The sequence below is a fragment of the Balaenoptera physalus genome, assembly GCF_965194825.1.
Source record: "Balaenoptera physalus genome assembly, chromosome: X".
NCBI lineage: Eukaryota > Metazoa > Chordata > Mammalia > Artiodactyla > Balaenopteridae > Balaenoptera > Balaenoptera physalus.
In genome coordinates, this window is record NC_138903.1 from 67,229,823 (window position 1) to 67,518,180 (window position 288,358).

The 288,358-nt window shown below is 38.3% G+C and overlaps 6 protein-coding genes, 1 long non-coding RNA gene and 3 pseudogenes across 15 annotated transcripts in view; 6 read left to right on the forward strand and 4 right to left on the reverse strand.

Annotated features, from left to right (window-relative positions):
* ATRX (ATRX chromatin remodeler) overlaps positions 1-4,684 on the reverse strand; it is a 242,716-nt gene extending 238,032 nt beyond the window's left edge. For 4 of the 5 annotated variants that reach the window (XM_082447346.1, XM_082447343.1, XM_082447342.1 and 1 more), the window contains exon 1: positions 4,429-4,683. In XM_082447346.1, coding sequence (XP_082303472.1) covers positions 4,429-4,448 — 20 coding nt within the window. In that variant the 5' untranslated portion in view covers positions 4,449-4,683. Of the gene's footprint in view, positions 1-4,428 lie in introns of all 5 variants that reach the window. The other variant, XM_082447341.1, reaches the window with a different exon arrangement.
* A 15,286-nt stretch (positions 4,685-19,970) lies between these two features.
* MAGT1 (magnesium transporter 1) lies at positions 19,971-62,961 on the reverse strand. The gene is made up of 10 exons (XM_082447438.1): positions 62,792-62,961; positions 46,364-46,533; positions 43,713-43,830; positions 36,039-36,179; positions 35,349-35,489; positions 34,744-34,833; positions 34,011-34,074; positions 25,743-25,817; positions 23,263-23,353; positions 19,971-21,982 (listed from the first exon to the last, which is right to left on the reverse strand). Exons 1-10 carry the CDS (start codon positions 62,891-62,893, stop codon positions 21,967-21,969), a joined length of 1,008 nt encoding a protein of 335 aa, XP_082303564.1. The 5' UTR covers positions 62,894-62,961; the 3' UTR covers positions 19,971-21,966.
* LOC309653093 (general transcription factor IIE subunit 2 pseudogene) lies at positions 37,103-43,704 on the forward strand (annotated as a pseudogene). The gene has a single exon. The product of its transcript is annotated as a general transcription factor IIE subunit 2 pseudogene (transcript).
* A 5,203-nt stretch (positions 62,962-68,164) lies between the features above and the next one.
* COX7B (cytochrome c oxidase subunit 7B) lies at positions 68,165-72,382 on the forward strand. Its single transcript, XM_082447487.1, has 3 exons — positions 68,165-68,324; positions 70,772-70,896; positions 72,192-72,382. Exons 1-3 carry the CDS (start codon positions 68,285-68,287, stop codon positions 72,267-72,269), a joined length of 243 nt encoding a protein of 80 aa, XP_082303613.1. The 5' UTR covers positions 68,165-68,284; the 3' UTR covers positions 72,270-72,382.
* A 5,506-nt stretch (positions 72,383-77,888) lies between these two features.
* On the forward strand, positions 77,889-226,772 carry ATP7A (ATPase copper transporting alpha). Of its 2 annotated transcripts, XM_082447357.1 has the most exons (23): positions 77,891-78,136; positions 142,634-142,774; positions 172,788-173,277; positions 173,809-174,534; positions 180,096-180,302; positions 189,727-189,890; positions 194,641-194,802; positions 196,599-196,675; positions 196,871-197,096; positions 199,533-199,766; positions 200,917-201,008; positions 202,758-202,885; positions 208,402-208,556; positions 208,771-208,905; positions 210,938-211,132; positions 212,699-212,881; positions 214,577-214,793; positions 218,976-219,122; positions 220,339-220,481; positions 221,714-221,917; positions 222,427-222,544; positions 223,964-224,066; positions 224,425-226,772. In XM_082447357.1, exons 2-23 carry the CDS (start codon positions 142,655-142,657, stop codon positions 224,699-224,701), a joined length of 4,503 nt encoding a protein of 1,500 aa, XP_082303483.1. In that variant the 5' UTR covers positions 77,891-78,136; positions 142,634-142,654; the 3' UTR covers positions 224,702-226,772. The 2 variants fall into 2 exon arrangements, with proteins under 2 accessions (XP_082303484.1, XP_082303483.1); XM_082447358.1 differs by lacking the exon at positions 142,634-142,774 and having other exon boundaries at positions 77,889-78,136.
* On the forward strand, positions 108,591-116,036 carry LOC309653073 (myb/SANT-like DNA-binding domain-containing protein 3 pseudogene; annotated as a pseudogene). Its single transcript has one exon. The product of its transcript is annotated as a myb/SANT-like DNA-binding domain-containing protein 3 pseudogene (transcript).
* Positions 226,773-243,367: 16,595 nt separating the features above from the next.
* On the forward strand, positions 243,368-251,421 carry LOC309653034 (toll-like receptor 13; the record flags this gene model as incomplete). Its single annotated transcript, XM_082447402.1, is given in 3 exon segments — positions 243,368-250,896; positions 250,900-251,274; positions 251,278-251,421. Coding segments are annotated over 3 exon segments (1,977 nt in total). The 5' UTR covers positions 243,368-249,438.
* LOC309653097 (guided entry of tail-anchored proteins factor 1 pseudogene) lies at positions 251,194-265,534 on the reverse strand (annotated as a pseudogene). The gene has a single exon. The product of its transcript is annotated as a guided entry of tail-anchored proteins factor 1 pseudogene (transcript).
* A 305-nt stretch (positions 265,535-265,839) lies between these two features.
* Positions 265,840-269,906, reverse strand: LOC309653136. Its single transcript, XR_014259009.1, has 2 exons — positions 268,476-269,906; positions 265,840-266,155 (listed from the first exon to the last, which is right to left on the reverse strand). It is a non-coding gene; the product is annotated as an uncharacterized lncRNA (long non-coding RNA).
* Positions 269,907-270,041: 135 nt separating this feature from the next.
* PGK1 (phosphoglycerate kinase 1) overlaps positions 270,042-288,358 on the forward strand; it is a 20,251-nt gene continuing 1,934 nt past the window's right edge. Inside the window, exons 1-8 of the mRNA XM_082447428.1 lie at positions 270,042-270,219; positions 276,067-276,117; positions 278,721-278,876; positions 278,991-279,135; positions 282,483-282,586; positions 283,229-283,348; positions 286,358-286,472; positions 286,725-286,904. Coding sequence (XP_082303554.1) covers positions 270,155-270,219; positions 276,067-276,117; positions 278,721-278,876; positions 278,991-279,135; positions 282,483-282,586; positions 283,229-283,348; positions 286,358-286,472; positions 286,725-286,904 — 936 coding nt within the window. The 5' untranslated portion in view covers positions 270,042-270,154. The remainder of the gene's footprint in view (positions 270,220-276,066; positions 276,118-278,720; positions 278,877-278,990; positions 279,136-282,482; positions 282,587-283,228; positions 283,349-286,357; positions 286,473-286,724; positions 286,905-288,358) is intronic.

Here is a 288,358-nt window from a genome sequence, read left to right on the forward strand (position 1 = left end):
GTTAAGCACTCATTCCTCCACAACCAGCAGTTCTCAAACTTCTAGTCTCAGGACCTCTTTACACTCCTAAAACACTTAAAAATTAACAAAGACCCCCAAAGAGCTTTTAGTTTATTGTCTTTTAAGAACCGCTGTTATAACCATGTTATCGCCTCCAGAACTGCAGGCTTTATCAGTATCTTTTAAACTTACTCCTATTTTACAGATGGAGAGCTATGGAGATTAATCATCCTGCATGTCAGCTATCAAGCCAATAAGACAAGCATTAGGATACATGTACAGAGAGATCCTACTTAGACACTCCTTTTACTGCCCTGCTATATTCAACATTCCTAAAGGAAGAGCTATACATCATTTTCCAATGGCTTAACCCATTTTAACAGCTTCTGCCAATGTCCAAGAGAACATTCAAGCTCTGGAGGAAAAAGACTTCATGTAAACCCAAGAATTGCCTGTATTCTGTGGCCCAATCCGTAAATTTATTCAGATTTCAAAAGTGAAATAGGCACATAAATACACACAATTTCTTACAGAAAAAATTATTTCACACACCTAAATCTATATACAAATACCTTTAAGTACTACATTTATCTTATCTCTAGAAATACAATATAAAAGTGAAGGCTCATGGTCAACTATACCAAGGGTTGCCAATAATGAGAACTGGCCTGATCACAATTAAAATCACAAATGTCTTTCTTTTCATCCACACCAATAACATAACGAAACAGCTGGCATTTGAATATTTTCAAAACCCTTTGTAAAATTTGCATGTACTCCGCTGCCACAGGCCTGGCCTAATACTTTCCACACAGTGGGAATGCACATATTTCACAGATAACATTTTTCAAAAATACGTTAGTATGCAACTGAGTGTGAACTACCACAATAACAGACACTTTCTAAGACATTTTCCCAACATCTCTCAAGTTAGACCACTTCTACCTTTTAAAATTTAAGACCAATAACTGGTTATATTGCTTTCAGCTTTTCAAGTAATCAATTGCCATAAGGATTAGAATGACAAGTTCCATCAAATCTCCAAGATCTTTATATAAAAATAAATGAAAGTTTATCTGTCAATCAGAGGCTGATCTTTCAGGCCAAAAAACTGAAGAAATAATCTTATTTAAAACAAAACAAATAACAAAAAACTCTTTAAAAACAATAACAAAACCTTTGAAAACTGAGCCACTGATTTTTCAGTGTATATTTGTCCCTCAGTATCTGAGGGGAGTTGGTTCCAGGACCCACCACAGATACCAAAATCTGAAGATGCTCAAGTCCCATAGTCAGCCCTCCGTATCCGCAGTTCCGCATCCTCAGATTCAACCAACCACAGATTGAAATCCTCGGTACTGAGTGGAGGAACACAGAGCCAACTGTATGATTTAGCCAAATCATCAATTTATTTTCCTCCCTCTTGCCTTTTGGCTATTTTTTTACCACAGAATCCTAGGAATGTTCTTTTTTTATAAATGTAAGTAAAAATTAGAAACTAATCTTTGCTCCTATTTTTAAGTGCTGGACAGAAGATCTGATAAAGAAAAAATCTGGAACAATTGTGTAAAATAAAATTAATGACAATTCATAGAATTGTTCATATTATTTCTGCCTCACATTAGAAGAGAATCAAGAGTGATTTGGTATTGTGGGTTCAATTCACTCAAGCATTACCAGTCAGATTATCCTTTAACTACAATTATGGCTTGAGATGAATGACACTTCAGACTGAGACAGTTCTTCTGAACACCCACTTGGAGCACTTTCATAGTAAATAATCAGCATCACACTTTTTAAAATTAATTCTTTACATTTATACATGTGTTCTTTGCAAGGGGGTTTTCACGTAGCTTAAGATTCTCCTGGAATTAAATGCTTCAGATATCTTACTATCTCATATGAACATAAAAGACAAAATATTAGGGCTTCCCTGGTGGCGCAGTGGTTGAGAATCTGCCTGCTAATGCAGGGGACACGGGTTCGAGCCCTGGTCTGGGAAGATCCCACATGCCACGGAGCAACTGGGCCCGTGAGCCACAACTGCTGAGCCTGCGCGTCTGGAGCCTGTGCCCCACAACGGGAGGGGCCGCGATAGTGAGAGGCCCGCGCACCGCGATGAAGAGCGGTCCCCGCACCGCGATGAAGAGTGGCCCCCGCTTGCCTCAACTAGAGAAAGCCCTCGCACGAACCGAAGACCCAACACAGCCAAAAATAAAATAAATAAATAAATAAATAAAGTAGCTATTAAAAAAAAAATATTTCCCTTAAAAAAAAAAAAAAAGACAAAATATTATAAACACCTACAAACTCAAAAGACCTACAATAAATGACAATAGTAGCTAACATGAACTTCTTCCATTGTAATACTTGGGCTAAATTAAAATGGTCATAATCACATTATATCTGGCAGCTCAAGGAGGTATTAATGCCTGTGGTTAAGAACATAAGCTCTGGAGTAAAGACTGGGTTCAATTCCAGCTCCACCAATTACAAACTATATAACTTTGATCAAGTTCTTTGATCTCTCTATGCCTCAGTTTCCTCCTTATCTGTAAAAAGGGGAACACCAAGTACCTACCCATAGAGCTGTTCTGAGAATTAATCACGACTACACAGGTCAAGGTCAACAGTAAGCACTCAATTTTAGTTAAGATTATTACTCTTACCACTAAGATCAACAAAAATTCAAGGCCCATAAGGAAAACTGACCCTGGCATAAAATGAATAATTCTATTCAGAAAGTCTATACATAATTAATTTGCTCACCCTAAAGAAAGGGAGAAAATCCAAGTTCAAGCTACGGTTTTAGAGGCAGACTTTGTGAGATTTAGTAAAATCTAGAGGTCATATTTAACTGTAAGGTACACCCTTCATGTCCAGGAACATGGGCACCTGATAATAACTAACCAACAAGTTGTTGGGTACCTCTTACGTGCCCAATACCCCTTACGTAAAGGCTTATTGCACTTGGACCAATTAACACAAATTCAAAAACCAATGCCACGATCCTTACACAACTAGGGATCTATAATCTAAGAACTAAAGTGCATTTTTTTTCCTCAAAGGAAGGAAAACATCTTCCATCTACTGCTTGTTAATGCAGAAAAATAGGCACAATAAATATCACAGGTTCATTCCCAAATTCTATACACTAGGTAAAGTGCTCTAAAAACATATATACCTATATACTATTAAGATGGTGTATGTATATATATATATATATATACACACACACACACATATATACACATATATATATACACCATCCTAATAGTTACTCAAAAGCATATTTTGCCAACTACGAATGCAATTCTGATCTATGATCCCTGTAATTTTACTTTGCCACTAGGCGCCAAGGATACATCTCAAAGCAGAAAAATTACTTAATTCACAAGGGATGAAAAGTCAAATGTCAAACTGTCTGAAAAGCAAGCCAGCCACCTGTGTAAAAGTGGTATACATTTCACATTAACAACCCATTATTTTTAGACACTATCAAGAGGCAAATCAGAAGCACAAGAGAAAAGCAGCCTCAACCTAATATAAACGTGCTTGACTGGTAAGAGGTGGCCTGCGAGGCACTGCTTCCTTGCAATAGATCTTACTTCCCATCAACCCATGTTAACGTGCTCCCCACCCCTCTTGGAATATATAAATAAATAAACAAAAATTAGGTCTAATTACTTTTGCTCAAAATTTGCCCATAAAGTGGAGAAACATCTGAGGACTGCCTTACCACCCATTAAAGCTGGACTACACAAAAAGTAGTATACTGGGGTCCTCTGGAAGCAAAACCCTGCGTTAGTATCCCTTTGCCTAGAGGTAAATCCAAGGATACCCCTCAGGGTCTGGAGTAGAGAAGGAATACTGGCAAGACCCACCCGTTCACCCCACAAAATGGGCTTGTCCCCAGGGGCTGCAGAAAAAAAAAATTAAATTCCGCAAGGCCGGGGTACTTCCCGTCTTCGTCCAAACGCCACTAAGTCGTCCCAGGATCTCACATCCTCCCGACCGCCCCTCCCCCTCTTCCCACCTCCCACCCCTCACCCCCCCTCCTTCTTCCCCGCGCAGTCTCTAGGCCCAAAGATTAGGAAGAAAGACCAGGATACCAAAAACCGCCTCCCACTTCAGGGTCTCAATTCCACAAGCACCGAAGAATAAACAGAGGAGGCCAACTAAGCTCCGCGGTTCGGGGAGGCTGGAGAAAGCGCCCGACACGCCAGGCCGCGCCCCCCCCACCCCCACCCCGGGTTGGAGCCTACCGCCGAAACCCCGAAACCCTCCTCACCTAAAGAGAAAACGATGCCTCTTTCCGCTCAGCAAAACACAGGCCTAACCCACCAAGCCAAAGCTTTCCCAAACACCCGGCTCAGAAGGCGCGTAGGCCGAAACCACTGGGATCCGTGAGACGGGGTTGTGTTTTACCTCATGGGCTCAGCAGTCATGTTTTCGCTTCAATGCCTTGTCGGCTTCAGCGACCGTAGGGCGCCACTCTGCGCTCCCCGGTGCCCAGTTACGATAGAAATGCACTGGACTCTTAGTCGTCACTACAGCTGGCGCTGGATCCTCCCCACAGCTCAAAGGCCGCCACCGCTGCCACCTCCGCAGGAGCCGCGGAAACAAAGCGACGCCGCCGCCGCCGCCATTTTGTTGGGCCGAGGCTCAGGCAACAGAATTGGCGCGCCCTCCCTCTTCGTCTTTCCATCATCCATTGGCTGCCTTCTCCGCAGTGCAGATGCCTATTGGTTACAGAAATTCACCTTCTTTGGGGGCCTGTTGCTAAGGCGGTCTACGTCATTTGATCCCCTCCACCTTTTCATGGGGGGTCCAATTCAGTCCCATTGACCTGAAAGTGCTAGTGACGTATTTTGACTTTATTCTGAAAATGCTTTTTAATCCGTCCTCTTTTCTTTGACATACTGACAAAACAAGAACAGCAATTTACATTTATTGAGAGTTTACTATATACCCAGCACTATACTAATCCTTTATCCAGATTGTCTCATGTAATCCTTATACTCTTTGAGTCAGACAGCCGCTTGTTACCTACATTTTCTAGACGAGGAAACCAAAACACAAAGTCCCACAGTAGTGGAGCCAAGATTCCGATCAGACACCACACTCTTAACCACTAATCTATGTGGCCATCCTATACATTTTCTTTCCTATATTCCAGGTTATCATCAAGTTCTTTACTTTCCTAGATGATTTATATATAATATTAATCATTCCAGCATGCTTACAAATATATATATGTATTATAAATATAAAACATAAGACCAACTTGAGATCTGCACACAATTTTTTCAATATTGAATAAATTGCCACTTGGAACACACACGTGGACCATTTCCCCAGTCTGATGTGATGTTTGGCTCACAAACTAACCAGTCTAGGTCTATTTCCACCTCGTTACAGAGGTTTGGCTGTATCATCTCTAAAAGCCTTTCCAGGGAATTCCCTGGCCGTCCAGTGATTAGGGCTCTGCGCTTTCACTGCCGAGGGCCAGGGTTCCATCCCTGGTCGAGGAACTAAGATCCCACAAGCTGTGCAGCGTGGCCAGAGTAAATAAATAAAAATAGAATAAAAGCCTGTCCAGTTTTCACGTTCTATAATTTAATTGTCTATTGGTAATCTCTGCAAGTCACAAATCAGTTCTCTAAAATCAAATAGTTTCAAGTTTTGTTTCTAAATTTATTCTGCCATAAATAAAGTTCATTCTACTCGCTTTTTCCTGAAATCTGCAAGAGCTCCTGTTGTGTTTAGGTGACAAGGTTGCTGCTTTCTACTGGAATAGCAAGCGATGAGCATTTTTTGAATGGAACACTTTGATAATCTGATAGACTCGGGCAACTTTTTAATCAAGAGAAGCCTGTACACATTTCAAGTCATCTTTCAGATACTGAAGTACCATTGCCAACTGTAGAAACCAGCCTTCTGTATCTGGAATACTGATTTTCTTCTCGTCTTTTATACATTAAATATTACTTAAACATACAATTTACAGAAGTTATGTTTTCCTTGTTAGTAAATGCAGTTAATTTGAAAGGAGATCCACTCTGTTAGAAGACGTCACACAACTTTCAAACGAGCTCTTGGGGACAAGACTCAACACTAAGCAGCTTTAAATGGCAAATTCCACAAATAGAAAAACATCTTAATAACAAAATTATAATCACAGAATTTTAAAAATATAAAATAACTCAGTATTTGTGAATCATAAACAGAATATCTTTGCTATTAAAGGATGACTAACAAAGTTTTACTGATGTATTTATAGGGGGATCACTTTCAACATATAATTTTCAAAAAGACTTTCCTTCAGCTGTATTTTAGAAAAAATTCACTAGTACACATCACTTTCACATTTTTCATCAAGTTGCCACAGAAATCAACATAGACCCCTTTCTTGGACTCTTGACCATAAATGTGTGATTTGCGAATCTACTTATTTGCTTTGGAAGAAAGACAAGGTAAATTACCTTTAAAAGTGCAAGTTAGATGAAAAAATAGATACTCTCATAATTTTAAATAAACAGCATCACAAATTCTGACTATCTTATGTCAAAATCATAAAGCTTTGGTGATAACCATGAAATTTTTGAACGTATATATCCTTTAATCCAGAAATTTAACTTCTAAGAATTTATCTAACAGATAAACTCTACAGGTGAAAAATGAGTTGTCCACAAGACTATTCATTGCAACATTGTAACATCAAAGATTTAGAAACAACATAGATGTTCCTCAATAGAGGACTGGTGAAATAAACTATGCTATCCATATAACATAATACCACATAAGTCCTTAATAGAAAATTTTTTCAAAAATCACTTGTGTTTCTATGCACTAACAACAACCAATCCAAAAAGGAAATTAAGAAAACACTCTCATTTTCTATAGCATCAAAAGGGATAAAATACTTAAGAATAAACTTAACAAAGGCCGTGAAAGACTTGCACACTGAAGTCTATAAAGCATTGCTAAAAGAAATCAGAGAAAGACAAAAAGAATGGAAAGACATCTCATGCTCATGGACTGCAAGACTGACTGTTGTTAAAATGTCCTACTAGCTAAAAAGACCTACAGATTTAATGAAGTCTGTATTAAAATCCCAGTGGCATTCTTTGCAGAAATAGAAAAAAATCCCAAAATTAACATGAAAGCTCAAGGGACCTTAATAGCCAACTCAGTCTTGAAAAAGAAGTGCAAAAGTGGAGACCATACTCTTCCCGATTTCAAAATATACTACCAAGCAACAGTAATCAAGGCTGTGTGGTATTGGCATAATATATAGAAAATGGAACAGAAAAGAGAGCCCAGAAGTAAACCCTTGCATATATGGCCAAATGATTTTCAACTAAGGTGCCAAGACTACACAATGGGGAGAGGATAGTCTCTTCAATAAATGGTGTTGGGAAAATAGGATATCCAGCTGCAAAAGAGTGAAGTAGTACCCTTAACTTATACCATATACAAAGATTACCTCAAAATGGCTTAAAGACCTAAACCTGTAACATTCCTAGAAGAAAACATAGGGGGAAAGCTTTAGGTCATTTAATTTGGCAACTGGTTTCTTGGATGTGACAGCAAAAGCACAAGCAATGAAACTAAAAAAGATAAATGGGACTATATCAGATTTTAAAACTTATGCACATCAAAGGAAACTATCAAGAGTGTAAAAAGGCAACTTACAGAATGGGAGAAAATATTTGCAAATCCTATATGTGATAAGGGGTTAATATCCAGAATATATAAGGAACTTCTACAATTAACAGCAGTGACAAATAAAGAATAAAAAATGGACAAAGGAATTGAATAGGCAGTTCTCTAAAGAAGATATACGAATGGCCAACAAACATATGAAAAGATGCTCAATGCCACTAATCATAAGAGAAATTCAAATCAAAATCTCAATGAGGTATTACTTCAGGCTGTTGGAATGACTATCATCAGAAAGACAAGAGATAACAAATGCTGGCACGGGACTTCCCTGGTGGCACAGTGGTTAAGAATCTGCCTGCCAATGCAGGGGACACGGGTTCGAGCCCTTGTCTGGGAAGATCCCGTGTGCCACAACTACTGAGCCCGTGTGCCACAACTACTGAAGCCCGCATGCCTAGAGCCCATGCTCTGCAAGAAGAGAAGCCACCGCAATGAGGAGCCTGAGCACCACAATGAAGAGTAGCCCCCGCTTGTGGCAACTAGAGAATGCCCGTGTACAGCAACGAAGACCCAAGGCAACCAAAAATAAATAAATTAATTAATTTTTTTTAAAAAAGAAATGCTGGCAAGGACACAGTAAAAAGGGAATCCTTGTGCACTGTTGCTGGGAATATAAAATGGTGAAGCTGCTATTGAAAACAGTATGGAGGTTCCTCAAAAAGTTAAAAAGAGAATTACCATAGAATCCAACAATTGCACTTCTGGGTATATAACCAAGAGAATTGAAAGCAGGGTCTCGAAGAGATAATTGCCCACTGATGTTCATTGTAGCATTATTCACAATAGTCAGGAGGCGGAAGCAACCCAAATGTCCATTGGCAGATGAAAAAATAAAGAAAATGGAATATTATGCAGCCTTAAAAAAGAAGGAAATCCTTTCATACACTACAACATGGATGAATCTTGAGGATATTATGCTAAGCAAAATGTCACTTACAAAAGGACAAATACTGTATGATTCCACTCATATGAAGTATTTTAAATAGTCAAAATCCTATAAATGGAAAGTAGAAAGGTGGTTGACAAGGGCTGGGGAGATGGGTAAAGGAGAGGGCATTAGTTTTTAATGGGTATAAAGTTTCAATTTTTCAAGATTAAATAGTCCTAGAGATCACAACAATCTAAATATACATAACACTGCTGAACTGTACACTTAAAATTGTTAAAATGGTAAATTTAATATTACATACTTTTTTTACCAAATAAAAACTTTTTTAAAAAGGCAGGCATAGATGTACATATATGAGATGTTTTTCTAGTTATATTGTTAAATGGAAAAAAAAGCAAGTTGCATAACACTGTATTTTAATATTTGTGTTGGGGAGAGAGCAAGAGCAAGAGTAAGAGCCAGAGTGAGAGTGAGAATGAGAAAGAGAGAGGATAAGAAGTAAAATAACTCTGAAGGAATGAAAATTACATTTAATAATAGTGATTACCTGGAGAAGATAACCTGGGAGCGGGGGGACCAGGGCAGAAGGAAACTTCACTACACTATATACTCTTTGCACCTTTTATATTTTATAAATACATGTGGGTGTGTTTCCTGTTCAAAAAATGAATGTGAATTTAAAATTAAGACAGTGTGATATTGGTGAAAGAACAGACAAATAGATCAATGGAAGAACAGAGAGGCCAGAAATAATCCCGCACAAACAGAGTCAATTGATCTGTGGCAAAGGACCAAAGGCAATTCAACAGGGAAAGGACGGTCTTCAACAAATGGTGCTAGCAAAAGACACTGCTAAGATAATGAAAAGATTAGCCACAGATTGGGAGAAAATCTTTGCAAAACATATCTGTTAAAGGACTGATGTCCAAAATACACAAAGAACTCTTACAACTCAACAATAAGAAAACAAAGGCCCAGTTTTAAGATTGGGTTCTTCTTGGGCAAAAGAACCAAAGACACACCTCATCAAAGAAGATATACTGATAGCAAATAAGCTTATGAAAAAATGCTCAACATTATATGTCACTGGGCAATTGCAAATTAAAAGAACAATGATATACCACTACACAACTATTAGAATGGCTAATCCAAAACACTGACAACAACAAACGCCAATGAGAACATGGAACAACAGGAACTCTCATTCATTGCTGATAGGAATGGAAAATGGTACAGACACTTTGGAAAGTTTCTTACCAAACCTAAGGCTAAACATACTTTTACCATATGATCCCACACTTGCAGGAATGAATGCATGAATGAATTGGAAAATGACATCCACACCAAAACCTGCACACAGATGTTTATACCAACTTTATTCATAGTTTCCAAAACCTGGAAGCAACCAAGATGTCCTTCAGTAGGTGAATGGATAAGTAAACTGTGGTGCAGCCAGACAGTGGTATGTTATTCAGTCCTAAAAGAAATTAGATATCAAGCCATGAAAATACATGGAGGAAACTTAAATGCCTATTACTAAGGGAAAGAAGCCAATCTAAAAAGCTATATACTGTATGATTCCAACTATCTGATATTCTGAAAAAGGCAAATCTATGGAGACAATAAAAAGATCAGTGGTTGTTAGGGGTTGTTGGGGGAGGGATTGATGAAGAAGAAGAGCACAGAGGATTTTTACAGCAGTGAAACTATTCAGTATGGTACTATAATAGTAGATATTTGTCATTATACATTTGTCCAAACCCAGAGAATGTACAACACCAAGAGTGAACCCTAATGTAAACTATGGATTCTGGGTGATAATGAGGTATCAATGTAGGTTCATCAATTGTCACAAATATACCACACTAATTCAAGTAATTAATAATAGGGGAGGGACTTCCCTGATGGTCCAGTGGTTAAGAATCCGCCTTCCAATGCAGGGGATGCGGGTTCGATCCCTGGTCAGGGAACTAAGATCCCACATGCCACCGGGCAACTAAGCCTGTGCGCCACAGCTACTGAGTTCACGCACCTCAACAAGAGAGCCCAAGTGCTGCAACGAAAAGATCCTGCATGCCGCAACTAAGACCCGACACAGGGGCTTCCCTGATGGCGCAGTGGTTAAGAGTCCGCCTGCCAATGCAGGGGACACGGGTTCCAGCCCTGGTCAGGGAAGATCCCACATGCTGTGGAGCAACTAAGCCCCTGCTCCACAACTACTGAGCCTGCGCTCTAGAGCCCACGTGCCCAGAGCCTGTGCTCCACAACAAGAGAAGCCACTGAAATAAGCCCACACACCGCAACAAAGAGTAGCCCCCACTCGCCGAAACTAGAGAAAGCCCACGCGCAGCAACGAAGAACCAATGCAGCCAATAAATAAATAAATAAAAATAATAGAGAAAACTGGAGGGGGGGTTAGGTGGCATATGAGAAAGATCTGTACTCTCTGCTCAATTTTCCTGTAAAACTAAAACTGCTCGAAAAATAAAGTCCATTTAAAATGAATATAATTAAAAATCATAAAATAATTCACTTTTCCTCATAGGTCTGTTTAGGTTTTTTAACATAAAAGATATATTAAAACGACCTCTCCATTCACTTTATGAAAATTATGGGGGAGAACAGAATATTTAAAAGTAAACCAGGTACAAACTTCCAGTCATAAAATAAATAAGTCATGGGGATATAATGTACACCATGGTGACTATAGTTAATAATACTGCATTGCATATTTGAAACTTGCTAAGAATAAATCTTAAAAGTTCTCATCACATGAAAAGAAATGGTAACTACATATGTTGATGGATATTAACTAGACTTATTGTGGTGATCATTTTGCAACATCCACAAATATCGAATCATTATATTGTACACCTGAAACTAATATAATATTGTATGTCAAGTATACCTCAATTTTAAAAAGTACACCAAACAAGATTAATCTTATAGCTCCAAATGAAATAATGTTTCCTTCTCATAAACCAGTGGGAGTTGAATAAATTATGCAATATTTTTTGAAGAGTCTAAACCTAAGGCAACCTAATAATTTGTTGGTATTTTCAAAAAGCCAATATTTCATTTGTTGATTTTCTCTGTTGTTTTTCTATTCTCTATTTTGTGTATCTCCATTCTAATCTAATCTTTAGTATTTCCTTCTGTCTGCTAGCTTTGGGTGTAATTTCTTCTACATATCTTCTATATCTAGTTTCTTCTATACCTATAGTTTCTTCTTTTCTAGTTAAGCTGTAATGTTAGGTTATTGATTTGAGATTTTTCTTCTTTTTAATGTAGACATTTACAGGTATAATTTTCCCTGAGCAATGCTTTCACTACATTCTGTGTTTTTGTATGATACATTCTTGTTTTCACGCATCTCAAAATATTTTCTAATTTCCTTTGTGGTTTCTTCTTTGACCCATTGATTGTTTAAGATTATACTGTTTAATTTCCACATATTTATGAATTTTCCAAATTTTCTTGTTATTGATTTCTGGTTTTGTTCCACTGTAATCATGGAAGATATTTAGTGTGATTTCAGTCTTTTAAAATTTACTGATCCTTGTTTGTGGTCTAATATATAGTCTAACCTGGAGAATGTTCCATGTGCATATGATAAAAGTGTGAATTCTGCCTTTGTTAGGTGAAGTGTTCTGTGTAAGTCTGTCAGTCTAGTTGGTTTATAGTGTTGTCCAAGGACTCTGTTTCCTTAATGATCTTCTTTCTGGTTGTTCTACTCATTATTAAAAGTGGAGTACTGAAGTCTCCAACTATTATTGTAGAATTGTTTACTATTTCTCCCATCAAGTCTATCAATATTTTCTTCATATATTTTGGGGCAATATTGTTAGGTGCATATGTTTATAATTATCATATTCCCTTGGTGGATTGACCCTTTTATCAATATATAATGTCTTTATTGTCTTTTGTAACAATTTTTGACTTAAAGTCTATTTTTTCTGATATTAGTATAGATACCCTAGCTCTCTTTGGTCACTATTTACATGGAATATCTTTTTCCATCCTTTCATTTTTTATCTATTTGTGTCTACATCTAAAGTGAGTCTCTTCTCACAAATATAGAGAACAAACAGGTGGTTACCAATGGGGAGAAAGAAGTGGGGAGGGACAATACAGGGTTAGGGGATTAAGAGGTACAAACTATTAGGTATCAAATAAGCTACAGGGGACTTCCCTGGTGGCATAGTGGTTAAGAATCCGCCTGCCAATGCAGGAGACATGGGTTTGAGCCCTGGTCCGGGAAGATCCCACATGCCACGGAGCAACTAAGCCCGTGTGCCACAACTACTGAGCCTGCCCTCTAGAGCCCACAAGCCATAACTACTGAGCCTGCACATCAAAACTACTGAAGTCCACACGCCTAGAGCCTGTGCTCCACAACAAGAGAAGCCACCGCAAAGAGAAGCCTGCACACTGCAATGAAGAGGAGCTCCCACTCGCCGCAACTAGAGAAAGCCTGCGTGCAGCAACAAAGACCCAATGCAGCCAAAACTAAATAATAAAATAAATAAATAAATAAATAAAATAAGCTACAAAGATATATTGTACAACATGGGGAATATAGCAAATATTTTACAAGAGCTATAAATGGAGTATAACCTTTGAAAAGTGTGAAGCACTGTATTGTACACCTGTAACTTATATAATATTGTACAGCAACTATACTTCAATAAAGAAAAAAGAAAAAAATGAAAGTGAGTCTCTTGTAGACAGCCTATAGTTAGATGGTGGGGTTTTTTAAAAATCCATTTTGCCGTTCTCTGTCTTCTTATTGGAGAATATAACCCATTTACATTTAAGTAATTAGTGATAAGGAAGGACTTACTTCTGCTATTTTGCTATTTGATTTCTATATGTCATATATACTCTGTTCTTCAGTTCCTCCATTACTGCTTACTTTGGTGTTTAATTGATTTTTTGGAGTGTATTCCTTTCTGTTAGTCTTACTGAGCATCTCTTCTAAGTGAAAAATCATTTTTGTCTTGGTACTTTCAAGATTCTCTGTCTGTCTGTCTTGGTGTGGATCTCCGTGTTTATTTTACTTAGAGTTCAGTGAGCTTCTTGATGTGTAGACTCATGTCTTCCACCAAATTTGGGAAGGTTTCAGCCATTATTTCTTCATTTTTTCTTTCTGCCTTTTCTCTCTCTCCTCTTCTGCTGGGACTCTCATTATTTGTATATTGGTGTGTTTGATGCTGTCCCCCAGGTCTTAGGTTCTGTTAATTTTCTTCATTCTTTTTTTTTTCCTGCTTCTCCAATTGGATAATTGTAATCAACTCATCTTCATGCTCCCTATTCATTTCTTCTGTCTGCTCAAATATGTTTTTGAAGCCCTCTAGTAAATTTTTTTCACTAATGTATCTTTCAGATCAAGAATTTCTATTTTTTTATATCTTTTTTCTCCCCATGAGTAATGTGTTTTACTTTTTTCCAGCTTTATTGAGATATAATTGACAGATAACATTGTGTAAGTTTAAGGTGCACAACATGATGATTTCATACACATATATATTGTGAAATGTTTACCACAATAGGGTTACTTAACACATCCTTTACCCACATAATTACCATTCTGTTGTTATTCTCTTTCTTTATTGATATCCTCTGTTTGGTGATACATAGTTTACCTCGTTTCCTTTATTTTTTGGATATGATTTCCTTTAGCTCTCTGAACATATTTTAAATAGCTGATTTAAAATCTTTTTCTAGTAAGTCCAATGTCTGGGCTTCCTGAGGTATAGTTTCTGTTAATTTCTATTTTTCCACTGTGAATGGGTGATATTTTCTTATTCCTTCATGTGCCGCATCATTTTTTGTTGAAAACTGGACATTTTGAATATTATAATGTGGTAACTCTGGAAATCATATTCTCCTACTTTCCCATTAGTTGTTGTTTCTGCATGTTGTAGGTTATAGTTTTTGCTTAGTGAACTTCCTAAACTATTTGTGTAAAGACTGTGTTCTTTGTCATATGTCGACATTGAAGTCTCTGTTTCACTAGCTGAGTAGTCATCTAGTGATATGAGAGTGATTTCCTTAAACACCTGTAGGCAAAAAAACCAAAACAAAAACCCCTTTCAATCTTTGCAGATTGGCCCTGTCTTGGTACAGTCCTTCAACACTTAGCCAGTCTGTTTACAACTCTGCCTTAGCTTTCACTTCCTGCTTGCACTGAGCATAAAGATTAGTCAGAGGTAAAAGCTTAGAGTACTATTAAGTCTATTCTGAGCATGCATCCTGTTATGGGTATATAAAGCTTTTGTTTCCCAAAGTAAGTCTCTTCTCAGCTTTTGCTCCTAGACTTTTGACACATCTATTGATTGCCACAACAGCAATGTTTTGCCTCAGGCAGCAGTGGCTTTGTCTTTTAACATTTTTGAGGATAGCTGCTTTTCTGTCCTGAATGATTTCTGAGCTGGGCAAAACTAAGGCAAGCCTCTTGTGTCATTTCTTAGGGAACCCACAGACAGGTCAAAACAGACAAACACAATTTCTTGGAAACAAGGTCTGCTCTGCTCTCTTTGGGACCAGCTACCCAAACTGGGAACACAGAATGCCATCTTCAAAACTCTGCCACACCAACATGGGGGGACAGGGCGAGGCTAAAACACCACAAAGTTCTCCTACCATGCTTAAGTTTCCTTTTTCTTAAGGAAACTTTTTCTGATTTAGTATTCACTTGGTTGTTTCAAACCTTTGCCTATTTTCCAGAGTTACAACAGAGTTGATTCTGGCAGTCTTTACTTATCTTTTTCAGTGTTTCTGCGGAGGGATGGGCCCTCTGAACTGTTTACTCTGTCATTTTTCTATCTTAGCTATTTTTTTGTTTGTTTTGTTTTGTTTTTTGATTGTTATGCAACATTTTATTTTTAATTAATTTTTAGTAGAGTATAGTTGATTTACAATGTTGTGTTAGTTTCTGCTGTACAGCAAAGTGAATCAGTTATACATATATCCACTCTTTTTTAGATTCTATTCCCATATAGGTCATTACAGAGTACTGAGTAGAGTTCCCTGTGCTATACAGTAGGTTCTTATTAGTTATCTATTTTATATATAGTAGTGTGTATATGTCAATCCCAATCTCCCAATTTATCCCTCCCCTCCCCCTTTTCCCCTTGGTAACTGTAAGTTTGTCTTCTACATCTGTGATTCTATTTCTGATTTGTAAATAGGTTCATTTGTACCTTTTATTTGATTCCACATATAAGTGATATCATGCGATATTAGTCTTTCTCTGACTTACTTCACTCAGTATGACAGTCTCTAGGTACATCCATGTCACTGTAAATGCCATTATTTCGTCCTTTTTTATGACTGAGTAATATTTATCTTAGCTATTTTTGGCCCTTCGCATTTCCATATAAATTTCAACCTTCACACACACACAAAAATATGCTATAATTTTTATTGGCGTTGATATGAAAATTGAGAGCTTTACAACATTAAATTGTATTTTTATTTTTTTTTGAGAAAGTTTAGCATATTTCATTTTTGATGTTACTTAGTGTTATAATTGTAGGAAGTAACTTGTAAAGGGTTATTATTGTTCAAAGTTCAGACACATTTCAACTGAAAGAATTCTTTTCCTTAAAAGTTTTAAAAAATTTTTTAAGAATTTTTATTGGAGTATAGCTGAACATAGAATTTTAAAATCTGTGAACAGGGTATATCCCTTATTTGTGTTCTTTATTCATTTATTTTAGCCATGCCACGTGGCATGTGGGATCTGGGTTCCCTGACCAGGGATCAAACATGTGCCCCCTGCAGTGGAAGTGTGGAGTCTTAACCACTGGACTGCCAGGGAAGTCCCTATTTGTGTTCTTTAATTTCTCTCAACAATGTTTTGTAGTTTCCAGTCAATAGGTCTTGCACATCTTTTATTACATTTATTCCTGATACTATCTTAATTTGAATTAACATTTGATAGAACTAGCTAGTCACTATCAGGGAATTCCATCTTCCTTTCTTCTGCTAAGCTGTTTGAACTTGAATCTGTCAATAATATGTATGATACTAGAGCAAAGTGGTTGTACTGATATTTTAGTATTTTGTATATTATCAAAATATTGGTATTTTATTAAAATCTGAGATAAAATTGTCATAGTCATCTACATGTCCTCAGATGTTGTTAAACCTGTAAAAGGACCAGGAACTAGGATTAAGGATCCCTTGTATGTCTGGCTTGAGTCTTTCCAAATAGAATGAATAAGGAAGAAAATTTTGATTAAAAGAGGTGAGGAGGGGTCAGACTTGTGAGAATGAATTTGACCTTTGAGGGAAAGAAAGAGAGGTAAGAGGAGGAAATCTAACCATGGAGGAAGAGAATTAGTTGGGTTTCAGGGGTCCTGGAAACCTGCCTCCATCTTTTTTCTTTTTCACCTCAAATTTCCCTACTATCTTCTCTCTTTTGCTTTCTTTCTTTCTTTTTTTTTAAGTTTTTGGCTGTGTTGGGTCTTCGTTGCTGCACACAGGCTTTCTCTAGTTGCGGCCAGCTGGGGCTACTCTTTGTTGCGGTGTATTGGCTCGTCATTGCAGTGTCTTCTCTTTTGTGTAGCACAGGCTCTAGGCGCATGGGCTTCAGCAGTTGCAGCAAGCAGGCTCAGTAGTTCTGGTGCGCGAGCTCTAGAGCGCAGGCTCAGTAGTTGTGGTGCACAGGCTTAGTTGCTCCGTGGCATGTGGGATCTTCCCGGGCCAGGGATTGAACCCGTGTCCCCTGCATTGGCAGGCGAATTCTTAACCACTGCGCCACAGGGAAGTCCCTATCTTCTCTTTCTGTTTCCATAAAGTTTCTCTACCTCAATTCTAAGAAGACTATGGAAGACCTTTGGAATTAGACGAAGGCCCAAATTGGTTCTAAGGGATATACAAATGACTAAGAAATAAGAGAAAAGATGTTCAGAGTTACTAATAACTTGAGAATTGGTCATTAAAATGAGATACCTTAGAAGACTTCGTAAAACAGGCAGAGGGATAAGAATGGTAAGAATATTTTTAAAGTAGTGCATTTTTGTTCATTTAGAAATTGTCACATACCATGTAACTCTTTGGGTATGATTTGGGATGTAAATGACTCTGACTTGAGATTCTTTTAAAAGTACTAAAATGATACTATACTGATGAGAGTAATTTGGCATTTCAGTACTTAAAAAATGTATCTTGTGAACTAATCAATCATCCTTTAAAATTTCAATTCCTATCACAGAAACCTCTCCCTTCCCCTCCCACCCAACCTCAAGAAAGTGATCAAACCCTTCTCTGTATCCATGATATAAAACATATTTCCCCACTAGGATTGCATTTGTTTACATGTTTGTTTCCACCACAAGACTGCAACTTGAGAGTAAAGACTTTTTTTCTTTATTCAGTGAAAATTTACTGAGTGTGTACTATGCATGCATTTTAGAAAAGGAGCATACAGAGATGAGTAAGACAATGTCTCTGTTCCCAAGGAATTTACAGTTTATGAGAGGGACAGGGCAATTACAAGATAGGGTAACAGAGATGCACCGAAGAAGAGAGGAAGGGTATAAAACCCAAACTGGGAGGTCAGGAAAGCTTCCGGGAAGCTATAATGTTCGAGCTGTGTTTGGAGGGAGAGAAAATATTGCATTTATTTTATTTGAAGATCATAAAAAGAACTTCAGATCCAAAGTTCTCTAGGTACAACTGCTAGCCACAGAGCCACAGACAGGCATTATAAACTGGAAGGTTCAGACCAAATGCATCATTTCTGAGTCTGGGTATTTGGTGGAGCCAACACATCTTAGTTTGTTTTTTTTCAGCTGCAAGTCATTATTTATAAAGCACTCATAGGAATATACTCATCACTGATTCTGAAGGCAGGGTTTATCTGCATGTTCTTAAATTGTCACCCAAAGAGCCTGAAGACCATACTCCAACATTCCCACCATGAGTCATACTCTATTCAGCTATAATCTTTTCAGGACAATGATCAAATACAAAGTGGTGTCAGTAAGGATATGCTAATATGGGGTTGGTGCCAAGGCAATAGTATTTGTCTTAATTTTGAGTTGTGGTAAAATATACATAAAATATACTTTCTTTACCATTTTTAAACGTATAGTTCAGTACTGTTAAGTTCATTCACACTGTTGTGCAACCAACCTCCAGAATTCTTTTCATCTTGCAAAACTGAAACTCTAATTATAAGCAACAACTCCTCATTCCCCTTCCCTAAGTCCCTGCAATCTAGATATCAGGAAGCAATCAAGACAGACTAACTATGGTTTCCATTTCTCCAGGGAGTAATTTGTATCCTGAAGTGAAACCTAATCCATAGGAAATTTGCAGCTAAATAGGAAACCTGTAGGAATTTCCTTGGAATAACCTTCAGTAAATTGCTTCACCTCTCTAGGGCAGGTTTTCTTTAGCAGTCAAAACGAAGGGAGTGACTAAATGGTATCTAAAGTCCCTTTGGTTTTGACTTTCTATAATATTAGCATACTATTACAGTTGTTCATCTCATCCTTGCTCAAAATTGGGCAGAACCCACTTAAATCAAGATCTGATATTAACATAATTGTTTCAAGTGTATTCTTTCTAAAAAAATATTTCAATGCATATTACTAAACAATTTTCAGCTATAATGGCTTCCACAAGCATTTCGTAGCTTCTTCAGAAATCTGACTACAAAACACCCTGCATTTCAATTGATCTAATTCAACACCAAACCTGAATATCATAAATGATATCCATTCAAAATTGAAATACATCTTTAATATTTTACATCATAGAACAGTAGTGCTGAAAGGAACACTGAGGTGGTTTAATCCAATGCAATCACATTAGAATAAAGAAACAGGTCCAGAGAGGTTCACTGATTTGCCTATGGTCACATAGCTAGACAGAAACAAAGTAAGGACTAAAAGCTGTTTAAAAGCCAGTTTTCTTTACTTCCTGTCCAGTGTTTCTACTCCATATTTGCAACTGTACTGCTGCCCAGTCTTATATAACTTGATAATCTGTCTGGGTAACTGTTTCAAATTAATTAGTGCCAAAAGGGAATTACCTAGTCACAGCATTCACTGACTAGGGCAAAATGTAATGAACCATTGAAAACAGTCATTCATTTACTTATCTTGGTTGTTTTGACTAATCTAATGGGTGACAGCATTAATGAAGGATAATGTATGGAATCCTGGAAGAATGTGTCTCAGTCCAGAAATACCTAAGTAAATTGGCCTATCAAATTCACTGTCATTAGGACAATAAGAAATTTAACTATAATTTCAAAATGGTATGTCCTAATATTACAATTCTAGTTTAGTGTTTTAAATTCACCTCTCCTTAGTTGTTAACCAGAAACTCAGAATTTAGATTGTAAAAGTTTATTGATATGATCAAAAAGCAAACAGCCAGACATTTGGTTATCTTTGCCACTACAATGTGTCATTTTAAATAGTATTTTAAATGCATAACAAATAATATTTAAACCATTACTAGAAAAGTTAATTAAGAGTCTACTTAAGGCACTTCAGATGAAAGCTAATTTCAACATTTCCACAAAAGTAACACTATTCTAAGTGTAGTAAATCTGCTCTCTACAGATTTTAGCCAGAATGCAACTTCTCTCCTTAAAGAAGAAGAAGAATGTGCTCTTAAGAGACAAAACAAATACAGAAAAACTGTCATTCTTTCAATGTTCATTGCAAATTATCTGGAGCTATACATTTTACATGGCAGTAATATTCCCCTGGTTAGTATGTACAAATCAGGGTATATTCACACAAGTCTCATAAGAATCACAGCATAAATTTACTTGGCCTGAGAGAAGTACAAGAACAGCAGATAAGGAATCCAGAATCATACAATTTACAGTGGAGCAACAAAAACAGGCTCCACTAGAGAGTAAATATCCCCTCACCCACCAAATCTACTAACAAAAACAAAAACAAAACCCCCACATACAACATGTCTTCTTAGGCAATTATATCCATCTCTTTCTTCAAACCTCTATTATATAAGACTTCCAGACCACGTGGGAGAGATATTAGATGGTAAATAGTAGCAGGCAGTCACAGTATTATTTTAATGTAATAATACTTCTAAGATTTCTTAAAATTTTTTTTTCATTATCAGAATTCTCATATTTCCATTAATAGTGGCATTTCTGGATACTCTTTATAGCTATGGGGGAGGTTATAGCTAGATCTAATGATAACCATCAACTTTCATTCTTCACAGAAATTTGGTTAGCACATACAGTTATTTTCACTGACAGAAAAAAAGATAAAACTCAAAACTTCTTCAAGTGATTACTTTGTTCTCCACTTAAAGTGAGAAAATGAAGGCTAAAATAATAGCAAAAAACAGAACAGCTTTCAAGAAACATTTACTTTCTATTCACAGGCAACAGCTTAATATTTCATGATTTTATTTTCCCAATCTAGGGGAGTCCTTTTCCTAAACACAAGGGTTAATGAAATATGTTGCAACTGTAATACAGATATCAACTTAACCAGATGAACCTAGCTTTTTCTCTTAGGTACAAATGAAATAAGTGATGAGCTCTAATTTGCAGAAACGTTTTAGACCATTTTAAATTTACACTGATTTTATCACTAAGCTACATTTTTATTAGAAAGGGGCCCACCTTAAATAAAGGAAAACTAGGGAGACAGAATGAGCCTGAAATCTTTCCAAGTACAGGTAGTCAATACCACACTCATGCAGAAATCATAATCCTGCATTTAGAGATACTTCTTAATGTCTACAGCTACCAAGAAGCATAGTTTGCACTGCATTTCAGGAGGAAAGATGGAGGAGGACTGGCTAGTCTTTTTTTCTAAAGTCTAGACATGTACTCTGAAGAATGGTGTTCCATTTTCAGAAGACACATAGCACATATGATTTCTCTGCCCAAAAGGAAAGATGTGCAAAGTATACACATCCATGCAAAGATGGAAAAGTTAAGAATGGATTCTTGATGTTGTTATCAGAACTGCCCCCCACACATTTGGATAAGATAATAAAAAATCAGATGGTCAAAAGTTAACTAAAGCAGTTTTGAACCTTGTTGTAACTAAAATGAAGTAGTAGTTTAAATTTTTTTTTTAAATATTTAATTCCACTAAGTTTACTGGGAAGGGAAGGTTAAGAGGAGAATCATATCCAAATACTTCATGATTTTGATGGAAAATTGCTTCTTAAGGCACTATACATCTTCTTTGGTTAAATGATTAACTATTTTAATCACCTGAAAAAAAGAGGTAATACAAAATACACAAATTGCATTCTTCTTTTCACACACACGTTTTTCATTTTTCAATTTCCATTACTCCAGTGTCTACATATCTCTGGAATCCTTTTCAACTCATCAGAAAGCTGAAACAAAAATATATACCAATCTATTAGTCTGTGAAAGAAAAGTAGTCTTTACTTCTAATAAATATCTTGATTTTTTCAGATCAAAGAACGTTTGGGTACATTGTATAATAAACTTTGAGTATCAATCACAAAAAGTGAGAAACACTGAGATATTGAGGTAGTCTTAGGAGAAAAGGAAATAGAAATAACTTTGAGTTAAAATATCTCCTGGAGACACCAATTAATAACTGAATCAACCACGGTGATCAAATAAGTAACAGAAGTCCCAGCTTCTGGGAAGCAGAAGATTACCCTTGCATCCCAGCTAGTATTCTATAGGGGATAAATTATTTTAAAATATACATACACAGAAGAATAAAAGTATAAAGCTGGAGGATTATAAGTCAAGGATCAAAGTTCTAGTAGGTTTTGGTCTTAAAATTAAATAAGTTTGCAGAAAATGCAAAAGATTAAGTTGTTCACTAATCAAAATGCATTTAGGAATGTTACAATATACTGAACTGATCAGGGAGTGTTTCAAAATTACCTACTAAAAACTTGTGTTAAAAATACGAAGAATGAATGTGTCTCAAAAATATCACTTGATATACTTTACCTTTAGTGTTCATAGTCGGTTATACAACAGGACAATGTTGTATTAAAAGAATAGGAATTATAGTAAATGGCACTCAGATTATAAAACGAACTCACAACATTCCCCATTGTGTACTGGTACATTTATTTTGGCTAGTAACAGAATAAAACCAAGAACTTATAACCAGGAGAATAATGTCTTCCCTGAGCCTTAGAGATCTCTATGAACATTTCAAGCCAATTAGACCTTCTTAAACACTCTTTCTTATTATACACTCTACAAACTGGATTCTAATCAAATATTCTGTTTATGCCAGCTAAAGAGCCTGAAAAGTAGAGTGAGAAGTTTTAAAAAACATTAGAAAAATAATTCTGTCCTCAAAAACACGTAAAGTATGCAGATAAGGAACTGTATGAGTAGATAGGGTATAAAATGTTCTAATCATTATGTGTTTGATAGATTTCTAGGTTAAATTAGGTGAAGTCAGAATAACCCTGAATGATGTTCCTGAGAAATTACAGGCTATTGTTCATTGTATCATAATTATTTTAATTTCTATAAGCAACATACCTAAATTAAAGCCTACCTCTTTGCTTTAGAAGCTAGAGTAATTTGGCGATACAGTCCAAAAAATTATAAAGCAACATCAACTCTAATGATTGTAAGTATAGATAATCACTATATAAATGAAAAATAATCATACCTATATGGATATCCATGATATTTAGATCTGAAAATAGAGAGCATCCAACTGAAGAATAATACAACGAGTCCAATACCAGCCACACACATTACTGCAGAAAAATAAAAGGAGAGTAAAATGAGCATGTAAAGCATAATAAAGAGCAAGAGCATAACTTGTAGGCTATACTTCCAAGAGTAAAAAGCAAGGGCTTTAATTTACTGGTAAATCTAAACTGTACAACAAATTTCATCCCCATTCTTATATCTTCAGCAGTCTGCCTTCTCCTTTAATTTGCTCCATTACAATATAATAGAATAGTTCCATTTACATACTTGTGTAATTTAATTGTATGAAATAATGAATTTCATTAAAGCCATCACAGTCAAGAATTTAGTGTTAAATACACTGTTTTATGACTGACAAGAAAATAACTCACTCACTTATTAAACTTCTTTTAAATCCTTAGTATGGCCTTATTTATTATTGATAAATATTCACTTAAAGACATCTGGCAATATCATTGTGAAAGCCTTACTTGAAAGTATTTTATTCATTCACCGGTAACTACACTGCTTGTATGAGGAACTCCTTCAACATGGATTCCTCATTTGAATTATGAGGGGAAAAAACCCGCCCAGATTCCTAGCCCTAAATTCATAGCTCTCTCCATTAATCCCACATGCTCTGGTTTAGCATAGTAGTTACCAACCTTAACTCTAGATGCTGACCCTACAATGCTCAAGTATGATTCACATAACATGAGGCTCTTTGAGTTCCTGGACTAAGACTGGCTAAGAAGCATAGAGGGAGGGGTGTGGGAAAGCACGTGTGCTACAGCAATGGAAGCTCCAGGGAAACTGGAGCTCCATATTTATTGGCCGATACTAAAAATAACTTTTAGTTTTGTTATACTTAGAGAATAACTTTTTCCTTTAAACATTTTCACACAATATGATTAGGGGCCAAAATGTAAATGTTAAACATATTTTTTCTGAGTATTAACACATGCTCTTTGGAGAAGTCTTTTTTTTTCCCTAATCAAATGCATACATACATGTATATATACAGTTTCACTCTGAATATATATTTGTATTCTACTTTTTTCACATATCTAAGAGTGCTTCAGGTAGTTCTTGGTACATAATAGGCGCTAAAGAAATATTTATTATTACTATTTGTGACTATTTCATTAAGTTAGAATCTTAGAAGTAGATCAAATTGTGACTATTTTAATATATGTCACCAAAATGTTTTACAATTTAAATTCATGCCAGCGGTGTAGTACCCAGATGGCCTTTCCCCAATAATGAATACTGAAATAGGCAATTTTTCAAAAGTCAAGAATTAAAGGATGTATATTGACTGGATAAAAAATTGTTACATTAGTTCTATTTTTCTAATATGTAAAAATTCATTTCAATTCAGCAAAATACGTATCTCCCAAATTTAAAATCCAATGTCATCATCTTTTTTCTAGAAGAAAAAGTAAATAGATTTATTAACCTAGGTTAATTTTGATGACATTTAACTCTTTAACCATAAAAAAAAAACTCTTAGACTGATTTCATGTTAAGTAAAGTAAATTACATTGTTTACATTTCTTTGTAACAAATATCAGTGTGTGAATATTCTAATATATAAAAAGTCTATGCAAACCAGTAGGAAAAGGAATAAGACTCTAATACATAAATGGTAAAAGACAAAAAGACATTTTACAGAAGGGAAAACACAAACAGCTAATAAACATCTAAGAAGATATTCAACTATACTAATAACCAAAGAAGTACAAAATAATATATTTCCCCCTTATCTGATTAGCAAATATACACATACACATTTTTAATGAGGTTATCTAATGTTGATAAAGTTACAGTGAAACAAGCATTCTGAAATACAACTGGTAGGAATCTAAATTATTAAAACATTTGGGGAAAGAATTTGGCATCGTCAGCTTAAAACATCAAGATAATTGAAAATACTCATACATAGGACCACACAGTCATTCTACTTTAAGGAATTACTATGAAAGAGGATAAAGTTTAATATGCACCATAATAGTCACTAAATAAGTATTATAATGAAAGTTAGGAAAAAAGTAAACACTTAACAAAATCAGAATGGTTAAGTAAATTACAGTATAGACTATAAATTAAAAATTATGTATGGGAAAGTATTAGTGAAATATTTTAACTCTGGTTAAAAAGGGGTGGTATAAGATTCAAAGTATTATACATACAGTTGAAAAGATGTTTTTACAAATGGAAGGAACTTATATTACGTTAAAATTATTAGCTTTTCAATGGTGGAATAATGGGTAACTCTCCTCCGAAATGTTTCATTCTCCTATTTTCCCCCACATTTTCTACAATGAGCACATATTACTTTTATAATAGTAAATAAGTAAAATAATATAACTAAGAGGGGAAGTGATTAAAAGGACATTCTTTTTTCTGTATTAAAGGCAGAATTGCTACATTTTGGCATATGATATGACTTACTCTTTCGCTTTCCAATATCCATGTCAGATGTAGCAGCTTCACATAAAAGCACCATCCCTAAGGTAACCCCACCATCTTAGAAAAATTGTTTAAGGAGAAATTCACACAGACAAAAATGACATACAACTTTAATATTCCTAGAATAATATAGAATGAATAAATATATAAACCTTCTATTCTCAATTACAAAAAATTATAACTACGCAATCTGGTGTCTACATAGTATGACAATTATTTACTATGAAGACATAATAAAAATAATTAAGGTTAGAAAATTACTTTATTTGCACAAATAAAAACTGATATTTTAAACAAATGTCTGATATTTGTTTTTAAATACTGTCTGATATCAGTATTTAAAACTGATATTTAAACTCATAGATGAAATATGAGTTTTCCTCTAAAACTGTACTTTGAAATAAACTTCTGGAACATTCTTCCAACTATTGTGCCAATCTCATACACATTTTAAAAAATTAAATAGCCATTTTGAATATTTCAACCACCCTCCAAAAAAGAACACACTTGAAATGTACACCATTTAAAGAATAGCAACTAATTTTTATTTGAAAAATAACTTACCAAAATTTTCCAGAATTTCAACAATTAACCTTTAAAGCACAAATTACTACTAAACTACCTAAATTGTCCTATTCTAATAAAAAGAGAAAATCCTGCAAGCCATAACCTCACTTTTATTCAGCTTAATATAGAAGCTATATAAATACAAAATAGACTTACTCGTGCAAAAGGTAACACATGGCATGGCAGAACAGTAAAATAAGAAAAATCACATTTTGAAACAAATAGAATGTGTTCTAGTAGAAAAGAGAGATTCACCCTGCAGTTTGGTGAATACAAACAGCAGTTTAAAATGCTCATATTAATTATGCATATACATATGCACATTGTATGCTACCTCATGTGGGTATAATTAAACAGAAAGGGACATAAACTCATTCATGTTTTTTGTTGCTTAGCCAAGTTGTCTTCTCCAGCGATTACTTTTTTTCTTACGAGGGTTCTTTGTATGCATGTAAGCATAAAGACTGATCATTTCTATAGGCTTTGGCTATAGGTACTCTGATTAATGGTTGAGACTTTTGTTTTTGGAATGGTTTGTTTCTGTATCATGGTCTATGAGCTTTCCATCTTACAGTATACCACCAAGGTCCAGCTATCAAGAGCTATGATGCACTTCCATATGTATTGTTTCATTTCATTTATAGACTCTTTAAACTTTTACTATTATACTTTTACTGCCTGTTATAGGGAGGCACCATTAGTTGGAGTCACAAAGTTAGAGGAAATACAGACCATTCCTTGGACAAGTTTACACTCTAGTGGGGGGATACAAACAATAAATAATAAATAATTACATAATCATGATGACATGTTACCCTGAGAGAACTAAATAGAAAATAGAGGAGGTGGTATTCCATAACATACAGGAACTAGGCTATTAAACGAGCTACTAGGGGGACTTCCCTGCTGGTGCAGTGGTTAAGAATCTGCCTGCCAATGCAGGGGACACAGGTTTGATCCCTGGTCTGGGAAGATCCTACATGCCGCGGAGCAACTAAGCCTGTGCTCCACAACTACTGAGCCTCCGCTCTAGAGCTCACGCACCACAACTACTGAAGCCCGCGCGCCCTAGAGCCTGTGAGCCACAACTACTGAGCCCACGTGCCACAACTACTGAGCCTGTGTGCTGCAACTACTGAGCCCGTGTGCCACAACTACTGAAACCCGCGCAATCTAGGGCCTGCGTGCCGCAACTACTGAGCCCATGTGCTGCAACTACTGAAGCCCACACACTTAGAGCCCGTGCTCCGCAACAAGAGAAGCCACAACGAGAAGCCCCTGCACCGCAATGAAGAGTAGCCTCCGCTCGCCGCAACTAGCGAAAGCCTGCATGCAGCAACGAAGACCCAACGCAGCCAAAAATAAATTGAAAAAAATTAAATTAAAAAAATTAAATAAAAGAAGTAAATGAGCTAGTAGGTTTGGGGTTCAAGATGGCGGAGTAGGAGGATGTGAGCTCACCTCCCCCAACAAACATATCAAAAATACATCTAAATGTGGAATAATTCTCATGGAAACATAACTGGACACTGGCAGAAGAAATCCTATACAAGCAAAACTAAAAGGAAGATCTCCATTTAACCGGGTAGGTCAGGGAAAAAAAGGCGTCGGGTCAAGACCTACCCCTCCTGGAGGGATCTGTAAGGAAGAGAAGGTCCACATGGGCGGATCCTCACCCTGGGGAGCGAGCAGGTCATGTCACAATCTGGGCATCCCAGTCTTTGTCTGCTAGGAAATCTGCTGGGACAGACAAAAGGGCTAGAGAAGCTTAGACTCTACTTGCAAGGAGCACACGAGTGATGGCTTGCTAACCATCAGGGCAGAGTGAGCCCTGCACTGATGTCTGTCACCACACCACAGTCCCAACCTGAAGGGGTGGACACCCTGGCTGTGCTCACTCCACCCTACAGCCTGGCTCGAGATCTGGGCAAAGACTTGGTCTATCTACGCAGAGACAGACCAGGTTGCCTAGGGTGGTACCACAAGAACATGCAGCAGCTAAGAGCTGAAATCTCAGGAAGACAGGCCCTGGGAGAGGACTCATCTAGCTATGCAAAGACTGCCTGGAGGGCCTGGGGTGTGGTCCAGCTGTACACAATTGTTCCTATTGCAGTGGCACCTAGGCTCTGCCAACTCCACACCCTAGCTTAGCCCTAGATCTGGGGCAGACAGGTCCTGGGAGAAGACTGCCACAGAGGCAGCCCAGATCTCTCATGGCAGTGCAGCCACCTCAATTCCTGCAGCCACAATGCTCCAACCCCCACAGCCTTGAACTAGATCTGGGACAAACACAACAAAGGGACGCAACCTTGTACTGCTTCTGAGCGGAACTGTGGATAGCTACACAGGCAGCACATAAGTCCTCTGTGACTGCATAGGCCTCACTTGCTTCAGCAATCACCTCTGTTGGGGCAGGGCATGGATTCAAGGGCAATGGAGCCTGATTGAACCCGACCCTCAGGGCTTCTATTCCAAGAACTGGGGAGCAGACCCTGCCCCTAACAGGGTAGGGACAGCCATGGAGCAGAAAGGAAGCCCACCTCATATCCTGCACAGTCTCTAGATACTCCAACACCAACCACAACCCCCATCAAGGGGATAATGACCAGCACACCCTGAGGAAAGATGTGGCTGGCATCCACACCAAAACCACCCTCGCAGCCAAAACGTTGGACACACACAGTCTATACCGGGATGCTCCCACTTAAAAACAGCCCTTTAAGACCACAGTAGATAACTGTTTCTCCTGAAATCATAGAGACAGAGAATGTTAAGTAAAATGAAAAGGCAGAGGAACTACTCCCAATTAAAGAACAAGAGAAATCCCCAGAGAAAACAAATAATGAAACAGAGCTCACCAGTCTACTAGACCCCAAGTTCAAAAAGGTGGTAATAAAAATAACTGAATTAAGAAAGATTATCGATAGAAATGCAGATCATTATAACAAGGAACTAGATAAAGAAAGGATTCTAAAGGCAGCAAGAGAAAAACAGTCAGTTACAAGGGAACCCCCATAAGGCTATCAGCTGATTTCTCTGCAGAAACTTTTTAGGCCAGAAGGGAGTGGCATGATATACTCAAAGTCCTGTAAGGGAAAAACCTGAAATCAGGAGAGCCAGCAAGATTATCATTTAGAATAGAAGGAGAGAGAATTTCTCAGACAAGCAAAAACTAAAAGAATTCAGCAATACTAAACCTACCCTAAAAGAAATATTGAAGTGTCTTCTCTAAATAGAAAAGAAGCAAGGATCTATAGGAAAGGGAAAACCACAATAGTAAAGGCAAATACATAAAAGGGTTTAAGATCACTTAAATAAACCAGTACATAGATTTAAAAAACAATTTAAAAAATTTTTAAAGTGACTGTAACTACAGTAAACAGTAAAAGGTTAAGCATGAAGATGTAAAACAGGACATCAAAATCACAAAATGTGGGGGAGGGGAGTATATGCATATAATTGAATATATATATATATATAGCGTAGGCCGAAAGGTTCGTTTTTCCATAAGATGACTCTAGTAGCACTTAGTTGTCTTTAACTTCATTTGAAACAATTTTGTTAGACTGTATGTGACAGCTGTCATATCAGCGTGCATTTAAAAAAAACTTATCAAAATTGGTGAATTTTTGTGTAACCATTTTAATATTGAAGATGGGGGGAAATAGCAACATTTTCAGCATATTATGCTTTATTATTTCAAGAAAGGTAAAAACGCAACTGAAATGCAAAAAACGGTTTGTGCAGTGTATGGAGAAGGTGCTGTGACTGATCGAACATGTCAAAAGTGGTTTGCGGGGCTTCCCTGGTGGCTCAGTGGTTAAGAATCCGCCTGCCAATGCAGGGGACACAGGTTTGAACCCTGGTCCAGGAAGATCCCACATGCCATGGAGCAACTAAGCCTGTGTACCACAACCACTGAGCCTGCACTCTACAGCCCACAAGCCACAACTACTGAGCCCGTGCGCCCTAGAGCCCATGCTCTGCAACAAGAGAAGCCACCTCAATGAGAAGTACACGCAGCACAATGAAGAGGAGCCCCCACTCGCTGCAACTACAGAAAGCCCGCGTGCAGCAACGAACACCCAATGCAGCCAAAAATAAAATAAATAAATTTATAAAAACAAAAAAAGTGGTTTGCAAAGTTTCGTGCTGGAGATTTATCGCTGGATGATGTGCCACGGTCGGGTAGACCAGGTGAAGTTGATAGCAATCAAATCGAGACATTAAGTGAGAACAATCAACGTTATACCACGTGGGAGATAGCCGACATACTCAAAATATCCAAAACAAGTGCTGAAAATCATTTGCACCAGCTTGGTTATATGAATCGCTTTGATGTTCGGGTTCCACATAAGTTAAGCAAAAAAACCTTCTTGACCGTATTTCCACATGTGATCCTCTACTGAAAAGTAATGAAAACGTTCCATCTTTAAAACATATTGTTACAGGCAATGAAAAGTGGATACTGTACAACAATGTGGAACAGAAGAGATCGTGGGTCAAGCGAAATGATCCACCACCAACCACACCAAAGACCAGTCTTCATCCAAAGAAGGTGATGTTGTGTATATGGTGGGATTGGAAGGGAGTCCTCTATTATGAGCTCCTTCCGGAAAACCAAACAATTAATTCCAACAAGTACTGCTCCCAATTAGACCAACTGAAAGCGGAACTTGATGAAAAGCGTCCAGAATTAGTCAACAGAAAACGCATAATCTTCCATCAGGATAACGCTAAACCGCATGTTTCTTTGATGACCAGGCAAAAACTGTTACAACTTGGCTGGGAAGTTCTGATTCATCCGCCCTATTCACCAGACATTGCACCTTCGGATTTCCATTTATTTCGGTCTTTACAAAATTCTCTTAATGGAAAAAATTTCAATTCCCTGGAAGACTGTAAAAGGCACCTGGAACAGTTCTTTGCTCAAAAAGATAAAAAGTTTTGGGAGGATGGAATTATGAAGTTGCCTGAAAAATGGCAGAAAGTAGTGGAACAAAAGGGTGAAGACGTTGTTCAATAAAGTTCTTGGTGAAAATGAAAAATGTGTCCTTTATTTTTACTTAAAAACCGAAGGCACTTTTTGGCCAACCCAATATATATGAATCTATGTATGAAACAGAAACAGACTCATAGACATAGAAAACAAACTTATGATTATGAAAGGGGAGAGGGAGGGAGGGACAAATTAGGGTTATGGGATTAACAAACACAAACTACTATACATAAAATAGATAAGCAACAAGGATTTACTGTATAGCACAGGGAATTATATTCAATATCTTGTAATAACCTATAATGGAATATAATCTGAAAAAAAACTGAATCAGTATGTTGTACACCTGAAACTAACACAAATATTGTAAATCAACTATACTTCAATAAAAAAATAAAAGAGCCAGTAGAAGAAAGTACATTATATATGATGAAGGCAAAGATATTTGTATAAAATGAACCATAAGTATAGAATTGTGGAAAAATGTTTGTTACTTTGATTATTATTGTCCAAGCTATACTTAAACAATTTCTTTGCCGACTGAATTAGCAGTTTAAAAAAATAATACATAACAATGGTTAGGACTTGCCAGGGAAAGCAGGGCACGTACATATTTCTGGCAGCAAACCTCCCTACCCACCCGCCTTTTTTTTTTGGCCGCACTGAGTGCTATGTGGGATCTTAGTTCCCTGACCAGGGATTGAACCCGCACCCCCTGCAGTGGAAGCACAGAATCTTAATCACTGGACCGCCAGGGAAGTCCCTCCTACCCTTAAATTTAAGCAAAAGCCTTTTGGAAAACAATTTGGACAAAACACGAAGAGCAACAGACAGGTTTACACACTTTATTTCATACTTCTGGAAATTCAGAGATATGCCAATTACTATTTTTTTTTTTTGGCTGTGCCACGTGTCTTGCAGGATCTTATTTCCCTGACCAGGGATCGAACCTGGGCCCCCAGCAGTGAAAGCCTGGAATCCTAACCACTGGACCACCAGGGAATGCTGTCAATTATTTTTATACCCAAGAAAACATTCTTTCCAATATTCACCAATAGGAGAATAATTGAATTATGATATATCCATTATAAAGACATTGATAATGATGACTATTTTTCCTTTTCCTTGCCAATATTTTCTTATTGCTCTGTAATTCTCATGAACTTTTATAACTTTGAAGGCCATATACAATTTATTAAATGCTTATAATACATTAAGAAACCAAACTGTGTGTGAAGTATGTCTGTAACTATAAAAAATGGAACTCCTCTTAGTCATCTAGATGATGGGATGACAAGGTAGGGCAAATGACATTACCATCAAATCACTGGGCAGATTCTCTAACAGCCTGGGCTACAACTGATTCCAATATGTCAATGTTAGGACCCCTTGGCTGAGAAGCACAACTCGAGGAACATTACATTTATTCACCTTGTTGATTTGCTCCGCAGAGTCACTGTTTATGCATTCAGGTGGGTAAACTATGATCAGTAATACTAAGAAATGCAGACTGCTACCTATCTGATATCACTGTTACCTATTCTTGCAGCTTACAGAGACATCAATTTTCAGATGTGAGAAAGTAAAAATCTGCCCTGCCATTCGAGAGGATGGGCCAACACACATATAAAGTAGCTGCACAGTTTACAGGAAATAATATTTCTCCCTAGGACATGCTGCAGCTGTAAAATGTCAAAATAAACCCTGTCTTTGAGTAACTACAGCTTTCATACTCAACGAGGAACCTTGTTCTCTAAAATCGTAGACTGATTCAAATTATATCAGTAAGAAGGAAACATTCCATTCTTGACTGGAGGATCTAAGTTACTCAATTTACAAGTACAATTTCTAAGTAGCCTCAATTTACAACCAAAGTACAGAGCTTTAAAAAAGGAGTTTCTGGGTTTCCCTGGTGGTGCAGTGGTTAAGAATCCACCTGCCAATGCAGGGGACACGGGTTCGAGCCCTGGTCTGGGAAGATCCCACATGCTGCAGAGCAACTAAGCCTGCAAGCCACAACTACTGAGCCCATGTGCCACAACTACTGAAGCCCACACGCCTAGAGCCTGTGCCCTTCAACAAGAGAAGCCACTGCAACGAGAAGCCCACACACTGCAACAAAGAGTAGCCCAGCTTGCCACAACTAGAGAAAGCCTGCATGCAGCAACGAAGGCCCAACGCAGACAAAAATAAATAAATTAATTTAATTTAAAACAAAAAAGGAGTTTCTGAAGACAAATTCCCAAATTTATCTGAACGGTGTAGTTTCCAGGAAACAGAACCCTGGGTCCACTTCACAGTCCAGACCTGATTCTGATCCCTTTACACTTAGCCTGGCTTTGCTTTGAGCTCATCAAAACATTGCTTCATTTACATTTCATCTAAGCTCCACCTTTCCTTAAATCCTATAACAACTCTATCTTTCCTTAGGTAAGATATCCCATGGTCCCTCTGATTTGTAGTCTCCTTCGTAGCAATGATCCAATAAACTTGGCTTTATCAGACTTGCAGGTTTGTCCCTGGTGGTCTTTAGCTGATCAGGCTAAGACAGATGACACAGTAATATGATTCCAAAGATATTATGACTTGCACTAATAAGAGAGCAGCCTCAACCAAATGCTGTAGAATGTGAGAAAACAGACAAATTAAAATGTGGCACCAAGAACTTATTGTAAAGAGGATACTAAACAGAAGAACAATGTGTGTTTCAGCTACAAACTGGGCTTGACTGCTTCCATGGATATAATTCTGGGGGAAAAAAGGACAAAATTTAATCTTTAAATATACATTAAATTTTGGTGATTTAATCCTAAAATTGACTACTTTCAAACACTATGAAATTAATAATTCACCTGATGTATATAAGCATTGGATCTGTGGATTAATAATTCACCTGATGTATATAAGCATTCATCAGTAAAAAGTTTGATTAAAATGAAAGCTATTTCTGTGTTATTTATTATTTATTTGTACTTATTCACTGTACTTATACTATGTTTTCAACAACAGAATATATGAGAAAACTAGTTTTTCAGTGTAGAAGACCATGAGGTACAGTAAAATAAACTCCATGAAAACAGGGACTACGTTTTTCTTATCACTATACCTAGTAATACCTAGTACAGTGCCTAGAAAGGATAGATGCTCAAGTACTTGATCGTCTATTATTCTATTTAGTTGAAGGCTAACTTTCATTCTTAGCCAGCTTACTCAAAAGAACTACCAAATGGGATAAGGAACTTCCCACTTTTAAGAGTACTACACAGCTTGTTAGCAATTGAAGCTCATTAATACAAAGAGATTGAAAAGTCAAAACTAAATCTAGTTCCTTCATACACTGGCACTGATCTCACAGGATAATAATAACTAAGGTTAACTTTGGTATAAGATGAAAAGAAATCCTGGACTTTCCCTTACCACATGTCCTGTGTGGGGATTCTTATGAGCATATGGTGGTCCTCTTATATGGTTCCACATTTGACCAGATGTCATAGCAAGCACAAAACACTAGGAAACAAAAAGTAATGAAATACTCATATAACATGGTGTAGCTGTTCCCACCTTGATTAGACTCAAAGGTGTATGAAAAGTGCACCCTCTCAAGCAATATATGAAATAAATTTTTCAGATAAATGATAAAAGATAAAAGACTTATATTTCATCACAAGGATCACAAGAATCAATAATATTTACTTTGAAAGGAAAACACTGTTTTAAAATTATAAATAAACTGATACAAGGTTAAAATTGAATATTGAAAAGCGTTTTAGAAGAATATTTTCAAAAGAATTGGGGATTTTCATAGGGGTGACAGTCTTTCAGGTTGAATAAAAACTGGCTACAATGAGTTCCTTCAAGCTCTGGCCATCCTAATAAGATAATGGAGGAAACAAACTGATTTTAAGGTATAAAATAAAAATATATAAAATCTTTTCCCACAGGTAAGAAATAAACAAAATGCCACCTAACAATGTAATATTAGGAGTTTTATTCAAGCAATTTTTCTTCTAAAATTCACTTACCAGAGCCGCAAAAGCCCATCCAGTTTTATTAAAGAGAAATTCCATATTGCTTCTTCGAAGATACACAAGTCCACCAATAACAGCCAAAAGCAATCCCAACATAAGGGGACCAGCATAATTTGGGGGTCTAATTACTCTAATCTAATGGAAAGGAGAGAAAAACACTTTAAAGTATGAAATTTATCCATTAATTATACAGTTCAAAATACTTTGAAATGAAAGCAATCAAAATTAGTGTGGTCATTTTCAAGAAAAATTACACTTTTTCTTTTCATCCTAATGAAAACAGTCTACAGTGTACCCTAAAATGGGATGGATACAATATTCTCTTTAACCACAACATAACATCTTTTATTTATCTATTTATTTATTTTTGCTTTTTGAAAGACATTTTTTTTTCACAACATAACATCTTTTAGATTAAGAAGAATTCGCCAAGTACAACTAGATAGTCCATGGACTTAACAAGGACAAAAGAGTGGTTTCCATGCTGAATTGACTACGTAATAGAGGATGTTTTGTAATGTCAATCTTTCAACAGGATGATTCTGTTAAATGCTACTTATGAAGGGACTGACAAACTATCACTACCTCAGTGATATGGGGACAAAACCAATTAGGACCTCCCAGAAAGATTCAAAGTGGATAATGACAAAGTAACTTTCTACTGTACAAAGCAAGGAAACTTACATTGACATCAGTTCTGTCAGCAATCCACCGGGCAATCTGCTCAGCTGAAAATCCACGCACCTGCAACTCATATGTATCACCCCGTTTGGGTTTCCCTTTTGCAGGAAAGTTGATGAAAGTTGGAGCTGAATTCATGTTTAGCTGAATAAAAAGTATAGTATGAAAATATAAATTACCAAGAAAATAATCTTAACAGCAAATACTATCTTGAAATTTAGGCATTTTACAAAGATGAGGAAGCCCAGGTTTAGGTAGGTTAAGTGATTCGCCTAAGGAAAGTGATAAGTGATGGAGACAGGATTCAAACCGAAGGCTGCTTGTGACCTTAACTAGTACACTTTACTTACCAAATATAAATTCCTAGCTAAGAAACCAACATTTTACTCCTATAGAATGGAAAATTTCCCATACCACAATCACTTTAATCTGTTCAGAGATTATGCAAAACATAATACATTTATGAGAACTAAACTTGTCTCATGTAGCTTAGGTAAGCTCCAAATAGAGCACATTCTCTATTTTTTTTTGGCCGTGACATGTGGCACGTGGGGCCTGAGTTCCCTGACCAGGGATGAAACCTGCACCCCCTGCAGTGGAAGTGCAGTGTCTTAACCACTGGACCACCAGGGAAGTCCCCTAGAGCACATTCTCAATTTGGAGGAAACAAGATCAGGATAAGAGAGTGCTCTATTGTAGTGAAAACCAATAAGAAATGGTAACCAATATGAGAAATAGTCAATTCTAAAAGGTTCATAAATGTTTAGTGATAAGCATCACATTTCTCTGTTCTCTGTCATGAGACCATGGTACTCTTAAAAAGATAACACTGGAATTGCTAAGGTAAAGAACCTATGACCTACTCATCCGCATTATATCTTTCCTGACGTGATATAACTATACTTGTGGAAAATAAAAAGTCTAAGTCCAGGGAAAAGATGTTGACCAACAGATGCAAGCATTCAGGTCCCCTGAGCAGGTAACCCTTTAATGGAGATTGGCTTGTATAAAACAATTATAACTTATGACATCAACGAATAAAATAACCCACTCCCTTGCTTTGATTCTATACTTATTACAGTAACCCTTCTAACAGTAATAGTTTTAGATATTCTCATAAGGGGAGAGGGTATACTGATAGTGGACATGATTATTTTGGTCTCCTTGGAAGTAAAATATGGTGAATTGGTGAATTAAAAGATTAGGTCTTTGGTTACCAATGTCCATGGATTTTTCTGGTTTGGTGAGTATACACAAAGTCTGCAGAGCTAGACAAATTCTGGCTACACTGTTAAAAATTCAATTTGAGTCTGCAAAACTTAAGAACCACACCCTGGATAGTGTTCACGCCACCAAACTGCTGCCCAAACTTTAGGCCAAACTCTTCACTATTTGTTTAGCTATACAGCAGTTCCCACTTGTCTGCAGTTTCACTTTCCAGAGTTTCAGTTACCCAAGGGCAACTGCAGTCTGAAAATACTAAACGGAAAATTCCAGAAATAAACAAGTCAAAAATTTTTAATTGCAGACATTCTGAGCAGTGTGATGAAATCTCTCGCCATACCACCCAGGATGTGAATCATCCCTTTGTTCAGCATATCCCACCCATTAGTCACTTAGTGTTGGTTATCAGATCAACTGTCGTGGTACCACAATGTTTATGTTCAAGTAACCCTTATTTTACTTAATAATGGCCCCCATAGAGGGAACTTTCCGCAACATAATAAAGGCCATATATGACAAACCCACAGCCAACATCGTCCTCAATGGTGAAAAACTGAAACCATTGCCACTAAGATCAGGAACAAGACAAGGTTGCCCACTCTCACCACTATTATTCAACATAGTTTTGGAAGTTTTAGCCACAGCAATCAGAGAAGAAAAAGAAATAAAAGGAATCCAAATCGGAAAAGAAGAAGTAAAGCTGTCACTGTTTGCAGATGACATGATACTATACATAGAGAATCCTCAAGATGCTACCAGAAAACTCCTAGAGCTAATCAATGAATTTGGTAAAGTAGCAGGATACAAAATTAATGCACAGAAATCTCTTGCATTCCTATACACTAATGATGAAAAATCTGAAAGTGAAATTAAGAAAACACTCCCATTTACCATTGCAACAAAAAGAATAAAATACCAGGAATAAACCTACCTAAGGAGACAAAAGACCTGTATGCAGAAAATTATAAGACACTGATGAAAGAAATTAAAGATGATACAAATAGATGGAGAGATACACCATGTTCTTGGATTAGAAGAACCAACATTATGAAAATGACTCTACTACCCAAAGCAATCTACAGATTCAATGCAATCCCTATCAAACTACCACTGGCATTTTTCACAGAACTAGAGCAAAAAATTTCACAATTTGTATGGAAACACAAAAGACCCTGAATAGCCAAAGCAATCTTGAGAATGAAAAATGGAGCTGGAGGAATCGGGCTCCCTGACTTCAGACTATACTACAAAGCTACAGTTATCAAGACAGTATGGTACTGGCACAAAAACAGAAATATAGATCAATGGAACAGGATAGAAAGCCCAGAGATAAACCCACGCACATATGGTCACCTTATCTTTGATAAAGGAGGCAAGCATATACAGTGGAGAAAAGACAGCCTCTTCAATAAGTGGTGCTGGGAAAACTGGACAGCTACATGGAAAAGTACGAAATTAGAACACTCCCTAACACCATACACAAAAATAAACTCAAAATGGATTAAAGACCTAAATGTAAGGCCAGACACTATCAAACTCTTAGAGGAAAACATAGGCAGAACACTCTATGACATAAATCACAGCAAGATCCTTTTTGACCCAGCTCCTAGAGAAATGGAAATAAAAACAAAAATAAACAAATGGGACTTAATGAAACTTGAAAGCTTTTGCACAGCAAAGGAAACCATAAACAAGACCAAAAGACAACCCTCAGAATGGGAGAAAATATTTGCAAATGAAGCAACTGACAAAGGATTAATCTCCAAAATTTACAAGCAGCTCATGCAGCTCAATAACAAAAAAAAAAACAACCCAATCCAAAAATGGGCAGAAGACCTAAATAGACATTTCTCTAAAGAAGATATACAGATTGCCAACAAACACATGAAAGAATGCTCAACATCATTAGAGAAATGCAAATCAAAACTACAATGAGATATCATCTCACACCGGTCAGAATGGCCATCATCAAAAAATCTAGAAACAATAAATGCTGGAGAGGGTGTGGAGGAAAGGGAACACTCTTGCACTGTTGGTGGGAATGTAAATTGATACAGCCACTATGGAGAACAGTATGGAGGTTCCTTAAAAAACTACAAATAGAACTACCATACGACCCAGCAATCCCACTACTGGGCATATACCCTGAGAAAATCATAGGTCAAAAAGAGTCATGTACCACAATGTTTATTGCAGCTCTATTTACAATAGCCAGGACATGGAAGCAATCTAAATGTCCATCGACAGATGAATGGATAAAGAAGATGTGGCACATATATACAATGGAATATTACTCAGCCATAAAAAGAAATGAAATGGAGGTATTTGTAATGAGGTGGATGGAGTTAGAGTCTGTCATACAGAGTGAAGTAAGTCAGAAAGAGAAAAACAAATACAGTATGCTAACACATATATACGGAATCTAGGGGAAAAAAAAAAAAAGGCCATGAAGAACCTAGTGGCAAGACGGGAATAAAGACACAGACCTACTAGAGAATGGACTTGAGGATATGGGGAGGGGGTGGGGTGAGATGTGACAGGGTAAGAGAGTGTCATGGACATATATACACTACCAAATGTAAAATAGATAACTAGTGGGAAGCAGCCGCATAGCACAGGGAGATCAGCTCGGTGCTTTGTGACCACCTAGAGGGATGGGATGGGGAGGGTGGGAGGGAGGGAGATGCAAGAGGGAAGAGAAATGGGAACATATTGTATATGTATAACTGATTCACTTTGTTATAAAGCAGAAGCTAACACACCATTGTAAGGCAATTATACTTCAATAAAGATGTTAAAAAAAAAAAAAAAAAAAGAAGAGAGCGGAGTGAAATATTTAAAGTGCTGAGGGGAAAAAACAACACCAACTTAGAGAATCCTGTACCCTGTGAAATTATTCTTCAAAAGTGAAGGAGAAATAAAGACTTTTTCAGACAAAGAAAAACTGAGGGAATCCCAGGCAGGAAATGTTAAAAGAAGTTCTTTAGAGAGAAGGAAAATAAGGTAGGTTGGAAACTTGGATCTACATATATTAAGGGAGGGACTGAAGAGGGAATAAGTGAAGGTAAAATAAAAACTTTTGTTTCTCTTATTCTTAATTAATCTAACACATAACAGTTTGTTCAAAATAACACCAGCAATATATTCAATTGTGTGTGTGTATGTGCCTATATATAAGTGAAATGAATGACAGAAATGATACAAGGGATGGAAGGGGGGGATTAGGATTATTTTGTTATTATAAGGTATTCTCGCTACCCATGAAGTGGTATAGTGTTATTTGAAAGTGGGCTTTGATTAGCTGTAAATGTATATTGCCAACTCTAGGGCAACAACTAAGAAAAGCAAAAAAAAAAAAAAAGTATAACTAATATACTAAAAAAGGAGAGAAAAATGGAATCATATAAAATGATCAATTAAAGCCACAAAAGGCAGAAAAAGATTGGAAGACAAAAATAGGAACAAAGGGCAAAAAACAGAAAACAGTAATGAATATGGCAGATGGTAATCCAACTATATCAATAATCAACTTGAATATCAATGGTCTAAATGCACCAATTAAAAGACAGAAATTGTTAGAGTGGTTCAAAAAACAAGACCCAAGTATATGTTGTCTTCAAGAAACCCACATTAAATAGACACACATATAGATTAAAAGTAAACAGATGGAGGAAATATACCATGCTGTATCTTCTGAGTCATCATCATCAAAGAATAAGAAAGCAAAGCTAGAACATGGAGGATCATCAAGCTCTAAACAAAATTCTGATCATAGCAATGGATCATTTAACTCGAAAGTTCTATCAGGACGCTCTGGATATAAGTTTGGCATTCTTGCTAAGATTGTGAATTACATGAAGACATGGCATCAGCAATGAGATACACATCCTCTTACTTTAGAAGAAATTTTGAATGAAACACAACATTTAGATATTGGACTCAAGCAGAAACAACGGCTAATGACTGAGGCAATAGTCAGTAATCCCAAAACTGAAGTAACAGATAGAAAGTATGCCTTCAAGCCCAAGTACAACTTGAAAGATAAGAAGGTCCTACTTAGGCTCTTAAATAAGCATGACCAGCGAGGCTTAGGAGGAATTCTTTTAGAAGACATTGAGGAAGGACTGCCCAATTCCCAGAAAGCCGTTAAGGCTTTAGGGGACCAGATACCATTTGTAAACCTTCCTGATAAGAAGAAAATTCTTTTCTTCAATGATAAGAGCTGTCAGTTTTCTGTGGATGAAAAGTTTCAGAAACTGTGAAGGAGTGTCACCGTGGATTCAATGGAGGAGGAGAAAACTGAAGAGTATCTAAAGTGACAGGGTATTTCTTCCATGCAGGAATCCGGACCAAAGAAAGTGGCCCCTATTCAGAGAAGGAAAAAGCCTGCTTCACAGAAAAAGCGATGGTTTAAGACTCACAGTGAGCACTTGGCCTGGGTGCTGAAGGACTACTCTGACATCACTCCTGGCAAGTACTGAACAGTTTTGTCTGAGAGCAAAGAGTTACAAAGTCAAGATCTTCCTTGTTGATGCTGGGATCCAAAGACTGACTGTCTTCCCATTCTAGTTCTTAGGACTGAGGAGAGGAGCAGTTCAGTTTACAGAACTAGTGCAAATTACCAAACTCGAAGCTTATTTTCATTAATGTGCTAATGAGAAATGTGATGTCCCCTGTTAACCTCCTGTTACTTCTTGGGGGAAAGGCGGTCAGCATGGCATGCAGGTGTCTTTGCTGTTTATCTCTACTTCTAAGTGGTTCCTGGTTCCATTTTCCCTCTTTTATTACCTTAGAACAAGTTTGCTGACAGTCTTGAATGCAATATTTGTTTATTCCAAAAGAACATATTTATAATAAAATCATTGTAGAAGGAAAAAAAAAGTAAATAGATGGAGGAAATATACGATGCTAACAGTAATCAAAAGAAAGCAAGAGTAGTTATATCCATTTCAGATAGAGCAGACTTCAAAACAAGGAAAGTTATTCGGGATAAAAAAGGGCATTACATGATGATAAAGGGGTCAATTCTCCAAGAAGACATACAATCCTTAACATGTATGTGACTAACAACACAGTGTCAAACTATGTGAGGCAAAAACTAATAGAATTGCAAGAAGAAATAGATAAATCTACTATCATAGTTGGAGACTTCAACACCCAATGGACAGATCCAGCAGGAAAAAATCAGTAAGGACATAGTTGAACTCAATAACACCATCTAAACAACTGGATATAATTGACATCTATAGACTACTACTTCATCCAAAACAACAGAATTTGCCAAGAAAGACCATATTCTGGGCCATAAAACACACCATAACAAATTTAAAGAACAGAAATCACACAATGTCTGCCCTCAGACCACAATGGAATTAAACTGGACACCAATAAGAGAAAGATAACTGGAAAATTCCAAAATACATGGAAACTAAACAGCACAATTCTAATTAACACATGGGTCAAAGAAGAAATCTCAAGAAAAATTAAAAAGTATTTTGAATTAAATGAAAACGGAAACAGAACTTATCCAAATCTGTGGGATACAGCAAAAGCAATGGTTACAGGGAGATTTATAACACTGAATGCATATACGGGAAAAAAAGAAAGATCTAAACTCAATAATTTAAGTTTCCATCTTAGGAAACCAACAAAAGAGCAAATTAAATCCAAAGTTAAATGAAGAGAAATAATAAAAATTAGAGAAGAAAGTAATGAAACTGAAAGTAGAAAAGCAATAGAGAAAAATCAATGAAACCAAAAGCTTGCTCTTTGAAAAGATCAGTAAAATCAATAAGCCTCTAGGCCAAGCTAACTAAGAAAAAAGAGAGAAGACACAAATTACTAATATCAGAAATGAAAGAGGGGGGACTTCCCTGGTGGCACAGTGGCTAAGAATCCGCCTGCCAATGCAGGGGACACGGGTTCGAGCTCTGGTCCGGGAAGATCCCACATGCCACAGAGCAACTAAGCCTGTGCGCCACAACTACTCTAGAGCCCGTGAGCCACAACTACTGAAGCCCGCGTGCTTAGAGCCCATGCTCCGCAATAAAAGGAGCCATTGCAATGAGAAGCCCACGCACCGCAATGAAGAGTAGCCCCCGCTCGCCGCAACTACAGAAAGCCCGCGCGCAGCAACGAAGACCCAACGCAGCCAGAAATAAATAAATAAATAAATTTATTAAAAAAAATAAAGTGGTAATTTTTTATTATATTTTACCACAATAAAAAATACATAAAAGTTACTTGATTTCTACCCAATTTCCATATTCTAATAGGCTAGTATTGACCACTATATTTCATGTTTAGCTTAAGTTTAACTTTTATCTCATTAACTACTCTAGATCTTAGGTAAGACAAATCTTATTTAACTTCTTGCAGCCATTGAAAAAAAGGTATTCCATATTATCCATATTTTATCTATTCCTATTTAATAGAATAAACCAAATAGCTTACCATCTGAAATACATCAGAGCCTTCATCAAAATCCACCATAGCAAAAAATATCCTGTTGGTAAATGCACTGGAATATCGCCAGGAGTTTGCCAGGATCTGGAATTCTTCATCAGCTTGCCTGGATGCAATCGGATTTGTGAAGATAACATATAAAACATTTTTTAAAGCAATCTAATGCAAGTCAGGCTCTGCTGACAGGGTTAGGACAAACCTTGGAAAACACTGCCACTGTTTTGGCATAAGAGAAGCCTTATACCAAGTGTTGGGGATTTCACCATGAAGTAGTGATTACCTGACTCTGCTTCATACTTCGTGCCTACTCCTTATCTCAAAGCTCCTGCAACATTCGCTGGAAAAAAGTCTAACTAGATTGTTTCTACACCAATTTTTAATACCCTAAATTACTTCTAAGAGTTCAAAGACTAGGTTGAAGTACTTCCCAGAGAAATTAGACTATAATATTAATCTATTTAAGAAATCTAAAGTACAAAATGCTACTTAGTAAAAATACAGTCTGATGAATTATTACAGTGAAAGAGAAGAATCTAAGGAATTGAGATTAACTGAAACCTCAGGCCATATTTTACTTTTCCCTGATCTCCCATATGCTTTCAGTTTCTAAGATCTGACAATTTTTCATTTCTGATTATCTTTTAACTCTATCCTTCCCCATTTATTTTCATTGTTATCATCTAAAGTCAGATCCTTAATATCTGACATAGAACATTAAAACCCTAACTCTACTTTCTCCTCCTCCAATCCTTCTTATATTGCAATATATATCAGTCTTCCTAAATGACTACTTTCTTGATATTCCTCCTCTTATCAGAAACCATTGTTGCTTTTCTATTACCTTCAGAACAGTCTCCAAGCTCTTTCACTGGTTATTCAAAGTTCTTTATCATCTATTTCCAAATAATGCATCTAGCTTTTACATAGCCTTACTACTACTCAACCTCAAACAGGATCTCTTAATTCCAGCACTTTACGCCTATCTCTGTACCCTTGCACACATGATTGCTTCTAATCAGAATATCCTACTGCTATGTAAATCTGATCCATCTGTCTAGCCCTAGTACAAATCCTATCTTCTCCATTAGGCCAACCCTAACCACTCCTCTTATATGTCCTTCCTGAAATTTTATAGCATTTATTATGCACACAATTCATTTGGTACTTAATCATAAATTGTCTTATATTGCCAGCTAAATTTTCATATGTGGAACTGATTTCCCTAGCCAGATGATAAGGATAGCACATCTTTCTTACACTTTTCATCCTGATAGCACCAAATATATAGTGTTACACACATCGCTCTTGCTTAATTTTAATTATTTGAATGAGTTTAGGAAAATGTGCTAATTTACAATTTGGTCTTGTAAAAAGTAAGACACTATTAAAAACTTTAGTTATGAAGAACCCCATTAATTTGCATTTAATACAGAATTATGAAGGACTTTGTTCATTCCCTGACATTTTTGTATACTCATGATTGCTAGTGAGTAAACTGACTGAATTATAGAGTAATTCCAGAGTTTAAGTTTATTCACAGTTAATACCTACTATTCTTTTTCCTTCTTCTACTTAATTTTAATTTATATTCAGCATAACAGCCATCCCTAAAAAAAAAAAAAAAAAAAAAAGCACTCTGGTACCAAATCTCTTGACTATCTCCTACCTCTGGGGAGAAAATCCTTTAAGAGTTAGAAAGGCTTGGGGTAGCATAACACACTATTCTGAAAGAAGGCTGTCTATTCCTTCACATGTGCTCAGGCTATCAGAATTTGGAAAGCCTCCAAGATTTTACTAAATTAGTTTTTCACAGGGTAACTTTGTCCTTTCATTTAAAGTGAATTCCCAAATCACAATACTGATCTAAAAATATAAGTAAATAAACAACAAAAAGCAAAAGCGATTTTATTTTTTAGTATCCACTATTTTTAACTATCTATAGTGCTTTTGTTTAAAGAAATGTCTTTTTTCTTAAGATCATTCAGAAATAGTAAAATAAAATCAACAAACCATTGTTTGATGAAATTTTAAGTGAGATTAGTCTCGATTTCTAAGGTTTAAAATTACTACAAAATAATCTAGAAAAAAGAAACACCTCTAAATCATGCATCTTTGTTTTCTAAAAAAGTTCTCTTGTAATTCCAAATTTTGGATGTAGCCACCATTATTGCATTAATAAATATCTATAGCTTTGGGTAGACCAGTTAACATATTGGAACCTGTTTCTTCCAAAAATGAGAGAATATTTGCTTTATGTACCTTCTGGGGTTGTTGTGATAAAACAAGAGTATGAAGTTGAAAGCACACACAAATAATAAAACACTACATCAATGCTATTGACACGCATTTATATAAGTTGATACCAATTTAAAAGATGATTGTTAGATTTTTTTATGCTATTTCTAGGATGGTTACCATGAAACCTTATCCTTGCTCTTTGTCCCTCCCCAACTAATATGGACCATCAAGAAAAGACTATAAAAGAGTAGTACTATTATGTGTTACTACAGACACTCTAAGTAACGTATATACATTAATTGTTTATGTACCCACTGAACTAATTATATTCTTCTGGGGTTGAGAAATGATTAAAATCTTATGAGTTATTTAATTTTTAAAGTGTAGTTGAAAGTTCATACTTGCACACGACACATTGTCTATGAAGTTGGAGAGCAGTGAACATGACAATAACGGAGTAGTTTCTCGGTGGGGCTTTAACAAGGCGACGGAACTTGTCTCCATTCATTCTTATTACAGGCCTTTTATTGGTCCATTCCATCAGTTGACTAACCTTTTCAGATAGCACCATCTAAAAAAAAGACAAAGACAGCATGCCATTAATACTCTCAACTTGGCATTTAAAATTTCTTTTAACTATACAACTTACTTAAAACCACGACTAATAAGCAGAGGTACATAAAAAATGTGAAAGAACTAAAAATTAAATTTAGTACTTGTGCCTGATGATAATTATTCTTAAAATTACATTATTTCATGATGAGATTTAAATGTATATTGCAATACTACATTTTTTATGTGAATTACTTATTTATAACCTAATAAATAAGATAAAATCAAAAAACCTTTCATTTGCTAAAGATTCCAAAGAAAGTGGGAAAAGCCACTCTACCTGATTTTAAGGTTTATTATATAGCTACATAAAAGGATAGATACATAGATCAATGGAACAGAAACAAAAGCCAGAAATAGACCTACACAAGTACAGCCAACTGATATTTCACAAAGGTGCAAAATCAACTCAGTACAGAAAGGATGGCCTTTTCAATAAATGGTGCTGAAGCAACTGGACATCCATAGTCAAAAATATGAACCTCAAACTAAACTTCACACCTTATACAAAAATTAATTAAAGGGGCTTCCCTGGTGGCACAGTGGTTAAGAATCCGCCTGCCAAGGCAGGGGACACGGGTTCGAGCCCTGGTCCGGGAAGATCGCACATGCCGCGGAGCAACTAAGCCCATGTGCCACAACTACTAAGCCTGCACTCTAAAGCCCGTGAGCCACAACTACTGAGCCTGCCTGCCACAACTACTGAAGCCCGCATGCCTAAAGCCCGTGCTCCGCAACAAGAGAAAGCCACCACAATGAGAAGCCGGCGCACCGCAACGAAGAGTAGCCCCTGTTCGCCATAACTAGAGAAAAAGCCTGCACGCAGCAACAAAGACCCAACAGAGCCAAAAATACATGGATAAAATAAATAAATAAATTTATTTTTAAAATTAATTAGGGCTTCCCTGGTGGCGCAGTGGTTGAGAGTCTGCCTGCCAATGCAGGGGACACGGGTTCGAGCCCTGGTCTGGGAAGATCCCACATGCTGCGGAGCAACTAGGCCCGTGAGCCACAATTACTGAGCCTGCGCGTCTGGAGCCTGTGCTCCGCAACAAGAGAGGCCGCGATAGTGAGAGGCCCGCGCACCGCGATGAAGAGTGGCCCCCGCTTGCCGCAACTAGAGAAAGCCCTCGCACAGAAACGAAGACCCAACACAGCCAAAAATAAATAAATTAATTAATTAATTTTAAAAAAGTTCCTTGTTTATTTTAAAAAAATTAATTAAAAATGGATCACATACCTAAATGTAAAAATGAAAACTATTTAAAAATTAGGAAAAAAATATGGGAGAAAATGTTCAGGATCAAGGGGTAGGCAAAGAGTTCTTAGACCTGACACCAAAAGCACGATTCATAAAAAAGAAAAAAAAAAGGTAAACTGGACCTCATCAAAATTAAAAACCTTTGCTCTGTGAAAGACCCTGTTATAAGGATGTGAAGACAAGCTACAGAGTGGGAGAAAATATTTACAAACCACACATCTAAAAAGGATTAGTGGCTAGAATATATTTTTTAAAACTATCAAAACTCAACAGTAAAACAAACAAAATAGGCAAGACATGAAGAGATTTCATCGAAGATGATCTACCGATGACAAAGAAACACACAAAAAGATGTTCAACATCATCAGCCGTTACAGAAATGCAAATTAAAAGCACAATGAGCTATCACTACATACCCGTTACTAAAATAAAATATAGCAACAATACCAAATTCTGGCGAGGATGTAGAGAAACTGGGTCTCTCATACATTTTTGGTGGGAATGTACCATGGTACATTCACTCTGGAAAACAGTTTGGCAGTTTCTTTAAAAAATTAAGCAAGCACACCATTGTAAAGCAATTATACTCCAACAAAGATGTTAAAAAAAGTAAGCAAGTAAAATATACACTAACCATACAATCCAGCAACTGCATTCCCAAACATTTATCTCGGAGAAATGAAAATTTACGTCTACACAAAGAAAGAGCTACATTTTGTTTGTTTCTTTTTAAAAGCCAGTCATCATGAGGCAATGGAAGAGAAGCATGGTTAGTCAATGAGAATTTCCGTTTGAAATAAAAGCAATCATATTCACTTACCCTTCCCCTCACCTCTACCCTTACGTTCAAACTTTGCAAGAGTAGTAAGAAGATGGGAAAAGATAAAAAAAGAAGTGCAGGAGAATCTCAATGCAGAGTTAATGCTAATTTATGGTTTTGTTCTTCTTTACAGGGATATGTTTGTAAAGGGTTGGGAAATCATGGAGTGGTTCACTATTCAGAAGCATTCGACCAATTACATTTCCCATTACTTACACTGAAGTTTGGGCAGGGCACTGGCATTCAAACTTTAAAAATAGTTCCTTCTCATTACACTCAATCATCAAAGAACAGATGTTAGGATGTGCCTTTTCAGTTGGGAAGTGGATCAGGAACCTAATAGAAAGCACTCCTTGACAGATAGCTGTCAGTAATACAAATGAGTTGCCTCAGACTTAGGCTAAGAAAAATAATCCCTGGAACCAATAAGAATAGCTTCTGTGGCTTTAGTCATCCCAAAAAAATTCTCAAAGAATGCGCGTCTAGTGGGTTTAGTGGGTTGTAATTGAATGACCCTAAATGGTTTTCCTAGGTGGTCAAGGACCCAGGACACAAGCATATTAATCCCCCCACCCCTGCTAGATGTTTCACAACACTTTTTACCTGTGTTATAGCACTTATCATTCTAAGACAATTTGATATCTGTTTCCTTCTCTAGATTATTAGCTACTAGAGAGCAGACACACATAGTACTTTACCACATAGTAGGCATTCAGTTAGTGTGTACTGAATTTCTATTTAACAGAACCCAGCTGGGAATGGACTCACTTGCATCATTAACATATAAGGAAAAAAAGATGATTGCACACATAAACACTTAATAGAAATGGGATTTTTTTTTTAATTTCAGGAAGGCAACAATAACATGGATTCTAAAAATGCATGATTTACCTTTAAAGCATGCCTGAATTCAGGCAATACTGAAAAAAAATTTACTTCCTGAGTACACTTCTATGAACAATAGAGAAAGATGGCATAAAAAAAATAGTTTTGTAGCAGATATAAAGTAATTCCAGTAAGAGCCACAAAATGAATATGCCACACATGGAAAAATGAATATAGTCTCTAATAAGCCCACAGAGAAATATATACACTCGCAGAAGACTGGTATAACAAATAATTAACAAGACTTGTGGAACAATGAATGATACTAAGGAAACAGGTTGTTAGGGGAGGGATAAATTAGGAATTTGGGATTAACATATACACAGTACTATATATCTAGATATATTTTATATCTATAAAATAGATAACCAACAAGGACCTACTGTATAGCACAGGGAACTATACTCAATATTTTGTAATAACCTACAAGGGAAAAGAATCTGAAAAAGAATATATATGTATATAACTGAATCACTGTGCTGTACATCTAAAACTAACACAACATTGTAAATCAACTATACTTCAATTAAAAAAAAAAAGGAAACAGGTTGGTGGTAAAGGCAGTGGAAGAGAGTGAACTAGAAGGCAGATAGGACAAGGAACAAGCGGTAGAGGCTAGTTCATCTTTAGCAGTAGAATTAGTTACCAACAATTGTCAAGAATAGGGAATATTTGATTTAAAATAAGGCTGCATAAATTAAACTCAGTTTTTCCAAAAAATGAATTCTTATTATTTGATACAGCCTTAATGATCCTCTTGGCTAAGAGAACAATATTAGTTCACAGAAAATATGCATTCTGTATTCTAAAGCAGTCATTAATTTTGTTATATTTTCAAATTAAATTTGACAGTTACCAGCAAATTCAAACATAATTTGCCTATTTTATTCACCATGGCTACAGATACTATTTCGGGCTATTTTAGGGAAAAAAATGTAAAGCAGTAACAGGTATAGTTTCATATAGTCTATCTCCATTCAATCACATAGATATATGATCATTCCAATAAAACAAATGTTATGTGCTTTGAATTAATGATAAACATGTGGAGTCTTCTTAAACAAAGTCTTGAATAGGTCTATGTAAAAAATGTATTATATTCCTCTTCTTGTTTATTAACAGACTGGAAAGACCAGATTTCTGGCTATACAATCCCCAAATAACTTATCAAGTAGAAGAAATTAGTTCAAAGGAATTACAAATTCTCTTTAAAGCTCTTATAAACGGGATTATTACCTCAAAAGACTGCTTATTACCGAGTCAATTAATTAGGTTACTTTCTCAGTTCATTTTTTTTTTAATGAACTAGTTTTAAACTTTTACAATAAAAGTACATGAACATAGCTTGGGACATGATAATTAGAAGCTATAATCCTTATTCACAATGACCGAATCTTTTAACATTTTAATATATCTTAAAGTAAGCCTATCTTGATTTTACGGAGAAAATAGCAGTTACTATTTGGAATGCTTAGTACGTATGTGTCAGGCAGCAACTTCTCTCCTTATAGAATAAGTATTTAATTCAATCCTCAGAACAACACTATGAGGTTAAGTACTCTATTTTTAGTTCATTTAAATGTTGAGTAAACAGGATCAGAGAGGTTAAGCAACTTGGCCAAAGTGCCATAGTAAGACACAGAGCTAGGATTCAAACAGATCATTCTAAACCAAGGTTTCTCAGCAGCAGGGTTACTGACATCTTGGGCCAGATAATTCTTTTGTGGGGAGCTGTCCTGCACATTGCATGTTGAGCAGCATCCCTGACCTCTACCTATTAGATGCCAGTAGCATCACCAGCTGCCAATAACCAAAAATGTCTCCAGACATTGCCAGATAACCCTTGGGAAGTAAAATTCCCCACTCCCTCCTGAGAACCACTGTTGTAAACTGAAAAGGATTTTCACAGTCCGATTTAAGCTTTTATAATCTTACTATGTATTCAAAACTATTTTTATTAATTACCAATCAGAACACAATGTAAAAGAAAGACTTGGTGATAAAGTAAATCAAAACTTCCCAGAGCAAGCCCTTAGCATAATGGATAATAAACTTACTAGGCCCATGTTTCTCAAAGTGTGGCTAGTATAAAGGAGCCTGTTAAAAGTGCAGACTTCTAGGTTTCATCCTCCAATAAATTTGATTCAGTAGATCTACATAAGCCCTACTCAAAGGATGCTGATTAGCAGGTTAGCTGATATAAAAGACCAAGCAGCATGCCTGAGTGAGCCACATACTGTCTCCAATACCCAAAACTGTCCAACAGGGTGCTGGGTTTCCTGTTTGGTTTGGTGGGCCAAAGAGACAGCCGTTTTTCCATGACCACAACAGGAATTGAGTATTATAAATCCACTCACTTAGTCCCAAGGAACTTTGCTTGGTGAGCAGGCCCTTGAATTTTGTCGGGTTTATCAGCTACTGCTCCTGGCTACCTCTGTAGTATGAGAGCACCACCAACAAGGTCATTGAGACAGAGGCTTTTACTTGCCAACAAGGCATCATCCATATAGTGAAAGCTTTAAACATGGAAGGGTAGAGGAACTTATGCTAAATCCTGACTCACCAACTGGTAGCAAATGGCAGGGGAGCTTAGGTACCCCTAGAGAATACTATAAACATATATAGGAGGCCTTGCTACCTGAAAATGAACTGACCTTGATCCTCAAATATCAGTAAGATGGCACAGAAGGTGTTAGTGATGTCTAAGACTACATACCACCTGTCATCAGTCTGTGTAATGGATTCAGTTGCAGTCGCAATGTCTGGAACAGCCTGGGCTATGGGAGCAACAATTGAAACCAGTTGGTAATAATCTGCTATAAGGCTTCAGTTCCTGTTAGTCATTTTTCACTGGCCACTGAGGGCTGTTGTTGTGAGATATTGCATCACTTACCACCTCTGATGCCTTTAAGTCTTTAATCAAGGCTGTGATTTCCCTTTCTCTTCCTGGGGGGTTCTTTAGCTTCTGGTGGATTCCAAGAATACAGAATTTTAACATGTACCCCAAGTGATACTTTTTTTAAAATTTATTTATTTTATTTATTTATTTTTGGCCGCATTGGGTCTTTGTTGCTGCGTGCAGGTTTTCTCTAGTTGCGGTGAGCGGGGGCCACATGCATGGGCTTCTCATTGCGGTGGCTTCTCTTGCTGCAGAGCACGGGTTCTAGGTGCGTGGACTTCAGTAGTTGTGGTGCGTGGGCTCAGTAGTTGTGGCTCACAGGCTCTAGAGCGCAGGCTCAGTAGTTGTGGCACACAGGCTTAGTTTCTCCGCGGCATGTGGGATCTTCCCGGATCAGGGATCAAACCCGTGTCCCCTGCGTTGGTAGGTGGATTCTTAACCACTGTGCCATCAGGGGAGTTCCCCAAGTGATTCTTTATACACTGAAGTTTGAGTACTACTGCTCTACATTTTAATTCTTACGGGTAAGGACCATGTGTTATATAATTTCTATGCAATTACACAGGGAAATTAAATAAACATTAAGCAATTCAAATTATACACAACAGGAAAAAAAACACCATTCCTAAAAATAAACCACCACCTGATCTTCCCGAAATGGTTGAAGAATGTGATATATTCTAGATAACTCAAATATAACACCTTATCTAGGAATAAACCTACCTAAGGAGACAAAAGACCTGTAAGCAGAAAATTATAAGACACTGATGAAAGAAATTAAAGATGACACAAATAGATGGAGAGATATACAATGTTCTTGGATTGGAAGAATCAACATTGTGAAAATGACTCTACTACCCAAAGCAATCTACAGATTCAATGCAATCCGTATCAAACTACCACTGGCATTTTTCACAGAACTAGAACAAAAAATTTCACAATTTCTATGGAAACAGAAAAGACCCTGAATAGCCAAAGCAATCTTGAGAAAGAAAAACAGAGCTGGAGGAATCAGGCTCCCTGACTTCAGACTATACTACAAAGCTACAGTAATCAAGACAGTATGGTACTGGCACAAAAACAGAAATAGATCAATGGAACAGGATAGAAAGCCCAGAGATAAACCCACACACATATGGTCACCTTATCTTTGATAAAAGAGGCAAGAATATACAGTGGAGAAAAGACAGCCTCTTCAATAAGTGGTGCTGGGAAAACTGGACAGCTACATGGAAAAGTATGAAATTAGAACACTCCTTAACACCATACACAAAAATAAACTCAAAATGGATTAAAGACCTAAATGTAAAGCCAGACACTATCAAACTCTTAGAGGAAAACATAGGCAGAACACTCTATGACATAAGTCACAGCAAGATCCTTTTTGACCCAGCTCCTAGAGAAATGAAAATAAAAACAAAAATAAACAAATGGGACTTAATGAAACTTCAAAGCTTTTGCACAGCAAAGGAAACCATAAACAAGACCAAAAGACAACCCTCAGAATGGGAGAAAATATTTGCAAATGAAGCAACTGACAAAGGATTAATCTCCAAAATTTACAAGCAGCTCATGCAGCTCAATATCAAAAAAACAAACAACCCAATCCAAAAATGGGCAGAAGACCTAAATAGACATTTCTCTATCTAAAGAAGATACACAGATTGCCAACAAACACATGAAAGAATGCTCAACATCATTAATCATTAGAGAAATGCAAATCAAAACTACAATGAGATATCATCTCACACTGGTCAGAATGGTCATCATCAAAAAATCTACAAACAATAAATGCTGGAGAGGGTGTGGAGAAAAGGGAACCCTCTTGCACTGTTGGTGGGAATGTAAATTGATACAGCCACTGTGCAGAACAGTATGGAGGTTCCTTAAAAAACTAAAAATAGAACTACCATATGACCCAGCAGTCCCACTACTGGGCATATACCCTGAGAAAACCATAATTCAAAAAGAGTCATGCACCACAATGTTCACTGCAGCACTATTTACAATAGCCAGGACATGGAAGCAACCTAAGTGCCCATCAACAGATGAATGGATAAAGAAGATGTGGCACATATATACAATGGAATATTACTCAGCCATAAAACGAAACGAAATTGAGTTATTTGTATTGAGGTAGATGGACCTAGAGTCTGTCATACAGAGTGAAGTAAGTCAGAAAGAGAAAAATAAATACCGTATGCTAACACATATATATGGAATCTAAGGAAAAAAAGAAAAGGTCATGAAGAACCTAGGGGCAAGACGGGAATAAAGACACAGACCTACTAGAGAATGGACTTGAGGATATGGGGAGGGGGAAGGGTAAGCTGTGACAAAGTGAGAGAGTGGCATGGACATATATACACTATCAAACGTAAAATAGATAGCTAGTGGGAAGCAGCCGCATAGCACAGGGAGATCAGCTCGGTGCTTTGTGACCACCTAGAGGGGTGGGATAGGGAGGGTGGGAGGGAGGGAGACGCAAGAGGGAAGAGATATGGGAATATATGTATATGTATAACTGATTCACTTTGTTATAAAGCAGAAACTAACACACCATTGTAAAGCAATTATACGCCAATAAAGATGTTAAAAAATATATATATATAACACCTTAATAATTCCTAGACACTTCTTTCACTAGTCCTCTTTTGTCTCTTCTGTTATATGATTTTATAAAGGAATTTCTCTTTTCTTCACATTTGAGTTAAAAGTTTTCTTGATCGGAGTAAATCGCTAGTACTGAAGAACCTTCTTCCTTAGGATGCCTCTCATCCGTTGTCAAGAGCCCATTGTTTGGGTACTGAAAGCTATGCCTCAGAAATAAAAATTTTATTTCTCTATAGGCTCTACACTAAAAGTCCCACTATTCACTCTCTAAATATTCCTTTACCTTCCAAAGTCATAACCTTCAAAAGTAAAGGATTAAAATATCACCTGTGACCTTCAGGTCCTTCTATTTACTATTTAATACTTTAAAGTTATTAGTAAGAAAGATATTTTCCAAGGTCTATAGTACATAAAGGTAAGAGGTTTATCAAGTGAGCTCAGCAACTCAAAAAAGTAATTGATTTGGAAACAACTCCTATTGCAAATACTTTTTCCACTAACAGTTTTAAAAAACATTTGAGAAAATATATCCATCCAGTTTTTAAATTTGCACTGGATATATTTATTTAAAACAAAATATAAGTTTACTATGAAAAAACATTAAATGTATAAGCAAAGACTTTCACAATCAATTGATATCTCCCCTTCTTGGAGTACATTACTCTACTTTCAACTATTTAAATAAAACAAGAAGAAGAGTAATAATATTCACAATTAAAATATAATACTTACCAACAAAGTTAAGTAAGCTTAAAGTCTTTCTCTTCTCTTGAAACATTTAAATTAGTATGGCCACAAAATAATCCCACTAACAGGAAGTCAATTAATATCTCTAATTCTGTTAGTAATAATCAAGTACGAAGAAAATTTTAGAACTACAAGGGATTAAAAGGACCAAGAAAGTGCAGTAACACAGCACTGCGCTAATTTAATTTTATTCTACTTGCTTGCATAATATGTATCCAAATTAGCTCTAGCAAAATAGATTAAGCCTTAACAACTACAAATTCTCCTATTATCACTAAATATCACTCAGCAAAGAGAGCATATAGCAGTGGTCCCCAACCTTTTCGGCACCGGGGACTGGTTTCGTGGAAGATAGTTTTTCCATGGACGGGGGGGCGGGGGGATGGTTTCGGGATGATTTAAGTGCATTACATTTATTGTGCACTTTATTTCTATTATTATTACATTGTAATATATAATGAAATAATTATACAGCTCACCATAATGCAGAATCAGTGGGAGCCCTGAGCTTGTTTTCCCTTGCCACTCACTGATAGGGTTTTGATATGAGTTTGCAAGCAATTGATTTATTATGGTCTCTGTACAGTCAAACCTCTCTGCTAATGATAATCTGTATTTGTAGAGCATCGACGCCTCAGCTCCACCTCAGATCATCAGGAATTAGATTCTCATAAGGAGTGCGCAACCTAGATCCCTTGCATGCGCGGTTCACAGTAGGCTTCGCACTCCTATGAGAATCTAATGCCCCCGCTGATCTGACGCTCGCCTGCCCGGCCGCCTGCCGCTCAGCCCCTGCTGTGAGTCCCGGTTCCTAACAGGCCACGGACCGGTACCAGTCTGTGGCCCGGGGGTTGGGGACCCCTGGCATATAGGAATCCACTATAATTTAAAGCTAAATTCTGATGCTGCCATTAAGATTACTTTTGAATTTCAGAAGTAATAAAGTTAAGCATCACCAGTCTGAATTCCTCTAAAATGCACCTCCCTTTCCCCCAAAACTTATTTCATTATATCTGTGTTCTAGACCATCAGGGTTTATTCATAAAAATTCTTGATATTTTTAGCTTTCTTAATAATCCACTAGCCTACAAATGTTAGTTTAAAATATTCCTGGTTAAGGAATAAATTTTCAACTCCATCCTTAAATTACAAGTGAGACTGAACAGACCTGGAAACATAATTGGCAGATAATGACTGAAGGAGAAAGACAGTGAACAGAGAAGAGAGTATTTGTAATCCTTAAATGCTATCTGCTCCATTCTCAGTTCACGTACTTCTTGGACAGGGCTAAAATATACCACTGTCCTCTCTCCTTGATGTTTATTTTTGGAGTATGTCTCAATTTGTTTGTTTTGCAATGCTACTGAGCCTTTGGTTCTTGGTAATAAGGTATTTTCTAAGTAATTGCTGGGGTTTTGTGCATGTGATACTTTCATGCATCACTTCTCAAAGCAATGTCAAAGAATACAGAAGTTTTTCCAATAATTGCCTGCCTTGTCAAAATATGCAGATAATTTTATTTTCTGAATAATCTTCATGAAAACAATACAAAAAGATCAATTGAAAAATATTTTATACTGCAGAGGAACACAATCTTATTTTCTATCAATAATATTCATCTAATGTCTTCTACACACCAGGTACTGCATTAGGCACTTTACAGACCTCATCTCCTTTAATTCTCACAATACAAAAAAAAATAGGCATTTTCCCATTCTACTGATAAGGAAAATGAGATTCAGAGTAACTTGCTAAAGATCACTTGGGTTGCATTAACATACATGATCTTTAAAATTTTACACAATTTTTTGAAAACTGAGAAAGCGGGAGGAAAACTATCTGCCACCCTAGCATTATTAAGACCATTTTTTAATGTTTCAGTATGCTTTGTGCATTCACTCTTTTCCAGGGAATTCCCTGGCAGTCTGGTGGTTTGGACTCAGGGCTTTCACTCACAGGGCCCGGGTTCGATCCCTGGTCGGGGAACTAAGATCCCACAAGCCACGCAGTGTGGCCAAAAAAAAGAAAAAAAAAGACACTCTTTTCCATATTCCATATTATTTTTCTATTATAGATTCCCAGAAGTAGATCAAGAAATATGGATAGTTTTTTACAAGTGAAGAATTGTCAATTATTTTTTTTTAATATTTATTTATTTATTTATTTATTTTTGCTGCACTGTGTCTTAGTTGCAGCATGCAGGATCTTCCTTGCATCATGTGGGATCTTTAGTTGTGGCATGCGGACTCTTAGTTGCGGCATGCATGCGGGATCTAGTTCCCTGACCAGGGATCGAACTCAGGCCCCCTCCATTGGGAGCTCAGAGTCTTACCCACTGGACCACCAGGGAAGTCTTGAAATATGGATAATTTTGTCAAAGACCATGCCTTTTCATTTTTATCATGCTGCCTCCCTAAAATGACACCAGTTGCAAGAATAAGCAACTTTCTTTCTACCAGAGGGGGAAATAATTCACCATAAAAATAAAATAAGTCACTGCAAAATAAGCCTTTGTGGCCTAGCAGAGAGCATATGCTTTGGAGTCAGACAAGGGGTAGAATCCCAGCTCAGCCTCTACAGCTGTGCTTCTTTAGGCAAAGCCCCAACGTCTCTCTTGCTCAGTGTCAGTTTCCTCACCTTTCAAAAAGGGCTAATACTCTGCAGGGTTATTGTGAGGATTAGAGATAATGCATGTAAACCATAGTGCATGACATGTAGAAGGCATTGAATAAATATTAGAGAATAAGTCAATGTCCCAGTGAAAACACTGTTACGAGTGTAAGTAATCCGATAAGTAGGGTAGCATTCCATTTAACAACAGACAACTATGAAGAACTTGAGTGATTTTTAATTATATTCATTTAGGAGAGCTGTCTTTTTTTGTTGTTCTCTATTTTTTTTAATAAATTTATTTATTTTTGGCTGCATTGGGTCTTCATTGCTGCACACAGGCTTTCTCTAGTTGTGGCGAGCAGGGGCTACTCTCCGTTGTGGTGCTTGGGCTTCTCATTTTGGTGGTTTCTCTTGTTGTAGAGCACGGGCTCTAGGCACGCAGGCTCAGTAGTTGCGGCTCTCAGGCTCTAGAGCTCAGGTTCAGTAGTTGTGGTGCACGGGCTTAGTTGCTCCACAGCATGTGGGATCTTCCCGGACCAGGGCTCAAACCTGTGTCCCCTGCATTGGCAGGCAGATTCTTAACCACAGTGCCTCCAGGGAAGCCCTCTATTTTTTTTTTAATTTAGGTGTAGTTGATTTACAATGTTGTGCTAATTACTGCTGTACAGCAAAGTGACTCAGTTATACACGAGAGGTGCCTTTTTAAACAGAATACTTAGATTATAAGATCATACATTATCCTACCATTTAAAGCCAAATCTACTATGGTGGATAGACCTGGGATTTTTTTAAAATTATGTTTTCAAAAATTGACATAAAAAGTAAGCGTTTTGCAACAGAACGCCTATATTTTTAAACTGTCTCTAAGTAGTATCACAGTAATCTCATTATTAAAAAGTCCAAAACATGCTCAGTTACAGGGGAAAGGTATAAAAACGAAACCAACTTTACCAGCCTATACTTATTCCTTGTTTACTGATGAGAAAATACAATTTTAGATTGTGAAACCTAAACAAACTTGCAAGTGAAAGAACAGATTCCTGACTTTATATGCACACAGTTAATTAATTAATTAATTAGATGTTTGACAGATACTGCTAGGTGTGAAAAAAAAATTTAAAGTGTCTGTATTCATAACCAATATTTTATAATAACTATAAATGGAGTATAATCTTTAAAAATGGTGAATCACCATGTTGTACACTTGAAACTCATATAATATTGTAAATCAACTATACCTCAATTAAACAAGTGTCTGTATTCAAGATGCTCACAGTCTAATGGGAAAGACTGGTATATAAACAATGACAATACAATGTGCTGAATTCATCTCAATTCAGCTGGGGGAACCAGGAAAACCTTAGTTGAGAAGGAAGGTAATGTTTGAGCTAAGACTTGAAGAGCAGGAACCCTCAGGTGAATGAGGGAGTGGGGTGAGGGAGAAGAAGGGAGATACTCCAGCAAGTATAGATACTTGCAAGAGAGTATAGAAAGATCAAGGCAGGAATTCCCTGGCAGTCCAGTGGTTAGGACTCAGCACTCTCACTGCCGGGGCAAGGGTTCAATCCCTGGTGGGAGAACTAAGATCCCGCAAGCCATGGGCCAGTAGAGGGAGGAGCTTGAATTGAGATAAGCCTGGAAAAAGCAGACCAGGGACAGACTACAGAAGTCCTTTTATACTTTGCAAAATAGGTTATTTTAAACTTTCGATTTTCAGTTTTTTACCTTAGCATCTCTGGCAACACTATGAAGGATGAGTTCAAGGACGACCAGTTAGGCACTTATGGCAAGAGATTTGCAAGAGTGATAAGGGTCTTGAACAGTGGCATGATGGGAAGGGAGTTAGAATCTGATTCCTTAAAAAAATTTTTTTATTGCGATAAAATTCACGTAACATAAAATCCACCGTGTTAACAATTTTAAAGTACATAAAACATCATTAATCATTAGAGAAATACAAATCAAAACTACAATGAGATATCATCTCACACTGGTCAGAATGGCCATCATCAAAAAATCTACAAACAACAATTGCTAGAGAGGGTGTGGAGAAAAGGGAACCCTCTTGCACTGTTGGTGGGAATGTAAATTGATACAGCCACTGTGCAGAACAGTATGGAGGTTCCTTAAAAAACTGAAAATAGAACTACCATATGACCCAGCAATCCCACTACTGGGCATATACCCTGAGAAAATCATAATTCAGAAAGAGACATGTACCACAAAGTTCACTGCAGCGCTATTTACCATAGCCAGGACATGGAAGCAACCTAAGTGTCCATCAACAGATGAATGGATAAAGAAGATGTGGCACATATATACAATGGAATATTACTCAGCCATAAAACGAAACGAAATTGAGTTATTTGTACTGAGGTGGATGGACATAGCGTCTGTCATACAGAGTGAAGTAAGTCAGAAAGAGAAAAACAAATACTGTATACTAACACATATATACAGAATCTAAAAAAAAAAATAGTCATGAAGAACCTAGGGGCAAGACGGGAACAAAGACACAGACCTCCTAGAGAATGGACTTGAGGACACAGGGAGGGGGAAGGGTAAGCTGGGACAAAGTGAGAGGGTGGCATGGACATATATACACTACCAAACGTAAAACAGATAGCTAGTGGGAAACAAGCCACATAGCACAGGGAGATCAGCTCGGTGCTTTGTGACCACCTAGAGGGGTGGGATAGGGAGGGTGGGAGGGAGGGAGATGCAAGAGGGAAGAGATATGGGGACATATGTATATGTATAACTGATTCACTTTGTTATAAAGCAGAAACTAACACACCATTGTAAAGCAATTATACTCCAATAAAGATGTTTAAAAGATAAAAATAAAAAATAAAGTACATAATTCATTGCTGATTCCTTTTGAAAGTAATCTATCCCCTGCTAGGCTCTTCTGCTTCTAGTTTAGTGAGAGGTTAAATGAATAAATAATTTAATTGGTAGAAATACTAGTTTTTAACATTTTTCACGTTTTATTAAAAAACAGTAAGTGGTGGTTGTAGAAATTTAGACAATACCAACATATAAGGTAAAAAGTTACAGTGTTCCCCTAATGAACAATCCCAACTACCCAGAGATATCCACTGTTGTATATCTTTACAAAGGTTTCTCTATATATATACATACACATATATATATTTTAACATAAAAGGCCTCTAGAATATAAAACTATGTATTGCTCTACATCTTGTTTTCCACGTAAAAATGGCTTGGAACCCTCCTAAAAAAGCACATAGATTTCTAGTTCCAGTGTATGAGCCTGCTCATTTCACCATTACTTTGAAAATTGTATATTTTTAATTTTACTTTTTGCCAATCTATTAAGTAACTCGTTTTAATATGCTAGCTTATTTTTTTCTTATGGAATAGTACACATATTCAAAAACAGAGAAGGTAGGTTCTCTTAAATTCAGCTCAAGTTGACAAGCATCGGAGATGTTTAAATGGCATTTTAAAAGTGCCTGTACAGGTATTGTGTACTAGAAGGAGGCACAGAATGTACAGGAAATAGCATAAGACTGACTGACCTAGGATTTCAGTCCTTGTTCTGCAACAGTTAACTGTGTAAATTTAGGACTTGGGTTTCCTCATTTACAAAATTAGAGAGCATAAAGAATTGCTAGTAATTTGTAAAGCTCTAAGAGCATACGGCTCTACACATGTTTCAAAACAACAATGTTAAAATTCCTCAGCTTGGATTGCTTAATGGTGAGTAGAGAATACTCTATCTCCTCCACTTGCCGAAGTCAGTAAATTCCACGAGGAGGAATCTTAGTTTTGTTCACTTATATACACTAAGCTCCTCACAACAGCGCCTGGCGCGCTTGATATTTGGTAAATCATTGAAAATGGTTTAAGAGCTTCACTCTGGTAACTTGCTTTGAATCAATTATTTGGACAATGAAATAAATTTGGCATAGCTCCGCTCTTCTGTTTACTCCTCTCATTCCTCAAGTGAAAATGCTACAAAATATATAGTTCTCACACGTCTAAAAGGGAGTTGCATCTACTGACAGAAGAAAGACTCAGATAATCTACCCCTTGGATCTAAAGTCGAACTTCCCGCCACCACCTGATGGGGCCCATACTCAAAGAAGTGTCAAAACTCGTAGCTATGTACACCCACAGGCCTATAGAAGCCAGCTTGTCACCTACCCCACCCCACTCTCAGACTCTACAATCCCAGAAGACAAGGTTATTATAGTTTCTTCCCTCGCGAACCCCACAATTCCCCAAACGGCGGAATTGCAGCCACCAAAGATACAGAATCGGCGGCGAAAAGGGATCGGGAAGGACAAAACAGACCCTCTCAAGCCCCACTCGTTGGGAGAAGCCCGTGTTGCTGGAAACAGCGTCCTCACCTCCTTCTTTCTCTGGGCACAGGCTGAGGGAACCCCGTAAACGAGCAGCAGTGCCACCGCCACGGTCGCAGAGACACACCAAAGCCACCAACGCGCTGCCATGTTCGCTTCTCTCCTTCCTAGAAGGGAAACTTTCCTGGGGCTGGGTCTGAGGGTTGGGCGTGAGAACAGTCAAACCAGCGCCCTCGCGCCTCCTCATTGGTCCAGCTCAGCCCTGCCCGTAGTCCCCTCACATTACGTCAGGGCGCTGTACAGCTAGACGCCCGCTAAAAGACGGTTCACTTCTAATTGGTCTCTGTTAGCCAATAGAAAAATGACAATCTGGAGGTTTTACATTGGTCCGCTAAGGATGAGGAGCCGCCCCTTTCATTAAACATAAAGATGGCGGGCTTAGCAGCCCTTCAAATACGCGTGCGCAGTTGTGAAGCATTGCGGGCTTTCAGCGTCCAAGATGGCTTAAGGTTGTTACAACAGAAACTTTTTCCTGGAGACTCTTTAGAACTCTTTGAACACCTCTTTCGTGTAATATTCTAGAAAAATTGGACCTAGCCACGTGATTGATAGGAGCTATACAAGTCCCTTATTTGGCCTCCAAAGTATTTCAAATTTAAAAAAAAAGAAAGTTGGGGCTTCCCTGGTGGCACAGTGGTTAAGAATCCGCCTGCCAATGCAGGGAACACGGGTTCGAGCCCTGGCCGGGGAAGATCCCACATGCTGTGGAGCAACTAAGCCCGTGTGCCACAAGTACTGAGCCTGAGCTCTAGAGCCCGCAAGCCACAGCTACTGAGCCCACATGCCACAACTACTGAAGCCTGCGCACTTAGAGCCCGTGCCCTGCAACAAGAGAAGCCAGGACAATGAGAAGCCCGCGCACCGCAGCGAAGAGCAGCCGCGGCTCACCGCAACTAGCGAAAGCCCGCACACAGCAAGGAAGACCCAACACAGCCAAAAAAAAAAAAAGTAAAAGTAGGAAAGCAAAAACAATGTTACTGAGGGATATTTTTTAAAGTGAATGAACAAGAGCTTGTTGAATACCTTGTGTGTCCCAGGAACTGTGGCACATGTGCTGAACACAGCGGACATCAAAAGTTATATTCTAAAGTGTTTATTCATGGCAAACCTTTAGGTTTATTAGGTAGGCACCAACAAGGACTTAAATTTCTGTTATAGACAGCAAATTTTTTTTTTTACTTGTCATTCTTTTGTTTGAGGGATGGACGCAACACTAAGGTTGTAAGAAAGCACTTCTGTCTTTTTAAAGTTTTTGTGTCATAATCGGTTTTCTTAAATATCCAATTCCCTTATCTAATAAATAATAAAAATCCTACATAGCAGAACTTTCCACTTATTTGTCCCGGTTCTGTTTATCATTGTGGGTTGTAAAACTGGGATAATAGAGAAGAATAATATACTGAAGAGGAAAAACACCAACAAAACCAATTGCATGTAATTTGGATTTATTTTGATGCTGTGGAATATCATATGACCATTCTTTTAGGCCCTGCTGGGAAACACACAGAGAAGAAAATAATTTCATTAAGTTGGAGAGACAAAGAGATGGGTATGGAAGGGAAAATAGCTGGTTCTGAAGAGATGTGATCTAGAGATATGTAAAAAATTAAAACGTTTACAGACACTCATAGTAAGAAAAATTTTAAAAAAATACACTGAGACATGCCATATGATTCCATTTATATGACATTCTAGAAGGGTAGAGAACAGATCAGTGACTATCAGGGGCTGGAGGTGGGGAGAGGGACTGACTACAAAGGGGCCACACAAGGAGATATTTTGTGAGGATACAGCCTTTCTCTCCTTAATTATTGGGGTGGTTACACACTGTTTGCATTTGTCAAAACTCAGAAGACTACACTAAAAAAGAGTGAATTTTACTGCATGTAAATTTAACAAATAAAAAATTGAGGTAAGTTTTTTAAGTACACAAAAATCTCACCTATCATTTTGGCAAAAATTCAATACATGATGTCATTGAGTCTGTGGGGAAACAGGCACCCTCATACATTGCTGGTGGGAATGAAAAATGGAGGATAACTTAATATCTAATGCATTTATCCTTTGATTCAGCAATCCCACTTCTAGGAATCTACTCCAATAATAAGAAAGTATACGCTCACAAATTTATTCATTTCAGCACTATTTGTAATTGAAATATTCTCAAAACCACCTAAATGTTCAAATATAGGAGAATGATTGAATATACTATGGTACATAAATACCATGGAGTATTTCACAGCTGTAAAGAAAAGGAATGAGGAAGAGCTCTGTAAATGATATGGATTTTCAAGATCTATTGTTAAAGTGAAAAAACCAAGTGCAAAAGTACATACATATTATGCTACATTTGTGTAAAATAGAAGAGGAAATAAGAAAATATATACGTTTGCCCATTTTGCAAAAGGAAACACAGAAAGCTTAAATCAGAAACTAATGAAATTGGTTACCTACAGGAGGTGGAGGAAATGGAGTAGAAAAGTTATGAGAGGGAATGACACTTCTCTAAGTACACCAAGTTGTATAGTTTTGACTTTTGGAATAATGTTAATATTTTTAAAATAAAATATATAAGCAAATCATGTGGTTTTGTAAGATGAAAAAAGTTCTGGAGATGGATGGTGGTGATAGTTGTACAACAATGTGAATGTACTTAATACCACTGAACTATACACTTTAAAATGGTAAATTTTATGTTATGTATACTTTGCCACAATTTAAAAAACAAGTTAAACATTTAAAAATCACATCAGTAAGAATGGGTTAAAAAACTGAAATTGAATACAAACCGAAAAAAGGGAGCACAACTCTATTTCAAATGAAAAACAACCACACTAAAAAAAAAATAACTAATCTGAAAAATTTATGAACACACTACCTTGATTACGTACCATTAGTCTAAAGAAAAAAACAGAACTACAAGCAAATCTTAAACTCTACTAGGTAGATTTGTTTTTCATGGTGATATGAGCAAAGCAATTCTGAAAATATATTGTGTATAATGTAATATGTAAAAACACTCATGTTGAGAGCCAGGATTCTCACTGTGTAAGAAGGGAGATACAAATATGAAATGAGGGAAAGTAAAAAAGAACTTTTGGGGGTTGGACTGGAATTGGAAGTATTTGTATAGATTTATCATTCATGATATATATTCCTAGCTCTATTCACATGAAGGACTAGAAACAATGACACTCCAATATCAATGAGCAAACCTAGTGCCAAATCTGGGTTGCTAAATGCCATCCCTGAAAGAAATTAGGGCTCCTTAGGAAAATGGTTGATTCCAGTGCTGGGGCAGGGAAAGTACAAGATGAGCCTTGTGTCAGAAAATAAAGATGTACTCAAAAAAAATGTTGGCGACGTCAAAAAAAGACATATAAGCCAGCTTGAAGGGAATCCTACTGACCACATCTGAGACTATTGAGCATTAAAATAAATCATGATGCAATGGATTATAACCTATGGAATCCATGGATCCACACTGATAATGAACAAATAAATAGGGAGAAGATAAAGCTCCTCTTTATAGTAGAACACTCAGTATTAAATTCGGAAGGAATGACAGAGTTAGAAAATCACCATTTTGCAACTTTCATACTAATAATTCTTTTAGGCAAAAATCATCAATGGATACAAAAACTAGTGGGTGGAAGTTTGATAAAGAACAGGATATATACATAGTCTGAATGTATTCCTCACGTTACTTATTAATGACAAAGGGAAAAACAGTAACTTTATAACTATAGGAACTTGTAGGTCACCCTTTTGACCAAATGATTAAAGTTGGCATTATCAATAATGGGAGAAGCTAATATTATAGGCTTCCTGATAAGATGCCCTAAGAAGACACATCTGTCATGTAGTATTCCTGTCAGAAGTGCATTAACTGAATCTAATTACGAGAAAACATCAAGCACACAAAATTTGAGGGAACATTTACAAAATAACTGGCCTGTACTCTTCAAATATTTTACAGAGCACAGACCTGTGGAGTCAGAAGGTCCGTTACCAGTTGTCACTTACAATTGCCTAATCTTGATTCTGCACCTCACTTCCTTCATATGTAAGCTTGAGAGTATAAAGTTTACCTTAGTAAGAAAAAAAATTAGTGCCATGAAAGACAAAGAAAGGCCGAGGAACTGTTCGATTTTATAGGAGACTAAAGACATAACTTATTTGTAATGAGGTGGATGGACCTAGAGTCTGTCATACAGAGTAAAGTAAGTCTGAAAGAGAAAAACAAATACCTTATGCTAACACATATATATGGAATCTAAAAAAAAAAATGGTTCTGAAGAACCTAGGGGCAGGACAGGAATAAAGACGCAGACATAGAGAATGGACTTGAGGACACGGGGAGGGGGAAGGGTAAGCTGGGACGAAGTGAGAGAGTGGCATGGACATATATACACTACCAAATGTAAAACAGATAGCTAGTAGGAAGCAGCCGCATAGCACAGGGAGATCAGCTCCGTGCTTTGTGACCACCTGGAGGGGTGGGATAGGGAGGGTGGGAGGGAGGGAGACGCAAGAGGGAAGAGATATGGGAACATATGTATATGTATAACTGATTCACTTTGTTATAAAGCAGAAACTAACACACCATTGTAAAGCAATTATACTTCAATAAAGATGTTTTTAAAAAAAAAGCACATGACGTATGCAAGTTATTCTTAAATGGTTCAGAAAAAAAGAGATGCATTTATATATACATCTTTTATGTACATGTATTTAATCACACACACAAAGAAAACATGTGGCAAAATATTACCAAGTGGTGTACCTTGGTAATGGGTGTACAGGAATTCTCCCTCCCCCAATATTTTATTATAAAAATATCCAAATATACAGACAAAGTGAAAGAATTGTACTCTGAACACACACCGCCAAGATTCTACAATTAACAATTTGTTAAATTTGCTTTATCACATATTTATCTACATATTAAGAATTCTTTTTACTGTTCTTGCAAGTTTCCTCATAACTTGAAATCATTTCAAAATTAAAAGTTAAACGAATTAGTAGGTAGTAATAGGAAGAAAATTAAAGAAATGAAGGAAGTTTGGAGGGAACAGAAAGTACTGCTAGTGTGGAGCGAGATAACAAGCTCAAGCCTCTAAAACACTATCTTGAAGTTGGTGCCTTTGATGTCTCAGTCTGAGATCAATATCTCAGCTCTCCTCTATAGAGCCCTAAACCTGGCTTCGAGGCCAGGGATCCTCTCATTGTTCTGTAAATATCCAGATATGTCATTTACAAAGTGTAAAACTTCATTTCCCACAAGGCTTTTATCCTTCCGTGCTGTAAAGAGGACAAATTCTATAGGTTTTTTTACAGGTCTCGCGAGATTCATCAAATCTCTTTAAAGAGCTCAGCAGGAAGCCATTTTGTTTCTCAGGGCTCTTTGCAAGGGTACTAGAGGTGAAATTGCAAGAAGTCAGCAACTGCAGTTGCCGCCGTTCTGTCTTCAGCTTCACGATGTTTCCCTTGGCCAAAAACGCACTAAGTCGTCTCGGAGGTGAGCAAAAATTGTGAGCAGATCTTTTCTAACTGCCTTTATCCATTTGTCCTCGTGGTCTTTTGTGCCCCTTCCTTCCATGTGCATCTCGACATTATTATTCTAAATGCTCGGTCTCCCACCTCACCCCAAGTAATTGGGAAAATGTCCTTAGCATTAGCCTAATCGCTCAGCGTTTCTGTTTGGGTTCCCAGCCCTCTTTCTGTTTCTGGAGTCATAACCCAGCTCTGCTTTTTTTTAATATTATTTGGTAGCCTACAATTTCAAGGGAGACACTTGGTGAACACTTCCCGTTCCTTAAGTAATTCCGTAAATTTTAGCTTTGGGGATACGTTTACCCGCAAATGGAAGAGCCTCTTCTCCAATTCTTGGTTTCATTGCAGGGAGACAACCTAAATGGTAGCACTGCAGCTTTTATGTTATTTGTGGATTATTAACTAAATAATTGTGGTCATTTTTTTCTTACCTAAAAGTTAAGCAGGTACGGGGAAATTTTGAGACCAGCATTATGTACTGAGAATGCACTAGATTGGAGAGATAAAAGTCATTTCCGTACTTGATTTGCACTGAAGGTGACCTTGAGTAACGTGAGCAGTTTTACAATGAAAGTGACCTTAAACAACTACCATTTAGCTTCTTTAGCCATCTTTTTATTTTCTGTTTATGGAGTCATTAGAAGTATTACTAGATTGTGTTCTAAACACTCAAGCACCTTTGACAATAACCAAAAAATAGTTGCCTGACTGGTTTTTCATATTCCAAAAGCCACGTCTATTATCTCTTTCACTTTGGGCAAATGATTTAACCTCTCTCAACTTCATTTTCCTCCTTTGTAAAATAGGGGCTTAGTAAATAATACCTACCTCGTAGAGTTGTTGAGGATTATATGAGATTACCAATAGGTGGTAACTGAACCATTTCTTGTCACAGAGAAGAGGTCTAAAGAAATCCACTTGGGTGACCTGAGTGTTGAGGTCATGAGGTGTTCCAGAATTACTTGCTTGGTAATCTTATTTTCTTTGCTTTTTGAGCAGGTAGGGCCTTGTACCTCAGGAAAGGGGTTTGGGGGTTGTTATTTTCAATGTGGAATTCACATGCTCACTTTTTAACTGCTCTAGAGCAGATTATATTGGGAAATGTTTGTAAATTTGCTCATCCCAAGTGTGACTAAAGGTGAAAAAAAACTAAGGCACTTAAGCGAAGAAACCATTAAATGGTCAAATAACTATGCTGAAATAACCTATTGTATCACATAACCCATTATATTCATAAGTGCTAGTGAATGGGCAACATTGCTGTTTCTTTAATACGTTTTTCATTACATACCTTTTGAGGCTCTAAAACAATAAGGACCTGCTACTTAGATTGGAGAGGAAGAAAAAAGCAGCTGGAAATATGCATTTTCCAGTCTTGGCTCTTTCCCAAGCCCCCCAAGTACCTCCAGAGGCAGTTTGAAAACTCTTTCTACTAAAATAGCAGTAATAGCAAAGTTTTCATGTTGTCATTCTGCTCAACAACTTTTACCTCTACCAAAAAAGTGGCCCTCCATGAACCTTTCTAGTTTTACCTCCTGTTACTAATTTATATACCTTGTCCTTCAAACGTAATTTGTTTTCTAGTATACTGGGTTTTCTGTCTCTGCTTTTTTCAGATTCGCCTTTCCCGTGCCTACATAACCAAATCCTACCTGCTATTCAAAGTGCTTAGCTAACATTCTGCTTCCTTGTATTATAATGGTTTGTGTCTTTGTATCTAATAGCCTCCCCTAGAGTGGAAGTTACCCAAGAACAGGGTCTGTGTCTTACACATTTCCATATACCCCATTTCTTTTAGCATGGTGCTATATTCATTAGTCACTTTTTAAAAAAATCAAGATTACTCTAGTTTTTGGAGGTTTTGGGGTAATTTTAAGGTCATAAACATTTAGCGTGCTTTAATCATTTTGAGTTTATTTACCCCTTTATGTTGTAAGTTGTTGAGCACTGCTGAGTAAACTTTAGTGAAAATCAAAGTCATAAATACTCAAATTAATGAAGTAGGAGCTAAGTTCAGAGGTTATACAAATACCAATTTGTCGTGGATGTTACTGACATCACTTTTTCTTGGTTTTTCCCCTCAACATTTTATTGTGAAAAGTTCCAGACATAGAAAAGTTGGAAGAATTGTATAATGAATACCTACATACCCACCACATAGATTCTACAACTAACATTTTGCTGTATTTGTTATATCACATATTTATCCATCTGTCAATCTTATTTGTGAAGCATTTCAAAGTATGCTACTTTGCTTTTAGCTGCAATATGTTTTAACATTTTATTATACTGTATAATACTGTAGAGTTAACTTCCTTGGCTTTTTTGAGTGGCAATATCAATTACACATGTTCTCTTTTCCTGATAATTGATAGATATGCTCCTGTATTCTTTTTTTTTTCCCCCTTTAAGTTCGAAGCATTCCGCAAACAATGTCAAGGCAGAGCCACCAGAAGCGGACACCTGATTTCCATGACAAATATGGTAATGCTGTATTAGCTAGTGGAGCCACTTTCTGTGTTGCTGTATGGGCATATGTAAGTACTGTTGACTGATAACCTCTGTTTTAGATGTTTTTTATTCCCATTTATCTCATGTATTCAAAATGTTTTCACACAGTATACATTTCTAGTTAGGAGGGGCTTTAGAGATTTTCTAACGTAATTACCCACCTAGTGAAGGAATTTCTTCCTCAACATTGAGCATTCATCCATCATCTGTTCTTAGCATTTCCAATAACAAGTTGCTTAGTGGATCAAAAGGCAGTCTTTTCCATATTGTGTAGCTGGTTGAAAAGATCTTATGTTGAGTTAAAATCTGCCTCCTTCATATTTTACCCATCATTTCATTGCAATACAGAAATTCTGATCACATTTCCATGTATCAGCTGTTAGATATTAGAAGATTCCTATCATGTCTGCTGGATCTTCTCTTTCATATTAAACATTCTTAGTTCTGTTGATCATTTTTTTGTTATATGATTTCCAGGGTTTTCACCATCTTGGTCACCTTTCTTTGCTTAATCAACCTTTCTTCTATATCCTACCCTCAGAACTGAGGACAGCATTTCTGATGGATGACATATAAAGTGACCTGCTTTTAATATTTTAGTTTTTTACATCTTCATTTACCAATCTACTTACCAGTCACTGTACTTGCTGGTTAAAAGTAGGAGTCTTGAAGTTATAATAAATATATAAGCTGATTTTAAAAGATATGAAACAACCCTTGCCTTAATAATCAAAGACTTTATTAATAGGCCTTTTTCATTCTTGTTTTGACCTTCCTGAAATAAGATATATTATTAAAATAAGTGTGTGTACTTAATTGGAAGAGTAAACAGATGTTGAACAAATGTGTGATCGGGGGCACTTTTGGAAGTGAAGTGCTACTTGATGAAGGGATATTACAAAAGTCCTCTTTGGCAGTATTTAGGTAGTCGTGGTTGAGTGCAACAATGTTTTTGAGGATGTAGTATAGAAATGTGATATACAAGTTTGAATTAATTAAATGAAATTTAAAATTTAGTTGCTGAGTCATACTAGCTACATCTTAGTTGCTCAATAGCTGTATGTAACTAGTGGCTAACTGTATTAGACAGTGCAGATATAGAACATTTCCTTCATCTATGGAAGTTCTACTGAACAGCACTGCTCTAGAGAATTAGGACAGCAATTAGGTTTGGCCTACCTGGAGGGCACTGTATCCCAGGTGACTTTCTGTGTGTTTTTAACCTATAGTGCAGAATACCTTTGCCACTTTAGGAAATACTCTCCAAGGGAGAGTGGGCTCTGGTTTAAACATATAACTGACAGCATTTTAATTCTTACAGACAGCAACACAAATTGGAATAGAATGGAACCTGTCCCCTGTTGGCAGAGTCACCCCAAAGGAATGGAGAGAACAGTGATCATCCCAGCTGGTTTAATACTGAATTGTTTCAAAATCAACTCATAATTGATGCCAAGTAAAAGCATTAAAATATGGCGTGATTGAAGAAATAAAGTACATTTGAAAACCTCATTGTAGGTTTGTTTGTTTCTTTTATAAATGAAACCAAGCTTGATCACTTTTTATTTATTTAACCTTTGTGTTAATATTAAAGTCAAAACACTGTACAACTTCTTGAAAAGCTTTTCTCTGTTAGGTAGTGTGAAAGGAAAGTTTGGCTGTCACCTAGGAGTCAACTTTATGATAGGCTGAAATTACAGTTTCTGAATAACTGATCACAGAGTTATTTTAGGTCATCTTTGAGTTTAAAATTTGGTGTCCATATCTTGGTTATACCTACTACTTTCAGCCTCTCATATATGTTTGTATTTGGAATTGGCATTAAGTCCTTTGTACTCCTGCCAAGAGAACTTAGGGTGTCACCAGACCCATAGGAAGAGTGGTCCTATCAAATGAACTCCTAGGATGTCTGAAGACTAGCTAGCTCCTTGGCTCCCTTGGTACATTTATCTTAGAGCTCTATATTTTTCAGCATATTTATTTGAGATGTTTATGAGGTTATTAAAGAAAGGATGTGTTTTACTTATCTAACTACTAGTGACCTCTGCTGTTGGCTTTCTGTAATTCTACCAGTTTTTGGATTAGTGGATTATCCTGAATTCAGTATGACATTGGATTTTATGTGTAAGATATTAACTGAAGAAAACACAGTATCTACACCATGTGCTTCTTTATTTCCTCGGCCAAAGGCTCTGAAGTAAGCCTCAAGTAGTGGCTTGTTAATAGTGCTCAAGCAGAAAATGAAATTTCAGTTGAGTAACCTATCTATATTGGCTAAATTAGAGATTTCTAAAATTCACTTACCTGATACTGTAGGTTATCAGGTAAGTGGCTTTTAGGAATCTCCAAATTTTCCTGATGTAGATAAGGATTTATACTTAACCAACCATTTGAAGAATGTTTACTCAATAGGTGAAATACTAGAAGAATTGCTCTTACGGCAGTATGTCCTGTTTTCTCATTAATGTACCAAAGCCAGTAATTTCATGACTTTTTAAAGTAGGAATAAGGATTTGAATGTCACTGCAACACAAGTAGGTTGCAAGATTAGTAACTACATAGTAGTGACACTATTTGGTAAAATTTGAACACTTTATATCGTATTTAGAATGTTAAAAGAGGACTAAAGTATTCAAATGCACGTAACCCTCCAACATGATTAAGCAAAATAAACAAGTCTTTAAGGAAGTTTCAACCTTCTGTTTTTGTTCCTGAGTTGGCACTGAGAATTTCTAATGACTGGAGGTAATTTTCAGTATGATTTATACCACTCTGTCAGATAAGTAATAATTGTCAGCTATTCTGATAGGCAAAATAAATACTATGACTTTTTTTAAAAATAAATTTATTTTGGGGCTGTTTTGGGTCTTTGTTGCCGCACGTGGGCTTTCTCTAGTTGCGGCGAGCGGGAGCTACTCTTAGTTGCAGTGCGCGGGTTTATTGCGGTGGCTACTCTTGTTGCGGAGCACAGGCTCTAGGCATGAGGGCTTCAGTAGTTGTGGCACATGGGCTCAATAGTTGTGGCTCGTGGGCTCTAGAGCAGAGACTCAGTAGCTGTGGCGCACAGGCTTAGTTGCTCCGCGGCATGTGGGATCTTCCTGGACCAGGGCTTGAACCCGTGTCCCCTGCATTGGCAGGCAGACTCTCAACCACTGCACCACCAGGGAAGCCCCGCGGGGGCCACTCTTAATCGCGGTGCGCGGGCCTCTCACTATCGCGGCCTCTCTTGTTGCGGAGCACCGGCTCCAGACGCGCAGGCTCAGTAATTGTGGCTCATGGGCCCAGTTGCTCCGCGGCATGTGGGATCCTCCCAGCCCAGGGCTCGAACCCGTGTCCCCTGCATTAGCAGGCAGACTCTCAACCATTGCGCCACCAGGGAAGCCCCTGAAGTGAATTTTTATGTGGATGGGTGTAAAGGGGCAAAGAATAATTCTTTCTGAAATACTTAATTGTAGGCCTAAAATTTAAATCTATGGGCAATTTTAAGTGTTGCCTGTCAAGGCTTATTAGGGATTTCAAACAGGTAGGATGAAAATTATTAAACATATAAATACACATACTGTGTGCCACTTTTCTAAGCCTTTTACAGTTTTACAATAATATTTGCACTTTGCTTACTGAGTTCTGCAACGGTATTTGACTTGATACTCTTTATGGTAACTGGGTTGAAATGGTTCCAGTTGAAAATATAAATAATCCTATGATTATTTTCCCCCTACATCTTACGACAGATATTTAATGAAAGGAAGTATGAAAAGACCACATCTTACTTCAAAATTAGTGAGATGGAGCCCCTCCCTCTTACTGTTAATGTTTACAGTTTTAAAAATTCTAGGATTTTGCTGCTTTTTAAAATGACAAATTGGAACAGGAATAAAAAATACATTTTTTTCTGAAATGCTTTCTGTACTGCTTATTTATTGCATTGTATTGCTACATTTTAGGCATCTCAATTCTGTCTAAACTCAGGGTGATAGATACTTTAATATTCTTTGCATCCTTGGAATCCTGTAAGTTTTTAAGATCATGGACAAATGAATAAATAAATGGGGAAGTGTTTGAGAGCTTTAAATGGCGATGTGAAGGTAGTGTGAGGTGAGATCCCTGCCCCAACTCAAATACACTCATACATAAAGATTATGAATTTAAAAGCATGAATTAAAAAAAAATTTGAGATCATTATTTTGGGGGGGATAGCTTTCCATTTATTTGTATCTTCAATTTCTTTCATCAGTGTCTCGTAGTTTTCAGTGTACACGGTATTTCACCTCCTTAGTTAAGTTTATTCCTAAGTGTTTTATTTTTTAAAAAATTATTTTTATTTTTGAATTTTTGAATTTTATTTTTTCATATAGCAGGTTCTTACTAGTTATCTATTTTATACATATTAGTGTATATATGTCAATCCCAATCTCCCAATTCATCCCACCACCACCCCCCCACCACTTTCCCCCCTTGGTGTCCATACGTTTGTTCCTACATCTGTGTCTCTATTTCTGCCCTGCAAACCAGTTCATCTGTACAATTTTTCTAGGTCTAAGTGTTTTATTTTTTTCATGTGATGCATTTATTTTTTTCATGCTATTGTAAATGGGATTTTTAATTAATTTCCTTTTCAGACAGTTCATTGTTAATATGTAGAAATGCAACTGGTTTTTATATGTTGATTTTGTATCCTGCAACTGTACTGAATTAGGGTGCCAAAAATACACAATGGGGAATGGATAGTCTCTTTAACAAATGATGTTGGAAAACTAGGTAGCCACATACAAAAGAATGAAATTGGGCCTTTATCTTACAGCACACACAAAAATCAACTCAAAATGGATTAAAGACTTAAATGTAAGACTTGAAACTATAAAACTCCTAGAAGAAAACATAGGGGAAAAACTTCATGACATTGGTCTTGACAATGATTTCATGGATATGACACCAAAAGCATACGTAACAAAAGCAAAAATAAGCAAGTGGGACTACATCAAACTAAAAGGTTTTCACACACCAAAGGAAACAACAGAGTGAAAAGGCAATCTAACGAATAGGAGAAAATATTTGCAAACTATATATCTTATAAGGGGTTATGCTCCCCAAAATATAAAGAATTCCCACAACTCCACAGTAAAAGTAATAACTCAATTTAAAAATGGGCTAAGGGGGCTTCCCTGGTGGCACAGTGGTTAGGAATCCACCTGCCAATGTAGGGGACACGGGTTCGAGCCCTCGTCCAGGGAGATCCCACATGCAGCGGAGCAACTAAGCCCATGTGCCGCAACTACTGAGCCCGCGCGCCTAGAGCCTGTGCTCCGCAACAAGAGAAGCCACCGCAGTGAGAAGCCTGCGCACCTCAACAAAGAGTAGCCCCCACTCACTGCAACTAGGGAAAGCCCGCACACAGCAACAAAGACCCAATGCAGCCAAAAATAAATAAATAAAAAAAAATGGGCTAAGGACTTGATTAGACATTTCTTAAAGATATACAAATGGCAAACATATATGAAAAGATAATCACTAATCATCAGGTAAAAGCAAATCAAAACCACAATATCACCTCAAACATGTTAGAATGGTTATGAACAACAACAACAAAAAAGCAAGTGTTGGCAAAGATGTGGAGAAATTGGTACTCTTGTACACTGTTGGTGCAGCTGCTAAGGAAAACAGTATGGAAGTTCTTCAAAAAATTAAAAATATAACTACCATATGATTCAGCAATCCCACTTCTGGGTACTTATCCAAAAGAACTAAAGAGACATTAGCACTCCCATGATCACTGCAGCACTATTCATAACAGCCGGGGTGTGGAAAGCACCTAAATGTCCATCAACAGACAAATGGCTAACGAATGCGTATATACATACAGTGCAATGTTATTCAGCCTAAAAAAGAAGGAAATCCTGCAGTATGTGGCAACATAGATGAACTTTTAGAACATTATGCTAACTGAAATAAGCTAGTCATAGAATGACATATACTTCATGGTTCCACTTAGATGAGGTATCTAAAATAGTCAAACTCATAGAAGCAGAGAATAGAATGGTGGTTGCCAGGGGCAGAGGGTAGGGGGAAATGGGGAGTTGCTAACCAATGGGTATAAGGTTTCAGTTATGCAAGATGAATAAGTTCTAGACATCTGCTGTACAATCTGCCAGGGAATAAAGTAGCTTTTCCTTGAATGCTAACAATCATGTAAGTTCACTAGTTTCCTCAAAAGAAAATGGTGTGCTCTGCTTCCGTTTCTGGTTTTGCTCCAGTGTTTGGGTTTTCTCCGTGGCCGCCTAAGACGAACCAATTCTTCGGGAAAGCAAAACCCAAGGCTCCGCCGCCCAGCTTGACTGACTGCATTGGTACGGTGGACAGCAGGGCAGAATCCACTGACAAGATTTGTCGGCTGAATGCTGAGTTGGGACAGACCCCTCAGTGTCCCCCGCATCTGTTTTGCAGAAAAGCTTTAGCCTCCTGGGCCTTCCAAGTTTACCGAAGTGTGGTATTCTCACTCAGAACCTAATGTCACTCCTCCAAGCCTCAGCCACCGATTTGTTTTTAAACTTTTGATGCACATCTGTTCACCTTTCTGTTGAAGAAACACGGAAGTGAAGTAAAGCGAATTCCATTTTGCGCGAATGAGCGCGGTTTCCCACGACCTCACCGGAGAGCGCGCAGAGATCATTTTTCAATTGAGGGATGAGGGTAAATTCATCTGGAGTCAGGCTACACAGTCTAACAGGAGCACGTTAATGTCATGCTGTGAGAGGCTGAACTATCCAGAAGAAGATTTATAAGTAGGTCTAAGGTACTTCTTGGCTTCAGGTTAGGAAACTGCAGATTTTGGTGGGGTTTTTTTTGTTTTGTCTTTGGTGAGCGGGAAAGAGGGCTCTCTGCAGCGCCAAAAAGGAAGACTTTCGCTGGCGGCTGTGTATCAGGCCAGGCGCAGAAGGGAGCGGGAGAAGCTTGACTCTAGTCTGGGCGTTTCCCCTTTCACGTGACGCGTCCTCCACCGCCTCGCCGGCTGCTTCCGGCCAGGGCATCACCCGGAAGTGGGGGGGGGGGGAAGGTGGGGTAAAAGCGGCGGCCGGGCAGCTCGGGGAAGAAGCGGAGGGAGGAGTTGGCGACACCGCGGCCGTCGCGGTCGCCGCCGCCGTCGCCGCCATCGCCGCCGCGGCTACTGTGACTTCTCCTGGTGTGTGAGATCGGAGCCTACGCGCCTGGATTTGTCGCCGCCACCGGCTGCGTAGCTCCGGAGGTTTAACCATAGGACAGAAAAAACAGGTAAGTCCTATGTCGGCTTCCCGTCGTCCCCTTCTACAGGAGGGGTGTTCTGTACTGTCAGTCTGTACTACCGAGTGTGGCGAGAAGGTGATTTTAATCTGGGGGAGTTTCCAAACTCTCACTGCTTCACAACTCAGGTATTCACTACACTCTTGTTTTACCTCCTCTAACAAGGGATAGAGGAGGGAAGCTTGGGTCCTGACCCCTGTCGCTTTCTTGTCCCCTCCTGAGGAAGTGTCCTGATCATCCATAGCCCATGTTACCTAATTAATTGAAGGTACAAGAAGGTCTGTGCCCGGTTTTGGAGGTCACATGGACTGATCACCATTATTAATGAAATAATGTAAAGAAATTAGATATTTTGCTTCTTGTCTCGCTCTGGGAGCATGAAGTAAACTGAGAGAGCACTCTTGTTTCCATTTCATTTTGTTTATTCTGACCCCTTACCAGTAAAGTTACTCTCCATCCTTGTTGCACCCTGTGGCATCTTTGTCTTTGACACTTTTTGTTGTAGACGTTGAAGTTATTTATCCTAAGCACCGGCAACTCTTTCATCGTTTCTCAGGTTAATATTATTCAGCATCTGGTTTTTGTTTTAATTACATCCTCTTCATCTACAGTGGTATGACTTTGTATTGAGACTTAAGATGTGCAGAACATTGAATTAGGTGATATTGAGTTGTGGGGGGCGGTAAGGTGTATACACAAGAAATAAGATGAAGTCCCTAGCCTCAAGAGAGTTTGCATTCAAGTTGAGTTCAGTTATGAAGACAATGGATTCTAGCAGCCCCACTTACTGAATAACTACATTGCTTATCTCATCCTTTTTAAAGGATATTTTGAACTGAGATTTTATTTTTTAATCTTTCAAACTTTCTTGTTTCTACAGTCATGACATGAGAGGGTTTTTTCCTTTTTGTACTGAAGGGTCTCACAATGTAGTTCCGGAAAGACAGATACACCCTTTTAATCTCAGTAATGTATATTAGAAACAGAAAGTGTTATGAGAGTGTAGGGAAGGGAGCTTTTGAGCTGGGCCTTGAAAAATGGATAGGATTTAGCTTTGCAGGAATGGAGGTGGGGGACGACAGCCCAGGCACATGAAATAATGTGAGCAAAGGCCGGGGGGGCTGGAAAGATGCGTCCAGCAATACATTGTACATCAACATCTTTAACACAGCCACATCTTCCAAAATGTCACTGTTTAAAAGGAAAAAATATAGAATTCAAAACTGGTAAGCTTACAACCATATCCGACTACCCTCCAGCCAATAAAAAAGCTTATATATAGGAAGAAAACCCATGAAGTGACAAAAGCAGTGTTAATGTGTGAGATTTAATTCTGATGTAAACTCAAATGTAAAAGAGAAAAAAGTAAAGCTTGCTATATTTTAATTCTGATTGAGTGTCGTATCTTAAATATAATTTGGAATCTTTTTAAAAAAATTGCTGGGAATGAATAACAACACTGTCTGAAGTCAGAAGGCGTTCCAGTTTTTCCCCAAGGAATTTCTGTATTTCCTTGTCTCCTCCAAAATGATTTCTCTACTGGCCTTCTTAACCTGATAGAAACTATTTTTTTACAATCATAGTCTTAGAAAGATCTTGATTCTTGACCTTTAGGTAGCGTTAGATTAAACACTAATTCCTCCAAAGGATAGGTTAACAGCCCTGGTCTCTAATGCAGAAGGTTGTTTTTCTTTGAAAAATGCATGCAGAAGTGGTAAAATTTGTTTGAAAATGAGAGAGAGAGCAAGCAAAAATAACCCTAACTAACATACCACAACCTTTACTTCTTGGAGGGATCTAAGGCAACACATTCCTTTTTATAAATTCCTCGTTATAACTGCTTTTATCTACATATTTAAAAATGCTTGGCAAACTTTAATCAAGACTTTTGACATCCCAATGAGTGAAAATAATTTTCTTTCACCAGTTGGGAAAGTAAATTGTGAGGAGAGGTTTGTCTGACATGATACAGGCACTGACATAAATGAGAATAATATTTGGGAGTTTTGTCTCAAAATTCCTTCTACTTATCTTTGTTAAAGGGAAGTTCAGCTTTTAAAGGTTTTACAGTTTTGTTTTTAAACAGAAATCTTTCTTAGGACATAAATCACAGTGAGGGTGGGGGGTGGGAGAGGCAGGCGACAGTTGGCCTATTTCAGTTCAGTCTATTGTCCCAGCAACCATGTGTTTCATTTATAAATCACAGTATTCAGGTTGATTTCACGTGATATAACTTGCTTACTTACTTGCTGAGATAGTATAGCAGAAATAGTGTCACAATACTTTTAGAATGTGTTCCATTAAAGTGAAAGGGTAGGATGTTTCTGGTTTCATAAATATGTTTCTAGTTTCTCCAGCACTATTAGAAAATTATTTCCTGGGACTTCCCTGGTGGCGCAGTGATTAAGAATCTGCCTGCCAATGCAGGGGACACAGGTTTGAGCCCTGGTCCGGGAAGATCCCACATGCCAAGGAGCAACTAAACCCGTGAGCCACAACTACTGAGCCTGTGCTCTAGAGCCCGTGAGCCACAACTACTGAGCCCACTTGCCACAACTACTGAAGCCCGTGCGCCTAAGCCTGTGTTCCGCAACAAGAGAAGCCACTGCAATGAGAAGCCGGCGCACCACAATGAAGAGTAGCCCCTGCTCGCTGCAACTAGAGAAAGCCGGCGCGCAGCAACGAAAACCGAATGCAGCCAAAAATAAATTAAAAAAAAAAAAGAAAAAAGAAAATTGATTTCCTCATCTTTGTGGGCTCATATTTGTGTGGGATATTGGTAGAATACATCAATTTTCACAGATACTTCTATCCTTGAAGGAAATGAGGATAAAATGAGCCAATTAGCTGTGCTTTGGCCTGTGTTTTCCATCTATATTTATAATTATATAGCTGTGGCTGAAGGATTAATTTTTTTTTACCTATTTTTACTTTATAATTCTCTAGTGTAGAAGTCCACTTTTCCAGACCTATAATCAGGAGAACATTTTAACAATTTACTAATTGGAATAAATGGGTTATTCCACATCTTAGGGAAATTGTTTTAGGCTGACCATTTACCTTAGTTGATTTTGTTTGTAAAAAAGTTCAAGTGTTTTGTTTTATGCTCTAGTAATTGCTCCTGATCTGCTTGTGCATTTGATGTCACAACCAAAGCAGATAGGGAACGAATAATACTGGAATTACTTCCTTCCCCTACTCCCACCTGAGTTTGCAGAACACTGTATATTTCTTGTAATTTTGGAGAAATGGTTTCTGATCTCTTGAACGTTCACCTGAAGCGTGCTACCCGCCACTCAGGAGAGGAGGGCATTAAAAGGGCTTCTGTTAAGACCTGAAACAGTGTCAACAGAGGTTGAAGAACAGAGAGGAAGAATTCCACAGCAGAGAGCCCGCTAAACAAAATTCTCAGGACTACTTAGGATAAATTTGTAGCTGATCTCTGGGGTCATGAGGATACTTAAGAGGGAACAGGGGAGGGGCAAGATAGGGGTATGAGATAAAGAGCTACAAACTACTATGTATGAAATAAATAAGCTACAAGGATATTTTGTACAACTCAAGGAATATAGCCAATATTTCATAATAACTATAAGGGAATATAACCTTTAAAAATTGTAACACCTGAAACCTATATAATATTGTAAATCAACTATACCTCAATTAAAAAAAAGATTGCTTAAGGGTTTGTCCACTGTGTTTATTATAAAACTAACCCGTGAATTCCTGTTTCTTAACTTTAGGGCAAATGGTAAGTCATGGGATTTTGAATCTTACTTTTTTTGGAGGGGGGTTGCACATAAGTAAAGGAGACTGGAACTGTTCCTTTGTCTGGTATGAAAAAAATAAATCTGGTACTTTGTCTATTGTTTGCAGTTTGGTAAGTGTTGACATATTCTTTCATAGGGCCAAATTTTATTCCTAGACCTAGCAAGTGGCTAAACTGAGATTTAAAGCCAGTCAGTCTGGCTTCAGAACCTATGCTCTTATCTAACATAAAGGAAGTGTATTTTTTAAAAAAATACATAGACATTTGAGCAAAATTAGGTCTATTGGAATTAAGTTCCTTGTTTGTCCTAAAGAGGGAAACACTCATTTATTTTATTTGAAAGTATGAAAGAGCAAATTGATTTGATGATTAAAAATTAAAGTATCATTACCTCAAAATTTCCTTGGTACTTTCAAATGAAGTTCAAAAGTAAAGACCATAGTTTTGTTTTTAGCTAATTACATTTTTTAACGATAAGCTAAATGACCTAATACTTAAAATGGTATTAGTCTTATTTGTATTCTCAGAGTCTTCCAGGAAAAGAAATGGACTATGTGTTTTTTTCATCTTTACAATAAACACATCTTTGAACTTGGCCAGACTTCGATATTTATAACATGCTTAGAACTTAAACTGTACTAAGAGAACATATAATAAAAGTTAATAAGCAAGCATAAATTGGGACATTGCTGGTTACATTTTCTGGATTATTGGATATTATTCTCTTGATATTTTGAAGGCATAACGTCACCATTGTATTGTGATCTACTGTTTTGGGGAGGCAGTATAATATAGGGTTAAGAGTGGGGCCTCAGGCCCACACTGCCTGGGTTAGAACCCCAGCTCCTCTGTTTACTGCTTATATGACCCTGAGCTGGTCTCTTTCCTTTTGTGCCTCAGTTCCTTCAGATTTCCAAAATGGCAGCAATAACGGTGGGATTTCAATGAATTAATACATGTAAAGCCCTAAGAGCAGTGTGTAGTATGTAGTGATTCACAATTTTTAAAGGTTATACTCTATTTATGGTTATTATAAAGTACTGGCTATATTCCTTGAGTTGTACAATATATCCTTGTAGCTTATTTATTTCATACATAGTAGTTTGTAGCTCTTAATCCCCTACCTCTGTGTTGCCCCTCCCCCCTTCCCTCTCCCCACTGGTAACCACTAGTTTGTTCTCTAAATCTGTGAGTCTGTTTCTGTTTTGTTATATTCACTAGTTTGTTGTAATTTTTAGATTCCACATATAAGTGATATAATACAGTATTTATCTTTCTCTGTCTGATTATTTCACCAAGCATAATACCCTCCAAGTCCATCCATGTTGTTGCAAGTGACAAAATTTCATTCTTTTGTATGGCTGAGTAATGTTCCATTGTGTGTGTGTGTGTGTGTGTGTGTGTGTGTGTGTGTGTGTACACCACATCTTTATCCATTCCTCTGTTGATGGACACTTAGGTTGCTACCATATCTTGGCAATTGTAAATAATGGTGCTGTGAACTTTGGGGTGCATATATCTTTTCGAATGTATTTTTGTTCTTAGTAGATATATACCCAGTAATGGAAGTGCTGGGTCATATGGTAGTTCTATTTTTAGTTTTTTGAGCTGCCTCGATAACGTTTTCCACAGTGTATTCAGCTTTTTAAAATTGCGGCATATGTATTGGTGATTAAAAGCACAGACTCTAGACTATGCTTGGGTTCAAATTTTGATTGTGTCCCTTAATAGCTGTGTGACCCTGGGAACGTTTCTTTCCCTCTCTGTGTCTCAATTTCATTATCTGTAAAATGGAGGTAATAATAGTACATATCCCATTGGGTTGTGAAGATTAAAATAGTAAAAAGTATTAGGTATTATTATATATTAATATTTACTGACATAGAAAAATGTTCATTATAGTGTTGTTGATCAATAATCAATAAACATTCTATAATAGGAAGAGAGTTTTATTTGATCCAAACTGAGGGCTATAGCCCAGAGACAGCCTCTCAGATGACTCTGAGGAGCTGCTCCAGAGAAGCATCGTTTTCAGCATGGTTTTATATCTTGTCAGAATAAAGAACATCAAACAAATCAGGGATACATTCCTTCAAGGTTTCAAAAAAAAAAAAAACCCAAAAAACCAGAACAGATCAGCATGTACACAACTAGTCAGTATGGCATTGGCACCTGGAAAGGAGGCTTATCATTGAATGAGTACCAGCATTGACGTCCAGGAAGGGAAGCATTTAATCTTTATTTTTAACATGGACATTCTTTACTTCCGGTCAGTGTGCTCTTTTCTTTAATAATCAAAGCAGATGTACAGTGTATGTTTGATAGGCCACAAACAGGCTGTTTTAGTTAACATAAAATTCGAGTTAAATCATATATAAGCCAGAATGACTTCCGCATACCTCGATATGTGGACATTTCTTTCATCAGTGTTGAATGAAAAGGAGCATGTTATAAAACAGAATAGCATATCATTTTTATTTAAAATGTGTGCGTATACATACATACACATAACCTCCTAAACTTACACGTACACACACGTATACATCCCTACCTCAAAATTTTAACATTAGTTGTTTCTTGTTGGTGGACTGATTCATTGTTTATTTTTATATTTGCTTGTCTATATTTTCTCTTTTTATCCAGTTGATATTTATTTCTTATTTTTTTAAAAAAAATTATTTATTTTGGCTGTGCCTGGTCTTAGTTGTGACATGTGGACTCTTAGTTGTGGCATGCGGACTTCTTAGTTGAGGCATGCAGGCTCTTAGTTGTGGCATGCAAACTCTTAGGTGTGGCATGCATGCAGGATCTAGTTCCCTGACCAGGGATCGAACCCAGGCCCCCTGCATTGTGAATGCGGAGTCTTACCCATTGGACCACCAGGGAAGTCCCTTCCTTATATTTTAAAGGAAGGAAAAAGACACAATTAAAGCATCTCTTCTCTGAAGTCTTCACTGAACTCCCTTCCTTCATCTCTGAGCCCCTTGAAAGCAGAGCCCATGTCATATTCATTCACCTTTGTATCCCCAGCTGGGCCTAGCACAGAACCTAAAAAGATACTGGGCACTTAGCAATGTTTGTAAGGTTAAGAGGAGATGGAATTATGTGACAAGCACTTTACATATGTTATCTGATATACTCCTTTTAACAGTCCCATGAGTAAGAGTTATCTGTATTTTTCTGATGAGGAAACTGAGTGTCAGAGAGATCAAACAATTTGCTGGAGGTCACAGAGCTAATAAATAACAGAATTTGGATTCAAGTCCAAGTCTGTCTGATGCCAAAGATGTATGTCCAGTTAATGAATTGCCTAATGAATATACCTGTTGTCTTCAAAAAATCTATTTATATATATATATATATATATTTTTTTTTTTTTGGCTGCATCGGGTCTTAGTTGCGGCATGCGGGCTCTTTGTTGCGGTGCACAGGCTTCTCTCTAGTTGTGCATGGGTTCCAGAACACGTGGGCTCTGTTGTTGTGGCACACGGGCTCTCTAGTTGTGGCGCGTGGGCTTAGTTGCCCCGTGGCATGTGGGATCTTAGTTCCCCGACCAGGGATTGAACCTGCGTCCCCTGCATTGGAAGGCGGATTCTTAACCACTGGACCACAGGGGAGTCCCTCCAATGAAATAATTTTTGAAAGATTTCTTTGTAAACAGAAATGTGCTATATGAATGTAAAGTTATGTTATTCTTATTTCCTGCTATAATCCTACCTGCACCCTCGATTCTGACTTGGAAAACCTGCTTTCCTGCTCCCATGTAAGACTTTTTCCTCTCTATTCAGCTGGTGCTTTAGTTCTCCATATATGTCTTTTTATATTGCCCAAGTTCTACCCACTTTTTAGGAACTTGGCTTATAATTATGATATGAAGCTTTTCGGATTAATCCAGCCGTTTCCATCAAACTCAGTATTGGGTGTGCATGTTGAAGAGACTGATTTGCGAGTATCTAGCCAGGTATTTGTTTCGCACCAAAGTATGGCAGTATCATCTTTGAACATAGATACTTATACTTTTCCTAATTTGATCTGTTCATCTTTCTCTGTGCTGTGTTCAACTTTAATGTCCCACATTCATAGCCATACCTTTTTCAAAAGGAGGTGTTGTCAGAATTAGTTTTTAGCTGAAAGATGTTAGTAAGTTCAGTCTGTGTCTTATGTATATGTATGTGTGTGTTTGTGCACATGAACCCTTGATCAGAAGTAGAAAAAAAGGGCAGGTAAGGCAAGAGAAGGAGTGCTTTAATAATTTATTTCAAAGACCCAACAGAATACACTAAACCAAAATTTAAGATTTAGTTATAGCTTGACTCCCCATGGGTTTTTAAGAATTAAGAAGGTGAACCCCCTTTAAATTATTAACTAACTGAAGGGAAGCATCCCCTTTGTGAAAACTGCATGTTTAAAATGGGGAAAAATAGCTCTTTGTAGTAAAGAATATTTTTTTACTCTACCAGAACCAACTTTCTAAAGATTTCAGCCTATTTTATTTTATTTTTTGAACATAAAGCACTCAATTAATTATTATTATTTACAAAATTTTTATTTTATATTGGAGTAGAGCTGATTAAAAATGTTGTGTTAGTTTCAGGTGTACAACAAAGTGATTCAGTTATACATATACATGTATCTATTCTTTTTCAAATTCTTTTCCTATTTAGGTTATTACATAGTATTAAGCAGAGTTCCCTGTGCTGTACAGTAGGTCCTTGTTGGTTATCTATTTTTAATATAGCAGCGTGTACATGTCAGTCCCAAACTCCCAATCTATCCCATCCCTCAACCCTTCCCCCCTGGTAGCCATAAGTTCATTCTCTAAGTCTGTGAGTCTGTTTCTGTTTTGTAAATCAGTTCATTTGTATCATTTCTTTTTAGATTCTGCATGTAAGCGATATCATACGATATTTCTCTTTCTCTGACTTCACTCAGTATGACAATCTCTAGGTCCATCCATGTTGCTGCAAATGGCATTATTTCATTCTTATTATGTGTACCACATCTTCTTTATCCATTGCTCTGTCGATGGACATTTAGGTTGTTTCCATGTCTAGGCTATTGTAAACAGCACTGCAAAGAACATTGGCGTGCATGTATCCTTTTGAACCATGTTTTTCTTCAGATATATGCCCAGGAGTGGGATTGCAGGATCATATGGTAGCTCTATTTTTAGTTTTTTAAGGAACCTCCGTACTGTTCTCCATAGTGGCTGTACCAATTTACATTCCCACCAACAATGTAGGAGGGTTCCCTTTTCTCCACACCCTCTCCAGCATTTATTGTTTGTAGACTTTTTGATGATGGCCGTTCTGACTGGTGTGAAGTGATACCTCATTTTAGTTTTGATTTGCATTTCTCTAATAATAATTAGCGATGTTGAACATCTTTTCCTGTGCCTCTTCACCATCCGTATGTCTTTTTTGGAGAAAAGTCTATGTAGGTCTTCTGCCCATTTTTTGATTGGATTGTTTGTTTTTTTTGATATTGAGCTTCCTGAGCTGTTTGTAAATTTTGGAGATTAATCCCTTTTCTGCAGCATCATTTGCAAATATTTTGGCCTATTCTGTGGGTTGTCTTTTTTCTTTTTTTAAATATTTATTTATTTATTTGGCTGCATCGGGTCTTAGTTGTGGCATACGAGATCTCCATTTCGACATGCGGGATCTTTCGTTACGGCGTGTAGGCTCTTCATTAGGTGCACGGGCTTCTCTCTAGTTGTGGCTTGCAGTCTCCAGAGTGCATGGGATCAGTAGTTGTGGCACGTGGGCTCTCTAGTTGTGGTGTGTGGGCTCTGTAGTTGTGGTGCACGGGCTCCAGAGCACCTGGGCTCTCTAGTTGTGGTGCACGGGCTCTACAGCATGCGGGCTCAGTAGTTGTGGCATGTGGGTTTAGTCGCCCCACGGCATGTGGGATCTTAGTTCACCGACCAGGGATCAAACCCACATCCCCTGCATTGGGAGGCAGATTCTTAACCACTGGACCACCAGGGAAGTCCCTGTGGGTTGTCTTTTCATTTTGTTTATGGTTTCCTTTGCTGTGCAAAAGCTTTTGAGTTTAAGTCCCATTTGTTTACTTTTGTTTTTATTTCCCTTACTCTAGGAGATGGATCGAAAAAGATATTGCTGCGATATATGTCAAAGAGTATTCTGCCTATGTTTTCCTCTAAGAGCTTTATGGTATCTGGTCTTATATTTAGGTCTTTAATCCATTTTGAGTTTATTTTTGTGAATGGTGTTAAAGAATGTTCTAATTTCATTCTTTTACATGTAGCTGTCCAGTTTTCCCAGCACCATTTATTGAAGAGACTGTCTTTTCTCCACTGTATAGTCATTGCCTCCTTTGTCATAGATTAGGTGACCATAGGTGCGTGGGTTTATCTCTGGGCTTTCTATCTTGTTCCATTGATCTATGTTTCTGTTTTGTGCCAGTACCATATTGTCATGATTACTGTAGCTTTGTAGTACAGTCTGAAGTCAGGGAGTCTGATTCCTCCAGCTCCTTTTGTTTCCCTCAAGACTGCTTTGGCTATTCGGGGTCTTTTGTGTCTCCATACAAATTTTAAGATGATTTGTTCTAGTTCCGTAAAAAATGCCATTGGTAATTTGATAGGGATTGCATTGAATCTGTAGATTGCCTCGGGTAGTATAGTCATTTTGATAATATTGATTCTTCGTATCCAAGAACATGGTATATCTTTTCATCTCTTTGTGTCATCTTCGATTTCTTTCATCAGCATCTTATAGTTTTGGGGGTATAGGTCTTTTGTCTCCTTAGGTAGGTTTATTCCTAGGTATTTTATTCTTTTTGATGCAATGGTAAATGGGATTATTTCTTGAATTTCTCAGCCTATTTTAGAGTCTTTGTTTTGTGAGATGACAAAGTTCATCCTAGTGCTTCCTAACAAAGCACAGAATCACAGAACTAAGGAATGAATTCTGAAAAAAAAATCTTCTTGACAATCGTAATGAATTTGCACTTCAAATTCTAAAAATAGTAACTATTGTTGATGGCTATTTGTCTTGATTTCTGTTCAACAACTGTACATTGAGTTTAAAGTAACATTTTTTCTCAGCAATTCAGTGTATTTGATATAGCCATCAGTATTAGGGCTTCTGCTTGTGATAACAAAGCACTTGAAAATTGCCAATTAAAAACTCTTAAGGATGTGAAGTGATGTAGGCCTTCTCTGAATTTGTTCTCATTCATCTATATAAAAATACCTGGCTAAACTGTTGTCCTTGACAATTTTGAATTGCTAGTTCCTTTTTATAAACTGAACTCCCATACATTTCCAGTACATAATTTTTCATCCTTATCTATTCTGATAGTGATTCAACTTTGAACAAGAGGAGCGTTATCATATTTTCACCTTTGTTAACCAAAGTCTGTAAAACAGGACATTAAAGGAATTGAGAAGTTGGGTGTGGGTGGGGATATAGATCTGGGCTATCTTTATGGAGTATTTGATTACTTCATGCTGAAAATTGTTCTTTAGACCTTGATTTGATAAAAAGAAAATTCATGAGAAATATGGACGTTAGGAAAAGTCAAAATATTCTGAAAAATGGATGTGTATTTTTTTTTTAGGTTTTAGTTATACCACATGAATGTTTCAGCTATAAAAATTAAGACAAAATACTTTTTCTATCAACATGTTAGCTGCTTTAAAAAAAAAAGTACTGGCACAATTGATTATATTCTTACCTGATGATAGGGGATATATCTTTGCTTAATCAGCAAAGTGGGTCACCAAGCTATACCACATATGCTGAGTATTACAGTATCCTCCAACATGAGTTGAATGCTGGCGTGTATGGGGTTGGTGGTATAAATCTACTTGGTACCTTTTTGGTTTGGCTGATTAAATAGTGTTAAAGAAGACAGAGTTATAGACTTCATCTCTGTGGGAGGCATTTGTCCTTTGGAGTCATTAGCTATACCTCTAACTCTGCTGCACAGTTTTCTGAATGCAGTCTGTTAGTTAAGAGGGAGGGTAGTCCAGAGAAAAAATATCTCAGTAAAAAACCATCATCAATGGATAAAGCAGCTGTGGTATATATATACAATGGAACATTACTCAGCCATAAAAAAGAATGAAATTTTGCCATTTGCAACAACATGGATGGACTTGGAGGGCATTATAGTAAGTGAAATACGTCAGAGAAAGACAGTTACTGTATGATATCACTTATATGTGGAATCTAAAAAATACAACAAACTAGTAAATATAAAAAAACAGAAACAGACTCACAGACATAGAGAACAAACTAGTGGTTACCAGTGAGTGGGAGGGGCAATATAAGGGTGGGGGAGTGGGAGGTACAAACTATTGGGTGTAAGATCTGCTCAAGGATGTATTGTACAACATGAGGAATATAGCCAATATTTTGTAATAACTGTAATTGGAAAGTAACCTTTAAAATGTGTATAAAAATTTAAAAATTAAAAAAATATATATTTTGGTTAAAACCAAAAAAACAAAAACCCCATTATCAATGCCAAAGCCCTTGTTCTGCTTATAGAAGAGTCTATAATATCCAGGCTTTCAAAGACATCATACATATTTTCATTGTATCACTTAACAGTGGAGGCTGCACTTAGAAACTTATTCCTTTGGATTTCTGGAATATTCTACTCATAATGTCTCTCCGGTTTCAACTCTAGATCCCTTTTTGCCTTTATCTCCAGACTCTTTTGTCTCAAAACATTTCGGTCTCAGAGAACCAAAGGAAAACCTTGGCTCACTGTATACATTTGTAGAAAGTAATAGAGCTTTTTTTTTTTTTTCCATCTCTGTAAAGTGATCTTAACAAATGCCTCTAGAGTTATAGATTTTTGGTTTTGGAATTAAAACGTAACAACTTTGGGGGGTTTAATAAGATCTTCTATATTGAGTAGAGAAGTTTTAGGTGAGCCTCTGGGAATCCCATGAAATTGCCTCCAAGTGCAACCCATGGTCTTTTGTGATCTATAGTACCTTTTATTGATCATCCTTGAGAAATGAGGCATTTTGCAGAAGTTAATTTTCCAGATAGCTGAAGTCTACCCTTTAAATATCATTATAAAAGTAATACATGGGGTTAAACATGGTCAGCTGACTGCACATGTTTAGCTCTTGTCCTTCTCAAACTCCACTAATATGTCAGTAAACAACTTTTAAAAGGCTTAAACCTGCAAGGACAAATAGAACAGGAGAGGGACATCAGCACAGGTGTGGTTTGAACACATCATTGGAAGGTAGGAAGCAGAGGAAGGGGGGGCCCTGCCTGCAGAAGGATATCAATGAGAAGTGAGTTCTTTTATCACACAGTACTCATGAGAGGCTTAGAACTTGAAGGTAAGTGGTTTTTCCTAAAAGGTAAGGAGGTGATCCAGGGCTAAAAATAAGGGAAATGTTTTAAAAACTGACAGAATGGGGTTGGACCCCTCAGGTCTCTTCCATTTTCTGCTGCAGTAAGGTGATCCACCTGCCTGCCCCCCACCCCCACCTGCCCTGGGTGGTAGGAGACCAGGAGGAGAGTCTCTGGACTAAGTGAACCTGAAAGGCTCTGAGCTCTCAGATGATGGGCAGAGTGGAGGACACTGAAACACAGGGCTGAGAACAGGGTGATTGAGTGGAAGGCTGCAGACTGAATGGTCAGCCCCTTCCCCTCACCTTGCTCCAAACATAGTGTCCTGGTATATGCTTCCCAGGCAGGAGATTGGAGAATTCTTCTCTTGAAAAACAAATGACCCTAGAGAAAAGAATTCCAGACACTAACATGTCAGTGTTCTACAATGAAAAAGACAGCTAGCTGCTAAAAGCATGGGCTCTAGAACTAGATTTCTTGAGTTTGAATTCAGGCTTAGCTACTTACTAGCTACGTGACCTTGCTAAAGTTACTTAACCTATTTGTGCCTCTGTGTTCCCATCTGTAAGATGGGGGTAATTGTAGTGTTTACCTCAAGGTTGTTGTAAGGGTTAAATTAGTTAATACATGCAAAGTACTACTCATAGTAACCACTCAATAAATGTTAGCTGCAGAAAGAGGTGGTACCCAGGGACTTCCCTAGCTGCCAAAGGTAGTTCTAGAATTTAGATGATATCCCATGGTGACCAGTGGCCTTTTTGACTTAGGGTGGAAGATGGGTTCGGAACAGAGGCTTTGACCCCACAGAAGGTACCTTACCCTAGTCTCTCTCCCTCATCCCCAACTCTTTCTTTTAGGAACACTTTTGAGCTATAAGGCTGGCTCAGCATTGAGCTCTTCTAATTCATTTATTCTGTAAATGTTTATTGGGTGCCTGCTCTATGCCAAGGACTGTTCAAGCTGCTGGAGCGACAGCAGTGAAGTAGGTCGATAATAATAGTAGCATTTACTGAGTGCTTATTGTGTGCTAGGTTTTGCTAAGTGCTTTATATAAAGTCATTTAATTCTCATAACGACCCTATGAAACAGATGCTATTACTATCCCTGTCTTACAGATAAGGAAACTGAGGCAGAGAGCTTCAGTAATATGCCCGAGGTCACACAGCTAGGAAGCCGCAGAGATTGGAATCATATTCAGTCAGTCTGGCTCTCGAGTCTGTCTTTTTAACCGTTATGCCTCCCTACTCTCATGGAGCTTACATTTTGGAAGGAGAAGACACTAGATAAGTAAACAGAGAAAATAGATATCAAATAGCAATAAGTGGTAATGATGAAATATAAAACAAGAAGATTGTGATCCAGAGGGACTGGCAGAGGGTAGCTTTTGACGAAGTGGTCTATGTTTATGAGCATCAGATGAGATAAGTTACAGTTCTCTAAGAATTGATTACTTAGAGTATTGCTGTCTCTGCAGATTTGCAAAATGCTCTTGCCATGATTTGATTCCTAATGCTACTTACACATTTTAATATTGCTAATAAAAAACAATAGCAGTTCATGTGCACTGATGGCTTACTGTGCATGGGACTATACTAAGCAATTTGCATAGATTGCCTCATTTTAACCTCATAGTAATGTTATAATTATTCTTATTTTCAGCCATGGAAAACTGAAGCTTAAAGAGAAAAAGTGACAGGCCCAGGGCTTAAAATGTGGCAAGTAGCAGAGCTAGGATTAAAACTAAGGTAGCCTGATTCCAGAGCTATTGTTCTTAAATACTTACCATTTTATAGATGAAGTGATATGTCCAAGGTAACTCTTTTTTATAAACAAGAATAGCTAAGTTTTATAGAGATTCAAAATACTATTCTAAGCATTACTGGGTCTTCACAGTAACAAAGAGGCTTATGCATATTTTGGAGCTTTGAGATAGGATAAGTAACGCATTTTGAGTGAATGAGCTTCTAGTGCTATATGATTTTATCACCCCAAATTGAAAATTTTATTCACATGAATTAATATGCATGTTATTTCAGCACAAAGCCAGAGCCAGGGTTTGACACCAAGCCATTTGACTTGAGGTGTAGAGGTGTTACCCACTCCACTGCAAGGTAAAAGATAGCATATAGCTTATCTTGCTTCAATGTACGTTGGGAAATCAATCTAGTGAAATTACATTTAACAATCCCCAAGGAATGTTTGTTAAATTATTTGTAATTTCCTAAAACTTTTATATATCTCAAAATAAAAGCTGAACAGAGAGTTTTTCTTCATGGATTTGGAAACAGTGTAAGGGAATGGTCTGGAGTGAGAGCTCTTGGGTCAGATTGTCTGGTGGTTTTCTCTCATCTTCACTCCTTGATTTACTGACTCAAACATGAACTTGAACAGGCAACTTTGCCCTCTAAGCCTCAGTTCCCTTAATTGTGAAAGAAGCATAGTATAGTTTCTTCCTTATAAGTATGAAGACTAAATGAGACAACCTTTCTATAAAATGCTGGGCAATGTCCCTTTTGGCTGGCTACCTCTCGTCTTGGAAATGGACCCTCATTCATCATCCATGGGTCCAAAGTGAAGCTTTGGCTCCATTACCTTGGTTTCACTGCTGCCAAACAGTGTCTGTGAGCTTTAGAACAGAGAGTTTCCTGACATATTGTTGCTCGATGGCAGTTTTTTCTTTTTATTATGGTAAAATTATATAACAAAACTTACCATTTTTAAGTGTACAGTTTGGTGACATTAAGTACATTCACATTGTTCTGCAACCAACCATCACCACCATCCATCTCTGGAACTTTTTTTATCTTCCCAAGCTAAAACTCTGTACCCATTAAACAGAATTGATGGCAGTTTTTATTTGTTCTCAGCTTTATGTCCGAGGCTGCTAGTTAGGAGAAATGTTACTCTATATAAGGAAAGACATAAACAAAGAAATGTGATTAAAAATCTGTATTATCCCCAAAGCATAATCCATAAATGAAAAAATGGATACATGGACTTTATTAAAATCAAAAACTTTTGTTCTGTGAAGCAAAATGAAAAGTCAAGTCACAGACTGGGATAAAATATTTGCAAAAAATTATATCCAGAATAAAATTTTAAAACCCTTAAATATCAACAATGAGAAAATAAACAATCCAATGGGCAAAAGATCTGAATAGACACTTCACCTAGAAGATACACAAATAGCAAATAAAGGAAATGCAAATTAGGCAGATGCAAATTAAAACCATTAGAGAAATGCAAATTAAAACCACAGTGGTGATTGTAACCAATGTACCAATCTGATTCAGGATGTTGATAGTGGGGGAGGTTGTATGTGGGGGCGAAAGGAGTAAATGGGAAATCTCTGTACTTTTCATTCAGTTTTGCTCTGAATCTAAAAATGCTCTGAGAAGTAAAGTAAAAAAAAAAAAAAATCACAATGAGATACTATGATGCACCTATTAGAATGTCAAAACAAAAAACCGGCAATACCAAATGTTAGCAAGACAGAGCAACTGGAACTTTCATACATTGCTGGTGGGAATGAAAAATGGTATAGCCACTTTGGAAGACAGTTTGTTAGTTTCCTACAAAATTAAACATATTTTTACCATATTACTCAGCAATCTTACTTCTAGGTATCTATCCAAGAGAAATAAAACTTATGTTCGTACAAAAACCTGTTACATGAATATTTATAGCAGCATTATTCAGCGTTAGTCACCCCAAATTGGAAACAACCCAGTTATTTCAACTGATGGATAAACAGATTGTTGTATATCCACACTGTGGAATATTACTTTATGACAAAAAAAGGAACTACCTGTTGATTCATGCAATAACATAGGTGAATCTTAAAATGCATTTAGCTAAGTGAAAGAAGCCAGACTTAAAAAGGCTACATAATGTATGATTCCATTCATATGACAATCTGAAAAAGCAAAACTATAGGAAGGGAAGGAGATCAGTGGGTGCCAGGGTTTGGGCGTGTAGGGAAGTTTTAGTTTATAAAGGAGCAGCACGAGGGAAGTTTGGAAGTAATGGGATGGTTCTCTCTCCCTCCCACCCCCGCCCTTTCTTGCCAGCTCTCACCAAATTAATAGACATGCTGTTGGTTAGTGTTAATATTTGTTCTGATCTGTCAGCTCTCACAGGCAGAAATAAAGGGAACGAATTATCCTTTTAAGACCTATATTATCAACTTGGTAGCATATAAAGTGCAATTCAATTAATGAAAGTAAATGTAACTTTATTAACTCTCGTATCATGTGGAAAGTCATAGAAATGCCCTTTTCAGTTAAAAATGGGGAATCATATATTAACAAAACAAAACAAACAAAAAAGCCTTTTCACTTTACTGGAATTTGCTGGTCATACCAGAAAAAGTTTTACTACTGCTAGGTCATTCAGTAGACAGTTTGTGCAAGTTAATGATAAATTTTGGGAGCATAATCTCTACTTGAACTTCTTGGACTCTTACAGAAAAGCATTTATCTTGCACTCTAGGCAGCTGAAGATGGAAGGTGCTAACAAGAGATAAGTACTTTTCTTTCAAAAGTATCCTGAAATTTTAAATGTTATAGAGAACAAGATTTTAACATACATTTTCAGAAGGCTCATTCAGTTTTAGTGCCTCTTTTTCTAGTAAACTTAAATCTTCTCATAAACATCAGGTATCATATGACCCTTGTGAAACAGCTTGCTAGAACTAGACGTAGCCCAGGATTCTAACAGGATTGGATTAACCAAAGTGGAATTTGAACTTTTTTGAGGAATATACATAGGCAGCAAGCTGAATTGTCTAATTCCTAGGATTTATGTGTTTGATCCCACATGGGTTGCCAGTCACTCTCTTTCAGTAAACAACATATTCACTGTAGAAAACTTCATAAAGTATAGCAAAACATCATAACACTGTCAGAATTAATACTCTCCAAGATAACTTTATATAGTCTTCCAAACTTTTTCCTATGCAAACATACACACTTTCGTCTGTCTGTGTCTCCTTCGAAAACAAACAAAAAAAGACTTATTCAGTATATTATTGACTGTCTTTGTATGTCAGAAAATTTAAATTTCATAGCTGTATAGTATTCCATTGAATACATGGGTCATCATTTATTTTACCAATCCTCATTTTTTGAGTGATTTAACTTGTATCCACTCTTTTTGTGATGAATATTCTTGTGTTTATATCTTTGATTGTCTCTCCATTTATTTCCTTACAATATATTCCTGAAAGCAGTACTGCCAGGTCAGGGAGTGGTAGTTGTTTTAAGCTTGTTTTTTTATAGCAAAAGTAATATATATGTTCATAGTAATAAAAAGTCACAAGGTACAAAAATTACAATGCTCAGAATCCCAGCCCCTCCTCAGAGAAAGTATTAGCACTTTCTTGTGTATTCTTCTAGAAATTTTCAGTGCATTTTCAAGCCTATGTAATACCTATCTCTTTTTTTTTTCTCTTTACACGCATGGGATTATACTATACATATACTATTTTGCACCTTGCAATTTTCATTGAACATATCTTGTACATCTTGTATGAAGAAATATAGACATACCTCATTTTATAAAATGGTTGTATGATGTTTCATTGTGTGGATATGCTGTGGTTTATTTAATTAGTTCCTTTTTGATTAGCATTTAGGTTGTTTTCAGTTCTGTGCTATAATAAACAGTGCTTCAATGAATATCCTTGTATATGTATCTTTATGAGCCTGTCTTCTAGATAAAATTCCTAGAAGTGGAATTGCTAGATCAAAGGGCCTGTACATTCTAAATTTTGGTAAATAGTGCCAAACTGCCCTCCAGAAAAGTTGTACACATTTATACTTTCACTAACAGCATATAAAAGTGTTTAGTACTTTTAGAGACTTTTGATATATACTACCAAATTGTCCTCCAGAAAAATATCATTTCATGCTTCCACTAGCAGTGTAGGAGTGTCAGTCTAACACACTTACAACAGATACGGTTAAGATTCTTTTTAAGCTTTGTCAGTCTGTTATGTGATTGCCCTTTTATGTTTATGTCCCGTGACTAGTGAGACTTTTTTGACCATTTCTATTTCTTTGTTTGTGAGTTGCCTGTTTATTTCCATTGTGCATTTTTCTTTTGGGTGTTCACCTTTTTATTACAGATATGGAAGAGGCCTTTGCCTGTCATATATATTGCTAGTCCTCTTTTACAGTTTTTTAAATCTTTTATCAGTTTGTATTCTTTCCCTATACAGAAGCTTTTGATTTTTTATGTATCATGCTTAGAAAGGCCTTCTCTATCCCAAAATTATACTCACTATTGCTTATGCTTTCTTCCAGTACCTTTTGTACTTTATATATATATATTTTTAAAATTAATTAATTAGTTTCATTTTTGGCTGCATTGGGTCTTCGTTGCTGTGCGTGGGCCTTCTCTAGCTGTGGCGAACAGGCGCCACTCATCGTTGCGGAGCACAGGCTCTAGGCGTGCAGGCTTCAATAATTGTGGCACGCGGGCTCAGTAGTTGTGGCTCGTGGGCTCCAGGGCACAGGCTCAGTAGTTACAGTGCACGGGCTCAGCTGCTCCGCGGCATGTGGGATCTTCCCGGACCAGAGATTGAACCCGTGTCCCCTGCACTGGCAGGCGATTCTTAACCACTGTGCCACCAGGGAAGTCCCCATACTTTATATTTAAATCCTTAATTCATATAGAATTTGTTTTAGTTTAAGTATATTATACAGGGAACTAACTTTTTTTTTTTTCAAAATGAGTAACTGGTTGTCCCAAAGCCATTTGTTAAGTGAACCACTGTCTCCTCACCTACTTGAAATGCTGTCACTATTTTATGTATAGTGATATAGAGAGTTGTGTATATATAGACACCCTCCTTATCACTCTTTCAAAATTTGTGTGTCCTCAAATATTTATTTTTTCACGTGAACCTTAGGATCATTGTGTCAGGTTCTCCCTACCTCAAAGTTCCACTGACTCTATTAAATTTATAGACTAATTTGGGTAGAATTAACCTCTTTTAACAATATATTCCTACACATTTCTTATTAAGTTTATTACTGAGTATTTAAAATATTTTTTTTCAGGGAGGTGTAGTGTGCTATATGAATGGGTTGTTTTACCATTCTATTTTCTAGTTGATTATTGTCAGTGTATAAGCAATTGATTTTGATATATTTAACTGCCAGTCTTATTAAACTCACTAATATCTGTCTGTAGTAACTCAACCTTAATAAACTCTGTAGTTAGAGTGGAATTTCAGGAAAGCAAACATATCACCTTATACACATAAATTTTCTATAAAACGTATAAATTTATATAAACATCTCTGCTTATTTTACTTGCTTTTTTCATTAGATCCAAATAACAACTCTATGATACAGGTTAAGTAGCTATTCATTCCCATATTATTTAGGACTGTGTTTATCAATGTATATAGTCTCTGTCTTTACTGCATTAGAATCTTCAGAGGTATTTGTTAAAAATGCAGATTCTTTGATATCATTTCTCTCCTAATGAATAAGATCTTTGGGTGTAGAGCTTGCAAATCCAGAATTTAAAAAGTCTTCCCTAGATAATTCTTAAGTACATTGAAGTTTGGGAACCATTGGAGCAAAAGCTGTGGCTCTGAGAGCAATTAAATGACTTTCCCAAGTTCATGTAGGTAATTTTTTCTTGGCCACAGGTTTCCTGACTCCAGGTCTAGTGTTCACCACATGTCTGTGTGTTCTGTCTGTGTGATTCCTAAAATAATAATAAAGTTTTCATTTGTATCCTTATGATATAATTCAGGAATAAGTTATTTTCACTTCTTTCCAGTTGCGTTAAAAGTTCTGTTGACTGGACATGAGAACTAGCATCACATGCTCTCTAAACTAAATATAAAATATCTTTATATTAGATACCTTAAAGGTTATGAGACTATTAGAATAAATTACTATATTCCTTTGCTTATTAATTAAGTATATTGCACTAAGAGAATTTGTTTCTCTGGGAACAATGTCAACCTATAAGTCTCAGGATGGAAATGATGTGACAGGGTAGAGATCCAGGTCTTTCAGCCTTTTGAGTAGAAAGAATGGTCAGAAAAGTGATTTATCAGTTTTACCATTTTTAGGCAGGTTGAAATGACTGTAATGTTTTAATTATCAAGGCAGTATAACCTCTAAAGTTATTTTGCCCAAGACAGATTTATTGGTGTTATATGTTGTTGTTGAGCCTAAAAAAAGAGATTCTCTCAAAATCAAACTACCATATTATCTCCTAATGTCGAAATTTTCATTTAATATGCAACCCTCTGTAACTGCTCATTCATAGGGTTTTATAAGTAATTTCTATAAATCATAGAGCCATATGGAAGCAGAAGTGTAATTTGCCAAATTATCTCAGTAGGTCAACAATGAAATGATAAGTTGTGAGTCACTAGGATATGTTATCTTCAATGAAACTTCAAAAACTGGGCAGATTCTTCTCTCTCCAGTGATTACAGTACAACACTGCCTTCACATGAGTGATTTTATTTGCTGACCTTTATTAAGACTTCTATTAAGATGCTATATTGTTATATTTCTAAGGCTACAAATTATATTTTTTCAAAAGAACAGATATAGATTTAATTCTGACGTTTACTGTCCATCAAGAGGTGTGATTTAAAATAACTTTACAGGTATAGTAAGATGGACTGCAGTTAAGAGTCTTTTTTTCTTAAAGGTTTATTGAGATATCATTGACATTCAACATTGTATAAGTTTAAGGTAGACAGCATAATGAGCTGACTTACATATATTGCAAAATGATTACTACAATAAGTTTAATTAACATCCATCACCTCTTATAGATACCAGAAAAAAAGAAAAAAAAATTTTTTCCTTGTGATGAGAACTTTTAGGATTTACTCTTAGCAACTTTCAAATATATCATACAGCAGTGTTAACTATAGTCATCATATTGTACATTGCATCCCTAGTACTTATTTATCTTATAACTGGAAGTTGTACATTTTGACCACCTTCATTCAATTTCCCTACCCCTTACCCCCTGCCTCTGGTAACCACAACTCTTATCTCTTTTTCTGAGTTTATTTATTTATTTTTTTTAAGATTCCACGTACGGTATTTGTCTTCCTCTGTCTGACTTATTTCACTTAGCATAATGCCCCCAAGGTCCATTCATGTTGTCACAAATGACAGGATTTCCTTCCTTTTTATGGCTGAATAGTATTCCATTGTGTGTGTGTGTGTGTGTGTGTGTGTGTGTGTGTGTGTGTGTGTGTGTATACACATCTCACATTTTCTTTATCCATTTATCTGTTGATAGACACTTAGGTTGTTTCCATGACTTGGCTATTATAAATAATGCTGCAATGAACATGGAAGTGCAGATCGCTCTTTGACATAGTGATTTCATTTCCTCTGGGTATATACCCAGAAGTGGAATTGCTAGATCATATGGTAATTCTATTTTTAATTTTTTGAGGAACTTCCATACTGTTTTCCATAGTGGCTGTACCAGTTTACATTCTCACCAGCAATGCACAAGGGTTCCCTTTTCTCTACGTCCTCGCCAAGATTTATTATCTCTTGTCTTTTTGATGACAAGGTATACTCTTGTAACCTCAAGATAGGTTGATGGGTAGTTCCAACCCCCATATGTTCATATATGTTAAAGCTTTTATCCTTTAGATTTTGCATTTCAATCATAGACATATTTGTCAAAAAAGATGAAGTAATCACTTATACTTGCATGTACTGATAAGAAAATAGTTTTGATTTATAAATCCCAGAAGACATGGGTTTTTTCTTCCCACATCCTCTAGTTTAACGCCTGTGTAGAGTAAAAATTAAGTAAATGCTGAGTGAATCAGCTTTATTATAAAAGCATAAATATTAGCTATTAAAATTTGTCAGCATGTTTCAAGAACTTTCAAAGTGCTTTTTTTTTCCTTTAGAATATCCTCCCACCCACACACAAACACAGAAAAATGGTCAAATAATCATTACACAAGAGAAGAAAAATGAGTGGTTAAGAAATGTATGAAAATATCATCAACCTCATTTAATAATCTAAGAAACACATAACGCATAAAATATTTTTATCTGCCATATTGCTAAACATTAAAAAGAATACTTGGTTATACAATTATCTGTTTGAGTCCTTGCTTTCGATTCTTTTGGTTATATACCTAGAAGTAGAATTGCTGGATCATATGGTAATTCTATGTTTAACTTTTTGGGGAACTGCCAAACTTTTCCACAGTGAGTGCACCATTTTACATTCCTACCAACAAGTGTTCCAATTTCTCCACATCTTCACCAATGCTTGTTATTTTTTGTGTTTTATTTATTTATTTATTTATATTATAGTCATCCTCAATAGATATGATGTGGTATCTCCTTGGGGTTTTGATTTACATTTCCCTAATGGCTAGTGATGTTGAAATCTTTTCATGTATTTGGTGGCCCTTTATCTTCTTTGGAAAAATGTTCAAGTCCTTTGCCCATTTTTCAACTAGATTTTTTGTTGTTGAGTTGTACCATTTGTTTATATATTCTGGATATTCAGTCTCTTATCAGGTAAATATTTTGTAAATATTTCTCTCATTCTGTGGGTTGTCTTTTCACTCTCTTGATAGTGTCCTTTGATGTATAAAAGTTTTTCATTTTGATGAAGTACAGTTTACCTATTTTTCCTTTTGTTATTTGTGCTCTTGCTGTCATATCCAAGAAATCATTGCCAAATCCAATGTCATGGAACTTTTCTACTGTGTTTTCTCTTAAGAGATTTATAGTTTTCACTCTTAAGTTTAGGTCTTTCAATCCATCTTTAGTTAATTTTAGTGTATGATGTAAGTGACTTTATTCTTATGCATGTAGATATCCAGTTTTCCCAGCACATTTGTTGAAGAGACTGTCCTTTCTCCATTGAGTGGTCTTGACACCCTTCTTGGAGATCATTTGACCTTATATGGGAGGGTTTATTTCTGGGCTTCTATTCTATTCCATTGGTCTATATGTCCATCTTTATGCCAGTACCACACTGTTTGTTTTTTAATTTTTTAATTTAATTTTATTTATTTTTTTATACAGCAGGTTCTTATTGATTATCCATTTTATACATATTAGTGTATATATGTCAATCCCAATCTCCCAATTCATCACACTACCACCACCACCCCCCACTTGCTGCTTTCGCCCATTGGTGTCCGTACGCTTGTTCTCTACATCTGTGTCGCAATTTCTGCCCTGCAAACCGATTCATCTGTACCATCTTTCTAGGTTCCACATATATGCATTAATATATGATATTTGTTTTTCTCTTTCTGACTTACTTCAGTGTGTATGACAGTCTCTAGATTCATCCACGTCTCTACAAATGATCCAATTTCGTTCCTTTTTATGGCTGAGTAATATTCCCTTGTATATATGTACCACATCTTCTTTATCCATTCGTCTGTCGATGGGCATTTAGGTTGCTTCCATGACCTGGCTATTGTAAATAGTGCTGCAATGAACATTCGGGTGCATGTGTCTTTTTGAATTATGGTTTTCTCTGGGTATATGCCCAGTAGTGGGATTGCTGAGTCATATGGTAATTCTATTTTTAGTTTTTTAAGGAATCTCCATACTGTTCTCCATAGTGGCTGTATCAATTTACATTCCCACCAACAGTGCAAGGGGGTTCCCTTTTCTCCACACCCTCTCCAGCGTTTGTTGTTTGTAGATTTTCTGATGATGCCCATTCTAACTGGTGTGAGGTGATACCTCATTGTAGTTTTGATTTGCATTTCTCTAATAATTAGTGATATTGAGCAGCTTTTCATGTGCTTCTTGGCCATCTGTATGTCTTCTTTGGAGAAATGTCTATTTAGGTCTTCTGCCCATTTTTGTATTGGGTTGTTTGTTTTTTTAATATTGAGCTGCATGAGCTGTTTATATATTTTGGAGATTAATCCTTTGTCGGTCGATTCATTTGCAAATATTTTCTCCCATGCTGAGGGTTGTCTTTTTGTCCTGTTTGTAGTTTCTGTTGCTTTGTGAAAGCTTTGAAGTTTCATTAGGTCCCATTTGTTTATTTCTGTTTTTATTTCCATTACTCTAGGAGGTGGATCAAAAAAGAACTTGCTGTGATTTATGTCAAAGAGTGTTCTTCCTATGTTTTCCTCTAAGAGTTTTATAGTGTCCGGTCTTACATTTAGGTCTCTAATCCATTTTGAGTTTATTTTTGTGTATGCTGTTAGGGAGTGTTCTAATTTCATTCTTTTACATGTAGGTGTCCAGTTTTCCCAGCACCACTTATTGAAGAGCCTGTCTTTTCTCTACTGTATATCCTTGCCTCCTTTGTCATAGACTAGTTGACCATAGGTGTGTGGGTTTATCTCTGGGCTTTCTATCCTGTTCCATTGATCTATATTTCTGGTTTTGTGCCAGTACCATATTGTCTAGATTACTGTAGCTTTGTCGTATCATCTGAAGTCAGAGAGTCTGATTCCTCCAGCTCCGTTTTTTTCCTGCAAGACTGCTTTGGCTATTCAGGGTCTTTTGTGTTTCCATACAAATTTTAAGATTTTTTGTTCTAGTTCTGCAAAAAATGCCATTGATAATTTGATAGGGATTGCATTGAATCTGTAGATTGCTTTGGGTAGTATAGTCATTTTCACAATATTGATTCTTCCAATCCAATAACATGGTATATCTCTCCATCGGTTTGTATCATCTTTAATTACTTTCATCAGTGTCTTATAGTTTTCTGCATACAGGTCTTTTGTCTCCCTAGGTAGGTTTATTCCTAGGTATTTTATTCTTTGTGTTGCAGTGGTAAATGGGAGTGTTTCCTTAATTTCTCTCTCAGATTTTTCATCATTAGTGTATAGGAATGCAAGAGATTTCTGTGCATTAATTTTGTATCCTGCAACTTTACCAAATTCATTGATTAACTCTAGTAGTTTTCTGGTGGCATCCTTAGGATTATCTGTGTATAGTATCATGTCATTTGCAAACAGTGACAGTTTTACTTCTTCTTTTCCAATTTATATTCCTTTTATTTCTTTTTCTTCTTTGATTGCTGTGGCTAGGACTTCCAAAACTATGTTGAATAATAGTGGTGAGAGTGGACATCATTGTCTTGTTCCTGATCTTAGAGGAAATGCTTTCAGTTTTTCACCATTGAGAATGATGTTTGCTGTGGGTTTGTCATATATGGCCTTTATTATGTTGAGGTAGGTTCCCTCTATGCCCACTTTCTGGAGAGTTTTTATCCTAAATGGGTGTTGAATTTTGTCAAAAGCTTTTTCTGCATCTGTTGAGATGATCATATGGTTTTTCTTCTTCAGTTTGTTAATATGGTGTATCACATTGACTGATTTGCATATATTGAAGAATCCTTGCATCCCTGGGATAAATCCCACTTGAGCATGGTGTATGATCCTTTTAATGTGTTGTTGGATTCTGTTTGCTAGTATTTGGTTGAGAATTTTTTGCATCTATATTCATCAGTGATACTGGTCTGTAGTTTTCTTTTTTTGTAGTACCTTTGTCTGATTTTGGTATCAGGCTGATGGTGGCCTCATAGAATGAGTTTGGGAGTGTTCCTTCCTCTGCAATTTTTGGGAAGAATTTGAGAAGGATGGGTGTTAGCTCTTCTCTAAATGTTTGATAGAATTCACCTGTGAAGCCATCTGGTCCTGGACTTTTGTTTGTTGGAAGATTTTTCATCACAGTTTCAATTTCATTACTTGTGATTGGTCTGTTCATATTTTCTATTTCTTCCTGGTTCAGTCTTGGAAGGTGATACCTTTCTAAGAATTTGTCCATTTCTTCCAGGTTGTCCATTATATTGGCATAGAGTTGCTTGTAGTAGTCTCTTAGGATGCTTTGTATTTCTGTGCTGTCTGTTGTAACTTCTCCTTTTTCAGTTCTAATTTTATTGATATGAGTCCTCTCACTCTTTTTCTTGATGAATCTGGCTAATGGTCTATCAATTTTGTTTATCTCCTCAAAGAACGAGCTTTTAGTTTTATTGATCTTTGCTATTGTTTTCTTTGTTTCTATTTCATTTACTTCTGCTCTGATCTTTATGATTCCTTTCCTTCTGGTAACTTTGGGTTTTGTTTGTTCTTCTTTCTCTAGTTCCTTTAGGTGTAAGGTTAGATTGTTTATTTGAGATTTTTCTTGTTTCGTGAGGTAGGCTTGTAAAGCTATAAACTTCCCTCTTAGAACTGCTTTTGCTGCATCCCATAGGTTTTGGATCATCGTGTTTTCATTGTCATTTGTCTCTAGGTATTTTTTGATTTCCTCTTTGATTTCTTCAGTGATCTCTTGGTTGCTTAGTAACGTATTGTTTAGCCTCCATGTGTTTGTGTTTTTTTACGTTTTTTTCCCGTGTAATTGATTTCTAATCTCATAGCATTGTGGTTGGAAATGTTCCTTGATATGATTTCAGTTTTCTTAAATTTCCTGAGCTTGATTTGTGACCCAAGATGTGATCTATCCTGGAGAATGTTCCGTCCGCACTTGAGAAGAAATGGTAATCTGCTGTTTTTGGATGGAATGTCCTATAAATATCAATTAAATCTATCTGGTCTATTGTGTCATTTAAATCTTGTGTTTCCTTATTAATTTTCTGTCTGGATGATCTGTCCATTGGTGTAAGTGAGGTGTTAAAGTCTCCCATTATTACTGTGGTAATGTTGATTTCCTGTGTTATAGCTGTTAGCAGTTGTCTTATGTATTGAGGTGCTCCTATGTTGGGTGCCTATATGTTTATAACTGTTATATCTTCTTCTTGGATTGATCCCTTGACTATTATGTAGTGTCCTTCCTTGTCTCTTGTAACATTCTTTATTTTAAAGTCTATTTTATCTGATATGAGTATTGCTACTCCAGCTTTCTTTTGATTTCCATTTGCATGGAATATCTTTTTCATCGCCTCACTTTCAGTCTTTATGTGTCCCTAGGTCTCTTGTAGACAGCATATATATGGGTCTTGTTTTTGTATCCCTTCAGCGAGCCTGTGTCTTTTGATTGGAGCATTTATTCCATTCACGTTTAAGGTAATTATCAATATATATGTTCCCATTACCATTTCCTTAATTGTTTTGGGTTTGTTTTTGTAGGTCCTTTTCTTCTCTTGTGTTTCCCACTTAGAGAAGTTCCTTTAGCATTTGTTGTAGAGCTGGTTTGGTGGTGCTGAATTCTCTTAGCTTTTGCTTGTCTGTAAAGCTTTTGATTTCTCCATCGAATCTGAATGAGATCCTTGCTGGGTAGAGTAATTTGGTTGTAGGTTCTTCCCTTTCATTACTTTAAATATGTCATGCCACTCCCTTCTGGCTTGTAGAGTTTCTGCTGAGAAATCAGCTGTTAACCTTATGGGAGTTCTCTTGTATGTTATTGGTCGTTTTTCCATTGCTGCTTTCAATAATTTTTCTTTGTCTTTAATTTTTGCCAATCTGATAACTAGGTGTCTTGGTGTGTTTCTCCTTGGGTTTATCCTGTATAGGACTGTCTGCACTTCCTGGACTTGGGTGGCTATTTCCTTTCCCATGTTAGGAAAGTTTTTGACTATAATCTCTTCAAATATTTTCTTGCATCCTTTCTCTCTCTCTTCTCCTTCTGGGACTCCTATAATGCAAATGTTGTTGCGTTTAATGTTGTCCCAGAGGTCTCTTAGGCTATCTTCATTTCTTTTCATTCTTTTTTCTTTATTCTGTTCTGTGGCAGTGAATTCCACCATTCTGTCTTCCAGGTCACTTACTGTTCTTCTGCCTCAGTTATTCTGCTCTTGATTCCTTCTAGTGTATTTTTCACTTCCGTTATTGTATTGTTAATCTCTGTTTGTTTGTTCCTTAATTCTTCTAGGTCTTTGTTAAACATTTATTGCATCTTCTCGATCTTTGCCTCCATTCTTTTTCGGAGGTCCTGGATCATCTTCACTATCATTATCCTGAATTCTTTTTCTGGAAGGTTGCCTATCTCCACTTCATTTAGTTGTTTTTCTGGGCTTTTATCTTGTTCCTTCATCTGGTACATAGCCCTCTGTGTTTTCATCTTGTATATCTTTCTGTGAATGTGGTTCTTGTTCCACAGGCTGCAGGATTGTAGTTCTTTTTGCTTCCGCTCACTGCATTGTTTTGGTTACTGTAGCACTGTAATATTTTTTGAAACCGGGAAGTATGAGATTTCTAATTTTTTTCTTTTTCCAGATTGTTTTGGCTACTTAGGTTCCCTTGAGATTCCATATAAATTTTAGGATGAGTTTTTCTATTTCTGTAAAAATACCTTTGGGTTTTTATAGGGATTGCATTGAATCTGTAGATTGTCTTGGATAGTATTGGCATCTTAACAATATTATGTCTTCCAGTCTGTGAACACAGGATGTCTTTCTATTTTTTGGTATGTTCTTTAATTTCTTTTAACAATGTTTTGTAGTTTTTGGTATACCAGTCTTTCATCTCGTTGGTTAAGTTTATTCATAAGTATTTTATTCTTTTTAATGCCATTATAAATGGAATTGTTAATTTTCTTTTCATATTGTTTGTTGTCAGTGTAGAGAAGCACACTGATTTTTGCGTGTTGATTTTGTACCCTGGAACATTGCTGAATTCTTTAATTTTTTTTTAATATTTGGGTGTACTGCGTCTTAGCTGCGGCACGCAGGATCCTTGCCGCCACATGCGAGATCTTTGCTGCGGCATGCAGGATCTTTTAGTTGTGGCATGCGGGATCTCTAGTTGCGGCATGCAGGATCCCCAGCTGTGGCATGAGCGATCTTCAATTGTGGCATGCAGGCTCCTAGTTGCAGCATGTGGGCTCCTAGTCACGGCATGTGAGATCCGGTTCCCTGACCAGGGATCGAACATGGGCCCCCTGCATTGGGAGTGTGGAGTTCCAACCATTGCACCACCAGGGAAGTCGCTGCTGAATTCTTTATTAACTCTAACTTTTTTTTTTTTGGTGTGGGGTCTTTAGGGATATAAGATCATGTCATCTGTGAACAGAGATCATTTTGCTTTTCCTTTTCCAATTTGGATGCCTTTTTTTCTTTTTCCTGCCTAATTACTCTGGCTAGGATTTCTAGTGCTATGTGAAACAGAAGTGGCAAGTGTCAGCATCCTTGTCTTATTCCTGTCCTTAGAGAAAAAGCTTTCCAGTGTTTTACCATTTAAGTATGATGTTAGTTGTGGAGTTTTCACAAATACCCTTTATCAGATTGAAGTAGTTTCCTTCAGTTTTCCATTTTCTGAGCTTTTTTTTTTATCATGAAAGTGTGTTGAACATATGAAATGCTTCTTCTGCATCCATTGAGATACTTGTGTTTGTTGTCCTTTATTCTAATACCATGGTATATATCATTGATTGATTTTTATATGTTGAACCAACCTTGCATTCGCATGATAAATTCTACTTGGTTATGGTGTATAATCCTTTTCACATGTTGCTGGATTTGGATTACGAGCATTTTTCTGAGGATTTTTCTGTCTGCATTCTTGCAGATATTGGTCTGTAGTTTTCATTACTTGTGGTACCTTTATCTTATTTTTGTGTCACGCTAACATTAGCTCATAGACTGAGTTAGGAATTTCCCTCTTCTCCTATTTTCTGAAAGCGTTTTTGAAAGATGTGTATTATTTCTTCCTTAAATGTTTGGTAGACTTTACTAGTGAAGCTGTGGTGGGCCTGGAGTTTTTTTGTGGAAAGTTTTGTTTTGTTTTTACTGCAATTTTGATTCCTTTAATAGATTAGGACATTTAAGGCTGTTTTTTTCTTCTAGGATGAGCTTGTGTCTTTCAATGAAGTGGTCCATTTCATTTAAATGTTGAGTTCATTGACGTAAAGTTGTTTACACTACTCCCTTATTGTCCTTCTAATGTCTGTAGAATCTGTAATGATGTCACCTCTCCTGTTCCTGATAACGGTAATTTGTGTTGTCTCTCTTATTTTTCCTTATAAGTCTGGAAAGAGAATCATCAATTTTACTGATATTCTCAAAGCCAGCATTTACTTCTATTTGTTTTCTCTGTTGTTTTCCTGCTTTTTCTTTTATTGATTTTTGTAGTCATCTTTATTATTTCTTTTCTTCTGCTTACTTTGGGTTTAATTGCTCTTCTTTTTCTAGATTTTGGAGGTGGTACCTGAGGTCATTGATTTGAGACATTTCTTCTTTTCTCATATAAACATTTAGTACCATAAAATTTCCCCTAACTACTACTTTAGTGTCATACTACAAATTCTGCTATGTCACATTTTAATTCTGTTCAAAATAGTTTTTAATTTCCTTTTTGATTTTGTCTTTGACCCATAGGTTATTTAGAAGTGTGCAGATGGCTTCCAAATAACTGTGGGTTTTCCAGAGATCTTTCTGTTTTTTTATTTCTAATATAATTCCATTGTGGCCAGAGAACATACTTTATTTGACTTGCATCCTTTTGAATTTAGTGAAACTTATTCTGTAACTCAGAATTTGGTCTATCTTACTTAAGGTTCTATCTGCACTTGAGAAGAAAGTGTAATTCTGCTGATGTTAGGTGGACTATTTTGTGCTTGTCAATCTAGTGAAATTGGTTGGTAGTGTTGATCAAATCTACTCTGTCCTTGCTGGTTTTCTGCCTACTTTTTTTATCAATCATTTAGAGAGGGGTATTGAGATGTCTGACTATACTTGCAGGTTTTTCTATTTCTCCTTGCAGTTCTTTCACTTTTTGCTTTATTAATTTTGAAGCTCTGTCATTAACTACATAAACATTTAGAATTATTATGTCTTCTTCATTAATTGGCCCCTTTATCGTTATGAAATACCTTTCTTTATCTCTGCTTTATAGTCTTTGCTCTGAAATATACTTATGTATTAATATAGTCTCTTAGCTTTCTTTTGAATAGAGTTAGCATGGTATGTCAATTTGTCTCATTAATTGTGATGATAATTTGTATTGTTTCTTTAAAAGATTTATTTACTATAAGGTTAATTAAGGAGTCTTTTATACTTACTTATTGCTAATTGGCAAGTATTTTATAGGGTGGTACTTTGCAATAATGTAAGTGTCCTCTTTCTCATCAAGCTTTTTTTCACTAGCATTAGCATTCATGAATGATTTCTTCCTCAATCAGTTATTACCGTGATTGAGGTAATAATGGTTCCAAATGGTGATTTTCTAACTTCATTATTTTGTCTATGTCTCTTGGCATTCTGAGAGGTAGAGCTTTCCTTTCTGAAGTGTTTGTAAACATATTGAATTAAAATATGTGTCACCACTAACACAAAATGTAGGAGAAGTGTGGTACACAGAATGATAGCCCCACAGAGATGTCTATGTCTGAATCCCTGAAACCTCTGACTTCCTTACAAGGAAAAAAGGACTTTGCAGATGCGATAGAGTTGATCTTGAGGTGGAAGCATCCAGGATTATCTGGTTGGGTCCAATACTATCACAAAAGTCCTTGTAAAGTAAAAGCATGTCAGGAGAGTCAGAGAATGAGATGTGCAGGTAGAAGCAGAGGTCAGAGTTGTGCAGTTGGGGGCTGGATTCAAGGAATGTAGGCAGCTGAAAAATCAGAGAGGTGGATTCTCCCCAGAGCCTCCAGATAGGATACAGCCTGCCAATACCTTGATCCTTTGTTTTCCCTTGGCTACAAGGTGATATCCTTTAGTTACTATTATTTCCTGTATGTTGGAAGTTAGCTCTAAAGGCTTGATTAGATACATGTTAAATATTTTTGTTGAAAATGTTTCATAGATGGTGCATAATATTCATGATACTAATTTTTTAAAAAAAATTTATTGGAGTATATTGATTTACAATGTTCTGTTAGTTTCAGGTGTACAGCAGAGTGAATCAGTTATATATGTACATATATCCACTCTTTTTTAGATTCTTTTCCCATATAACCCATTACAGAGTATTGAGTAGAGTTCCTTGTGCTCTCCAGTAGGTCCTTATTAGCTAGCTATTTTATATATAGTAGTGTGTATATGTCAATCCCAATCTCCCAATTTATCCCTCCCCCCACTTACCCCCTGGTAATCATAAGTTTGTTTTCTACATCTGTAACTCTGTTTCTGTTTTGTAGATAAGTTCATTTGTACCCTTTTTTTTAGATTCCACATATAAGCAATATCATATGATAATCGTCTTTCTCTGTCTGATTTACTTCACTCAGTATGACAATCTCTAGGTCCATCCATGTTGCTGCAGATGGCATTATCATAATACTAATACTGATCACTGAGTCAAGGTGGACTTTGCTCCCTTCACCCCACTTCACCCAGTGAGACCTATTTTGGGTTACTGACCTCCAGAATTGTAAGATAATACATTTGCATTTGTGGCAATTTGTTATAGCAGCAATAGGAAGCTGATAAAAGGGAGATGTTAAATGGAGTTAATATGTTTTAAAAGTTTTTCCACTATCCAGGCAGAGATAAAAGTTCTAATTTAAGGTAGACTGTAATAAATAAAGAAGACATGTTGTAATCGCTAGGGTACTAAAAGAGTGATGTTTTAAAAACTATAACAAGCTGTTACAAGGGAGAAGGGGAATAATGAAAGGTATTTGATAAATGCAAAATAAAGCAAGGAAGGAGAAAAAGCCTCAAAGAATACTTGGGCCAAGTAGGAAAACATCGAGAAGATAGGCATAAACCCCAAAATATTAGTAATTTTATTAAATGTAAATGCACCCAATATTACAGTTCAGAGCAGAGCTTGTAAGAAGGATTAAAAAAATCAGCTAGGGCTTCCCTGGTGACACAGTGGTTAAGAATCTACCTGCCAATGCAGGGGACATGGGTTCGAGCCCTGGTCGGGGAAGATCCCACATGCCATGGAGCAAGTAAGCCCGTGCACCACAACTACTGAGCTTGTGCTCTAGAGCCCGCGAGCCACAACTACTGAGCCTGTGGCCACAACTACTGAAGCCCATGCACCTAGAGTCCATGCTCCACAACAAGAGAAGCCACCTCAATGAGAAGCCCGCACACTGCAATGAAGAGTAGCCCCCGCTCGCCGCAACTAGAGAAAGCCCGTGCTCAGCAATGGAGACCCAATGAAGCCCAAAATAAAAAATAATAATAAATAAAATAAATTAATTAAAAAACAACTAAATGCTATTCCCAGATATAACATACAACTATATGTCATTCATAGAAAAGTTGAAAATAAATGTATGAAAAATATTTTATGCAAATACTTCCAAAAGATAACTGGTGTGGCCATACTACTGGAGAGGAGAATACTTTATAATAATGAAACGATTAATTCAACAGATAGACATAATATTCCTAACTTTTTATGTAGGTAATTGTATAGCCTAAAAATGTATGAGACAAAAAAATGGCAGAACTGACCAGCCGGGGGTGCGCCGCCGCCGCCCGGTGCTCCGGAGCCCGCGGCCCTCCCGGCCGCCCAGCCTGCGAGAGGAGCCGAGGCTGCCCGCACTCGCATCTTGACGGCCCCTCCCCCGATCGCCGTGGCCGCTGCGCTGCCGCTGCAGGATAGCTAACAGCCAGGAGAAACGTAGTGGAAAATGCAAAACAAGGAAATCATAAAACCTGCCAAATACTTCTCAGAATTGGAAAAGAGCATCCTGCTGGCTTTAGTAGAAAAGTACAAGTATGTGCTGGAGTGTAAGAAAAGCGACGCGTGAACTATTGCCCTCAAGCAGGTGCTCGCCCATGAATACAACTCGCAGCCCAGCGTGTCGCTGCGGGATTTCAAACAGCTGAAGAAGTGCTGGGAGAACATCAAGGCTCGGACCGAAAAGATTATGGCTCATGAAAGGAGAGAGAAAGTGAAACGGAGCGTCAGCCCCCTTCTGAGCACCCACGTCCTGGGGAAGGAGAAGATCGTCGACATGCTGCCCGAGCAGCTGTACTTCCTGCAAAGCCCTCCCGAGGAGGAGCCCGAGTACCATGCTGATGCCACCACCCAAGAATCATTTGCTGTTTCAAATAGAGAACTGTGTGATGATGAGAAAGAGTTCATACATTTCCCAGTATGTGAGGGGACCTCTCAACCTGAACCCTCGTGTTCAGCTGTCAGAATAACAGCCAATAAAAACTACAGGAGCAAAACCTCTCAGGAAGGTGCTTTAAAAATGTTGCATGAGGAAGAACACCATCAACAAATGTCCATCTTACAACTGCAGCTGATACAGATGAATGAGGTGCATGTGGCCAAAATCCAGCAGCTAGAGCGAGAGTGTGAGATGGCAGAGGAGGAACACAGGATAAAAATGGAAGTTCTCAATAAAAAGAAGATGTATTGGGAAAGAAAACTGCAAACTTTTACTAAGGAATGGCCTGTTTCCTCATTTAACCGGCCCTTTCCCAATTCACCCTAAGACGTTGGGGTGTGGCTCCCTTGTAATTAATCTGTGTTGGCAAAGAAGGTCTGGAACACGAACTTGCGGTCGGTAGCCTGTCACAGAGCTACAGCTAGGAAGATGAGAGTGGTAGTAGTCACTTATTTAAGAATACATTCAGGTAAACAGCTGCACCCTATGTACCCCTGAAGTGGCAAAGAAGCTGTTAGAGTCTTCTGAAAATTAGCACTATGAGTGCTATCATTCTGAATGTAATGTCTCTTAATTAGAATTCATACAAGAACCATGTGTGAGTGTTGTATTTTTTTAATCAAATGCAAGTGTGACTATAAAGGAGTGTGGCTGGGTTTTGTGGGTTTTTGTTTTTGTTTTTTTAAATAGATGTCAGACCTTGTCTATCCAAATGAATGCCCTCCCATTGAAAGTGGCTGTCCTGGGAGGACACACGTTTCTCCAGTGGTGATGCTGTTACTCAGAATTTGCTAGAGGTCTTTCGGAGCCTCCACAAGAGCTATAGCACACTTTTCATTTTTTCAATGTCATCTTTGGAGCGTGGATATTCTGTTTTTAAACAGCCGAACATAATGGAAGGCTGTTTTTTAATGTGGCTCATAGGCTGCCTTTTAAGGCCTTCCTTTCCCCAAAGAGGAGTTCCAAATAATGTCTCCAGCAGGTGTAGCTTTGTTGGAACTAAGGATGTGACTACTTTGAGGGAGAAACGTTCGTTTAGAGCTCTACATTCTGTCATGCTTGTTTTATTAAAAGACAAGACTTGTGATTTTATAGTCACACTGTGTATGTTTTACACAGTGTGTAAAGGTGCTGCCCGCCTCCACTGTGCTACAGTTTTTGGCTTCCTGCTGTAGTTTCCTACCGACTTTGTACTACTGAGTAAATGGTTGCCCTTGTTTTTAATCTTTAGCCGCCTAAGGAAAGGCCCTGCCCTCGCCATGCTCCTGGTGCTAGCTAATAGTGATGCTACATAGTATGCAGTTAGTATTGAGCTTTTTCAGAATCCATTACCAATATATTTGGAAACGTGGATTGATAAATGGATATTTTGACTGAGCTGTGATATAACTTCTCCTGTAGCCTAGTGAGAAAAACAGTCTTGTGAGTTGGGCATAACAGTAGCTGGAAGAAGCAAAGTGACAGTTAAGTGCCAAGGCAGGTCAGCAATTTCTGAGAATGAAAGTTCAAGGCCATGTGGTGGGGAAGGAGCAGTATGTGTGACAGAGGCTATATAGGGAGTGCAGGACGAGGAGTCAGGGCTTGAATTCTGAGCTCGGCTCTGTCTCAAGTGCTATGTGACCTTAAGTTACTCCATTTAGTCTTTGGCCCTGGTGTTTCCTGTCTATAAAACAGGAGAGTTGGTCTAGATGATGGTTAGAATCTGCTACAACTCCTTGACTGTGATGTGATCTGCACAGTCTTGGATGAGCACTGCTAACATCATAGTTGTCCGGAGGGCGTGGGTCAACAGGGAGAGTTTACTGCAGTGGCTAAGCTTCCTTCCTTTCATAATTTTGGAATTTGGGTCCCGGGGTCTGTAAGTTCAGTAAAGTACATGTATACTAATACATGCACTGCATAAAACTTAAGTGGATATCAATTTATTTTATACACTGATCATATTTTAAATATCTTAGAGGAACTGGTTATTTGAAGGAACCCTGTGAAGACTAGTCTTCTTTCAAAGGAAGGATGCTTTTGTAAGGATTTGTGTTCTTAATTTAGTTTTTACCAAATGGACCCTTTAGAGAAACAGCATCTGGAAAAAGTCCCAAGCTTAACCGATTTATGGGAGACAGATTAGGGCAGGGAGTGGCAGGTCCTCAACACAGATGATGTGAACTGAGAAAAGTTTGCCTTTGCTTCACCTATTGAGCCATCTGGAAATCTTAATATGCAGATTCTGGTGGGGGGGCCTGAGACTGTGCATTTCTCACAAGCTCCCAGGTTATGCCAGGTCTGCCTGTCTGGCCACCACAGTTCTGTGTAGCAAGGTTTTAGAGGACCCTGTGAAGCTTTTACCTATTCTCAAAAAAAAAAAACACCCCATTGGGTTAGGTACATTTTTGTGTACAGCTTTGTGCCGGATATTATTCCTCTCCCAGAATTACCACCTAATCACACAAATAACAATATAGAACAACACAAAAAATGCTCACACACATAATGGAACTATAAAAGCATCGAACTAGGGGCTTCCCTGGTGGCGCAGTGGTTGAGAATCTGCCTGCCAATGCAGGGGACACGGGTTCGAGCCCTGGTCTGGGAAGATCCCACATGCCGCGGAGCGACTAGGCCCGTGAGCCACAATTGCTGAGCCTGCGCGTCTGGAGCCTGTGCTCCGCAACAAGAGAGGCCGCGATAGTGAGAGGCCCGCGCACCGCGATGAAGAGTGGCCCCCGCTTGCCGCAACTAGAGAAAGCCCACGCACAGAAACGAAGACCCAACACAGCCAAAAAAAAAAAATAAAAGCATCGAACTAATTCCTAACTGAACAAATAAAGGATAATTAAACCAGCAGGCTAAAGCACTTTGTTCTACTGTTAATGATATTTATGAGTTTATAACAGTTTTCAACCTTGAGTATGCATTAGAAACAGTATTTTATAAAAAATTAGGGGCTTCCCTGGTGGCGCAGTGGTTGAGAATCTGCCTGCCAATGCAGGGAACACGGGTTTGAGCCCTGGTCTGGGAAGATCCCACATGCCGCGGAGCAACTAGGCCCGTGAGCCACAACTACTGAGCCTGCGCGTCTGGAGCCTGTGCTGCACAGTAAGAGAGAACGCGACAGTGAAAGGTCCGCGCACCGCGATGAAGAGTGGCCCCCACTTGCCACAACTAGAGAGAAAGCCCTCGCATAGAAACGAAGACCCAACACAGCCAAAAAAATAAAGTAAATAAATAAATAAATAAGTCAGGAGCTCTTAAAAAAACAAACAAACAAACAAAAAAAAATTAGTCCCGCTGGGTCCCACTCCCAGGAGATTCTCATTCAGTTTACCTGGGTTGAGGCCTGGTCCTCTATATTTTTTGGAAGCTTTACAGGGGGTGATGATACTCAATTGGGATTGAGAACCACTGGTGTAGAGTTCACAAATGTGTCTCATTTGGTCCTTAGTCCTGTGAAGTCCTGCAGAAGTGAGGAAATGATGCTCAGAGAAGAACCACCTGCACCAGGCTGAAAGCTAGTGAACAGCAAAGCAGAACCTCAGTCCTAGGTCTCTAGACTCGAAAACAAATAGCCCCACCTGCCTCCCCCCACCCCATCCCTCAAAGCTATATTGTGGATTTGCTTTATCCTGAGAGCCAGATCACATCTACAGGATACTTGTAATGCTTCCACTCATGAACAGGTACATCCCAATTCATTCCACTTTTGAGTAGTTCCTTACCTGAGGTGGAAGTGCAATAATCATTTCTTGGTAGGTGCTGTAGAGAATTGACTGATAACTACTAAGACACAGTTCACCATCCCCTGACCTGCCAAATCATGGACACAGCCCAGTAGGGGATGTAAGGCTTGTACACAGCTATCATGTACTTGATCAGGCACGTCTTCTAGAGCATTTGAAGCTCAGCAGAGAGTGAAGAAACTTGAAGGAAAGCCTGGAGGAGGTGGCATTTGAGCTAAATCTTTAGAGTTGGTATTTTGGTAGGTGCAGATTCAGAAAGGAGAGGAACTTCACTAGATGCAAGGTCCTGTTGAAGATTCAAGACGGTGAGACACATAATTGGGAGGACATGGGGGAATTTCCAAATTGGGCAGTAACATGATCAAAACTGTGCTCCAGGAGGAAGATTAGAAGATGGAATTGAGTTTAGAGACGACTGGAGTCCAGGAGATGAGGTAGGAGGGTTTGGTTAGGATGAGATGATAGGAGGACCTAGTAAGAAACGAGGGAGACCAATGTGAAGGGCGTTGCCAAAGTGGAATCAGTCAGGCTTGGCAGCACATTGCTTTTGTTGGAGGGGTTGGGTAAAGTTTTAAAGCTAGATGCCGGAAAGAATGATGCTGATTGAAATAAAGAACGGATGCATTTCTGGCTGACGTATCCTAGGAGAGGCCTAGACATGAACTAGTGCAGTTGCTCCCACCCACTCAGCCTCAGACACCAGCACCTCCTCCCATCTCCTCTTTGGCTGTCACCTCTTTGCTCTGACTTCTGCCTCTTCAGCCTCCTGTGCTGCCTCTTGCACCTGTTCATCTGACGTTTTAACCCCTCCCTGCTGGGTCCTTGTCCCCCGACTCAATTTGGTGCTCCCTCTGCTATCAGTACCTCCATTGCAGCTGGTGGTGCATCAGTCACCATCTCTTATAATGGCTTCACACTTGAAAGAACAGGAAAGACTATAGTTGACGCTTAACAACCTGGGGGCCAGGGGTGCCCACCACCCCCAGCTGTGGAAAATCCCCTTATAACTTTACAGTCAGCCCTCTGTATCTGCAGTTCTGCATCTGGGGATTCAATCAACTGCGGATGGTGTGCTGTAGTACCCATTTATTGAAAAAAAAAATCTGAGTATAAGTGGACCAGCACAGTTGAAACCCATGTTGTTCAAGGGTCAACTGGATTTCCTTTTTTATTTTTTTAAATATTTATTTATTTAATTTATTTTGGCTGCGCTGTGCCAGGTCTTAATTGCAAATTGCAACATGCGGGATCTTATTTTTTTATTTTTTAATTTTTTTTACTTGTGGCACACGGGCTTCCTAGTTGCAGCATGCATGTGGGATCTAGTTCCCCGACAAGGGATCGAACCCAGGCCCCCTGCATTAGGAGCGTGGAATCTTACCCACTGGACCACCAGGAAAGTCCCTCAACTGGATTTCTTTATCTTGAGCTTCAATTCTTTTCTAGCTGGCATCCACAAATTTCAGGGTATTTTTTAAGTGTCCCATGTGTAAAGGTACACTGGCTGAGAGGGGATGTTAATTCCCGTGTATCCCTATTAGAGCCTGTTTCCAAAAATCAAACATAGAATCCTACCTTATTATGCATTAAAAATTAGCAAATATTTTAGGAACTTTTCAGGGAGAATCTTAAAATGCATTGGCGTTTTTTTTTTTTTAAAGAAAGAGAACAGAAGAAGAGAGGTATGGTGGGGCAGTGCATTTGAGTTGTCAACAGCTTCTGCAGTGTCAGGTCAATTACATCAGCACTTGGTCTGGACCAGGGGAAAGGAATGGTTTTGCCTCCTGGGAATGTCAGAAGGACCTGATAATTATATTTGGCAAAGCCAAGAAGAGTGGCTCTGTAATGTCATTGCTAAGAATTACCCTTTTAATAGTATCTCTGGATGTCTGAGCTGTTCAAATGGAATGACACTTCTTTTCTGCTGTGGCTTTCCTTTCTGTTGGGCTGCTTCCCAGCTGGTCCTCTTGTTCTTCCTTGCCCTTTTCTCTTCTATCTTCTGCCTTCCCAGCCCTGTTTCTCCAACCCCTCCTTCTGCACCTACAGCAGTTCCCACTGTCCCCCCTTTTACAGTTGGAGTCATGTGAGAATGTGTGTAAGGGAGATACTTGCCCAAAACCATCATATTCAACATGTGGTATCAACAAGGTGAAGTGTAGCCTTGGACTAGACAAAATATCGACCATCTGCTTCCTTGCTGCATCCGCTACTTTTGTGTTGGTGGGACTCAGAAGTCACGGAAAAGGTCACCAGTGATTCATGTCTGCAACAAACTCTTTTCTAATTGTGCCATATATTATGCCCTTCAATACAACTTACTAATCTCTGCCTCAGTTTTTCCATCTGTGAAAGTGGTGTAATACTTATCTACCTCCCTTGAATGTTGTAAAGATTAGTCTATGTTAGTAAAGCACTTTTGAAATAAAGAGTGATGTAAAGCATTTAAAAAAAAATGGCAGAACTAAAAGGGGAAATAGGTCCATAATTATAGTTGGAGATTTTAATACACCTCTCTCAATAACTGATATAACAGCCTTTCCACAAGGAAAACTCAAGGTCCAAGTGGCTTCTCTGGTGACTTTTTCCAGTTAGTAAAGAGCTAACACCAATCTAACACCAATCTTTTCTAGAGAACTGAAAAATAATACTTTCCAACTCTTTTTATGGAATAAGTGTAACCTTTATAACAAAATCTGACAAGAACATTACATGTAAGGAAAATCTCTTTCAATAAATGGTAGCAGATCAATTCGGTATCCATATGGGGGAAAATGAGCCTTGACTACTACCTCATACTGTATACAAAATGTAGTTCCAGGTGGATCATAGACGTAACTTTAAAAGATAAAATAATGACTCTAGAACAGCACTGTCCAATAGAAATAAGATGTGAGCTACACATGTAATTTAAATTTTTCTAATAGCCACAATAAAAAAAGGAAATGGGAAATTAATTTTAATTATATATTTTATTTAACTTAATATATTCAAGTTATTGTCTTTTTAAAAATTTATTTATTTAAATTTATTTATTTTTGGCTGCATTAGGTCTTCGTTGCTGCATGTGGGCTTTTTAGTTGTGGCGAGCGGGGGCTACTCTTCGTCGTGGTGTACGGGCTTCTCATTGCGGTGGCTTCTTTTGCCGCAGAGCACGGGCTCTAGGCACACGGGCTTCAGTAGTCGTGGCACGCAGGCTCAGTAGTTGTGGCTCGCAGGCTCTAGAGCGCAGGCTTAGTAGTTGTGGCACACGGGCTTAGTTGCTCCGTGGCATGTGGGATCTTCCCGGACCAGGGCTCGAACCAGTGTCCCCTGCATTGGCAGGTGGATTCTTAACCACTGCACCACCAGGGAAGTACAGTGATACTAATATTGATCACTGAGCTAAGGTGGACTTGCTCCTTTGAGTTTTCATTTAGCAGTCAAGGGAAAAGTAAAGAATATCTGGAAAATATCTTAGAATGTTAGTAGTTTCCCACCATTTTTGGTCTTCTGACCAAGAAGAAATCACTTTCCGCCTTTCAGCTTTCTTATCTCGCAGGAGAATTCAGAGTTGGTTTGTCTGTCCATCCAGTCAACTGACCATCCACCCAACAACAAAAAAATGTTTATTGAACAACTGCTTTGGGTATCTCTCTCTTTGGGTGTCTCTCCTTCCAATCTGGTTTTCTCCCCAGTTCATATTTGGAATATTTGAAATAGATTATTTTCATCTAAGTAAGAGGGAAAAAAGTTGAGGCACATGTTTATGCTGTAGCCTTATCTGCCACTCGTTGGAGTCCCTATGGAGAAGCAAAAAAGTGATTATCTTTGGATCAGTGCTTGGGTAAGTATATGTGATTTTGGCTCATGCCGTTAATCTCTGAGTTTTTATTGTATAGTAATAATACTTACTATGTAACTATAAGTAGCACTTATATAGCAATAACTAGTACTAGGTTGCTGTTTATGTACATTTGCCTAGTTTAAAATAGGCATAATTTCCTATTTAAATTTTCCTGAGATTTCATGCAGTTTCGTTGGTCCTAAATGTATTACAAATTATTTTATTCTTGTGTGAGAGACATTTATATAAATGCCTAGGTGAGTTGAGGACAAGTATTTGAATAAGTAACTTCACTGCACGGCTTGCAGGATCTTGAACCTGTGCCCCCTGCAGTGGAAGCTCAGAGTCTTAACCACTAGACTGCCAGGGAAGTCCCTGAATAAATAACTTTTAATGATAGAGTTCAGTTCCTCTGCTATTACTTTCCAAAGTAGATAGAACAAACAAGTTGTTCAGGGTGATAGAATAATATGTTCCTAGAGTTTAGATATTGCCCACATCATCTTTACTGGTCAGTCTACTTTGTTATAGTAATTGTGGCTAGTATTGCTTCATTATTATTTGGCTATTCATTTATAGTGCTGAAAGCACAATATTGTACCCTTTAGTACACTCTACCCCTTTAGTGTACTCTTGCTAGCTGTAGGAAAAAATTTAGAGAAATGTGCTTAAATCTGAAAGCTAAGTTTCCAAAGAACTGATGTAAATGAAATTCACAACATTTCCTCTTTTGTATCCACTATAAAAATAAGCACATGTTGAGCCAAGAACACTTACTAGTGACCAGTTGTTACATCTTTTTTTTTTTTTTTTTTTTTTTTTTGGCGGTGCCGCGCAGCTTTCAGGATCTCAGTTCCCCGACCAGGGATTGAACCCAGCCCACGCCAGTGAAAAAGCACTGTGTCCTAACCACTGGACCGCCAGGGAATTCCTACATCTTCTTATCCTGATCTCTTTGAACTCATTCCAAGTTCTTGTGCTAACCTATTAAACTAATCATACCTAAAATAGAGCTGAAAACATACACTGTTTCACGTTTAAAGTATATATTGTAACAAGTTCTTGCCATGAAATCCGAATATAGAAGAAATTGTCGAGAAAAATTGTAAGAATACATTGTAAATGAAATAAAGTAACAGTGAAATGGCTAATAACAGAAGGTTATGGCTTTCCATCTCTCATATTTTAGCTTTAATTCACTAATTCTTTATTGAAATTTCTGAGATGTAAAAAAGTGTTACCACTTCACACCCGTTAGGATAGCTATTATTTTTTAAAAAACAGAAAATAATAACAAGTGTTGGTGAGGATGTAGAGAAATTGAAACCCCTGTGCATTGTTGGTAGGAATGAAAAATGGTACAGTTGCTATGGAAAACAGTATGGTGATTCCTAAAAAAATTAAATATGGAATTACCAAATGATCCAGCAATTCCAAGTCTAAGTATATACCCAAAAGAATTAAAAGCAGGGACTTAAACAGATATTTGTATAACAGTGGTTATAACAGCATTATTCACAGTAGCACAAAGATACAAGCGACCCAAAGGTGTATTAGAAGATGAGTAGATAAACAAAATATGGTATATACATACAATGCAGTATTATTCAGCCTTAAGAAGGAATAACATTCCGGGCTTCCCTGATGGTGCAGTGGTTAAGAATCCACCTGCCAAGGCAGGAGACACGGGTTTGAGCCCTGGTCTGGGAAGATCCCACATGCTGTGGAGCAACTAAACCCGTGCACCACAACTACTGAGTCTGTGCTCTAGAGCCCTCGAGCCACAACTACTGAGCCCACGTGCCACAACTCCTGAAGCCTGCGTGCCTAGAGCCCATGCTCCACAACAAGAGAAGCCTGCGCACCACAGCAAAGAGTAGCCCCGACTCGCCACAACTAGAGAAAACCCGCACGCAGCAACGAAGACCCAACTCAGCCAATAAATAAATAAATAAATAAATTTTAAAAAGAAAAAACAGAAATAAAAGGCCATATACACATGTGTGCGTACACACACACGGGGACACACACTTCTTTTTTTTTTTTAAAAAAAAAGAAGGAATAACATTCTGACATGTGATACAACATGGGTAAACCTTTAAGATATTATGCTAAGTGAAATACACCAGACAAAAAAGGACAAATGATCCTACTTATATGAGGAACCTAGAGTAGTCAAATTCGTAGAGTCAGAAAGTAGAATGGTGGTTACTAGGGGGTGGGTAGAGGTGAAATGGGTAATTGTTGTTTAATGAGTATAGTTTCAGTTTAGGAAGATGAGCAAGTTCTGGAGATGGATGGTGGTGATGGTTGCACAACAGTGTGAATGTACTTAATGCTACTAAACTGTACACTTTAAAAATGGTTAAAACGGCCCTGGCTCATATCTGGCTCCAGCCCTCTAATTCTAAAGGAATTAGAAAAAGGAGAACAAACAAAGCCCAAAGTCAGCAGAAGGAAGCAAATAATAAAGATGAGAGTGGAAATAAATAAAATAAAGACCAAAGAAACAACAAAAGATCAGTGAAACCAAGAACAAAGCTGGAGGTACCATACTCCCTGACTTCAGACAATACTACAAAGCTACAGTAATCCAAACAGTATGGTACTGGCACAAAACAGACAAGCAGATCAATGGAACAGAATAGAGATCCCAGAAATAAATCCAATTATATGGTCAGTTAATCTATGGCAAAGGAGGCAAGAATATACAATGGGGAAAAGATAGTTTCTTCAGTAAATGGTGTTGGGAAAACTGGACAGCCACATACAGGAGAATGAAACTCGAACATTTCCTCACACCATATACAAAAATAAACTCAAAATGGATTAAAGACCTAAATGTAAGATCTAAAACCATAAAACTCCTAAAAGAAAGTATAGGCAGTATTCTCTTTGACATTGGTCTTATCAATAGTTTTTGTATCTGTCTTCTCAGGCAAGGGAAACAGAAGCAAAAATTTTAAAATGGGAGCTAATCAAACTTAAAAGCTTTTGCACAGAGAAGGAAACCATCAACAAAATGAAGAGACAACCTTGAATGGGAGAAGACATTTGCAAACATTATGTCTGATAAGGGGTCAAATCCAAAATATATAAATAACTCATACAAATCAATATTTTAAAAAATCAATTCAATTAAAAAATGGGCAGAGGACTTGAATAGTCATTTTTCCCAAAGAAGACATACAGATGGCCAACAGACATATGAAAAGATGCTCAGCATCACTAACCATCAGGGAAATGCATATCAAAACCACAGTGAGATATCACCTCACACCTGTCATAATGGCTATCATCAAAAAGACAAGAAATAACAAGTATTGGCTAGGATGTGGAGAAAAGGGAACCCTCGTGCACTGCTGGTGGAAATGTAAATTGGTACAGCCACTATGGAAAACAATATAAAAGTTCCTCAGAACATTAAAAACAGGACTACCATGTGATTCAGCAGTGCCACTTCTAGGTGTTTATCCAAAGAAAATGAAAACACCAATATTAAAAGATATATATATATATATATGGACCTGGGTATTATGCTTAGTGAAATAACTCAGAGAGAAAGACAAATATTGTATATTTTTACTTATATGTGGAATCCAAAAAATAAAGCACATGAACAAATAGAACAGAAACAGATGCACAGATATAGAGAACAAACTAGTGTTTACCAGAGGGGAAAAGGGTGGGAGGAGGGGCAAAATAGCTGAAGGGGATTAAGAGGTACAAACTACTAGCTATAAAATAAATAGGTTACAAAGATGTAACGCACAGCACAGGGAACATAGTCAATATTTTATGACAATTTTTTATGGAATATATTCTATGAAAATACTGAATTACTATGTTGTATACCTGAAGCTAATGTAATACTGTAAGTCAACTATACTTTAATTAAAAAAATAGTTAAAATGATCAATTTTATGTTATGTGTATTTTACACACACACACCTCCACACACACACAAACTTTTACAAAGTATCTGCCTTTCTCAGGAAATAATAATTTTCCTAAGCCCATGAATACTTTTAGAGGAAGAAGAAATGTCATATAAAACTATGTGAGGAAAATCATCTCTGACTTCCACTGAGGATTCTGAATGGAAACAACTTAAAAAAATAGCATAACTATTGGACATAGCCATTGTAATAGGCCATTGCAACATTTCATGGCTTTATAGGACAAACAGGAAATTCAATGAAGGGAAGAAAATTCTTTAAAGTGTAAATTTCAGTGATGTCCTTGTTAGGGATACACAGTCTCAATCCAACTATTTGTAAAAGTTGACTTGGGCTTCCCTGGTGGCTCAGTGGTTGAGAATCTGCCTGCCAATGCAGGGGACACGGGTTCGAACCCTGGTCTGGGAAGATCCCACATGCCACGGAGCAACTAGGCCCGTGAGCCACAATTACTGAGCCTGCGCATCTGGAGCCTGTGCTCTGCAACAAGAGAGGCCGCGATGGTGAGAGGCCCGTGCACCGCGATGAAGAGTGGCCCCCACTTGCCACAACTAGAGAAAGCCCACGCACAGAAACGAAGACCCAACACAGCCACAAATAAATAAATAATAAAAAATTAAAAAAAAGTACCCTCACAGCTTTAAAAAAAAAAAAAAGTTGGCTTATGACAGGTTTTAGTCAAGGCTGAAAATGTAAATTATCAGGGCCCTTTAAAGCAAAATGAAATCAGGTATTTTTTCCTCTTTGTTCTGTGGTATGTTCTAGAGTCTTCCTTTGTAGAAGATGGAAACATGGTAGAAACTCTCCTGAACCATCCAGTGGTTGGTCAGTTGAAGAAAGCAGCCATAATAACTATATGTAGCCTATTCATTTTGTAAAAACCTAGAACATATATTCATTCATTCTCCAATATTTATATGTAGGGCCAAGGCCTTTTCCTTGTATATGGGTCCTTTGAAATTCCTCCTTTTCTTTCTTGTATAAACCACATCCATATTGTTTCATTCCAGGTTTCCAGATTTCCAGTTTCTAGTTTGCTTTCATGAAAGTAGAGAATAGAATTTTTAGATCTTTATGATTTCTCTCCCCCCATTCTGTTAAAGTTGCTTATGTGCAGCTATTTCAGCAGTTTACTGCTCACCTTTATTGAATCTTTCTAAAGCATTCACCTTTGTTTTCACAGAAATAGTAACTCTCTTTTATACTCATGTTTCATAAGTTTACATAATATTTAATTAAATCACACGATTAAAAGAAGTTCAGTGGGCATAAACAGGCTTGGGAGCAAACACAGATGAAACTAAGTATGTCAACACACTACTGGTGGGACAAAGAGTGCACTTAAGCATGCTGTGGGCATCTGAATGTTTGGGTGATAGAATGGAGACCATTAGTTAACCCATTGGTGGTGGGTTTAGAGAACTTTTTGCAGAGTGAAAATTTGCTTTTTCTTACTTAATGTATCCTGAACATTTTCCCCATGAGTAAATGGAGATCTACATCATTGTTTTTAATGGCCACATGGTATTTATTATACATGTATTATGCTGAGTTTTTGCTTGCAAACAACATAAAGCAGTTCAACTCACTTAACCAGACAAGGAATTTATTGGTAGGCTATGAAGATTGTTTATAGAGTCAACAGGAAAGATGGTCAGCCAGGCTTGGAAAAATGGGCAGGAACCCAGGGAGGCTAAAACAGCCAAGGTCACACCCCCCACGTACAGTCTGGTGAGGACCTCTCCAGTGGCACCAGCTTTCTCAGGACTTTTGCCACCACCACTGCTGGCATCTTGACTCTGTTGCTGAAGCTGCTGCGAATTCTCTTGAACTCTCACTGTGTATTTGTGTCATTCTCAGAATTCAAAACCCTGGGCAGAGGTATCTGCCCAGCCAGATCTAGAATCACTTAGCAGCATCTCAGCTTGAAGGATGAAGGGAAAGGGAATACCTCCTCCTTCCACTTTGGCTTCAGTAGTGGGGGTGGGTCCTACTGCCTATTACCAAGACGCTTACTCACAGCAGGGGATTTCCTTAACCTAAGCTGTGTGTTTGGATGCTGGGTAGCCAAAAAATATGACAACTATCTGTAAAAGTGTGGATCTACTGGAGTTTATTTAACCAGTGCCCTACTGTAAAAAATGTAGGTTGTTTCCTGTTTTGTTGTTTTAAGCTATGTGGTAATAGACACATTTTACTAATCTAGTAGGTGGAAAACGTATTTTAGTCGTTTTAATTTATAACTTTAAATGTAAATTTTTATATGTTTATTGGAATTTTGGATTTCTTATTTTGTCAATTGTCTGACATATATATTACATATATGGACTTTTTTGAGATATAATTTACATGTCATAAAATTCAGTATAATTTTATGTCATTCAGGGTTTTTAGTGTATTCGCAGACTTGTGCAACCATTACTACTATCTAATTCCAGAACGTCTCATCACCCCAGAAGGAAACTCCATATGCGTATATATTTTTGTAATTTGCTTACATGGGTTTTTTATGGCACATGACATTTTAAAAATGCATAAAAATTAAATTTCAAGATCTTTTCCTTTACCGTTTCTGCTTTTGGCTTAGGCTTAGAAAGGCCTTCTCCACCCAAAGTTTTGTTGTTGCTGTTGTTGTTAATTATCCACTTTTATAGCATTAAATGTTTTTTTTTTACATTTCAGTCTTTAACTCATTTAGAATTAATTTTGGAGTAAGATGGGATTTAAACGTCTTTACCTCACATGGTTAGCACATTATGGCAACACCACTTATTTATTTCCCCACTGATTTGAAATACTTTCCTTATTATATACTAAATTTTTTTTTAAACATCTTTATTGGAGTATAATTGCTTTACAATGGTGTGTTAGTTTCTGCTTTATAACAAAGTGAATCAGCTATATGTACACATATATCCCCATCTCTCCTCCCTCTTGCGCCTCCCTCCCACCCTCCCTATCCCACCCCTCTAGGTGGTCACAAAGCACCGAGCTGATCTCCCTGTGCTATGCAACTAAATTCTTATATATACATATATGTCTGTTTCTGGGACTTTCTGTTCCATTACAAAGGATCTGTCTATTCTGACATTAGTAATATTGTACACATGAAACTTATATAATGTTATAAACAAATTTAAAAAAATAAAATAAAACTTTTAAAGACATTTTAATGTCTGGTAGGGTAATTAGCATCATTATCCTTTTTAGTGATGGTTTTTATAAAATTAGTGCCATACATGAAAAGTTTAGTCAAACTGAATCGTCATTTTCAGCCTCATCAAACCTTTATCATTTATTTTATAGTTTATTTGTTCTTAATCAGTTATAGCGAATATAAAATAAGTGCTTTTTCAACTTAATCTATGTAGTGGTTAAGCACTGTCAGTTGTTTTTAGTTTTCATAGGATTTAATGTTTTTTCATCAGTGGTTTGGGGCTCTATTTTGTCTTAGAACTAAAATTGTAAGGTGGATTTTTCCTTATGAAGAGAGCTATAGCATTACAAGTGGTCCATGATTTACCTACAGATTTTGTCGGACAAGCTTGAAACAGATGATTGTTTCAATGGGGAGAAAAATAGCATTCCAACTACCAAACAATCAGAATCTAAGATAGACTACTGCACCAAGACCATATTTAACCCATAATATGGTTGAAAAGTAGCTCACACGTTTTAATGTCAAATAGTTGAATCCTACTTCCCTCTACTTTCCAGGGATAAAAATGGCCTTGTCTGAGGCAAGAAAAGTTTCACCCATACTAAAAATAGGTTTTTTTCTCTAGTCTATTATTGACAAGGCAGCAAATGTTCAGTCCCTGGTGGAAAAGCAGCTAGTAACTTGAGGTTTATTTCTCAGTTTCTGAGTAACTTGTCCCCTCGCCTGTGTTCATTGCAGGGTAATGATAGTTTTCAAGCATTTTCCTCACCCTACCCCCGCCTCTGGCTGGTTTTCTTTTATACGTTTTGCAAACATTGCCCTATTAAGTCAATCCCTTTGAGGCTATTGTTAGCCTCTAGACTTCAGCTTGAATTGGCTGTATGAGCAGAGGTAAATCTGAGTGTTAGCTTCCTTAATTTTAAAAGGAGGCAACTACCTTATTTATATTGCAGGATTGTTGTGAAATTATGTATACGAAATGCTATAGGAATCTGAAATATCTGTAGTTATCGCAAGGACAGCTCTTTTGTAAGAGGCGGTGATTAGTCAAGGAGTCACAAAAATGGCCAGCAAAGCACATTGCCTTTTCCTAATTTGAGTGTTCTGGTCTTTTTTGACCTTACTAATATGTCTGAAGTACTGACTCCTAATCTTTTGGGAATGGTCAAATGAAAAGAACAACTATATTTTGAAACATACACTAGTCTACTCCAGCTGTTTCATCTGGAATCTTAGTCTTCTGTTTGTATAGTGACAGTTGTGTGATGAAAGAGGTTAGACACTCAGTATTTTGAAAACAAGTTAAGGAATAAGATCAGTGTTCATTTTAAAGGTTCACACAATTTAAACGAGATGTTTTATATAAAATAATAAAGAAGCTAATGCTTTCCCCTTTTGTTTTCAATTCAGAGGTGGTAGATTTTAAATAAAAGCAAATGGGTAGAAAAAAAACTAAAAAATTTAAAACTTTTTAAAAATTAAATTGATTTGGAAATATATATACTCTGAAGGCGACTAGTTCAGTGTTTGCATAGCTAGAAATTATTAATTTGCTTAACAAAACAGGGGTGTTTTTATAGCCCTGGTGTAATAGGCTGGGTGATTTTTGTCTGTTTATATGTTAGAGTTTATCATTGGTCTCACTTATTGAATTATTTCAATTTTGGTAACTTGTCTCTTAATTTCTGCACACTCTCTATATATTTTTCTTCTTTATTTCCCCCTAAAGTGGACTGTGTTTCTTAAAAATCTTTTTTCCTCCATCTTTATCGAGGTATAATTGACAAATAGAAATTGTATATATTTAAGTTGTAAAACGTGATATTTTGATATACATATACATTGTGATATGATTACTGCAATCAAACTCATGAACATATCCATCACCTTACATAGTTACCATTTTTTGTTGCTGTTGAGGACAATTAACATCTCTTTTAGCAAGTTTTAAGTAAACAATTATTAACTGTAGTCATCATGCGTACATTAGATTTCCAGAGTTTATTCATCCTGCATAATTGAAACTCTGTACCCTTTAACCAACATTTCCCCATTTCCCCCACTCCCCAGGCCCTGATAACCACCCTTCTAGTCTCTAAGAGTTCAACTTTAGATTCCACATATAAGTGAGATCATGCAGTTTTTGTCTTTCCATGTCTGGCTTATTTCACTTAGCATAATGTCCTCCAGGTTAATTCGTTTATTTTCCTTTTAAAAATTCTTACAGTGAAATAACTAAGGTCTACAAAGAGTATAGGGAACCCTATAACATATGTGTGCATCCACTACTCAGCCTAAGAAATTAAACATTACATATATAGTTGAAGTTTCCCTTTGTGTTCCAGTTGCATCCCTTCCTTCCTCCTCAAACTCCTGAATTTGGAGTTTATTATTCCCATGCATATTTTTATATTTTAATTAACACTACTACATATGTGTGCATACAAAAAAAACATATGGTATTGTTTTACATTTTTAGACTTTTGTATCCTTCTGAAACTTTTTATATCCTCAACTATGTTTGTGAGACTTATCCATGTTGCTACCTCTAGCCCTAGTTTGGAGTTTCTCAACCTCTGTTTTGTTGACATTTGGGGCCGTATATTCTTTGTTGCGAGGAACTTTCTTGTCCATTATAGGATGTTTAGTGATATCCCAGTAGCACTTTCCGCTCCACCCCCCACCCCAGTTGTGATAACCAAAAATGTCTGCAGACATTGCCCGATGTCCCTTTCATGGTGAAATCTCCCCTCCTCCCAGTAAGAACCACAATTTTATTTATTTTTTAAAATTTTTTAAAATTTTATTTTATTTTCTTATACAGCAGGTTCTTATTAGTTGTCTATTTTATACATATTAGTGTATATATGTCAGCCCCAATCTCCCAATTCATCCCACCGCTATCACCCCCCCCGCCACGTTCCCCCCATGGTGTCCGTACGTTTGTTCTCTACATCTCTGTCTCTATTTCTGCCCTGCAAACTGGTTCATCTGTACCATTTTTCTAGATTCCACATATATGAGTTAATATGCGATATTTGCTTTTCTCTTTCTGACTTACTTACTTCACTCTGTATGACCGTCTCTAGATCCATCCACGTCTCTACAAATGACCCAATTTTGTTCCTTTATATGGTTGAGTAATATTCCATTGTATATATGTACCAAATCTTCTTTATCCATTCGTCTGTCGATTGGCATTTAGGTTGCTTCCATGACCTGGCTATTGTAAATAGTGCTGCAGTGAACACTGGGGTGCATGTGTCTTTTTGAATTATGGTTTTCTCTGGGTATATGCCCAGTAGTGGGATTGCTGGGTCATATGGTAATTCTATTTTTAGTTTTTTAAGGAACCTCCATACTGTTCTCCATAGTGGCTGTATCAATTTACATTCCCACCAACAGTGCAAGGGGGTTCCCTTTTCTCCACACCCTCTCCAGCATTTGTTGTTTGTAGATTTTCTGATGATGCCCATTCTAACTGGTGTGAGGTGATACCTCATTGTAGTTTTGATTTGCATTTCTCTAATAATTAGTGATGTTGAGCAGCTTTTCATGTGCTTCTTGGCCATCTGTATGTCTTCTTTAGAGAAATGTCTATTTAGGTCTTCTGCCCATGTTTTGATTGGGTTGTTTGTTTTTTTAATGTTGAACTGCATGAGCTGTTTATATATTTTGGAGATTGATCCTTTGTCCGTTGATTCATTTGCAAATATTTTCTCCCATACTGAGGGTTGTCTTTTCGTCTTGTTTATGGTTTCCTTTGCTGTGCAAAAGCTTTTAAGCTTCATTAGGTCCCATTTCTTTATTTTTGTTGTTACTTCCATTACTCTAGGAGGTGGATCACAAAAGATCTTGCTGTGATTTATGTCAAAGAGTGTTCTTCCTATGTTTTCCTCTAAGAGTTTTATAGTGTCCGGTCTTACATTTAGGTCTCGAATCCATTTTGAGTTTATTTTTGTGTATGGTGTCAGGGAGTGTTCTAATTTCATTCTTTTACATGTAGCTGTCCAGTTTTCCCAGCACCACTTATTGAAAAGACTGTCTTTTCTCCATTGTATATCCTTGCCTCCTTTGTCATAGATTAGTTGAGCATAGGTGCGTAGGTTTATCTCTGGGCTTTCTATCCTGTTCCATTGATCCATATTTCTGTTTTTGTGCTAATACCATATTGTCTTGGTTACTGTAGCTTTTGTAGTATCGTCTGAAGTCAGGGAGTCTGATTCCTCCAGCTCCGTTTTTTTCCTCTCAAGACTGCTTTGGCTATTCGGGGTCTTTTGTGTCTGGATACAAATTTTAAGGTTTTTTGTTCTAGTTCTGTAAAAAATGCCATTGGTAATTTGATAGGGATTGCATTGAATCTGTAGATTGCTTTGGGTAGTGTAGTCATTTTCACAATATTGATTCTTCCAATCCAAGAACATGGTATATCTCTCCATCTGTTTGTGTCATCTTTGATTTCTTTCATCAGTTTCTTATAGTTTTCTGAGTACAGGTGTTTTACCTCCTGAGGTAGGTTTATTCCTAGGTATTTTATTCTTTTTGTTGCAGTGGTGGATGGGATTGTTTCCTTAATTTCTCTTTCTAATCTTTAGTTGTTAGTGTATAGGAATGCAAGAGATTTCTGTGCATTAATTTTGTATCCTGCAACTTTACCAAATTCATTGATTAGCTCTAATAATTTTCTTGTAGCATCTTTAGGATTCTCTATGTATAGTATCATGTCATCTGCAAACAGTGACATTTTTACTTCTTCTTTTCCAATTTATATTCCTTTTATTTCTTTTTCTTCTCTGATTGCCGTGGCTAGGACTTCCGAAACTATGTTGAATAATAGTGGCAAGAGTGGACACCCTTGTCTTGTTCCTGATCTTAGAGGAAATGGTTTTGGTTTTTCACCATTGAGAATGATGTTTGCTGTGGGTTTGTCATATATGGCCTTTATTATGTTGAGGTAGGTTCCCTCTATGCCCACTTTCTGGAGAGTTTTTATCCTAAATGGGTGTTGAATTTTGTCAAAAGCTTTTTCTGCATCTATTGAGATGATCATATGGTTTTTCTTCTTCAATTTGTTAATATGGTGTATCACATTGGTCGATTTGCATATATTGAGGAATCCTAGCATCCTTGGGATAGATCCCACTTGGTCATGGTGTATGATCCTTTTAATGTGTTGTTGGATTCTGTTTGCTAGTATTTTGTTGAGGATTTTTGCATCTATATTTATCAGTGATATTGGTCTGTAATTTTCTTCTTTTGTAGTATCTTTGTCTGGGTTTGGTATCAGGGTGATGGTGGCCTCATAGAATGAGTTTGGGAGTGTTCCTTCCTATACAGTTTTTTGGAAGAGTTTGAGAAGGATGGGTCTTAGCTCTTCTCTAAATGTTTGATAGAATTCACCTGTGTAGCTATCTGGTCCTGGACTTTTGTTTGTTGGAAGATTTTTCATCACAGTTTCAATTTCATTACTTGTGATTGGTCTGTTCATATTTTCTCTTTCTTCCTGGTTCAGTCTTGGAAGGTTATACCTTTCTAAGAATTTGTCCATTTCTTCCAGGTTGTCCATTTTTTTGGCATAGAGTTGCTTGTAGTAGTATCTTAGGATGCTTTGTATTTCTGCGGTGTTTGTTGTAACTTCTCCTGTTTCATTTCTAATTTTATTGATTTGAGTCCTCTCCCTCTATTTCTTGAAGTGTCTGGCTAAAGGTTTATCAGTTTTGTTTATCTTCTCAAAGAGCCATCTTTTAGTTTTATTGATCTTTGCTATTGTTTTGTTTCTATTTCATTTATTTCTGCTCTGATCTTTATGATTTCTTTCCTTCTACTAACTTTGGGTTTTGCTTGTTCTTCTTTCTCTAGTTCCTTTAGGTGTAAGGTTAGATTGTTTATTTGAAATTTTTCTCGTTTCTTGAGGTAGGCTTGTATTGCTATAAACTTCCCTCTTAGAACTGCTTTTGCTGCATCCCATAGGTTTTGGATCGTCGTGTGTTCATTGTCATTTGTCTCTGGGTATTTTTTGATTTCCTCTTTGATTTCTTCAGTGATCTCTTGGTTATTTAGTAACATATTGTTTAGCCTCCATGTGTTTGTGTTTTTTACATTTTTTCCCTGTAATGGATTTCTAATCTTATAGCATTGTGTTTGGAAAAGATGCTTGATATGATTTTAGTTTTCTTAAATTTACTGAGGCCTGATCTGTGACCCAAGATGTGATCAGTCCTGGAGAATGTTCCGTGTGCACGTGAGAAGAAACTGTAATATGTTGTTTTTGGATGAAATGCCCTATAAATATCAATTAAATCTATCTGGTCTATTGTGTCATTTAAATCTTGTGTTTCCTTATTAATTTTCTGTCTGGATGATCTGTCCATTGGTGTAAGTGAGGTGTTAAAGTTCCCCACTATTAGTGTGTTACTGTCAATTTCCTCTTTTTTGTCTGTTAGCAGTTGCCTTATGTATTGAGGTGCTCCTATGTTGGATGCATATATATTTATAATTCTCATATCTTCTTGAATTGATCCCTTGATCATTATGTAGTGTCCTTAGTTGTCTCTTGTAACATTCTCTATTTTAAAGTCTATTTTATCTTATATGAGTATTGCTACTCCAGCTTTCTTTTGATTTCCATTTGCATGGAATATCTTTTTCCATCCCCTCACTTTCAGTCTGTATGTGTCCCTAGGTCTGAAGTGGGTCTCTTGTGGACAGCATATATATGGGTCTTGTTTTTGTATCCATTCAGCGAGCCTGTGTCTTTTGGCTGGAGCATTTATTCCATTCACATTTATGGTAATTATCGATATGTATGTTCCTATTACCATTTTCTTAATTGTTATGGGTTTTGTTTTGTAGGTCCTTTTCTTCTCTTTTGTTTCCCACTTAGAGAAGTTCCCTTAGCATTGGTTGTAGAGCTGGTTTTGTGGTGCTGAATTCTCTTAGCTTTTGCTTGTCTGTAAAGCTTTTGATTTCTCCATCGAATCTGAATGAGATCCTTGCTGGGTAGAGTAATCTTGGTTGTAGATTCTCCCCTTTCATCACTTTATGTATATCATGCCACTCCCTTCTGGCTTGTAGAGTTTCTGCTGAGAAATCAGCTGTTAACCTTATGGGATTCCCTTGTATGTTATTTGTCGTTTTTCTCTTGTTGCTTTCAATAATTTTTCTTTGTCTTTAATTTTTGTCAGTTTGATTACTATGTGTCTCAGCGTGTTTCTCCTTGGGTTTATCCTGCCTGGTACTCTCTGTGCTTCCTGGACTTGGGTGGCTATTTCCTTTCCCGTGTTAGGAAAGTTTTTGACTATAATCTCTTCAAATATTTTCTTGGGTCCTTTCTCTCTCTCTGCTTTTCTGGGACCCCTATAATGCGAATGTTGTTGCGTTTAATGTTGTCCCAGAGGTCTCTTAGGCTATCTTCATTTCTTTTCATTCTTTTTTCTTTATTCTGTTCTGTGGCAGTGAATTCCACCATTCTGTCTTCCAGGTCACTTATCTGTTCTTCTGCCTCAGTTATTCTGCTATTGATTCCTTCTAGTGTAGTTTTCATTTCAGTTATTTTATTGTTCATCTCTGTTTGTTCTTTAATTCTTCTAGGTCTTTGTTAAACATGTCTTGCATCTTCTCGATCTTTGCCTCCATTCTTTTTCCGAGGTCCTGGATCATCTTCACTATCATTATCCTGAATTCTTTTTCTGGAAGGTTGCCTATCTTCACTTCATTTAGTTGTTTTTCTGGGGTTTTATCTTGTTCCTTCATCTGGTACATAGCCCTCTGCCTTTTCGTTTTGTCTATCTTTCTGTGAATGTGTTTCTTGTTCCACAGGCTGCAGGATTGTAGTTCTTCTTGCTTCTGCTGTCTGCCCTCTGGTGGATGAGTCTATCTGAGAGGCTTGTGCAAACATCCTGATGGGAGTGACTGGTGATAGGTAGAGCTGGATGTTGCTCTGGTGGGCAGAGCTCGGTAAAACTTTAATCTGCTTGTCTGCTGATGAGTGGGACTAGCTAGGTTCCCTCCCTGTTGGTTGTTTGGCCTGAGGCGACCCAACACTGGAGCCTACCCAGCTCTTTGGTGGGACTAATGGCAGACTCTGGGAGGGCTCACGCCAAGGAGTACTTCCCAGAACTTCTGCTGCCAGTGTTCTTGTCCCCACGGTGAGCCACAGCCACCCCCTGCCTCTGCAGGAGACCCTCCAACACTAGCATGTAGGTCTGGTTCAGTCTCCTATAGGGTCACTGCTCCTTCCCCTGGGTCCCAATGTGCACACTACTTTGTGTGTGCCCTCCGAGAGTGGAGTCTCTGTTTCCCCCAGTCCTGTCAAAGTCCTGCAATCAAATCCTGCTAGCGTCCAAAGTCTGATTTTCTAGGAATTCCTCCTCCTGTAGCCCGACCCCCAGGTTAGGAAGCCTGATGTGGGGCTCAGAACCTTTACTCCAGTGGGCAGACTTCTGTGGTATGTGTTCTCCAGTTTGTGAGTCACCCACCCAGCAGTTATGGGATTTGATTTTATTATGATTGTACCCCTCCTACCATCTCATTGTGACTTCTCCTTTGTCTTTGGATGTGGGGTATCCTTTTTGGTGAGTTCCAATGTCTTCCTGTCGATGATTGTTCAGTTAGTTGTGATTCTGGTGCTCTCGCAAGAGGGAGTGAATGCATGTCCTTCTACTCCACCATCTTGAACCAGTCCTCCGAGAACCACTATTTTAGTTCATTCATTTTAACTACTGCATCGTGCTCCATGATGTATATATCACCACTTATTTTTTTATTTTCCAGTTGATAGACATTCAGATTATTTCCAAAGTGTTGGGTTTTTCTTGTTGTTGTTGTTTTGGTTTTTTTTGCAATGGGCATTTTTGTTCATGTGCCCTTGTACACATGTGAGATTTTCTCTAGGGTAATATGCCTAGGGGTGAAAATGTTGAGTTCTAATATATGCATATCTTCAACTCTGCCAGATATTACCGAACGGGTTCCATAATGGTTGTACTAATTTATGTTCTCACCAGCTGAATACGGGAGATCCTGTTGCTCCACATTCTCATTAACACTTGGTATTGTCAGATTTTGAAATTTTTGTTTACCTGATGGGAGTAAATGATATTCATTGTGGTTTTAATTTGCATTTTCTTGATTACTGTAGTGATCAAAAATTATCCATGTAGAACTGTATCTAAAAAAAGAATTAAATTTTACCATATAATTTATTAAGAATCCAGAAACCTTTCTCAAATTATGAGGCCTCATTATTTTAGGGTGATTTAAAAATAATGTTTGAGGGCTTCCCTGTGGCACTGATTGAGAATCTGCCTGCCAATGCACAGAACGTGGGTTTGATCCCTGCTCTGGGAAGATCCCACGTGCCATGGAGCAACTAAGCCCGTGCGCCACAACTACTGAGCCTGCGCTCTAGAGCCTGTGAGCCACAACTGCTGAGCCTGCGTGCCACAACTACTGAAGCCTGAGCACCTAGAGCCTGTGCTCTGCTACAACAGAAGCCACTGCAATGAGAAGCCTGCGCACCGCAACGAAGAGTAGCCTCCACTCGCCACTACTAGAGAGAGCCTGCATGCAGCAACAAAGACCCAACACAGTCAAAAATCAATAAATAAAATAAATAAATTTAAAATGCTAATAAAAAATAAAAAATAAAAATAATGTTTGAGCTTCTTTGATCAGCTTTAAGAAGTGGTTTTGTGCAGTCAGACTTCATATGTGTCATGTTTGTTTGTACTCAACTTCTGCAGTTTCTGTTTCCAAATCAGAGATGATGATCTAGTCATAATACTGTTCTTCCTCTTAGAAAATGTTATTACTGATGGTGATTACCATCTGTGTTTAGGGAGTGGCTCAAAATACTTTAATAACTGGAAGTTATTTCCCTCAGTGTTGTTGGATGCTCTTTTTCTCAGAGTCACCTCATTGCTAATAGCTGCATGCCAGATTTGTTTCTTTGATATTGTCATCTCCCATAAAGATACATTTTTTTCCACACCATATGAAATTATTTACACTCTTAGTCTGTTTTCTGAGTCATTTTGCTAAATGCAGTGGGAGGTTACAAAAACTGTTCTTGACTTTGTACCTATCTTTGAGACATTTAAAATTCAAAAGATGGTTATACATATATTATAAAATCAATTAGAGTTGTGTGTGTTATATTTTATCTATAAAATATATATATATAATATATATAAAATAGAGTAGTATGAGGGGAATGGAATTTCTCTGAGGTTTTGAGTGTAAGGTCCAATTTAAGTATAGTTTTGAAGAAAAAATGCAGGCGAATTATGAGGGCAGAAGAAATACATATTATTCATAGTTGATTTGACATGCTTAAATTAGGATGTAGTGGGAAAAGTGGCTGTATCAATGTAATTTTCATTCATGCTCAGAATTTCTTTCCTCCCTAATACATATTTCCAGGGTGAATTATCCACTCACTTTAAAAGTGCCTTTCTGCTTAACTAGTCTCTTTCAGTTCCTCAGTAAGCCTGAGAGGTGCTCCAATACTTTGGTCTGGAGCATACCCCATAATAAAATTGTATTTCAATTTTACATTCCTAACTAACCAGGTAAACTAGCCTTCATCTGTTGAGTGTATTGTATTCCAAAAGTTTGTTACCAATTCTGTTTTTTGAACTTGACAGTTTCTTATAAAACAATTTAGTCAGTTTTGGTAATGTACCTGAGTCAACCCTCAAAAGCCCCATTTTGACCCATAACATATTTGAGCCATATAGGTACTAAGTCTGAATGTTCTGACCTTGAGGCAGGCAGCCATGTGCTACAAGAGGAAAGAGGAAGCAACTCCTTTTTTAGGCACAGGGCTAACAGTAGACAAAATATTGATAGGATCTGTTTGTTTTAGACATTATCGACTTCCCTTTTCATACTCATTACTGCTTCCCAGTGACCCTCTCCCTAGTTGGAGTCCCTAATGCCTTCATGCTTGCCTTAAGTACCCTGCCTTGGACTTTTCACCTGGGCCCCTGAGTTCTTTACATCCCAAGGATCCTTTGCTCACAATTACCTGCCTTTTCTGTCCCATTTGGGCTCTGTTCTATTGTAGTAACTGATCATACCTAGATATTAGGAGGTGTAATGCCAGCTATCAGCCCCTTAACCTATCAAAGAGGAGTTTGTATTTTAAAAAGAGGATACAATGTCTATTAAGACAACTGACCTAGATTCTTCAAAAAGTTACTTGGGGGAAAAGAGATAAAGGAGAGAGGCTGTTCTAGATTAAATGAGACAAAAGAGACACAACCAAATGCAGAGTGTGAACCTTGTCTGGATCCTGATTTGGAAAAAAATAAAAGCTGTAAGGGATATTCTTGGGACATTTAGGACAATTTAAATAGAAAATTTGTATTAAAGGATGTACAATGATTAATTTTCTTAACTGTGATCATAGTATTGTGGTTTTACAGGAGTCCTTATTGTTTGGATATGCATGCTGAAGTATTATGATCTCTAAAACTTAAAAGTAGTTTAGGAAAAATAGAGCAAATATAGCAAAATGTTAACAATTGTTGAATTCATGCAGAGGATATACAGATAGATGTTCATTGTATTATTTAACCTTTTATGTGTGGTTGAAAATTTTCATAGTAAAGATTTGGAAAACAGGGAAGCTGTTCATTAGTATAATATTCTTTAGATTGTAAAATTTCATGCAATGAAGAATTCAGGCAATAGGGAGAACTTCATTTTTACTACTTCTTCCCTATTCCACTTATCATTCATTCAAAGATTCAGATATTGTCCTATTGACAGCAGCTGCTCTGGCTAGAGGAAGGAAGAGTTTCTCAGGGCAACGACAGCTTATTTTTACATATAGATTGTAAGTCATAGATTACCAGAATGTGAAAATCTTTGGCAGTGTGGTTCATTAGAGATCATTATTTTTTTTGACTTTGAATAAAGGCTGTTTCAAGTCATTAAAAACAAAAGTTAGACAAAATGTATTCTTTTATATTGAATATATATTGTAAGTCTCTCTATGTAAAAATAGACAGTAATTTAATACTGATTTCATAAGAATAATCAGTGGACATAACTGAATTGTTAAGTGTTGCATTTGGAATAACTTTATCTCTAACTTTAAAAGTAAATAACAAAAATAAACTAATAATTATGAGTCTATTTCAGATCAAATCACACTATAAGTTACAGTTGTTCCATAATTAATGCCAGTTGAAGTTAAGACTGAGACTGATGCACCTAGGGATGAATTTTTCTTTCAACTTTTCTAAGATTTTTACATTTTAAAAATGGATATGGAGGTTCTTGAAAGAAATTAAAAAACAGAACTATCATGTGATCCAGCAATTCCACTTCTGGGTATTTGTCCAAGGGAAATGAAATCACTATCTCAAAGATATTTGCACCCCTGTATTCATTGCAGCGTTATTTACAATAGCCAAGACATGGAAATAACCAATGTCCATCGATGGATGAATAGATAAAGAAAGTGTGATATACATATACACATTCTTCAGCCATAAAAATGAAGGAAATCCTGCCACTTATGACAACATGGATGGACCTTGAGGGCATTATGCTAAGTGAAATAAGTCAGACAGAGACAGACAAATACTGTATGAGCTCACTTATACGTGGAATCTGAAAAAACCTGAACTCATAGACACAGAGAACAGATTGATGGGTTGGTTACCAGAGGTGGGGGGTAGGGAGTGGGCAAAATGGATGAAGGTCGTTAAAAACTATAAACTTCCAGTTATAAGGTAAATAATTCCTGAGGATATAATGTACAGCATGGTGACTATAATTAACAATATTGTATATTTGAAGGCTGCTAAGAGGGTAGATCTTAAAAGTTCTCATCACAGGAAAAAAAAATGTAACTATGTATAGTGATGGATGTTAACTAAACTTATGGTGGTAATTTTGCAATATATACATATATCAAATCATTATATTGTACACCTAAAACTAATACAATATTATATGTCAATTATATCTCAATAAAATGGCAGTTTCATGTGATTCAAACTAATTATCAATGAAAAAAACAAAGATTCCTGCCTTCATGGAATTTTCATTTTAGTGGGAAGTGTATTGCAGTGTAACAAATTATTCCAAAATTTAGTGGCGTAAAACAACCGACAATTATTATCTCACAGTTTCTGTGGGTCATGAATTTGGGAGTGGTTTAGCTGGGTGGTTCTGGCTCAAGGTCTGTCGTGAGGCTGTAAGTCTATATGTCAGCTGAGGCTGCAGGCATCTAAAGACAACTGAGTCTGAAGGATCAGCTTTCAAGGCAGTTAACTCACCTGGTTATTGGTAGGAGGCCTTATGTCTTTGCTGGTTATTGACAGAAGGCCTCAATTTCTCACCATGTGAACCTCTCCAAGAGGCTGCTTGAGTATCCTCATGCCATGGCGGGTAGCTTCCCCTAGATGGGGTGATTCAAGAGAGAGGATAAGGAGGAAGCCACAGTGACTTTTTTCCCCTCCTGCAGTGCCTTTTATGGCCAATCTTGGAAGTCACACTTTGTCACTTCCACTGTTGGCTTGGAAGCAAGTCACTGAGTCCAGGCCACACTCAAAGAAAAAGGAGTTAAATTCCACCTCTTGAAGGAAGGAGTAGCAAAGAATTTGTGAACATATTTTAAAACCACCACAGGAAGACAGGTAATATGCAATAAACATAGTAAGTAAATTATGGAGTTTATTAGAAGGTTATAAGTTCTATGAAAATAAGAAAAAAAATAGAGCAAAGGTAAGGGGAATCAGAGTATGTGTGTGTGGAAGGGGTGTGTGATGCAATTTTCAACAGGGTGGTCATTGTAAGACTCATTAGGAAGGTTAGATTTGAGTAGACTTGAAAGAGATGAGGAAGTTAGCTAAGCAGATATCTAAGAGAAGAAAGTCCTAAATCAAGGGAATAGCTAACCCAAAGGCCCTGGGGTGGGGGTAAAATGAGGTGAGAGAAAAGAATGTTAGCCATATTTTATTAGTAGGGTATTTTCAGTTGGGGAGGTGGGAAAGTTGAGGAAGGATAATTTCTTTTTTTTTAACTTAAAGTTTTTTGTTGTTTTTTGGCTTTTAAGTTTTTATTTTATATTGGAGCACAGTTGATTAACAATTTTGTATTAGTTTCAGGTGTACAGCTAAGTGATTGAGTTATACATATACATGTATCTATTCTTTTTCAAACTCTTTTCCCATTTAGGTTATTACAGTGTTTTGAGCAGAGTTCCCTGTGCTATACAGTAGGTACTTCTTGGTTATCTATTTTAAATATAGCATTGTGTACATGTCAGTCCCAAACTTCCAATCTATCCCTCCCCCCCACCCTTCCCTCCTGGTAACCATAAGTTCGTTCTCTAAGTCTGTGAGTCTATTTCTGTTTTGTAAATAAGTTCATTTGTATCATTTTTTTAGATTCCGCATATAAGCGATATCATGCGATATTTATCTTTCTCTGTTTGACTTACTTCACTTAGTATGATAATCTCTAGGTCTATCCATGTTGCTGCAAATGGCATTATTTCATTCTTTTTTATGGCTGAGTAGTATTCCATTGTATATATGTACTACATCTTCTTTATCCATTCCTCTGTTGATGGACATTTAAGTTGTTTCCATGCCTTGGCTATTGTAAACAGCGCTGCAGTGAACATTGGAGTGCATGTCAGAGGAAGGATTATTTCCATGGCTGAAATTAACAAGTTCATTGTTTCTAATAGGAATGTAAAGAAGAAATCAAAATGGATCCAAGTATGAGTGTGAATTCTGTCACCATCTCTGTTGAGGGGATGACATGTAGTTCCTGTGTTTGGACCATTGAACAGCACATTGGAAAACTGAACGGTGTACATCACATTAAAGTAAGTTACTCCTTGGAAATCAGTGAAGTCAAATGCTGTTGACTGGAATTCTTCTGGGAAATTACTTCTAACACTGAGACAGATGCAGACACACTGACACGTATGACATAAAGACTATCACACTTCTAACCTTGAAGCTGAATAAGTTTTCTTCAGCCCATTAACTTATTTTTTTGTTAAAAAAATAAGAAATAATACATTTTTAAAATTTAAAAACATCTGAAGATGGAATCTGGACGTTATGTTTGTATATTTATCAATATATATTTTATAAGTATATAGATGCTGACATACTTTTTATTACTCTTAATCTCATGTTGATCTAAAATATATGTTCTCAGAGAAAGGATTGTGAGGTTTCTTTCTCTTTTATAGCATGACAGTTACTATGTTTAGTAATAATGTAGTCTTCTCTAAGAGCATGCATACAAAGTGTAACTAATTTTCTAAGCATTTTCACTTCAATGTTATTTAATCAATAAATCATTTTATTTAAAAGAATACATTACAATTAATTACATTAAGTGACATTACCAAACAGTTTTAGACTGGTTAGCTCTAGAACAAGGAATGAAAGAAACACTGTTAGCCATTATGTGTCTGTGTATTTTCTCTTCACATTTCTTAAATCACAAATAAAAAATAACAAGATACTGTAGTGAAAATACAATTAGTTTCTCTCAAATAAATTAAAAGTGTGCATGGTCTGGGGAAAACTGAAGCCCAGCTCACCGGCTTACAAAGGGGGTGTGATGTAAAACTGGTGCCTCCACCCACATCACTCCCCTCTTCGATTCTGTTCTTCCCCAGAGCCCTAAGCTTCCCATACACCCTAGGTTACTGCTGAGGAGTGAGCTGACACCATCCTGTATGAGTGAGGCCTGGCATGATGCGCTCAGGTTTAGGGCAAGAGGAAGGCCGGAGGTGAAACCGGAAGATGGGGAACTAAAGACGCGCACCCACTGCCTCTGCTCTCTGAGTATTCAACCACATCACCCTCCCTCCAAAAGGAAGCTAATGTGACACAGTGACTCTGGAAGGAACCTAGCGGTATGTTGGAGTGCAACAGACCAAATGGCTTCTACCGCTGAATCAATCCAGCCAGAGAACATGAAGGAGAGAAGGGAGGGCACAGTTGTCCCTCTAGGTCTGGAGACTTTGGGTCACCCAGGATGCAGTCCCCTTTAAGAAAACTGCCTTCCAGAGCCAGGCCCCTAAGTTGGCAAATCCTGAAATGAAAGAGCGAGGTATCACCTCCTGTTAGAGCCCTATGCTGCTGCTCCAAGCATTGGGTTTGCAGATATAAGAGTGGATAACCCGAAGCTAATGGCCTGGGTAACTAAAGGATGAAACTAGATGGGCCAGGCACGGGCATGCTGAACATTTATCTAATTCCTCCCTGAGAGCTGTCCAGGCCTAGGAGCTGCCCTGAGCACTCGCCTTTGCTGAGCTTAGACCTAGGGCAAGGGGAGGAGAAAAATGGAGAGTAAAATAAAAATATAAAGAGCAGAAAACCCAAAGCATGGCCCAAGGGAACCTTTCTGCAGGGATAGGTTTCTCAGGGCCTGCATTTTCTCCTGATTCATAAAAACTCTGAGCTTTTATCAAAGAGGATAGAAACTCTCTGTTGGGGAGGGAGGACAACAGGAGATCAGGGAGATCCTGCTGGCTATCCTGGGGCAAAGCAGGGGGAAAGGGAGCCTCTCCATTTCCCGGAGACAAACTGCCAGAAAAGACTGTGTAGAAGCCTCCCTGGGCAGAGCCCAGGACTGAGAAAGGTGGTAGGGATTTGAGTTCACTTCAATTTTTAATTGCCAAAATAAAATTGACTTTTGCTACACTACCTTGACACATTCCTGCTATAATTCGTCTCAGAATCCTACTTAGTGGAAAAGAGTGGTTTATTTTTATATTCTAATTTTTCTGCAATGAACATGAATTGTTAATATAATTGTTATAAATAAATAAGAAAACCTAAACTTTGTTTAGCGCCTTCTAAACACAAAAGCCAAAAGTACCAAAGTCAACACAAGACTACCCCAAAGGGAACAAAATGATACTGTGCCCCCTCATATCCTGTAAAAAATGTATTTGAATGTTTCCTGTGCTCATTTTTTTGACATAGACATAGTATGTTAAAGCTGCAAGGGGTCTTAGATATGACTTAAGTCTTCTAACCCCCTCATTATACAGATCAATAGATTGAAGCCCAGATAAGGAAGTGACCTGTGCTAAGTTACACAGCTACCTAATACCAAACAAAACTAGAACTCAAGTTCCATGATTCCTGGGCCAGTATGTTTTGTGGTCATACAATGTCTACAGATGCAGTTTAATTTGTATATGGTTCTCAAACTTGTGATCTCCAATTTATTCTCTCACATAACTTCTAAAAATAAAGGAACCTGGTATTTTCATCATAAAGGTGCCTCCTACCACCAAATTGCTGTTTTAGCTTTGTATCACTAGTCTCTATAAATTCTCCTCAGAATAGTTCTAGTATTTTTAGTATGAGACACCTTGAATTATATTTTGTCATTACCTTTTTAATCTTTTTATTTCCGTGTTCGTAAAAATGTCTTTGATTTTAAAGCCTTTGGGATTAAAAAAATATGTTTTGATTAAGTCCAGCTTTCTCAGCCTCAGCACTATTGACATTTTGGGCTGGATAATTCTTTGTTTTGGGGGGCTGTTCTGTGCTTTGTAGGATGTTTAGCAGCATCCTGGGCCTCTACCCACCTGGCCTCTACCCACCAGATGCCAGTAGCCTCTCCTCCCACTTGTGACAACCAAAAATGTCTCCAGACGTTGCCAGTGTCCCCTAGGGGCGAAATTGCCCTCAGTTGAGGATCACTTCTGTAGTCCCTTTTCAGAGAACCTACTGTACACCCTTTGTCTGTTCAGTTAATATCTGATGAGGGTAAATTGATTTATCAAACAGGCTCATGTGCCCCTTTCTCTTCATATTAGCCTCTTATAGTTCTTTTTTTGCCAGTTACAGGTATAGTGAACAGTGGTTCTCAAACCATACCATGAGAATCACCTGGAGGGCTTGTAAAACATAAATTGCTGGTTCCACGCCCAGAATTTCTGCTTTAGTAGATCTGAATGGGGCCTGAGAATTTGCATGCCTAATAAGTACCCAGGTAACTCTAAAGGTGCTGGTCCTGGGACCACAGTTTAAGAACCATTATATTGCATGAGCTGTACTTACACTGAAGATTATTTGTCATTTATCTGAAATTTAAATTTAACTGGGTCTGTCCTGTATTTTTATTTGCTAAATCTGGTAACCCTTCTTTGAAATCATCCTTCCCCTTTACTTTTACTTTTTGTTCCTGTAAGTTTTCCTTTTTAAAAACTGCCATGTAAATGGAATCATATGTTATATAGCCTTTTGAGTTTGGCTTCTTTCACTTAGCATTATGCATTTGAGATTTGTCCATGTTCTTGCATGTATCACTGGTTCTTTCCTTTTTATTGCTGAGGAGTATTCCATTGTGTGGATGTACCAAAGTTTGTTTACCCATTCACCTGTTGAGAGACATTGGATTGTTTGTACTTTCTTTTGTGATTATGAAAAGCAGTGCTCTGAATGTTCACATCCAAGTCTTTGTGTGGACATAAGTTTTAATTTCTCTTGGGCAAATTACTAGGATTGGATTTGTTCCATCATATGGTAAGTGTATGTTTAACTTTTTGAGACACTGACAATTGATTTACCACAGTGGCTATACTATTCTATCTTCCCATCAGCAATGTTTGAGGATTCCACTTTTCTCACATTCTCTCCAACACTTTGTATTAACAGTCTTTTTAGTTATAGACATTCTAAGTCTTTTTAGTTATAGACCTTCTAGTGGGTATGTAGTGGTATCTCACTAATTCTCATTCCCGTAATAGCTAATGATATTGAGCATCTTTTCATGTGTTTGTTTGGCATTTGTATACCTTCTTTGGTAAAGTGTCTGTCAAACCTTTTGTGAAATTTTTAGCTGGCTGTTTTGTTTTCTTATTATTCAATTTTGATTGTTTTCTATGTATTCTGAATTGTCTTCTCTTAGGTATGTGTTTTGCAAATAATTTTTCCAGTCTGTGGCTTGTCTTTTTAATCTCTTAAAAGTATCTTTCCCAGAGCAGCAGTTTTTACTTTTGATGAATTCCACTTTACCTACTTTTTTTCCTTTATGGAGCATGCTTTTGGTGTCATATCTAAGAAATCTTGGCCTCACCCAGGATCACAAAGATTTTTCTCCTATGTCTTCTAAAAGTTTTTTCATTTTAGGTTTTGCATTTAGATCTATTATCCATTTTGAATTAATGTGAATACATTATGGGTTGAGGTTAATTTTTTTTTTTTAATATGGATGTCCAGTTTTCCAGGCAGCTCTATTTGTTGAAAAGTTTATTCTTTCTCCATTGAATTGCCTTTACACCTTTGTTGAAAATCAATTTACCATATATTTATGGGTATATTTCTGTATGCTCTGTTCTATTCCATTGATCTGTGTGTCTGTCCTTTGGCCAATAAATACCACAGAGTCTTGATTATTGTAGCTTTATAATAAATCTTTTTTTTTTTTTGGCACAGAGAAAGATTTATTGCAGTGCCAAGCAAGGAGAATGGGTGGCTCATGATTGAAAAACCTCCTTAAGTCCCCAATGGTTTTCAGGGAGAAGTTTTTAATAGGCAAAATTTGGGGTGAGGGCTGCAGGGTGTGTGAATTTCTCCTGATTGGTGGGTGGTGAGGTAACAGGGTGGTGCTCCAGGAATCTCGTGTTCAGCCTGAAGTTACCATCCTCCACCTGGGTGGAGGCCTTAGTTTCTGGTCTCAGGACTTAGTGAAGCTCAGGTTCTTTACTTCTTGTCACAGAAAGATTTCAGTGAGAGATAAAGTGATAGGTAAGAAGTGGATTTACTTAGAGAGATACACATTCCATAGACAGAATGCGGTCTGTCTCAAAAGGTGAGAGCAGCCTATAATAAATCTTAAAATCAGGTAGTGTAATTTCTCAACTTTGTTCTTTTTCAAAATTGTTTTGGCTGTTCTATTTTCTTTCCGTTTACATATGAATTTTAGAATCAGTATATAGGTTTCTACAAAAATATCTGCTTGGATTTTGATTGCGATTGTGTTGATTCTGTAGATCCATTTGGATAGAATTAACGTCTTAATATTGCGTATTCAAACCTGTGCACATGCTATATCTCTCTATTTAGGTATTCCTTGATTTCTTTTATCAGGGATCTATAATTTTCAGTCTGCAGATCCTGCATATATTTTGTTAGACTTATATTCACGTATTTTCTGTTTTTAGATGATGTTTAAATGGTACTATTTTTTAAAATTTCAATTTCAGTTGTTCATTACAAACATACAGAAATGCAGTTGGTTTTTGTATGTTGATTTTGTATCCTGAACTTTGCTAAACTGACATTAAATCTATTAGCTTTTTTGGTAGATTCTTTGGGATTTTCTACATAAGCAGTTATGTCATCAGGGCATAAAAATAGTTTTATTTCTTCCTTTCTAGTCTGTATGTCTTTTATTTCTTTTCTGTCTAGAACCTCCATTACAATTTGGAATAGGAGTGGGAACAGTGAACATCTATGTCTTGTTCCTGATCGTAGGGGGAAAACATTCAGTCCTTCACCATTAAGTATTGTGTTAGTATAGGGTTTTTGCAGATGCCCTGTATCAGGTTAAGGAAATTCCTTTATCTTCCTGGTTTTCTGAGAGCTTTTATTTGTAATCATGAATAGATGTTGCATTTTTTCAAGTGCTTTTTCTGCATCTAGATATGATCATATTATTTTTCTTCTTTAAGGCTGTTAATATGGTGAATTACATTGATTGATTTTCAAATGTTATACTAGCCACGCATTCTCAGGATAAGCCCCACTTGGTCAAAGAATACTTTTAATGAAAACTTTCAAACATACACAAAAATGAAGACCTAGTACAAGGAACCTCCCTGTACCTGTCACCCTTGCTACTTATTTTCATGACATTCTCATCATTTGAATTTGATAATGTATTTTGCTGATGCTTTTAAGAGTTGATCTGGACCTTCCTGCCTGTTGTACTTTGTTAAGGTAGAGGTCCCTGACTAGTGGATTGGAATTTCCTAGTATATCTCCATGCCACTTCCAAGCCTTTTTGCTGCCCCCTGCCCACCGTTTTCCTTGTCACTCTTCAGGATTCTCAGCACTGTTTGGAGCACAGTTAATTTCAGCACTCTTTCCCATGCTTCATTAAGTTTGGTTCCCCACCTGTTCTCTCCTATTTCTCTGCAACTTGTATCCAAGGGCCCAAAGAAATTAACAATATCTCCTTGCCAAAAGTTTGGGGATTTCTACTATAATGATGGTAATATATGGATGCTTTTTCTTAAGTATTTTACTGTGAATTGCTGACTCTTCAGCATGTTTATTTTCACTGCCAGGGCTTAATGAGTTAATGTGTAATTTTAACTGGCTTGTGTCTTCATTTGTATAATGTACTTATTATTTTAATATATTTAAGTTTTCAGCATCATTAAAACAACTTTATATTGGCAGTGGCTCTATAATATTTACCATAAGTTTTCTGTAATTTTGCTTTTATACAATATTCATTATAGTGATGATGGAAAGTTAATGCAACTTTGGAATTTGATCAGCTTGCATCAGTCCTAAAATGCTTTTCTTTTGACTAGTTCATATCCACATGCAAAAGATAAATTTTAGACACACTGCCGAGAGTAGATGTTAATATTCTAAAGGGAGCTTTGTCTAACTGGACATCAGATTTAGTACAGGATTTAAGATTAGGAATCTGATGGATTCTTTCTAATAATCAGAAGCTCATTATATATTTTAAGTGCATGAATCATTAAATTTGAACCAGAATATTTTTTTAACTTTTTATTTTATATTGGAGTATAGTTGATTAACAACGTTATGTTAGTTTCAGGTGTGTAGCAAAGTGATTCAGTTATACATATACATGTATCTATTCTTTTTCAAATTCTTTAGGTTGTTACATAATATTAAGCAGAGTTCCCTGGGCTATACAGTAGGTCCTTGTGGGTTATCCATTTAAAATATAGCAGTGTGTACATGTCAATCCCAAACTCCCTAACTATGCATCCCCCCCACCCTTACCCGCTGGTAACCATAAGTTCCATTCTCTCAGTCTGTAAGTCTGTTTCTGTTTTAAGGAAAAAAAATTTTAATTTTTTAAAATAAAAAATAAAAAAAAATTATTAAGAAAAAAATTTTTTTAATTTTTTAAAATAAAAAATAAAAAAATTATTAAGAAAAAATTTATTAAGAAAAATTTTTTTTAATTTTTTAAAATAAAAAATAAGGAAAAAATTATTAAGAAAAAATTTATTAAGAAAAAAAATTTTTTAAGTAAAAAAAAAAAAACCAAAAAAAACGGGCGGACCAAACCCTAGGACAAATGGTGAAAACAAAGCTATACAGACAAAATCTCACCCAGAAGCATACACATATACACTCACAAAAAGAGGAAAAGGGGAAAAATTAATATATCCTGCTCCCAAAGTCCACCTCCTGAATTTGGGATGATTCGTTTTCTATTCAGGTATTCAACAGATGCAGGCACATCAAGTTGTTTGTGGAGCTTTAATCCGCTGCTTCTGAGGCTTCTGGGAGAATTTTCCCTTTCTCTTCTTTGTTCGTACAGCTCCCGGGGTTCAGCTTTGGATTTGGACCCGCCTCTGCGTGTAGGTCGCCTGAGGGCGTCTGTTCTTCGCTCACACAGGACGGGGTTAAAGGAACAGCTGCTTCGGGGTCTCTGGCTCACTCAGGCCAGGGGGAGGGAAGGGTATGGATGCGGGGCGAGCCTGCGGCGGCAGAGGCCGGCGTGACGTTGCAGCAGCCTGAGGCGGCCGTGCGTTCTCCCGGGGAAGTTGTCCCTGGATCACGGGACCCTGGCAGTGGCGAGCTGCACAGGCTCCCGGGAGGGGCGGTGTGGAGAGTGACCTGTGCTCGCACACAGGCTTCTTGGTGGCGGCAGCAGCAGCCTCAGCGTCTCATGCCCGTCTCTGGGGTCCACGCTGATAGCCACGGCTCATGCCCGTCTCTGGAGCTCCTTTAAGCAGCGCTCCCAATCCCCTCTCTTTGCGCACCGCGAAACAAAGAGGCAAGAAAAAGTCTCCTGCCTCTTCGGCAGCTGCAGACTTTTTCCCGGACTCCCTCCCGGCTAGCCGTGGTGCACTAACCCCTTCAGGCTGTGTTCACGCCGCCAACCCCAGTCCTCTCCCTGCGATCTGACCGAAGCCCGAGCCTCAGCTCCCAGTCCCCTGCCCGCCTCGGCGGGTGAGCAGACAAGCCTCTCGGGCTGGTGAGTGCTGCTCGTTGCCGAGCCTCTGTGCGGGAATCTCTCCGCTTTGCCCTCCGCACCCCTGTGGCTGTGCTCTCCTCCGTGGCTCCGAAGCTTCCCCCCTCTGCCACCCGCAGTCTTTGCCCACGAAGGGGCTTCTTAGTGTGTGGAAACCTTTCCTCCTTCACAGCTGCCTCCCACTGGTGCAGGTCCCGTACCTATTCTTTTGTCTCTGTTATTTCTTTTTTCTTTTGCCCTACCCAGATACGTGGGGAGTTTCTTGCCTTTTGGGAGGTCTGACGTCTTCTGCCAGCGTTCAGTGGGTGTTTTGTAAGAGCAGTTCCACGTGTAGATGTATTTCTAATGTATCTGTGGGAAGGAAGGTGATCTCCGCGTCTTACTCTTCCGCCATCTTGCCCAGACGCCCCCCTTGTTTCTGTTTTGTCAATAAGTTCATTTTTATCAGTTTTTTTTAGATTCCACGGACAAGTGATATTATACAATGTTTCTCTTTCTCTGTCTGACTTACTTTACTCAGTATGACAATCTCTAGGTCCATCCATGTTGCTGCAAATGGCACTATTTCATTCATTTTAATAGCTGAGTAATATTCCATTGTATATATGTACCACATCTTCTTTTTCCATCCCTCTGTCAATGGACGTTTAGGTTGCTTCCATGTCTTGTCCGTTGTAAACAGTGCTGCAATGAACATTGGGGTGCATGTATCCTTTCAGACCATGTTTTTCTCCAGATATATGCCCAGGAGTGGGATTGCTGGATCATATGGTAGCTCTATTTTTAGTATTTTTAAAGAACCTCCATACTGTTCTCCATAGTGGCTGTACCAATTTACATTCCCACCAACAGTAAGAGGGTTCCTTTCTCTCCACACCCTCTCCAGCATTTACTGTTTGTGGATTTTTTGATGATAGCCATTCTGACTGGTGTAAGGTGGTATTTCATTGTAGTTTTGATTTGCATTTCTCTAATAATTAGCGATATTGAATATCTTTTCATGTGCCTCTTGGCCATCTTGTATGTTGTCTTTGGAGAGATGTCTGTTTAGGTCTTCTGCCCATTTTTTGATTGGGTTGCATTTCTGTACAGTAACAATGAAAGATCCGAAAGAGAAATTCAAGAAACACTCCCATTTACCATTGTAATAAAAAGAATAAAATACCTAGGAATAAACCTACCTAGGGGGACAAAAGACCTGTATGCAGAAAACTATAAGACACTGATGAAAGAAATTAAAGATGATACCAACAGATGGAGAGATATACCATGTTCTTGGATCAGAAGAATCAATATTGTGAAAATGACTATACTACCCAAAGCAATCTACAGATTCAATGCAATTGCTATCAAATTACCAATGGCATTTTTTACAGAACTAGAACAAAAAATCTTAAAATTTGTATGGAGACACAAAAGACCCCAAAGAGCCAAAGCAATCTTGAGAAAGAAAAACGGAGCCAGAGGAATCAGGCTCCCTGACTTCAGACTATATTACAAAGCCACAGTCATCAAAACAGCATGGTACTGGCACAAAAATAGAAATATAGATCAAAGGAACAGGGTAGAAAGCCCAGAAATAAACCCACACACTTATGGTCAATTAATCTATGACAAAGGAGGCAAGACCATACAATGTGGAGGAAAGACAGTCTCTTCAATAAATGGTGCTGGCAAAACTGGGCAGCTACATGTAAAAAAATGAAATTAGAACATTCTTTAACACCATACACAAAAATAAGCTCAAGATGGATATAGACCTAAATATGAGACCAGACACTATAAAACTCTTAGAGGAAAACATAGGCTGAACCCTCTCTGACATAAATCACAGCAATATCTTTTTTTGATCTGTCTCCAAGAGTAATGGAAATAAAAACAGAAATAAACAAATGGGACCTAATTAAACTCAAAAGCTTTTGCACAGCAAAGGAAACCATAAACAAAACGAAAAGACAGCCCACAGAATGGGAGAAAATATTTGCAAATGATGTGACCGACAAGGGATTAATTTCCAGAGTTTACAAACAGCTCATATGGCTTAATTTCATGGAACCAGAATACTTTGTGTATCTCCAGATCAAATACTTTTGATCTGTCTTTTAATCTTAATCTAAACATTAATCTTTTACCTGTTTATTCTTCAGAGATTTCAAAATGGGTTTTAGCTTTTCTGTGAACTACAGGATTCATGCTTTCTTGTCCTTACAGTATTCTTTTTTATTTTTTTTGGCTGTGCCGCACGGCATGTGGGATCTTAGTTCCCCGACCAGGGATTGAACCCGTGCCCCCTGCCTTGGAAGCGTGGAGTCTTAACCACTGGACCCCCAGGGAAGTCCCCTCCTTATGGTATTCTCGTCTGTGATTCAGACGTCTCATGAGATCTTGAGCAGATTGGCTTCAGTTTGTCTTGTTTTTATTACAAAAAGTTGGCTAATTGGCACATAGTGATTCCTTGTGAAATTTGATACAAAATTTTACCACATGTGAAGTGTGGTGCCAATATGTGGGCAATTCTTTTCTATATCTGAAACTCTTGGTGATTTTTTGCATGTCTGAGTTTCATATTCATCTTGTCCAGGGAGGACAAAGTAAACTATGTATCCATTTTACATGTATGGGAGGGAGGAAAGCAGTGTTTCTCATTTGCTTACTAAACTACACACTCTGGTCAGTTAAGACTATGTTGATGGTTGTGGCAGGAAAAGCCACAGAGTGTAATATGCCTTCTGCTAAGTTTTCTGTCCTGTAGGCATCCATGTGAATTCTTGGATATGAATTTTTCCCTTTCACATTCTCCAAAAGTAGGATTTTCCTTTGTATTCACCATCTACCTTGGCATAACTACACTTTAGATGCTTCCTCATTGTCTCCTCCCCTCCTCCCCCCAAGGATGCTCCTGTCTTTAATTTGCTTTGGGGAGACAGCCAAGTTGGAAAAGCTGAGAGATGACGGGTAACTTTTATTAACTATACTGCAGGTTTTCTCAAATGTGTTTATATTAAAAATACATTTATAAAAACATTTTGTAATTTTTTTCACTAATTGTAACTGTCCAAAAATCAAATGGATGTTTTTTCAATTTGCTAATTAGAAAAGAGGATGGCAAAGTAGCTCTGCAACCTGCAGTCCCAAAACTTTAAAAATGAATAATTTAATTTCAGTGAATAATAAATATGGCACTTCCACTTGATTTATCCTCAAAGAAACCAATTAAACTTCCTCCGCTTGATCTAACATGGCTGGTGCTGAAGGCCAGAATAGAAGCTAAATCTTACTAATTAAGTGTCTGTGCTGATTGAAGTAAAGCTGTTTTAACCATCCAGAAACTAGTTCACATAGTTTCTCCAAGTGATTTAGGTTCTTATTGTCTACTGACAACTAATGCGTTTTCCAAAACCCCCAACTCTCTGACAAACTATTTTCGATTATTAATTTTTTGCCAGCATATCTATGTATAACTAAAGGACTAGATTCTGTTTTGACATTTGCAAGTACATTCCTGTATAAATTTTCCCCAAAGACTGTTGCACCCCACTCGTATGTAAGGCTGCTGTGTTTACCGCATCTTCCCAGAATTCACCACTGCTTAATATGACCTATTTAAGGTCAGAAAAATGCAATTAAATTGGATTAAGTTGTAAAGGAAAAGTAGCAGAAATATAATATGAAAGCACTTTGTGTTATCAACAGTGATTTATATGGATCCCAGTGACAGATACTTAAGGCTATACTTTCCAGGGCACAGTCATAATTTGTTTGCTGAAAATGAAAGGAAACACACTTCTTCTGCCTTTTCCAGCTCTGCCTCTCCTTCTTTAGTCAAAAGCCCACATGATATAGAGTATACTAGTGATCTTTCCTCTTTTCTCGTTCCTTTAAAAACTATTTTACTGAGTGTTGTCTTCTAGGCCCAGAGACAGATTTATGGTGATGTTAATGAAGCTTAGGTTTCAGAGCCCCTTACTGGCATTGACCAGTTCTGAGACCCTGGAAGGAGTCTTAGCAATGTGTTTACATGGTTATCTGTTTTTGCAAAAGTAAAATATTTTAACCACAATCCTTTAATTAAGTCCACAAAAGGTGGATTCATCTCTTTCTAGGCACCATATAGAAAATTGTCCTTGGGACTTCCCTGGCAGTCCAGTGGTTAGGACTCTGCGCTTCCACTGCAGGGGGCCACAGGTTCAATCCCTGGTCAGGGAACTAGGATCCCTCATGCCCTGTGGTGTGGCCAAAAAGAAAAAAAAAAAAAAGAAAATTGTCCTTGTCCAAACATAATTTATAGTCATAATGCAGCCTAACATGTTAATACATAAATATTGATCACTTTTCAAGGACTGTTAAGGTTTGAAATTTCTGGATCATAGTTTGTGAGATTATAATTACGACCAATGTGCAGTCAGTTTAGAAACCAGATTTGAATAGGACATTGTTTCGACTAAGTCAAGGAGCTCTTGTAGTATTTGGAATAAAACTCTGATATGAAGTAATGTAATTGTGATGTTAAATTGAGTGGGGTTGCTTTATTTAAAAAATGTTACAGTGGAACAGATTAGAGCTTTAACAGAATTCAAGGAAAGTGAATAGTCAAGAAGTCTCTAATTTTGGAAAAGTAGAACGAATATGATTATATATCTTTGCAGCTTCAGCATTTAAATACATTTTGGGAATTGTGTCTTAAATTGTGAAGTTTATAAATGAGTGTAATACTCTTGTTCTGCCAATGTCAAGACTGTAGACTTTAAAGGGATTAACCTGAAGGTTTATTTAATCACCCCAGTGGTCTGTTCAGGGGAAAAATAAAATGGGCAGATAATGTGAAGGTCTTTCTTTGGGATTGTCTGGCCTTTTGAAAGTGGTAATGTAAAATAAACTTAATTAGATATAAGTACTGAATGGCTCTAAAGGTTAATGCCTTATTAACAAATTACTTTGTCCTTGAAATTTAACTGCATTTTGAGTGCTTTTTCCATTTACTCAGTTAAAGGCTGCAGTCCATTTTCCTAATACAGACTATCCTTTAAAAAAATGACCACCTAGGGAATTCCCTGGTGGTCCAGTGGTTAGGACTTGGCACTTTCACTGCAGAGGGCCAGGGTTCAATCCCTGGTCAGGGAACTAAGATCCCACAAGCCGCACAACGTCGCCAAAAAACCCCTTAAAAGTAACTTTAAAAAAAAATTATTGGAAAAATAACATGTCCAGAGTAAAATCCCCTTCCCAAAAGAAACCAGTTATCAGTTTAGTATGTATGGATTCTTCCAGAAATAGACTCTGAATATAAAATGATTTACATGTATATATCTATATGTGTGTGTTTATACAGTTGACCCTTGAACAACATGGGTTTGAACTGCACAGGTCCACTTATACATGGATTTTTTTCAAAAAATATGAACTGTGGTACTACATGATCCATGGTTGGTTGAATCCGAGGGTGTGGAACTGAGGATACAGAGGGCCAACTGTAAAGTTATACACGGATTTTCAACAGCCTCAGGGGTGGGGCGCCCCTAATCCCCCCAATTGCTTGTTGTTTAAGGGTCAACTGTATATATGTGTGTGTTTGTGTATGTGTGTGTGTGTATCCCCTTTTTATATAAATGGAAGCATACTATATACATACTGTTCTATACTTTGCTTTTTTCACTTAGCAAATACATCTTAGATACTGTTCCCTATCAGCATATAGAAATCAATCTTTTTATTTCTATTTGGAACTTTCTCCCCCTAACTTTTGCTATGGCAAATGATGATAGTACACTGAACAGTTCTTTTTTCAAACACCGTGTTAGAGTAATACAGGCATTTTGCCTTATATAAATTCTTAGGTAATACTCGTCCATCCATGAAGATGCAGAATCAGTTATTCAAAGAGGCTTAGGTTTCTGATTTAGTTGAACTTTATCCCAAGGATCAAAGAAATGTCAAATCCAAGGTAAAAACTAGCAGTGGAGGAATGATGTAAAGAGGGACTTTCACTATTTCCTTTCTTTGTATTTAAATTGTTATAGTGAATAATCATGCATTGGTTGTATAATTTTAAAAATTGTTTTTAATATTTATTTATTTTGGCTGCGCCAGGTCTTAGTTGCAGCACGTGGGATTTTTAGTTGTGGCATGCATGCGGGATCTAGTTCCCTGACCAGGGATCAAACCTGGACCCCCTGCATTGGGAGCGAGGAGTCTTACCCACTGGACCACTGGGGAAGTCCCAGCTGTATAATTTTTGAAGCAAAATAAAATTATATTAGCAATGAAAATTCTGACAAAGCACTCAGTTTACAGAAAAACAATGCTACAACTTTAACAAAATCTCCACATCTTTTTCATTTTAAAGCATTTGGCTTTTAAATTTTTAGATTGGTCTTGGGCTATTTTCTTAGTCTCTAAGAATTGTCTTTTGCTAGTTCATACATTGATTTAATAATTTTAAGTGGTAACCTTTATTTAGGTTGGTCAAAGAGGATAAATATTAATAGAACTTGATGGCTTACTCTTATCATACTTTAATTTTCAGTATGCTATATTGAAGCATCAAAGTAGTGTTAATATATATACATTATTTTTTCAACAAACAATAATAGAATTTGTATTCAGACATATGTAATATAAATAAGATTCCTATTATGTATTTTATATAGTTTTTAGTTGTCAAAAATATATTGTGGGAGGAGAATCAAACATATTAGAAAGTCAAGATTATTGACAAATCATTTTACTTTTCTGACTTTAGTCTGAAAAATGACAGAATCCTTTCAAGCTCTCAAAAACCTCTGAATCACTGTATGTTGAGTTGTTATGAAAATGTTAGAAAGTGGGCTTTAAACCCTTTGAAGACTCCCCCACTGGCTGAGTAGCATGCTAATCTGAATTTATGATAACATATAAATTAATTTCTGGGAGGATTAAAAGGAATTTCAGTGTGCTGAAACTTTAGCAAAGGACCTTTCCCAAAGTGGCTTTTGAAAATGGGGAAATGTTAGAATGTAGTAATTGTCAAATCCTGCTAAAAACCCAAAGAAATATATTCTCTAAATTATTTTGTATTTAAACTGGTATGGGAGTAGATATGAAATGTGTGGGGGAAAAGTAAACATAGAACTAAAATTTGGTTCACACACTAGAAATATTTCATACTTTTCAGGTGTTTTTATTTACGTCACACATTGCTCAAATCACAGGCATAGAATTTTAGTTTTTCAAGGAAATTGAAGATCATCTAGCCTCACCATTTATAGATGGAAAGAACCTGGACTTTGGAGTTAAATCGACCTACGTTTGAATCCTAGCTCTTTCGTTTTCTTGCTGGGTTTCTTGGGCAATTTATTCAATTTCCTAGCCTTCAGATAGGAAATTGGATCACTTTTTATAATCTGTAATTATAAAATTATACAGAAAACACATTCAGATAAAGTATACGGTGCTTGACTTGCAAGGTTTAGACATTTCAGTAGACAAAGAACTCCATTAAAATAATGGATCTTTACAATTCCTATGGACAATTAGCCCCCTTTACACCACTGTTAATGCTATTGAGGCCACAGAGTACGTTTGATTTGTTCTCTTCAACTCCTACCTTCATCTAAATATAGTGAACAGTCCTCCATCTTGCGTCCTTCATAGGAGCCACATTCATAACTTGTAGACTGTTAGATGTTTATTTTCAGAGGAACTATTGATAAAATAGAAAAATAGTTTCTCTGGGAAAACAACAAGAACAACATTGATTACTAATGAAAGATTCTGAGAAAGAGAAGCCGTTGAAACTTTCGAGCACTGTGGGGAATAGGCGAAGGTGGTTTACATTGGTGGGGATCATGTGAAAGGAGAGTGGCACAGACCCAGAATCAGACAGACTGCTGCTAGCTATTTCTGGCTCTACGGAGTCTGTGCCTGCTTTTGCTCACCATTGGATCCCTAGCAAGCTAGCACGGTGCTGGGAACATAATAGGTACTCAGTAAATATTTGTTAAATAAATAAATGCTATTTTAGCTTCCTGCCCAAGGATTTGGCATCCAGAACAGTATTGTGATAATCACTATGTGAATTTCCTCTTAAAAGAAACAAAGATGCTGCCTGTTTTTGTTTCCTTTGAGACCTTAGGCTTGAAAAGTCTCTTTGATATCTAACATTCAGAGGAAAAGTTGAGTGCTGTTATCCCAAAGGGGAACATTTTTGTGCTAGGTGTGGTCGATCCAGCTTTAAAACACACAAATGGAAGCTACTAAATAAGGAAGTGTTTTCTGGTTTGCAGCATGAAAACAACATAGGATAATACAACTTTTTTGTGTAGTATTTTTTTTTTTAACATCTTTATTGAAGTATAATTGCCTTACAATGGTGTGTTAGCTTCTGCTTTATAACAAAGTGAATCAGTTATACATATACAATATGTTCCCATTTCTCTTCCCTCTTGCATCTCCCTCCCTCCCACCCTCCCCATCCCATCCCTCTAGATGGTCACAAAGCACCGAGCTGATCTCCCTGTGCTATGCGGCTGCTTCCCACTAGTTATCTATTTTACATTTGGTGGTGTATATATGTCCATGACACTCTCTTACCCTGTCACATCTCACCCCACCCCCTCCCCATATCCTCAAGTCCATTCTCTAGTAGGTCTGTGTCTTTATTCCCGTCTTGCCACTAGGTTCTTCATGGCCTCTTTTTTTTTTTTTTTTTTTTTTCCCCTTAGATTCCGTATATATGTGTTAGCATACTGTATTTGTTTTTCTCTTTCTGACTTACTTCACTCTGTATGACAGACTCTAACTCCATCCACCTCATTACAAATACCTCCATTTCATTTCTTTTTATGGCTGAGTAATATTCCATTGTATATATGTGCCACATCTTCTTTATCCATTCATCTGTCGATGGACATTTAGATTGCTTCCATGTCCTGGCTATTGTAAATAGAGCTGCAATGAACATTTTGGTACATGACTCTTTTTGACCTATGGTTTTCTCAGGGTATATGCCCAGTAGTGGGATTGCTGGGTCGTATGGTAGTTCTATTTGTAGTTTTTTAAGGAACCTCCGTACTGTTCTCCATAGTGGCTGTATCAATTTACATTCCCACCAACAGTGCAAGAGTGTTCCCTTTCCTCCACACCCTCTCCAGCATTTATTGTTTCTAGATTTTTTGATGATGGCCATTCTGACCGGTGTGAGATGATATCTCATTGTAGTTTTGATTTGCATTTCTCTAATGATTAATGATGTTGAGCATTCTTTCATGTGTCTGTAGGCCATCTGTATATCTTCTTTGGAGAAATGTCTATTTAGGTCTTCGGCCCATTTTTGGATTGGGTTATTCGTTTTTTTGTTATTGAGCTGCATGAGCTGCTTGTAAATCTTGGAGATTAATCCTTTGTCAGTTGCTTCATTTGCAAATATTTTCTCCCATTCTGATGGTTGTCTTTTGGTCTTGTTTATGGTTTCCTTTGCTGTGCAAAAGCTTTTAAGTTTCATTAGGTCCCATTTGTTTATTTGTGTTCTTATTTCCATTTCTCTGGGAGCTGGGTCAAAAAGAATCTTGCTGTGATGTATGTCATAGAGTGTTCTGCCTATGTTTTCCTCTAAGAGTTTGATAGTGTCTGCCCTTACACTTAGGTCTTTAATCCATTTTGAGTTTATTTTTGTGCATGGTGTCAGGGAGTGTTCTATTTTCATACTTTTACATGTACCTGTCCAATTTTCCCAGCACCACTTATTGAAGAGGCTGTCTTTTCTCCACTGTATATGCTTGCCTCCTTTATCAAAAATAAGGTGCCCATATGTGTGTGGGTTTATCTCTGGTCTTTCTATCCTGTTCCATTGATCTATATTTCTGTTTTTGTGCCAGTACCAAACTGTCTTGATTACTGAAGCTTTGTAATATAGTCTGAAGTCAGGGAGCCTGATTCCCCCAGCTCCATTTTTCGTTCTCAAGATTGCTTTGGCTATTCGGGGTCTTTTGTGTTTCCATACAAATTGTGAAATTTTTTGTTCTAGTTCTGTGAAAAATGCCAGTGGTAGTTTGATAGGGATTGCATTGAATCTGTAGATTGCTTTGGGTAGTAGAGTCATTTTCACAATGTTGATTCTTCCAATCCAGGAACATGGTATATCTCTCCATCTATTTGTATCATCTTTAATTTCTTTCATCAGTGTCTTATAATTTTCTGCATACAGGTCTTTTGTCTCCTTAGGTAGGTTTATTCCTAGATATTTTATTCTTTTTGTTGCAATGGTAAATGGGAGTGTTTTCTTAATTTCACTTTCAGATTTTCGTCATTAGTGTATAGAAATGCAAGAGATTTCTGTGCATTAATTTTGTATCCTGCTACTTTACCAAATTCATTGATTAGCTCTAGGAGTTTTCTGGTAGCATCTTTAGGATTCTCTATGTATAGTATCATGTCATCTGCAAATAGTGACAGCTTTACTTCTTCTTTTCCGATTTGGATTCCTTTTATTTCTTTGTCTTCTCTGATTGCTGTGGCTAACACTTCCAAAACTATGTTGAATAATAGTGGTGAGAGTGGGCAACCTTGTCTTGTTCCTGATCTTAGTGGAAATGGTTTCAGTTTTTCACCATTGAGGACAATGTTGGCTGTGGGTTTGTCATATATGGCCTTTATTATGTTGAGGAAAGTTCCCTCTATGCCTACTTTCTGCAGGGCTTTTATCATAAATGGGTGTTGAATTTTGTCGAAAGCTTTCTCTGCATCTATTGAGATGATCATATGGTTTTTCTCCTTCAGTTTGTTAATATGATGTATCACATTGATTGATTTGCGTATATTGAAGAATCCTTGCATTCCTGGGATAAACCCCACTTGATCATGGTGTATGATCCTTTTAATGTGCTGTTGGATTCTGTTTGCTAGTATTTTGTTGAGGATTTTTGCATCTATGTTCATCAGTGATATTGGCCTGTAGTTTTCTTTCCTTGTGACATCTTTGTCTGGTTTTGGTATCAGGGTGATGGTGGCCTCGTAGAATGAGTTTGGGAGTGTTCCTCCCTCTGCAATATTTTGGAAGAGTTTGAGAAGGATAGGTGTTAGCTCTTCTCTAAATGTTTGATAGAATTCACCTGTGAAGCCATCTGGTCCTGGGCTTTTGTTTGTTGGAAGGTTTTTAATCACAGTTTCAATTTCAGTGCTTGTGATTGGTCTGTTCATATTTTCTATTTCTTCCTGGTTCAGTCTCGGCAGTTTGTGCCTTTCTAAGAATCTGTCCATTTCTTCCAGGTTGTCCATTTTATTGGCATAAAGTTGCTTGTAGTAATCTCTCATGATCTTTTGTATTTCTGCAGTGTCAGTGGTTACTTCTCCTTTTTCATTTCTAATTCTATTGATCTGAGTCTTCTCCCTTTTTCTCTTGATGAGTCTGGCTAATGGTTTATCAATTTTGTTTATCTTCTCAAAGAACCAGCTTTTAGTTTCATTGATTTTTGCTATTGTTTCCTTCATTTCTTTTTCATTTATTTCTGACCTGATCTTTATAATTTCTTTCCTTCTGCTGGCTTTGGGGTTTTTTTGTTCTTCTTTCTCTAATTGCTTTAGGTGCAAGGTTAGGTTGTTTATTCGAGATGTTTCCTGTTTCTTGAGGTAGGCTTGTATTGCTATAAACTTCCCTCTTAGCACTGCTTTTGCTGCGTCCCATAGGTTTTGGGTCGTCGTATCTCCATTGTCATTTGTTTCTAGGTATTTTTTGATTTCCCCTTTGATTTCTTCAGTGATCACTTCGTTATTAAGTAATGTATTGTGTAGCCTCCATGTGTTTGTATTTTTTACAGGTCTTTTCCTGTAATTGATATCTAGTCTCATAGCGTTGTGGTCGGAAAAGATACTTGATACGATTTCAATTTTCTTAAATTTACCAAGGCTTGATTTGTGACCCAAGATATGATCTATCCTGGAGAATGTTCCATGAGCACTTGAGAAAAATGTGTATTCTGTTGTTTTTGGATGGAATGTCCTATAAATATCAATTAAGTCTATCTTGTTTAATGTATCATTTAAAGCTTGTGTTTCCTTATTTATTTTCATTTTGGATGATCTGTCCATTGGTGAGAGTGGGGTGTTAAAGTCCCCTACTATGATTGTGTTGCTGTCGATTTCCCCTTTTATGGCTGTTAGTATTTGCCTTATGTATTGAGGTGCTCCTATGTTGGGTGCATAAATATTTACAATTGTTATACCTTCCTCTTGTATCGATCCCTTGATCATTATATAGTGTCCTTCTTTGTCTCTTGTAATAGTCTTTATTTTAAAGTCTATTTTGTCTGATATGAGAATTGCTACTCCAGCTTTCTTTTGATTTCCATTTGCATGGAATATCTTTTTCCATCCCCTCACTTTCAGTCTATATGTGTCTCTAGGTCTGAAGTGGGTCTCTTGTAGACAGCATATATATGGGTCTTGTTTTTGTATCCATTCAGCCAGCCTGTGTCTTTTGGTGGGAGCATTTAATCCATTTACATTCAAGGTAATTATCGATATGTATGTTCCTATTCCCATTTTCTTAAATGTTTTGGGTTTGTTATTGTAGGTGTTTTCCTTCTCTTGTGTTTCTTGCCTAGAGAAGTTCCTTTAGCATTTGTTGTAAAGCTGGTTTGGTGGTGCTGAACTCTCTCAGCTTTTGCTTGTCTGTAAAGGTTTTAATTTCTCCATCGAATCTGAATGAGATCCTTGCTGGGTAGTGTAATCTTGGTTGCAGGTTTTTCTCCTTCATCACTTTAAGTATATCCTGCCACTCCCTTCTGGCTTGCAGAGTTTCTGCTGAAAGATCAGATGTTAACCTTATGGGGATTCCCTTGTGTGTTATTTGTTTTTTTTCCCTTGCTGCCTTTAATATGTTTTCCTTATATTTAATTTTTGATAGTTTGATTAATATGTGTCTTGGTGTGTTTCTCCTTGGGTTTATCCTGTATGGGACTCTCTGTGCTTCCAGGACTTGATTAACTATTTCCTTTCCCATATTAGGGAAGTTTTCAACTATAATCTCTTCAAATATCTTCTCAGTCCCTTTCTTTTTCTCTTCTTCTTCTGGGACCCCTATAATTCGAATGTTGGCGTGTTTAATGTTGTCCCAGAGGTCTCTGAGACTGTCCTCAGTTCTTTTCATTCTTTTTTCTTTATCCTGCTCTGCAGTAGTTATTTCCACCATTTTATCTTCCAGGTCACTTATCCTTTCTTCTGCCTCAGTTATTCTGCTATTGATCCCATCTAGAGTATTTTTAATTTCATTTATTGTGGTTTTCATCATTGCTTGGTTCCTCTTTAGTTCTTCTACGTCCTTGTTAAATGTTTCTTGCATTTTGTCTATTCTATTTCCAAGATTTTGGATCATCCTTACTATCATTATTCTGAATTCTTTTTCAGGTAGACTACCTATTTCCTCTTCATTTGTTAAGTCTGGTATGTTCTGACCCTGCTCCTTCATCTGCTGTGTGTTTTTCTGTCGTCTCATTTTGCTTATCTTACTGTGTTTGGGGTCTCCTTTTCACAGGCTGCAGGTTCGTAGTTCCTGTTGTTTTTGGTATCTGTCCCCAGTGGCTAAGGTTGGTTCAGTGGGTTGTGTAGGCTTCCTGGTGGAGGGAACTAGTGCCTGAGCTCTGGTGGATGAGGTTGGCTCTTGTCTTTCTGGTGGGCACGTCCACGTCTGGTGGTGTATTTTGGGGTGTCTGTGGCCTTATTATGATTTTAGGCAGCCTCTCTGCTAATGGATGGGGCTGTGTTCCTGTCTTGCTAGTTGTTTGGCATATGGTGTCCAGCACTGTAGCTTGTTGGTCGTTGAGTGAAGCTGGGTCTTGATGTTGAGATGGAGATCTCTGAGAGATTTTTGCCGTTTGGTATTACGTGAAGCTGGGAGGTCTCTTGTGGACCAGTGTCCTGAAGTTGGCTCTCCCACTTCAGAGGCACGGCCCTGATGCCTGGCTGGAGTACCAAGAGCCTTTCGTCCACACGGCTCAGAGTAAAAGGGAGAAAAAATAGAAAGAAAGAAAGAAAGAAAGAAAGAGGCTATAATATAGTGAAGTAAAATAAAGCTATTGTAAAGCAAAGCTATACAGACAAAATCGCACCCAGAAGCATATACATATACACTCACAAATAAAGGAAAAGGGGAAAAATTAATATATCCTGCTCCCAAAGTCCACCTCCTGAATTTGGGATGATTCGTTGTCTATTCAGGTATTCACCAGATTCAGGCACATCAAGTTGTTTGTGGAGTTTTAATCCGCTGCTTCTAAGGTTGCTGGGAGAGATTTCCCCTTATCTTCCCTGTTCGCACAGTTCCTGGGGTTCAGCTTTGGATTTGGACCCGCCTCTGCGTGTAGGTCGCCTGAGGGCGTCTATTCCCCGCACAGACAGGACGGGGTTAAAGGAGCAGCTGCTTCGGGGGCTCTGGCTCCCTCAGGCCGCGGGGAGGGAGGTGTACAGAGGAGGCGGGGTGAGCCTGCGGCGGCCGAGGCCGGCGTGACGTTGCACCAGCCTGAGGCGGGCAGTGCGTTCTCCCGGGGAACTTGTCCCCGGATCACGGGACCCTGGCAGTGGCGGGCTGCACAGGCTCCCGGGAGGGGCGATGTGGAGAGTGACTTGTGCTCACACACAGGCTTTTTGGAGGCGGCAGCAGCAGCCCCAGCGTCTCACGCCCGTCTCTGGGGTCCGTGCTGATCGCCGCGGCTCACGCCTTTCTCTGGAGTTCGTTTAGGCGGCACTCTGAATCCCCTCTCCTTGCGCGCCGCGAAACAAAGAGGCAAGAAAAAGTCTCTTGCCTCTTCGGCAGCTGCAGACTTTTTCCCGGACTCCCTACCAGCCAGCTGTGGTGCGCTAACCCCTTCAGGCTGTGTTCACGCCGCCAGCCCCAGTCCTCTCCCTGCGATCCAACCGAAACCGAAACCCGAGCCTCAGCTCCCAGCCCCGCCCGCCGAGCAGACAAGCCTCTCGGGCTGGTGAGTGCTGCTCCGCGCCGAGCCTCTGTGCGGGAGTCTCTCCGTTTTTTTCCTCTGCGCCCCTGTTGCTGTGGGGTCTGCGGTGATCGCCGCGGCTCGTGCCCTTCTCTGGAGTTCGTTTAGGCGGCGCTCTGAATCCCCTCTCCTTGTGCGCCGCGAAACAAAGAGGCAAGAAAAAGTCCCTTGCCTCTTCGGCAGCTGCAGACTTTTTCCCGGTCTCCCTCCCAGCCAGCTGTTGTGCGCTAATCCCTTCAGGCTGTGTTCACGCTGCCAGCCTCAGTCCTCTCCCTGCGATCCGACCGAAGCCGAGCCTCAGCTCCCAGCCCCGCCCGCCCCGGCGGGGGAGCAGACAAGCCTCTCGGGCTGGAGAGTGCTGCTCGGCGCCGAGCCTCTGTGTGGGAATCTCTCCGTTTTTCCCTCTGCGCCCCTGTTGCTGTGGGATCCGCGTTGGTAGCTGCGGCTCGCGCCCGTCTCTGAAGTTCGTTTAGGCAGCGCTCTGAATCCCCTCTCCTCGCGCACCCGGAAACAAAGAGGGAAGAAAAAGTCTCCTGCCTCTTCGGCAGCTGCAGACTTTTTCCCGGACTCCCTCTTGGCTAGCTGTGGTGCACTAACGCCTTCAGTCTGTGTTCACGCCGCCAACCCCAGTCCTCTCCCTGCGATCCGACTGAAGCCCGAGCCTCAGCTCCCAGCCCCGCCCGCCCCGGCGGGTGAGCAGACAAGCCTCTCGGGCTGGAGAGTGCTGCTCGGCGCCGAGCCTCCGTGCGGGAACCTCTCCGCTTTGCCCTCCGCACCCCTGTGGCTGCGCTCTCCTCCGTGGCTCCGAAGCTTCCCCCCTCTGCCACCCGCAGTCTCCGCCCGCGAAGGGGCTTCCTAGTGCGTGGAAATCTTTCCTCCTTCACGGCTCCCTCCCACTAGTGCAGGTGCCGTCCCTATTCTTTTGTCTCTGTTATTTCTTTTTTCTTTTGCCCTACCCAAGTACGGGGGGAGTTTCTTGCCTTTTTGGAGGTCGGACGTTTTCTGCCAGCGTTCAGTGGGTGTTCTGTAGGAGCAGTTCCACGTGTAGATGTATTTCTACTGTATCTGTGGGAAGGAAGGTGATCTCCGCGTCTTACTCTTCCGCCATCTTCCCGAGGACCTGTGTAGTATTTTATATACATAGTTTCCTTATTTTTTAATGTCTTTTATAAATAGAAGACAGGCTGTAGCAGTAGAAAGTATAGCAAACCATGTAGTGACAAAGTGATTTTTGCTTTAAAAATCAGCTTTAAGAACAGTTTCTCATAGCTAGTGGGAAGCAGCCACATAGCACAGGGAGATCAGCTCCGTGCTTTGTGAGCACCTAGAGGGGTGGGGTAGGGAGGGTGGGAGGGAGACGCAAGAGGGAGGAGACATGAGGATGTGTGTATATGTATAGCTGATTCACTGTGTTATACAGCAGAAACTAACACACCATTGTGGAGCAATTATACTCCAATAAAGATGTTAAAAAAAAAAAGAACTGTTTCTCATTGCCTGTGTTGGTAAATTGAAATTGTGAGGGGGGGATAAGCTCAAAGCCAGGTCTTGTTTAAAAGATACCAGATACAATGTATTTAAACCTAAAGGGAAAAAAATCCCCTTCCCTTTTTTAAAAGTTTGGCACTTTATCAGAAAAGGTATAGTAGTACATAGAGCAGTACTGTCCAATGGAATATTCTGTAATGATGAAAATGTTCTGTATCTACTCTGTCCCATATGGCAGCTACATTGGCCACTGAACGCTAGAAATGTGGCTAATGCAATTGAGGAACTGAATTTTTAATCTCTTAATTTTTTTGTTTTTAAAATTATACCAAAAAATTGACTTCTTTTTGGTGTATAGTTCTATCAGTTTTGTTTGTTTGTTTTTAGGTTTGGTGAATTTTAACACATGTATAGATTCTTTTAACTACCCCCACAGCCAGGACAGCACAGTTCCATCACTCATGTCACTCCAAAATGATTCTTCACTAAATGCAAATATAACTGTGTCATTCCCCTGCTTAACTTTTCCATGGCTCTCTATTACCTACAGGATAAATTATAGACTATTATTGGCATACAAGAGGCCCCATAATAAAGCAGTTGCCTAATTCTGCAGCCTGTCATCTTTCTCTACTTTTGTGTTTCCATTTGTGATAAATTCCCTGCTTCATGTATCCTTGCTGATCTCTGTTTTTCCTTTAACATTCAGGTATTATCTCCTCTAAGAAGCCTGTTTTGACACATATTCCCAGGGATGAATGGGTGTCCGTTTTCTCTATCCTCTGTTCTAGTATTGCTCCCTGTGACTGTGTCATGATCAGCTTTGTATCATGAGAATCTCAGTTCCTGGCACATATAATAAGTGCTTGATAGGGACTTTCCTGGTGGCGCAGCGGTTAAGAATCTGCCTGCCAGTGCAGGGGACTTGGGTTCGATCCCTGATCCGGGAAGATCCCACATGCTGCAGAGCAACTAAGCCCATGCTCCACAACTACTGAGCCTGTGCCCTAGAGCCCGCGAGCCACAACTACTGAGTCCACGTGCCACAACTACTGAAACCCTCGCACCTAGAGCCTGTGCTCCACAACAAGAGAAGCCACTGCAGTGAGAAGCCCACGCACCGCAACAAAGAGTAGCCCCCGCTCGCCGCAACTAGAGAAAGCCTGCGCGCAGCAATGAAGACCCAATGCAGCCAAAAATAAATAAATAAATAAATGCTTGATAAATATTAATTGTTCAGTGTTTACTTTTATATGACTTGCTGCTGCAAAGAACTACTTTCCTGTCTATTTACTCATATGATCCTTATAACAAACCTGGAAGATAATAGGGCACTTTTCTTCATTTTTCAGATGGTAGAACTAATGAGTGTGGTTGACTAATAAGTGGAGAATTGACACTGGAACTCAAACCTTCTGACTCCCAATCCAGTTTTGTGTGTGTGTGTGTGACTACTTCATAAATCTTTGTAACCTGTTAGCAAAAGAGATGCAGGGTAAGATGTCCCGGTAGTAGTTAAATTTATATACAGTTGCTGAGCTTCAAGAATACAATCACTGTTTTTATAATCAAATCAGGCAGAACAATAAAGATGTTCTTATTTTGAACAAAAATAATACTAGACTGTAGTGACTTAGAGGGTTATAGAAATATTTGCTTCAAAACCCTATGAATGTTGCCAGCATGTTTATACCTTATCTGCCAACAAAGTTGTCTTAATTGAACATTTTAAAACTTTAAACTTCATATCAAATTTGTTTTCTATAGCTGATCCTGTTTCCTATATTAACTTTTGAATTGGTAGAGTGTGGAGTGTTGGAATAATTTGTGAAAGGAGATGGAAGAAAGAGTAGTTTGTTCTCTGTTATGAAATTCTAGGGTGCATTTTGTCTATGCACGTTCCAAATGCCTGATCAGTACCTGAGTCACGTATACCTACATAGAGCTTTACCATTTCTGTAGGTACACAAGACATTTTGTGTTTCTTTCCAAAGAGAATAGTAAAGATGAGAACTATTAGAGAACTTCCATTTGAATTGTTTCATTCTTTTTTTTTTATATGCTTTTTATTCTTCAATTTGTTAATATGGTGTATCACATTGACTGATTTGCGTATATTGAAGAATCCTTGCATCCCTGGGATAAATCCCACTTGATCATGGTGTATGATCCTTTTAATGTGTTGTTGGATTCTGTTTGCTAGTAATTTGTTGAGGATGTTCGCATCTATATTCATCAGTGATATTGGTCTGTAATTTTCTTTTTTTGTAGTATCTATGTCTGGTTTTGGTGTCAGGGTGATGGTGGCCTCATAGAATGAGTTTGGGAGTGTTCCTTCCTCTGCACATTTTTGGAAGAGTTTGAGAAGGATGGGTGTTAGCTCTTCTCTAAATGTTTGATAGAATTCACCTGTGTAGCTATCTGGTCCTGGACTTTTGTTTGTTGGAAGATTTTTAATCACAGTTTCAATTTCATTACTTGTGATTGGTCTGTTCATGTTTTCTCTTTCTTCCTGGTTCAGTCTTGGAAGGTTATACCTTTCTAAGAATTTGTCCATTTTTTCCAGGTTGTCCATTTTATTGGTGTAGAGTTGCTTGTAGTAGTCTCTTAGGATGCTTTGTATTTCTGCAGTGTCTGTTGTAACTTCTCCTTTTTCATTTCTAATTTTATTGATTTGAGTCCTCTCCCTCTTTTTCTTGATGAGTCTGGGCTAATGGTTTATCAATTTTGTTTATCTTCTCAAAGAGCCAGCTTTTAGTTTTATTGATCTTTGCTCTTGTTTTCTTTGTTTCTATTTCATTTATTTCTGCTCTGATCTTTATGATTCCTTTCCTTCTGGTAACTTTGGGTTTTGTTTGTTCTTCTTTCTCTAGTTCCTTTAGGTGTAAGGTTAGATTGTTTATTTGAGATTTTTCTTGTTTCTTGAGGTAGGCTTGTAGAGCTATAAACTTCCCTCTTAGAACTGCTTTTGCTGCATCCCATAGGTTTTGGGTCGTGGTGTTTTCATTGTCATTTGTCTCTAGGTATTTTTTGATTTCCTCTTTGATTTCTTCAGTGATCGCTTGGTTATTTAGTAACGTATTGTTTAGCCTCCATGTGTTTGTGTTTTTTACGTTTTTTTCCCTGTAATTGATTTCTAAACTCATAGCGTTGTGGTCAGAAAAGATGCTTGATATGATTTCAATTTTCTTAAATTTACTGAGGCTTGATTTGTGACCCAAGATGTGATCTATCCTGGAGAATGTTCCGTGTGCACTTGAGAAGAAAGTGTAATCTGCTGTTTTTGGATGGAATGTCCTATAAATATCAATTAAATCTATCTGGTCTATTGTGTCATTTAAATCTTGTGTTTCCATATTAATTTTCTGTTTGGATGATCTGTCCATTGGTGTAAGTGAGGTGTTAAAGTCCCCCACTATTATTGTGTCACTGTTGATTTCCTCTTTTTTAGCTGTTAGCAGTTGCCTTATGTATTGAGCTGTTCCTATGTTGGGTGCATATCTATTTATAATTGTTATATCTTCTTCTTGGATTGATCCCTTGATCATTATGTAGTGTCCTTCTTTGTCTCTTGTAACATTCTCTATTTTAAAGTCTATTTTATTTGATATGAATATTGCTACTCCAGCTTTCTTTTGATTTCCATTTGCATGGAATATCTTTTTCCATTCCCTCACTTTCAGTCTGTATGTGTCCCTAGGTCTGAAGTGGGCCTCTTGTAGACACCATATATATGGGTCTTGTTTTTGTATCCATTCAGCAAGCCTGTGTCTTTTGGTGGGAGCCTTTAATCCATTCACGTTTAAGGTAATTATCAATATGTATGTTCCTATGACCATTTTCTTAATCGTTTTGGGTTTGTTTTTGTAGATCCTTTTCTTCTCTTGTGTTTCCCACTTAGAGAAGTTCCTTTAGCATTTGTTGTGGAGCTGGTTTGGTGGTGCTGAATTCTCTTAGCTTTTGCTTGTCTGTAAAGCTTTTGATTTCTCCATTGAATCTGAATGAGATCCTTTCCGGGTAGAGTAATCTTGGTTGTAGGTTTTTCCCTTCATCACTTCAAGTATATCATGCCACTCCCTTCTGGCTTGTAGAGTTTCTGCTGAGAAATCAGCTGTTAACCTTATGGGAGTTCCCTTGTATGTTATTTATCATTTTCCCCTTGCTGCTTTCAATAATTTGTCTTTAATTTTTGATAGTTTGATTACTATGTGTCTCAGAGTGTTTCTCTTTGGGTTTATCCTGTATGGGACTCTCTGTGCTTCCTGGACTTGGGTGGCTCTTTCCTTTTCCATGTTAGGAATGTTTTTGACTATAATCTCTTCAAATATTTTCTTGGGTCCTTTCTCTCTCTCTACTCCTTCTGGGACCCCTATAATGCAAATGTTGTTGCATTTAATGTTGTCCCAGAGGTCTCTTAGGCTGTCTTCATTTCTTTTCATTCTTTATTTTGTTCTGCAGCAGTGAATTCCACCATTCTGTCTTCCAGGTCACTTATCCATTCTTCTGCCTCAGTTATTCTGCTATTGATTCCTTCTAGTGTATTTTTCATTTCAATTATTGTATTGTTCATCTCTGTTTGTCTGTTCTTTAATTCTTCTATGTCTTTGTTAAACATTTCTTGCATCTTCTCGACCTTTGCCTCCATTCTTTTTCGAGGTCCTGGATCATCTTCACTATCATTATTCTGAATTCTTTTTCTAGAAGGTTGCCTATGTCCACTTCATTTAGTTGTTTTTCTGGGGTTTTATCTTGTTCCTTCATCTGGTATATAGCCCTCTGCCTTTTCATCGTGTCTATCTATTTGTTTCATTCTTTCTTTTTTAATTAATTAGTTAATTTAATTTTTATTTTTGGCTGTGTTGGCTTTTCGTTTCTGTGCGAGTGCTTTCTCTAGTTGCGGCAAGTGGGGGCCACTCTTCATCATGGTGCGCGGGCCTCTCACTATCGCGGCCTCTCTTGTTGCGGAGCACAGGCTCCTGACGCGCAGGCTCAGTAGTTGTGGCTCACAGGCCTAGTTGCTCCGTGGCATGTGAGATCTTTCTCAGACCAGGGCTCGAACCCGTGTCCCCTGCATTGGCAGGCAGATTCTCAACCACTGTGCCACCAGGGAAACCTCTTCTTTCATTCTTGACGGTGGTGAGATGATTGATATTTTTAAGTTCCATGTCGTGTAATTTAATTAAACTGACTTCTGAAATTTCCTTCCGAAAGGTTTCACTGGAAGAAAAAAATGCAACCATTATTTATGACCCTAAACTGCAGACTCCAAAGACCCTACAGGAAGCCATTGATGACATGGGCTTTGATGCTGTTCTACACAATCCTAAGCCTCTCCCTGTTTTAACTGAGACTGTGTTTCTGACTGCTGCTGCTTCACTGGCTCCGCCATGGGAGCATATCCAAAGCACATTGCTCAAGACGAAGGGCGTGACAGACATTAAAATTTCCCCTCAGCAGAGAGCTGCAGTGGTGATAATAATCCCTTCTATAGTGAATGCCAGTCAGATAGTAGAGCTGGTTCCGGCTCTCAGTTTAGATACAGGAACTCTGGAGAAAAAGTCAGGAATCTGCGAAGATTTCAGTATGGCTCAAGCAGGCGAAGTCATGCTGAAGATGAAGGTGGAAGGGATGACCTGCCATTCATGTACTAGCACCATTGAAGGAAAAATTGGGAAACTGCAAGGTGTTCAGCGAATTAAAGGTAGTATGCCTGATGTTATTTGTTTGATTGCTTTGCAAGGCTTAGTTTTCTGTTTTGGCCTTTTTAACTTTTGCATTTTTCTTAAGCATGGGTTTTGAATCTGTGGGACTAGAATGTTACTGCTTCATTGAAGTCTGAGGTACAGTGTATTCCCAGCATTAATGTTAGTAAAGTTAATGGTTATGAATAAAAGTTATGTGAATCTTGAACTAGCATAAAAGGCAGCCAGGGTGGTGATTCATGAAGTTCAGGGTTCTTAACACAACATGCCTAGGGTCCTCTTGACCTCTAATATGTTTCTATTCAGGCATGCAGAAGCTTGGAGACCACAAATGTAGTGGTCACATCTTTTACTTTTTTTCTGGTCCATGTCATTAACATTTTCTGAAAAGAACAGAATTATTTTAAGAAAGGATAATGACAACAAAGAGAGAAACAATTATGTATGGTATTGATTTGGTCTACAGAATGTTTTCTGAAGTGGCCCAGGAATAACTGAACTAAATAATTATTTTCCTTTTTATTAACTAGTTTCCCTGGACAATCAAGAAGCTACTGTTGTTTATCAACCTCATCTTATCACAGCAGAGGAAATAAAAAAGCAGATTGAAGCTGTGGGCTTTCCAGCATTCATCAAAAAACAGCCCAAGTACCTCAAATTGGGAGCTATTGATATAGAACGTCTAAAGAACACACCAGTCAAATCCTCAGAAGGATCCCAGCAAAGGAGTCCATCATATACCAATAATTCAACAGTCATTTTCATCATAGATGGCATGCACTGTAAATCATGTGTGTCAAATATTGAAAGTGCTTTATCTACACTCCAATATGTAAGCAGTGTAGTCGTTTCTTTAGAGAATAGATCTGCCACAGTAAAGTACAATGCAAGTTTAGTCACTCCAGAAACTCTGAGAAAAGCAATAGAGGCCATATCACCAGGGCAATATAGAGTTAGTAGTACAAGTGAAATTGAGAGTACCTCAAACTCTCCCTCCAGCTCATCTCTTCAAAAGAGTCCTTTGAACATAGTTAGCCAGCCTCTGACTCAAGAGACCGTGATAAACATTGATGGCATGACTTGTAATTCTTGTGTGCAGTCTATTGAGGGTGTCATATCAAAAAAGGCAGGTGTAAAATCCATACGAGTATCACTTGCAAATGGCAAAGGGACTGTTGAATATGATCCTTTACTAACCTCTCCAGAAACCTTGAGAGAAGCAATAGAAGACATGGGATTTGATGCTTCCTTGTCAGGTAATATCATTTTTTTCTTTGATTCCTTTAATGTTCTTTTATTAACACTTTGCTGGTTCTTTTGGCTTTTATCAATGAGAAATGAGTAATAGGCACTGCTATTCCACTTTTTGGAAATAAGACATATGGAGGTAGTCAGCAGTGTATACAAAGATGCATAAGGATGTTTGCCTAATTATTTATAATATTTAAAAACTAGAAACATTAAATAAAGCATGATACCTCCATATGATGAAATGCTAAGAAGCCATAAAAAATTATGGTATTGAAGATACTTCATGCCACGGGAAAGTGTCAGATATTTTGTTAACTGAAAAAGAAAGCAAGCAAAAAAGCTGTATGTTCAGTATGATCAAAATTTTATAAACACATGTATAAGGATTTATACCATGTATACATTATTTATGTATATGAATGAATAAAATTCCTGGTAGGACATGAACTAAATTTTAACAGTAGTTATTTGTGAGTGTAGTTATTTGTGAGTGGTAGGATAAAGGTGATATTTTGTTTTCAATTTGCTTTCTTATGTATTTTAAGTTTCTTGTGTATGTGTGACAGGGATGTATGTACATACGTTTGTTTGTATGTATTTTTGTATATATAATATGGGAGAAGCAAATGTTACTTTAAAAAGAAAAAAGTAGAAATAAATAATATAATTTTAACTGTAGTTTTGAATTTAGGCATTCAAATGAGCCTGACTCTAGAACTGGCCCAAAGTCTTCCTGTTTCCTGGCAGCACTTACCTTGAACTAAAACCAAAAACGTATATCCAATGGAATTTGCCCATGTGAACTTGTTTTAAACTAGAATTGAACCTTGCCTTGAATTAAACTGGAAATTCCCTAAATGAAATTTCTTGCTGTAAATAGCAATGGAAAAGTTGAATAACTAATTTCTAGACAATGTCATTAACCTTTGCTCTTCTGATCAGAATAAAAGATATCAAATAGCAGTGTTCTCTTTTCAAGCTCACTAAAACTGAGAAGCATAAAAAATTAGTCACATGCTCAAATTATTATGGTAGATAAGTGTCAGTGGAAAAGGACCCAGAGATATAAACATTCTTAATTTTCATGTTCATGACAAATGGTAGAAATTATAGAACTGTCACTTCTTAAAGTCAAGATGTAGTTCACATACCATAAAATTCACCCTCTTAAAGTACACAATCCTGTAGTTATTTGTATATTCACAGAAATTTGCAGCCATTACCATTATGTAATTTTAGAACATTTTTATCAGCCTCCCAAAGAAACCCCATACTGGTTAGCAGTCACTCCCCATTTCCCCTTCACCTCCCCCTAGCCCAGCCCCTTTTATCTACTGTTCTGTTTTCTGGCTTTATGAATTTGACAACTCTAAGTACCATATAAGTGGAGTCAGAATATTTGTCCCTTTGTATTTAATGTCTTTCACTTAGCATAATGTTTTCAAGATAACAAACGTTCATCCATGTTTGTGATATGTATCAGTACTTCATTCCTTTTTATTGCTGAGTAGTATACCATTGTATGCATATACCTCATTTTGTCTCTCCATTCATCAGTTGATGGAGATTTGGGTTGTTTCCACTCCTTGGCTATCATGAATAATGTTGTGATGAGCATTTGTTACAAGTTTTTGCATGAATACATGTTTTTATTTCTCCTGGGTATATACTAGGAGTGGAATTTCTAGGTCATATGGTGAATATGTTTAACTTTCTCAGTAACTGCCAAGCTGTTTTCCAAAATGGCTGTACCATTTTATATTCTCACTTAGAAGTCTCACTTTGATAAAGAAGATCTCAAAAGACCAAAATTCTTGTGCCTTAAAAAAGATACACACACACACGCGCGAATACGCGTGCACGCTGGAATACTACTCAGCCATAAAAAATGAAATAATGTCATTTTCAGCAACATGGATGGACCTAGAGATTATCATACTAAGTGAAGTGAGTCAAAGACAAATATCATATGATATCACTTATATGTGGAATCTAAAAAAAATGATTCAAATGAACTTATTTACAAAACAGAAACAGACTCACAGACATAGAAAACAAACTTATGGCTACCAAAGGGGAAAGGGGGGGAGAGATAAATTAGGAATTTGGGATTAACAGATACACACTACTGTATATAAAATAGATAAACAACAAGGACCTGTATAGCACAGGGAACTATATTCAATATCTTGTAATACCCTATAATGGAAAAGAATCTGAAAAAGATGATATATATCTGAAAAAGAATATATATATCTGGCTGATAACAAATGACTGCATGGTATGTTTCTGCTAGAGATCAGAGTTTAAGATTCCACCAGAATTGTGGCTACCCATTTTCTGAATGCCAGTGTCAGTGCTGATCCAGGCTTCACAGTCTGCCACTCTGACCTGTTCCTAGAGGTACAGGGATCAGTGCATTTCGCCTTCATGTCATACCAGTCCTGAGTGGGCCATAAATGTTAAAGGAGGTAGTGAGAAAAATGGGAGGTGTTTTTTATCATGACCATCAATCTCATCATTCTCTGTCTCTTTTTTTTTAAAGGAATTCCTTTATTTTTATTATTTATTAATTTAGTTATTTAGTTTTGGCTGTGTTGGGTCTTCGTTTCTGTGCGAGGGCTTTCTCTAGTTGCAGCAAGCGGGGGCCACTCTTCATCGCGGTGCGCAGGCCTCTCACTATCTCGGCCTCTCTTGTTGCGGAGCACAGGCTCCAGACGCGCAGGCTCAGTAGTTGTGGCTCACGGGCCTAGTTGCTCCGTGGCATGCGGGATCTTCCCAGACCAGGGTTTGAACCCGTGTGCCCTGCATTGGCAGGCAGATTCTCAACCACTGCGCCACCAGGGAAGCCCGTCATCATTGTCTTAAAAAGACATAGTATATGAAGTTGTCTTCACTAACCAATTAAAGCAAACACAATACTCAAATTCCTTTTCCTTTTTTGTAACTTTTTTATCTTTAATTTCAAGCTCACAGAAAAGCTACAAGAATAGTACAAAGAATTCCTGTTTACCAATTTTACTCAGATTCCACAGTTGTTAATATTTTGCCACATTTGTTTTATCATTCTCTTTCTCTGTTGACAGACAGACAGGCGTATATTCAAACACACATTACCCACACACGTATATACCTTTTTCTGAATCATTTGAGAGTAACTTGCAGACATGATGTTTATAATTGTTTTTAAGCCATTTTCTAATTATGTATTTATTCTTCATATTACTTTAGACTGAACCTGCCGGTTTTGAGGATCAGATTGGAAACCCTTTCTTGAAATTTTTGGAATCTTTTCTGATTGTTGCCTCAAGTGCAGGAGAGTCAGCCTTCCTTTTGAATTCATTTAAGCATAAGCAGTGTGGCTACAGCTTATAGAAAAGCTAATTTAAAGAAACTAGCCATTTAATTCATTGTGGGTTTTTAACACCTGTACTGCCTCTGTGGAAGATGGAAGGTTTTGCTCTTCTTGCCACACTCACTGGGGTAAAGGTCACAATTTTATGAATCTTTGTTGAGAAGTCATGCCAATGTAGCTAAAAGGGATCACCTCGGGGCTTCCCTGGTGGCGCAGTGGTTAAGAATCCGCCTGCCAATGCAGGGGACACGGGTTCGAGCCCTGGTCCGGGAAGATCTCACATGCCGCGGAGCAACTAAGCCCGTGGGCCACAACTACTGAGCCTGCGCTCTAGAGCCCGTGAGCCACAACCACAGCAAGAGAAGCCACCGCAATGAGAAGCCCACGCACAGCAATGAAGAGTAGCCCCCTCTTGCTGCAACTAGAGAAAGCCCACGCACAGCAACAAAGACCCAATGCAGCCAAAAAAAAACAAAAAAAAAAGGATCACCTCTATGACTTATTTTAATTTAATACTGTACTTCTAGAGTGTGAAAATTGTAGATCGTATTTAGGTTACTTCTGGTACCTGAAAGAACTAAATTACTCTGGAACAAGACTTTAAGTAATTGGTAGTATAAACTTTTTTTTTCATTGTCCAAGTTCAAAATTAAGTCTTGATAGTAATTATGAGAGAATGAATAAGCTCCTGGCTAGATTAAAATATTGTTTTTTTTCAAAGCCAAAGCTATTTCCTTTGGGCAAATGAGCCTCCTTTTTGAATTTTTGGTACTATTTGGTAAATTTTGTCCTCTTTGTTCTAAATAATGCTCTCGTTATCTGAATGAATATCGTTTTCTGAACTGATCCACTTAAGACCAGAGACTGACGAATTTCGGAATTGGGAGAATCTTGTCCTTTGCTATTCAGAGTGTCCTTTGCCATTCAGAGTGTCCTTTGCCCTACTCAGACTGACAGTACTGCCGTCACCTGGAAGCTTGTTGGAAAAGTAGAGTCTCAGGCCCCACCCTAAATGTACTGAATCAGAACCTGCATTTTAACAAGATCTGCCAGGTGACGGTATGTGTGTTAAAATTTAAGAGCCATTATTATAACTGATTTGAGAAGTCTAGATCATTATTCATTAGGGAAATGGTAAGCCTTTTGTTAAAGTTTCTTCAAAAGATGCCCTTCTTCAGCACCCTAAAAACCAACTCTGCTATGCAACCTTTCCTCTTTGGGCTAGCCAAACAGACCTGAACCAGTTTTTTGCCCAAGGGGAAGAAATAACAAGTTAGGTTAGTGGAAATTTCCACATCACTTCTTTTCCTCCTTATCTGTGCAGGAGAGTACAAACTCTAGCTTTTTTGCATGTATTGATACATGGATGTGCAAAAGGGAATACTTTCTCCCTTCTTGGGAGGTGATTAATACTGCAGTGGATAAAGTAAAACAGAATAGCAACTTTTCTGAGACTGCAGGGGAGCTTCTGGGATGACAGAAGCTTTCCACTGTTTCACAGTCCATAAACATTCTACGGAAGGAGTCTCTGAACACTCCTTTGTGAAAAATGAAGATTACTGCTGACTTACTCCTTGCCTCTTCTTCCATTGTCCACAAAGGCATTTTAATTTTAAAAATGCGATATATTGGTGTTAAAAGTTCAAACATACAGAAGTGTCTGCAGAGGAAATTTGTTCATCTGTCTGTTATTCTGTTCCTGCTTTAACCCCATTCCCCAGAAGGAGCCACCATTAATAGTTTGGTATGTACCCTCCTAGGCTTTCTTTTGCAGGTTCTCATATATACACTCTAACAATTTTTAAATGACATTATACTTCAATGCTGTTTTGCCGACTGCTTTGGTTCCACTTACTATATCACGAATTGCTTTACTGCCAGTATGTAAATCGTTAACATAATGATAAAAATAAGAGCTATCTATTAATAAACCATTGTCTACTCGGGTTTGGGGTAGAGATAATGGCTTGAAGATATTGATGTAAAGTTTTGTTATTCAGTTAGTTCAGATTTTCCTGAGAATTGGGATGGGCAGTGTTGAACTTGGAAGTCATTTCCTAGAAAGTGTAGAGATAACATTGCACTAGGCTCTAGGTCCATGACAGTTTTAAAGGAGTGGATTGGCAGTGCCAGGAGGTGTGGATTGTGATGAGTGACAAGGATGCAGCTGGAGAATACCTCAAATGAAAAGAATCTTTTCCTATCCACCAGATACAAATGAGCCACTGGTAGTAATAGCTCAGTCCTCATCGGAAATGCCACTTTTGACCTCAACTAATGAATTTCATACCAAAATGATGACACCAATTCATGACAAAGAGGAGGCAAAGACTTCATCTAAATGTTACATACAGGTCACTGGTATGACTTGTGCTTCCTGTGTAGCAAACATTGAACGGAATTTAAGACGAGAAGAAGGTAAGACACTCTTAAAGCCTGTTATTTTATGTACTAGTTTGAGGACTCTGTCCTTTTTGTCCTCTTATGTGTTTTGTAACCATGTTTATGACTCTTGCCAAGGCCTCATAAAGACTATCAGTGATTTGCAGGACAACCTTGACTTCCTGACAACAGTTTTTGTTAGTGTTTTGTTCCCTTAGATATAGTTCCTGTCTTGTTTACCTCATGGCCACCTTTTAATATCAATGAAGTTTGTAGTCAAATAGCAGAAGGAAATACATAAGATTACAATTCTTTATGGACCTTGGCTGCAATGGATGTTAAGAAACATGAATTTTCTGATAAAGCTATGCTTAAAACTAACAACTACAATCCATAACTTTCAATATTACCCAGGCCAAGCACTGGACCAAAGCCAAGTTTGTTTAGAATTGTTCTCTTCTAATAATTTGATCACTGATCTTTGCTTGCAGTAAAAGTGTCCAAAAGTTACTTAATATTGTGTACAAGTTGTCATTTTAGGTTACAAATTCTTAAAATAGCTATAATATATATATATTTTTTAAATTTTTGAATTTTATTTTATTTTTTATACAGCAGGTTCTTATTAGTTATCCATTTTATACATATTAGTGTATATATGTCAATCCCAATCTCTCAATTCATCACACCACCACCCCCTCACCACTTTCCGCCCTTTGTGTCCATACGTTGTTCTCTACATCTGTGTCTCAACTTCTGCCCTGCAAACTGGTTCATCTGTACCATTTTTCTAGGTTCCACGTATATGCGTTAATATACGATATTTGTTTTTCCCTTTCTGACTTACTTCACTGTGTATGACAGTCTCTAGATCCATCCACGTCTCTACAGATGACCCGATTTCATTCCTTTTTATGGCTGAGTAATATTCCCTTGTATATATGTACCACATCTTCTTTATCCATTTGTCTGTCGATGGGCATTTAGGTTGCTTCCATGACCTAGCTATCGTAAATAGTGCTGCAATGAACATTGGGGTGCATGTGTCTTTTTGAATTATGGTTTTCTCTGCGTAAATGCCCAGTACTGGGATTGCTGGGTCATATGGTAATTCTATTTTTAGTTTTTTAAGGAACCTCCATACTGTTCTCCATAGTGGCTGTATCAATTTACATTCCCACCAACAGTGCAAGAGGGTTCCCTTTTCTCCACACCGTCTCCAGCATTTATTGTTTGTAGATTTTTTGATGATGGCCATTCTGACTGGTGTGAGGTGATATCTCATTGTAGTTTTGATTTGCATTTCTCTAATGATTAGTGATGTTGAACATCCTTTCATGTGTTTGTTGGCCATCTGTATGTCTTCTTTGGAGAAATGTCTATTTAGGTCTTCTGCCCATTTTTGGATTGGGTTGTTTGTTTTTCTTGATATTGAGCTGCATGAGCTGCTTGTATATTTCGGAGATTAATCCTTTGTCACTTGCTTTGTTTGCAAATATTTCCTCCCGTTCTGAGGGTTGTGTTTTTGTCTTATTTGTAGTTTCCTTTGCTGTGCAAAAGCTTTTAAGTTTCATTAGGTCCCATTTGTTTATTTTTGTTTTTATTTCCATTACTCTAAGAGGTGGATCAAAAAAGATCTTGCTGCGATTCATGTCAAAGAGTTTTCTTCCTATGTTTTCCTCTAAGAGTTTTATAGTGTCCAGTCTTATATTTAGGTCTCTAATCCATTTTGAGTTTATTTTTGTGTATGGTGTTAGGGAGTGTTCTAACTTCATTCTTTTACATGTAGCTGTCCAGTTTTCCCAGCATCAATTATTGAAGAGACTGTCTTTTCTCCACTGTATATCCTTGCCTCCTTTGTCATAGATTAGTTGACCATAGGTGCGTGGGTTTATCTCTGGGCTTTCTATCCTGTTCCATTGATCTATATTTCTGTTTTTGTGCCAGTACCATATTCTCTTGATTACTGTCCCTTTATAGTATAGTCTGAAGTCAAGGAGTCTGATTCCTCCAGCTCCGTTTTTTCCCCTCAAGACTACTTTGGCTATACAGGGTCTTTTGTGTCTCCGTACAAATTTTAAGATTTTTTGTTCTAGTTCTGTAAAAAAATGCCATTGGTAATTTGATAGGGATTGCATTGAATCTGTAGATTGCTTTGGGTAGTATAGTCATTTTCACAATATTGATTCTTCCAATCCAAGAACATGGTGTATCTGTCCATCTGTTTGTATCATCTTTAGTTTCTTTCATCAGTGTCTTATAGTTTTCTGCATACAGGTCTTTTGTCTCCCTGGGTAAGTTTATTCCTAGGTATTTTATTCTTTTTCTTGCAATGGTAAATGGGAGTGTTTCCTTAATTTCTCTTTCTGATCTTTTGTTGTTAGTGTATAGGAATGCAAAAGATTTCTGTGCATTAATTTTGTATCCTGCAACTTTACCAAATTCATTGATTACCTCTAGTAGTTTTCTGGTGGCATCTTTAGGATTTTCTATGTATAGTATCATGTCATTTGCGAACAGTGACAGTTTTACTTCTTCTTTTCTGATTTGGATTCCTTTTATTTCTTTTTCTTCTCTGATTGCCATGGCTAGGACTTCCAAAACTGTGTTGAAAAACAGTGGCAAGAGTGGACATCCTTGTCTTGTTCCTGATCTTAGAGGAAATGGTTTCAGTTTTTTACTATTGAGAATGATGTTTGCTGTGGGTTTGTTCTATATGGCCTTTATTATGTTGAAGTAGGTTCCCTCTATGCCCACTTTCTGTGAGAGTTTTTATCCTAAATGGGTGTTGAATTTTGTCAAAAGCTTTTTCTGCATCTGTTGAGATGATCATATGGTTTTTATTCTTCAATTTGTTAATATGGTGTATCACATTGATTGATTTGCATATATTGAAGAATCCTTGCATCCCTGAGATAAATCCCACTTGATCATGGTGTGTGATCCTTTTAATGTGTTGTTGGATTCTGTTTGCTAGTATTTTGTTGAGGATTTTTGCATGTATATTCATGAGTGATATTGGTCTGTAATTTTCTTTTTTTGTAGTATCTTTGTCTGATTTTGGTATCAGGGTGATGGTGGCCTCATAGAATGAGTTTGGGAGTGTTCCTTCCTCTGCACATTTTTGGAAGAGTTTGAGAAGGATGGGTGTTAGCTCTTCTCTAAATATTTGATAGAATTCACCTGTGAAGCCATCTGGTCCTGGACTTTTGTTTGTTGGAAGATTTTTCATCACAGTTTCAATTTCATTACTTGTGATTGGTCTGTTCATATTTTCTATTTCTTCCTGGTTCAGTCTTGGAAGGTTATACCTTTCTAAGAATTTGTCCATTTCTTCCAGGTCATCCATTTTATTGGCATAGAGTTGCTTGTAGTAGTCTCTCAGGATGCTTTGTATTTCTGTGGTGTCTGTTGTAACTTTTCCTTTTTCGTTTCTAATTTTATTGATTTGAGTCCTCTCCCTCTTTTCTTGATGAGTCTGGCTAATGGTTTATCAATTTTGTTTATCTTTTCAGAGAGCCAGCTTTTAGTTTTATTGATCTTTGCTCTTGTTTTCTTTGTTTCTATTTCATTTATTTCTGCTCTGATCTTTATGATTCCTTTCCTTCTGGTAACTTTGGGTTTTGTTTGTTCTTCTTTCCCTAGTTCCTTTAGGTGTAAGGTTAGATTGTTTATTTGAGATTTTTCTTGTTTCTTGAGGTAGGCTTGTATAGCTATAAACATCCCTCTTAGAACTGCTTTTGCTGCATCCCATAGGTTTTGGGTCATCGTGTTTTCATTGTCATTTGTCTCTAGGTATTTTTTGGTTTCCTCTTTGATTTCTTCAGTGATCTCTTAGTTAGTAACGTATTGTTTAGCCTCCATGTGTTTGTATTTTTTACGTTTTTTTCCCTGTAATTCAATTTTTTTTTAAAGGATGTATACTATTATAGTAATTATCTTGAGGAACTGGGATCTTGAATGCCTTTTTTTTTAATTGTAGGTGAATATTTAATTTTATTTATTTATTTATTTTTGGCTGTGTTGGGTCTTCGTTTCTGTGTGAGGGCTTTCTCTAGTTGCGGCAAGCGGGGGCCACTCCTCATCGCTGTGCGCGGGCCTCTCACTATCGTGGCCTCTCCTGTTGCGGAGCACAGGCTCCAGAAGCGCAGGCTCAGTAATTGTGGCTCATGGGCCTAGTTGCTCTGCGGCATGTGGGATCTTCCCAAACCAGGGCTTGAACCGTGTCCCCTGCATTGGCAGGCAGATTCTCAACCACTGCACCACCAGGGATGCCCTCCTGTAATTCATTTCTAATCTTATAGTGTTGTGGTCAGAAAACATGCTTGATATGATTTCAATTTTCTTAAATTTACTGAGGCTTGATTTGTGACCCAAGATGTGATCAGTCGTGCAGAATGTTCCATGTGCACTTGAGAAGAAAGTGTAATCTGCTGATTTTGGATGGAATGTCCTATAAATATCAATTAAATCTATCTGGTCTATTGTGTCATTTAAAGTTTCTGTTTCCTCATTAATTTTTTGTTTGGATGATCTGTCCATTGGTGTAAGTGAGGTGTTAAAGTTCCCTACTATTAGTGTGTTACTGTCAATTTCCTCTCTTTTGGCTGTTAGCAGTTGCCTTATGTATTGAGGTGTTCCTATGTTGGGTGCATATATATATTTATAATTGTTATATCTTCTTCTTGGATTGATCCCTTGATCATTATGTAGTGTCCTTCCTTGTCTCTTGTAACATCTCTTTACTTTAAAGTGTATTTTATCTGATATGAGTATAGCTACTCCAGCTTTCTTTTGATTTCCATTTGCATGGAATATCTTTTTCCATCCCCTCACTTTCAGTCTGTATGTGTCCCTAGGTCTGATGTGGGTCTCTTGTAGACAGCATATATATGGGTCTTGTTTTTGTATCCATTCAGCAAGCCTGTGTCTTTTGGTGGGAGCATTTAATCCATTCACGTTTAAAGTAATTATCAATATGTATGTTCCTATGACCATTTTCTTAATCGTTTTGGGTTTGTTTTTGTAGATCCTTTTCTTCTCTTGTGTTTCCCACTTAGAGAAGTTCCTTTAGCATGTGTTGTAGAGCTGGTTTTGTGGTGCTGAATTCTCTTAGCTTTTGCTTGTCTGTAAAGCTTTTGGTTTCTCCATCGAATCTGAATGAGATCCTTGTTGGGTAGAGTAATCTTGGTTGTAGGTTTTTCCCTTTCATCACTTTAAGTATATCATGGCACTCCCTTCTGGCTTGTAGAGTTTCTGCTGAGAAATCAGCTGTTAACCTTATGGGAGTTCCCTTGTATGTTATTTGTTGTTTTCCCCTTGCTGCTTTCAATAATTTTTCTTTGTCTTTAATTTTTGATAGTTTGATTACTATGTGTCTCGGAGTGTTTCTCTTTGGGTTTATCCTGTATGGGACTCTCTGTGCTTCCTGGACTTGGGTGGCTCTTTCCTTTCCCATGTTAGGAATGTTTTTGACTATAATCTCTTCAAATATTTTCTTGGGTCCTTTCTCTCTCTCTTCTCCTTCTGGGACCCCTATAATGCAAATGTTGTTGTGTTTAATGTTGTCCCAGAGCTCTCTTAGGCTGTCTTCATTTCTTTTCATTCTCTTTTCTTTATTCTGTTCTGCAGCAGTGAATTCCACCATTCTGTCTTCCAGGTCACTTATCCATTCTTCTGCCTCAGTTATTCTGCTATTGATTCCTTCTAGTGTATTTTTCATTTCAATTATTGTATTGTTCATCTCTGTTTGTTTGTTCTTTAATTCTTCTAGGTGTTTTTTCTTTAATTCCTCTAGGTGTTTGTTAAACATTTCTTGCGTCTTCTCGATCTATGCCTGCATTCTTTTTCCAAAATCCTGGATCATCTTCACTATCATTATTCTGAATTCTTTTTTTGGAAGGTTGCCTATGTCCACTTCATTTAGTTATTTTTCTGGGGTTTTTTCTTGTTCCTTCATCTGGTACATAGTCCTCTGCCTTTTCATCTTGTCTATCTTTCTGTGAATGTGGTTTTTGTTCCACAGGCTGCAGGATTGTAGTTCTTCTTGCTTCTGTTGTCTGCCCTCTGGTGGATGAGGCTATCTAAGAGGCTTGAGCAAGTTTCCTGACGGGAGGGAGTGGTGGTGGGTAGAGCTGGGTGTTGCTCTGGAGGGCAGAGCTGGGTAAAACTTTAATCTGCTTGTCTGCTGATGGGTGGGGCTGCGTTCCCTCCCTGTTGCTTGTTTGGCCTGAGGTGACCCAACCCTCAAGCCTACCTAGCTCTTTGGTCGAAGTAATGGCAGACTCTGGGAGGGCTCACGCCAAGCAATACTTCCCACAACTTCTGCTGCCAGTGTCCTTGTCCTCACGGTGAGACACAGTCACCCTCCGCCTCTGCAGGAGACCCTTCAATAGTAGCAGATAGGTCTGGTTAAGTCTCCTGTGGGGTCACTGCTACTTCCCCTGGGTCCCGATGTGCCCACTACTTTGTGTGTGCCCTCCAAGAGTGGAGTCTCTTTTTCCCCCAGTCCTGTCAAAGTCCTGCAATCTAATCCTGCTAGCCTTCAAAGTCTGATTCTCTAGGAATTCCTCCTCCCGTTGCTGGACCCCCAGGTTGGGAAGTCTGATGTGGGGCTCAGAACCTTCACTCCAGTGGGTGGACTTCTGTGGTATAAGTATTCTCCAGTTTGTGAGTCACCCACCCAGCAGTTATGGGATTTGATTTTACTGTGATTGCACCCCTCCTACCGTCTCATTGTGACTTCTCCTTTGTCTTTGGATGTGGGGTATCTCTTTGGTGAGTTCCCGTGTCTTCCTGTCGATGATTGTTCAGCGGTTAGTTGTGATTCTGGTGCTCTCGCAAGAGGGAGTGAGAGCACGTCCTTCTAGTCCACCATCTTCAAGCCATTCTACAATAAATTTTTTTATTCAGTCACACTCAGATGTTTTAGCTTATAATTTTGCACTCACATTAATGGACTTCGCAGTATGCATAGTAGATTTGTTAACCATAGAGATATGTGAGTATGTTTAATGAGCCTGAAGTCATAGGTTTGGTACTCAAGCAGTCTTCGCCCAAGATAATCTTAATGATACATGCTGTTAGTCAGAAGGGCTGAATAAATATGATTATTATAAGCTTATCCCCACTATTGGGGAAATAACTCAAAGTATATATAGTAATAATGCAATTCTGTAGCCAGTAGAATCACCTTAAATGTAAAGGCCAGAACATTATTGTAACAAAATGTATGTTATACACTAGAGCCATCTTCAGTTTAATATTATCTTATTCGCATTCTGTCATTTCTGTATCCTTCATTTCAGCCTCCATTATATCTAATTAGAATGCAGTCAGGGCTAAATTACACTTTGAGTGATTAAAAAAGAACAGGAGGGGGTTTCCCTGGTGGCGCAGTGGTTGAGAATCTGCCTGCCAATGCAGGGGACACGGGTTCGAGCCCTGATCTGGGAAGATCCCACATGCCGCGGAGCAACTGGGCCTGTGAGCCACAATTACTGAGCCTGCGCATCTGGAGCCTGTGCTCCGCAACAAGAGAGGCCGCGACAGTTTGAGGCCCGCGCACCGCGATGAAGAGTGGCCCCTGCTCGCCGCAACTATAGAAAGCCCTCGCACAGAAACGAAGACCCAACACAGCCAAAAATAAATAAATTAATTAATTAGTTTAAAAAAAAAAAGAACAGGAGGGAGGTTGCAAGCAAATGAAAGCAAAAAGAAGTTTTCAAGGGGTCTGTTTAATTTTAGAACAAACTCTTTTGGGGCAGTTCAGAAATAGCCTTTCTCATGAGACAAGCAATGCCTGTTACAAATTACAGTTACAGATCTTTTTTCTTTTTTAATCCATTAAGCTGATACTTCCAGTTACCTTCTACTACCCCTTTACTTCCTCCTAACCCAATTAGGCATACCATTGCCCTAGCTGGGGTCACTACATTCACTTTTGTTTTTTTAATTAAGTGGCACTGGTCTTCCCTCAGTTTCATCTGCATTATATTTTAAAAAATGAATTGATAGAGTTCTAATTATATTTTGAAGTAAGAATTTTAAAAATTGTCCATAATTTATATAAGTATGAAACATGTTTTTGAAACTTGAAAAACCAGATTTTCTCTTTCTCTTTGGCTGTAGATTACATTCAACTGAAGCAAGATTTTTTTCCTACTTTCTCTATACCCTTATCTTATTACTGATACTTTCCTGTGATCTTATCTTCTGAATTATTTGGTACCCACAAAACCCTGTGTGTAACCATTATTTTTTCCAAAGAAAAGAATAGTATTTTATTTTATTTTTTTAACCACTTTTATACAGAAAACTTAGATTATATTAGATACTTTGTCTTCTTATTAAAAACTATTATTAAATTAATATGTGGATTTTTTTCTTTTTGTTAAAACCCAGAGCTAACCTATGGACTGTTGATCCCTATTCCCTGTCAGGTAGCCACCAAGTGCTGCTGATTCCTAGAAAGAACTGCTGTTTCTGCTTCACGTTATTAATTTTCTTCCTGGCAGTGACAGCAATAGCTGGCCTAGAGAAGTGGGATGGTTGTTAACAAAATGCTTATAGCAGAGAACAGCATGACTGCCATAAATTGAACTTCTTTGTTAAGTTGTGTGGCACTTTTTTTTTTCTTAGGAATAAGAGCATTTTAGATTAGTGTGTGTCAGACAATAAAACTTGAGAAAGAAATTACTGTTATTTGGCAATATTGTAATGTGTATGTTGGTATATTCTTGGGTTCTTTGCTACAACTGCAGTCATTTCCTAAGTATACGAGTTCCTTTCTCTAGGACTCTGTCTTATGAGTTTCTAAAAATACTTTATATTTACATGATAAGGTCTCAGTCGATTACAATTCATGGGCATTATTTGGATCCCAATTCAAGCAAACAAACAAACAGTGTTAAACAGTTGTAAGACAGTTGTGGAAATGTGAACATTGCCTGGATATTTGATGATATTGAGGAATTATTTTAGGTTTGATAATGGTATTATGGTTCTTTTTTAAAGAAAAGTGTCTTATCTTTTAGTGATATGTATTTAAATATTTACATATGATACGATATCTGGGATTTGCTTCAAAATAATCAGGGTAAAGGGCAGGGAGTGAGTGGGTAGGAATATATATGAAACAAGAGCAGCCCAGTGTTATTGATAATTATTGAAGCTGAGAGATGGGTACATCAAGTTTATTATGTTGTTTTCTCTTTTGTGTGTGTGTGTGTGTGTGTGTGTGTGTGTATTTGAAAATTTCCATACTAAAAAGTTTTTAAAAATGAGGCCTTCTTTTCAAATAGTTTTATTTGATTGGGGTTCAAGACTGTATAAAAGTTAAGAAATAAATTTCTCCAGATTCACTTAATCCTTTCACAGTTAAATGAAAAAAAAACTATTATAAGATTATTATTTTTATGAGAAATGTTATCTGAATTGTTTTTCTTTTCAATATTCCTAGGAATATATTCTGTACTTGTGGCTCTGATGGCTGGGAAGGCAGAAGTAAGATATAGCCCTGCTGTCATACAACCCCCCATGATAGCCGAGTTAATCCGAGAGCTTGGATTTGGAGCCTCTGTGATGGAAAATGCTGATGAAGGGGATGGTGTTTTGGAACTTGTTGTAAGTAAGACATTTTGTGTGGTTAATAGAATTTGCAGGAAAAACTTGGCAAGAATTCAGAAAATAGTTTGAAAGATAATTAAAATGTTGGGACAATAAAACATAAAATGAAAATTAAGGAAACTGGAAAGATATGACAACGGTGGCCTTCAGGCATAGAATGTAAAAGATAATCATCTCTATTAAGAACCAATAAACAAGAATTGAGTTTGAATGAATAAATGAAAATCAACTTTTAAAATATAGTATGATTCCTACCTAGTAGCACATAAAAGAATAAATTCTAGATGCATTAAACACAAATTTTATAAATAAAGTCATAAAACCAGGTATAAGGCATATTGGTTTAAAATGACATTTTCTCCAACTCAGCCAATCAAGTTTTACTTGTATAACTTAAATAATTATAACAAAAAATTTAACCCTGTACCAAATAACTTCCAGCTCAAACAAAAGTTTGAATGTAAAAAATAAAACCATGAAATTACTAGAAGAAATATTTGGAGCTTTTTTCAATATTCTATTTTAAAAATTTCAGACATCAGGAAAGTCAAAAGAATTGTACAGTTGAACATTCTTATACACACTGCATAGATTCTACAATTAACATTTTACTGTATTTGTTTTATCATACATCAGTCCATCAGTCCATTGTGGAAATAATTTTAAACTCACAAAGAAATTGCAAAAATAGTACAGAGGATTTCCCTGTAGCCTCTACCTAGCTTTTCCCAGTGATAACATCCAATCTATCATTTAAAAAATAATATTAGAGTAGGAAGAGTCTTTCTAAATATCATACAAAATCCATAAAAGACAAGGTTGATAACTTCAGGTACATAAAAATTTCTTCTTGGGAGAAAAACACCATAAACAAAGTCAAAAGGCAAGTAAAATAATTGTAATTTATATCATAAATGAAGGTTAATTTCCTTAATATATGAAGAACTGTTGTAGATCAATAAGAGCCATCAACCCAAAAGAAAGATGGTAAAGGATATGAACTGACAGTTCACAGAAAAGCCAAAACAATACCTCCTTAAATGAAAAAATGTTCGATGTCACTTTTAATAAGAGTAAAGCAAATTAAAACTGCACTGAAATGCCATTTTCCATCTGTGAGATTGGTAAAGATAAAAAGCAATTTTCTTAACACTGTGTTTGATCTCTCATATATTGCTGGTGGAATGTCAATTGAGACAAGGACTCAACAGAAGAATTTGGCAATATCTATCAAAAGTAAAATTGCACATAGCCTTTGCCTCAGAAGCTCCGCTTGTAGGAAATTATCCAGCAGACATATTTGGATATGTATGAAATGATATGTGTGCAAAGATGTTCATTATAGTATTTTTATAATAGCAAAAGATAGGAAACAAACTAAATGTCAGTCATTGGAGACTGATACATACATCCATACCATGGGATACTAAGCAGCTATTAAAAAGAATGGGTTGGTTTGTACTTTTTAAAGACTTCTAAAAATTAATAGCTTTATCGAAATATAATTTACATACCATAAAACTCACCCTTTTTAAAGTGTACAATTCAGTGGTTTTTAGTATATTCTCAGAGTTGTACAGCTAATCACCACTATCAAATTTCAAAACATTTTCATTACCCCAAAAAAGAAACCCCATACCTATTAGCAGTCAGTCCTCATTCTTGATATTAAACATTTGAGTCTTCTTTTTTTTTTTTTTCCTTCATCACTCCAGCCAAAAGTTTGTCAATTTTGTCAATCTTTTCAAGTAATCAACTTTTGGTTTTGTTGATTTTCTCTATTCTCTCTTTTGTTAATTTTCACTCTAGTCTTTGTTATTTCCTTCCATCTGTTTGCTTTAGGTTTAATTTGTTTTACTTTTTCTAGTGTCTTAAGGTAGAAAGTTAGGTTATTTATTTGAGATCTTTCTTATTTTAAAATATTGGCACTTATAAATTTCCCTATAGGCACTGATGTCATTTCAATTATTGTACTTTTCAACTCCAAACTTCCATTGGGCCTTTCTAATAATCTGTCTTTATTGATACTCTCTGTTTGGTGGGGTATTAGTCTCATACTTTCCTTTAATTCTTTAGACATCATTTCCTTTAGTTCAGTGAATATATTTAAAATAGCTGATTCAAGATCTTTGCCTAGTAAATCCAATGTCTGGGCTTCGTCAGGGAAAGTTTTTTTCCTGTGTATAGGCCATACTTTCTTGTTTCATTGTATGTCTGAAAGTTTTTTGTTGAAAATATAATGTAGTAACTCTGGAAATAAGATTCTTCCCCTCTCATCAGGGTTTGTTATTTGTTGCTGTTTGTCATTGTTATTGTTTGTTCAGTGACTTCTGAACTAATTCTATAAAGTCTATGTTCTTTGTTGTGTGTGGCCACTGAAATCTCTGTTTAGTTAGCTCAGTTGTCAGCTAATGATCAGACAGTGATTGCCTTAAATATCTGGAACCGATAAGTCTCCCAGTCTTTGCTAAAGAGCTCTTTGTAAATGTTGGGGCATGCCTTGAACACTCAGCCATGCAGTTGTCAGTTTTGCCTTAGCCTTCGACTCCTGCTTCTATGGAGCCTAAAGGTCAGCCTGAGGTGAGAAGTTAGGGCCTTTTCAGTTCTTTTCTGAACATACACACAGCCCTGGACATGTGCATAACCCTATGCATGTGCATGGCCTTCTAGATTCCTAGGAATATGTTGGAGTGCTTATGGATATCTTGCTTCCTGGCTTTCCTTTTTAGGCTTTTTTTGTTAGTCTGTTGTTCGCCCCAACTGTTATCCATTGGCTCAGGCAGCCACAAGGTTAAATAATTTCCTCTAATTGTTTCTGACAAATTCTCCTGGGGAAAAGGCTTTTTGTATTCACTGAGATCATCAGGACAAACAGACATCTTTGCAAGTGGGATATTTCAGAGAACCATCAGACAGGCCAAATAATGACAGTTCTCTGGGAATGAGGCTTTGAAGGTACTCCAGTCCTTTTCTGTCCTCTCTGGTAGCTCCCCTGATGCTGTTTTTCACCATGATTGTGGCCTATCGGTCTTCATGGCTACCCCAGAGCTGGAGGAGAGGGGATGGGAATATGGCAAACTGTAATGCCATATAGCTTGCTGTTTTATTGGAATTCATCTGATTTTCTTGAATAAATGCTTCCTACATTGCTGTAAGCTTTTGTTTAATTTTCATATTTCTTTTTTAATCAGTTTTTAAAATTGAGGTGTAGATGATTTACAATATTAGTTTCAGGTGTACAGCATAGTGATTCAAAATTCTTACAGATTATACTCCATTTAAAGTTATTGTAAAATATTGGCTATATATCCTGTGCTGTACAGTATATCCTCATAGCTTATTTATTTTGTACATAGTAGTTTGTACCTTTTAATCCCTACCCCTATCTTGCCCCAACCCCTTTCCCTTTCCCCATTTGTAACCACTAGCTTGTTCTCTATGTGTAGGTTTCTGTTTATTATATTCATTTGCTTGTTTTATTGTTTAGATTCCACATATAGATGATAAGATACAGTATTTGTCTTTCTCTGTCTGACTTATTTCACTAAGCATAATACCCTCCAAGTCTATCCATGTTGTTGCAAATGGCAAAATTTCATTCTTTTTTTATGGCTGAGTAGTTTTCCATCGTGTGTGTGTGTGTGTGTGTGTGTGTGTGTGTGTGTGTGTCTTTGTGTGTGTGTGTGTATCACATCTACTTTATCCATTCATCTATTGATGGAACTTAGGTTGCTTCCATATCTTGGCTATTATAAATAATGCTGCTATGAGCATTGAGGTACATGCATCTTTTTTAATTAGTGTTTTTGCTTTCTTTGGGTATATACACAGGAGTGGAATTGCTGGGTCATATGGTAGTTCTATTTTCAGTTTTTTGAGGAAAATCCATACCGTTTTCTATAGTGGCTGCAGCAATTTACATTCCCACCAACAGTGTACAAGGGTTCCCTTTTTTCCAACTTTTCTGAAAAAGGTGGTTCCAACAACTTTTGCCAGTTTTCTCACTGCTTTTGTGGAGGAGAGAATTTTCAGAAATCCTCACTCCACTATTAATGATATTCTTTTGGTGGATATTCTTGAATAAGTACTTTGTAATTTGTTGTGTACTCTTTTTAGTTACTTCCCGTAATCTTTCAATGGTTGGTTTTTGAAACTTTTGTCCAGTTTTATCATTGCTCTTTGGGGAAATGATTTGTTGAGCTCCTCACACAGTCATTCCAGAAGTCCTGCCCCTCCATTTTAGAATTTAATACCCAACTAAAGTATAACCTCAATCAAGACATAGGGCAAAATACATTTTTGGACAAAGGTAGAACACTTTTGTTATCCATTAACCTTCACTAGAAGTAATACTAAAGGATATATATATATATATATATATATATATATATATATATATATACACACATACATACTTATATACTTTAGCAGGGTGAAAAAAATCTAGAGGGAAGCAAGGCATTGAATACAAGAAGCAATGATAGTTGTCAAGTCCTCTATCACTGAGTAATAACAGGAAGAGGGAGACTTAATGAGATCCTTAATGTTGCAGCTGGGACCATATCTTTGTTCAATGTGATATAAAAACAGTGATCTAATGATCATAATCTAAAGCATATGAATAGTGCAGATAAGATCTTGTGTGTTAATTCCTTGTTACAAGAGTTCTTTTAGTTTAAAGTAATAACTCACATTTAATGGAGGAAAAAAGTATATTTATGAATAACAAAGCCTTTGTCTTTAACAGGTGAGAGGAATGACATGTGCCTCCTGTGTACATAAAATAGAGTCTACCCTCACAAAACATGGAGGGATCTTCTACTGCTCTGTGGCCCTGGCAACCAACAAAGCACATATTAAATATGATCCAGAAATTATTGGTCCCAGAGATATTATTCATACAATTGAAGTAAGTGCCAAGACTTTGCATTTCTGTGTTCTTACCTATCTAGTCAGCACTCCCTTGAATCACTTCTGGTTTGTATCAGATAGAGATGATGAGAAAAATCTGATTCCTTTGTTTACCTCTATAGACAACGTCTGTCTCAAAATTTAATGTGTGTCTGCCTTTTTGTTTTGTTTTTTTTTTGGTCTTCGTCAGGAAGAATTAGGTAAAGGCACATTGGCACTATTAATCAGGAGCAGACTTAAGGCAGAACCACAGATCATTTAAAAATATTTAGAAAATGTAAGCAAAGTACAATTTGTTATGAGTAAAATTCATGTTAATCACTAAGAAAGTGAAGCATCCTGCTAGATGCTGTATTGTTTGTTAGGTCAAAGCAAATGATATCATAGTTAAAGTAAGAAATTTAAAAGACCAAATCTTTTTCTCTGTGACAAATTCATCCTGCAGTCTTCAGTAAATCTTAAGTGGTAATACATGTGAAAGTGCTTTAGAAGTTTCACTGTGGTCTAGCATTGGTGTTCTAATGATCTAAAAAGCATATTAATCATTCAGGTAAGATCCTGTTAATGTAGATAGTAATACCATTAACATCTTTGTGAAGCTAGCATTATTGAGTATCTACTATGTGCCAGTTACCAAAATTGCAAAGCTTCAACTCTTGATGTAATTCTCACAACAGTGCTGTCATCTTCACTTTGGAGGTGAGGAAACTCAGGTTATGAGATAAGTTACTTCCCCAAAGTCACATAGGTAGTAAGTGTCATAGCTGGGATTTGAGCCTAATCTTTCTGACTCCAATGCTCATGCTTGCTCTTTTCACTGTGTTATACTGCCAAGAAATGTAAGATGGCAGCATTTTCCCTAGCAGTTCAAAATATAGTGTATGTTACTGTCTATGTTCATATGAGTCTTACTTAGGTGTAATTTTCTTTCTGTACTTTATTTTATTGTGTAAAATTTTTATTCGTGTTCTTTTTTCTGGTACAACAAGAGTAAAGACTGCATATGCAAACCCTTGAATAATATATTTAGTATGGTGCTAGCTTTTGTGGCCTATTATTCAGTTTTCTGTACTTTCAGGGGATGGATGGATCAATGACTTGATAGATGTCCAAGCTAAAATTAAAAATAAAGTGATTAATATACATCAGTACTAGTAGATGCTTGTCTAAGTGTACGATTTATGATTTTACTGCTGAATTCTCTTTTTTTTATTGGAGTATAGTTGCTTTACAATGTTGTGTTAGTTTCTGCTGTACAGCAAAGTGAATCAGTTATACATATATCCACTCTTTTTTAGATTCTATTCCCATATAGGTCATTACAGAGTATTGAGTAGAGTTCCCTGTGCTATACAGTAGGTTCATATTAGTTATCTACTTTATACATAGTAGTGTATATATCTCAATTCTGTCTTTATTAGGTCATCATACACTCTGTCGCCCTGACCAAGTAATAGATTCTGCTTTTTTCCAAAATTACTTATTGGAGGCTTTAGTTGACTTCTTGATATAAGAACCTCTACTGAGGACAACTGCACTTGAGTTAAATCAGTAGTTTGAGAACAGTAGGATAGACATTAACTAGAGTTGAGAAAATACTCATTTCTTTGATGAAAGATTAGAAACAAAGGTAATTAAGAGAAGGAAGCACATCTTCATCTTTATATTCCCCAGAATGACTTGCACTTAGTAATTGAATTGAGTTGTTCTTAATGACAATACCACAGCTTAGAATTTCTGTAGGTAATATTTATACATTCAGTGAAGTAATTGTTTTCTCATGAATTTCCTTAGAGCTTAGGTTTTGAAGCTTCTTTGGTCAAGAAGGACCGGTCAGCAAGCCACCTAGACCATAAACGAGAGATAAGACAGTAAGTACTTTTGGAATGTCAGTGAAAAACAGATTTTGATTCCTCTTTACAAATTTAACAAACTGTTAGCATGTCAGTTTTTTCAATATCATCCTTACAGTGGGTGGGAATTGGTCACAAGTTATATTTCCTTATAGTACATAGAATCTTTAACCATTACCTATTTACTCAAATGATTTTTCTTTTCTATATTAGATGGCGACGGGCCTTTCTTGTGAGCCTGTTTTTCTGTATTCCTGTAATGGGGCTGATGATATATATGATGGTTATGGACCACCACCTTGCAACTCTTCACCATAATCAGAACATGAGCCAAGAAGAAATGATTAGCATTCATTCTTCTATGTTCCTGGAGCGCCAGATCCTGCCAGGATTGTCCATTATGAATTTGCTATCTTTTTTATTGTGTGTACCTGTACAGGCAAGTGAAATGTTAGCAAGTATATTTGTTAATAATGAAAAATAGCCAAAATGTGGCAGGTGAGGCTATTTTCAATTGTACAACAAATATTGGCCAGAAGTACGATCATTTTATGCTGGATGCTTTACAAAAATAATCTTAAACTGAGTGGTTAAAGTAGATAATAAATTCCATTTTAACCCCGAAGGATACTGTTTAATGACAAAGCAGAGAATAACAGTTCAATTCATCTTCAGTTGTGAATTTGGTATTCATATCTGCTACTGTATGTAACTTTATATTTAAAGTTATTATAATAATAAAATGTTATACTTTATTTTATTTTTATTGTCTTTTTTTAACTTTTTATTTTATATTGGAGTACAATTGATTAACAATGTTGTATTAGTTTCAGGTGTACAACAAAGTGATTCAGTTATACATATGCATGTAGGAAGTCTGGGATTGACATGTACATGCTGCTATATTTAAAATGGATAATAGCCAACAAGGACCTACTGTATAGCACAGGGAACTGCACAATATTCTTTTTTTTTTTTAACTTTTTATTTTATATTGGAGTGTAGCCGATAAACAATGTTGTGGTAGTTTCAGGTGCACAGCAAAGCAACTCAGCCATACATATACATGTATCCATTCTCCCCCAGATTCCCCTTCCATCCAGGCTGCCACATAACATTGTCTGCTCAATATTCTGTAACAATCTAAGTTGGAAAAAAATTTGATAAAATGTTATATTTTATTTCTTTATATTTATATTTTATATTAAATGCATTAAAATTATATTTATATTAATTATATTAAATATATTATAAATATATTTTATTTTGATATATTTATTATTAATTTATTCTATAAAATAATCATAATAGTTATATTATTTCTCCATAGCACTTAAGTTCATTACTCTCTGTATGTTTTCTTCTTTTTTTAATTTTATTTCTTTTTTTTATACAGCAGGTTCTTATTAGTTATCCATTTTATACATATTAGTGTATATATGTCAATCCCAATCTCCCAATTCATCATCCTCCCCCTCCCGCGCTTTCCCCCTTGGTGTCCATACGTTTGTTCTCTACATCTGTGTCTGCATTTCTGCCTTGCAAACCAGTTCATCTGTACCATTTTTCTAGATTCCACATATATGCATTAATATACGATATTTGTTTTTCTTTTTATGACTTACTTCACTCTGTATGACAGTCTCTAGGTCCATCCACGTCTCTACAAATGATCCAATTTCATTCTTTTTTATGGCTGAGTAATATTCCATTGTATATATGTACCACATCTTCTTTACCCATTCATCTGTCGATGGCCATTTAGGTTGCTTCCATGACTTGGCTATTGTAAATAGTGCTGCAATGAACATTGGGGTGCATGTGTCTTTTTGAATTATGGTTTTCTCTGGGTATATGCCCAGTAGTGGGATTGCTGGGTCATATGGTAATTCTGTTTTTAGTTTTTTGAGGAACCTCAATACTGTTCTCCGTAGTGGCTGTATCAATTTACATTCCCACCAACAGTGCAAGAGGGTTCCCTTTTCTCCACAGCCTCTCCAGCATTTATTGTTTGTAGATTTTTTGATGATGGCTATTCTGACCACTGTGAGGTGATACCTCACTGTAGTTTTGATTTGCATTTCTCAAATAATTAGTGATGTTGAGCATCTTTTCATGTGTTTCTTGGCCATCTATATGTCTTCTTTGGACTTTTCAACTCTTCTTTTGAGATAAACTTTTACTGTGGAACACTTCCATCTAATAGATCTATTCCTTTTTCTGATCCTTATAAAAAGCAATAATGATTTTTAAAACATCTTAGTATGCTTCTCTATACTAATGAACAATAAGCTTTTCAGTTATGTTTCCTAACGAAAACAGTGGACAGATCCAATAGCTTGTGATAGGTTGAATTTGAAAAGAGGGAGGTGAGTTTTATATAAAAAAATCATTGTCAAAAGAATGTAATTCTTTTCCTAGTTCTTGTTTTTGCTGGCTTCAAAAAGAAGAATCCAAGAACCACTTGACTTTCTTTATATTATGAAATATCCATTGGATCATAGCAGAGAGCTGCCAAGGGCTTGTATGACAATTTGAATCCACACACACACACACAAACACACACACACACACACACACACACACACACACACACACACACACATATCTGCTAAAATACAAGCACTATTGTTTCAGCTTAAAAAAAAAATCTCTCCTTAGGGGAATTCTCCATGGCCCAGGTTCGATCCCTGGTTGGGGAACTAAGATCCTGCAGGCCGCATGGTGCAGCCAAAAATAATAATCTCTCCTTAGTTGTTTATGGATTAAATAAAAGCCAAAGGAAATTAACATTGATACTATATCTTAGTTATTGAGGTATATATGTGAATTTCAGCTTTTTTTAAAAGCACTAATCACTGTTTCTATATTACAGTTTTTTGGAGGCTGGCACTTCTACATTCAGGCCTACAAAGCACTGAAGCATAAAACTGCAAATATGGACGTACTGATTGTGCTGGCAACTACCATTGCATTTGCTTATTCTTTGGTTATTCTTCTGGTTGCAATGTATGAGAGAGCCAAAGTGAACCCTGTTACTTTCTTTGACACACCTCCTATGCTATTTGTGTTTATTGCACTAGGCCGGTGGCTGGAACATGTAGCAAAGGTAAAGTAAGAAAGGGTGACATTTATTAAAATCTTGGGTGGGTAAATGACCATAATATTTTCTAGACCAATTATTGGAAATATACCTTGATTTATGTAGTTAACGATGTACTAAAAGAAGTATTTTTGTTTTGGCAGTATTTTAGGTTAAATATTCTTTTAGAAGATTTACCAAATTTATGGAATTAATACTTTAGATAATACAGTATGTCCACGTTTATTTTAAGAGACATTTAAGAGTACTTATTTTACTTATATCACATTATTAATGGAAAAACTGATGCAACCACAGATTTAAAATAATGATGGAAAAATATTCACCCACAATCCCATGGTATAACGGAAATCACTTTCTAATCCTGTTCCACATACGTTTATATTTCACAGAGTGGCAAACATGGTATCCATACCACTTTGTGCCCTTAACACTTTAAAGTTTTTTCCCCATTTTTGCAGTCTAGATAATTACTCAGTGTTTCTGAATAATATTCTCTCAAATCAATGTGCTATAATTTACTAAACCATTCTGGTTTTGTTCTCAGTTAGATTGTTTCCAGAGTTTAATTTTAGGTAATCCTGCATTAAACATATTCATGTTTAATAGTTATTTCTACTGAATTACTATCTTAGGATAAATTACAAAGGATATGATTAAAGGGCATAAATCTTTCTATGGCTCATGCTACTAATCTTAACAATTTTTGCCATAAAGGGTATGTTAGTGAAGTAGTTTTACTACAACTTCATCAGCACTGACTCCTATCTAAATTTTTGCTAAGTTAGTAGGCATTAAATGGTATCATAGAGTTGCTTTAGTTTGCATTTCTTCCAGTAATAGCAGAGATAAACATTTTTCTATACAGCAGGTATTATATTTCTTCTTAAATGAATTGCCTATTTATGTCCTTTGCTCATGTACCTATTGGGTTCTGATGTTTTTCTTATTAATTTACATTATTTATTTATAAATTATATCTAATAATACATTTTATATTTTGTGTACTTCATATTTTCAAAGTGAAACATTTTCTGACTTGAACTAATTAACATTCCTAAAGCTGTCTTTTAAGTAAATGTTAAAGATTATGCCTTTATTTTACATAAGACTTTTTCTTCCTTAGCATTGTTAACATATGTGTTTTAATTTATAGGGCAAAACATCAGAGGCTCTTGCCAAACTAATTTCACTACAAGCTACAGAAGCAACTATTGTAACTCTCGACTCCGATAATATCGTCTTGAGGTATTTACCTTCATTATTCTTCCTTCTCTTTTTTAACTTCTTAGGAAAAATATCAAATATACACAGAAGTAGAGAGAAAGGTATAATGAACTCACATAATCTATCTCCCAGATTTAACAGTTATTCACATTTTGCCACACTTTACTTCATCTATACAATCTATTTTTCTTTCTGTTGTTGCAGTAGAATTTTAAAGTAAATCCCAGTTATATGGTTTTACTGCAGATATTCCTGTTGTATTTCTAAAAAAGGACATAGTCTTATATAATTATAATACCCATATTGCATCTAACAAAATGAACAATTATTCTTTAATGTGATCTAATACACAGTCCATATTAACATTTCTCCTGTTGTCTCCAAACTGTTTTAAGTTTCTTTGTTTGAAATGGAATTCAGAAAAGGTCCATGTGTCACTGCATTTGACTGATATGTTTGTTTGTTTGTTTTAAGTTTTGAGTTTTGTTTTTTTTTTTGGCTGTGTTGGGTCTTTGTTGCTGCGTGCGGGCTGTCTCTGGTTTCAGTGAGCGGGGGCTACTCTTCGCTGTGGTGCACGGGCTTCTCATGGTGGTGGCTTCTCTTGATGCGGAGCACGGGCTCTAGGTGCACAGGCTTCAGTAGTTGTGGTGCATGGGCTCGGTAGTTGTGGCTCGTGGGCTCTAGAGCGCAGGCTCAGTAGTTGTGGCGCACAGGCTTAGTTGCTCCACAGCATGTGCACTCTTCCTGGACCAGGGATCAAACCCGTGTCCCCTGCATTGTCAGGCAGATTCTTAACCACTGCGCCACCAGGGAAGCCCCTGTTTGTTTGTTTTTTGATTTTTTAATTGAGTTATAGTTGATGTACAAGAGTATATAAGTTACAAGTGTACAGTGTAGTGATTCACAATTTTTAAAGGTTATACTCCATTTATAGTTATCATAAAATATTGGCTATATTCCCCATGTTGTACAATATATCCTTGTCGCTTATTTATTTTATACACAGTAGTTTGTACCTCTTAATCCCCTACCCTATATTGTTCTTCACACTTCCCTTTCCCCACTAGTAACCACTAGTTATTTCTCTACATCTGTGAGTCTGCTTCTTTTTTGTTGTACTCACTAGTTTGTTGTATTTTTTAGATTGCACATATAAGTGACATCATACAGTATTTGTCTTTCTCCTGACATGTTTGTTTTAATGTAGAACATCTCCTCTCTCCAATTCTCCCTCCCTTGTTCCTCCCTGCTCCTCCCTCTCCATGCATTTGACTTGGTAAAGAAACATCTATCAGTTGTCCTTTAGAAAATCCCACAGTCCAAATTTGTCTCTGTTTCCGTCTGGAATCATTTAACTTGTTCTATAACTCCTATATTACCTGTAAACTGGAAGTTAGAGCTAAAGACTTGATTAGATTTCTTTTTTTTTTTGTATTTCTCATTCCTTTCCTCATAAAATTATTTTGGCAGATATACACAATAAATTAGTTGTTTTGTTCAATAAAACCCATTACATTATTTCTAAAGCTTTCATTTATTAGTTCAATGACTATTCAACAAATATTTAGAGTGCTACTTTGTGCTAGGTACTGAGCTATTCCCCAACAGTGAAAAAGACTGACACTGTAGTTCCTAACTTAAATGTTGGTTCTAACTTCCATTGGTAGCAATTATGGGGCCACAAGCTTGATGTCAACTAAAAAGCTTGCATGGAAAGATCAGGGGGAGAAGCATACTGTCATGGTGCTTTTTATTTTAACTCATATCCAGTGAAGAGCAAGTGGATGTGGAACTTGTACAACGTGGAGACATCATTAAAGTGGTTCCAGGAGGCAAATTTCCAGTGGATGGGCGTGTTATTGAAGGGCATTCTATGGTAGATGAGTCCCTCATCACAGGTATGTTCTTTCAGAGGATCATGACATGAAAGTGAAGTGAATCCAAAGTGTTAATTAAAAATAGGCATGAAAGAAGTCCAAAAGATGGTGTATTAGGAGGATGCAGAATTCGCATCTCCTCACAACTAGGGCACCTACCAGGCACCAGTGGGGGACCACGGACACCTAAGGGGATGGGAGGAACCCCCAGCCACCGGGTAGGATGTGGGGCATGGGGGGAGTGAAGGGGGAGGAGAAGTGGAGGCAGGATGGGACTGGCGCCCCTGAGAGGCAGGAATCCCACGCCCGAAGGAGGAAATTAGGGAACCACTGGGAGGACAGATGATCAAAAGGGAGCATGGCCAGGCTTCCCCTGCCCACGTGGGTCCTGGAACCTGCTGAGATCCCGGGCCTGATCCTCTGCCCACCTAGGCCCCCTCCGGCCGTGCAGGTCCTGAGGGAGTGGGAGGGAAGAGGGAGCAAAAGTAAAGTCCGGACCTCTGGGACTGGCACCACTGAGGGGCGGCTGGGGGAGGGGAGGCATTCCTACACCCAGCGGGACCCACCCACAGTTAGGGGTCCATCAGGAACAGGGGAGACCCGGGGGGAGGCGGTGGGGGAGGGGCGAGAAGGAATGGAAGGGAAGGGGGCCAGTGCTTTCCCTGTCCACTTAGGCAGCGGGGTGCCTGTTGGGATCCCAGGCCTAATCCTCTGCCCTTGGAGCCTCCCTCCTGCCACACAGAGCCCAAGCCTCGCCCCACACCCCCACCCAGGGCCCTACCTCTATACTCGGAGACCCCCTCCAATGAGCTGGGCCTAAACCCCACCCACACACCCTCACTCAGGGCCCTACCTCCAAACTCCGGAAATCCACACTCCAGAGGCCCTCATTTCTACGTGCTGCCTCTCCCCTTTGGTGCAAGTCCTAAGCAGAGGCCCCGCCCCACGCTTGAACGTCTCCCTGCCTAGGCCTCACCCCACACTCAAACAGCACTTCCCCACCCGCCTAGGTCCCGTATCACCCTAAATCCCACCCCTGCCTAAGTTTCACCCCCCCTAAACTCCACCCCCATAGCCAAGTCTTTTTTTTTTTGATTAAAAAATGTTTGTGGGGGTCATACATTATAATAAAAGTATAAAAATACATATTTAAAGGTATGTTCTATTTAATTATTAAGAAAATTAAGTTGGTTTAATTTACAGAATTTGGAACTTCTCTTCTAAATGAAAAATACAAATCTCCTTTTCATAATTTCTTGCTACAATTAGTTAATCTGCGAGACCACATTCTGCCTGGTGTGATCCAAGCACATTATTGCCTTTTAATCATCTTGGTGTCTCCTCAGTCCATTACGCTTTTAAAAAAGTATTTCATGATGATATAAGTCGGAGAAACATGGTCACAAGGGCTGGTGGATGTGTGTAGGGCCTTGGAGTCAGAGAGACCTGGGTTTGAACCTCTTTCTCTGCCATTTCAAAGATCAATAAAACTAAAAGCTGGTTCTTTTAGAAGATAAACAAAATTGATAAAGCATTAGCCAGACTCATCAAGAAAAAGAAGGAGAAGACTCAAATCAACAGAATTAGAAATGAAAAAGGAGAAGTAACAACTGATACTGCAGAAATACAGTGGATCATGAGAGATTACCACAAGCAACTCTATGCCAATAAAATGGGCAACCTGGAAGAAATGGACACATTCTTAAAAAAGCAAAACCTTCTGACACTGAACCAGGAAGAAATAGAAAATATAAACAGACCCATCACAAGCACTGAAATTGAAACTATGATTAAAAATCTTCCAACAAACAAAAGCCCAGGGCCAGATGGCTTCACAGGTGAATTCTATCAAGCATTTAGGGAAGAGCTAATACCTATCCTTCTCAAACACTTCCGAAATACAACAGAGGGAGGAAGACTCCCAAACTCATTCTATGAGGCCACTGTCAGCCTGATACCAAAACCAGACAAAGATGTCACAAAAAAAAACTACAGCCCAATATCTCTGATGAACATAGATGCAAAAATCCTCAACAAAATACTAGCAAACAGAATCCAACTGCACATTGAAAGGATCATACGCCATGATCAAGTGGGGTTTATCCCAGGAATGCAAGGATTCTTCAATATACGCAAATCAATCAATGTGATACACCATATTAACAAATTGGAGGAGGAAAACCATATGATCATCTCAATAGATGCAGAAAAAACTTCTGACAAGATTCAACACCCGTGTATGATAAAAACTCTCCAGAAAGTAGGCATAGAGGGAACCTACCTCAACATAATGAAGGCCATATATGACAAACCCACAGCCAACATCATTCTCAGCCATGAAAAACTGAAACCATTACCTCTAAGATAGGAACAAGAAAAGGGTGCCCACTCTCGCCACTGTTATTCAACATAGTTCTGGAAGTTTTAGCCATGGCAATCAGGGAAGAAAAAGAAATAAAAGGAATCCAAATTGGAAAAGAAGAAGTAAAACTGTCACTGTTTGCTGATGACATGATACTCTACATAGAGAACCCTAAAGATGCTACCAGAAAACTACTAGAGCTAATCAATGAATTTGGTAGAGTAGCATGATACAAAATTAATGCACAGAAATCTCTTGCATTCCTATACACGAATGATGAAAAATCTGAAAGAGAAATTAAGGAAACACTCCCATTTACCATTGCAACAAAAATAATAAAATACCAGGAATAAACCTACCTAAGGAGACAAAAGACCTGTATACAGAAAACTATAAGACACTGACGAAAGAAATTAAAGATGATACAAACAGATGGAGAGATATACACTATGTTCTTGGATAGGAAGAATCAACATTGTGAAAATGACTATACTACCCAAAGCAATCTACAGATTCAGTGCAATCCCTATCAAACTACCAATGGAATTTTTCACAGAACTAGAACAAAAAATTGCACAATTTGTATAGAAACGCAAAAGACCCTGAATAGCCAAAACAATCTTGAGAAAGAAAAACGGAGCTGGAGGAATCAGGCTCCCAGACTTCAGACTATGCTACAAAGCTACAGGAATCAAGACAGTATGGTACTGGCACAAAAACAGAAATATAGATCAATGGAACAGGATAGAAAGCCCAGAGATAAACCCACGCACATATGGTCACCTTATCTTTGATAAAGGAGGCAAGAATATACAATGGAGAAAGGACAGCCTCTTCAATAAATGGTGCTGAGAAAACTGGACAGCTACATGTAAAAGAGTGAAATTAGAACATTCCGTAACACCATACACAAAAATAAACTGAAAATGTATTAAAGACCTAAATGTAAGGCCAGACACTATAAAACTCTTAGAGGAAAACATAGGCAGAACACTCTGTCACATAAATCACATCAAGATCCTTTTTGACCCACCTCCTAGAGAAATGGAAATAAAAACAAAAATAAACAAATGGGACCTAATGAAACTTGCTTTTGCACAGCAAAGGAAACCATAAGCAAGTCGAAAAGACAATCCTCAGAATGGAAGAAAATATTTGCAACGATGCAACCGACAAAGAATTAATCTCCAAAATATACAAGCAGCTCAATAACAAAAAAACAAACAACCCGATACAAAAATGGGCAGAAGACCTAAATAGACATTTCTCTAAAGAAGATATACAGATTGCCAACAAACACATGAAAGGATGCTCAACATCCCTAATCATTAGAGAATTGCTGATCAAAACTACAATGAGGTATCACCTCTCACCAGTCAGAATGGCCATCATCAAAAAATCTAGAAACAATAAATGCTGGAGAGGGTGTGGAGAAAAGGGAACCCTCTTGCACTGTTGGTGGGAATGTAAATTGATACAGCCACTATGGAGAACTGTATGGAGGTTCCTTGAAAACCTAAAAATAGAACTACCGTATGACCCAGCAATCCCACTACTGGGCATATACCCTCAGAAAACCGTAATTCAAAAAGTCATGTACCATAATGTTCATTGCAGCACTATTTACAATATCCAGGACATGGAAGCAACCTAAGTGTCCATCGTTGGATGAATGGATAAAGAAGATGTGGCACATATATACAATGGAATATTACTCAGCCATAAAAAGAAACAAAATTGAGTTATTTGTAGTGAGGTGGATGGATCTAGAGTTTGTCATACAGAGTGAAGTAAGTCAGAAAGTGCAAAACAAATACCATATGCTAACACATATATATGGAATCTAAAAAAAAAAAAAGTTCTGATGAACATTAGGTCCTATGAACCTAGGGGCAGGACAGGAAGAAAGACACAGACATAGAGAATGGATTTGAGGACACGGGGAGAGGGAAGAGTAAGCTGGGATGAAGTGAGAGAATAGCATTGACATATATACACTATCAAATGTAAAATAGATAGCTAGTGGGAAGCAGCTGCATGACACAGGGAGATCAACTCAGTGCTTTGCGAACACTTAGAGGGGTGGGATAAGGAAGGTGGGAGGGAGATGCAAGAGGGAGGGAATATGGGGATATACGTATGCTTATAACTGATTCATTTTGTTATACAGCAGAAACTAACACAACACTGTAAAGCAATTATACTCCAATAAAGATGTTAAAAAAAATAGACATGAAAGGTGAAGAGCTTTTTGTAGAAACTATGGACCAAGTAAATAATGAGTGAAGAGAATATGAGTTTTTTTAAGAATGTATTAAATCAATTTCTGCAGATTTTCTTTGTGGTTTTAGTTATGCTACTGAAGGCTCTTTTCACTGAGGATTGTTAATTACTAGAATGTATAACCAGAGGAAGTTGTCACATTCTGCTGTAGAGCCCAATGGACTTTGGCAAATTTTCCTGAGCAAATACTTATTGTCTTCCTGCCCTAAAGACCGGTCTAGTCTGAGCTGGGATAGGACCCCAGGTTTTCCACATCAGGGTCATCTCTAAAGAGAATAAGCCTGGAGTAGTTTTAGAGATCTTAGGTAACTAAGGCCAATCCAGAGCAGAACCAAAATAACACCTTTCCTACCTCAGTCCTTACAATAGTGCCAAAAGAGGCTCAGTTTATGAACTGTGTGGAAATAATTTAGGATTCTGTGTTTCTCAGTAGGGGTGCTATTGCTAGTTTGGATGGGACAGTTCTTAGTTCTGACTGACTATCCTACACATTATGGTACATTTAGTATCCCTGACCCTGACCTACCTAATTGGAGTAGCAGTACCCCATGCTCCACCTGTAGTTATTACAAGCAAGAACTCTCTCCTACATTTATAAATGCTCCTTGGGAACAGGTTGAGAACCAATGATCTAAGACTAGGGTGGAGGTCCAAAAGTACCTGCCAATAAGAGTTAACACATTAGGTTTTTCCAGTTTAAGATATGTATCCCTGGGTTTGGCCCAGAACTGACATAAGGAAAAAGAGAGGGCAACCTTCACCTAGGCATTTGTCCAGATTCTATTTCAGGAAGGAAGAATCTCATTTCTAGATATTGACATTGACAGATAACTGTATATTTCAAGATAGTATTTATTTATGCTCCCTAAATGTATCTTTACTCCTTATATAGGGGAGGCAATGCCTGTGGCTAAGAAGTCTGGCAGCACAGTGATTGCTGGTTCCATTAACCAGAATGGGTCACTCCTTATCCGTGCAACCCATGTTGGAGCAGACACAACCCTTTCTCAAATTGTCAGACTTGTAGAGGAGGCACAAACATCAAAGGTAAATTAACTCCCTAGGAGAAACAAAGTATTTTCATGAAAGCCCACTCAGTATAAATCTTGATCTAGTTTTTATGTGTTCCTTTGATTAATTCTAGCTGTATTAATATGGAGTTTATTAAAATATTTGTGCTCAATACTAAATATGCTCTATATTCATTATCAAAAAAGGAGACTTTGATATACATATCATTATTATTATTTTTTAATTCTAGGCTCCTATCCAGCAGTTTGCAGACAAACTCAGTGGCTACTTTGTTCCTTTTATTGTCATTGTTTCCATTGCTACCCTTTTGGTTTGGATTATAATTGGATTTCTGAATTTTGAAATCGTGGAAACCTACTTTCCTGTGAGTGACTTATAACACCTTTTTTTCATATGTAAAACAGTGTGTGAATCTTTTGCATAAGTAATTAATTGGAAAATAACTAATAATTACTGGTATCTTTAACAGACTGGAGTGAGAGGGTGATAAGAATAACATTTGCATTTCTGTAAATATAAAAGAAAACATAAAAGGTTTTTTTCGTTATGCCTTGTGATTTTCCAAAAGCAAGTACAGGCATACCTCGTTTTATTGCACTTTGCTTTATCGTGCTTTGCAGATATTGTGTTTTTTACAAATTGAAGGTTTGTGGCAACCCTGCGTCGAGCATGTCTATCGACGCCATTTTTCCAACAGCATTATTTTTTAATTAGGGTATGTACATGTTTCTTGAGACATAATGATGTTGCACATTTAGTAGACTACGGTATAGTGTAAACATAACTTTTACATTCATTAGGAAACCAAAGAATTCTTGAGACTCACTTTATTTTGGTGGTCTGGAACTGAACCCACAATATCTCCGAGGTATGCCTATAGTGACCTTTCACATTTTATACTTAGTCTGAGTCCCAGCATGATTTTGCTTTCACAAAGGACAATGGATATATTGAGGAAAATCTTGGGATCTCAGCTCTGCCACATACCATCAGTGTGATCTTAGGTCAACTTAATTTCTCTTTGAGCTTTGGTTTCCTCACCTCTCAAGTGAGATTTTAATAATGCTCATCCAACATAACTTGCAGTTGTAAAAGTTAGATAAGATGATATATATTAGACATACTTTGTAATTTATTAAATGCTTTATAAATATAAGATAATATTAGTGTCTGCTTCTCTCTAGTTCTATGATGTTCTCTAACGTATGGTGTCATAAAGCAGTAAAGTAGACCTGGACTGTACCTCATGTTAGAGATAAAACCTTTAAGTCACTGAATTTCTCTTATCTTCAGTTTTGTCATCTGTAATATAGTGATAATAATACCTAAATTTCAGGATTGGAATTAGTGTAGGTGAAAACATACACTTATGACATATATGAAAGCATAAGCTTAGATGTCTATGAAAATCCCTTCCAACTCTGTCTCCCTCTATATATATAACTCTTAGATGATCACTTAGTTTATTTGAGAACTTAGTAAGAACATAGCACTGTAAAACCGTTATTACTAAGAAAGTCTTACTTTGTTGTGTTTCTTTCTTTTAAAAATGCCATGCTGTACACTGTTTCATGCTGTTTGTCCCTTCAATTAAAGAACAGGTAGAATCATAACATCTATGTATCTATTCCACAATATGGTCATTAGTATAATATTAAAAAGTTTCTTTAAATGATTCATATTGGTTGAGTACTCATTGAACAAGAGGATTTCTGGGAAGTATTTTGGAACGTGTCTCCTTCAGGAATTTTTCTCATGAATTCAGGGAGTCTTAGGAGATTTCTCCTAATACTATCGATCATACTTACCACAGAAGCAAATACGCAATGTCACTAAGAGCTATACTACCAGATATACTCAGTTCACGTTGTTTTGTCCAAAAGAACTTTATTGAAATGTGGTGAAGCAACCTTTGCAAACTGGGTGATTTTTTTCATTGTCTTTAAAGAATAGTGTGAAAGACAGCTTTATGGTGTTAGTATACAGAAGTACAGGATTATTTTTGTTCAGGATCAAATATGTTGAGAATTAGGTCCTATGTTTGCAGCTATTTTTGAAAGTCCCTAATAAAAACACTTATTCTCTCAATATGGGGGGGGGGGAGTTGACTTTTATTATGTTCCTTATATTCACTCCATAGTTTGTAACTCTGGAATCAGCAAGATTGAAATCTTGATTTTAGGACTGTAATTTGTTTACCAGTTATGTCAACAATATCTTATATTCATAAAAGAAAAAAAGTGTTTTCTTACTAATAGCTAAAACATATGTTGGTAACTAAGCAAGATTATGTGTGACTCCAAAATTGTGGTTTTATTTAAGTAGAGTTAAGCTTTGTTCCTTTTGTTTTATTCAGCTCTGAATCAGTAATCAAAATTCATGCATTTCTTCTCAAGGGCTACAACAGAAGTATCTCCCGAACAGAAACAATAATACGCTTTGCTTTCCAAGCCTCAATCACAGTTCTGTGCATTGCATGCCCCTGTTCACTGGGATTGGCCACTCCAACTGCCGTGATGGTGGGTACAGGAGTAGGCGCTCAAAATGGCATACTAATCAAAGGTGGTGAGCCATTGGAGATGGCTCATAAGGTAAGATACTCCCCAGAACTAAGAGTTGTCTCATTCAAACTGACAATAGCACCCATATTGAAAAATAGAGTCTTAAATTATTTCTACATAGTCCGTAAGCTGAGCCTCTTCTGGCACTATCGTGAGGGTTGAGGTAGGAAAGGTGTCAGTTTGGTTCTGCTCTGGATTGGCCTTAGTTATATGAGACCTCTCAAACTACTCCAGACCTACTCTCTTTAGAGTAGACCCTGGTGTGGAAAACCTGGAGTCCTATCCCAGCTCAGATTAGACTGGTCTTTAGGGCAGGAAGACACCATAGATATTTGCTCAGGCAATTTGCCCAAGTCTATCAGGCTTCTAACCTGTTTGTGTGTGACTCCATGTTTGTGCTGTTCGCGATTAGATAGGGCTTGCTGTTCCTCTGCCTTTGCTGCCACCAGCTGACAGTTTGCACCTATGACTTCAGGAATATAATCCTGTCCCTGATCTCTCTCCTATTAGAATTTCCATCACAATCTCAATCAAGGCTATTTGACTTAAACTAAAACCATGTTCCTTCTAGTATGTTCTTATTGTGAGGATATAAACTATAAAGAGATGCATGTAGTAAACACAGAACACAGCTTAGATTTGGAGCCTCATCTAGCCAGTGAATACAGGCTACTAATTTTTATAGTAATTTTAAATTTTGATATGATTTCAAACTTAAATAAAAGTTGCAAGAATAGTATAAAGAACTCCCGTATACCCTTTACTGCAGGTATGAAGCCCCTTTCCTAAGAACAAGGACAATCTCTTACATAACCATAGTACAAAGATCAAAATCAAGAAGTTGATATTGATATAATACTCTTGTTTAATCTGTTGTCCATATTCCAGTTTCCTCAGCTGACTCCATAATCCTTTATAGCTGTTTTTAATTTCGTCCGGAATCATGCTTTGTATTTAGTTGTCATATCTCTTTTCATCTCAGTTCCTCAAGCTATTCATTTCTCAAGGGTCGTTATCCGAGTTTACTGTGAGGTGGCTGTTCTTTAGTTCCAGACTCTTCCTTTTTCCTACCTGGTCTGAGTTTCCCTCGTTGGTTCCCTGAGCTGTCTCTTCGCAGGCCAAGCTTCTCATCTAGACCCAATAAAGTCAAAGCAACCCAGAAGGTCTTATCTGGTGCACACTTCAACTTAATTACTTACTTATAATCATTTGCCTACTGCCCAGATTTCCCCTACAGATCTGTTCATTAGTACTGAAAGCCTTTCTCTTTCCCTAGAAGAACTAGAGACATCTCTTAATTACCTATTAACAGTCAACTCTTAACAAGTAGTTCTAGTTATTTAACATATGTCCACAGTACGTTGAACATTTGCAAGGGAGGGCTATTAGGTGTAACTAAGGATATTTCTTCCCTTTTTCTCCCTTCTTTTTATTCTCCCAAAGACAGTTTATTTAGTCCAATTAAATCAAAGGTCAGCTTATTAAGAAACAAGATAGTAATGTGTTTGTCAAAGTAAACCTTTTTCTCATTTCTGGAAAGCTGATATTAAGAATTATCAAACCATATAGGTGCATTGTATTTTGATTTTCTTACAGGTAAAGGTAGTGGTATTTGATAAAACTGGAACCATTACCCATGGAACCCCAGTAGTGAATCAAGTAAAGGTTCTAGTGGAAAGTAACAGAATGTCACGCAATAAGATCCTGGCCATTGTGGGAACTGCTGAAAGTAACAGTGAACACCCTCTAGGAGCAGCCATAACCAAATACTGCAAGCAGGTACAATTTTTCCCTTGTTTATTCATGATTTACATATATAGTTGGTATTAAGCTAGAGAGACTCGTGTTTTCTCATTTTATTGTGTATGTCTTAATTTCTTCATGCAGGAAAGTATAAAGATGAAAACAAAAATTAACTATAACCCTACCACACAGATAACCCCAGTCAACTGAAAAATTAATATAGAAGTAATACATATTTATGGTAGGAAAATTGAGATAATTCAGCGTTACATAACAAAAAAGGAAAGCCTCATTCCCTGCCCCCTTCCATAATTCCTCTCTCCAAAGTTTAACAAGTATTAACCTGTTAACAGTCTTTTTAAATAACAGCTTTATTGAGGTAAAATTCACATACCATAAAGTTCACCCTTGTAAAGTTACAATTCAATAATTTTTAGTATATTCACAAAAGTGTGCATCTGTTAACCATTTTTAGTTCATATACCAGCATTTATTATTTTTTAAACTTTACATAGAAAGGTGATACAATGACCAATCTTTGGTACCTTTTAAAAAGATTTTATTAAATGATTTTTCCATATCAGGACATATAGATCTGCCTCATTGTTTTTAATGACTATATTGTATTCTATTGTATGATTGGTTTTTTGGCTCTTACAATGTACAGTTAACATCCTTGTCAGCTTTTGCACATTTATCTCTAATATTCAATGCCTATCAATGCAACTGCTAGATCAAAGGATACATGCAGTTAAATTCTGATGAATATTACCAATGCTCAAATGACAAATATTATCAACACCCACACAAAAAGGTGTACCAGTTCATATTTTCACAAGAAGTTGAATGCCCATTTCCCTACATTCTCACCAACATTTTATTTTTTCCAATTCAATAAGTAAAAAAATTTATTCATTGATGGTTTACTTTGCATTTCTTTAATTATGAATAAGGTTGAGCATCTTTTCACATGTGTATTGGCCATTTGAATTTCTTTTTCTATACCCTGTTTGCTTGTATCCTTTGCCTATTTTTTCATAAGATTGTTTACCTTTTTCTCATTGATTTGTATAAGTTCTTTGTAAATTATCTCACAGAGTCTTTCAGTTAGAACATGGCAGTTTCACCATTGGTGTTGCCATTTCTTTATTTGTTCTTTCCTTTTTACCTATTACTGACCTGGCTTCTTTACACCCAAATCAAATAACAGAGAGGATGAAGATATAAAGAGACAGGAAACAGTGATGGTCACCAGAATTCTTTGGCTCACTAAGGACACACAATCATACTAGAGAGACCCTCTGGTAACTGAAGGCCCTGTTCCTTGTTACCCTTTTCCCTGTACCGAATAGAAAATCTGACTTGAAAATAGAATTAAATATGTAACTTGTAGATCTCTACTGGAAAGGACAGAGAATATTGATAAACCTTCCACATTTTCTTTCCCGAAAGTTGGTATAAATCTTATAAAGTGGGATTTAAAATAAGTATTGTGAGGTTCTCTTCTAACTTTGAACATTATACGCAATGCTCTGTTCCTTCGTCCTTATCAAAACCCACTGCCAAATAGGCTATGATAAGTGACAGTTTTATTCTAAACATTCAGAATTAACCAGGCATGTAGATTGTGTCTAAACATTTAGAATTAACCAGCAGTAATCTTTGATCTTGCTAATGAAGACCTTGGATTATTAGAACAGCAGAGGAAATCCTTCTGTTTCTATCTGTTAGGAGCTGGACACTGAAACCTTGGGTACCTGCATAGATTTCCAGGTTGTGCCAGGCTGTGGTATTAGCTGTAAAGTCACCAATATCGAAGGCTTGCTACACAAGGATAACTGGAAGATAGAGGAAAATAATATTAAAAATGCATCCCTGGTTCAAATAGATACAAGTAATGAACAGTCATCAACTTCATCTTCCATGATTATTGATGCCCAGCTCTCAAGTAAGCTAATTTTCTTTGTAGTACCAATTATGGGACAGTTATTAACAGATGTCTAACTTTATAATCTGAACTGTTATATAAGAAACAAGATTGGTGTCATGGTTTCATTTTCGTAAATCAGTTTCACTGTAGGCCTTCTAATTATTTTACTCAGTTACTCAAGAACATTTTTCAGTTGTGCTCCTTGATTACAGTAGAGGGTGATAAAGTCTAGCCTTAGCTGATCTTCCATCTTTTAGTTCAGCTGTCTTTCTTTTATTTCTCACCACAGCTGCTCCAAACCTTTTGTATCCTTCACAAGCTCCTATGGCCTTCCCCCTAGTTCCCTAAGTAAATTGTCCGGCTTATTTTTCACACAGAAATTTAAGGTTCTCAGACATGTGTTCTTTCAGGTTTTTTTGCTCAGAATGTTTCCTTTTTCAGGGAAAGAAGTATCCCTCATCTTGCGTAATGAATCCCCTCATCTTTGCCCTAGATCCCACCCTCTCTTGATTCCTCAGGGACCTCATGCTCTGTTATGTCCCCTTGCTTCTTTTTTTCCCAACGCTCTGTCGTAGCTCCTTCTCCTAAACATATAAACATTTCTTCCATCAAAATCACTGTATTCCCATCTAGATTTTATCCTACCTGTCTTTCTTTTCCTTAATATCCAAGCTTCTAGAAAGAGTAGTCTAGGCTGGCTGAATTCACTTCTTCACTGCACAGTTTGGCTTCTGCCCCATCCACACTAGTGAAACTGTTTTAAGTCCACTGGTGATCTCATTTAGTCCCCTCTCCAGTGGTCACTTTTCAGTCTTCATTGCTGTATGACCTCGCTAAGGCATTTGACAATGTTGACCATTTCTTCTTTCCTAAAATGTTTTTCTCCCTTGATTCCATGACCCTGCTTTCTCTAGATTCTCCTCTCACCTACCTGGCTGTTCTTTCTAATCCTCTTCTGATTCCTCTTTTCTCCTGCTCTCACATGTTGGGTGTCCTCAGAGTTTTGTTCTTTGTCTTTTGCTCATTTTACATACTCTCTCTGTACAGTCTTTTTTTTTAAATTTTATTTATTTTTTGGCTGTGTTGGGTCTTCGTTGCTGCGCACTGGCTTTCTCTAGTTGCGGCAACTGGGGGCTACTCTTTGTTGTGGTACACAGGCTTCTCATTGCGGTGGCTTCTCTTTGCTGTGGAGCATGGGCTCTAGGCATGTGAGCTTCAGTAGTTGTGGCACGTGGGCTCAGTAGTTGTGACTCGCGGGCTCCAGAGCACAGGCTCAGTAGTTGTGGCGCACGGGCTTAGTTGCTCTGCGGCATGTGGGATCTTCCCGGACCAGGGCTCGAACCCGTGTCCCCTGCATTGGCAGGCGGATTCCCATCCACTGCGCCACCAGGGAAGTCCTCTCTGTACAGTCTTGTTCATGCTTATCACTTAATTCTACCACCTGTAGGTTTCCACTGCCCCTCTAAAATCCATATCTGCAGCCAAGGCCAGTTTCCCGAGTTTCCTGTTGGTCTATCCATCTGACCAAAAACATGCTATACATACCTAAGTGTGCCAGGACCCCCCTACCCATCTGTGCTTGAGTAATTTTTCTAACATGCAAACCTGAGTATATCACTTTCTGACTAATACCTTTTATTGCAGTGGTTTATAACCTATTTTTGAATCACGAACCTTTGGAGGAAGGTGGTAAAAGCTATGCCCACCACTCAGAAAATTTCTGTTTTGGACGTTTGTATGTATCCAAAAGCCCCTCCATGGAAATCTGTTAAGGACCCTGGTGGCTTGGACCAGTGAGATAACAGTAGAGGCCGTTAAGAAGTGGTCAAATTCTGGACATATCTTGTTTTTTTTGGCTGCGTGACATGTCTTGTGGGATTTTAGTCCCCAACCGGGAATCGAACCCGTGCTCCCTGCAACAGAAGCTTGGAGTCCTAACCACTGGACCACCAGGGAATTCCCCTGGATGTGAGCTGGCTGACAGATCTCACAGATTAGAAATGGGGAATTAGGCCAAAGTTTGTGGCCTAAGCAATTTAGAAGGATGGAGTTACCATTTAAACAAGATGGAGAAAATCACAGGAGGGGCAGTATTGAGGAAAAGTGATCAAGAGTTCAGTTTTTGACATGTTAAAGTTTGAGTGCCTGTTAGGTATTCAAGTGGAGATGTCGTATAAATGGAACTATCAAGGAGGCAGGTGGCTGCACAAGTCTGGAGTTCCAAGGAAACAAACTGGGTTGGAGATGTAGACTTGGGAGTCATCCACTTATAGATCTGTGCTGGCCAATATGGTAGCCACTAGTTACATGTGACTATTTAAATTTAAATTAATTAAAATTTAATTTAATTTAAAATTCAGCCCTTCAGCCATACTAGTCACATTTCAGTGCTCAATAGCCACATGTTGTTAGTGGCTACTGTATTAAACAGAGCAGATGTACAACATTTCCATCATCACAGAAAGTTCTGTTGGACAGCGCTGATATAGATGGTATTTAAAGCCATGAGACTGGATAAAATCATCAAGGAGTTGGGAATTCCCTGGTGGTCCAGTGGTTAGGGCTTGGCGCTTTCACTGCCATGAGCCTGGTCGGGGAACTAAGATACCACAAGCGGCGAGGTGTGGCCAAAAAAAAAATCATCAAGGAGTAAGAGTAGATAGAGGGGGAATGAGATTAAACCTGAAGAGGTTTAAGGACTGAGCCCTGCAACACTACAAATTAAGAGGTCAGTGAGATGAGGAAGGATCAGCAAAGAAGACAGAAGAAGTGGTGAGTGAGGAGGTAGCTCATAAGAATGTGGTGATCTAGAAGCCAAATGAAGAAAGTATTTCAAGGCGGGAATGATCAACTGTGTTAAAATGCTGCTAATAGGGCAAGTAAGATGAGGACGAAGAATTACCCATTAGATTTATTAAAGATCACTGGTGTACTGTATGAACAATTCTTTGGAGTAACAGAGACAAAAGCTCTATTTGAGTGGGTTCACAAGAGAATGGGAAGGTATGAATTGGAGGGCAGCCGATAGAGACAACACTTTTGAGAAGTTTTGCTATGAACAGAAGCAGAGAAATGGGGTAGTAGCTAGAGAGGTAAATGAGATCAAGAGAGGGTTGTTTCATTTTCTTTTTTAAAGATAGGACTATGTACTGCAGAAATAGAAAATATGATTATGCAGGAGAGAGAGGGGAGAATTGTTGGAGAGACGTTCTAAAATAGGCAAAGGGGGACTTCCCTGGTGGTCCAGTGGTTAAGACTCTGCACTCCCGATGCAGGGGGCCTGGGCTCGATCCCTGGTCAGGGAACTAGATCCCACATGCCGCAACTAAAAGCCCTCATGCCGCAACTAAAGATCCTGCGTGCTGCAACTAAAGATTCTGCGTGCTGCAACGAAGATCCTGTGTGCTGCAACTAAGACCCGGCACAGCCGAATAAATAAATATAAAATAGGCAAAGGAGGGGGATCTAGTATGCAAGTGGAGAAGTTGCCCTTAAATAGGAGTAGGGGCTGTTTATAATAACAGAAGAGAGGCTAGATCAGTATGTACACAGGCACAGGCAGTTGGGTAGATGTGGCAATAAGAGCTTGTGGAAGTTCTCTTCTGATTGCTTTTATTTTCTTCCTGAAGTAGGAAGCAGAGTCATCATCTGGTATGAGAATGGGAGAAGAGAAGGTATAAAGTAGCCATCTAGAAGGAATGGAGAATGAATGGACTAGGGAAATGTAGTAGAATAGCCAGGCATCACTAAGGGCCCACTTAAAGTTAGTGGTCATACATTTAAAATGAGACATCAGTATGGTTGTGTGTTCTTGTCCAACACTGATGGTTGTACTGATGCACAATAAATATTTTTAATTTAATTCAGTTGCTATGGAAGATCATAAGGAAGGGTCACATGGAAAGCGTCACCAAGAAAGTAATGTTTGAACTGGCTCTTAAAGAATATATATGATGCAGTTTGGTATTTGAAGAGGAGGGATGAGGACCTCCAGGTGGCCCTCACTCCTCATGTGCAAAGACCCAGAGGCATGGAAGAGCAGAGTATGTTCCTTGAACATTTGGAAATCACTGTTGTAGGCTGTTTTCTACCAAAAAAACAATGTAGTGACTGTGCAAGATTAGAGAGGAAGACTGTCCCTAAAGGGTTGTTATAAATATTAAACAAGTTCACTAAATGTCATTTCTGTACTTTCTTCAGATGCTCTTAATGCTCAGCAGTACAAAGTTCTTATTGGTAACCGGGAGTGGATGATTAGAAATGGTCTTGTCATTAATAACGATGTAAATGATTCCATGACTGAACATGAGAGAAAAGGTCGGACTGCTGTATTGGTAGCAGTTGATGGTAAGGTTTTCCTTAAGTACACTATGACTCAGTGTCATGATTTCACTTGTTTTCTGTGTATTTTTGAGAGACATCTGAACTATGAGTGTTATTCAAAAGCAGCCTGAATGCAAAGTAAAAATGTCAGCAATACATAATTGTTACTGATTAATTTAAAATTCTCTTGCATTTGCCTGGCTTTGTTATTTTCCTCCGTGGCCTATGGTTTTAAAAAAAGCTAATCAAGGATTTGTTTTAAAACCTAAAAATAACATTATAGCAAAGTAAAAGAATATTTATAATCTCATCATCTAAACACAATGTCAGTTTTAATTGATATTTCTGGATATATATTCATACACATCACACAGAATTACAATATTAGTACATATACTGTTTATAAATGGGTGCATTTTATTGTATGTAAATTTTACCTCAAAGTTGAATAAAAATTTAAAATTCCTTGTACACATACTGTTTTATTTTATCTTATTTTATTTAATAGTAAATATTTCCAATCATATTTTAATGTGGCACCATTTATCATACTTATACACTATGACTAACTTAATCATTCCCCTGTTGGAAATTTAAGCTACTTCTAATATTTTATTATTGTAAGTAACACCACAGTAAACATCTTTGAGGTTTTAGGTATTTCGTTAAATTATTTCTTAGGGTACATTTCTAGCTGTGAGATTAATTAGTCAACATTTATAATCCTTGCTAAGTATGAAGGCAGTATCTTACTATGGCCTTTTTAGGCCCAGGAAGAAGCAGAAAATACCATTTATTTTTGTTTTTAAAATAGCTACTTGTAGTGATTTTTTTCCCAGTATAAAATGCCAGTTTTGTTTCCATCCACCCCTTCACCTTAAAAAGGGTGAAGTATGAGTTTTCAGTTTCATTTGCCTTTAAATTAGCTAAAGTGTTTGGGGCTATTGGCCAATACTTCTCTAAAGAAAGAAAATAAGTATCCAGTAAAGTCTCTTCAGTTTCCTATCATTACCTTCATTAGTTAGCCCTACCTCACTCTGTGAAATTTTCACAACCAAGTATGGAGGCTTGTTGCAGGGTTTGTGGTATAAAGTCTATGTGGTCTTGGAGATATTTTGAGTTAAGCCAAGTCGTGAACAACTTCACTTAACAAAATTCATTTCTTTCTGAAATTTTAAGTCAGAATATTATTCTGCTTTCACCATATTCCAAATTCTATCTTCTGGTGCTCCTATATTAGATGAGCTGTGCGGCTTGATAGCTATCGCTGATACAGTGAAGCCTGAAGCAGAATTGGCAGTCCATATTCTGAAATCTATGGGCTTAGAAGTAGTTCTGATGACTGGAGACAACAGTAAAACAGCTAGATCTATTGCTTCTCAGGTAATGTGTTTACTTAGTTGTTGGGGTGGGAGTATGTGGTAACTTCTCATTCTTCACATACATTTCCTTTCTTGCCTTCAGCTGCTAAAGAAGTCATATTACCTATTATTTTCATTATCCCCGAGTAGCCATATCTGGTTCCTTAAAGAAAAATTGGCATACTATGCAGGAAGGACTTTGGGTTTTGTCTGGAACTGTTATAAGTAAAAAGCTATTTGCTGAGTTCATGGGATGCTTGAGTGACATTGTACACAGTTTCTGTTGATGCTTCCTTTGAAATGTTGCTGATAGTCTCCACCGGTGCTGCCAGCCTAAGCCAGGCTCTCATCCTCTCATGCCTAAAGTACAGCAGTAGCTCCACGCACGTTCCTCTCTAGTCCATCCTGGATACCACTGATAGAACCATCTTCCATAGCATTCTTCTGCTACTCACCCCCACATTTGCCTTCCCTCTAAAACTTTTCTCATATTAATCTTTTCTATTTTGGAATGCCTTCTCCCCTCTTCTATTAAATAATAAAGATAAATACATCCTTGTATAAAAAATACAGAAGGCTATAAAGTAAAACGTTTAAGTCACCATTTTCCCAAGCCTCCCTGTCCAGCCCTACCCCCTTACACTTTTTCATATGCTTATATGTTTATATACAGATGTATAGTTCTGGTATTTTGAACATAAATTGGATCATTTTTGTACAAATTGTTCAGCAGTTTGCTTTCTTTCAGATAACAATATATATGCCTTGGAGCTTTGTGCATGTCTGAACATATAAAGTTATTTCATTCTTTCTACATCATTGCATTGAATTCCATAGTATGGATGCGTCATAATGTACTTAACCATTCCTCTAATAAAAAAAAATAATTTATGTGGTTTTGAAAATTTTGTTTTACAAATAAGGCAGTAATATACATCCTTGGACATACTTCTTTTTATACATGTACAGGTATGTCCAAAATATAGCTAGGGGTGGAATTGCTGAACCAAATGACATGCACACTTTGATAGATGCTGCCAAATACCCTCCAAAAAGACAGTACCAACTTACACACCCACCAACAGTGCATAAGAGAGCTCATTTCCCCATATCCTTACAATCCCTGGATATTATTAGTCTCCTACAATTTGGACATTTGGTAGGTGGAAACTGATGGCTCATCATTGCCGAGTTATATTTCAGGTACTCAGTAATATTTCTTGAAATGAATGGAGTTTATTTTTGCCCACGTAGGTTGGCATTACTAAGGTGTTTGCTGAAGTTCTACCTTCCCACAAGGTTGCTAAGGTGAAGCAACTTCAAGAGGAGGGGAACCGGGTAGCAATGGTAGGAGATGGAATCAATGACTCCCCAGCGCTGGCGATGGCTAATGTTGGAATTGCCATTGGCACAGGCACAGATGTAGCCATTGAAGCAGCCGATGTGGTTTTGATACGGGTAAGTCCTATGGTCTGACCTTTGAGGAGTGTGAGACTGCTCTACATGGTCAGGGTTAGTGTCGTATATTGAACACAATGATTGTGCCCTTCGAATTCCCATGCTCCTAGCCATTGAGACTGGGAGAGTTCAAGATGGCAGTATGAGAAGACTTAGTAATTACTTCCAGACTTTCTCATTTTAGCGAAGCAAATGAGAATGACAAGCTTCTAAAGTGAAGCATTAGATTTGGGAATATACTTATCATACTCTTATCTTCAACAAATACTTGCTGAGGTTATTTTAGTGGGATTTAGTCCCTGTACCAGCATACAACCCTAAAAGTATTTTCAGAACCCTGAGAAAAATCCCTTCCAAGACAGCCTCAAATTTTTAGCAATATCTCAGATTTGTAGTTAATTCACATATTACCGTAAAGTACACATCATCTTCGGTATACACAGTATCAAATACAAGTTACTGGTCAAGTTACAGTCTCTTGCTAATATCACAAATATTTCTGTTCTCAGAATGATCTTCTGGATGTAGTGGCAAGTATTGATTTATCAAGGAAGACAGTCAAGAGGATTCGGATAAATTTTGTCTTTGCTCTAATTTACAATCTGATTGGAATTCCCATAGCTGCTGGTATGTGACAGTTAACTTGTATTGCTTTTTTCATGAAGTCGTTAGAGGCCTACCATATTGGAAGTTTTAGTCTTCTTATTATTAGTTTTGAGCTCAGTGTTGTATGTAGACTGCTGGTATGGTGAGAGGTAATTTTAAAATCAATAATTTAAATTTTCAGCATGTTCATTATGGCCTAGAATGTATAAGCCTTCTGATAGGTTTATTTTATTTTTTTACCTTATTTTTACCTTCAACTTTGTATTTTGAAATTTTCAAACGTACATAAACAAAGAGAAAAATGATACAATAAAACAATATACCCTTCACCAAAATTCACCAGTTAATAATATTTTGCCACATTGCTTCATCTCTTTCTCCATATACTCTCACACACATATGTACTTATTTGCTTACTCATTTAGTTTTTGCTGAAGAGAATAAATTTACCTTTAATCTCACTACCCGAACACAACTACTGTTGGTATTTTAGTATACGTCTTTCTGGTCTTTTTTTACTCTGTATTGGTTTTTGTCTTGTTTCATTGTTGTAATTATAGCATGCAGAGAATTTTCTTAATGTTCTAATAGCCAACAGTTTTTTTAAAGTTTGGGAACCAGATGTGAGAAAGACAGAGAGAGAAATTGAACAAAGGAATACGACCAAGAAAAAGCAGTTTAGAATTATTTAATAAGCATCCGGTCATCCCTATTACTTAGGGACTTGGTAGATGTTAGTATTAGTAATAACATAAGAAAAATAGTTATCACTTTCTTCTTGTTCTGTCTGGTTTGAGAGCCAAAGAAGGACATGAGATAACATGAGAACAATTACAAAGCTGTTTATCAACAGGGACACACAGATGGAGAGGACAAAGAGTAAAAGAACAAAATCCAGAGAGATTAATTCATGGAGCAAGTTATTTTTTAAAAATTATACAAGTAATATATGGTCACTGTATAAAAAGCAGAAAAAATACAGATAAGCACATAAAAAATTACAAGTACAGTAAGTCTATCTCATCCCCATCATATGAACAAATTTTTAAATGTCTGTCAAAACCAAGTACGGATGAGTTTGTAGAATATGAACTCTCATACACTATTGGAGGGTTTGTGATCTGGTACAGCCACTTTGGAGAGCAACTGAGAAATATCTACCTAAAGTTGAAGGTGTGCCTATGTTATAACCTAGCTGTTTCACCTCTAGGTATATACCCTAGGGAAATTCTCAAACACGTGCACAGGGCGGCATGTACAAGAATGTTCACAGCAACACTCTATTAGTGAAAAATTGGCAACGACATAAATCTCTACCAACAGGAGGATAAATTGCTGAATAAATATCAAAGAAGGAAATGATTTGTATATATGTATTAGGAACACAGTGGTAATCTGTTTAGTACTGTTTGGTCTAACTAATCCAAACTTGTTTTCTAGGAGTTTTTATGCCCATTGGTTTGGTTTTGCAGCCCTGGATGGGATCTGCTGCAATGGCTGCTTCATCTGTTTCAGTAGTACTTTCTTCACTCCTCCTTAAACTGTAAGTATGACGGCTCGCTCACGCTTGTCTTTTATATTCCTTTTATCACCCACAGTCAGTCTTGCTAGGTTTTATTCTTGTATTGATCAATGATAAGCCCAAACTGTTCTTAATAATAAATGTTAACTACGTAATTATCACCTTATGTAGTATATACAGAGCAACCACAAGCACTGAGTGGGGTAAAATCCAGTACACTGGCTCTCAGAAGTAGGATTTCTGATCATGTGACCTCACACAACTCCTTTTGACCACCTTTGTACATTTCAAACCAGGCTAATCTCTTCATTTTTGAATGTAACAAGCAGCTAGTTCGCATTTGAGTATTTCAAACTAGTGTACTTTTGCATCTTTTCAGTTACAGGAAACCAACTTATGAGAATTATGAACTACATGCCCGAGGCCAGATGGGACAGAAAAGTCCTTCAGAAATAAGTGTTCATGTTGGAATAGATGATACCTCAAGAAATTCTCCTAAACTGGGTTTGCTGGACCGGATTGTTAATTACAGCAGAGCCTCCATAAACTCACTGCTGTCTGATAAACGATCACTGAACAGTGTTGGTACCAGTGAACCTGACAAGCACTCACTCCTCGTGGGAGACTGCAGGGAAGATGACGACAGTGCATTGTAACAGGCCACAGAGAGTGCTGCTAGATGATGTTGTTCTGCACTGACACAGCATTCATGGTCACCTTAGCTTTTTAAAATATTGCAGGGCTTTATGTTGGTCTCATGCTCTTATGTTAGGGAATCTATTTGAATTGCATTTGTCTAATGGCAAAAATATCTTTTTCAGGGCCTCAGCTCGGAACCTAGCTTTATTGAAAATGAATTTCTAGTATTTTTTGTTTTCACTAGCAACAGATAAGGTAGACCAGGGAGGTTTACAAGTCCTACAACTGAAGATTGCTGAATTGCTGCTAAAGTCATAGATAATTTTTATTTGACCAAAAAAAAAAAGTTCAAGAAAAGATCATTGAAAACTTGAAGATTTGAGCGCATAATCTTGAGGAGATTCTCGAGCCCTCCTCCCTGCCAGATTGGGGAGCAACGGCTTTCAAAGCACTGTATAAAGAATCCTGTTTTAGAAGCAAAATAGTAGAAACTGTTTAAAAATAGACAGGCCTATTTATTACAGGCTTTCTTTCCCCCTTCTTCTCCCTGCATCTTTGTCTTCGCCATCGCTTTCTTAGATGCCCCAATGTGTTTTCTTTTATTATGTTCTTTCAAGTGAGCTAAGTGTAGGTGGTTTCTCATTGACAAAAATAACTGACAACTTTTCCAGTAACTTGTTTGTTTCTTTATCTTGTAGCTCAAAAGACCTTCAGGGCCTATATGGTTCCCTGCTTCCCACCTTTCCATTGTTGTAAAAAATATATCAGATTCCTCCTTCAGTGACTCCCTAGCTCTGTGCAGGCTTTCAGTTCACTCCTGCTGGGTTCAGCTATAAGTTGTTCTTAGTATCATCTATCAGCCTCAGGTCAGAAACTTAAGATTTTGAGCCACTTCTACAATTGATTTTTTCCCAAAGATTGACACTACCATGTTTAACATGTACTGGTCATATAAAATTACCTGGATTCACTAAATTTGTCCTTTTCTGGAGAGAATGCAAGACATTAGCTGATATTTATAATTTAATAGATTTTAATTGTCTTTTATTGTTTTAGATAATCTCTCAAAATGACTTTAAAATAATGCTATTACACAAAGCCGCTTTTACCAAAAAATACAGTAAATTGTAATACAGAAATGAGAATTTCCCTAGGTTATGATACCTTTTAGCTAAATCTATATTTTTCTCTAGTTTAAAACATTTGCACTTGCTAGTTAGTGTGGTTGGCAAATTCACGGACTTCTTCTCATCAACATATAAATTTAGAAATCCCCCTGTGAGTGCCTGGAAGTTAATACACTGGTCAGAGATCTGGTACTTGTATCACTATTTAAATTAACTTGTTAACTGCAAGGTGGATTTCAGATGCAGAATATGTAAGTGAAGAAAACTCATACATAAATTCCTAACATCTATTCCCATTGTCATATGTAAAGCTGCTAGCACAATTCCTAGCACATAGGATTTGTGCTCAGTAAATGTTAGTTCTTATTTCCCCTTGAGGTCAGTGATAAATATCAAAAATTGCTTTTACAGAGCAGAGTCTAAAATCAGGTGGGAGTGGGGGATGGGGTTCTTCCCTCCTTTCCAACTTCCTTTTTCTCTTGTTCTTTCATACACACTCAAAAAAGTTTACAACATAATTCCATGTTGACTTTTCAGATTTGGAAAAGATCTCATTTTTATCTCAGCTATCTTAAAGACAGAACTGAAACTTGATGAAGGTGCTATTAATCTAGAAAAGCAAACCAATTTTAATGAAATATGAATGAGTTTGTAGGTCTAGGCTCTTTTTTAGATCAATGCCTGTGCCATCTTCCATGCTTTCAATTTGAATTTTAATATTTGTTTTTTATTTTAATTCCAATGGCCCGTCATACCACAACTTGTTTCTTCTAGAAGAAATCGCTAATACGACAAAGGTATAATATAGACTTTTGAAAAAGAAGCACCTTTCTCTGTCTCTCTCTCTCCCTCCCTCCCTTCCTCCCCCTCCCCCTTCCCCTCACTTTCACTCTTCTATCTCTCTGAAGCACTTGAACATAGCCAGTTACTACTTTTATTATTCTGTGTGTGTTAGAGTTGTCCACTTGGCCTCACATGCCAAGGTATCCACATGTCATAGGGCAATGAGAAGAGCAGCCTATATAATCTGGGAAAAATCAAGGATGTAATTTCAGCCCTTAGTACAGGAACAGAAAACATGCTGTTTATAAAGAATCCTGCTTTAAATATCTATAGCCATCTTTGAATTCTCTACCACAAGTCTCTTGCAATTCTGAACTCCCATTAGCTTCATAGAGCAGCTGTAGTCACCGGAGAGAGACATATGGAGGGGATCAAAAACATTGCTTTCAGTTAGTAACTAGCTTTAAGTAATTAGTTACTAGTGAGAACAAATTTTATAAATGTGTGCGTATGCATCTGTGTTTATTCATATCATACATATATACATATATTACCCATATAGAAGGAAAATGGATTTATATTTGAATTTGATATTAGAATATTTGAAGTTCTTTATTTGTTGTTCCTTTGTCACTCTTTTGTATTCACTCAGCAACCATGCCCTCAGTCTGAAGATAACAAGGATGTTTTGATATCCAGTGCTGGTTCAGACTCAACTAAGGGGCACCTTTTATCTTAAATATCCAAAGATGCCTTTTAAATTTCAACGGTTAAAACATAACTGTTTAGTGTTGTAGTCTAAAGAAGTATGGTTGTCAGTTGTGAAAATAGAAATGTTATTTTTCGTAGTTTAGTATCAGCGTTTTAGATGTTAGATTTGATGCCTTGTGAACAAATAATTTTATATTGTGCTTCAACTTTTTAAAAGTTATTCTTTTATTGGATGTATTCTTTGTTCAAAATGCTTAAATAGCATTGTAGGTAAGATGTTTCCAAACATTTAAGTGTGCGTATCTTTTATGTACACAGCTGAAAATCCAGAATGTATGTTCTTAGAGAATTTTTTCCACTACTTATGGATCTTGCTTTAAAATTATTTTTCTTAATATTTATTTTACTCTATTTTGTTATTTTCTTTGGCTGAGGCATCTGGTTACTGGTTGTTTTAATAAGAATAAAAACATTCCTGGAATCACTCCTTTTGGATATTTTTGTTTCTTACTTTTCTCTATTTTAAAAATATTATTTTACCAAATATAAAAAATGCAGATTCGTGCCAAATTATTAGCTATTTTTACACTAACTTTCTGTAGTCCTTCTGAAAGTTTATCTGGTATGAGTAACCAGATAAAGCACAAAAGCATGAATTCTTGTTCTTCAATTAAAAGAGCTTCTCTAATGGCACTGATACTAAATGCCTTTTGTAGCCAAAACCAGGCGTCTCAAACTTATGCTTTTAGTTAAAGAAATGTTTAACTAACCATTGTTGAACATTGATTGTTTGATACCCAAAACAGCAGTGGACGATGTTGTGCAATAATCATCTACTATAGTCAAGATATTCAGTAGTTTGTTTTTCCATAAGCATGTAATTGGTCATATATCTGCCAAGGATGTGCCTTCAACTTTATAATTATAGTATTGTAAAAAAAAAAATGATTTTTTTTGTCAGTGTCTCTTTTGTTAAATCATCCAACTCCTCTACCAGCAGTTCCAAACTACCCTGTGTTTTTAGGTGTTGTGTTCTGTTTTTGTTTTTTTTTTTAAATCAGGGGTGGGGCAGGATTGGAGGCAGCACCACACATTCACTAAGAGTGGGAGGGAAGAAATCTATTTTCCTTCAGACTTCACCTGCTGGATCTTTTAGTGCAGATGAGAAAGGAATATAATTGTCCTCCTTTCCTTTATAGTCTATAATACGTTCTTTATAGATTGTCTACCCCAAATGGAGACAAGAGCTTTTCTTGCCTTTGGGGAGCCCTATACAGTGTGTATGAGGATCCCACCCAAAATGCATCCCCATACCAAACGCTGCTTCAAGTTAAGGAAAGGGTTTTAAACCTATTTGTAAGGAAAAATGAAGTTTTACTTCCCTCCCAAACTTTGGGATTATTCAGGGTATTGAAATAGGATTAGAAATGGAAATATAAGAGTAAAATCACTGAGGTATCCACTTAGCTGGCCAGCCTCCCTTTCCTATTGGCGCCTTGACTACCCTCTGAGAAGGACGTGCAGTGATAGTGACATCCCAGGTGAGGTTTCAAAACCTTCCAGACAAAAACTAAACAAAAAGCCAGAAACCTTCCAGTTGGGGAAGGCTTTAAAGGCCCTGCTAAGATTCATATAGAGATAAGAGAGGTGAGGCTGCCTCTTTCACAAATTTCACCTCGGGCCAGCCAGCCCTACTTGCTTAACAGCTTCATTTTCATAGATGTGACCACTAGTTGTGGAAATGAGTTATGAGTAAGGTATGAAAGGCAAGGCTCTTGAGGACAAGGTTTAAGTGAAATTGCTAGTATAAATAGGATCTCATGCAATTTAAGAAATTTGAAAACTTCCATGCAGGCAGTTCTCTCTCTGGAGAAGTTTGAAATAGGCTGAGTCGTCTTTGGCATATTGTACCTTCTGTCCTCGAATGGCCCCCAGCTTTTCATTGTCAGCGCCCTTCCCCCAGCCCCCAGGCCTGTCTATAAACTGAAGTGCTGCCATTACTTCAACATTACTTGCTTCACCCTCACCCAATCAAAACTTCAATTTCTTCATTGCAGTTATTATCACCACGTAATAAAAAAAACGGAGATTAATCCATCCTAAAGTACCAGTGACCTTTAGATATAGCCAGAAGTATTAGCAATTACTTGAAAAGATTATTTTTTAAATCCAAATAACTTTATAACTATTGAAATGAAAAACAACAGGCCATGTAGAAGAGGTTATTTGGTAGAGCCCAGCCAGGATCAGCCCTCCTAAGCTCTTCCTTCTTGCAGCTTTTTACCTTCCACTGTCGCATCCACCATTTCTTTAAAAGCACCGCATCTGCATCTCCGTAGTGATGGAAAGAGCATTGATTTTGGAGCCCACCAGACCTATCTGCAAAATTCCAGTTCTGCCACATACCAGCTGGGTGACTATATTAGTTTCCTATTGCTGCTGTAACAGATTACAACAAACTTCGTATCCTTTTTTTTAAATTTAATTTTTATTTTATATTGGAGTATAGTTGGTTTACAGTGTTGTGTTAGTTTCAGGTGTATAGTAAAGTGATTCAGTTACACATATACATGTATCCATTCCTTTTAAGATTCTTTTCCATTGTAAGTTATTACAAAGTATTAAGTATATTTTCCTGTGCTATACAGTAGGGCCTTGTTGGTTATCTGTTTTATATGTAGTAATGTGTATATGTTAATCTCATATTCCTGACTTATACCTCCCCTGCCCTTTCCTCTTTGGTAACCATAAATTTGTTTTCTATGTCTGTGGGTCTGTTTCTGTTTTGTAAATAAGTTCGTTTGTATCATTTTTTAAGATTCCACATATAAGTGATATCATATGATACTTGTCCTTCTCTGTCTGGTTTACTTCACTCAGTATGATAATCTCTAGGCCCATCGATGTTGCTGCAAATGGCATTACTTCATTCTTTTTTTTTTTATCAGTATGTAAGTATCGGGCTGATAAAAACAACTTAAGATTTTAAAGAATTTTTCAGTTGTTTGCATATGTACATATACACATAGATGTTTGCATATTATATATACACACACATACATTATATGTTATATATTGGTTTAAACTCCAGTTAATATAAACTCCTTCTGGCTATGCTAGCTAATTCTTTTTTTTTTTTGAATTTTTGAATTTTATTTATTTTTTATACAGCAGATTCTTATTAGTTATCCATTTTATACATATTAGTGTATATATGTCAATCCCAATCTCCCACTTCATCACACCACCACCACCACCCCCCCGCCACCACTTTCCCCCCTTGGTGTCCAAACGTTTGTTCTCTACATCTGACCACAGTGCTCAGACACAGCTAGGATCTAGATGAAGAGGAAGCGCACCAGTCCCAGTGAGGAAAACGGGGAAGAGAGGGCTCCCTACCAATCCATATGTGCAATTCCAGGCACTTTGGCTGGAGTTGCTGCCAACACAGGGCTGGAACCAGCTGAGCAGCCCTAAGAGCTCCCAGGGAACAAAGAAATCTGGAGGAGCTTGTGATGGGAAAAAGGTGAAATCTTGTCACTGAAAACCTGTTTGTTTCGCAACACATGCCAAGCAGGATTTGAAACTCACTCAGTTCCTGAAAAAAGAAAAAAAAGAGAGATGAGATCCGAAGAGGAAGAAAATGTTTTCTGCTTTTGGTCACATGTCCTAAGATCTCAGCAATTATCTTGAGGTTTTGAAGATTCCCAAGAGAGAAGTTTTTTTGTTTTAGAGAAATCGACTGAGCAGCAGGAACATGTACCAAGAGCTTCTCACAGGTATGTTGTTTTCTTTGACCCTTGACTGCATCCCAGCAATATACAAGGAATTATGGGAAGAAATCCTTTCCCAGAATTGTAGCAAGAGATAGATGGCATTATTAGAGACTGAGGGCTCAAGAAAATAATGTTTTCTTCAAAGTAATTCATTCACAAATTCCACCATAGACAGTGGTATTATTACGTGGAGGTGGCATAGCATTTCTTTTCGTATCACCCAACAAGCCTTATTCCCTACTGCTTACACCTTTCCACCTGTACCCAGTGACCTAAGAGGCTCTAAGAATTTGGGATCTGAAGAAATATCTGCACCCCCATGTTCATTGCAGCACTATTCACAATAGCCAAGATCTAGAAATAACCTAAGTGTCCAACAGTAGATGAATGGATAAAGAAAATGTGGTATGTATATGCATGGAATAAAACTCAACCATAAATATTAGGGCGATCTTGCCACTTGCAACAACATGGATAGACATTGAGGGCATTATGCTAAGTGGAATAAGTCAGACAGAGACAGACAAGTACTGTATGAGCTCGCTTATATGTGGAATCTAAAAAAAACAAACTCATAGAAACAGAGATCAGATTTGTGGTTGCCAGAGGCAGGGGGTGGGGGGAGAGGAATTGGGTGAAGGTGGTCAAAAGGTACAAACTTCCAGTTATAAGTTCTGGGGATCTAATGTACAGCATGGTGACTATAGCTAAAAGTACTGTTTTGTATATTTGAAAGTTGCTAAGAGAGAGGTCTGAACAGTTCTCATCACAAGGAAAAAAAAATTTGTAACTATGTGAGGTGATAGATGTTAGCTAAATTTATTGTGGTAATCATTTTGCAGCATAGACAAATATCACATCATTGTGTTGTACACCTTAATCTTACACAATGTTATATGTCAATTATATCACAATAAAGCTGGAAAAAGAAAAGAATTTGGGATCCCCAAGTACATCTTAAATTAGGTGCTTCTATGACTGCTGGGCAGAATATGCTGTGCAAAGTATCATAGTGCTTTAAAAATGCACTTCTGCTCTCAGTCTAATAAATTCTGTAAGATAACATATGCAAGTTTAGAGCTAATTTTCATTTTGACCACCGCAGTGATTCTTTTTTTTTTTTTTAAAGCATTTATTGTATGTTTGTTTCCATTTCTTTATAGCAGATTGGATATTTTTTTTTAACTAAAAAAAATTTTTTTTGGCTGCATTGGATCTTTGTTGCTGCGCGCAGGCTTTCTCCAGTTGTGGCGAGTGGGGGCCACTCTTCATTGCGGAGCACAGGTTCTAGGTGCACGGGCTTCAGTAGTTGTGACACGCAGGCTCAGTAGTTGTGACGCACGGGCTTAGCTGCTCCACGGCATATGGGATCTTCCCGGACCAGGGCTCGAACCCGTGTCCCCTACATTGGCAGGCGGATTCTTAACCACTGTGCCACCAGGGAAGCCCCGCAGTGATTCTTTTTTTTTTTTTAGCATCTTTACTGGCGTATAATTGCTTTATAACATTGTGTTAGTTTCTGCTGTACAACAAATTGAATCAGCTCTATGTATACATACATCCCCATATCCTCTCCCTCTAGCGTCTCCCTCCCACCCTCCTTATCCCACCCCTCTAGGTGGTCACAAAGCACCGAGCTGATCTCCCTGTGCTATGCAGCTGCTTCCCACTAGCCATCTATTTTACATTTGGTAGTGTATATATGTCAATGCTACTCTCTCACTCTGTCCCCACTTCCCCTCGCCCCGCAGTGATTCTTGATTGGGTTTCACCACACCTCAGAAGTACCAAGAGTAAGCAGTTAGAAGGAAGGAGGAGAACCCTAGATAGCACTCTGAGCCCACATTACCCACAGTCCCTGCAGTAGCACTTGGGGAGCAGACGTCAAGATCTCTGTTTGCATCACCTGTGCTGAGGTGGTAACAGCACTGGATTGGAGGTCAAGAGTCCTAGATTTGTTTTATTTATTTATTTATTGAAGTATAGTTGATTTACATCATTGTGTTAGTTTCTGGTGTGCAGCAAAGTGAGTCAGTTATACATGTATATATATATATATATATATATATCCTTTTTAATATTCTTTTCCATTATAGGTTATTACAAGATATTGAATATAGTTCCCTGTGCTATACAGTAGAACCTTGTTGTTTATCTATTTTATATATAGTAGTTTGTATCTGCTAATCCCAAACTCCTAATTTATCCCTCCCCCCTTCCCCTTTGATCACCCTAAGGTTGTTTTCTATGTCAGTGAGTCTCTTTCTGTTTTGTAAATAAGTTCATTTGTATCATTTTTTTAGATTCCACATATAAGTGATATCATATGATATTTGTCTTTCTCTGTCTGACTTACTTCACTTAGTATGATAATCTCTAGGTCCATCCATGTTGCTGCAAATGGCATTATTTCATTCTTTTTTATGGCTGACTAGTATTTCATTGTATATGTATATATATATATCACATCTTCTTTATCCATTCATCTGTTGATGGACATTTAGGTTGTTTCCATGTCTTGGCTATTGTGAATAGTGCTACTATGAACATTGGGGTGCATGTATATTTTTGAATTAGAGTTTTCTCCAGATATATGCCCAGGAGTGGGATTGCAGGATCATATGGTAATTCTAGTTTCTTAAGGAACCTCCATACTGTTCTCCATAGTGGCTGCACCAATTTACATTCCCACCAACAGTGTAGGAGGGTTCTCTTTTCTCCACACCAAGAGGCCTGGATTTGAATCTCAATCATACATAACCATTTACTAGCTGAGTGCAAAGTCATGCTACTTGTCTGGGCCTCCTTCCTCTTCTGTAAAACTTCACAGAGAATTATGTGACAGGATGGTAAATTGGAAAGTGCTAAGTAATTCCAAGGTGTCTTTTCTGGGCATCAAGCCCGAAGACCCCTCAGACTAGAGCATGCACTGTGGATCACCTCCTCTCTCATCTCCCCTATCCTCAGCTGAATTTTCAAATAATAGCACTGTCAAGAAACTTCCAAGAGTAGAAATAAAAGCATCCACTCTTCCCAATTTCACAGAGAAAGCATAGAATATTAACAAAATAATAGTAATAACAAGCTATGAACACTTTAATTTGTGGGAAACTTTCAACCAAGACTGTTAAAGTGCCTTTTTGCAGATGATGTGGAGTGTTATTTGAAGGAGTGTCATACTCTTAGGTTCTGTGTGAGTCATGAAACTGTGTTTTCTAAAAACCCTCACCAGGACTTTCTCCACATGTTAGAGGGAAAGGTCCTTTAGTCCCTACCCCCTTATACAAGCTTAGGAATGTCTCTGAAGGACACAGTGGTAAAACACAATGTGGTCATCAGCCTTGGAAAAGAACCTCAAGGGTCCTCCTGAGGCATGATAACCCTTGTAAATGTGACAAGATTTGTCTTCTGTTCTCAGAGTTACACGTATCTCCTGCTGGGAAATGTCTTGATTTGGGCGCTGACGTATTTGCACTGAGACTCAGGTCCCCAAGTTGCACTCTGTATTAGGTGGGCCCCCACGAGACAGTGGCGTCCGAGAATGCTGTTCCCTGCTGGGCCAGCCCTGCCTTTCAGGGTCCAGGAGTCGTTGGGGGGAAATTTTATATTACGAAGCAGGTGGCTTGAGGTGTGTGCATGTGTGTCACTCTCTGCTTAGCCTAGGAGACCTTGGCAGGGTTGTGAGCTGATTGTTTCTGCAGTGATACACAGGGTATGTAGAGATTGACTTGATAACTGAGGGTTGGGGCTGGTTCCATTTTCCTCAGCAGTTATTTGGTGCAGGGGTAAACTGAGGAAGAGGCCATGGGAATTTTTTGACATAGAGGCCAAACTCAGATAAGCAGGCAATGACAGTTGTTCACAGAGTGTGGTCCCTGGACCAGTAACATCAACACCACCCGGGAACTAGGGAAAAATTCAAATTCTTGGGCCCCTCTGCAGACCAAATGAATCTAAAACTCTGGCGGTGGAGCCCAGCAATCTATGTTTTGAAATGCCTTTCAGATGATTCAGACTCATGTTCAAACTTGAGAACTACTGGATTAAGGGCTTCTCACTCTGGCTGCACACCTGAGGCATTTGTTTAAAATACAGATTCTGGAGTGGGGCCCAGGAAATCCCTGTTTTTAATCCCTATGTGATACTGTTGCTCAGGCAGGATTGAGAACCACAAGTGCATTCTATCCTTAGGAACAAGTTTCTCGGACTGTGCTGAGTTTTTGTCATGGGCCTTCCAGTCCGTTGTCTGGACTATAGGTTGTAGTTTTAGGATTAGATGGCATTTTCTGGCTCAGGGCCTGTCTCTGTGATGGAATCAAGGCCTAGGCAGAGAGTGATGCCTGTGTTTCTTGGTAGGGAAGCTAGAGTGCCTCTGCCTATTGGTCCCCTCTCTCCTCCCTTAAAGGTCTAGAAGAAGCAGTTTGCCCTATAGAGTTCCTGTATAGAGGCCTGGAAGAAGAGGCTCTGCAGAAAATAGTGACCCGGGACAGTGGTTGCCAAAATACAGCTACTGTAGTCCATGAATATTCTGCATTTCAAACTAGACATCTCTAGCCCCTTCAATTCTTTCATCATCTCCCCATTACTCCCAGCTCCCCTAGTCACATATTCTTATGACCTCAGATCAGGCACTTCTTTTGCTTTCATTTCTCCATTTTAGAAAGTGGGACTAATACCTGTCATCATCCAAAGTGTGAAGGGGGCAGGCAGGGCTGAGAGAAGGACCAATGAGCTAAACTACCCACATTTGACAATGTATTAAGTGCACAAGACAATGAAACCACCTCCATTACACAGTGAAATTTTTGTGGGGAAAAGTCTGTACTCGTCATACTTATTTTAAAACTGGTTTAAAAGTAGTTTGAAAGTTTTCAGAGGCAAAAATTATTTCATTCATGTAAATATTGAATCCTGGAGCAGCAGTGAGATAATATGAACTTCTGTTTGCAGTTAAGTCAGTCCATTATTTTACATCTTCTCTTGGCTTCCTGTCATAATAGGGGTATATAGAAACAGGGTTATGTTTACATACATGTGGGGGAAAGTATGTTGGACACAGGCAAATATGGTTACATTAATTGAGGGTCTATGTGCTAAACATTTTACTTATATCACCGTATTTAATCCTTTCAATAATCTTGTGAGATTCTTACTGCCTTTTACAGAAAAGACTGAGCTTATATGATCTGACTTCCCAAAGGAGACACGATGTCAGGCAGGATTTAAACTCAGGTATGTCTGATTTGAGGGAGCTTTTGTTCTTTTACAATCACCAGACTTGCTGTCATTAACCTAAGCTTCATCGTAATGCTGTTGTTTAAGAAGCCAGCCAGGCTTCAGTGACCTCTTACTGATAGGTTTAGATGCAGGGGAGGTATACGATTTGTTCCAGATGATTCACTGAGCTAAGACTAAAATCTAAGTTTTCTGACTGTCTGCCAAACCGGAAAGTGCATCTTATGTCCGAAAGATAAGCAGTCCCTTCTTGCTACCTCAATGCCAACACTGACCAAGAAATCAAGAAAGGACCTAGGATGTCCCTATTACTCTCTGGGTTCTGAAATAGGGTCCTGACATTTCAGATTGACAAAAGAAGGCCCTTGGAGATTCACCCAAAAGGCAAGCATGATATAGGGGTCACATTATCAGATATATATCACATATAACCAGATTTGGGAGGTCAGCCTTCCTTTGGGCTATACTTTGGCCCAGACTTTTTAAAGCTTCAGCTCTGGATTTCAAAATATTTTTACATATATATATATATATATATACACACACACACACACACACACACAAAGTGAAGGGGGGAGAAAGGAGCAATCATAAATATAATTATTTTATTTATTGAAAAAACATTTGTATGGCTCTTACTCTGTGCCAGGTGCTGGTACTTGCCATATATTAATTCATTTAATCTTTAACAACTTTATGCTGAAGGTACAATTATTATCCTAATTTTACAGGTGAAGACATTGAGACTCTGAGAAATTAAATATTTGCCCAAGTCCAGAAAGTCAAGCAGCAGAGTCAAGAGTTAAACCTTGGCAGTCTGGTTCCACACTTTATACTCTCAATCACTATACTGTGCTGCCTCTCAAGGCTACAAGCAGAATTCTAAAACCATAGACTCAGAGTTGGAAAGGCCATTAAAGGATTTTCAGTCCAACCTTCCAACCAATACAGGAACTCCCCTCTCTGCACTCCTTGCCCTGCTTGAACATTTTCAGTGTCTGGAGCTTAGTATCTCAAAGGTCCAATGGACCATCTCTGACTGTTGAGAAGTTTATCTTTAAAGTGAGCTGAGGAAGAAGATCAGCTCACTGAAAGTTGGCTGAGCCCACAGTACGTTTAAACCACTCTATTTTGTATATACAAAGATAAGGAAGATATGGTCCCTGTCCCTTACAGATTCTTAAGAGGGACAAACATGCATACAATGGCAGAATGTGGTACATGTTATACCACGTGCTATTTATATATATATATATATATATATATATATATATATATATATATATATATATACACACACATATATATAGAATAGAATAGAATACAAATAAAATAAATATAAAGATGAGCTGCAGGAGTACAGAAGAAGGTGAAACCAATTCCAAGGATGGGAGTTAGGGAAGGCATCATAGAGTTGGTAAGAACTAAGCTCTGTCTTGAGTCTTGGGTAAGATTTCAACAAGCCCAGCTGAGGCAGAAGGGCAGGAGAGAAACGTCAAATAAGCACAGAAATGCTTTCTTATGGCTGCTGTTCAGATAGCTGACGATAGTCATGTAATGCTCTGAGTCTGCCTACTTCCTGTTCCCTCAGCTATTTACCTTCTCATTTAGTGTTTAAGAGCTTGGGCACTGGGTTTGGATCCTAGTTCTGTCACTCATTACCAGGGCCACATTATGACTTTCATGGGCCCTAGGTGCCCTTACCTTGTGGGCCCCTTCCATTAAAGAAAAAACCTACAGAAAATTAGACTTTCCAACTCTTGGTATAAAGACAAATAATATTATATATTAAAACATTTCCTTCAACCTGAAAGTTCATTTTTTTCATCTGATTTTAAAAAGGCAATAAAACATTTTTATGGACCCCTGAACGTATTTTGGGCCCTAGACACTATATCTACTGGGCCTAATTGATAAGTCTTCCCTGTTCATTATAATCTTGGGATGCATACTTAAATTCTCAGAGACTCAGATTCCTCATCCACAAAATGGGAATAATGATATAACACCTATATCACAAGTTTGTGATAAGGATTAAGTGAGATCTTGCATGACAAAAATTAGCACACAATAAATGGCACTAATAAATATTAGCTATACATATGTAGAGTGACCATATAATTTATCATTCAAACCGGAGTACTTTTTTTTTTTTTGGCTGCTCTAGGTCTTCATTGCTGCGCGCGGGCTTTCTCTAGTTGCGGCGAGCAGGGGCTACTCTTCGTTGCAGTGCCCGGGCTTTTCATTGCGGTGGCTTCTCTTGTTGTGGAGCACGGGCTCTACGGCGCGCAGGCTCAGTAATTGTGGCGCACGGGTTTAGTTGCTCCACAGCATGTGGGATCTTCCCGGACCAGGGATTGAACCCGTGTCCCCTGCATTGGCAGGCAGATTCTTAACCACTGTGCCACCAGGGAAGCCCCCCAGAATACTTTTGAGAGTGGAAGGGGGTAATAATTGGATGGGATGACAACAATAGGCATAAACTGAGACATAATGGTCACTATATATATATATATATATATATATATGTATATGTATATATATATATGTATGTGTATATATACACATATATATATGAATGACCTGCTTTTCTGATCCTTCACCATGATAGTCACCCTCCTGTAGATACCCATCGCATTTTGTCAATGGCTCATTTTAAATATGGTGAACAGGGACTTCCCTGGTGGCGCAGTGGTTAAGAATCCGCCTGCCAACGCAGGGGACACGGGTTTGATCCCTGGTCTGGGAAGATCCCACATGCCGCAGAGCAGCTAAGTCCGTGCGCCACAACTACTGAGACTGCACTCTACAGCCTGCGAGCCACAACTACTGAGTCTGCGTGCCACAACTACTGAAGCCCGTGCACCTAGAGCCTGTGCTCCGCAATACGAGGAGCCACCGCAATGAGAAGCCCGCGCACTTCAACCAAGAGTAGCCCCCGCTCGCTGCAACTAGAGAAAGCCCGCGTGCAGCAAGACCCTACGCAGCCAAAAATAAAATTAATTAATTAAAAAAAAATATGGTGAACAGGAAAGTGCTAGGTATGGTTTGACCAGGGGAACACTATTTCATTCATCTAATCCAAGATTGTATTAACTACTTGAGCAGCTCTGTAACATGGTTGGTCTGTTGAACAAAATCTTTAGCTTGTTATAATTTCTTAAAGATTACCAGTAGCAATTTTTTTCAAAATTATGTCTATAAAGTCTTTATCTTAGAATGTTACTGATCTGGGCTTGGAAACTTCCAATTCCTATAACATTTTGTTTATTCCTATACTGAGTGTTTACTTCTGTGTAGTATAACTTAACTTGTGTATGTGAATCCACCTCTGTAAATTATTGCTCAAGGGCAGGGACCATGACCTATACATCTTGTCTTGAGCATCACCTTGCATAGTAGCTGAAACAAAGTAGGTACTCAACAAATGTGTAGGAAATGCATTAACACATGAATGCATGAATTTAAAACAGCTATACCTTCTTTTACCAATACCTCAACTATCTTGGCATTCAGCTCCCTCTTAGTCATATTTATTCTATCCTCTCCAACTTGAAAATGTTGATTGCTGTTGTTTTGACTTGGAAGCTATAAATAAAATATAATTCAGTAGTCTGGGTTTCTCTTTGTTATATTATGTATGTTATATTCAGGGTGACAAGATGTTGCAGCCTGTACAGCTCAATTAACGCCTGTTATGTTTAATGCCACTTTCACTCTCAAAAGTGTCCTGATTCGCTTGATAAATTATGTGTAGTCATCTTTCTTATGTCATCTTCCTTCTTCTTTCTGTTCAGAGCATAACCTAAGAATCCCTCAGGTTGTCCTGTTGTCCCCAGTATGTCTTATCTTATAGGCATGTGTCATTTTTACATTTATCCTAGCTAGGTACTGTCTGCTACAGCTTCTCTTCACTTCTAGAAAAGCCAAAAGGAAGAAGTTTAAATTGCAGAGAATAAGGCTGGAAGATCAGGACTACAAGGAACCACTAAACAAATACCTGTATAAACTACTGAGAGGGTTGTGGACCCTCCTTCCCTGGACCTTGACAGATCAGCTCAGCATTCGTCTGTTGTGTATTATGCATGCAGAGGCCTGCTTGATGGCCTTTGGAAGTCCCTTCCGGCTCTGAGATTCTCTAACTACTTTTTAAAGCTAGATTAGCAGTAAAGGTCAGTGACCTATATCTGGGGCTAGGATCAGCATATGATCCCTGGATGGATTAAGGCACAGGGCAAGAAAATCTCTGTTAGGAAAGGAGCAGATGGGTGGCAGTCTAGACACCTCTTAGTGGAATTTCTGGGTCCATCTTTCTCAAGCTGGGTTCCCAGCCTCATTCACAGAAGTCAAGGGCAGTAGTAGCCTGGGCCCTATGCTGCCTGAGTCATGCTTCTACTCCTCACTTTCCCACTTAGGAGCAGCTGGCTTAGGTTCTGGGATGGGAGAGGCCAGGGTGCCCAAAGGCCCATCTGCTCTGAAAGCTCCCTAATGACTGGCAACGAAGTAAACAGCAGTTTTCTGAATCAGCCTCTTGCAAAGCTTTGTTATTTAAGGTCAAACTTTTCCAGTATTAGTGAGTTACAGTTCCCCTCCCCAATCCCCATGCTACCCCCACTTTCATTTCCAGCTCCACCCAGCACTGGTTCCTGTTGCCCAAGTAAAATAATGCCTCGGTGAACTACAGAGTAGCTTTCAGTCCCCTCTTGGGTTTTGCTGAAATGGCCCAGGAATTCAGAAATGGTTCTCGCCCCCCTGCAGGGTCAAGATGATCTCTGCAGCCCCCTCAGCAACACAGAACATTTCTTCCTCTGCCCCTCTCCATTGGGTTCCATGGCCCCTCATTTCAATTCTGCTTCCTCTGAGGAGGAACTCCAGCCGGTGGGTAACCTATCAAGAGGCTGTGAGCTGACCAGGAGCCTGGTGGCTCAGTGCTCAGCAACAAGCTTTTGGCCTGAGTTACAGTGGGTATTAGGCCATTGATTGAACTCTAGCTTACAGATGAGGAAACTGAGACTGAAACAAGTGTATAACTTGAGCATAGCTGGTAAGTGACAGAGCTGGGACTTGAAGCCAGGTTTTGCAGATTTCAAAGCTGAGCCTACTTCTGGTCAGGTCAGCCTAAGAGCTTCCCACCTCTTTTCCTTACTTCCCAGGAATGGGATGGGTTGAGAAGATCAGGTGCTCCCTGTAAGATTTTTTAATGGTTTTAGAGAATGCAAAGGCTTCAGGCTTCTTAGGGTCCAGGCAATATGCAATCAATTAGCAATCCCTCCTGCTGAGAGATGCAATGGAAATCAACTTGCATTAGGCCTGTGTAAACTGTTAAAATTAGGTCTTCTTGTGGTACAGTCTTGGCACGGAGTCAAAACACAAATCCAACTTCAATAGCTTTTTCTTAAAGAGAATCTTTTCTGCAGATTTTCTTAAAGGGGCAGTAAATGGGTTTACACAGCATGTCAAACAGTGAGGCTTGATAAAATCCCTCTTCTCTTGTCCATCTCCACAGCCACAGTTCAAATCTCTGTCTCTTTCTGCCTCCCCCTTCACACTCTTTCTTTCTCACTCTGTGTTGCTCTCTCCACTTCTTCCTTTTCAACACACATAAAAACTTGTTCTCTTTGCCTTCAGGCTTCTGGGACGTGTAATGCCCTGGGACGTCTAATCTGTCTCTTGCTCTGGATGTTTTTCTCCCGCAGGGAGAATCCCCACCCTTAACGCTAGTGAATTCTGAATTCTGGTCTCCTTCTTGTTAAAGCTGTGTGATGCAGAAATGATCATTAGGTTATGCAAATCCTGAAAAACTGATGATATTATCAATGAACATGATGTTCTTAATATTTCAGAACAAACTTAAAACACTTAGGCTTGTCTTTTATGGTCTTCTTGTATCTGAGATATCAAAAAAGCCTAAATTGGGCTTCCCTGGTGGTGCAGTGGTTAAGAATCTGCCTGCCAATGCAGGGGACACGGGTTCGAGCCCTGGTCTAGGAGGATCCCACATGCCGCGGAGCAACTAAGCCTGTGAGCCACAACTACTGAGCCTGCACATCTGGAGCCCGTGCTCCGCAACGGGAGAGGCCGCGACAGTGAGAGGCCCGTGCACCGCGATGAAGAGTGGCCCCCACTCGCCGCAACTGGAGAAAGCCCTCGCACAGAAACGAAGACCCAACACAGCCAAAAATAAAATAAATTAAAAAAAATTTTTTTTTAAAAAGCCTAAATTCCTGCTTATCAAGAATTGACATTTATTGAGCACCTGTGACATGCCAGGCCCTGTGCTAGGCAGTTTCATCCATGTTATCGTATGTAAACTTAGCCACGTGTGGTGTGGATTTTTAACTCTCACTTTATAAATTTTCCAAAACTAAGGTTCTCAGGGGTTAAGTCCAATGTTACACAGAGCAAAGGTTGAAATCTGATTCTGAAACCCATATCCTTTCCACTGTATCAAATTACCTCTTATAGCTGAAGTGAGATATAAACAATAATAATAACAGTTACTTTATGCCTAAAAATATTTGAGGCTGCTTCTTAATACTACTCGGTAATTATTAAACATAATTTTGCCATTGAATTAAAAACAATTTAATGATAGCCAAGTTTGGTGTTCTCTACACCATAAACTATAAAGTAAAAAGCTAGTACAATTTTTATTATAAATGTTTGACTAATCTACAGATATACTGTCTTTTTAACCCCCCCCCCCAAAAAAATCCTTAAGCTTTCCCTTTTGGAAAAAGTTTGCTAAACCTTTTGGTCAATGGAGATTTTGCTGAGAATATGATTGGGTCAACATTAAATATATGAGTCATGTGGCAATGATATTGTTAAGAGAGAATTATCCCTTTGTTTCCTTTTACTGTTTTTTTAGAATTAATTAATTATTTTTTAGCTGTGTGGGGTCTTCGTTGCTGTGTGCAGGCTTTCTCTAGTTGCGGTGAGGGGGGTGGCCACTCTTTTGCAGTGCGTGGGCTTCTCACTGTGGTGGCTTCTCTTGTTGGAGCACAGGCTCTAGGCACATGGGCTTCAGTAGTTGTGGCATGTGGGCTCAGTAGTTGTGGTTCACAGGCTCTAGAGCACAGGATCAGTAGTTATGGCACACAGGGTCAGTTGCTCTGCGGCATGTGGGATCTTCCCAGACCAGGGATCGAACCCACGTCCCCTGCATTGGCAGGTGGATTCTTAACCATTGCGCCACCAGGGAAGTCCCCCTTTTACTGTTCTTATCCTAAAGAAATCCCTGTATAACTGTTTGTGGGATAGCCATCCAACTAGCAAAATAACATCCTTTCTAGTGGGATATTCATTGTCCTTTCTGCCAGCTGTGGGACTAGAACCTACATGGACAACCTGGTGGAAGATAAAAGCAACTTGATATCAGGAAACTTGGGTTCTTCTCATGGCTTTTCTTTTGACAAGTCACTTCACCTCTCTAAACATATTATTTTTTAAGGATTTATACTGAGTCATGAGAGAGATGGGCTAGTCTTTCGCACAAATGGTTTGGCAAGTTAATTCAGTGTATGTGAAATTCTTTCATATCGCTTGTCTTTCTTAGTCAAAAAGGCTGAGTTTAAAAGTGAATTAACATTTATCTCTGAGAAATGAAAACATATGCCCACACAAAAACTTGTACATGAATATTCATAGCAACTTTATTCATAATAGTCAAAAAGTGGAAACAATCCAGGTGTCCATCAACTGATGAATGGATGAACCAACTCTGGAATACTATGGAATACATACCATGGAATACTACTCAAATAAAAAGGAACAAACTAATAATATACACAACAATCTGGATGAATCTTTAGGGAATTATGCAGAGTGAAAAAAACCAACTTAAAAGGTCATATACTATATGTTTCCAACTGTATAAGGTTCTTGAAGTGACAAAGAGGCAGAGAACAGATTAGCAGTTATTTGTGGTGATAGAATTGTTCTGTATCTTGACTGCAGTAGTGGATATACAAACATACATAGGTGATAAAATTGTATAGAGCTAAATATACCACACATAAGTACAAGTACAAGTAAAACTGGGGAAATCTGAACAAGATTGGTGGATTGTATCAATGTCAATATCCTGGTTGTAATGCTGTACCATAGTTTTGCAAGAAGTTACCACTGGGGGAAACTGGGCAAAATGTATAAGACATCTCTGTGTATATTTCCTACAACTGCATGTGAATCTACATTTATCTCAAAATAGAAAGTTTACTTTAAAAACAAAGTAAGTAAATAAGGTTTCCTTTTGTCCATTAAAATGCCCTAAACTGAAATGAAGTGTTGAGGCTTAAGAGAAAGAAATTCCAAAGGGTTTAGAATCTTCTGGGTGCTAATTTTAGGCACAGTCTTTTCTGTGCAAATACAGCAGCAGCTGCCTTGAAAAGTCTTTATTGAACAGTTTTCTGAATGGCTCCTTTGATCCTGTCAGTTTCTGCAGTGGGCGTATCATGGGTAGACTTGCAAGCTGGTTGACTTGGCTCCAGGGTGGAGAGAACCACAGCTCCTCCTTTACTGTGTGGGTACCCCACTTCGAGTTCTATGGGCTGGCTTGACAGGGTCCAGTCCAAAAAATCAGCTGCATCCTTGTGGGAAGGGGGAAGGGGTAAATCTGGCTGTCAAGCACCAATGCATAGCAAAGGACACAGAAATGTTGACTTAAGAGTATATAGTGCTCGAACCCATGTCCCCTGCAGAAGCCCGTGCACCACAACAAAGAGTAGCCCCCGCTCACTGCAACTAAAGAAAGCCTGTGTGCAGCAACGATGACCCAACACAGCCAAAAAATAAAAAAAAAAAGAGTATATAGTGGACAGAGGAGGATCAGGAATGGAATCTGGCAGCTAAGGTAGAAAACACTCAACTTCTTGTTTTTCCCTAAAAATGAGCTAGCTTATATGTTTTGTATTTGTCAATAATTTTTTCCCTTTTCTTCTTGCATAGTTTGCTCCTTAACTAGGGGGAAGCCAGGTTCCAGGTGTTTTGAGAAGTGGAGCTTTAGAATTTCTATAGCAGCTTTGTGCTAGATTGCATCCATACATTTAATTTTGTGCTAGTTTTTTTTAAATCATTGTTTTGGAGGAAAAAATATTAAGGAACCTGGAATCAGATGCTCAGCTTTCAGATGCTTTTGGTATAGCAAGCTTTGCTACAAGAAAGTAAAGCTTTAGGCTAGGGGCTCTCTAAACAAGGGTGAACTAATGACAAAGTTATAAACTAGTCAAAGTTGTCTTTCACGACTCCTGCCTTCACCCTTTGTGTACTCTTTTTTCCCCCTCGTTGGGACTCCTTCCCTCCTTGCCCCACACCCAACTGTCCAGTATCCTCATAGCCTCTCCTTACAGACATTTTAGAGATTTTCTGTCTGGAAGGACACAGGAGAAGCTGATAACAAAGGAGGAGGGCTGAGGAATTGGGGTGAGGAGACTTACATTTTTACTGTGCATCATTTTGTGCTGTTTGAATTTTAAGTATCTGCATGTACCACCTATTGGAAAAAAATTTTTTAACTTTTTTCAGTAAAGAATTTGCTATCTAGGCAGTCCATGGCATATAATATTTTGGGAAAAGATGGTCTAGGTTGAAGTGATGTAGATCTAACCTTATTTGCTTATAAAAGTTTTCGAAATAAGTGTTTATGTTCTAAACTGAAAGCCTGATGCCAATTTTTTAAAAAAATTAAAATGATTACAAATATCATTTTTAATCAAATGCTAAATGCTATGCTTTAGACTAACCTTTACAAATATGGTAAAAATACATCCTGAAATTTTAAAGCTAGTTCCAATGAAAAATATTCTAACCCAATGTAAGACTAGCATGTCTTGACTTTTGGTTCATAAAATATGGTCAGCATAGATATATTTTTCTAATATAAAAATTAAGTAGAGCAGCACAGTGACAATATCATAAACTTGTATTACATAGTATACAGACATCTAGTTTACTGTAGAAATTTCTTTTTTAATTGAAGTATAGTTGAATTACAATGTTGTCTTAGTTTCAGGTATACAGCAAAGTGATTCAGTTTATATATATATATATTTTCAGATTCCTTTCTATTATAAGATATTATGAGATGTTGAATATAGTTCCCTGTGCTACACAGTAGGACCTTTGATGTTTATCTATTTTATATAAAGTAGTGTGTATTTGTTAATCCCAAGCTCCTAATTTATGTCTCCCCCTCCTTCCCCTTTGGTAACCGTATGTCTGTTTTCTATGTCTAGGGTCTGTTTCTGTAAATAAGTTCATTTGTACGCTTTTTCTTAGATTCCACATATGAGTGATATCATATGATATTTGTCTTTCTGTATCTGACTTACTTCATTCAGTATGACAATCTGTAGGTCTATCCATGTTGCTGCAAATGGCATTATTTTGTTCTTTTTTATGGCTGAGTCATTATCACATCTTCTTTACCCATTGATCTCTTTATGGACACTTAGGTTGCTTCCATGTCCTGGCTATTGTACATAGTACTGCTATGAACATTGGGGAGCATGCATCTTTAGTCTACTATAGAAAGTTCTTATTTCTTCACTATCCTTGCCTCATTTTGAATGCCACAGCCAGAAGAGTTTGGCTCTCTGCCCTGTTCCAGTACTTTGAAAAGTTCAGTGTGACAGGCCTAAACTCAAGCTGCAAAAACCAGTGCTGTTTGGGTCTTTGCACAGATTCTTTCCTATTCACTTTCTTGACTGTCTACTCTCTGCTCTCATCTCCCTGGCATGCTGAACCTAGTTCCACAACTGCTTCTAGAAGCCCTTCATTTTGGTTACCTTTAAGTACTTCTCTTCTTCTGTGGTTTATAGGCCCCAGCTCCCTGCTCTGGTATTGGCTCTGAATGCTCCTTTGATTGCAGTAACACCAGCAGTTTCAGGTAAAAGAAACCTTCTCCACTAGCCCTGCCCCCATGGAACCTTTACCAACAAAGCTTGTCCCTTTCTGTACCTTGTCAGGGTGGGCAATTTGGATGTTTGGAGCTTTACAGTTTCCCTTCATTTAAAATTAACTGGGACAAACAGGGATAGATTTTAGGGGTCATGTTGGTAACCCTTGTCATCTGTGAGAGCATTCATCTGGCAATGCCATCTTGTTCAACCCAGTTTCCTTGAGTCACCCCACACTTATGCAAGACATATTTACTTATGCTACTACTTTTTCTTCCTCTTCTGCTCCTCCTCTTTGCCCTTCTCCTTCTTCTTTTTTTTAAATTTTATTTATTTATTTATTCATTTATGGTTGTGTTGGGCCCTCGTTTCTGTGCGAGGGCTCTCCCCAGTTGCGGCAAGCGGGGGCCACTCTTCATCGCGGTGCACGGGCCTCTCACTATCGCGGCCTCTTCTTGTTGCGGAGCACAGGCTCCAGACGCGCAGGCTCAGCAGTTGTGGTGCACGGGCCCAGTTGCTCCGCGGCACGTGGGATCTTCCCAGACCAGGGCTCGAACCCATGTCCCCTGCATTGGCAGGCAGACTCTCAACCACTGTGCCACCAGGGAAGCCCTCCTTCTTTTTATATTTACTTTTGCAATGAAATCTCTCATCCTTTGATCCATTTCCTTCCTGTTCCCTAACAAAGTTAAAATGCCTTAAAGCATTGGCCTCCTAGCACTGAATCAATCTACTCATCTCAGTCCTAATACCAGCGGGCTGACTTAAAATTGAAACTATCATCAGATCATTGTTTTTTTCATTTTCTCTGTCATTGACATGAATATAAAGTGTAAGTATAAACTTAGGACACCGCCTTTTGTGGAATATTCTAGAATTTATACACCAAATTAGCATTCTTCAAAGTGATCACTGAGATAGAGTTGTTACAAGTATCCCTGTGATGTAATCATTGTTACAAATGTTTGGGGGCTGCTCTTTTGGAATTAAGGGGCAACAGAAGGTAGTGGAAAGAACATGAGGTTCTGAGATGATATAGCCTTTGCTTTGTTTTGTTTTGTTTTTTCTTTGCCACATATTGTGTGTTTCTATTTATATGAAATGTCCAGAATAAGCATATCCATAGAGAGAGAAAATAGATTAGTGGTTGTCAGAGCCTACATAAAAGCAAGAATGGAGAGTGATTGCCAATGTGTGCAGGGCTTTTTTGAGGGGGGGATGGTGAAGACAATTTTCTGGAATTGGATAGTGATGATTGCACAAATGTGCAGCTATATTAAAAACCACTTCATTATACACTTTAAAAGAATAAAGTTTATGGTATATAAAATATACTTTAATTAAGCTGCTATTAAAAATGTATGTAAACTTACATCTAATTTCCACATAAATAAGATATAGCCTTTTCTTTGAATTGCTAATCTGCCTCACATTAGCTGTACAATATTTGTGTCTCTGAGCTTCCAGTTCCCCATGTATACAGTGGGGTTGAGACTATTTATCTTGCTGAGTTTTGTAGTGAGTCATTCATGCCTATGAAAATGCTGGACACATAGTAAGTGCTTGATATTTTCACACTTCTGTACTTACTGCCAGTTTATCATCTGTGCAAGAAAGTTGTTGCCCCTGTACACTCTCCCTTAGTTGATGGCTCTATTTCCCCCTCTCTCTTTGTGTTCTGGTCAAACTCAACTATATTCTTCCTTAAAAAATTAGGAGTATGAGGGAAGTTTTCTGACTTGATATATATTGAAACTTATAGCAAATAAAATAATTAATTGAAAATCTATAGATGTCATCCCATTAACAAAAAAAAATCTATCATCACTATGATTTAATATAGGGAGGTTGTGACCAATATTATGAGACCAACATAAAAAAATGCATAGGAAATGTATGAATTTGAAAAAGAGATATATAACTTCCATTACCTACAGAGAACATAATCATTAACAGATAAACCTAATAGAATAAACAGTCATATTTTTAAAACTATTATGAGTTCAGAAAGCTTTCTATGCTTATGATCAACAAGAACACAAAAAATTAAAAACTTATGGCACCCTTGCTATACTTAACTAGAAAATTAGGAAAAAATAAGATATTTCTCAATATCTCAATAATAAAATCTAAAAGTTTCTAGGACATACCTTAACACAGAAACACAAAATTTTACAGAGAATATTTTAAAACTTTTTAAAAATATAAAGGAGGTTTTGACTAAATGAAGATATACCATGTCTATGTTTGGTGTCGCCTCCTCCGAAATTTACCTGTATTAGAGGCTTTGGTTTTTTGGAAAAATGCCATTAATGCAGGGGGCATAAAGCGCCTTGCCAAATGTACCAGGCTTTTGTCCCTTGACCTGAGCCAAAGCAATAATCTTGTTCACCTCAATGACAGTGAGTTTGATGCTATGCCCAGCCTCCAAAGGTTGAATCTAAACACGTGTCAACTTTCCTTTCTCAGCAACAGGACCTGGGGTGCCCTCCAGAACTTGAGAGCCCTAGACCTGAGCCACAATAAGTTTAAAAGATTTCCAGATTTTGCATTTTCACCCTTGAGGTACCTACAATCTCTCTTTCTCTCTAGACATTCCATCACAGAACTCAATAATATGGCCTTCTATGGTCTGTATTCATTGAAGGAGCTCAACTTGGCTGGGTGCTGGATAGTAGAAATTGACAAATACTCCTTTGCTCAATTTCCAAATTTAGAGAGTTTAGACCTTGGATACAACAATATTTGGACACTGAAATGCAGAACATTTCAGTTTCTGAAGAAGCTCCAAGTTCTCATTCTCTCCCAGAACCGCCTGAAAGACATAGAGGAGAATGCATTTTCTGACCTCAATTACCTCTATAAACTTGACTTGGCATACAATATCTTGTCAAGTTTTCAAGCAGGCCTTTTCTTGGGCCTGGAAAATCTAGAAGTTTTGAATCTCAGTTTTAATAAAATTAGTTATGAAACCACTAGGACCTTGCCATTTCCTCCATTTATGAACCTCAAGTCTGTGAAACAACTCAATCTAGAAGGACAAATACATGGAATTCAGGTTGTTCCAACCAACTTCTTCCAAGGGCTGAATGGCCTGCAGGAGTTACTCCTAGGGAAAAATCCCATGGTATTCCTAGACGACCTTCAGTTTGACTCCCTGATTAATCTCACAAAGTTGGATATCTCAGGAACAAAATCTGGAGACCGAAGTCTCAGTTTAAATATTTCCTTATTCCAAAAACTCAAAAGACTAAAAATGCTGCGCCTAGAAAACAACTTAGTGTCATTGACTCCTGGCATGTTCTCTGGCTTAGAAAGCCTTCAGGTCTTCTCTTTAAGATTCAACAACCTAAGAGTCATTAATCAAAGTCATCTGGAGAATCTGAAATCTCTGAAGTACTTTGATCTCTATGGGAACAAACTTCAGTGCAGCTGTGACAGTGCATGGTTCAAGAATTGGTCAATAAACACAGCAAATGTCCATATCCCCTACCTCCGGAGCTATACTTGTCAGCAGCCAAATATCCAGAGTTTGTTGATAGATTTTGATGATTCTATGTGTAATTTTGACCTAGGAAAAGTTTGCTTCTTCTGCTCCTTCAGTCTGGTCCTCACAACCATGGTCTCCTCTTGGTTCATTGCCAAGATGACTCCATCTCTATGGTATGGGTTCTACATATTTTGAGCCTGGTACCTGGCCAAGTGGCATAGGACAGAGAAGGAGTTCATCTATGATGCCTTTGTCTCTTTCACTGCCACTGATGAGCAGTGGGTATATGAAGAGCTTGTTCCAGCCCTAGAAGAAGGTGGCCAGCCCACTTTTAAGCTCTGTCTTCACCACCGGGACTTTGAACCAGACATAGACATCTTTGAGAACATCCAGAATGCCATCAACACCAGCCAGAAAACTTTGTGTGTGGTCAGTAACCACTACCTGCACAGTGAATGGTGCCAGCTTGAAGTACAGCTGGCCAGCATCAAGATGTTCTATGAGCACGAGGATGTCATCATCTTGATCTTCCTGGAAGAGATCCCAAACTATAAGTTATCCAGCTACCACTGACTCAGGAAACTTGTGAATAGGCAGACATTTATCACCTGGCCAGACAGTGCCCAAGAGAGGCCACTCTTCTGGGCTCGTATTAGAAATGCATTGGGCAACAAATCTGTGGAGAAAGACAACACACAGCTAATTGTGGCCCAGTGACTAGAAGTCTTTGTGACCTCAAATCCAATGTTGCCCAAGGTGTGTATCGACTAAGAGTGTGACTGAACGTACCTGTTCTGCGGGGAGAAGGTTGCTCATGACCGTTATTTGGTTAATGTCCATCAGGCAACTGGAAGAGTGAAGGGAGCTGCCTGAGGAAGCTTCAGGAACAGTGTTAGGGGATGTAATCCCGCTATTAGGGTATTAGATATCTGGAAAGTAGGGCCCTCATATGTGCTTGAGAACATTGCTCAGCTAGTTTATCCAAATCAGTTCCTGTCAAGATAGATTGAACTATACTCCTTCTAAGAACCTATAACAACATAAACACCACACACAGGGTTTAATAAAAGCAAAAAAAAAAAGTTAGGATTCTGGTGTATTCTCCTTTAGGGCATGAAATTCCAAAGGCCGGCTTCTGTTTAAGTCAGAGCCCAAGCGTTAGGAGAGTCCTAGTTTGGATCCATTGATTTACTCAATGGGAAGCAGCCTTGATGATCTAGCAGTGCAATGATGACTGCAGGAACTATCACCTAGCTGTGATAAAACAGACTTCATAGAGCAGTTCTGGCAGCCATTCTTAGGGTTGTAGCCCCAATGGCTTCATGCTTCAAGCACCAGACACAGACCAGTGTCCTGTAGCAGGCAATATCTGTAGGGAGCAACACCCAGCATAGGGGCCATGGCTCTGGTAGTAGGCAAAAGTGCTATAGATTCCTGTAGGAAGGAATTTCTTACAGGAAAAGTGCTATAAATTCCTGGAGCAAGAGGGGCCATAGGGATCTAGAGGAGATCAGCCTATAGTGGGATTAGTAGGGTACCAACACTGCCCTTTTCTGACTGTCTCTCCATGAGGACTTGGTCTTTGCCCTTTATCCCTAAGACTCTGGGAAGAGTTTGTTGAGGAAGAAAGACCCCGATGGGCAGAATCTTTAGCAGCTCAGGTAGTCAAACGTCTACCTCAGTGGGCCCTTGCCAGGTCTCTCTGTACTACAAATGACTCCCCTGTGTGAAGAGAGGTCGGCATGTTTGGGACAGGACTTTTGTTAAACTGTTAGGGAAAAATCCAAGGGCATTTGTGTGGGAAATTGTGAGTCATCAGCTGCATGTTTGTGGGTTAAATATTACATTGTTGCAGGAAAAGTTTACAACTGCCTCATGGGACATGCAAGAAATATGACATTACTTAATTTTCTTTAAATCAAATGATATCTGATTTTGAGGCCCTGCTCTGCTAGATTGTTAAAAAATTCTATCTTAGTCATTATGGGTTCCCCCCCCTCACCCACTAACCCCTCATGTTCTTGCATAAAGCAAAAAAAGAAAAAGTTGGTGGAGGACTTTTGTAGAAAAGAAGTGCTCAGGAGTGAAAAGCAGCTCTTTTTTTTTGCATCCTGAAAAAAATGGGGGACAATTTCTCCAGTCTTTGGTCCACATTACCACTTGTATGCCCATCGTCCAAGCCTGATCCCTGGAGTCTGAGGACTCTGCTGCCTCTGGGCTATGCTTGGCATTGCATTTTTTGCTGAAAATTGGACATAGCCATTCACCTCCCTGGAGATGAAATGGGTCTTGGATCCCACCACTCAAGGAAACGGCAAGTAGACCTCTGTTCTTTTCCTGGTCTTAAGTAAACTTCACCTCTCTGGGTGCTTCAGTCACCATTCTGTGCCCTGCTCTCTCCCCATCACACACACACACACACACACACACACACACACACACACACACACACACTAGCATGATTCAATAAACTAAAAGACAGGAAGATAACTTCCTGTCTTCAGACAACTTCAACAGGCATAGGAGTGTGTTCCCTTTGGATGGGGGGGAGCTATATTTCTCTTATTCTTCCTGATTCTTCCACAGCAGGAAAAATAAAACAAAAACATCTCTATACATTATTCTGCCATGAAATTAATAAGTGAAAATGACTAGCAGACTAAGATCATTGGGCAGCATGCCAATCAATGGCTGTATAGGATTCTTTGAAATTACAGTGTGTGATATGAGGGGCACAATACCATGAAGAGGGTGATGGCTGTAGCCTAGTAGGAAAGTACACATTGGTGCATGTGTGTGTAGTCCTTCTTGGAAGGAAAGGTGGATAATTAATAACTTGAACTCGTTTCATTTTTGAAATGATGAGGCAATCATGCTGGAACAGAGACTAAATTTTATACACATATTCCAGGAAACCAGATGAACAGCAGTGTTCACCCATGTACTTGGGACCAGCTACATAATTGCAGGGCCTAATGTAAAATGAAAATGCAGGGCCACTTGTCCAAAAGTTATTCAGAATTTCAAGACAGTGATGGCAGAGCACTAAACCAAGTACAGGGACCTTCTGAGTGTGGAGCCCTGTGTGACTGCACTGGTCACATGCCCATGAAGCTGGTCCTGCTTGTGACTATCAGCCAGGTGAATAGGATTTTCTCCTCACAACTTAAATCTCCAAATAGGAAAACAGTGGGTATTTTCCCACAGAACATATTATTTAATCCAGTAAAGGGATGATTATTTCCTTGAACGAAACTGTCTCGCCAGTCTTTGAGGTCATCTTAAAAAAGAAGTGGAATTGTCTTTTGTATTAAAAAAAAATACCATCACACCACCACAGATAAAATGGTGCCATTGTCATTCTTGTTGTTTTAGTCTTGGAAGGGATTGGGGCAGTAACTCAAGGCATACCCATTATACAAAGGTTTGCATTATGTTTTTACATGTATCAAGTATTTACTTAGCTGGGATACAGGGAAATTCATTTCCTAGACCAAATTACTAAAACTATAGGCACTTTAAAATGAAGCCATTGGAGCTGTAATTATACAAAAAAGATATTTGGAAATGATTATGTAGTTAATTTCTCTATCATCAATCAATCTGCAGTAACAAGTGGTTTAAATTGGAACAGAAAAAAATTTACATGAGAAAAAGAGAAATGTTCCTGCCAGTAAAGCTAAAAATATATTAAGCTTAATTTGTTAGAAAGATCTGAATTTTTTTTCCCTACAGATACTGAAAAAAGGGATAGAAATCTCTCTGTTTAGAATTATTTATATGGGCCTACTTGGATGATTTTTCAAAATTTATTTAATTAATTTATTTTATTTTTGGCTGCGTTGGGTCTTCGTTGCTGCCCGCGGGCTTTCTCTGGTTGCGGCGAGCGGGGGCTACTCTTCGTTGCGGTGTGCGGGCTTCTCATTGCGGTGGCTTCTCTTGTTGCAGAGCATGGGCTCTAGGTGCACAGGCTTCAGTAGTTGTGGCACGCAGGCTTAGTTGCTCTGCGGCATGTGGGATCTTCCCGGACCAGGGCTCGAACTCATGTCCCCTGCATTGGCAGGTGGATTCTTAACCACTGTGCCACCAGGGAAGCCCCTACCTGGATGATTTTTAACCTCATCTTCCAAACCAGAGTTTCAGTGCCAGCTCTGTATTTATGAGAAAGGGATAATGTCTCCACCTATTGAATATATGTTTCCTTGCAACCACACATTTGCCCTTCATAATAGGATTAGTGATTGAGTTTAAGAGGCAGACCCAAAATTATTCCTTGGCACACACAGTGTGGTCCAGAGATCAGAAGCATGAGCATCACCTGGGAGCTTGTCAGAAATGCAGACTCTCAGGCCCAACCCAGAGTCTGCATGTTAACTGAACCAGAATCTGCATGTTAACAAGATCTCCAGAGGATTCTTATACACATTATAGCTTGAAAGGCACTGGGTTAAGCAATTACTTACATTGAGGAAGCTCTGGGAAGGTTCTCCTATCTTCAAATATTAACTCCTCTTAGGTTACACAGTGATCAAAATGTGATCATTAAATATTCTTTGGATTTCTCTTCTTGTAATATTTCTCAAAAGAATAACAGTAACAATACTATAATTTTACATGTGTGTTGTTAATTACCGTTTCCAAAGCACTTTCATACCTGTGATCTCACTTGATAACTTTGTGATGGGTAGCCCATTAAACTAATGCACCCTAATCATTCTACCAGTAAATATGAAGGTAGGTCAACATTGTATTGCTTTTGCCTAAGACCATTAAAAAATCAAAGAATACTTTGGTGGTAATCATTTTGCAATATATAAATGTATCAAATCAACACATTGTACACCTTAAACTTACACAATATTATGTCAGTTATATATCAATAAAGCTGGGAAAAAAACTGCAAGAATAATATATAGGTACAGTGAAATCCAACTAAATGAGTGCAAAATTGACATAAGAGTTTTGAGATAAAAGATAATATAGTGAGGATATATTTCTAAGCGTGAAAATATAGAAGCGTTCATAGAATCCCAGAAAGAATCTTCATCATTGGGTAGATTTAATTATTATGTCTAAAATAACATTCATTCTAATTGTTGAAGTGAAAAGAAGTGGCTCTGGAAGCTACATATGTGTTCATTTAAAACAGGAAACAACTTGAGTTAGAATTAGCCTAAGAAAATGCAGATATACAATGCAAAAATGAGAATAGAGGATCTATTAACTTGGGAACTATAAAAACAGGTTTGTAGATCTATCTGGACACTGACTGCTGTAAAGGTTTGTCTGCAGATTAAGAAGGTGACATTGACCCAATAATGTCACTTACTACAATCATCTTTGATTTTATTATATTGTACCTCTAGGAGAAATTTAAGCCTGTTATAGGTGGCCTATTGCATCCTAAAACATTTAGGAGGAACTGAGATAAAGCTATTGTGGATTATGGTGGCTCTAAGTCCAGTCCTAACAATTTTGTAGTTTCCAAATAAAGTTCTCAATGGAATTTTTCTAAATTGAAAATCATTAAATAAAGTGACACCGACAGGGGTTCTAACTGGGGGAACTGTTTCCCAAGATGAGAAATGTTAAGCATCTAGTGAAAAGCTAAAACTTTTAGGGTCACTGCCACAGGTGATACGTGGCTGCAAACACAGCTTAAGGTGTAGTCCCTGGCTTAATGGAGTTTACGATCTAATTAGGAGATAACACATATTTGTGTAACAGATAATTAAAATGCTAGTCGAATGAGTGATACAGACAGTAAATGTTAAATTAGAGAAAGATGGCCAGAAGCCCAGTAGCACTAAGATATGGCAATTAATATCAGATGACCAAAGTTTGAGGCTTGACTCGACCACTTAAGAACTGTAACCCTGTTACTTGACCGCTCTAAACCCCAGTTTTCCACTCTGTAAAATCAGGATAATTACGTTAGCTTTTTCTAGGCTGTGTTAAAGACTAAGTGAAATAATGTACAGATGGTCTGAGGAGGATGCCTGGCCCATAGATGTTAGCTAAGAAATTCACCTTCCTCATGACTGAAGGACCTGGGGCAGAAAGATCATTGGGTGTCTGAGGATGGGCTTACTGAAAAGGAGTAGCTAGAAACATAGAGGCCACCAGCTTTGTCCACTTCACCATTTGCTAAAGGTCATCCCTAAAGGGAGACCTGGGTTGTTTCCCTCAAAGGATACAGCTCAGCTTTGACGGTACTTCAAGCTTTGTAGAGTACTAAAAGACAGATTTCATTTCATTGCTTACCATCCCCTGAAATGCCCAACCTAATCTCTATAATCTAAACTACCTGTGGATGCCCAAGGCCCAAGCCAGCAGCTTTTTAGGGTTAGAAAGAAGATTAGCATCAGTGAGTTGCAGTGATGAAAGGAAAGGGGACCAGAGAGAATGTGAAGTAGCAGAACCGGTTTCCTTGGTAGCCCCTGCACAGTACTGCCACCTGGTGGTTATTTAATAAACCACAATATCTCTTCCACAGTCTTGTCCTAAAGTACAGCCTTAGTGTTAACGGAGAGAACGTGGTGATGCACTGTATTCGTTTCTGGTGACTACTGTAACAAATTACTACAAAGATGGTGACAACAGAAATTTATTCTCTCATAGTTCTGGAGGCCAGAAGTCCAAAATCAAGGTGTGGGCGAGGCCATGATCCCTCTAGAAGCTCTAGGGGAGAATCTGTTCTTTGCCTTTTCCAGCTTCTGTTGGTTGCTGGCCGCTGTTCCTGAGCTTGTGGCTGCATCACTCGAATCTCTGCCTGCCTCTTCACATGGTCTTCTCCTGTTCTGTGTGCCTGATCTTCCTTTGCCTCTCTCTTATAGGGACACTTGTAATGGCATTTAGGGCCCACTTGGAAAATCAAGGATTTTCTCCTCATTTTAAGATGCTTAATTCAATAGACATCGGCAAAGACTCTTTTCCAAATAGGGCAACATACACAAGTTCCAGGCATTTGATGTGAATATCTTTTGGGGACCATTTTTTGGCCTAACACATTTATTCTTTATTATCATTTATTATACATTGTTGGTAATGAATATATAAGATCAATTGGGACTTCCTTGGTGGTGCAGCAGTTAAGAATCCGCCTGCCAATGCAGGGGACACAGGTTCAAGCCCTGGTCCGGGAAGATCCCACATGCCTCATAGCAACTAAGCCCGTGCGCCACAACTACTGAGCCTGTGCTCTAGGGCCCGCGAGCCACAACTACTAAGCCCGTGTGCCACAGCTACTGAAGCCCACGTGCCTAGAGCCCGTGCTCCGCAACAAGAGAAGCCCCCACTCGCCACAACTAGAGAAAGCCCGCGCGCGGCAACAAAGACCCAACGTTTCTTTGGTTTAATAAAAAAAAAATTATTAAAAAAAAAAAAAAGATTGATCTGCTGGCCAGGGCAGGCCAAGAGGATAGGATACAGGATATAGAGTTTGGAATTTGGGTGTGGGGATGAGATAAGGAGGGAAAAGTCTAGAGTGTCAACTTTTCTAGGGAAGGCCAGCTTGGGTGGGACAGCTCAGTGAGAGACCCTGGGTGGTTGGGAAGCAGCACAGAGGACTCTGGGCACATGGTGTGGAGGAGAGAGTACAGAAAGGGCAAAAAAGGGGTGGTGAGCTAAGATTTAACTTTTGTTTGTTTTTAATAAACTGAATGTGAGTGGTCCTAACCCTTAACATCCTCTATATGTATAAGGAAATGGGCACTCTCAAACACTGCTGGTGAGACTGGTGGAGTTGGTAAAATACTTTTGGAGAACAATTCTACATATATATCATATACCTCCATCCAGTAATTCTAAGTCTAGAACTCTATTTTAAGGAAATGATCAGAATACAGGAAGATTTATGCACAAAGACATTCCTTATGTCCTTTTTTTATGGTGCTCTTGAGTGTTTGTAAACAACTCAAACGTCTACCTTTAGAAAGTAATAGTTGAGTGAATTATGGTTCATCTATATGATGAAATATTTTATAGTCATAAAAGAGTATGTTTATGAAAAGTGTACCTTAACATGAAAAATGCTTTTATGTGAGATGTTAAGCAAAATAAGTAGGAATTATGAATACATACATACATACTTTACACAAATATTAATTCTAAATTGATTCAAGACTTTTAAAAATATGTATATGTGACCTCTTTATATGTATACATATTGAACTCTCAGAAATTGTGCATAAATATTTAGGTGGCATAACCACCTCTTAAAAAGCACAAACAGGGACTTTCCTGGTGGTACAGTGGTTGAGAATCCACCTGCCAATGCAGGGGACATGGGTTCAAGCCCTGGTCCGGGAAGATCCCACATGACGTGGAGCAACTAAGTCTGTGCGCCATGACTACTGAGCCTGCGCTCTAGAGCCCGCGAGCCACAACTTCTGAAGCCCGCACGCCTAGAGCCCGTGCTGCGTGACAAGAGAAGCCACCGCAGTGAGAAGCATGCACAATACAACGAAGAGTAGCCCCCACTTGCTGCAACTAGAGAAAGCCCGCGTGGAGCAACAAAGACCCAATGCAGCCAAAAGTAAATAAATAAATAAAATAAATTTATTTATAAAAAAGCACAAACATCATTTATTTTTGTATTCATCTAGCTCAGTAAAATCTTGCCTCCTGAAGCTAAATATTTTTCCCTCTATGTTTATTTCAACTTTTGTTCCCAAGCAGTTAGGCTTAAAAATTTGTAGATATACACAGTGAGTCTGTGATATATGCTGAATTACTACAGGAACTGCAGCTATAAATTGAACAAATATGGGCGAATGGGCTTGGTCCTAAAGGATGTAAGACTTTGACAGAACCAAATAGAGTGGCAGCACTGCCACTGGTCTTGGAGCTCATGGTACTTGGATTTTAGCACTGATACAGAAGAGACTTCTTAACAGAACTTTTTTGTTCATCAATCTAAAGTATTTAAAATCAATTCATGGTGGAAATCTAATTAAAGGTCAATATAGAAAAATATTCTTATACTGATATTTAAAAATATGAAGATACCTCAGAATAAGCAATAGTGATAGAGCTAACCAAGTACTTCCTGACATTAGACAAATACAAATATATATATATATATTTTTTTTTCCTTAATAAAGAAATTTATTAAGCTGCCCTCTCAGTACAGCCAGCAGCATGTCCGTCTCCTAATCTGAAGAAATTTATTGATATGGGAAAAGGCTTACATAATAAGAGGGGTAAAAAATTGTATGTGCCAGATAACCTTAACCATACAAAAATAAATAGAAAAAAAGACTGGAAAAAATATACCACAATGTTAAGAGGGGTTATCCATACCTACTGAGTCTTTTAAAAAGTTTTTTCTTATATTTCTAATCATTCTACAATGACATGTACTAATTTTAACACCCAAAAGAAATTCTTTCAGAAGTGAAAGAATGGCCGATAGCAGGAAATGCTGCAGAGGGGCTAAGCATAGTGTGAATTGAAAAGGAGTCACAGAATTTGGGAACCAGAGGTGGTGTTTCAATAAACGGGGTATCAGACCCCAGGTATTGGGCTTGGATTACGGAGGCAGGCTTGGGTTGAACTGTAGCCCTGCTACTTCACGTTTCGGTGACACTGGACACGTAAGTTCTCCAGACGTCAGTTCCTTTGCTGCAAGCCCTGCTACTCCGGTGGGAAATGCTACCAGGCGGTCTAGTGGAGTTATCCATCTACTCAGCACCACGGTCACAGGGACAGAGTAGTACGTCCAGATGAGTGTGACCATCAGGGCAGCTTGCAATATGTAGAAAGCAACACTTATAACCCATTTTATCTTGGCCAACTGAGCCGTCCGTGCTTTCACGTGAGTTTTGAGCTTATCAGTCATCTTGTTGATCTTTCTCTCCAGCCTGGCGTATCTGGCACTCGTCCATCATGTTGACGGTGGAGAGCTCCTGCTTCATACCCTGGATCTCTGCTCGCATCTGTGACTCCTGCTCCACGTCCTTCTGCAGCACCCTGGACATGAAGGAGGAGAAGGACGGGAGGAGGATCCTGAGTACATTGCACCCAAACACGAAGCTGAGCACCAGCAGCCAAGCCCAGCGGTCGGCCCCTGCCGCGCTCATCTCGGAGGCTCACGGCGGCGCCAGCTCAGCTAAAACAGCTCCACCTGGGACCAAGCTGACGGCCGCGCGTGCGCAGTGAGCCCAGCGCCCCGCAGAGGCGCGCCGCCGCGCCTGCGCACTGCCTGTTAATACTTAATAATAGTAATAATTATTACTTACATAATACTTAGATTTAGAACTCCCATACCCATTCCTGTCCCCATCTACCCCACTCTTTCCACTCTCATAGCTAACCATTTTATTAGTTTCTGATATATCCTTTCAGTGTTTATACAGATACAAGCAAAAATAAATATATATTTTCATTTCTCCCTTTTCTTATACAAAAGGTAGCATAGTACTGTACACTATTTTGCATCCGGCTTTCTTCACCTAAGTACATCCTGAAGATACAGAGCTTTCTCATTCTTTCTTACAACTTCATATAGTGTAACATTCAATTATATACTATAGTTTTAAAAATCTAATCCCTTATTGGTAGACGCAAGTTTTTTTTCCTGTCTTTTGCTATTACAAACAATGAGAAAATGTACATACATTATCCATAAAGTGCAGATATGTCCTTATCGTGAATAAATTTGCAGAAATGAAACTGTTGGCTCAAAGGGTAAATTCATTAAATCTTCATTCCACTTAGAGTTTTAACTGCTGTATGGTGTGAGGAAGAGATGGAACTTTATCTTTTTCTATAGTATAGATAGCTGGTTGTGTCAACACTATTCATTTAAAAAATAAAGTCCATCCTTACCCCACTGATTTGATTTTGTACAAATTTTCTGTATGTATTTGGTTCTATGATGGACTTTCTCTTTTGTCCCATTGGTCTGTCTACTCATGTTCCAGTGACTCGGTGTGTACTTTTTAAATTTTGCAACTTTAGCTCAGCATGGTTTTATTAAGGAGGGTGAAGGTACTATAAGAAAGAGACCCAAGATTGTACACAACTAGTTTAACAAGATAGAAGTTGGTTTCTCTTTTAGGTTAACAGAGTAGAGGTAAGTGGTCCAGGGCTGGTAAAGAAGCTCTGCCATGTCTGAGTCCAAGGTGGCTGCTTCATCTTCTGGAATCTCTTAGCCAGCAGGATGGGAAAAAGGGCCAAAGGAAAGTATGAACTTTCCCTTTCAGTGTCACAATGTGGAAATGGCTCACAATGATTTCCAGAACTTGGTCACTTGGCCACTCCAAGCCACAAGGGAGATGGGGAAATGTAGTCTCTTGCTGGATAGCCATCTACCTGGCTACAACTTAGGAGTTCTATTAGATAATAGGGGGAAATGGTCTTTACTACAATGGTGGCCTGATGCAAAGGACTCCAATTTTGAAGGTAGTGGTGTTAGGGGAAGCCCTGACTGAAACTGCCCACCCTGGCCAGCACCACAGTAACCATTTGCATGAGTTATTTTATGACAGGAGGTCCTGGTAAGGAACACGGAACTAACAAGCCACCACCAACCGGAAGAATTCGGGAAAGGTCAAAAGGAGACGCCAGTCCATATGTCCTACCAACCTCCCAGAATCCTTCTCGCTGGAATCCATCTTGGCTGAGTGATGCATGCACCACCAGGAAGGACCCTGAGTCAGAACAATTGGCCAGAGACAATCCAGAAACTAATCCCATCACCATAAAACCTGAGACTGTGAGCCACATGGCAGAGCAGTCCTCCTGGGTTCCCTTACCCTGCTGCTCTCCGGCGGGCGCCCCTACCCAATAAAGTCTCTTGCATTGTCAGCACGTGCCTCCTCGGACAATTCATTTCCAAGTGTTAGACAAGAGCTCACCTTGGGCCCTGGAAGGGGTCCCCCTCCCTGCAACAGTGAGGCACTGTAACCTGAAGAATGGCATAAACTCTTCCCTCCAGGGGACTAATGCAAAGGTGTCTAGGGTTCATATAGGCTTTACCTTCCTGCCCTCGCAATTTTGGTGTTTTTTTCCCTCAGAATCATATTTATTGTTTGTTAGAGCTCCTCTCTCTCTGTCTCTCTGTCTCTCTCTGTCTCTCTCTCTGTATGTGTTCTCATATGTGTGTGGGTTTTTTTTTTTCCTTTTACTTGTTCTTTTCTCATTGCTTTACTCACATGTCCTTGGAGATATCAATCTTTTTCTGAGGCAACTCTTGGGGCTTGTTAATGAATTAATTGGCAAAAAGAGGCCTCCCAGAGAACAAAAACAGGAACCTGTTTATACCTCTGAACTTCCTACATCCCTTTCCTTGTTATCCCACTTGAATGTGATAAAGAATGGATAGCTTAAGTGGCCCAAATAAGTGACCCTTTTACATTTGCCGAAGATGAAGTTTGCATATGAAATGAGATCTGGGTTATAGAGACTGCTAAGCTAAAGGATAGGGATAAAGCCAAAAAGAAAAGATCCTAAAGCCTTAGGGAGACCATATTAACTAAACTGGAATACTTTAGAGAGTGAAAGGAGGCACTAAAGCAATTCAGTATATATGAAATATTTACCTACTGATCAACAAATTGGCTTTATTATATTGGTAGGCTATAAAACAGTTCTGTTAAAAACTAATTTAAAAAATAAAATTCTTGGGCTTCCCTGGTGGCGCAGTGGTTAAGAATCTGCCTGCCAATGCAGGGGACACGGGTTCGAGCCCTGGTCTGGGAAGATCCCACATGCCGCGGAGCAACTAAGCCCGTGAGCCACAACTACTGAGCTTGCGCGTCTGGAGCTTGTGCTCCGCAACGGGAGAGACCGCGACAGTGAGAGGCCCGCGCACCGCGATGAAGACAGGCCCCCGCTCTCCGCAACTGGAGAAAGCCCTCGCACAGAAACGAAGACCCAACACAGCCAAATATAAATAAATAAATAAATAAATAAATTTATTTAAAAAATAAATAAATAAAATAAAATAAAATAAAATTCTTTCTAAAAATAAAAACAACATATACCACTGTACATTAAAGCAAAAAACACTTACTTATGTTGATTATCTGAACATTAAAAAATAACACAAGCAGAATTTTTTTGGTATATACTCACATACTTTAATCAGTTTCTTAGCCACACCTGTCTCTAACACCACGTTACCAATATTTTTCTGAAAACATATTTTTTCCAATATGGTCGTGATGTTTTAAATTTTTTCATAAAATTGCCTGCAATTTGTTTCACAGTTGCATTTTATGGTTAATAAATTTGAAAATGCAAACATCTTCAATTGATTCTTCTCATCACAATGTTTTTAACTGAGAAAACACCCTCTACAGGAGAAGAAAAAAATTCTACTAAATGGAAAACATTCTCAATACTAATATTTTTATTAGAAAGTATATATACTTCAGCTCAAATATATTCACAGGTTCTGTCTTTTTGCCTCCATTCAGAGTACCTCTCCTTGACTAATGTTTTTATAAGACAAAATCTTGTCCATTAAGTTATCTCTACTTTTAATTCCTTTGACTGTTTTGACAAATTTAGATACTGCAAAATTTTAGGATGTCTCAACTTCATTCCATTCTGGAGCAGAATATCAAGTTACCTAATTAAAAATAGAATCCCCATCAAAAGATTTTCTCTACAAGTTGAGATATCTCTAAGAACAGTTTGATATAATTTCAAAATCAAATGTTGTACACCATGAAGTCTTCTCATTCTCCAGTCTTCCTTGACTCTTTCTATAAGTGTATGTATTAGCTCTTGGTGTCATAGGTTGGTATATTAGTTTTCTATTGCTGTGTAACAAATTTAACAGTTTAAAGCAACACCCATTTATTATCTCACAGTTTCTGTAAGTCAGGAGCCTGGGCTCATATTGGCTGGGTAATCTGCTCAAAGTCTCACCAGACTACAATCTAGATGTTGGCCAGGGTGGCAGTCTCATCAGAGGTTCAACTAAGGAAAGATCCACTTTTCTCAGAATGTTGGCAGACTTCATCTCCTTACAGTTGTAGGACTGAGGTTCTTGTTTTCTTGCTAGCTATTTACCAACAGCTGCTCTCAGCTCCTAGAGGCCACCCATAGTTCCTTTCCATGTGACCCTCTCCATAGTCCCTTTCACAATATGGCAGTTTACTTCAAAGCCAGCAAGGGAGTCTCTCTAGTGCATGCCAGCAAGAGGGAGTCTTATATCTACATTGTAATCTTATCATAGGAGTGACATGCCATCATCTTCAGCATATTCCATCAGTTAGAAGCAAGTTGCAGGCCCCACTCACTCAAGGGGAGAGGATTATACAAAGATGTGAATACTGGAAGGTGAAGATCATGGGAGTCATCTTAGAATTCTTCCCAAGGTTCCCTGGGAAACAGACTCTGAGTTTGAGATTTGTGTGCAGGTGGATTATTGGGGGCTGCTTTTGGGAACAATACCTGTAAAGGAGTAAGGAAATCAGGATTGGATAGAGAGGGAGAAGCTGCAAAGAGGTCGCAACCAATCTCACAGACTGAGATGGTCCTTCAGAAATGTCCTGAAATGAAGCAAAGAAACTAGGCCTTTGTGACCTTCATTGAGCAATCACTGCATGTGGGCTGCCCCTGAGAAGGGGGCATGACCTTAGGCAAGGCAGCTCCCTTCAACACAGGACAGTTTCTGAGGAGGTACTCAGTTGTGAGCAGTTGGCAACCAATATTCCCAGCAGCTAGGAATGAGTGCCTTAGTTCTGAAGAGGGGGTTCTGAGTGAAATGTCACATCGCCACTACACTTGGTTAACCATAAAATCTCCTTAATTAGTACATATATTTCCCAACTACTATGAATAAAATTTAGTTGAATTTATAACAACAAGAGTGTTCTAAGGGTTCGGAACTGTATTGGCACGTGAGTCAATGAGGGAGGGGCTACTCAGAAAAAAGTGGTGGTTTTGATCTATAATGTCAAGGGTGGGTGAAGGGGATAGAATTTGGTGGATGAGAGCTCTTTCATGTCTTTAAATAGCATGCAAAATATCATGCGGGTCCAGGCTGAGACATTAAATCCCCAAAGCCAAACATATATTTCAGTAAAATATAATAGAATAAGAGCAAAAGCAGGTTGAACTTTATTTTTTTTCGAAAATTTAATTCCACTGCTGCTTTCCGAAATTTTTTTTTAATGAATTAATTTATTTTTGGCTGCATTGGGTCTTCATTGCTGCGTGCGGGCTTTCTGTAGTTGTGGCGAGTGGGGGCTACTCTTCGTTGCAGTGCGCAGGCTTCTCATTGCGGTGGCTTCTCTTGTTGTGGAGCACGGGCTCTAGGTGCGCGGGCTCAGTAGTTGTGGCTTGCGGGATCTAGAGCACAGGCTCAGTAGTTGTAGTGCACGGGCTTAGTTCCTCCGCAGCATGTGGGGGGGATCTTCCCAGACCAGGGATTGAACCCGTGTCCCCTGCATTGGCGGGCGGATTCTTAACCACTGTGCCACCAGGGAAGCCCCTGAATTTTTAAAATATTTATTTATTTATTATTTTTTTATTTTGACTGCACATGGTCTTAGTTGTGGCATGCGGGATCTTTAGTTATGGCATGCAGACTTCTTTAGTTGTGGCATGCGAACTCTTAGTTGCAGCATGCATGCGGGATCTAGTTCCCCGACCAGGGATCGAACCTGGGCCCCCTGCATTGGGAGCGCAGAGTCTTACCCACTGGACAACCAGGGAAGTCCCAGGATGAACTTTAATAGGGGAAAAAAAATCTAAAGTCCTCTCTCTAAGTTTAGAAATTACTTGTATAAATGAAGCAAAGGGTTGCCATGTCCAAAAAGCAGTTCATGTGAAAAATATCTGAGACGTTTAATTTACCACAGCTTTAGCTCTATGGCATGACTGAGAAAAATGATAATGCAACCTTAAGTTGAGTTAATAGAAGTCTACATTATTGTAAATAACAGTTCTAGTGTACCCTGTGCTAATCAGACCTCATCTGTGCCCAGTTGAAGGCAAAGTATTTTATAACACACATGTAGAAAAGTGCATGAATCACAACTATACAGCTCAATGAATTTTCACAAGGTGAACATACCCATATAACTGCTGGAGTGACCAACTGTTCCAACTTCCCTAGGGGTGTCCTGGTTTTAGCACTGGAAGACTTGCATCTTGGGAAACCCCTCTGTTCTGGACAAACTAGATGGTTGGTTACCCTAACCCATCCAGATTAAGACATAGAACATTATCAGCACCCTACAAGCCCTCATATGGATCGTCAGTCACTAACCACTCCTCCTCCCCAAAGGAAACCACTATCCTGACTTCTAACACCATAGATTATTTTGAGGTGCTGTATTTTAATATGAGCACTACAAACTAAAGAGTAGAGGTTAAAACCTCATAGCTCATGGGCTGAATGTAGCTGGTAGATGTTCTGTTTGAGTTATGCAATATTGGCCTGTAGAGCTTTTCCTTTTTTTCCACTTATTTTGTTTGGGGGCCAGTGCTATGAGTTTTAATACAGGTATAGATTCATGCAACCCCTATCACACTCAGAATGCAGAATAGTTCAATTGCCACAAAAATCTTCCTCATGCATCTCCTTTGTAGTCACCTATTCCACCGGCTCCTAGTCCTTGGCAACCAATGATCTGATCTCCATGCCTCTAGCTTTGCCTTTTCCAGACTGTCATACATTTGGAATCTTACACACCATGAAACTCATGAGTGTGCCTTATTTCATTCAGCATGATACCCTTGAGGTTCATGCAAGTTGCTGCTTGTATTAATAGTTCATTCCTTTGTATTGCTGAGCAGTATTTCAATGTATGAACATACTTCAGTTTGCTTATCCATTCAAGGACTTCTGCATTGTTTTCAGTTCTGAGCAATTATGAATTGTGCTGCTATAAACATGTATGTACAGGTTTTTGTGTGAACATAAATCTTCATTTCTCTAGGGTGAATACCTGGGTGGGGGATTGCTGGGTCATATGCTAGGTATAGGTTTAATTTTATAGGAAACTGCCAAGCTGTTTTCCAGAGTGGCTGTACCATTTTGCACTTCTACCAGCAATGTAGGAGAGTTCCAGTGCAGAGTTCTGCATCCTTGTTAACACTTGGTATTATTATTTTTATATTTATTTTAGCCATCTTAATAGATATAAAGTTGCATCTCATTGTGGGTTTTTTTAAAAATGTTTTTAATTTAATTAATTTATTTTTGGCCGCGTTGGGTCTTTGTTGCTGTGCACGGACTTTCTTCTAGTTGCGGCGAGCGTGGGCTGCTCTTTGTGTGGTGCGCGGGCTCCTCATTGCGGTGGCTTGTCTTGTTGTGGAGCACGGGTTCTAGGCCCATGGGCTTCAGTAGTTGTGGTGTGTGGGTTCAGTAGTTGTGGCACGTGGGCTCTAGAGTGCAGGCTCAGTAGTTGTGGCACATGGGCTTAGTTGCTCCATGGCATGTGGGATCTTCCCGGACCAGGGCTCGAACCCGTGTCCGCTGTATTGGCAGGTGGATTCTTAACCACTGCGCCACCAGGGAAGCCCCTCATAGTGGTTTTAATGTGCATTTCCCGAATATCAAATGGTATTAAACATTTTATCATGTGCTTATTTGTCACCTGTATATTCTCTTTAGGGAAGTGTCTAAGTCCTGTGACCATTTTTTAAAAATTGAGTTTGTTTTCTTACCATTGAGTTTTGAGAGTTCTTTATATATCATGAATACAAGGTAACAGTGACTGCAACAAATGGCTTCTCATAGCTCTTAGGATAAAAATCACATCTTCATCATGGTTATAAGCCCACAGGATCTGGTCTCTCCTTACCTTGCCTCACCGGTATAATTTTAGACCTCTCTTCCTTCCACTCTATTTTCCAGCAACACTGGACTTTTTATATTGTCTCAGGCTCTTTCCCATTTTAGGATCTTTGCATCTCTGATGCTGCTTCAGATCTGTAGTGGATAAAGCTTTCTGATCTTTTTGAGCTTCCATGTTCTCATCTGTAAAATAGAGATAATAAGAGTACCTACTTCAAAGCTTTTGTGAGTCATAAATGAGTCATGCACGTTCAGTCCTTAGCACAGTGTCTGGCATACAGCAAGCACTCAATAATTGGGAAGTATTATTAAATTCAGTGTGTCAGATTGTATGCTTGTTTTGCTTTCTTTGCTGACACCCTTGGTTGCTATTCTATCTTATCCAAAAGGAATTGCTTCCCACTACCACAGTAGCCCAGGCGGAGTGAAATAAGCGCTAAATATATGCAGAGCTGATCACCGGGAGGCCAGAAGGCCCATCTGGGCCTCAAATGCAAACTCAGTTGGAAGTAACTCCATGAAGATTTCCCAAATATACATTGACAGGATTAAAAGAAACCAATGCTTATCTCATAACTTTGAACTAGTGTCTCAATACCAATGCACTATGAATTAATATTTCCTACATCTTACCTGGACCTTGAGTGCCATGTGGGAAATTTTTGTTTCTGACTCAAATTACTTCATTCCAGCCAACTCTGTAAGCATGTTGGACCCGAGTGCCTAGTTCTGAGCAATGGTTGTTTGTACTATACTATAGTTAAGTAAGTGTATGGACTCTACATCTTAACTGCCTAGGTTTGAATCCACCATTTACAAGATCTGAAACCCTAAGCAAGTCACTAAACCTCCTTGTACATGAGTTAATTCATCTGTAAAATGAGGATTGCGAGTTTTGTGAGCAATGTGAGTTAATATATGAAAAATGCTCTAAGCGTTTGCCATTAGCTTCAAGTCGTAACCAAACAATTACACTGTACTTATTACAAAAAAGGTGAGGGGGGGGGAACAGGGGGAACCAGGGCCTTTCCCAACTCCTAAGAGGTCTCAATTCTTAAAGGCTCCTTAGCAGTCTTACGGAAAATTCCATCATGGGGGAGCCAGGAAAACAGAAATTTTCCAAAAGGAGCTGCCACTTGCATCTATCCGGATACGGCTGCGGGCAATTCCATGGGGTGCGTGCGGGGTGGCGCTTTTCCCCAGGCTGTCGTGGGTTTGCGCGGCGCTGCAGCTGCTCTGGGCGCGGCCGTAGGGACCGAGACGGCGGCCTTGAACCTCAGACTCTCTCCACGTCCGCCCCTCGGCGCCAACCTCTCCCTTTCCCTCCACCTGCGGGCCCGGCGGCACCGCCTCCCGCCTCTGGTCACGAAGGTTCCCAGCGGCTCGCTGCGTGCCGGACGTGACAGACGGCAGCAGCACGTCCCGCCAGCGCCCTCGCAGACTGACAGCGCCTTGGAACAATAGCAGCACGCAGGCGCCTTCGGGCCGCGTCCTATAGCTGCCCGCGTGGCCGGCGAGCAGGGTGCGGCGGCCGGAAAGGGGCGGGGCGAGGTGGGAGGCGGGGCGACCGGGTCCGCTAGGCGCTCGGCATTTTCCACGCGTTCCGAGCGCGAGTCGGCTGCAGTCTCTGCCGCTGTCGCTGCACAGTCTCTTCCCTCGGCCTCTCGCTGCCGCTGAATTGCCAAGATGTCGCTCTCTAACAAGCTGACTCTGGACAAGATGGACGTGAAGGGAAAGCGGGTCATCATGAGGTAATCCTCGGGACTCTGCCGCAGCCTCTTCGGCCGGGGCCGACTTGCTTTCCCTCCTGCCCAAAGTGGCCTTTAGTCCTCGTCTCGGCCCCATGGGTCCTAGCCCTGCAGGACTGGGCTGCCCACCATTGTGGCTGAAGCTTTGCCCGGGTTTAACGGTTTCTAACCTCATTTTCCCCAACCCAAAAAGTGAGCCGAAGTTGCCCTTTGCGGGGGTGGATCCACCCAGGGAGGGCTCAGATTGCAGGGATCCATTTTGCTCTCTTCTCTTATTTCTGAAAGGCAGTTCTATCGCCTCCAGTTCCCGGTTGGCGAGGTGGGATGTGATGCTTAGCCTGCAGATCCCTAGACCCCCAGGGAAGGGACCTTGAAAGGTCATTTGGTTAGTTTCCCTTCTCCCACCACCGTAGACCATCCCAGACAAATCAGAAATGGCCCTGCACAAAAGGACATCTTTCCCAGAGAATGTTGATTTCGTTGTTCAGGAGTAGAACCCACTAAAGCGTTGGGGGTGGGAGGGAGAGGTGGGGTGGGCGCACCGAAGGAGGCCCTGCAGGGCTTATGTAACAGGCCGCTGCCGCTCTACGTGTCTTTGGACTACAGGCCATGGGTTTTGCACCAGGATTGTGCCACATACTGGGTAATGCTAGAGAAGGGTGTGGCTGCTCATTCTTGCTGTTTTCTAACCTCACCCCCACAGGTGGCTAGAGAAGCAGGATATTAGAAGTGGCGAAGGCTCCCCATGCGCTTTGGGGTCTTTTACTCCAAACATGTGGATTCCTGGTCACTTACCAACATGGCTTTTCCCTTGTTAGCCAGAATTAACTAGTATAATGTGTGGAGCTTTTACATTTATCCTTTTTGTAACATGTACATTCGTGCATGCCAGGAGCTAAGTGCAGGAATTCACTTAGGTATGTAACTGATGGACTTGACCTTGACAGGATCCAAGGGTGGTGCTTTTGTGGGGGCCATAAGGGCTTGCACTGATAGCGTTGTGTAGTCTTGTCCTTTTAGGGAAGTGGTTGATTGATGGGCAGGCATGTGCATGATGTGATCCAGCCCCTTTCCCAATTTGGGCTGGTTCAAGAGAGGGCAACTTTTGCATATTAATGGATGCAGAAAGCAGTAGGGGATCTCCCTTTACCTAAGGCTTAAACGAAGGTATGCACTGTGAATTAGTGAACTGTATGGACACCCTAAAAGTTGATGTAGCTCTCCCCTTCCCTCTAATTTCATTATGGCCACTATTAGTTTGCAATTGGCCTTCTCTGCCCTGCTATGGAAATAATTAAAAGAACTCAATGGCTTATGGCCATGAAGAACACCTGGTGTCCCCCTTTTGCTAAATCACCTAGTCCTTTGCAATCTGGACAAAGTAGGAATCATAGCCATCCTAGTATTAGATAAGGGCCCTATCTACTCCTCAGATGCTCTTAAGGAAGGGGGATAGACCCTATGAAAAACAGGACAAGTGGACATTGGCATGCAACTAGATCTTAGATTTTAGTGATTTCCTCCCGTCTCCACTGTGCTCAAGGCTGACCTTTCCAGATGCAGGCACCAGCTGAAAGACAAGAGGTGGGGCATCATCTTGGCTACCTTCCTACAATTGCAGTCTTGGGCTTTATCTCCTCTCTTCCCAGGGAAACTGGCTTGAGGAATTATCTGGGCTGGCTGGGAGTGAGACTAGAGGAGGTGCTTATCTTTTCTCCCTCTGGACCTAATACGAAATATGTTTCTGCCCAAGGTCTTAAAGTTTCATTTAACACAGATTAACCCTGAGCCTTGAAATGATTGGCTAGTCCTGTTTTGCTGATGGAAAATGACCTGTCCAAGGTCACTGAACTAGCAAGTTGGTGGTAGAGCCAGGACTAGAATTTGGGTCTCCTTGGCTACCAACCAGATTCTCTAAATTCTTGGACATAGTGAATAGGGACAGGTTAAAATAGAGCTTTGTCCGCTGAAGGTTGCAGTCAATAATTTTTCCCTGTAATCTGGATAGAACTTATTTGGCCTGAGAACAGGACGTTGCTTTTTTCTCAGATTATTAATGTAGCTCTAGAACAGAGGCAGCCATGCCTCGTCAGCTCAAATTTCTTTTTGTCTCAATTGCCTTTATGTGGTGCTTGCTGGCAGTGTTCCGGAAGTGGGGCCTCCGGAGTAGTGGCTGCTTCACTTGCCTCATTTCTTTGTCTTGCAAAAGGGAGCTGTGATGTTTGTAGAGTCTTCGGGCCCCTGCTTTGAATTGCCAAGGGAAATTGACTGATTTGTTGAGGGAACTTCAGATAGCTGGAAATCTCTGACTGGCTAATTACCAGGTTCTACCTCAGTTTTTTAGGACTCCATTTGACTTTATAGCCCTTTGAGTAAATTTCCTGTTTAATTTTGCAATGTCATTTCCTTTTTTCCTCTCATAGGTTGCCAGTCTTACTCCTTTGCCGACTTGTGAAGCGCTTCCCTTTTGCTTGCTCTCCCCCACCTCTCTCCCTCCTCCCATTTTTTTAAACCTCACTATTTTTTCCCTAACCTGTTGTAACTTGTTAAGCAACAGCCTTGGTGTAGTGGAAGAAGAAACAGCGAGGAAAAACTGAGAGCAGGGGAGAAAAAGTCTCTAAGGGAGCCATAATACCCCAATTTTGTAGTCAGAGGCAGTAAAGCGAGGGTGGGAATGGTTCCTCTGAGAGCTTTTAATGGAACTGGGCCTGGACTCCTGCGATTTCAGGTGATAGTCTTGATATCTTTATTACAACTACATTAATATTTTTAAGATTCATTTTGAAATAATTATATACATTCACAGGAGGTTGCAAAGATAGTATAGAGAGGTCCTGTGTTCACCCAGTTTCCTTCATTGGATACATCTTACATAATTATAGTACAATATCAAGAGTAGGAAGGAAGTTGACATTGGAATAAAGTATATAGTTCTTTGCTGTTTTATCACATGTGTAGATTTGTGTAACTCCCACCACAATCAAGATACAAAACTAGTTTTGTTTGAGCACTGCCAAGATCTCCCTCATGCTACTCCTTTAGAGTCGTGGCCTCTCTCACTCCATTCCTAAACCCCTGGTAACTACTAATCTCTCCTCCATTTGTAAAATTTTGTTATTTCAAAAATGTTATATAAGTGGAATCACACAGTATATATCCCTTTGGGATGGCATTTTTTCACCCAGCATAATGCCCTTGAGATTTATCCATGTTGCATGTATCAATAGTTCATTCCTTGTATCGCTGAGTAGTAGTCTATGCTATGGATGGTCCACAGTTTGAAGGACATCTGGGTTGTTTCCAGTTTGGAGTTATTTCAAATAAAGCTTCTGTGAATGTTGAACATTTGTTCACAAGTCTTGGTATGGACATATGCTGTCATTTCTTTTGGGTAAACACCTAGGAGTGGAATTGCTGGGTCATATGCTTAGCCTTTTGAGCAATTCCCAGACTGTTTTCCAAAGCAGCCGCGTCATTTTACATTCCTACTGGCAGTATATGAGTGCTCAATGGCTCTGCATCCTCACTAGCGTTTGATGTCATTTTTTAATTTCAGCCATTATGATTGGTGTGTAGTGATATCTGACTTTGTGCCTGAGGCTAAGCTCGGGATTGTTTAAGGGAAGTGGAAAAGGAAGGGGTGCAGATTTTACACAGAACCAGTGGAATGTGTAGGTCAGAGCAGTTTCTGTGGTGGAGTCCTTAGACAGGAGAAGCTAAAAGCAGACCTGTTGTTGAGAGTCTAGGAGATGATGAGGGAAGATATTCCACAAGCAATGAGAAGAGAATACAAGTCCAATTCTCATCAGTAAGCTATGCCATGGCAGCGTGGATAGATGAGAGAGATTCTTGAATGTTTCCAAAGAACTTCCTCTCTGTCAGGGCTTGGGGGTAGGGAGCAGCACTGCAAGGGTGGCTTATGCTCAGCCCCTTGCCATTAGCCCTTTTGAATGTGGGCCTTCTGGGAGGCTGCAGGGGGTGGGAGAAAATGACTCTTGGTAATGGGATACTCTGTCCTCTTTGGAATGCACTTTAAGGCTGGCAGGGGCCTTGTTCAGGATATTTAAAGAAGATGCTTAGAATCAGAATCGAGTAGCCTGAAATTAAGTAGACTGTATTTCTTTCTTTAGAGGCATACTGCCTTTATTTTTTTAAGATTTTAATTAAAATGTTTGAATACAGAAGTAGTCCTTCAACTCACCTTTGGGAAAGCTGTTCTTCAGTGAACTAGAGTACAGACCTAGGGGACATAGGAAATTGGTGGTCTTCTTAGTAGGTCTAGGATTTTGTAATTGTCTACCAAGCCTCAGCCTTAGAGAGGAAGGCCTAGTGATGGAGCTTTGTGGTCAAACATGGCAGCAGTCTTTTTAACTAGGTCATACCTTCACTGTAGTCCCTTAGTGCGTGTTGCTAGCTGTTTTTAGTAATGGTTGATCTGCCTTTTAGATCACAGAATCACGTTTTGGAGAAGCCTTAGCATGTATAATAATAGCTACCACTTTTATGGCACTTACTGTGTATCAGTTACTCTCCAAAGCACTTTGCAAATCGGTAACTCATTTAATTTTCACAATAACTGTGAAGTAGATAGTAGTATCATCCCCATTCTAGAGATGAGAAAAAAATCACTTAAAAAGGATCTTGGCAGGCAAAACTTACACCTTACAAATAGCTATCACACATCGTTTTCAGTCAGATTGAAGTAGCCTGAGGTTCTAAGGAGTTTGCAAGAAGGGGGAAGGAATGATCAGTTCTTAAAAATGGTAAAGCAGCAATCTGTTGGGTAAGAAAGGAGACTGCAGTAAATTGCTATCCACACCCCTCCCCCTCCCCCCCCCCCCTCGGGCCGTGTGCTGTGCCATGTGGCTTGTGGGATCCCGACCAGGGATTGAACCCTGGCCCCCAGCAGTCCTAACCAGTGGATCCTAACCACTGGATCGCCAGGGAATTTCCTGCTTGTGCTATCTGGATCATTTCTTTTCTAATTGCCTGTTTGTCAGGTGGGCAGGGTCACATGTTCCATCCTCTCCTCTAAGCCTTTTATTTTCTTTAATTAAAAAAATTTTTTTTAATTGAAGTATAGTTGATTTACAATGTTGTGTTAGTTTCAGGTGTACAGCAAAGTGTCCTCTCAGGCTTTTAGAAAGAGGCTATCTTCTTGTTATTGTCTGTGTTTTGCTTGAAGGATACTGTTTGAACTTGGTCCTGGATACTGGGTTTCTTTCTGGTCCCGAGGTCCCAGCCTTTCTCCCAAAAGAATGATATTCTCTTGACGTGTTTTATTGTTCCAATTAATTTTTTTCTTTTGAGTAATGTTTGCTTCCTTAGAACCCAGAAATACTATCAAAGGAATCAAAATCCAGACGTGTTCCCTATAACCCCTCACTCCTCCAGCTGCCACTCTTATTAGATACTATCATGCTGGGCCCACATAGAAATCTTTTTAGATGGAACTGGCTTTAGCTTCCCTGGTCTTCAGGGCTAGTTCCTGTGATTTAAGTTGTTTTTTATTTTTTAAAATTTCTCTTTTAAAAAGTATGAGATACGTACCTAAAAGGGCACAAATCATAAGCTTCAAAGAGCAATCACTAAAGGAGCACATTCATCACCCAGGTCAAGAAAGAGAACGTTACCAGAACCCCTGAAGCTCCCCCTGGTGTCCTATCCCAGTCACTACTCCCACCCTCCTCCCCATGGCTAATCACCATCTTCTGATACTGCTGATTATTTTTAAGGTGACTTTTGAACTTCCAGCTTATTTAACTGGTTCACTAAAAGTCTCTCTCCTAATCTTTGGGGGAATGAAAAATTGATCATGGCTCTGAACCCAACACTTTGTTTCTTTTTCAGAGTGGACTTCAATGTTCCTATGAAGAACAACCAGATAACAAACAACCAGAGGTAATGTCCCTGCTAATCCTTGAGCTAGGTTTACGATGTACCTGGGTCTGAGTATATGGGATGAAATGGTTTTACTTCCTTATTGTAGAACTATGGCAACTTAAGCCATGTGATCTTGGCTTTCAACAACCCACCATCTGGTTTGCCTTCTTATGAGAATTTAGAAATTGAAAAAAATCATTTTAAGAAAGTGATTTTTTTCTCCCCCCATTTTTTTTAAATTTGAAGAATTTGGGGTTATGCATTTTTAAAGAATATAAAGGTTTAAGGTTACTTGGCTTCCCTTGCAAAATGAAGAACTGTGCATGTAGTTTTACAAGCCCCTATTCTAGCTGGCCCCGATAAAATCAGTTTTCGAGAATTTTGATTTAAGGGAAAAGACTTCAGAAGTAATATTTTCAGTCAGTTTAGGCTGCTCCAAATGTCTTGGCTCCTAGATTCAGAAGCAGAAATTTTAAGTGATAGTATTGCTCTTGCTTTTGACTAGATTGTAAAAGAAGGTTTTTATTTTAAATTTTAAATGAAAGGTTTGAGCTGGAAAGGTACGTTCCAATGGTATAGACCAGCAGTGTCTAATAAAAATATAATATGAGCCACATGTAATTTAAGATTTTCTAGTGGCCACATTAAAAAAGTAAAAAAAAACAGGTGAACGTAATAATACATTTTATTTAATCCAGTAAGCCCCAAATAATCATTTTAGTATGTAATCAATTAAAAATTAATCAAAGGAACATTTAACTTTTTTGGTATTATTTGAGATCCAGCACATACCAATCTGGACTAGCCACATTTCTAGTATTCAGGAGACACCTGTGGCTAATGGCTACCATATAGTACAGTGCAGGTATAGACCCAGAACACTTTCAGATATTGGCCCCAGAATAGAGCCTGGCATTTTGCCAAGCACATCCCTGCTGCACCATAGTGGAAGGTCTTTGTACAAGGCACCTCTGACCCTTCTTGACTTTCATTATTTTCTGTAGCACACATAAAAGATTGGAAATATGCCTATCAAGGTATTTTATAAGTAAAAAACAGAGAAACAGGTCTGAGTAGATCTTTTCATTTTCAGAACTCCATGGAGTTGATTAACAAAATGAAGCATTAGAAATAATAGAACTTGGCCAATAAGGGATAGCCCTGAAGATTAATTTGGTTTCATTGGGCAAACGTTGTACCTGATGAAGGTTTCTTCTTTATTTGGTATAAATGAGTTTCTATATCTGCCAAGTAGCATAAGATATTTTAGAAACATAACTTGGCTTTTTATTATTCCATTCTCTGCTGAAATATCACCTTATCAGAGAGACTTTCCCTGGCCACCCTCTCTAAAATCCCCTTCACCACTATTCTCCAGTCATTCTTGTTCCCCTACCTTGATTTATTTTCTCCATAGTTCTTACCACTTCTATGAGAGCAGAGACTATTTTATTTACTATTGTATTCTCAGAATCTGATATAGTAGCTGCCACAAAAGAAGCATCCAATAAATATTTGTTGAATAAATAAATGATTTTCTTTGTTATCAATTTTAATTTCTTAAAGACTGCCAAGAATGGAAAGTTAGAATTGGGTTTGTAACAAAAATTTGAAGTGTTTAAAGGAGGTTTAATAAATGTTAGGTTAAACTATAATTTAGTAAATGCGATGCATTATGTAAACCACATTCTATATAATGTATTTATTTTTACCTACGTAAAAAAGTGACTTAGGATCTGTAACGGGTGCAGAAAAGTTACATGTTTTTCAGTTTTCCCCAAATTTCTTGTAATGGTTTCAAGATTTGGGAATTTTATATTTCTTCCACAGTCGAACACTTAGGATGTTTCAGAGGTCCCTAAGACCACCCACATATTTGGTGATTCACTGGAAGGACTCACAGGACTCAGCATATAGTTCTCACTGCTAAAGTTTATTACAGTGAAAGGATGCATGACAGGATCAGCAAAGGGAAAAGACACAGGCAGAATTTGGAGAAATCCATGCATGGGCTTCCATGCTTTCTCCCTCTCATGATGGGACACACCAAGCGTGCTCCTTTCTCCAGCAGTGAAAAATGCAATAATTGCGTGCAATGTTTCTGTCCAGAGAAGCCCTTTAGAGACTCAGCTCCCAAGATTTTTACTGGCAGCTGATCACATAGGCACCCTCTGCCCAGCAACTACCAAAATTCCTCTTAGAGGGAAGCAAGTGTTGAGCGTAAATCACCTTGTTTGTACAGACAGTCTAGGAACTGTGAGCAGCCCTTGTCAGAGAACTGAGGGACCACTTCAAAAGCCAAGTTCCCAGATACCAGCTAAGGGCCAACCTTGCAAGCAGGTCCTTCTGAAGATAGCAGCTTCAGTCCTGCTATATTAACTCTTTTCTGCACAAGGGGCAAAACATGATGAGATTGTATAATCCTAGGGGGAGGGTTGACATCCTAATTAACTTCTTCCTCTGCACATGGACCTGAGGACCATCGCTGAGTTGTTGACAGTAGATCTGAAGGAATTTGGAGAAGAAAGGGGGCTTTATGTTTTATGAGACCATGAATAGAATAGTTCCCACTAATTCTTAGGAGTAACCTTACTCTACCTGTTGTCTCTTTTTGGTTGCAGGATCAAGGCTGCCGTTCCAAGCATCAAATTCTGCTTGGACCATGGAGCCAAGTCAGTTGTTCTTATGAGCCACCTGGGCCGGCCTGATGGTGTCCCCATGCCTGACAAGTACTCCTTGCAGCCAGTTGCTGTAGAACTCAAATCTCTGCTGGGCAAGTACGTTTCAGGCTCTGGTGCTGGTGGACTCTGTGACAGATGTTGTCAAGCATGTTGTTATTGGTTCTTAACTTTCCGACTGCTCAAGTGTTTTCCATGTTGTGCTCTCTCCAGGGATGTTTTGTTCTTGAAGGACTGTGTGGGCCCAGAAGTGGAGAAAGCTTGTGCTGACCCAGCTGCTGGGTCTGTCATCCTGCTGGAGAACCTTCGCTTTCATGTGGAGGAAGAAGGGAAGGGAAAAGATGCTTCTGGGAACAAGGTAGGACCTGTGATTTTGACATTAGTGGAGGTGAGGAGGGCTGAGTGTATAAGAGACTGTGATTGAAGAGTAGAGGAAGCTCATGTTTATTTTGACAGCTTTTTATTGAAGTACAGCATACGATTAAAAATGCACAAATGCCCAGCTTGATGAATTATCACAAAGTAAGCACACCTGTGTAACCACCACCTAGATCAGAGAATAGGATATTGTCAGCATCCCAGAAGCCCTCCTCATCATGCTCAAGTAGTTTTGAAATACCTTGGAAAAATACGTGAACACCATTTGGGTGTACGAGGATTTGGTGAACATGCTGCTTCTAATTGTCCCTTTGTTACACACCTGGCCTGTGATACATGAAGATTGTTTTTTCTAATAGTATGTGATTATATCCTATCAAAGGGGGAGGCTGTGATTGCCAAGTGCTGAGAGCAGACATTCACAGGTGGTTGTTGGCTGGGGGCATGGCGGTGAGTATCCATGATACACCAGGTGTTCCTCCAGCAGAGCCAGTTTTAGATTTTTTGTTTGTCAAGGCTGGAACTGTTTTTCTAAGCAACAAGCCCTGGTGTGTTATGGAAGGACAATCTGTATTTTTATTTAGAAGGGGAATTAACTTAAAGCTTGAGCTTGGTACTTTTAACACACTAAATTAAATTTGATATCATTGGGATTTTCTTAGAAAAGAATCATGTGAGCAGAAAAAGTACTGTCCTAAGTCAAGTGGAAAGGGACTATTTGGGACATTTGATTGTAGTTGGGTAAATGATGGTCATGATGATACTGCCTTGGGTTTAAGACATTTTTCTTAAGAAGTGTAAAGCATCTTTGAATTTCTTCTTAAGGAAGTACAGATATCGTATTTTCAAAAAAAACCTAGGTCTCAGAAAGGCAGTCATTTGATTAAAGTTAGAGGTAGTGGTACCGTTGCTGGGCCTTACATAGAGCTCAGTCCATTAGATCAGCAAACTTTCTGTAAAGGGCCAGACAATAAATATTTTAGGCTTTGCGGACCATACGGTCAGCCACAACCTTATATGGTCTCTGTTGGAACTATTCAGCTCTGCCATTGTTGTGCAAAAGCAACCATAGGGAAAAAAACAAAAATTTTTTAAAAAGGCAACCATAGATAACCCATAAAATAGATTACTGTGACCGACTACCAGAATTCAAATATTAAATGATAAAGCTGGCTCTTTGAAGATGATTTGGAATTTGCCTATTGGTAGAAGGGAAGCTGAAAGCACCCTTTAAGTACTTTCCACTCTTAAGGTCTTTAGTATCTTGTGGAACAAGATGCTCTGAGGCTAGCGTCTCAACCTCCCGTTGTACTTCTGACATTTCTTAAGGTCATCGCAGTGCCTGCTTTCAAGCAGTTTCTTTTCTTAGCACTGCAGGCTCTGGTCTTGCCTTATCTTGCCTTTGGCATGGTCTTGCTACAGTAGTATGAGTCAAATGCTGACCTAAAATTTGGTGCCCTTTTAGACTGAAACTCAACCTGCTAGACGCTCGGGCTTAGAAATGGCAGGAGGCAACTGGCAAATTGAGGCAAAACCTTTTATTCAGGAAGTGATGAACCAACTATGCTAGTCTATGTCTTTTTTAGTTAGTTTACTTTACATTTAGTGTCCAGTGGCTTTCCATGCCTTGAAATTTCGGGAGCCAGCCATAAGTTCAAAGTGGATAAAAACAAAGCGAGGGCATGAAATTTTTCCTTTATCCAGTGTGCCTGCTTTGGTTTTTTAGGAGCATTCTCTTCCTTCTAGTTATTGGCAGATCAAAAATGAGAAATGGGTTCTTCTTACTATTAATTTCTATAGTACCTTTTCCATGAAGAGCTTTCAATTTGTCTCATTTTTCCTCAAACAATTCTTCTTAAATAGAGGGGTTATCTTCCCTTTTTAATAGATGGGAAGATTTCAGGGGCAGAGAACAACTTGACAAAGGTTACACAGTAAATTAGCGTCAGACCTGGTCCTAGAACCCAGGTCTCCTGCCATTTGGGCAGTGTTTTCATTACTACACACATTGTCTTGCAGTCACCAGTGGCAGATGATATTCCACTGTAAAGAGATTATGGGGGCTCTACAGTCTTCAGTTTTAGCATTAGTGCCCCTGCATTCTTTGGTTCATTAGAGGAAAGCACCTGTTATCTGTGGCAGCCTCCTTCTTCTCAGTACATGGGAGAATGGGAGTGGACAGTGACTGAAAGAAACATCTGTTTTGTGCTCTTCTCTGCCATGTCCCTCTTATCTGGCTTCCTGTGCATCTTTGCTTTGTTTCCTACTGGAGACTCTGTTCATCTTGCCGCCCTGCTTTCTTTCCCCTATGGGAGCGTGGGGGGCGGGTATTATCCCTGGATAGTTAGCCAACATTCAAAGCCCTATGTTTTACTTCTACTTTTTGTTCCTCTTTCTTTTTTGTAGAAGTGTATTGTTTTATCAGATGCCTAACTTCCAGGGAAGGCTATATGAATTATCTCCTTTTGCTATTATATAAAATGTTTCTGAGGTCCTTTTCTGTTGTCATGTTTCCATCTGTCTTCTCTGTTCCAGCCTGCCCTTGTTGCTTTGATGAGGAATATATATGAGGACCTTTTTCCCTTTGCAGAAAGGTCTTGGTAGCCAGCGGCTTGACTCAAGTATAATCCTAAATTTTACAAGGAGAATATGTTAAAATGAGGAAATGAGTCAAGATAAGGAGAGAGAAGGATAATTTGAGTCTTGTCCTAGGAGCTGGAGAGAGGCCAGTGGGATGTGATTACGGGTTAAGCTGTGGTTCAGGAATCTTAGGCTTGCAATTTGAGGGAAGGTGGAGGAGAGCAGAAACATGCAGAAATGACCAAAAGACCTGGAATATTAGGAAGAAAGAACAGATCCTGTTGCTAGTTTTAAAAACTGGGCTTCCCTGGTGGTGTAGTGGTTGAGAATCTGCATGCCAATGCAGGGGACATGGGTTCGAACATGGGTTCGAGTCTGGGAGGATCCCACATGCCGCAGAGCAGCTGGGCCCGTGAACCACAACTACTGAGCCTGCGTGTCTGGAGCCTGTGCTCCGCGACAGTGAGAGGCCCGTGCACCGCGATGAGGAGTGGCCCCCGCTTGCCGCAACTAGAGAAAGCCCTCGCACAGAAAGGAAGACCCAACACAGCCAAAATAAATAAATAAATAAATAAATAAAACAAAAACAACAACAAAAAAAACAAAAACCTACTATCCTACCAACTCAGGGTCTTTATAGATGTTGAAGAGGACTCTTGGTATGAAATGCTTTTACAGTTGTCTTTGGAGCCATCAACATTTCCTGTGTTGTTGTTTTTCCTTTTTTTTGTTTGTTTTTCTCTGCAGGTTAAAGCTGAGCCAGCCAAAATAGAAGCCTTTCGAGCTTCGCTTTCCAAGCTAGGGGATGTCTATGTCAATGATGCTTTTGGCACTGCTCACCGAGCCCACAGGTACTAAAAGTTTTTTGCTCATTGTCAAACTGGGAGCATTATTTCTCTGTTTACTTGAGCAGCCCAAGCTCTGGCTTGCTTTTGGATATTTCTGTATTATATTGTGATCTTTTTGGCTTCTATCTCTAATTGGAGCTACAAATTACACTGATGTTCTTGTTGAGTATCTCCGATCTAAAGAGGAAATAAAAGCAAATGTTGAGAATTGTGGAGCTTTTTGTCGAGCTTCAGGAAGATGTTCCTCTGTCTCACTTTGGGATATTTCATGGAGAGCTCTCCCTTTGTGAATGCTGTGGGAGTGGAATCTTAGGCTGTCAGTAGGAAGCAAACTGAGGAATCCTTTCCTGTTGTCGTCACCTGGCTGATTATTTATTGTGGTTAAAGCCTTGGCCTGAAGACTATTAATTGGGTATCTTAAATTCTACCTTAGGGCATTGCTTTTCACTTGTTCCCCTTGACCCTGCATTATTAGTCAAAAACCTTATCTTGTACCTAAGTGTTTTGTTGCAGTTTGGGCATGAAAACCGTGGTGGCCTGGCATCTCAAAAGTGAAAATATTTTCAGTGATAAGGAGATGGCCTCTAGAATTGGGAGAATTGCTAGGGATTGACCTAACATTTGAATGTCTCTGTTCATTTCTAGCTCCATGGTGGGAGTAAATCTGCCAGAGAAGGCTGGAGGTTTTTTGATGAAGAAGGAGCTGAACTACTTTGCCAAGGCCTTGGAGAGCCCAGAGCGACCCTTCCTGGCCATCCTGGGCGGGTATGGAGAACTCTTCAAGATCATGCTTTAAGTAGTGTTTTTGCCTGGTAGTAGGCCATAACTTGGGTGGTTTATTGTCAGATAGCACAATCAAACTGGGTGACTGAGGAGAATTTAATAAAGGGACTGTCTACAAAGGTGTGGGTAGGGTTTAGGGAAACCCAGAAGGGACAGTACAGTAATCTGGGGCAACAGTCATCACCATCCTTAGGCCTGAAGGGAAAAAGGAAAGGGATGGTTACCAAAATCCAGAGAGGGTGGTTGCGTGGAGAGGTCCCTCTGATAGAAACCGTAGCCTTTGGTCAAGGGATGTAGGGATAGTCATCTAGCAGGGAAGGAGCCAGGGAAATAGATACTCTGATCTTTTAATGTCCTGCTGATGTACCCCCTCCTACCCACAATGGGCTGCAACCTAGCTGGATGTCAGAGGGCAAGGGAACTCCTTGATGCAGTCCACTCAGGTCAGCCTCCTGGGACAGAGAACAGGGCTGGAAAGGATAGAAAGTGGCTCTGGAGGGAAGAATCGGAAAGATCCACCATTGCTCATCTAACGATTTTTGAAGCACTTCAGCCTCTCAGATATGAAAACCTCCTCATATGTGTTTAATATATCATTTGGAACTCATTTCTCCAGCTCACATACCTTTTTATATTTTCTCCTATGGGGAAAGGTACCCTGTGAATAGTGATATTCTACTGGCTTAGTTAAAAATACGAATTTCAGAAGTGCAACTCAAGAGGCTAGGAGGGTACATTTTAGGTGATAAAGTAGGGACAGAGACCTGGGACTGCTTGGGTAAGATCTTGTCACTTGGCATGGCTATCTAGATGGCAGCCTCTTTATGGCTAGATGCTCCTGACCCTTTTACGAGCGGGGCTTCTTTTTTCCATGGGAGTGAACACACTCAGCATTTCCCTATGAATGCTGACTCAGGAGTTGGGTGTCAATTTCAGATAGCATAGTTGCTCTCCCAGTTCATGAGCCCAGTTTCAGGGTCCTAAAAATAGTTAAGGTGGGTATAGGTTGTTATCTGTGTCCTGGAATCATTGCCCCTCTTGTGCACTGGTTTATAAAGGTCAGACTCTGATCTTTGCTTCTCTGGAGATTAGGAGTTGGGCTTTGTTCTCCAACCTTCCGTAGATCTGGAATATGGAAGTGAGTGCCACCTAGGGGTTTTGATTAGGTTTTGGACTCTGCCTAAAATAGCTATTTTGGGGAAGTTGATGTGGAGGGGTTTTTTTTGCCATCTTTCTTGCAATGTAGTCTCCTTAGAACATTAACAATTTAGGGGAAGATTTTACATTTTATTAAAAAACGTTGTGTTGGGAATTCCCTGGTGGTCCAGTGGTTAGGACTCAGTGCTTTCACTGCCGAGGGCCCTGGTTCAATCCCCGGTCGGGGAACTAAGAACCCACAAGCCGCATGGCGCAAAAAACCCCCATTATTATGGAAACGCTCAAACATTACAGAAGTTGAAAGAATAGTGTAATAACCCCCAGGTACCTCTCACCCTGCTCTAGTAATTATTGGCATTTTTGCCAATCCTGTTTCATCTGTCCTCTAATCCTTTTTTTTTGTCAGGAGTATTTGAAAGCAAGCCTTAGGCATCATATAATTTCATTTCTCATACTTCTGTATGCATCTCATAACTGATGAGATTTCTTTTAAATAACCACCGTGTGTTATACCTAACAAAATTTAACAATTTTATTACTATCATCTAATACCCAGTCTGTATTCAGAAATTCTCCATCATTTCAGAAATGCCTTTTTACAGTCAGTTTGTTTGAATAAGGATCCAGATGAAGTCCATGCATTGCATTTGGTTGTTAGGTATATTTTATTCTATAATAGTTCCTTCTTCATTATTATTTTCATTCCATTGATTTGTTGAAGAAGCAGGGCATTTGATCTGTAGAACATCCCACATTCTTTAGAAGACGTTGAGTCTCGTTTCTCCCTCTTTCTCTGTCTCTCTCTCTCTTTCTGTGTGTGTCTGTTTCTGTATAAAACAGTTAATCCATTCTTACCCTTGGTGGTGACCAATCTTTACAAGTGAGATATCTATAGTCTCTTTCCATCTATTCTCCCACATCGCTATTGTTTTGAACCTCCATTTCACAAATCCTAGCATAGGGCCTCTCACAGAGTAGGTATCATCTTGTTTATTGAATGAAGAGGTAGATAGGCCCAAGGTGATTGGTTCATTTAAGTGGGATTTAGATATATAAGAATATTTGTGGAAGGCAAGCTATTACTTATGTGAAGATTTTAAAGGTTGTGCCTCAAGTGAATGTTTTTCTTTTGTTTAGATTTTTTTTTCTCTCGGAGGTGAAAGGTACATCTGTGTTTATTATCTTATTTCCCTCTACTAGAATATAAGCTCCAAAGGGGTAGGGATCTTCTCTTTTGCCCAGTGATGTTTCTCAGAGACCTAGAACCTTGGCACAGAGTAAGTGCTCAATCAGTGTGTTGAATCAAGTGGTCCAATAGAATAACGAATGCCATAAAGCAAATGTTCTAGCAACTGAGCATGGACCTAAGAGTGTGAATATCTATTTTTGCTCAGTATATATTCATTTGGTATATAATCTGGTTCCTGCTCTAGGATTAGGACAGTTTTCAGGGAGCTCAGGGATCCCACAGTTAGCAATCTTTCTCAGGTACAATTAGCAATCTTTCTCAGGTACAATTAGCAATCTTGACCCTTTGATTTTTTGGGGGAGAGAAGGGGCAAAATAGATCTATCTGGAACTTGTGATTTCTTTAGATGATTGTAAGTCTTCTAAGCCCTTCTTCGCCAAGAGCTACACCTTAAAAGGATTTCTTAGTAATGGATTGGCTTTTTGGGTTGGAGAAACGTAGGGCAAAGTTAGCCAATACTTTTGTCACTCTGTGGGACATTTCTCTGTTCTTGTCTCTTAATATCAGAACTCAGGCTTTATGTAATATCAGTTCCTTAGTCCATTGTTTGTTCTTTGGGTGATGATTCTTGCTTTCCCTTCCAGAGCTAAAGTTGCAGACAAGATCCAGCTGATCAGTAATATGCTAGACAAAGTCAATGAAATGATTATTGGTGGTGGAATGGCCTTTACCTTCCTTAAGGTGCTCAACAACATGGAGGTAGGAAACCAATGCCAAGTGGATGTGAAATAGCTCTCCATGAGAAATAGCTGGTTATGTAAATTTAAAAAGGAAATTAGCTTCTGACATGAGCCCTAAAAACTCCCATTTTTATTTATTTTGCAAGTTGTTTTTCTTTCGTCTTTGAATTATTCCTTTGTATTGTGTTGTATTTTGTTCCTGTCTGCTTTGTGAGGTAATCACATTCTTAGTATAGAGGCTGATCTTCATCATCTTGACTTTCCTGTGTAGATTGGCACTTCTCTGTTTGACGAGGAGGGATCCAAGATCATCAAAGACCTGATATCCAAAGCTGAGAAGAATGGCGTGAAGATTACCTTGCCTGTTGACTTTGTCACTGCTGATAAGTTTGATGAGAATGCCAAGACTGGCCAAGCCACTGTGGCCTCTGGCATACCTGCTGGCTGGATGGTGAGTCACTTGGGTGGTTGGTAGTATGAGTGAACAAATACATTTTGGTATCATTCATTCAACCAACCAATGGGAATTTTAAAAGAAGGGCTCCAAATGTTGAGTGAGACCCTCCTTCAGGGAGAATCCATGGGGAAAAGCAGTGGTATCAGATTGCTGCTAAGACTTTTCATTAGTAATGTGGGGGCAAAACTGTTTTCTCTTTCTTCATCTATTTAATGTTTATTAAGTACTTGACTGTGTGCTGGGGCTGATGCTATGTACTTCCATGGTTTGGGCTGTTCTGCATTATGTTGCTACCTAGAAACCTGTATAAGAAATTTTTCTCATATGAAAACATTAAGATAGTACAAGTATAATTATTGCAAGCAGGGAAAAATTTATGTGTATATTAAAGACTTATTTAGCTGATTGTAATGTTCTCCATATTTTATCATTCTAATAGCTGTACAGAATTGTTAACGGTGACATACTAGTTTGCTTATCACTTTCCTTTTTTTTTTTAGAATTATTTAAGCTTTCATATTTCTTATTTTTTTCTTTTAAGATTTCTTTATTTTTTTAATTTATTTTTGGCTGCGTCGGGTCTTAGTTGCAGCATGTGGCATCTTTCGTTGCGGCGCGTGGGCTTCTCTCTAGTTGTGGTGCTTGAGCTCCAGGGCGCGTGGGCTCTGTAGTTGTGGCATGTGGGTTCTGTAGTTGTGGCATGTGGGTTCCATAGTTGTGGCACGTGGGTTCCAGAGCTTGTGGTCTCTGTAGTTTGCGGCATGTGGGCTGTAGTTGAGGCGTGCGAGCTCAGTAGTTGTGGCACATGGGCTTAGTTGCCCCGTGGCATGTGGGATCTTAGCTCTCTGACCAGGGATTGAACCCGCATCCCCTGCATTGTAAGGCGGATTCTTTACCACTGGACCACCAGGGAAGTCCCATCACTTTCCTTTTCATAGGCATGTGGGTTTTATTTAGTGCAGTGTTTCTCAAAGTGTGGTCTCAAGAACAGCAGCATCGGACTTGCCTGCTGGCACAGTGGTTAAGAATCCGCCTGCCAGTGCAGGGGACATGGGTTCGATCCCTGGTCCGGGAAGATCCCACATGCTGTGGAGCAACTAACCCTGTGCACCACAACTACTGAGCCTGCGTTCTAGAGCCTGGGAGCCACAACTACTGAGCCCGCCAGCCTAGAGCCCGTGCTCCACAACAAGAGAAGCCACGGCAATGAGAAAAGCCTGCGCACCACAACGAAAAGTAGCCCCCTCTGGTGGCAACTAGAGAAAGCCCGCGCGCAGCAACAAAGAACCAAAGCAGCCAAAAATAAATTAAAAAAAGAACAGCAGCGTCAGCATCATTTTGAAACTCATTAAAAAATGCAGATTCCTGTCCCCTGCCCCTGACCTGCTGAAGCAGAAACTCTGGGGGTAAGGCTCAGAAATGTGTGCTCGAACAAGCCATCCTGGTGA

Bases quoted from the DNA above. Each gene is read 5' to 3' on its own strand.
- MAGT1 (XM_082447438.1), bottom strand. From the start codon at position 62,893: ATGGCAGCGCGTTGGTGGCTTTGGTGTGTCTCTGCGACCGTGGCGGTG. The intron at 35,490-36,038 runs GTAAGTTTCCTT...CCTTTCCATTAG, and splicing joins CTGACAGAACTGATGTCAAT to ATTAGAGTAATTAGACCCCC. The intron at 34,834-35,348 runs GTAAGTGAATTT...TTTGTTTCCTAG, and splicing joins GATGGGCTTTTGCGGCTCTG to TGTTTTGTGCTTGCTATGAC.
- COX7B (XM_082447487.1), top strand. From the start codon at position 68,285: ATGTTTCCCTTGGCCAAAAACGCACTAAGTCGTCTCGGAG. The intron at 68,325-70,771 runs GTGAGCAAAAAT...TCCCCCTTTAAG, and splicing joins CGCACTAAGTCGTCTCGGAG to TTCGAAGCATTCCGCAAACA. The intron at 70,897-72,191 runs GTAAGTACTGTT...TAATTCTTACAG, and splicing joins GTGTTGCTGTATGGGCATAT to ACAGCAACACAAATTGGAAT.
- ATP7A (XM_082447357.1), top strand. From the start codon at position 142,655: ATGGATCCAAGTATGAGTGTGAATTCTGTCACCATCTCTGTTGAGGGG. The intron at 208,906-210,937 runs GTGAGTGACTTA...TTTCTTCTCAAG, and splicing joins TCGTGGAAACCTACTTTCCT to GGCTACAACAGAAGTATCTC. The intron at 219,123-220,338 runs GTAAGGTTTTCC...CTCCTATATTAG, and splicing joins TGTATTGGTAGCAGTTGATG to ATGAGCTGTGCGGCTTGATA.